The 286,311-nt window shown below is 34.7% G+C and overlaps 26 protein-coding genes and 4 long non-coding RNA genes across 52 annotated transcripts; 9 read left to right on the top strand and 21 right to left on the bottom strand.

Annotated features, from left to right (window-relative positions):
- Positions 1–19,542: 19,542 nt before the first annotated feature.
- On the bottom strand, positions 19,543–35,927 carry LOC105334943 (complement C1q-like protein 4). Its single transcript, XM_011438572.4, has 3 exons — positions 35,804–35,927; positions 20,235–20,397; positions 19,543–19,994 (listed from the first exon to the last, which is right to left on the bottom strand). The coding sequence occupies exons 1-3, from the start codon at positions 35,822–35,824 to the stop codon at positions 19,606–19,608; spliced, it is 573 nt and encodes a 190-aa protein (XP_011436874.3). The 5' UTR covers positions 35,825–35,927; the 3' UTR covers positions 19,543–19,605.
- Positions 24,113–27,090, bottom strand: LOC136272631 (uncharacterized). The gene is made up of 2 exons (XR_010710613.1): positions 26,660–27,090; positions 24,113–24,409 (listed from the first exon to the last, which is right to left on the bottom strand). It is a non-coding gene; the product is annotated as an uncharacterized lncRNA (long non-coding RNA).
- LOC136272629 (uncharacterized) lies at positions 31,185–35,399 on the bottom strand. The gene is made up of 2 exons (XR_010710612.1): positions 34,167–35,399; positions 31,185–31,481 (listed from the first exon to the last, which is right to left on the bottom strand). It is a non-coding gene; the product is annotated as an uncharacterized lncRNA (long non-coding RNA).
- Positions 35,928–37,961: 2,034 nt separating the features above from the next.
- LOC105334944 (kinetochore protein NDC80 homolog) lies at positions 37,962–50,032 on the bottom strand. Its single transcript, XM_011438573.4, has 15 exons — positions 49,591–50,032; positions 49,301–49,406; positions 48,210–48,296; positions 47,773–47,958; positions 47,522–47,605; positions 44,175–44,268; positions 43,261–43,367; positions 42,870–43,014; positions 42,287–42,492; positions 41,944–42,084; positions 41,434–41,523; positions 40,691–40,783; positions 40,402–40,532; positions 39,058–39,160; positions 37,962–38,586 (listed from the first exon to the last, which is right to left on the bottom strand). The coding sequence occupies exons 1-15, from the start codon at positions 49,857–49,859 to the stop codon at positions 38,512–38,514; spliced, it is 1,917 nt and encodes a 638-aa protein (XP_011436875.3). The 5' UTR covers positions 49,860–50,032; the 3' UTR covers positions 37,962–38,511.
- Positions 50,033–71,823: 21,791 nt separating this feature from the next.
- On the bottom strand, positions 71,824–72,737 carry LOC105334942 (complement C1q-like protein 4). Its single transcript, XM_011438571.4, has 2 exons — positions 72,599–72,737; positions 71,824–72,212 (listed from the first exon to the last, which is right to left on the bottom strand). Exons 1-2 carry the CDS (start codon positions 72,735–72,737, stop codon positions 71,824–71,826), a joined length of 528 nt encoding a protein of 175 aa, XP_011436873.4.
- Positions 72,738–75,424: 2,687 nt separating this feature from the next.
- LOC105334940 (uncharacterized) lies at positions 75,425–88,072 on the top strand. 6 transcript variants are annotated; one of them, XM_066074499.1, is made up of 15 exons: positions 75,425–75,822; positions 77,327–77,531; positions 77,719–77,821; positions 77,905–78,015; positions 78,779–78,952; positions 79,631–79,745; positions 82,014–82,161; positions 82,950–83,084; positions 84,129–84,350; positions 84,722–84,792; positions 84,995–85,118; positions 85,670–85,798; positions 86,182–86,319; positions 86,677–86,898; positions 87,128–87,237. In XM_066074499.1, exons 1-14 carry the CDS (start codon positions 75,652–75,654, stop codon positions 86,856–86,858), a joined length of 2,028 nt encoding a protein of 675 aa, XP_065930571.1. In that variant the 5' UTR covers positions 75,425–75,651; the 3' UTR covers positions 86,859–86,898; positions 87,128–87,237. The 6 variants fall into 6 exon arrangements, with proteins under 6 accessions (XP_065930571.1, XP_011436871.3, XP_065930572.1 ...); XM_011438565.4 differs by having other exon boundaries at positions 75,430–75,822; positions 86,677–86,847; positions 87,128–88,072; XM_011438569.4 differs by lacking the exon at positions 86,677–86,898 and having other exon boundaries at positions 75,427–75,822; positions 86,182–86,299; positions 87,128–87,266.
- On the bottom strand, positions 85,048–85,786 carry LOC117681635 (uncharacterized). Its single transcript, XR_010710614.1, has 3 exons — positions 85,647–85,786; positions 85,433–85,550; positions 85,048–85,181 (listed from the first exon to the last, which is right to left on the bottom strand). It is a non-coding gene; the product is annotated as an uncharacterized lncRNA (long non-coding RNA).
- Positions 87,384–106,202, bottom strand: LOC105334941 (nucleoporin NUP188). Of its 3 annotated transcripts, none has more exons than XM_066074496.1 (51): positions 106,126–106,202; positions 104,907–104,964; positions 104,576–104,649; positions 104,139–104,220; positions 101,582–101,662; positions 101,185–101,322; positions 100,965–101,024; positions 100,777–100,845; positions 100,534–100,581; positions 100,353–100,439; positions 100,174–100,250; positions 100,015–100,086; positions 99,841–99,883; positions 99,457–99,660; positions 99,174–99,272; positions 98,779–98,844; positions 98,567–98,689; positions 98,294–98,423; positions 98,135–98,185; positions 97,811–97,918; positions 97,443–97,575; positions 97,024–97,111; positions 96,826–96,902; positions 96,495–96,730; positions 96,321–96,402; positions 95,985–96,104; positions 95,628–95,874; positions 95,313–95,402; positions 95,106–95,231; positions 94,925–94,990; positions 94,045–94,148; positions 93,882–93,954; positions 93,483–93,559; positions 93,278–93,353; positions 93,039–93,167; positions 92,407–92,481; positions 92,226–92,311; positions 91,752–91,906; positions 91,376–91,500; positions 91,081–91,212; positions 90,910–90,993; positions 90,547–90,648; positions 90,217–90,375; positions 89,907–90,044; positions 89,629–89,703; positions 89,441–89,541; positions 89,245–89,323; positions 88,939–89,073; positions 88,500–88,567; positions 88,172–88,301; positions 87,384–87,895 (listed from the first exon to the last, which is right to left on the bottom strand). In XM_066074496.1, exons 1-51 carry the CDS (start codon positions 106,152–106,154, stop codon positions 87,686–87,688), a joined length of 5,277 nt encoding a protein of 1,758 aa, XP_065930568.1. In that variant the 5' UTR covers positions 106,155–106,202; the 3' UTR covers positions 87,384–87,685. The 3 variants fall into 3 exon arrangements, with proteins under 3 accessions (XP_065930568.1, XP_065930567.1, XP_065930569.1); XM_066074495.1 differs by having other exon boundaries at positions 90,217–90,378; positions 106,126–106,201; XM_066074497.1 differs by having other exon boundaries at positions 90,217–90,378; positions 90,910–90,978; positions 106,126–106,201.
- A 1,314-nt stretch (positions 106,203–107,516) lies between these two features.
- On the bottom strand, positions 107,517–113,418 carry LOC105334939 (uncharacterized). The gene is made up of 2 exons (XM_011438564.4): positions 113,303–113,418; positions 107,517–110,609 (listed from the first exon to the last, which is right to left on the bottom strand). Exon 2 carries the CDS (start codon positions 110,596–110,598, stop codon positions 107,866–107,868), a length of 2,733 nt encoding a protein of 910 aa, XP_011436866.3. The 5' UTR covers positions 110,599–110,609; positions 113,303–113,418; the 3' UTR covers positions 107,517–107,865.
- An 838-nt stretch (positions 113,419–114,256) lies between these two features.
- LOC105334938 (Kv channel-interacting protein 4) lies at positions 114,257–116,774 on the bottom strand. Its single transcript, XM_011438563.4, has 6 exons — positions 116,677–116,774; positions 116,516–116,573; positions 116,290–116,405; positions 115,713–115,877; positions 115,479–115,525; positions 114,257–114,401 (listed from the first exon to the last, which is right to left on the bottom strand). Exons 2-6 carry the CDS (start codon positions 116,560–116,562, stop codon positions 114,330–114,332), a joined length of 447 nt encoding a protein of 148 aa, XP_011436865.3. The 5' UTR covers positions 116,563–116,573; positions 116,677–116,774; the 3' UTR covers positions 114,257–114,329.
- A 907-nt stretch (positions 116,775–117,681) lies between these two features.
- Positions 117,682–119,117, top strand: LOC105334936 (uncharacterized). Its single transcript, XM_011438562.4, has 3 exons — positions 117,682–118,431; positions 118,553–118,634; positions 118,754–119,117. Exons 1-3 carry the CDS (start codon positions 117,807–117,809, stop codon positions 119,001–119,003), a joined length of 957 nt encoding a protein of 318 aa, XP_011436864.3. The 5' UTR covers positions 117,682–117,806; the 3' UTR covers positions 119,004–119,117.
- A 289-nt stretch (positions 119,118–119,406) lies between these two features.
- LOC105334935 (serine/threonine-protein kinase TNNI3K) lies at positions 119,407–131,634 on the bottom strand. Of its 2 annotated transcripts, none has more exons than XM_011438560.4 (22): positions 131,564–131,634; positions 131,018–131,138; positions 129,750–129,858; positions 129,415–129,518; positions 129,116–129,213; positions 128,740–128,853; positions 128,517–128,615; positions 128,206–128,347; positions 127,677–127,815; positions 126,320–126,424; positions 126,106–126,200; positions 125,858–126,010; positions 125,365–125,508; positions 125,030–125,180; positions 124,437–124,563; positions 124,191–124,258; positions 123,941–124,098; positions 123,799–123,848; positions 123,552–123,684; positions 123,284–123,393; positions 122,869–123,068; positions 119,407–122,618 (listed from the first exon to the last, which is right to left on the bottom strand). In XM_011438560.4, the coding sequence occupies exons 2-22, from the start codon at positions 131,055–131,057 to the stop codon at positions 122,459–122,461; spliced, it is 2,499 nt and encodes an 832-aa protein (XP_011436862.3). In that variant the 5' UTR covers positions 131,058–131,138; positions 131,564–131,634; the 3' UTR covers positions 119,407–122,458. The 2 variants fall into 2 exon arrangements, with proteins under 2 accessions (XP_011436862.3, XP_011436863.3); XM_011438561.4 differs by having other exon boundaries at positions 119,407–122,615.
- A 2,420-nt stretch (positions 131,635–134,054) lies between these two features.
- On the bottom strand, positions 134,055–143,281 carry LOC105334934 (metal-response element-binding transcription factor 2). 3 transcript variants are annotated; one of them, XM_034446969.2, is made up of 15 exons: positions 143,137–143,281; positions 139,277–140,168; positions 139,070–139,151; positions 138,873–138,965; positions 138,579–138,679; positions 138,059–138,089; positions 137,932–137,972; positions 137,660–137,736; positions 137,424–137,476; positions 137,120–137,231; positions 136,500–136,626; positions 135,953–136,020; positions 135,563–135,733; positions 135,250–135,349; positions 134,055–134,864 (listed from the first exon to the last, which is right to left on the bottom strand). In XM_034446969.2, exons 2-15 carry the CDS (start codon positions 140,162–140,164, stop codon positions 134,301–134,303), a joined length of 2,508 nt encoding a protein of 835 aa, XP_034302860.2. In that variant the 5' UTR covers positions 140,165–140,168; positions 143,137–143,281; the 3' UTR covers positions 134,055–134,300. The 3 variants fall into 3 exon arrangements, with proteins under 3 accessions (XP_034302860.2, XP_034302862.2, XP_034302861.2); XM_034446971.2 differs by having other exon boundaries at positions 139,277–140,228; positions 143,137–143,278; XM_034446970.2 differs by having other exon boundaries at positions 139,277–140,214; positions 143,137–143,278.
- A 1,796-nt stretch (positions 143,282–145,077) lies between these two features.
- Positions 145,078–164,949, top strand: LOC105334930 (uncharacterized). 6 transcript variants are annotated; one of them, XM_011438551.4, is made up of 25 exons: positions 145,078–145,445; positions 145,916–146,099; positions 146,330–146,460; positions 146,671–146,771; positions 146,941–147,035; positions 147,276–147,472; positions 147,790–147,868; positions 148,159–148,264; positions 148,385–148,468; positions 148,876–149,028; positions 149,382–149,498; positions 149,594–149,673; positions 150,190–150,256; positions 150,369–150,565; positions 150,683–150,752; positions 150,937–151,079; positions 151,412–151,481; positions 151,988–152,049; positions 152,778–153,568; positions 154,458–154,568; positions 156,184–156,264; positions 158,949–159,175; positions 159,441–159,570; positions 160,111–160,144; positions 160,847–164,949. In XM_011438551.4, the coding sequence occupies exons 1-25, from the start codon at positions 145,249–145,251 to the stop codon at positions 160,868–160,870; spliced, it is 3,531 nt and encodes a 1,176-aa protein (XP_011436853.3). In that variant the 5' UTR covers positions 145,078–145,248; the 3' UTR covers positions 160,871–164,949. The 6 variants fall into 6 exon arrangements, with proteins under 6 accessions (XP_011436853.3, XP_011436852.3, XP_011436855.3 ...); XM_011438550.4 differs by lacking the exon at positions 160,111–160,144; XM_011438553.4 differs by lacking the exons at positions 154,458–154,568; positions 160,111–160,144.
- Positions 164,950–165,369: 420 nt separating this feature from the next.
- LOC105334927 (uncharacterized) lies at positions 165,370–184,260 on the bottom strand. Of its 3 annotated transcripts, none has more exons than XR_010710611.1 (24): positions 184,047–184,256; positions 183,071–183,302; positions 182,438–182,479; positions 181,502–181,612; positions 180,518–180,693; positions 180,287–180,400; positions 179,963–180,154; positions 179,618–179,696; positions 179,301–179,522; positions 179,014–179,189; positions 178,751–178,864; positions 178,336–178,527; positions 177,904–177,984; positions 176,995–177,013; positions 171,948–171,989; positions 171,496–171,659; positions 171,240–171,356; positions 170,703–170,894; positions 169,683–169,855; positions 168,458–168,511; positions 167,990–168,153; positions 167,082–167,198; positions 165,853–166,044; positions 165,370–165,589 (listed from the first exon to the last, which is right to left on the bottom strand). XR_010710611.1 is itself a non-coding variant. In XM_066074491.1 (24 exons), exons 1-24 carry the CDS (start codon positions 184,104–184,106, stop codon positions 165,518–165,520), a joined length of 2,994 nt encoding a protein of 997 aa, XP_065930563.1. In that variant the 5' UTR covers positions 184,107–184,256; the 3' UTR covers positions 165,370–165,517. The 3 variants fall into 3 exon arrangements, 2 of the variants coding, with proteins under 2 accessions (XP_065930563.1, XP_011436849.3); XM_066074491.1 differs by having other exon boundaries at positions 169,786–169,855; XM_011438547.4 differs by lacking the exon at positions 182,438–182,479 and having other exon boundaries at positions 169,786–169,855; positions 184,047–184,260.
- A 103-nt stretch (positions 184,261–184,363) lies between these two features.
- Positions 184,364–193,159, top strand: LOC105334928 (GPI-anchor transamidase). Its single transcript, XM_011438549.4, has 10 exons — positions 184,364–184,520; positions 185,733–185,887; positions 186,367–186,425; positions 187,180–187,256; positions 187,681–187,792; positions 187,902–187,998; positions 188,286–188,403; positions 190,608–190,718; positions 190,827–190,996; positions 191,657–193,159. Exons 1-10 carry the CDS (start codon positions 184,461–184,463, stop codon positions 191,724–191,726), a joined length of 1,029 nt encoding a protein of 342 aa, XP_011436851.3. The 5' UTR covers positions 184,364–184,460; the 3' UTR covers positions 191,727–193,159.
- Positions 193,160–194,674: 1,515 nt separating this feature from the next.
- Positions 194,675–200,136, top strand: LOC105334926 (isocitrate dehydrogenase [NAD] subunit beta, mitochondrial). Its single transcript, XM_011438545.4, has 10 exons — positions 194,675–194,829; positions 196,001–196,063; positions 196,185–196,324; positions 196,550–196,690; positions 196,805–196,937; positions 197,177–197,310; positions 198,876–198,978; positions 199,190–199,336; positions 199,491–199,646; positions 199,811–200,136. The coding sequence occupies exons 1-10, from the start codon at positions 194,779–194,781 to the stop codon at positions 199,886–199,888; spliced, it is 1,146 nt and encodes a 381-aa protein (XP_011436847.3). The 5' UTR covers positions 194,675–194,778; the 3' UTR covers positions 199,889–200,136.
- A 316-nt stretch (positions 200,137–200,452) lies between these two features.
- On the bottom strand, positions 200,453–205,926 carry LOC105334925 (leucine-rich repeat and IQ domain-containing protein 3). 2 transcript variants are annotated; one of them, XM_011438543.4, is made up of 6 exons: positions 205,790–205,926; positions 204,883–205,334; positions 204,296–204,619; positions 203,988–204,115; positions 203,408–203,636; positions 200,453–203,076 (listed from the first exon to the last, which is right to left on the bottom strand). In XM_011438543.4, exons 2-6 carry the CDS (start codon positions 205,255–205,257, stop codon positions 201,739–201,741), a joined length of 2,394 nt encoding a protein of 797 aa, XP_011436845.3. In that variant the 5' UTR covers positions 205,258–205,334; positions 205,790–205,926; the 3' UTR covers positions 200,453–201,738. The 2 variants fall into 2 exon arrangements, with proteins under 2 accessions (XP_011436845.3, XP_034302856.2); XM_034446965.2 differs by having other exon boundaries at positions 204,883–205,281; positions 205,790–205,917.
- Positions 205,919–210,715, top strand: LOC105334924 (N-glycosylase/DNA lyase). 2 transcript variants are annotated; one of them, XM_011438541.4, is made up of 7 exons: positions 205,919–206,035; positions 206,683–207,279; positions 207,398–207,530; positions 207,980–208,124; positions 208,324–208,373; positions 208,472–208,531; positions 209,810–210,715. In XM_011438541.4, exons 1-7 carry the CDS (start codon positions 205,926–205,928, stop codon positions 209,954–209,956), a joined length of 1,242 nt encoding a protein of 413 aa, XP_011436843.3. In that variant the 5' UTR covers positions 205,919–205,925; the 3' UTR covers positions 209,957–210,715. The 2 variants fall into 2 exon arrangements, with proteins under 2 accessions (XP_011436843.3, XP_034302857.2); XM_034446966.2 differs by having other exon boundaries at positions 209,792–210,715.
- Positions 210,716–211,709: 994 nt separating this feature from the next.
- Positions 211,710–238,799, bottom strand: LOC105334975 (iron-sulfur cluster transfer protein NUBPL). Of its 3 annotated transcripts, none has more exons than XM_066074493.1 (11): positions 238,329–238,799; positions 233,575–233,626; positions 216,182–216,320; positions 214,688–214,722; positions 214,498–214,588; positions 214,092–214,131; positions 213,887–213,977; positions 213,590–213,683; positions 213,116–213,322; positions 212,711–212,793; positions 211,710–211,848 (listed from the first exon to the last, which is right to left on the bottom strand). In XM_066074493.1, the coding sequence occupies exons 3-11, from the start codon at positions 216,279–216,281 to the stop codon at positions 211,777–211,779; spliced, it is 813 nt and encodes a 270-aa protein (XP_065930565.1). In that variant the 5' UTR covers positions 216,282–216,320; positions 233,575–233,626; positions 238,329–238,799; the 3' UTR covers positions 211,710–211,776. The 3 variants fall into 3 exon arrangements, with proteins under 3 accessions (XP_065930565.1, XP_065930564.1, XP_011436929.4); XM_066074492.1 differs by lacking the exons at positions 233,575–233,626; positions 238,329–238,799 and adding an exon at positions 216,471–216,536 and having other exon boundaries at positions 211,710–211,751; positions 211,793–211,848; XM_011438627.4 differs by lacking the exons at positions 233,575–233,626; positions 238,329–238,799 and adding an exon at positions 216,471–216,536.
- Positions 216,739–224,939, top strand: LOC105334922 (tRNA methyltransferase 10 homolog B). The gene is made up of 7 exons (XM_011438538.4): positions 216,739–217,077; positions 217,783–217,900; positions 218,124–218,251; positions 218,532–218,684; positions 219,708–219,854; positions 223,097–223,214; positions 224,564–224,939. The coding sequence occupies exons 1-7, from the start codon at positions 216,865–216,867 to the stop codon at positions 224,659–224,661; spliced, it is 975 nt and encodes a 324-aa protein (XP_011436840.3). The 5' UTR covers positions 216,739–216,864; the 3' UTR covers positions 224,662–224,939.
- On the bottom strand, positions 225,284–232,725 carry LOC105334921 (uncharacterized). The gene is made up of 2 exons (XM_011438537.4): positions 227,110–232,725; positions 225,284–226,880 (listed from the first exon to the last, which is right to left on the bottom strand). Exons 1-2 carry the CDS (start codon positions 231,752–231,754, stop codon positions 226,867–226,869), a joined length of 4,659 nt encoding a protein of 1,552 aa, XP_011436839.3. The 5' UTR covers positions 231,755–232,725; the 3' UTR covers positions 225,284–226,866.
- LOC105341346 (uncharacterized) lies at positions 235,445–236,436 on the top strand. The gene is made up of 4 exons (XR_010710008.1): positions 235,445–235,515; positions 235,671–235,808; positions 236,007–236,085; positions 236,341–236,436. It is a non-coding gene; the product is annotated as an uncharacterized lncRNA (long non-coding RNA).
- A 1,879-nt stretch (positions 238,800–240,678) lies between the features above and the next one.
- Positions 240,679–243,834, bottom strand: LOC105334919 (fibrinogen C domain-containing protein 1). Its single transcript, XM_011438535.4, has 6 exons — positions 243,762–243,834; positions 242,439–242,547; positions 242,166–242,305; positions 241,955–242,051; positions 241,261–241,425; positions 240,679–241,118 (listed from the first exon to the last, which is right to left on the bottom strand). The coding sequence occupies exons 1-6, from the start codon at positions 243,768–243,770 to the stop codon at positions 240,883–240,885; spliced, it is 756 nt and encodes a 251-aa protein (XP_011436837.3). The 5' UTR covers positions 243,771–243,834; the 3' UTR covers positions 240,679–240,882.
- A 2,757-nt stretch (positions 243,835–246,591) lies between these two features.
- Positions 246,592–247,983, bottom strand: LOC136269532 (fibrinogen C domain-containing protein 1-like). The gene is made up of 5 exons (XM_066074490.1): positions 247,875–247,983; positions 247,558–247,697; positions 247,345–247,441; positions 247,085–247,249; positions 246,592–246,937 (listed from the first exon to the last, which is right to left on the bottom strand). The coding sequence occupies exons 1-5, from the start codon at positions 247,969–247,971 to the stop codon at positions 246,873–246,875; spliced, it is 564 nt and encodes a 187-aa protein (XP_065930562.1). The 5' UTR covers positions 247,972–247,983; the 3' UTR covers positions 246,592–246,872.
- A 5,659-nt stretch (positions 247,984–253,642) lies between these two features.
- LOC105334913 (fibrinogen C domain-containing protein 1) lies at positions 253,643–267,472 on the bottom strand. Its single transcript, XM_066074489.1, has 6 exons — positions 267,356–267,472; positions 255,310–255,427; positions 254,999–255,138; positions 254,774–254,870; positions 254,128–254,292; positions 253,643–254,034 (listed from the first exon to the last, which is right to left on the bottom strand). Exons 2-6 carry the CDS (start codon positions 255,401–255,403, stop codon positions 253,799–253,801), a joined length of 732 nt encoding a protein of 243 aa, XP_065930561.1. The 5' UTR covers positions 255,404–255,427; positions 267,356–267,472; the 3' UTR covers positions 253,643–253,798.
- On the bottom strand, positions 257,440–259,807 carry LOC136272628 (uncharacterized). Of its 2 annotated transcripts, XM_066074488.1 has the most exons (3): positions 259,606–259,806; positions 258,349–258,813; positions 257,440–258,052 (listed from the first exon to the last, which is right to left on the bottom strand). In XM_066074488.1, exons 1-3 carry the CDS (start codon positions 259,709–259,711, stop codon positions 257,889–257,891), a joined length of 735 nt encoding a protein of 244 aa, XP_065930560.1. In that variant the 5' UTR covers positions 259,712–259,806; the 3' UTR covers positions 257,440–257,888. The 2 variants fall into 2 exon arrangements, with proteins under 2 accessions (XP_065930560.1, XP_065930559.1); XM_066074487.1 differs by having other exon boundaries at positions 257,913–258,813; positions 259,606–259,807.
- Positions 267,473–269,486: 2,014 nt separating the features above from the next.
- LOC109619607 (fibrinogen C domain-containing protein 1-A-like) lies at positions 269,487–271,464 on the top strand. Its single transcript, XM_020070041.3, has 5 exons — positions 269,487–269,623; positions 269,730–269,866; positions 270,340–270,436; positions 270,528–270,692; positions 270,936–271,464. The coding sequence occupies exons 1-5, from the start codon at positions 269,554–269,556 to the stop codon at positions 271,160–271,162; spliced, it is 696 nt and encodes a 231-aa protein (XP_019925600.3). The 5' UTR covers positions 269,487–269,553; the 3' UTR covers positions 271,163–271,464.
- A 4,102-nt stretch (positions 271,465–275,566) lies between these two features.
- Positions 275,567–281,835, bottom strand: LOC105334915 (fibrinogen C domain-containing protein 1). Its single transcript, XM_011438530.4, has 6 exons — positions 281,717–281,835; positions 279,402–279,520; positions 279,103–279,242; positions 278,827–278,923; positions 278,562–278,726; positions 275,567–278,448 (listed from the first exon to the last, which is right to left on the bottom strand). The coding sequence occupies exons 2-6, from the start codon at positions 279,508–279,510 to the stop codon at positions 278,213–278,215; spliced, it is 747 nt and encodes a 248-aa protein (XP_011436832.3). The 5' UTR covers positions 279,511–279,520; positions 281,717–281,835; the 3' UTR covers positions 275,567–278,212.
- A 1,584-nt stretch (positions 281,836–283,419) lies between these two features.
- Positions 283,420–284,963, bottom strand: LOC117681629 (microfibril-associated glycoprotein 4-like). Its single transcript, XM_034446959.2, has 5 exons — positions 284,833–284,963; positions 284,494–284,633; positions 284,214–284,310; positions 283,950–284,114; positions 283,420–283,682 (listed from the first exon to the last, which is right to left on the bottom strand). The coding sequence occupies exons 1-5, from the start codon at positions 284,924–284,926 to the stop codon at positions 283,447–283,449; spliced, it is 732 nt and encodes a 243-aa protein (XP_034302850.2). The 5' UTR covers positions 284,927–284,963; the 3' UTR covers positions 283,420–283,446.
- Between the last annotated feature and the right edge of the window lie 1,348 nt (positions 284,964–286,311).

The raw sequence follows: 286,311 nt of genomic DNA, 5'->3' as shown, positions 1-286,311 counted from the left end.
GTATTTTTACAAAGGTGGGAAAATCAGGCATTTTACATGTTGTTTTTTATCTCATAAAAAAGTACAGTCCCTGTCGCTGGCGGAAAACTCCTAAAAACGAAGGGGAATTCGGGAATTATTTTCACTCAGCCATGTTTTGACGTGAACCTTCGAAAAAATAGTGTTGTGATACCTGCAAGTAATCTATTATTTTACACTCGCAAAAATAAAATCTGAAAACACAAAAACATTTATTGTGGAACACATGTGGAAAGTTTTACTGAATTCTGTAGCTATATCAAAAAGTTATGAGCGATTATTAAAACCATAGTGCTCGCGGTGGCCTCTGATTTATGAAAATATGTTAAAAGTTATACTGTATGTAATTTCACGGCGTGTTAATTTTGAATGATTTTCTTGGTTCTAATTTGTGCAAATATGCATGTCTATTCACAAGACAATGCAAACTTGTTTATATCATGACGACCCGAGAATATATACATGTACAAGTTTAGCGAACCCTGCCTTTGGGGGGAGGGGTTGAAAAACTGCCGTTATATTATTCAATTTTAAAGAACTGGCGTGCATTTTCATATAAATTAGCATTGTCAGGTTCTAATAAAACTAATGCGGGTGTTGAATCATAGCTAAATTCATATTTTACTTTAATATTGGCGTTTTATGGGCATAATTTTATAGATTCTGTATACCATACAAGCGTCTAAAAAACTCATTTTACACAAAATTCGTATTACATAAAAGCATTTTTGGTTTACGACGATAAAACCAACTTTCTTGATAAGCTGCTGTATAATTTTGGGGCAGTTTGGACGGTCCAATACACTATAATCGGGTCGCTGTTTGATGTTCTACGAAATTTCAGAGGAAATCTGGGCTAATTTTGTATGCGCCATTGACAGCAAAATAAGAGAGGTGCCGGCCACAAAGGCTCATTGTTGGTGATTTCTAATCTACACACATCGATAGAACGCCAAAAAACTCCACTTTATGACTTAAAACACATCATAACAATTTTCCTTCAGGTTGCACAACACTATTAATTTTTACTATATATTCTTACCAAAATTACGCAACTTTAGATACGGGTAGCAAGTTTAAAACAAACTTCTGGGTAAATTCCCCTTTACAACTTTTAAAACAATTGTTCCTAACCAATTTAGTAGCAAAAAACACACAGCCATCCACAAAGGCACGAGAGTTTGTTTACATCAAAGTTACACATGTGCTTGAAAATCATGTCCGAGCCCTTTCACACCCCTGCCTAAACAACTGGCATCAAAAATTCAAGTGACCTCGTATTTTTACAAAGGTGGGAAAATCAGGCATTTTACATGTTGTTTTTTATCTCATAAAAAAGTACAGTCCCTGTCGCTGGCGGAAAACTCCTAAAAACGAAGGGGAATTCGGGAATTATTTTCACTCAGCCATGTTTTGACGTGAACCTTCGAAAAAATAGTGTTGTGATACCTGCAAGTAATCTATTATTTTACACTCGCAAAAATAAAATCTGAAAACACAAAAACATTTATTGTGGAACACATGTGGAAAGTTTTACTGAATTCTGTAGCTATATCAAAAAGTTATGAGCGATTATTAAAACCATAGTGCTCGCGGTGGCCTCTGATTTATGAAAATATGTTAAAAGTTATACTGTATGTAATTTCACGGCGTGTTAATTTTGAATGATTTTCTTGGTTCTAATTTGTGCAAATATGCATGTCTATTCACAAGACAATGCAAACTTGTTTATATCATGACGACCCGAGAATATATACATGTACAAGTTTAGCGAACCCTGCCTTTGGGGGGAGGGGTTGAAAAACTGCCGTTATATTATTCAATTTTAAAGAACTGGCGTGCATTTTCATATAAATTAGCATTGTCAGGTTCTAATAAAACTAATGCGGGTGTTGAATCATAGCTAAATTCATATTTTACTTTAATATTGGCGTTTTATGGGCATAATTTTATAGATTCTGTATACCATACAAGCGTCTAAAAAACTCATTTTACACAAAATTCGTATTACATAAAAGCATTTTTGGTTTACGACGATAAAACCAACTTTCTTGATAAGTTGCTGTATAATTTTGGGGCAGTTTGGACGGTCCAATACACTATAATCGGGTCGCTGTTTGATGTTCTACGAAATTTCAGAGGAAATCTGGGCTAATTTTGTATGCGCCATTGACAGCAAAATAAGAGAGGTGCCGGCCACAAAGGCTCATTGTTGGTGATTTCTAATCTACACACATCGATAGAACGCCAAAAAACTCCACTTTATGACTTAAAACACATCATAACAATTTTCCTTCAGGTTGCACAACACTATTAATTTTTACTATATATTCTTACCAAAATTACGCAACTTTAGATACGGGTAGCAAGTTTAAAACAAACTTCTGGGTAAATTCCCCTTTACAACTTTTAAAACAATTGTTCCTAACCAATTTAGTAGCAAAAAACACACAGCCATCCACAAAGGCACGAGAGTTTGTTTACATCAAAGTTACACATGTGCTTGAAAATCATGTCCGAGCCCTTTCACACCCCTGCCTAAACAACTGGCATCAAAAATTCAAGTGACCTCGTATTTTTACAAAGGTGGGAAAATCAGGCATTTTACATGTTGTTTTTTATCTCATAAAAAAGTACAGTCCCTGTCGCTGGCGGAAAACTCCTAAAAACGAAGGGGAATTCGGGAATTATTTTCACTCAGCCATGTTTTGACGTGAACCTTCGAAAAAATAGTGTTGTGATACCTGCAAGTAATCTATTATTTTACACTCGCAAAAATAAAATCTGAAAACACAAAAACATTTATTGTGGAACACATGTGGAAAGTTTTACTGAATTCTGTAGCTATATCAAAAAGTTATGAGCGATTATTAAAACCATAGTGCTCGCGGTGGCCTCTGATTTATGAAAATATGTTAAAAGTTATACTGTATGTAATTTCACGGCGTGTTAATTTTGAATGATTTTCTTGGTTCTAATTTGTGCAAATATGCATGTCTATTCACAAGACAATGCAAACTTGTTTATATCATGACGACCCGAGAATATATACATGTACAAGTTTAGCGAACCCTGCCTTTGGGGGGAGGGGTTGAAAAACTGCCGTTATATTATTCAATTTTAAAGAACTGGCGTGCATTTTCATATAAATTAGCATTGTCAGGTTCTAATAAAACTAATGCGGGTGTTGAATCATAGCTAAATTCATATTTTACTTTAATATTGGCGTTTTATGGGCATAATTTTATAGATTCTGTATACCATACAAGCGTCTAAAAAACTCATTTTACACAAAATTCGTATTACATAAAAGCATTTTTGGTTTACGACGATAAAACCAACTTTCTTGATAAGCTGCTGTATAATTTTGGGGCAGTTTGGACGGTCCAATACACTATAATCGGGTCGCTGTTTGATGTTCTACGAAATTTCAGAGGAAATCTGGGCTAATTTTGTATGCGCCATTGACAGCAAAATAAGAGAGGTGCCGGCCACAAAGGCTCATTGTTGGTGATTTCTAATCTACACACATCGATAGAACGCCAAAAAACTCCACTTTATGACTTAAAACACATCATAACAATTTTCCTTCATGAAGGTTGCACAACACTATTAATTTTTACTATATATTCTTACCAAAATTACGCAACTTTAGATACGGGTAGCAAGTTTAAAACAAACTTCTGGGTAAATTCCCCTTTACAACTTTTAAAACAATTGTTCCTAACCAATTTAGTAGCAAAAAACACACAGCCATCCACAAAGGCACGAGAGTTTGTTTACATCAAAGTTACACATGTGCTTGAAAATCATGTCCGAGCCCTTTCACACCCCTGCCTAAACAACTGGCATCAAAAATTCAAGTGACCTCGTATTTTTACAAAGGTGGGAAAATCAGGCATTTTACATGTTGTTTTTTATCTCATAAAAAAGTACAGTCCCTGTCGCTGGCGGAAAACTCCTAAAAACGAAGGGGAATTCGGGAATTATTTTCACTCAGCCATGTTTTGACGTGAACCTTCGAAAAAATAGTGTTGTGATACCTGCAAGTAATCTATTATTTTACACTCGCAAAAATAAAATCTGAAAACACAAAAACATTTATTGTGGAACACATGTGGAAAGTTTTACTGAATTCTGTAGCTATATCAAAAAGTTATGAGCGATTATTAAAACCATAGTGCTCGCGGTGGCCTCTGATTTATGAAAATATGTTAAAAGTTATACTGTATGTAATTTCACGGCGTGTTAATTTTGAATGATTTTCTTGGTTCTAATTTGTGCAAATATGCATGTCTATTCACAAGACAATGCAAACTTGTTTATATCATGACGACCCGAGAATATATACATGTACAAGTTTAGCGAACCCTGCCTTTGGGGGGAGGGGTTGAAAAACTGCCGTTATATTATTCAATTTTAAAGAACTGGCGTGCATTTTCATATAAATTAGCATTGTCAGGTTCTAATAAAACTAATGCGGGTGTTGAATCATAGCTAAATTCATATTTTACTTTAATATTGGCGTTTTATGGGCATAATTTTATAGATTCTGTATACCATACAAGCGTCTAAAAAACTCATTTTACACAAAATTCGTATTACATAAAAGCATTTTTGGTTTACGACGATAAAACCAACTTTCTTGATAAGCTGCTGTATAATTTTGGGGCAGTTTGGACGGTCCAATACACTATAATCGGGTCGCTGTTTGATGTTCTACGAAATTTCAGAGGAAATCTGGGCTAATTTTGTATGCGCCATTGACAGCAAAATAAGAGAGGTGCCGGCCACAAAGGCTCATTGTTGGTGATTTCTAATCTACACACATCGATAGAACGCCAAAAAACTCCACTTTATGACTTAAAACACATCATAACAATTTTCCTTCAGGTTGCACAACACTATTAATTTTTACTATATATTCTTACCAAAATTACGCAACTTTAGATACGGGTAGCAAGTTTAAAACAAACTTCTGGGTAAATTCCCCTTTACAACTTTTAAAACAATTGTTCCTAACCAATTTAGTAGCAAAAAACACACAGCCATCCACAAAGGCACGAGAGTTTGTTTACATCAAAGTTACACATGTGCTTGAAAATCATGTCCGAGCCCTTTCACACCCCTGCCTAAACAACTGGCATCAAAAATTCAAGTGACCTCGTATTTTTACAAAGGTGGGAAAATCAGGCATTTTACATGTTGTTTTTTATCTCATAAAAAAGTACAGTCCCTGTCGCTGGCGGAAAACTCCTAAAAACGAAGGGGAATTCGGGAATTATTTTCACTCAGCCATGTTTTGACGTGAACCTTCGAAAAAATAGTGTTGTGATACCTGCAAGTAATCTATTATTTTACACTCGCAAAAATAAAATCTGAAAACACAAAAACATTTATTGTGGAACACATGTGGAAAGTTTTACTGAATTCTGTAGCTATATCAAAAAGTTATGAGCGATTATTAAAACCATAGTGCTCGCGGTGGCCTCTGATTTATGAAAATATGTTAAAAGTTATACTGTATGTAATTTCACGGCGTGTTAATTTTGAATGATTTTCTTGGTTCTAATTTGTGCAAATATGCATGTCTATTCACAAGACAATGCAAACTTGTTTATATCATGACGACCCGAGAATATATACATGTACAAGTTTAGCGAACCCTGCCTTTGGGGGGAGGGGTTGAAAAACTGCCGTTATATTATTCAATTTTAAAGAACTGGCGTGCATTTTCATATAAATTAGCATTGTCAGGTTCTAATAAAACTAATGCGGGTGTTGAATCATAGCTAAATTCATATTTTACTTTAATATTGGCGTTTTATGGGCATAATTTTATAGATTCTGTATACCATACAAGCGTCTAAAAAACTCATTTTACACAAAATTCGTATTACATAAAAGCATTTTTGGTTTACGACGATAAAACCAACTTTCTTGATAAGCTGCTGTATAATTTTGGGGCAGTTTGGACGGTCCAATACACTATAATCGGGTCGCTGTTTGATGTTCTACGAAATTTCAGAGGAAATCTGGGCTAATTTTGTATGCGCCATTGACAGCAAAATAAGAGAGGTGCCGGCCACAAAGGCTCATTGTTGGTGATTTCTAATCTACACACATCGATAGAACGCCAAAAAACTCCACTTTATGACTTAAAACACATCATAACAATTTTCCTTCAGGTTGCACAACACTATTAATTTTTACTATATATTCTTACCAAAATTACGCAACTTTAGATACGGGTAGCAAGTTTAAAACAAACTTCTGGGTAAATTCCCCTTTACAACTTTTAAAACAATTGTTCCTAACCAATTTAGTAGCAAAAAACACACAGCCATCCACAAAGGCACGAGAGTTTGTTTACATCAAAGTTACACATGTGCTTGAAAATCATGTCCGAGCCCTTTCACACCCCTGCCTAAACAACTGGCATCAAAAATTCAAGTGACCTCGTATTTTTACAAAGGTGGGAAAATCAGGCATTTTACATGTTGTTTTTTATCTCATAAAAAAGTACAGTCCCTGTCGCTGGCGGAAAACTCCTAAAAACGAAGGGGAATTCGGGAATTATTTTCACTCAGCCATGTTTTGACGTGAACCTTCGAAAAAATAGTGTTGTGATACCTGCAAGTAATCTATTATTTTACACTCGCAAAAATAAAATCTGAAAACACAAAAACATTTATTGTGGAACACATGTGGAAAGTTTTACTGAATTCTGTAGCTATATCAAAAAGTTATGAGCGATTATTAAAACCATAGTGCTCGCGGTGGCCTCTGATTTATGAAAATATGTTAAAAGTTATACTGTATGTAATTTCACGGCGTGTTAATTTTGAATGATTTTCTTGGTTCTAATTTGTGCAAATATGCATGTCTATTCACAAGACAATGCAAACTTGTTTATATCATGACGACCCGAGAATATATACATGTACAAGTTTAGCGAACCCTGCCTTTGGGGGGAGGGGTTGAAAAACTGCCGTTATATTATTCAATTTTAAAGAACTGGCGTGCATTTTCATATAAATTAGCATTGTCAGGTTCTAATAAAACTAATGCGGGTGTTGAATCATAGCTAAATTCATATTTTACTTTAATATTGGCGTTTTATGGGCATAATTTTATAGATTCTGTATACCATACAAGCGTCTAAAAAACTCATTTTACACAAAATTCGTATTACATAAAAGCATTTTTGGTTTACGACGATAAAACCAACTTTCTTGATAAGCTGCTGTATAATTTTGGGGCAGTTTGGACGGTCCAATACACTATAATCGGGTCGCTGTTTGATGTTCTACGAAATTTCAGAGGAAATCTGGGCTAATTTTGTATGCGCCATTGACAGCAAAATAAGAGAGGTGCCGGCCACAAAGGCTCATTGTTGGTGATTTCTAATCTACACACATCGATAGAACGCCAAAAAACTCCACTTTATGACTTAAAACACATCATAACAATTTTCCTTCAGGTTGCACAACACTATTAATTTTTACTATATATTCTTACCAAAATTACGCAACTTTAGATACGGGTAGCAAGTTTAAAACAAACTTCTGGGTAAATTCCCCTTTACAACTTTTAAAACAATTGTTCCTAACCAATTTAGTAGCAAAAAACACACAGCCATCCACAAAGGCACGAGAGTTTGTTTACATCAAAGTTACACATGTGCTTGAAAATCATGTCCGAGCCCTTTCACACCCCTGCCTAAACAACTGGCATCAAAAATTCAAGTGACCTCGTATTTTTACAAAGGTGGGAAAATCAGGCATTTTACATGTTGTTTTTTATCTCATAAAAAAGTACAGTCCCTGTCGCTGGCGGAAAACTCCTAAAAACGAAGGGGAATTCGGGAATTATTTTCACTCAGCCATGTTTTGACGTGAACCTTCGAAAAAATAGTGTTGTGATACCTGCAAGTAATCTATTATTTTACACTCGCAAAAATAAAATCTGAAAACACAAAAACATTTATTGTGGAACACATGTGGAAAGTTTTACTGAATTCTGTAGCTATATCAAAAAGTTATGAGCGATTATTAAAACCATAGTGCTCGCGGTGGCCTCTGATTTATGAAAATATGTTAAAAGTTATACTGTATGTAATTTCACGGCGTGTTAATTTTGAATGATTTTCTTGGTTCTAATTTGTGCAAATATGCATGTCTATTCACAAGACAATGCAAACTTGTTTATATCATGACGACCCGAGAATATATACATGTACAAGTTTAGCGAACCCTGCCTTTGGGGGGAGGGGTTGAAAAACTGCCGTTATATTATTCAATTTTAAAGAACTGGCGTGCATTTTCATATAAATTAGCATTGTCAGGTTCTAATAAAACTAATGCGGGTGTTGAATCATAGCTAAATTCATATTTTACTTTAATATTGGCGTTTTATGGGCATAATTTTATAGATTCTGTATACCATACAAGCGTCTAAAAAACTCATTTTACACAAAATTCGTATTACATAAAAGCATTTTTGGTTTACGACGATAAAACCAACTTTCTTGATAAGCTGCTGTATAATTTTGGGGCAGTTTGGACGGTCCAATACACTATAATCGGGTCGCTGTTTGATGTTCTACGAAATTTCAGAGGAAATCTGGGCTAATTTTGTATGCGCCATTGACAGCAAAATAAGAGAGGTGCCGGCCACAAAGGCTCATTGTTGGTGATTTCTAATCTACACACATCGATAGAACGCCAAAAAACTCCACTTTATGACTTAAAACACATCATAACAATTTTCCTTCATGAAGGTTGCACAACACTATTAATTTTTACTATATATTCTTACCAAAATTACGCAACTTTAGATACGGGTAGCAAGTTTAAAACAAACTTCTGGGTAAATTCCCCTTTACAACTTTTAAAACAATTGTTCCTAACCAATTTAGTAGCAAAAAACACACAGCCATCCACAAAGGCACGAGAGTTTGTTTACATCAAAGTTACACATGTGCTTGAAAATCATGTCCGAGCCCTTTCACACCCCTGCCTAAACAACTGGCATCAAAAATTCAAGTGACCTCGTATTTTTACAAAGGTGGGAAAATCAGGCATTTTACATGTTGTTTTTTATCTCATAAAAAAGTACAGTCCCTGTCGCTGGCGGAAAACTCCTAAAAACGAAGGGGAATTCGGGAATTATTTTCACTCAGCCATGTTTTGACGTGAACCTTCGAAAAAATAGTGTTGTGATACCTGCAAGTAATCTATTATTTTACACTCGCAAAAATAAAATCTGAAAACACAAAAACATTTATTGTGGAACACATGTGGAAAGTTTTACTGAATTCTGTAGCTATATCAAAAAGTTATGAGCGATTATTAAAACCATAGTGCTCGCGGTGGCCTCTGATTTATGAAAATATGTTAAAAGTTATACTGTATGTAATTTCACGGCGTGTTAATTTTGAATGATTTTCTTGGTTCTAATTTGTGCAAATATGCATGTCTATTCACAAGACAATGCAAACTTGTTTATATCATGACGACCCGAGAATATATACATGTACAAGTTTAGCGAACCCTGCCTTTGGGGGGAGGGGTTGAAAAACTGCCGTTATATTATTCAATTTTAAAGAACTGGCGTGCATTTTCATATAAATTAGCATTGTCAGGTTCTAATAAAACTAATGCGGGTGTTGAATCATAGCTAAATTCATATTTTACTTTAATATTGGCGTTTTATGGGCATAATTTTATAGATTCTGTATACCATACAAGCGTCTAAAAAACTCATTTTACACAAAATTCGTATTACATAAAAGCATTTTTGGTTTACGACGATAAAACCAACTTTCTTGATAAGCTGCTGTATAATTTTGGGGCAGTTTGGACGGTCCAATACACTATAATCGGGTCGCTGTTTGATGTTCTACGAAATTTCAGAGGAAATCTGGGCTAATTTTGTATGCGCCATTGACAGCAAAATAAGAGAGGTGCCGGCCACAAAGGCTCATTGTTGGTGATTTCTAATCTACACACATCGATAGAACGCCAAAAAACTCCACTTTATGACTTAAAACACATCATAACAATTTTCCTTCATGAAGGTTGCACAACACTATTAATTTTTACTATATATTCTTACCAAAATTACGCAACTTTAGATACGGGTAGCAAGTTTAAAACAAACTTCTGGGTAAATTCCCCTTTACAACTTTTAAAACAATTGTTCCTAACCAATTTAGTAGCAAAAAACACACAGCCATCCACAAAGGCACGAGAGTTTGTTTACATCAAAGTTACACATGTGCTTGAAAATCATGTCCGAGCCCTTTCACACCCCTGCCTAAACAACTGGCATCAAAAATTCAAGTGACCTCGTATTTTTACAAAGGTGGGAAAATCAGGCATTTTACATGTTGTTTTTTATCTCATAAAAAAGTACAGTCCCTGTCGCTGGCGGAAAACTCCTAAAAACGAAGGGGAATTCGGGAATTATTTTCACTCAGCCATGTTTTGACGTGAACCTTCGAAAAAATAGTGTTGTGATACCTGCAAGTAATCTATTATTTTACACTCGCAAAAATAAAATCTGAAAACACAAAAACATTTATTGTGGAACACATGTGGAAAGTTTTACTGAATTCTGTAGCTATATCAAAAAGTTATGAGCGATTATTAAAACCATAGTGCTCGCGGTGGCCTCTGATTTATGAAAATATGTTAAAAGTTATACTGTATGTAATTTCACGGCGTGTTAATTTTGAATGATTTTCTTGGTTCTAATTTGTGCAAATATGCATGTCTATTCACAAGACAATGCAAACTTGTTTATATCATGACGACCCGAGAATATATACATGTACAAGTTTAGCGAACCCTGCCTTTGGGGGGAGGGGTTGAAAAACTGCCGTTATATTATTCAATTTTAAAGAACTGGCGTGCATTTTCATATAAATTAGCATTGTCAGGTTCTAATAAAACTAATGCGGGTGTTGAATCATAGCTAAATTCATATTTTACTTTAATATTGGCGTTTTATGGGCATAATTTTATAGATTCTGTATACCATACAAGCGTCTAAAAAACTCATTTTACACAAAATTCGTATTACATAAAAGCATTTTTGGTTTACGACGATAAAACCAACTTTCTTGATAAGCTGCTGTATAATTTTGGGGCAGTTTGGACGGTCCAATACACTATAATCGGGTCGCTGTTTGATGTTCTACGAAATTTCAGAGGAAATCTGGGCTAATTTTGTATGCGCCATTGACAGCAAAATAAGAGAGGTGCCGGCCACAAAGGCTCATTGTTGGTGATTTCTAATCTACACACATCGATAGAACGCCAAAAAACTCCACTTTATGACTTAAAACACATCATAACAATTTTCCTTCAGGTTGCACAACACTATTAATTTTTACTATATATTCTTACCAAAATTACGCAACTTTAGATACGGGTAGCAAGTTTAAAACAAACTTCTGGGTAAATTCCCCTTTACAACTTTTAAAACAATTGTTCCTAACCAATTTAGTAGCAAAAAACACACAGCCATCCACAAAGGCACGAGAGTTTGTTTACATCAAAGTTACACATGTGCTTGAAAATCATGTCCGAGCCCTTTCACACCCCTGCCTAAACAACTGGCATCAAAAATTCAAGTGACCTCGTATTTTTACAAAGGTGGGAAAATCAGGCATTTTACATGTTGTTTTTTATCTCATAAAAAAGTACAGTCCCTGTCGCTGGCGGAAAACTCCTAAAAACGAAGGGGAATTCGGGAATTATTTTCACTCAGCCATGTTTTGACGTGAACCTTCGAAAAAATAGTGTTGTGATACCTGCAAGTAATCTATTATTTTACACTCGCAAAAATAAAATCTGAAAACACAAAAACATTTATTGTGGAACACATGTGGAAAGTTTTACTGAATTCTGTAGCTATATCAAAAAGTTATGAGCGATTATTAAAACCATAGTGCTCGCGGTGGCCTCTGATTTATGAAAATATGTTAAAAGTTATACTGTATGTAATTTCACGGCGTGTTAATTTTGAATGATTTTCTTGGTTCTAATTTGTGCAAATATGCATGTCTATTCACAAGACAATGCAAACTTGTTTATATCATGACGACCCGAGAATATATACATGTACAAGTTTAGCGAACCCTGCCTTTGGGGGGAGGGGTTGAAAAACTGCCGTTATATTATTCAATTTTAAAGAACTGGCGTGCATTTTCATATAAATTAGCATTGTCAGGTTCTAATAAAACTAATGCGGGTGTTGAATCATAGCTAAATTCATATTTTACTTTAATATTGGCGTTTTATGGGCATAATTTTATAGATTCTGTATACCATACAAGCGTCTAAAAAACTCATTTTACACAAAATTCGTATTACATAAAAGCATTTTTGGTTTACGACGATAAAACCAACTTTCTTGATAAGCTGCTGTATAATTTTGGGGCAGTTTGGACGGTCCAATACACTATAATCGGGTCGCTGTTTGATGTTCTACGAAATTTCAGAGGAAATCTGGGCTAATTTTGTATGCGCCATTGACAGCAAAATAAGAGAGGTGCCGGCCACAAAGGCTCATTGTTGGTGATTTCTAATCTACACACATCGATAGAACGCCAAAAAACTCCACTTTATGACTTAAAACACATCATAACAATTTTCCTTCAGGTTGCACAACACTATTAATTTTTACTATATATTCTTACCAAAATTACGCAACTTTAGATACGGGTAGCAAGTTTAAAACAAACTTCTGGGTAAATTCCCCTTTACAACTTTTAAAACAATTGTTCCTAACCAATTTAGTAGCAAAAAACACACAGCCATCCACAAAGGCACGAGAGTTTGTTTACATCAAAGTTACACATGTGCTTGAAAATCATGTCCGAGCCCTTTCACACCCCTGCCTAAACAACTGGCATCAAAAATTCAAGTGACCTCGTATTTTTACAAAGGTGGGAAAATCAGGCATTTTACATGTTGTTTTTTATCTCATAAAAAAGTACAGTCCCTGTCGCTGGCGGAAAACTCCTAAAAACGAAGGGGAATTCGGGAATTATTTTCACTCAGCCATGTTTTGACGTGAACCTTCGAAAAAATAGTGTTGTGATACCTGCAAGTAATCTATTATTTTACACTCGCAAAAATAAAATCTGAAAACACAAAAACATTTATTGTGGAACACATGTGGAAAGTTTTACTGAATTCTGTAGCTATATCAAAAAGTTATGAGCGATTATTAAAACCATAGTGCTCGCGGTGGCCTCTGATTTATGAAAATATGTTAAAAGTTATACTGTATGTAATTTCACGGCGTGTTAATTTTGAATGATTTTCTTGGTTCTAATTTGTGCAAATATGCATGTCTATTCACAAGACAATGCAAACTTGTTTATATCATGACGACCCGAGAATATATACATGTACAAGTTTAGCGAACCCTGCCTTTGGGGGGAGGGGTTGAAAAACTGCCGTTATATTATTCAATTTTAAAGAACTGGCGTGCATTTTCATATAAATTAGCATTGTCAGGTTCTAATAAAACTAATGCGGGTGTTGAATCATAGCTAAATTCATATTTTACTTTAATATTGGCGTTTTATGGGCATAATTTTATAGATTCTGTATACCATACAAGCGTCTAAAAAACTCATTTTACACAAAATTCGTATTACATAAAAGCATTTTTGGTTTACGACGATAAAACCAACTTTCTTGATAAGCTGCTGTATAATTTTGGGGCAGTTTGGACGGTCCAATACACTATAATCGGGTCGCTGTTTGATGTTCTACGAAATTTCAGAGGAAATCTGGGCTAATTTTGTATGCGCCATTGACAGCAAAATAAGAGAGGTGCCGGCCACAAAGGCTCATTGTTGGTGATTTCTAATCTACACACATCGATAGAACGCCAAAAAACTCCACTTTATGACTTAAAACACATCATAACAATTTTCCTTCAGGTTGCACAACACTATTAATTTTTACTATATATTCTTACCAAAATTACGCAACTTTAGATACGGGTAGCAAGTTTAAAACAAACTTCTGGGTAAATTCCCCTTTACAACTTTTAAAACAATTGTTCCTAACCAATTTAGTAGCAAAAAACACACAGCCATCCACAAAGGCACGAGAGTTTGTTTACATCAAAGTTACACATGTGCTTGAAAATCATGTCCGAGCCCTTTCACACCCCTGCCTAAACAACTGGCATCAAAAATTCAAGTGACCTCGTATTTTTACAAAGGTGGGAAAATCAGGCATTTTACATGTTGTTTTTTATCTCATAAAAAAGTACAGTCCCTGTCGCTGGCGGAAAACTCCTAAAAACGAAGGGGAATTCGGGAATTATTTTCACTCAGCCATGTTTTGACGTGAACCTTCGAAAAAATAGTGTTGTGATACCTGCAAGTAATCTATTATTTTACACTCGCAAAAATAAAATCTGAAAACACAAAAACATTTATTGTGGAACACATGTGGAAAGTTTTACTGAATTCTGTAGCTATATCAAAAAGTTATGAGCGATTATTAAAACCATAGTGCTCGCGGTGGCCTCTGATTTATGAAAATATGTTAAAAGTTATACTGTATGTAATTTCACGGCGTGTTAATTTTGAATGATTTTCTTGGTTCTAATTTGTGCAAATATGCATGTCTATTCACAAGACAATGCAAACTTGTTTATATCATGACGACCCGAGAATATATACATGTACAAGTTTAGCGAACCCTGCCTTTGGGGGGAGGGGTTGAAAAACTGCCGTTATATTATTCAATTTTAAAGAACTGGCGTGCATTTTCATATAAATTAGCATTGTCAGGTTCTAATAAAACTAATGCGGGTGTTGAATCATAGCTAAATTCATATTTTACTTTAATATTGGCGTTTTATGGGCATAATTTTATAGATTCTGTATACCATACAAGCGTCTAAAAAACTCATTTTACACAAAATTCGTATTACATAAAAGCATTTTTGGTTTACGACGATAAAACCAACTTTCTTGATAAGCTGCTGTATAATTTTGGGGCAGTTTGGACGGTCCAATACACTATAATCGGGTCGCTGTTTGATGTTCTACGAAATTTCAGAGGAAATCTGGGCTAATTTTGTATGCGCCATTGACAGCAAAATAAGAGAGGTGCCGGCCACAAAGGCTCATTGTTGGTGATTTCTAATCTACACACATCGATAGAACGCCAAAAAACTCCACTTTATGACTTAAAACACATCATAACAATTTTCCTTCAGGTTGCACAACACTATTAATTTTTACTATATATTCTTACCAAAATTACGCAACTTTAGATACGGGTAGCAAGTTTAAAACAAACTTCTGGGTAAATTCCCCTTTACAACTTTTAAAACAATTGTTCCTAACCAATTTAGTAGCAAAAAACACACAGCCATCCACAAAGGCACGAGAGTTTGTTTACATCAAAGTTACACATGTGCTTGAAAATCATGTCCGAGCCCTTTCACACCCCTGCCTAAACAACTGGCATCAAAAATTCAAGTGACCTCGTATTTTTACAAAGGTGGGAAAATCAGGCATTTTACATGTTGTTTTTTATCTCATAAAAAAGTACAGTCCCTGTCGCTGGCGGAAAACTCCTAAAAACGAAGGGGAATTCGGGAATTATTTTCACTCAGCCATGTTTTGACGTGAACCTTCGAAAAAATAGTGTTGTGATACCTGCAAGTAATCTATTATTTTACACTCGCAAAAATAAAATCTGAAAACACAAAAACATTTATTGTGGAACACATGTGGAAAGTTTTACTGAATTCTGTAGCTATATCAAAAAGTTATGAGCGATTATTAAAACCATAGTGCTCGCGGTGGCCTCTGATTTATGAAAATATGTTAAAAGTTATACTGTATGTAATTTCACGGCGTGTTAATTTTGAATGATTTTCTTGGTTCTAATTTGTGCAAATATGCATGTCTATTCACAAGACAATGCAAACTTGTTTATATCATGACGACCCGAGAATATATACATGTACAAGTTTAGCGAACCCTGCCTTTGGGGGGAGGGGTTGAAAAACTGCCGTTATATTATTCAATTTTAAAGAACTGGCGTGCATTTTCATATAAATTAGCATTGTCAGGTTCTAATAAAACTAATGCGGGTGTTGAATCATAGCTAAATTCATATTTTACTTTAATATTGGCGTTTTATGGGCATAATTTTATAGATTCTGTATACCATACAAGCGTCTAAAAAACTCATTTTACACAAAATTCGTATTACATAAAAGCATTTTTGGTTTACGACGATAAAACCAACTTTCTTGATAAGCTGCTGTATAATTTTGGGGCAGTTTGGACGGTCCAATACACTATAATCGGGTCGCTGTTTGATGTTCTACGAAATTTCAGAGGAAATCTGGGCTAATTTTGTATGCGCCATTGACAGCAAAATAAGAGAGGTGCCGGCCACAAAGGCTCATTGTTGGTGATTTCTAATCTACACACATCGATAGAACGCCAAAAAACTCCACTTTATGACTTAAAACACATCATAACAATTTTCCTTCAGGTTGCACAACACTATTAATTTTTACTATATATTCTTACCAAAATTACGCAACTTTAGATACGGGTAGCAAGTTTAAAACAAACTTCTGGGTAAATTCCCCTTTACAACTTTTAAAACAATTGTTCCTAACCAATTTAGTAGCAAAAAACACACAGCCATCCACAAAGGCACGAGAGTTTGTTTACATCAAAGTTACACATGTGCTTGAAAATCATGTCCGAGCCCTTTCACACCCCTGCCTAAACAACTGGCATCAAAAATTCAAGTGACCTCGTATTTTTACAAAGGTGGGAAAATCAGGCATTTTACATGTTGTTTTTTATCTCATAAAAAAGTACAGTCCCTGTCGCTGGCGGAAAACTCCTAAAAACGAAGGGGAATTCGGGAATTATTTTCACTCAGCCATGTTTTGACGTGAACCTTCGAAAAAATAGTGTTGTGATACCTGCAGCCACCGTCTAATAAAAACGAATTACAGTGAAGTCGTACCCAAACCCACTCGCACCCAAACAAACTCGTACTCAAATGGTCCGGTCGTACCCAAAACTGAGTGGTTCACTCGCACCCAAATATTTGAGTACGACTTCACTAGTGAACTCGTACCCACGGTATTTTTTGGCGTTTGCTTTAAACTTTATTGTTTTGTATTAGATGCATGTCTGTAGCTCTAATTCGGAAAAAAATTTCCATCCGCATTTGTTCAGATCGGGAGCTACCGACATGCAGCTAGTTTTGTATGTACTTAAACAGTTATATACTTCAATAATACGCTCACATGTGTATTTGTTGTAGTTCTATGTCAATTTGAATAATTAGCCTAAATAATAATTTCATCTCCGGGGGTTTGCAAAGTTTTTTTAAATTAATATATAATATATTAAACTAGTGTCTATTTCAGTTTTAAAAGGATTTTGGACTATTTCTCTTAAACATATAATATGACAGCTAGTTTTGTATGTACTTAAACAGTTATATACTTCAGTAATACGCTCACATGTGTATTTGTTGTAGTTCTATGTCATATACATATAATGTTTAATAATAAAAACTTCCAAAAGTGATGAAAATGTGTTTTTCTTCTTAATTTCTTCTTAATTATGAGCAGCATGTTTATTTTGTGCTGACAAACTCATTGGTTGATCGGTTGAACGGAATCACATAAAGCAATTAATTTTAATTGATGATAGTTAACCTGCTCATAATCATTCTTTGATCCGTCCGCATCAGAACTAGATTGTACTAGATTTTTATAACAAATTCTTTCAAATTAGTTATACAATTTGCATATTAATGTTATCGATAATATACAAGACATAACAACATACGAATAAAAGCCATTCATTTTATTTTCTTATAATAAATATAGATCTGCCCGTATTCAAATACACTGAGATCTAGAGATGTTTGTATATATATAACTTTGTTAAATAAAACATAACTAAAAAACATAACAAAATATGAATGAATATGAATGAAAACTATTGTATTTTATTTTCTTAGTATAAATATATTTTTTCCTGTGGGTACGAGTTCACTAGTGAAGTCGTACTCAAATATTTGGGTGCGAGTGAACCACTCAGTTTTGGGTACGACCGGACCATTTGAGTACGAGTTTGTTTGGGTGCGAGTCGGGTTGGGTACGACTTCACTTGATTCCATAAAAACCCCGTTCACGTATAAGGATATCTCTGCAAAAATCCACCAATGACAAAACGATATACATAGACGACCCAGGGTGCGAGTATCTTGAAGGTTGTTCTAATGACGGACATTACCGGGGGTTAAGACCGAGAAGTTAAAGTGAGGCGGTTGTTCGGGTATACAGACACTGAAGTCAAATGTCTAGTTGTTAAAACGAAAGCAGAGGTATCCGACCACTACTCTTTACTAGAACCTGAGCCTTAGGTAGCAAGAAACAGTTTTGTAAAAAGGCACCCGGTCAATAATTTTGTAAATTTGAAAATTTTTGTAAGTAAAAAAAGTTTCGTAAAAAGTATCCCGTCAAAAATTGTGTAAATTGGAGAATTGATGCATTTTAAAAAGTCTTAAGAATGTTGCTAAAATATTTGAGAGAGAGAGAGAAAGAGGTAGAGAGAGGGGGAGGGGGGGGGGGTCTTGTCTATTTCTTTACGAATACATGTATCTCTATTAAATTTACATTCGAATATTATTGAATACCATGTTTAATAATTGTTGAAAGTAACCACGTATATTTAATTCCTGATTTAACCCCCCCCCCCCCCCCCAAAAAAAAAAAATAACAGAAGTTTTACCTCCTCTGAATTGTTTATAGTGTTTTTTTATAACACTGATGATTTAGATGTGTACGTGTATTATACTTGTTCAGTATTAGAACAAAATTACCCTTTGACACACATTTCAAATGGTTCCAACTTCAGCATCATAAGATGTGTAATGACATTAAAGAGTATGTAGGTCTTAGCTTCGATATCAGAGTACAGTTACTCCAACTTAAACTAAGTTAAACAGCTTTAATTGTAAGCTAATTGTTCACTGCGGAAAAATGGTTTTATCTTCTCCTCTTTGTAATGGATAGCTCCTGAAATATCTTTGTTTCCGGACTTTACAGGTGCTTGTCTCAGCATCCAACATCAGGTTCTTGTGTTGTATTCTTATTTCTCTCTGGCTCAACAGGGTTAAGAACTCTAAAGTCAGTTTTTTGATGTACGCTTTGTAAATTACAAAACTATATTACAGTAACCTTTCACATTTTCTACCAAAAACAAAGTTAGTAAATACACGATTTTGGTAAAATCAGTTAAATTGGTGGTGGCAAATATTCGTTTATTATCAATTTTGTAAAGTCTCGTTGTAATGTAATCTTGTTTGGGTATTATGACCCAAAACTGTGTGTAATTGTTCGTTCGGGATATCAGTTGGAAGGTTAGGGAAATTAGAATCCCCACGAAAACTAATAATTCCACGACATACAAAACAAACATACAGGTATCCTTCAAGAACTATTTTATTGTTTTCTCAGATCAGTGCAATTAATAAATATCTTAATAAACTAATTGAGTTTAGCTCCACTAAAATCTGAATGTATTTCTCTAATGCTGGCTGTTGAATAATAATCCGCGACATACACGGTTTCACCTCTCTGAAGCAGAAGGATTGCGGAATTGCTACAGGTCAACCACTGAGATTTCCCGCCACCGTTGTTACAAACTTGCCAACTTTTGATCTTGCCATCTACATAGAGACCGGCGTGTGACGCTTTTCCCGGGTCGCTTAATGTGTCAATAGAGAAAATGTACAACCCCTGCTCCGGTGTGGTGAACTTTCCTGTGGTGGCGCTGTAGGCATTATGGGTATTGGTGACCACTGAATCATACACCCACACAACACCCTTTTCGTATGTTTTTGTTGACCCCATATATGCATGAAAACCCACGGGAGCTATAAACGTCAGAGAAAATACTTTTAGAATGAATGATTTTCAAATAATTGATAAAATTTTCCAAAACTATTTTAAAATCTGTTTAGATCTTAATTTTATTAACATTAAAATTATTTTTCAAATCTTTTTAAAACATCAAGGATATGCCATTATATGGTAGAAGCATACATGAACAATTTGTTTTCATTGTCATGCCCATATTAATAAAAACCAAATAGTAATCAAGTCGATAATCTTACCATTCTTCTTGTTGCAGAAACCGTCCTCCACAATAGTTCTCACAGACTTCTGTATAGCCTGTATTTGGTCATCAAACAGCTTCAGGGTCGTGTTTGTGCAATTTCCAGTCACGGAACTGATGTGGAACAACAAGGTCATTGCAAGTACTCCTTGGATATATTTCTGGGAAAAAACCCACCACAATTCAGTTTCTAAATTACGTGTACTTTTTTTTATATTTAATGTGTAGTTCCAAGTGGCTCAAAACACAAATATGTTATAACATGGATCCATCAGGTATTTTTTTGTAATATTTTACAATTAAAAGTCTATTATCTTATGTGGTTTGCCTTTTATCGGGAAGACGTGTAATAGCGAAAATTTCTAAAAAAAAATATTAAATAATTATAATAAACTAGAGCAAAGCTCGTTGCAAAGCAACGAGTGGGTTTTCCGCTAATGTCGAAAGCAACGCTAGAAGTACGTCTAAGAAGCAGAGTTCTTAATTTAGTAACAAAGAAACCTAAGTACAAAAAGATAAAAAAAATCGAATGATTCTTGGTACAACTTAACATGATCCGAATGTTTTTAAGTACGACTTAACCAAAAACCCATTTCAAGAACGACTTAACAAAAAAAACCAATGTGTTTAAGTACGACTCAACAAATTTGACTTCATTTTAGGTACAAGTTTACTTTACCTTGAACTAACATCTTTTTTCTTAACCCAGAATGCAAAATTAAAATTTATGTAAAAAATCAATTTTGTTTAAAACATAATTCTGAGCAACTTTTCCTCTTCACTGCTTTTCAAAAGGTTGACCTTTCGTACTGTGTGCTCGTTGCGTCATTAATTGTCAGAAACTTATCGATGTTAAGTTTACTTTACTGTACTTCTGTGAATATTTTCTATGTAAAATTACTATGAACCAGACAACATTGAAATGGTGAACATTTCAAAGGGCCCCGCTTATGTTATTTCAGAGAATTCTGCTTTGACCTTGACCTATAACTTGAAATTTTTCCAGCTGGCATAGAACTTTTAATTCAATTTCATTCCCCCTAACATACATGCATTTTTGTTCAATCTGACCAAGATTAAGCATATTTGGAAAATAATCTACTATTTAAAACTAATTTTAAAAAGATCTGCTATGACCTTCACATTGACAGACTTGGTTCAAGGTCACTGCACGCCATTAACCAATAAACTCTGTAAAGGTAAAATATTAGCCAAATAGGGGCTAAAAGGAGAGTATATCTATGCTCTTAAAATATGGATTTTTGTGTGATCTGATATGACCTTGACTCTTCATCTACAAATATCATTCGAGGTCATTGCATATATTTTGAACAAAGGCATCATGTGGGTAAAGTATGAGGCTGAATGGAGCAAAGGGAGAGAAGATATACTCCGGACAAGGATTTTTAAAAATATAATTCTGATATGACCTTCACAGTTTCTTTTCACTGAAAATAGGTTCAAGGTCACTACACACCCTTTCACCCTTTACTCAAAAGCTCTGCTTATGTGAAGTCTGAGCCAAATAGGGGTTAGTAGAAATTATATATGCTCTCAAAAACGGATTTTTGCATGATCCGATATGATCTTCACCCGTTACCTAGAAATTTCATGCAAGGTCACTGCACATCGTTTAACCATAGAGACACTCTGTGAGTATTAGCCAGATTGGACCAAAGGGAAAAAAGATATGCCCCAGACAAGGATTTTATATATATAATTCTGCTATGACCTTAACCTTATACCTAAAAACATGGTTCAAGGTCACTGCACATCCTTCAACCAAAGGAACCCTGTGGATGAGGTATGAGCCAGATTGGGCCAAGGGGAGAGAAGCTATGCTCCTGTCAAGCCATCTCGGATGGACAGACCGACAAATTGATCACTAGAAGGCGCCCGCATAAACATGCCTTTTTATCTAAAATAGTATCCATGCTATCTGCCCATGGTGAATAGTCATCAAAACCATTCATTAGCAGAATTTGATTTCCCTCCTTTTTAAGGTGGTATAGGACATCTGTCGATATTAATGTGGATTAAAGTACTATATAATTGAAAACTTTTCACCGGTTTAGAATTTTCAAATTTTACAATATTTAACCAAAAAATAGCTTTTAAAAATATTTGAAAAGGTAAAAATTGTAAAAACCCCAGCGGGATTCGAACTCATGACTTACAGGTTCCTAGTAAACCCTCTAACCCACTGTGCTAAGGAGTTAGGTGACCATTTTTGAGAAGAAACTACATGTACTCATATAATTACACTTTATTTTATTGTTTATTTCGATAAACAATACGTCACAACATGGAAGTGTCCCATATCACCTTAAACTCGGAACACCTCTGACCTAATAAGATCGCCGCATTAAATACAAAGTTTGATTTAACTCTAATTTGTTTATCATCAAGAAATTCTGCTTCGCTGACAAATAAGGTTTTCTTCTGTATAATGAAATACCAATTAACTGACTTCGGACAATAGCAAGTTTATTGTCCCATTCAACAGCTACTATTTCCCTTGGCTTTGCCTCATTAAATATTTGCTGTCTTGGGGGACAATAAACTTGCTATTGTCCTCATACCCAGTAAATACTAAATAGGCATATAATATCCCATCCACCTACATTTCATGTTATATAACCTCCCGTTTGTAACCTTCAATTTCACTGTAAAGTCAACACATCTGTCATAGCCGCAAGTTTCACAATTTATTTCTGCTTCTCATGTACTTAAAATTAGGGGCCTTAATATTGCTTACCAATTCCAACAAGAGACATCCCTCTAACTATTGGTAATCATTAAAATTCATTTCATGAATCTACGCAACAATGATAAACCTTCAAGTACAGTCACTCTCAATTTTACAAAAATATTGACGGTACTTTATCCGAAACTGTTCCTTGTATCTTTAACTTAGTACACTAACATTTTTATGAAAAGACGGTTTGTCTTAGAATAAGAAAGCTAATGCAATTCTGAGAAAAAGAATACCACATATTGCCAATTCCATTGAGGTTTAATAAAAATATGGCCATTTAAGTAAACGCACCATTTCCAATTTCCTTTAGTAAACACAGATTTACAGGGTTCTCCATAGTAAAACATCTTTATCTGACCTTTTAGAGGTCAACTTTTGTTCAACCACCTTTAAAAAGAAACCTTATTCAATACAACATATGCCTACATGATATAATCATGATAAAAGCTTCACATCACTTAGAAATACCCTTACATGTATACCCCCCCCCCCCACCCCCCAATCTTTTGATTTTCATAAAAAGTCATGGTTTGAAATGTTTTACCTAATTTTATGAAACATGTGGCAATTTCCTTGAGTCATTTCTCACACATATTTGAAAACAATCATCAATGATTCTAAATTTGATCTTTGTTTATTGTATGATTTGTACCATTTTAATTAACAAATAGACAGCTGTCCTGCTTGTGATTTCTTGCTTTCATGAAAAAAGTAAGCTAACAATCATATTTAGTGAATATCTAATCTATTCTGATTTCTAGTCTTCTTCTAACCATGCTAAAACAGTAAGTTACAACCTACAAGTTAGACATCTGCCTTAAATTAGAATTAAATTCAAACACACCCAGGTAGCTGGAGACAGAGTTGATTTCAATGAAAAATGTTCAAATTTGACATGTTTTTCTACTTTTTTATGCATATATACCTTAGAAAGGTAGAAATAGGTTGTTTCTTGTTCATTTCAAAAGTAATTATCATAGTAGATGTTATTTCAAAGTCAAATGTACATTTACATATCCTACATGTAATCTTAATGCAGACAATTAAATAGAGGGGGGGGGGGTTCAATTATGTAAACACATCTAAACATCTTTATGAAATAAAAAATAAAGGAAACATAATTGTATACTTTTATTGAAAAACAAATTTTCACAGCAATTATGAATTTCTTTAAACAGCCTTAATTTTGTTTTCATAATTTCTTATCAAACACAAACCACAACATGGCATGATGCTTTCTTCAAGTTCCATTATTGTTCATGCATTATCGGATTTAATTTGAATTACCAGTAAATAGTCTGTAGAACACAAGGAATATGCATGTGGATAGAGGTGACAGGTTAATCTCAGGAGCTGACCCACAAGAATCAACAGGTACCGGTAAAAGCCATGTGGTAACAAGAGTCTGTTTTGAGCTGAAATAAATAAAAAAAATAATTAGCTGTGTTTACATACATGTACTAGTAATAGCTGTGTTTACATTAACATATGCATAGTATTTCTGGAAAAAATACACTGACCATGCAGTGTAATAAGTATGACATATCCCAATACATGACATAACATTTAGGCAGTACAAGATCAAAAATTTGCATATCAAGTCATTATATAATATTAAAATATTTTCATAGGTATAAACACTTATCAAATTGAGAAAGAGAGAGAGTTTGAGAGAGAGAGAGTTTATTACCATACTTGTAGTGCAACAGTCAATATTTCAATTCGTAAATTACAAACGAATATTACCCACCGAACAGCGTCAAAGTACATGTACTGGTATTAGCTTCTGGTATACCATTTTTTATCAATTCTACTGTGTATTTTTTGTTTGCAAATAAATTTAGCGAGGGTTTTTGTTTATTTTCTTATAAATTACATGTTTTAAAAACAATACTACGTGTAATAAGCATAAAACATGTATGAGTAAACTTAATGAAGAATTTTTAAGAGATTATTTTTCAAAGAATGTGGTACATTACATGTATGTCAATCTTTATAAAACTAGCGTATATTTCGTGCGCCATGAATTGCAAGTTTTTTGTAAATATCATTTACTTGCATGATAGGTATATATGGTCTAACCAAAATTTTCTTCATAAAGCTACAGCTGTATGTACCACATATATGTTTTGTCACAAGTATACATTTTAAAAAAAAATACCCAAATTCCAACAGTTTAAATAAACTCAACTCATTCTCTGATAAGTTCATTGTGTTTTGTGCTTGCATATCTTATTTGTCTGCTGCAACAGCAGCCAATCAGCGGTAAGCTGAATCCACAAAAAGAAAGTTTGTGTTTAAGGAGCGGGTAAATTGTTTATGCGACACTGTCAAGAAAACCACACCAAATAATAACAAGAAACATAAATATTCACTTAAATGTATTCTGTTGTAAAGTAAAGGTTTTTAACACTTATTGCATCTTGCAAAACATGTGATGACCTTAATCATCTGTCATATATCTGATATACATGTATATGTAAAAGATGGGAGAAATAACGACGGAACAAAGTGGGATTCGAACCTGGCCCTCTGAATCTCTAGTCAAGTGCTCTACCAACTGAGCTACATGTATCTGGCACCGGTATTCAAACCAGTCTGACCGTCACATTCCTCCCCCTTAAATGATCTTCACCCTCGAAGATCATCCCTGGCGGGATCGAGTTAACCTGTTAGTTCCAGGGGTTGGTCACAACACCAATATTGTAACAGGATGGGAGAAATAATGAAGGGATTTGAACCTGGGCCCCCTGAATCTCTAGTCAGGTGCTCTACCAACTGAGCTATCTGGCACTGGTATTCAAACCGGTCTGATCATCACATATATAAAGAATTATTTTAAACAATGTTGTTCAATTAAAAATAACACTCGCAACCTTCAGTTTTTGTCTGTAATTAATCAATATTGGCGTGCGATCAGTTCTCGCCGAGTACCATTTCTCACCAGTGCATTGTTACGTCATTTTATCAACACATAAAATTATATACGAAAATATGATGTAACAGTGCACCAGCGAGAAATGGTCCTCGGCGAGAACTGCTCGCACGCCAGTACTGCCAGTAGTCAGATTAAAAAAAGAGAATAAAAAATTACATTTAAAACATTAACAAGGACAATTTAAGTACACATCATAACTGCTAAACAAGAAAAATTATGTGAACTGGTAGAATGGTAGGCATAGTTCTAACTTGTAACCTACATGTACAAGTACATGTACCGGGTACCCGTTGGTCTGCTATACCTCTTTAATGATACAATGATCGGCATCATAAAGATATTAAAGTCATGTTTTAACTCTGAAGTCTGAAGTATACAATTTTATTTACTTGAAGTTATGTCTACAGGGTATTCATGACTACATTTGGAGTCCTCTGCACAAGAATATATGATATGTTTCTAATTAGACCCTGCTTTGAATTTTGAGTTGAAAATTCACAATCTGTTATTTTTTTAAATAGATAAATTCAGTTACCCTTTCCAGTCCCCCATGAACCTCGAGCGAGTCTAAACACCCATGAAACATGTAAAAATTACACGTTAGTAAACAAACACCCACACCATAACAAAAACATCTAACAGTGTGCACGTACTTACATGTACATCTATACTATATACTAAATTTTAACCAGTGAACAAGAAACTTTAAAAGGAATAAAAGCCTCACCTTCTTCAGTAACATCCACATAAATCACACACTTTAATGTCCATCTTTTCTCCTTTATTACTCGTAGCTTATCAACGGCTGATCGTCGACAGAAGTGTGGCTGTCAGAATTTCCTCGTAAACGATTCACACGAGAAAAATATCCTCCTTAAACAAATATGTAGTATTTTTCCCTGTGCATGTTCATATGTTTCACAGCAAATTGAAAATGCATGTGTACACCGAAAGAATACACAACTTCTCTTCTGCATTACGGCTCTCTCTTTTCTACAATGCCGTTCGTTACTGTTTACATTCGGCGCGCGCGCGCGGGGGTCACAAACAGGGGCGCCCCGACAAATAGTTGCACATAGAACGTTTAAATAATGTGTGTTCATTGAATTCATAAATGATATAGATGAAAAAAATGAAATTGAATCACAACAATTTATCTAAGACGGAACACAACGTAATGCAGTAAATGCCTGGGCCTTAATGTGGCATTTGTTCGCTTGTGTGTCTATGTTGACATATTAACTCGTTCATGTACGATTCTCACATATTTGTTTTATGAAATTTGAAAAAAAATATAGGACAGAACTTGTTTAATTTACCAAATGACATTATTTAATATATTAACAATAACTAAATTAATTTTTTTTCATAAAATGATAACGATTTTTGCTATCAGAAAAATACGTGTATGAGCTGCTGACCCCTAATTATAGGGGCCAGCCCTTTTTTCTTAATTTTAAATGAAAGCTCTCGTTATTCTGAACAACTTTTGTTCTATATGTATTAACAAAATATTTTTAGTTTAAAGGTTATAATACAAAAAGCAACAAAATTTCAGCCCCGAAAAAATCTTAAACTTTGGCGACAAATAGCTCAAAAACTAACAAAGAAATTACCAAAATTTTCATGCCAGCAAAATTATAAAATGTTACCGACAATTTTGCCAAATTTCATGCATCTATCATCTGTAGTTCCCGAGATCAACTCTGGACAAAAGACCCCCCAATTTTCAATTAAAGGGCAATAACTCATAACCGGAAGTGAATTTTAAAAATTTGAAAAAAACGTCTAGAGATATTAATATCATCTACATACCCTGAAAGTTTCATAGCAATCAGACAAAAAATGTTCGAGAAATCTCGTGCACAAAATTTGCGGGAAAAAAAAAAAAATAATAACTAGAGCAAAGCTCGTTGCAAAGCAACGAGTGGGTTTTCCGCTAATGTCGAAAGTAATGCTAGAAGTACCTCTAAGAAGCAGTGTTCTTAATCTAATGACAAAAGTAACTTAGGTACAAAAAAGATTTTAAAAATCGAATGATTCTTGGTATGACTTAACAAAATCCGAATGGTTTTAAGTACGACTTAACAAATTTGACTTCATTTTAGGTAAAAGTTAACTTTACCTGGAACTAACATCTAATTTCTTAACCCAGAATGCAAAATTAAAATGTCCGTAAAAAATCAATTTTGTTTAAAACATAATTCTGAGCAACATTTCCTCTACACTGCTTTTCAAAGGGTTGACCTTTCGTACTATGTGCTTGTTGCATCATCAATTGTCAGAAACTTATCGATGTATAGTTTACTTAATTTTATTATTCCTCTGTGAATATTTTTATTTAAAATTACTATTGATGGTGAACATTTCAAAGGGCCCCGCTGATGTTATTTTAGAGAATTTTGCTTTGACCTTGACCTATAACTTGAAATTTTTCCAGCTGGCATTTAGCTGTTTCATTGCCCCTAACATATAGGCATTTTTGTTGAATCTGACCAAGATTAAGCATATCCGGGAAATAATCTACTGTCTAAAACTAATTTTATTAAGATCTGCTATGACCTTCACATTGACATGGTTCAAGGTCACTGCACGCCATTAACCAATAAGCTCTGTTTAGGCAAAATATTAGCCAATTAGGGGCTAAAAGGAGAGTATATATATGCTCTTAAAATATGGATTTTTGTGTGATCTGATATGACCTTGACACTTGATCTACAAATATCATTCGAGGTCATTGCATATCATTTGATCAAAGGCATCATGTGGGTGAAGTATGAGCCTGATTGGAGCAAAGGGAGAGAAGATGTACTCCAGACAAGGATTTTTTAAATATAATTCTGCTATGACCTTCACAGTTTACCTTGAAAATAGGTTCAAGGTCACTACACACCCTTTACTCAAAAGCTCTGCTTATGTGAAGTCTGAGCCCTATAGGGGTTAGTAGAAAGTATATATGCTCTGAAAAAAGGATTTTTGCATGATCCGATATGATATTTCACCCTTTACCTAGAAATTTCATGCAAGGTCACTGCACATCGATTAACGATAGAGACAGTCTGTGAGTATTAGCCAGATTGGACCAAAGGGAGAGAAGATATGCCCCAGACAAGGATGTTATATATGTAATTCTACTATGACCTTAACCTTATACCTAACAACATGGTTCAAGGTCACAGCACATCCTTAACCCAAAGGAACCCTGTGGATGAGGTATGAGCCAGATTGGGCCAAGGGGAGAGAAGCTATGCTCCGGTCAAGCGATCTCGGATGGACAGACGGACAAACTGATCACTAGAAGCCCACACAAACTTGCTTTCTATCTAATTTGAAATAGTATCCATGCTATCTGCCCATGGTGAATAGTCATCAAAACCATTCATCAGCAGAATTTGATTTCCCTCCTTTTTAAACTCGGAACACCTCTGACCTAATTAGATCACCGCATTAAATACAAAGTTTGATAACTCTAATTTGTTTATCATCAAGAAATTCTGCATCGCTGACAAATAAAGTTTTTTTCGGTACAATAATATACCAATTAACTGACTATCTGGACAATAGCAAGTTTATTGTCCCACCCCTCAGCAACTATTTCCCTTGGCTTTGCCTCATGAAATAGTTGCTGTCTTGGGGGACAATAAACTTGCTATTGTCCTCATACCCAGTACATACTAAATAGGCATATAATATCCCATCCACCTCCATTTCATGTTATATAACCTCCAGTTTGTAACCTTCAATTTCACTGTGTAAAGGCAACACAACAGTCAAAGCCGCAAGTTTCACAATTTATTACTGCTTCTCATGTACTTAAAATTAGGGGCCTTAATATTGCTTAGGCCTAAAAAAAAAAAATTTTTTGGGTTTCGGGTAACCCGACCTAACCTACAAAAATGGCCCGATCCTACCATTTTTAGATGCCTGATTTTATCCGACTGTGAATTTCATCTTATTTCCAATAAAAAATACGTTTTTAAATATGAAACAAACAAACATTCTTAGGATTCAGGCCAAAAAAAAATAGATAAAATAAAAAAAAATCCCCACCTACCTAACCTAATTTTTTCATCAGTGTTACCCTAAACACACTATTTTTTTTTTAGGCCTTACCAATTCCAACAAGAGACATCCCATTAACTATTGATAAACATTAAAATTCATTTCATGAATCTACGCAACACTGGTAAATCTTCACGTACAGTCACTATCAATTTTACAAAAATATTGACGGTTCTTTATCCGAAACTATTCCTTGTACATGTACCTTTAACTGCAATTAGTACACTAACATTTTATGAAAAGACGGTTTGTCTTAGAATAAGAAAGCTAATGCAATTCTGAGAAAAAGAATACTACATATTGCAAATTCCATTGAGGTTTAATAAAAATATGGCCATTTAAGTGAACCCCCCATTTCCAATTTCCATTAATAAACACAGATTTACAGGGTTCTCCATAGTAAAACATCTTTACCTGACCTTTTAGAGGTCAATTGTTGTTCAACCACCTTTGAAAAGAAACCTTATTCAATACAACATGCATCTACATTATATAATCATGATAAAAGCTTCACATCACTTAGAAATATCCTTACATGTATACCCCCCCCCCCCCCCATCTTTTGATTTTCATAAAAAGTCATGGTTAAAAATGTTTAACCTAATTTTATGAAACTTATGGCAATTTCCTTGAGTCATTTCTCACACATATTTGAAAACAATCATCAATGATTCTAAAATTTGATCCTAATTATTTGTTTATTTTATGATTTACACCATTTTAATTAACAAATAGACAGCTGTCCTGCTTGTGATTTCTTGTTTTTATGAAAAAAAGTAAGCTAACAATCATATTTAGTGAATATCTAATCTATTTTGATTTCTAGTCTCCTTCTAACCATGCTAAAATAGTAAGATACAACCTACAAGTTAGACATCTGCCTTAAATTAAAATAAACTTCAAACACCCAGGTAGCTGGAGACAGAGTTGATTTCCATGAAAAATGTTCAAATTTGACATGTTTTTCTACTTTTTTTCTGCATATATACCTTAGAAAGGTAGAAATAGGTTGTTTCTTGTTCATTTCAAAAGTAATTATCATAGCAGATGTTATTTCAAAGTCAAATGTACATTTACATATCCTACATGTAATCTTAATGCAGACAATTAAATAGAGGGGAGGGGGGGGGGATTTTTCAATTATGTAAACACATCTAAATATCTTTATGAAATAAAAAATAAAGGAAACATAATTGCATACTTTTATTGAAAAACAAATTTTCACAGCAATTATGAATTTCTTTAAACAGCCTTAATTTTGTTTTCATAATTTCTTATCAAACACAAACCACAACATGGCATGATGCTTTCTTCAAGTTCCATTATTGTTCATGCATTATCGGATTTAATTTGAATTACCGGTAAATAGTCTGTAGAACACAAGGAATATGCATGTGGATAGAGGTGACAGGTTAATCTCAGGAGCTGACCCACAAGAATCAACAGGTACCGGTAAAAGCCATGTGGTAACAAGAGGCTGTTTTGAGCTGAAATAAAAAAAAAAAAATAATTAGCTCAAAGTACATGTATTTCCTTCTGGTATCCCATGTTTTATCAATTCTACCGGGTTTTTTTTTTGCAAATAAATTTGGCGAGGGTTTTGGTTTATTTTTTTATAAATTACATTTTTTAAAAACAATACTATGTGTAATAAGCATAAAACATGTATGAGTAAACTTAATGAAGAATTTTTAATAGATTATTTTTCACAGAATGTGTTACATTACATGTATGTCAATCTTTATAAAAGTAGCGTATATTTCGTGCGCCATAAATTGCAAGTTTTTTGCAAATATCATTTACTTGCATGATAGGTATATATGGTCTAACCAAAATTTTCTTCATAAAGCTACAGCTGTATGTACCACATAATCATATGTTTTGTCACAAGTATACATTTTTAAAAAATACCCAAATTCCAACAGTTGAAAGTAACTCGATGAATTTTTCATTCTCTGATAAGTTCATTGTGTTTTGTGCGTGCATATATTATAAGTCTGCTGCAACAGCAGCCAATCAGCAGTAAGCTGAATCCACTAATAAGAAAGTTTGTGGTTTAGGAGCGGGTAAAATTGTTTATGCATAATGTAGCTGACACTGACTTGAATAGATCTGATATATATGTACAAGATGGGAGAAATAATGACAGAACAGACTGGGATTCGAACCTTGCCCTCTGAATCTCTAGTCAAGTGCTCTACCAACTGAGCTACATGTATCTGGCACCGGAATTCAAACCAGTCTGACCATCACATCCCCCCCCCCTTAAATGATCTTCACCCTCAAAGATCACCCCTGGCTCTTCCCCTGGCAGGAGTTAACCTGTCAGTTCCAGGGGTTGGTTACAACACCAATATTGTATGGGGATGGAACGATCCACCGATGCACCGGTGCATCACGGTATTTATTTTGACGATATTTGGATTGTTACATTTACCATTAATACATTACGATACCTATGCGGACTTTGTTTTATTTTCCAAAAATATCTGAGCTTCATATATCGGCTATTTTTTAGTCTGCGCGCCTAATATGAAAGTACAAAGATGGCGGAAAACCTCGTAAAGTTGTCAAACCTGTAGGAAGCTAAATCTGGAGTGTGGACAACTTTTGGATTACTTGTTAATGAAAAAGTAGTGTATATGAGACTTAAGTAATTTGTAAATTGTGCAACGCTCATTTTAAATATATCAAAATAACTTTGGACATGCGGTAATACATCGACAGATTGAATAAATTTTTAACCCTTATTCATGTTTTCATTTAGTTGCAATGTATCGTGATATGTATCGTATCGCATCTCATGTATAGTGATATGTACCGAATCGGCTAAGTACAGAAACGTCCAAGCCTTAATATTGTAACAGGATGGGAGAAATAATGAAGGACCAAACCAGGAATTAAACCTGGGCCCCCTGAATCTCTAGTCAGGTGCTCTACCAACTGAACACTGGTATTTAAACCGGTCTGACCGTCACATATATAAAAAGTTATTTTAAACAATGGTGTTCAATAAAAAATAACACTTGCAACCTTCAGTTTTTGTCTGTAATTAATCAATATTGGCATGCGATCAGTTATCGTTGAGTACCATTTTTCATCAGTGCATTGTTACGTCATTTTATCAACACATAAAATTATATACGAAAATATGATGTAACATTGCACCAGCGAGAAATGGTCCTCGACAAGAACTGCTGGCATGCCAGTACTGCCAGTAGTCAGATTAAAAAAAGAGAATATAAATGAAAAATTACATTTTAAACATTAACAAGGACAATTCAAGTACACATCAAAACTGCTAAACAAGAAAAATTATGTGAACTGGTAGAGTGGTACGCATAGTTCTAACTTGTAAACTACATGTACAAGTACATGTACCGGGTACCCGTTGGTCTGCTAAACCTCTCTAATGATACATTGATCGGCATCATAAAAATATTAAAGACTTTTTAGTCATGTTTTAACTCTGAAGTCTGAAGTATACAATTTTATTTACTTGATGTTACATGTATGTCTACAGGGTATTTATGTCTACATTTGGAGTCTTCCGCACAAGAATATGATCAATGACATATGTTTCTAATTAGACCCTGCTTTGAATTTTGAGTTGAAAATTCACAATCTGATTTTTTTTTAAATAGATAAATTCGGTCATCCTTTCCAGTCACCAATGAACCTCGAGCAAGTCTAAACATCCAGTAAACAATGTAAAAAGTACACGTTAGTAAACAAACACCCACACCATAACAAAACATCTAACTCTGTAATTCTTATAAAATTCTTAACCCAGCAGATGTTAAATCATCAAGATATATTTGTAAATTCATACGCGATGGACATATCATAAGAAAATCTATGTACAGTACCAACTACATGTATATTTGTATACTGTATGTATGACTTTCGCCACATGTGGATTTTGTCAATAAATTGAATTGTAATTTACACAAAATTCTGGTAAAAAGGAGAAAAAAACAAGTGAAAGGTACAACATTTGGGATTCAATTCTGTTAAAAGGATTTATATTGTCTGGACTAGAAAAATAACATACATCAGTGACAGTGTGCACGTACTTACATGTACATCTATAGACTAAATGTTAACCAGTTAACATGCTGACATTTTAACCACTATAGACAAGAAACTTTAAAAGGAATAAAAAGCCTCACCTTCTTCAGTAACATCCAAATAGATCACACACTTTAATGTCCATCTTTTCCCCTTTATTACTCGTAGCTTATCAACGGCTGATCAATGGAAACATACACGGTCGACAGAAGTGTGGCTGTCAGAATTTCCTCGTAAACGATTCACACGAGAATATATCCCTCCTTATACAAATATGTAGTATTGTTCCCTGTGCATGTTCATATGTTTCACAGTAACTTGAAAATGCATGTGTACACCGAAAAATGCACAACTTATCTTCTGCATTACGCTCTCTCTTTTCTACAATGCCGTTCGTTACTGTTTACATTCGCGGGTCCGCGACAAACATTGCAAACATTTGTTCTGCGTGGCCGATTAGAACGTGTTAAATAAGTAGTTGAATTCATAAATGATATAGCCTAGATGAAAAAAAAATGAAATTGAATCACAACAATTTATCTAAGACGCAACACAATGTAATGCAGTAAATGCCTGGGCCTTAAAACGGCATTTGTTCGCTTGTGTGTCTATGTAGACAAATTAACTCGTTCATGTACGATTCACACATATTTGTTTTATGAAATTTGAAAAAAATAGGGCACAGAACTTTTTAAATTTGACACCAAATGACATTATCTAATATATTAACAATAACTGAATTAATTTTTTTTCATAAAATGATAACGATTTTTGCTATCAGAAAAATACGTGTATGAGCTGCTGACCCCTAATTATAGGGGCCAGCCCTTTTTTCTTAATTTTAAATGAAAGCTCTCGTTATTCTAAACAACTTTTGCTCTATATGTATTAACAAAATATTTTTAGTTTAAAGGTTATTATACAAAGAACAACAAAATTTCAGACCCCCCAAAACCTTATACTTTACCGGCAAATAGCTTAAAAACTAAAAAACATTTTGCCAAACTTTTCATGCCAGCAAAACTATAAAATGTTACCAACAATTCTGCTAAATTTCATGCAACTATCTTTTGTAGTTCCCGAGATTAACTCTGGACAAAATACCCCCCAATTTTCAATTAAAGGGCAATAACTCATAACCGGAAGTGAATTTTAAAAATTTGAAAAAAACGTCTCGAGATATTAACATTGTCTACATACCCTGAAAGTTTCATAACAATCAGACAACAAATGTACGAGAAATGGCCTACACAAAATTTGCGGATAAAAAAAAAAAATAATAATAAGAAACAGTAGAATAACAGAAGGGTTTTCCGTTGAAAAACGGAAAACCCTAATAAGAAACAGTAGAATAACAGAAGGGTTTTCCGTTGAAAAACGGAAAACCCTAATTACTCAGTGTACTTTTAATAAGTTTTTTACCATACTGAATGTTTCCAAACCAAAGATATTCAATATTCAATTTTTAAAGAGAAAATTACGATTATGTGTCGTTACTGGTGACAAATTAAAAGAAATGCATGCATTAGAACAATATTTATTCAATGATAATACATGTTTTAACTTAAATAAGAATAAACATGTCTTACAACTAAACAAAAATGAAATAATACAAACACAAAAACCCACTCTTAACACGCTTTCATATTACAATTTATTTCGACTCGTTTACACTTAGTGATCTAATATCTATCTCCTAAGTTTAGGTACGAAACGTAACTTTTCTGTAAACATTTACCTCTGTTTTTCCTCCAAACATGTCCAGCAGCTTTGAACAACAAATTTACAAATGGTATTGATTTTTAAGACTTTAGCTTTTATACACATGAAATTTTACTTTTCAGACTTTGTCATGCAATAATGCAATTATATAAACATTATATACCGTCAGTCAATGAGAATTGAGCGATGTTAACCTGGGTCTAATTTTTTAATCAAATATATATTTTGCAAATTGCTGAATTTAAAACCTGACCCCCCCCCCCCCTTTAATTATGTGTTTGCTTATTTTCAATAACATAATTAACAATTAACACAAAAAAAACCAAACTCTTATCTGAAAATTTAAACTTCAAAGAAATTAATGTTAATAAGAACCAATAGTACATCAATTTATGATATTTCATAATGGATACTTACGAATCAGGCTTTCGGTAACGCTTGAAGTCATAGTATTATATTGCAATGCAATACATGTTTTAAAAATAGTGCTAGTAATATGTAATGACATAAATTAGGCATTACAAGTAATGGTAATGTAATGTATTATGCATATTCGTTTTTTAAATTATGATGAATTGAAGAACTGTAAGTGTACTTTTAAAGAATATAGAAATAGTTCTCGAGATAAAACATTTAGGATAAATTACAAATCCATTTTTTGAAATTGTGAATATTACTAACAATAACATTAAAATTCAAAAAATATTTTACGATTGTTGTTTTAAGAAGTTGGAAATCATAAGTATTGTTTTAAGAAGTACTCAACAACCCAACTCACTCTCTCCCTTGCTTATTAAACAAGTTATGTAAATTGTGCATTTATACATGTACTTCATATATATTTTGTAGAGAACCATTATAATTGTTTATTTTTCCTCTACTCACGCATAAAGTGTATATTGTGTATATGTTTGTAATATTCTCTATGTTGTAAATTACAACCAGAGAGATAAAATAAACTGTTCAAACTGTTTCTGGCTGTGTTCATGAACCATTCACTGAACTGGTTTGCATTGAGGTGCAGGATAATGTCTTCTCCCAAAAAGCAAATAATGCAATACTTCATTCATGTAATAGTAAGGTAATGCTTTACTTCAAGGGAAGTAATAGTAATTCAATATCCAAATGTATGAAGTAATGGAAATGTAATTCATTACTTTCATTAAATGCATTACTTTCATAAACTGGATCCTCTATCCCATGATTCATTACTTTAATATTACATTTAGTGTATATTTCCCATTATAATTGCATTGGATATTGCGACGTTCAATTTTCTTTGAGTACACTTTGCTTAAACGTCACCACGTGTTTGGAGTGTATATAAGGAATAAGGAATCATTCTGTGAGTATTATGAGGTGATAATTTTGGTCGGGGCGTGATCAAATCCAATAAAGCCCGAAGGGCTTTATGATAGATTTGATCACGCCCTGACCGAAATTTTATTTACTTATATAATTTTAAGCCATCGTACGATTAAATATTTGAATATAAATAAGCAAACCCTGCTAGCGCCTCAATTTGGCGTCATTTGAAGTTATATAGTACAAAATCGATACGTAGTGTTATCACAGGCAAAGACACTGGAAAATATAAATATTTATTTTTGTAAGATTAAATGAAACGTTCTACCTTACATAACCAATTTGATATGTACTTTTGAAAATAATCATTAAATTATATCTACTTCACTAATAAAGATTTTTATCTACAAAATTCCTGGCACTTTATTTTAAGTCGCGGAAGCGAACCAGGTAAGATGTTAATATGGTTGTTCCATTGACTGACTGGGAGCGTATATAATGGCTTTGCAGCTAAAATACATATATATTTCATACAAATAGACATCAGTATGAAATATAAGCATTGAATACTTATTTTTGGATGTCGTCAGTCCTGTAACACACCAAGCGGTTCAGACAAATAATCATACCGCGCGTTAGCGTGGTATTCAATTTGTCTGCCCTGCTTGGGTTGTCATAGGACCGACTACATCCAAAAATAAGCATTCAATGATTAAATGTGATTTGAGATATTGGTGTCGTTGTAGGCTGTAACATCCTTATAGAGAGTCAACCTGGCTATGCTTTCAACTGAAATCCTCGCTAGCCTTTTAAAAATGCTGGTGCATGATATTTATTTTTATTACAAAGCAAATAAGAAAGAGAAGATGTTGTTGGAACATAGATTTATTTTAAAAACTTGTGTTTCCATAACAGAACTTGTGTTTTTTTACTCAAAGTAAACCAATGTAATTGACCCTTTTAATGAGGATAATTCCATTTATCTTAAAATAAAAGTAAACACTATTGTTGGAACAGAGATTATCTTAAGTCTTGTGTTTTCTTGACTCAAGTTAATTAACATATACATGTACAAATAGTGAAACAAAACTACTTAATCTTCAAAAGCTCTATATAGATGTACATGTTGGTATAATAATTGCATATACAAACTGGGCTTACATCAATGTTTGACAGATATCTCAGTCTTTCTGTTGAAGTTACTTGACTTCATCACCACTCCATTTGCAAGATATAATCCTAAAGCATGTGTTATTAACAAGGTTTTGAGCTTTGGAATTCATCCCTTTGACTTTCAGGAGAAGATATGAGCAACTCATCATTTTAGTTAATCATTAAAATTGACCAGATTTCCACCACTCAACAGTTTAAGAGGGAGACAAGACTTGAGAGATTGGCTGACCAGTAATGTGTAGACTGCTAAGATCTTTCTGTCTCAATCTTCACTGTCTGCAGTTTCTCTTCCAGTTTTTGGGTCATGGTTTCCAGAATTCCCTAAAATCAAGATCATTTCACTTAATATGAACACAAATGTACTGTGGAATCACTTAAATTCGTGGGGCCCAGTTTTCGTGGATTGCTTCAATTTCACAGGTTTGTTGGGATGTAATTTCGTGTATTCTCAGATACTTATAAAAGGAAATATGACTTTATAGTCCTAATTTATTTATTCCTGGAAGATGTTAATTTGTGGGTGAGAGTGCCCACAAATTCCACAAAAATTGAGCCACCACGAAATCTAATGATTCCACAGTAATAAAAATCGAAATTATTTTTTTTTCAATATTCATTTCAATGGCAGTTCATAAATTCTTGTTTTTATAAGATTTTATCCAAGTCGCATTACAGACAGCAGAAAAAGTGATTTTACAGGTAGTTACTTTGATATGTTTTTGTTCAGCAATTTTTACATTAGAAGTACAGTTACGTGTGAAGACTGTTTTGAGATTAATAGCCTTAACCTACCTCTACTCTTTCTTTGTGGTCAATCAACTTAGAAAAAGACTTTTTCAGGAAAGTTTTGTACAATTCTAGGTCTTGTTCCATGGATCGCATCTTGCTCTCAACACTACAACGAACAATGTAGATACATGTAATATGGCATTTAGAAAATTTCAAGGAGGCCGAGTGGTAAACAAATTACCCATCAAATCTACCTTAAAATACTAGGTATAAGTTTTATACCAATAAACTATTAATAAGGAAATAAAAATTCCAACTAGAACTGCCCTAATGAGACTAATATAAAATGGGACAAATGTAAGTTTCCCTCACTCAAGTAACTAAATAAATTGAAAAATGAAAAAACATCTTCATATAATGGTGTTTAACATGAATGCAAATTTTAAGGATAATCCATGAGGTCGTTTCCAAGTTTATAGTGGGGACAAATTTGTGTCTACCAACAGAGGACAGAGTGATTCTAATACTAGTACACCCCTTACACTTTGTTAGCAGGGGTATAAATGTAAAAGCTTTAAAATGATGACTGCACTTTAAAAATAGCGACAAAATAAGTTTTTAGAATGGGCATATTTCTTTAAATTGTAGGTATTGTCAATGTCTTAGCTGCAACTTTATGCAATTACATAAATTATAAATTCATATTTACGTATGGTCATTTCCATAAACAGGGGTCATTACATTTTCTTGAATCTCCATAGGATAATGAGGATGCCCCCTTTTTTACAGACTTAATACAAAGTCAGCGCATGTTTGTCTATTGTTCTCCTTTTAATGATAGTTGTATACTTAATTTTTTAAGCTTATGTTAAAAGGAGATCAAGAGACAAACATGCGCTCATGGTTAAACAGAGAAAAAAACTGTTTCTTCTTGTGCTCTCTGTTGTAAATGGTATACTTTGACCAGTTGAATATTATAATACACTACATGATTTCTAATCCCAGGTAACTTTGTGAATACAATGTACTACACATTGTCATGTGATGTGTAAAGTAGCACGCATTCTGCTAGGCGATATTATTTGTTTGAAGGACTCAATTCTGGGTCTCAATGAAATCTGATTATCCGTTCTGTGCATTACTGATTATCGGTAATCTATTATAAATATTTTTAAACATGTAAATTCTGAACATCAGCCACAGGTTTATGATCATCAATGGATACTTATACTGGCCAAATTTTTTACATTTTATGTTTTGTTTTGGAACCTTTAAAAAATGGCAACATGCAGAGAGAGAGACAAAAAATGGCAACATGCAGAGAGACAAAAAATGGCAACATGCAGAGAGAGAGACATGTACATGTACCTCTACATTTTTTTATGAAGGTAAATAGAGTACACAAACCTTTTCTGAGTGTCTCTCACTTCTTTCTGTCCTTCAGATAATGTCTTACCAGAAGACAATTTGATTTGGGACATTTCCTTTTCCAAACCTTCCTTCTCTTCCTGCTGTTTTTCAAACTCCTTCTGGCCGATCTAGTATGCATAATAATACAACAATCAGAACACTTTTTTCAGAACTAAGGAACCAAACTTGGTATTTTTTATGGACATGTACAAGTTAACAGACTCTGACCATTCAGGAACCAAACTTGGTATCTGTTTTGGACATGTACAAGTTAACAGACACTCACCTGCTTTTTATACTCCAGATCATCTTCCAATCTTTTTAATTGGCTTTCTTTCAGTTTTAGTTCATTATCTAAATCCATGCAATCTGCAGAACACTGAAGAATAAAATTGACAAAATAATGTTAATTTGTAATAGTAAAAAAATGTTTCATGAAATTTGTTGGTGTCTTTAATACAACATTGTTGGATCATGTATAATGATTCAGGTTACTGGTAGCTAGTTTATGATGAACTTGTGCAAACAACAAAAACAGTTTCATTCCCCCTTTTGTTTAAACATATTTTAAATACTGGATATGGCAAATGATGTTTATACATGTATGGAATCAAAATTCATTAAACTTATGTTTCAATTTCTATTATTTCTCATTTCTGACAAAACAACTGCAATCAAATGTTGGCTTACAGTAGAAATACATGTATCTTCCTTTGCATTATACATGTAAACAAAATTAAAAACATTAAAAATGGATACATGTATTTGATATTTAAAAGTTTCCAGCAAAAATCTTGACCATGCCTTCTTAATTTCAAAGAGTATGGGCCTTGGTTCCTGCAAGACTCTGATATACCAGATGGATGGATAAAAGTATATGTACCAAAACAACAAAATCAAATTTTAGGACTTTGCAATACAGTTTACATGTATGTACGTCAACATGTACAAAAATATAATCTTCCACACTAAATGATGAAACACATGGATGCATATACATTTATTACAATTTCTGTAAGTAAACTGTACCTGCTCATAGACATCTTTCTCCATCATCAGTTCCTTGGACTTCTCATGTACAACTTCTGCCCACTGCTCTTTCAGAGACTGTAGTGCTGGCTATCATCAGAAAAAATATGGTGATCAAACAAACATATAGGTTTAAAAATAATCTGGTCTAAACTATTTTCAAATTTGAGGCCTATCACTTATCACATACTAACAAATCTTACAGGTTCAACCTTTTACAACAGCCGCTTTTTAATCTTCACAGACTTCCAAATGATGCCTACTCCCTAAATCCAAGGATTTCAGTAATTTTTGGTAGTATTCCAGCATCCTTTGATTAAACATTTATTTTTGTTCATTGCCACCAACAATAAATTATACACAACGTCTCTTCGTACCATTTGTTTACACTGGTTATATGTAAATGGCACTAAATTTGCTCTAATGAATAAATAACTTGTGCAACAAATGATAACTCCAGGTTACATAAACCTGCAAAAGTTTAAAATGGGTAATGATTGATGTATGTACCTTGACAACGTCTGTGAACTTGTCCCGAGCATTGTGTCGAGAAGACAGCTCATAATCCACACCACAGGCATACTGTGCAGTGGATGGTATCAACTTTAAAAGCTGCGCTAAATCATTGTACTCATTGCAACTTGATTCAACCTGCAAGTGTAAGAAAAACAAAGTTTTCAATAATCCTTTCATAATACAAAATGTCTTCAAAAATCAATTTAACTAAAAAAATTCTTTACTTTTTCTCTATATGAAAAATAATGTTGACTGTACATGAACAATGCTTCTGGGGAGAGGAGATATCTTTAACATTTATAACATTAATTCATTAAAAACTACAATTATGATGTACCGTCTCCAGCATCTTAGAGGCCCTCATTTCCTCCGACCAAATCTCTTGGTCCACATTGGCCACTCTAGCTTCTGCATCATCAATCTGACGCAACATGTCCTTTCTGTGAATCTTGATTTGTTCAATATCTTCTTGGGAGAACTCCTGGGACTCAAAAATCAACTGCTTTTCGTCATTGCTTGCCTTTATGTTATGGAGATCAGCAGCTTTAAATAAAATCCCCCAAATACAATGTATGATATCTATTAAACTGATAGAAATCAAATAACAGAAATGTGTTTTATTTTGTCAATCAGACATTATTTTAATTTACCAATATTGGAAAGATGGGTAGTAAACGTTATGGAAGTGTTTTACAAGTACCTATAATCACTGTATTCAAATAAAAAATTCCCAAAGTGAAAGTTATGAAACTGCATGAATCAAGAAATACTGATGATACATGTATTGTAGTTCATGCTGTATGAACATGTATACTGAACATAAGTTTAGTTTACACAGGAATATTCCAGATTTTTTCTTGAAAAAAATTTGTTTGATTCTTGTTTAACTTATTTCATTGATATTGGGCAGGTTTCATTACCTAGTGTCTCTATTTCTTTCTCCACATTTTGGTAATTTTTTTCGAGACTCTCTACATAACCATCCATCTCAGCAAGGTACTTGTTCATTTTCTCGTCGTTTTCTTTCAAACATACTTCCTCTTCCTGCATTTTCTTCAATTTCTCCTACAATTTTAAATAAAATGTTACTACATACTGTGGAATCATCATTGTTCGTGGAGGACCAATATTCAGGTCTTTTGTGGATAACCCTTGTCAACAAATCAACATCCCCACAAACAAAAATAATTTGATACTGCAAAAGCCAAACAATCGGACCAAGCAGCTTTAATAAAATATAAACTGTCTGGAAAGAACATGATGTTTTTTTAAAGAAACTGTTTCAATATGGAAAATTTTCTGTAGATGTACCTGGGTGTCCTGAATTTCTTGTTCCAGCGAGTCCAGCTCATTCTCTAATCTCTTGTTCTCTTCATCTAAGTTTTCAATTCCTCCACTTATTCCATAAAGTTTTTGATCTGAAAAAAGTAAATAAGAATATAATATGTACATGTATGAACAACGATATATCTGGCATGATGATGGCATCTCTCACCTCAGCTGATCTGCTATTGACTTTTTTTTTTTTACAGATGCTATTGTAATAATGCAAATTATGTGCAGTATCTCCCCATGCAAGTTACTTACAATTGATACTGAAAGTTACCGATGGAGTGACAGGTTTTAAACAAGTTTATTCTATGTATATTGTCAAGATCTCTGAGATGATCAATCAAGTTCTATCTACAACAATGTTATTTTTCTATGGATTAGCCAAAAAAAAAAAAAAAAAAAAATGTATTGATTCTCAGACCAATAAATTCAAGAGGCAGGCAGGTATTTTATTTCTTTTGCATGATTTGCAAAGGTCAATTTTCATATTTTAACTTAAAATTCCCCTTTTAATTAAATCAGGCAAAGAAATACATGTATATCAATGCAGCATCATTTGACCAAATGCAGACTGTGCCTGACAACCAAACATTATTTTTTTTTTTGGCCATTTTGTCAAAATTTTAAGATATATACTTCTAAATTAATGGACTCTATTTTTGTGCTTTAACATAATAAATTGGCTGAGAATTGTCAGAACAGTCAATTTTTCAGCTTTTTACACCAACATCTAACTTTGGGGGATGTGTATTTTACATGATTAGATTCTTATAGAGAACTTTACGATATCCATGTGTTCATAACCTCTATACAAAACCAATACATATATGTGTACAAATAACCAACACTAACATTCATTAAAAGCTTTGAGCTACCTAACCCCTCTATCTTACTTAGATGGTTGGACAGCTGCTCGTCATAATCCTCGAAGCTGTCATTGCCCTCCATGTATGCGATGTAGGTTTTCTCCACATAGTCAAACAAAATCTGAAAAAATCAATTGTTTCAAGATTAAGGAAGGATTCAGTACAAGCCATTTTGAGTTACTTTTGACTGCTCTAGAATTCAGTCGGTGTTCTTTCCCTTAGATAGCTGGTAATCTATATATCAGTTAATGTAAATTGTGATACCCAAATAAAAAAAGAGTCGATTTTTCTCCTTTTAAGACCATTCTTTCCCATTTCAAACATTCCCTATTCAATTGCATAAAAAGAGAAATTTACAATATCAGAATTTTATTAGTATAAACATTAGCTTAATAAATTTGAAAAACATCTTTCTTTTTTTTTTTCAAAGTCTAGATATTAAATTAAATAACAATGAATACTTGTTTATTCTGATGGATATGAAGTAATAGTTTTTTATCTTAGATTAAATGTTATTTGATGTAATTGAAAACTCCCAATTTGAACTACTGGTACTTGAATATCATTTCAAAAATATTTTCTTTTGTATGGATACTGGTACCCAAATACATAGATTAAACAGTTTGAGGCTATCTAAGTCTTTTGTGTAAATTATTTAATATTCATTTCCCCGTGATTATACCAAAACAAGAGGCCCATGGGGCCACATCGCTCACCTGAGCAACAATGGGTGTTCAAAAGATATTGTGCCATATGGCCCTCGGTAGAATAACAAAAAAATAAATATTGTAAAGTATTCGAATTTTACACTTATTTTTGCATACACGTAATCTTTGACATTGTACCTTCATGAAATACTGTTTTTACACAGAATAAGAAAATCTTAGGCAAGATATAGAATTAAATATTTGGTAGGGGTACACTGTTATATAACTTCTAATTCCCTGTATTTTTGTTCTGCCCCCCTCCCCCACTTAATAAAGCGATCAAAATATATGAGAATATATAGGTACATTTTCTTCCTCAACTACTTACTAGTTATTGTATTTTTTTTAAAAATATAATAGTTATTGTATTTTATCAAAAAAATCCTACATGTATATATGTGAAGAAGAAAATTACACCTCAATGCGCTCAATTTCTCAAATTAAAAATATTCAGCAATTTAATTTGTCTTCTACATTATAATTAAATGACTGTTGTTTAGCTCGCGTAAACTCGTGACTTTTATAACTTTACTCACACTTGATTGATGAATACACTGGAATGAAAAATGTTGTCACGTGACATGTTAAAGAGCTATAAAAATCAATGTTACCGTATTGACAGGCACATCACTCTAATTTACTATGGCCCACCCATTATTTTCATTTTTATTCAAAAATAACAAATGGCTACAAACCAGGATAATTTTCCGCTGTAATGTTTTCTTAGGAATAGCGATAATTCTTTTATCCCCGCAACAGAAATGTGTCAGAACTATGGAAACTGTTTTAACGATGTCGTTTTTATTTACTCACATTTCACATTATTCATTGTATAAAGAGGGGGCCCCAGAGAGTAGTTATATACCGCATATCATTCTTTAATTTTTTTTGTGTACAAGTATTTATCATACTCTTAACTCATATAGAATTTCTAATGATCAACCAAAATTTCAGCGTCAATCGTAGAATTATAAGCAAGATACAGAGCTCAAAATTTTGCTAGGTTTGAGTCATATTTTGTTCACATGGGTTTATTATATTCAGCTTAAGATTTTTAACTTGGTATTTCCTATTCGGCATTTAAAATGGATAAATATGAATGGCCTCAGATCTGTGTACAAACATAGAATTGTGAGCAAATCTCAGTATCTTGCTTATAATTCGAAGCTTAACACTCAAATATGGTTAGTAAATAGAATTCGTAAACAATTAAACACAAGAAACATGCACTATAACAAATAAAGAACACAATTTATTTTTCAAAATGAATCATATACATGTATATACCTACATGTTTCCGTCAGCGATATTAAACTCTATTTAAACTGAATAAACTCGAGAAAATGCCGAGCATCTCAACAAAACATATTGCATTATTCTACCATTACGCAAAAGATGATACCGAATTACCAATAGCCTGAATGAATTGTATTTCAGTACTTTTTTGATACATCAGATTTTGCTTAATTTGCGCAGGTAAACAGTAAACTGTTTGATTTACCGAAGTCTCTGTTTGATTTGATGCGTAAAAATCAGGAAATACAAGCGACAGTTCCTAGGTTAACGCAAAGCATAAATGAAAACGAAACGAAAATCACAACAAGCTAACACCACCGTCATATGTGAAAACTGTTAACGCATTGAAATATTTAGCCTCAATTTACTTAACAAAATCTGCACCAATGTATTTTGCATGTTTCAAAGATTCCCTTCGTACACGAACTGTTGCACAACAAACAAATTCATCATTGTCAGATCGACCCGTTTATCATATAGTGTCATGGCTGCTTTAAACAAAGAACATTGTTTCAGAATTATGGAATACGAGTCTTGGTAAAATGGGTAAGCAAACCCGGGCCGGGGCAAAATAAACGCCGGGGCAGATCGGCAATCGTCAATTCCAATTACGCATTATTTTGCAGCAATATTTACAGCAAATACAAATATACTGGTCAGTAAATATCTTGAAATTTTAATGAGATTGGCAGATTAATAACTGTCAATCTTTTGTTTTGCCCTGGCCCAGTCATGCCTACCCATTTTACCAAGACTCATGGATGCTATAAATTGCTTGAAACATGCCTTTTCTTTCTTATTTTTTTCGTAATAACTCAGATTTGAAACAGAATTAGCCCATAATTTTTGCAATTTATATTTTCCTTCCCATAAGGATTATTCATGCTAATTTACGTTGAATTTGCCTCGGTAGTTCTTCAGAAGATTTTTTAAAATGCACCCGCCACCCCCTTTTTTTTTTTTTTTTTTTTTTTTTTTTTTTTTTTTTTTTTTTTTTTTTACAGTTTTGAGGTTTTCTCCGCTTTCAATGAAAATTTTTCTTTCATTTCTGCAATTCATATTCATCTTTCCATAAGAATGCTTTGAGCCAAATTTGGTTGAATTTGGTTTTGTGGTTTTAGAGAAGAAGTTCAAAATGTGAAAAGTTTACAGACGGACAGACAGACGGACAAAATGTGATCAGAATAGCTCACTTGAGCTTTCAGCTCAGGTGGGCTAAAAACTATAACATTGATGAATATAAATTTTCTGATGAACAATCAACTCAGAAAGCAAAATTTAATGGATTTATCCTTTTATAATTTGACAAACTGATTGCAAATTCTATAGACAAGCGAGTACATAAATTGTAGTTTTGTTCATTAATCAGACCTGGGATTCTGGCAAGGTGTCAAACTCATCTTCATTTGGAGGAAACAGAAAACTGTCTATTGACTTTCCAACTCGCATACCAAACTGAAAAAAATGATAAAAACAAATTCCTATATCAAACCAAAAGTGATATTTTCTAGTTAATACATGTGACTATACACAATGTATTCGGAAGACCTAAACTTCAATTCCAAATTACACAATTGAATACAATTTGTTACAACTTATTGCATGAGGTATAAATATGTTACCTTTATCAAATCTACCATCCAAACGAGAGCTGCCAGTATTGTAGGCCAAGTGTGAGGGGATCCCAATGCATACATAGCAGTTTTTGAAATCATGAAAGGATACCCCAATTCCTTGAAGATTTTTGGGATCTCTTCCTCTGGTTTTTTGCCAATCCTATATCTTGGGGTTAACATGCTGTACAGGAACTACAACAAAGAGAACTTGTTATCATACAATTTCCAAGCATTGTCTATTGACAAGTACATTAGGCTTCTTGACATCAGATCTCAAGATTTAACCATGGCAAAAGGCATGCCTATTTGCAAATAAATGTTTGACTTATTAGGTGAAATGTAAATAATGTATATTTTATTATTCTTCTTTTGAAAACTGCAGGAAAAAAAGGATATTTCCCAGTTTCAATGATCACAAATAATCCTTATCACCACCATCATACCTCAAATATCTGAAAGAAATCTTTCCTTGGTGGTGCCTTGAGAATTTCGGGGGACAATTTGTGTGGATAACCTTTCTCTGTTAAAAACTGAAATGAATCCATGATAATCACATATTTGAACTTGATATACCCATGTAATTTATTTCATATGAATTCATTTTATATCAAAATTTACATTTTTATTTAGATATCAAGGTCTGAATCAACATCACAACTTCAAACTGTCACATAGGCGTTAATGATAATCTAAATCTCAAGTCAATGATCATGTGGAATCATAAATATATATGGGGGCCAATTGGAGTGGATTTCAAATTTTATAAAAAATTGCCAAGATGTTTTTTTGTGAATTTGCATCTATGTTTAATAAATAAAGACTGTTCATGTATTTCATAATTATTTAAACATCTTAATTGTTGATATGAACTATCCAAAATTCCTTCAAATTTGATCCTCCTTATGAGCAATTCCACAGCATTTGTATCATATACAATAATTTGTATGTGTGTTTGTTATCATTATAAAGGAGCAGTATATAGCACACTGTAATTGAGAAAGAAAATTACTCCTGACAGTTATCTTGATATTCAAGGAAGTCCTATACTCTGTCCCAAGACATCCTGGATTTACATTTTGCTTAATAATTGCATGATAGTTATAAATACCTCAGGGTTCAAATGACATTCTTTCAAAAGTAAGAAAAGTTTCCAAGATTTCTCAGTCGAAACGCCCCTGTTAGCTTATCAGGTTTCAATACAATGTTAAAAGATGTGATGTATAGGGGGATTTTGTATTGCAGTAAGCCCGGATGATAACGTTGTAAAATTGCGTGATGTATTCCAAGTATATTCCGAATAAGATGTAAACATTCCCCATTATCAATCTCCGTAAGAAATCTTTTTTCGTTCCTGTGATTTTTGCCGAGTGAAAGATGATAATGTGTCAATAAAATTATCTTGGAAATTATCCCTTTCAACTATTTCAATTGCACTTCTTTCAAAGGTATGTGTATTTTTTTTTATTAAAAATTGTCCAAATGTGCTGCATAAATATCTTGGGACAGACTTTAATATGCAAAAGTTTATTCTTACCTCTACAAGTTTTGCGACACATATTGCTTGAAAACTTTTGTCAGAAACCTTTCTTGGGTCTTTCAGTATCGTTGTTGGCACACCCATGTGACTTGCTCTGCGTAACCTAGTCCAATGAATATAAGCAAATTGTTTTTAATAATTCACACTGACAGCATTTTTTCCTGATTACAAAAAAATTGCCATTTGAGAAAAATTTATGTAATAATATTCTGTTCATTAAAATAAAACCAAGTGCAGAATTTTGTTACTCATGCTGTTAATTGTAAATGTCAAGATGAATTCTGTACCCTTTATTTGGTGTCTTCCCTTGTCCAAATGACATTCTATCACTGTAGCTGACTGGTTTTTGGTAGTCCATAGAAGGCCTACCACTGAAACCATACCCTGAGCTTCTTTTTGTCTTAGACGAGGATGCTGTAACCTTGGGGTTGTCATCGTTCCTCACCCTGAGGGGACCGCCTCCTCCCACGGATGACCTAGATGTTGATGACGATCGCTTACTAGCACTACTGTAATGCGGAATGGAAGATCTCCCCAATGAGGATGATCTTCGCATGGTGGGAAATGGAGAAATACAAATAAGATTGCTTTTTTTAACTCCTTAAACGCTTTATAAATTTCAGTTGTCACATAGGCTATGCTTTTTTCGGTTAAAAAGCATTTGATCTGCATACATAACTGTTTGTTTACAAAAATTAGAATTTCGACCTTTCGCGCCTGACTCGTTTACGCATGCGCAGGAAAAATAAAATTAAAGCTTTTTCGGTAATAGTTCCGGCACTTGCAAAATTCGTTTGTGCGGAAACGTACAGAGGACTATTGGTACTAGTATGATCACCGATTTTCCAAATAATACAGGCACGTAGCATCGCTTTTGAAAAAAGCGTGGGGGACAGACTCATCAAAAAGATTTTGACAAGCAAAAAAAAAAAGGGGGAATTCCCATCATAATCTCATAATCATTAAAATAAAATCCTAATGGGGGGGGGGGGGGGGGCGTAGTCTCACTCCATGATAACTAATTTTTTTACATGTAAATTTAAAAAAAAAAAGGGGGAATTCCCATCATAATCTCATAATCATTAAAATAAAATCCTAATGGGGGGGGGGGGGCGTAGTCTCACTCCATGATAACTAATTTTTTTACATGTAAATTTAATAAAAATCTTTGCTGCGAGAAGAAGTGGGGAGGGGAAGCATTCCTTTCCGTTTTTCTTCTAAACTAATTTATAATAATTGGAGAATTATGCTGGGAAATAGTTAATAGAACGAAATCACTGCAAAATGCAATGTTCAAGTTTCGCATAATCAATATCGTGATCGTATTTTATTTCAAAATACTTTATAACATGCATGCTTGCTAGTTGCTCTTTAAGCGAGTATTTTGTTTATAAAAAAAAGTAACTTAAGTCAGATTTAATTGATTTAACACATAATTTCCCGGGTGTAACGAAGAATTTACGTTACCTATAGTAACAGTAGTCTTCTATTCCATAACATAGGCGTCGCGGAACCGAAGGAGGGGGGGGGGGGGGAGGCTTCCCCCCTTCCCCCGCACCCTACAATTTTTGCAAAGTTATGTATAACGATAACCAAAGACCCTATTTTTTGTTTTGTTTGGTTTTTGTTTTTTTGTTGCCTGTCAAGATTGCCCCCTCCTTTTAATTTGCTTCCGACTCCAAGTGCTGCATATTATGTAACTTTGACTTTTTCTCTAAATCAGTGCAATAACCCTAAAAATATTTAAACAATAAAATGCTTTCTTAAATGATTCATGTGGGATATAAAGGTGGCGAAATTGCAGAAAAAAATACATAACCCACGTTAATGTTTTTGTTTTTCTGCAATGATCGCTATCTTCATAACCTGCATCATCAAAGAGAGCATTTTATTGTTTATACTTACATCTTTCTTTTACACAAATTAATAAATGGATTGTAAAAAGTAAGAAAAATTTACTAATTAAATGTTAAGGTATACGTTTACTCAAAATGAAAAAAAAAATCTATTGTGTATTATAGACCTTTCATGGTAGTGTTATTTTTCACTTTCAAGAAAGTAGGTCAGTGGCCATTTAATATTTTTTGAAAATTTAAGAAAAATCCCTAACATTTTACACTATGATTGAGATTTTCTTAATTGTGAAAATAATACAAATTGCTTAGCTCTTACAAAAATGAAATACAATTCATGAGTGGCAGTGACCCAAAATAGATACAAAGCAATAAGTTTTCATTCACAATTTCTATATATATTCCAATCCAAAATCCCTCTATCAGTTTTCAAATTCTTACCCATTTTTTGATTTAAATCAACAAAAAACTGAGTGATGATAATACTAAAATATTTATAGTATATTGACCGTACTCTGTTGGCATTAAATTTATATGACTCAGAAGTCAATAATATGGTGTCTTTTATCGTTTCTAAGCATTTTTCAATATTTTTGTAGTATGTGCAATACTAATATCTAATTGAAAAGGTGAGATAAAACCAGCAGAAAATATGCAAAATTATGAAGACTAACAATTAAAATCTTAACTTTGAATATTAAAGTACTACCAAAAAATATATCAGTGAAAAACATAATCTGAGAAATTTAGTCCGCATTTTGTCCCTCTATTTTGCTAAAATTCCAACTTTGTCTGAGCCTAATTCCATAATTCAGTAAAAACATCGAATTTTGTGTCAATAATAATAATGTTTAGAACAAATTTTACTCATGACATTGAACTTTATAGTAATCTGAATTTGAGAACTCAAACCCTGAGTAAACAACGTCCTTAAAGGACATTAATACGTTAGCGAAAAGAAACCAATGGGTGTCTGACATCATGGTATTTCGTGCAGTCCGTGATCTTTCTTAGGTCGCTGTAGGTCGCGACCAACTGGAACTTTGAAATAACTATAAGTTTATGTAAGAAATAGAGGGAATCAAGTTCGGTAGATATAAATACATACTGATTAGATGCACGAGTACTGTTAAATTACGTAAGTTCCTAGGAGCCAAATTTCGCGGAGTATCAATTTTCAGGTTAGTTAAGGTCTTCCGTTTCCAACGGAAGACCTTTCTATTATTGTGCGGGAAAAAAATTAAGATTATTCTTATTTTTCTTTTTAGGGTTTTCCGTTTTTCAACGGAAAACCCTTCTGTTATTCTACTGTTTCTTATTATTATTTTTTTTTTTTTCCCGCAAATTTTGTGCACGAGATTTCTCGAACATTTTTTGTCTGATTGCTATGAAACTTTCAGGGTACGTAGATAATATTAATATCTCTAGACGTTTTTTTCAAATTTTTAAAATTCACTTCCGGTTATGAGTTATTGCCCTTTAATTGAAAATTGGGGGGTCTTTTGTCCAGAGTTGATCTCGGGAACTACAGATGATAGATGCATGAAATTTGGCGAGATTGTCGGTAACATATTATAATTTTGCTGGCATGAAAATTTTGGTAATTTCTTTGTTAGTTTTTGAGCTATTTGTCGCCAAAGTTTAAGATTTTTTCGGGGCTGAAATTTTGTTGCTTTTTGTATTATAACCTTTAAACTAAAAATATTTTGTTAATACATATAGAACAAAAGTTGTTTAGAATAACGAGAGCTTTCATTTAAAATTAAGAAAAAAGGGCTGGCCCCTATAATTAGGGGTCAGCAGCTCATACACGTATTTTTCTGATAGCAAAAATCGTTATCATTTTATGAAAAAAAATTAATCTAGTTATTGTTAATATATTAAATAATGTCATTTGGTATCAAACTAAACAAGTTCTGTCCTATATTTTTTTTCAAATTTCATAAAACAAATATGTGAGAATCGTACATGAACGAGTTAATATGTCTACATAGACAAATGCCACATTAAGGCCCAGGCATTTACTGCATTACGTTGTGTTGCGTCTTAGATAAATTGTTGTGATTCAATTTCATTTTTTTCATCTATATCATTTATGAATTCAATGAACACACATTATTTAAACGTTCTATGTGCAACTATTTGTCGGGGCGCCCCTGTTTGTGACCCCCGCGCGCGCGCGCCGAATGTAAACAGTAACGAACGGCATTGTAGAAAAGAGAGAGCCGTAATGCAGAAGAGAAGTTGTGTATTCTTTCGGTGTACACATGCATTTTCAATTTGCTGTGAAACATATGAACATGCACAGGGAACAATACTACATATTTGTTTAATTAAGGAGGATATTTTTCTCGTGTGAATCGTTTACGAGGAAATTCTGACAGCCACACTTCTGTCGACGATCAGCCGTTGATAAGCTACGAGTAATAAAGGAGAAAAGATGGACATTAAAGTGTGTGATTTATGTGGATGTTACTGAAGAAGGTGAGGCTTTTACTCCTTTTAAAGTTTCTTGTTAACTGGTTAAAATTTAGTATATAGTATAGATGTACATGTAAGTACGTGCACACTGTAAGATGTTTTTGTTATGGTGTGGGTGTTTGTTTACTAACGTGTAATTTTTACATGTTTCATGGGTGTTTAGACTCGCTCGAGGTTCATGGGGGACTGGAAAGGGTAACTGAATTTATCTATTTAAAAAAATAACAGATTGTGAATTTTCAACTCAAAATTCAAAGCAGGGTCTAATTAGAAACATATCATATATTCTTGTGCAGAGGACTCCAAATGTAGTCATGAATACCCTGTAGACATAACTTCAAGTAAATAAAATTGTATACTTCAGACTTCAGAGTTAAAACATGACTTTAATATCTTTGTATCATTGTATCATTAAAGAGGTATAGCAGACCAACGGGTACCCGGTACATGTACTTGTACATGTAGGTTACAAGTTAGAACTATGCCTACCATTCTACCAGTTCACATAATTTTTCTTGTTTAGCAGTTATGATGTGTACTTAAATTGTCCTTGTTAATGTTTTAAATGTAATTTTTTATTCTCTTTTTTTAATCTGACTACTGGCAGTACTGGCGTGCGAGCAGTTCTCGCCGAGGACCATTTCTCGCTGGTGCACTGTTACATCATATTTTCGTATATAATTTTATGTGTTGATAAAATGACGTAACAATGCACTGGTGAGAAATGGTACTCGGCGAGAACTGATCGCACGCCAATATTGATTAATTACAGACCAAAACTGAAGGTTGCGAGTGTTATTTTTAATTGAACAACATTGTTTAAAATAATTCTTTATATATGTGACGATCAGACCGGTTTGAATACCAGTGCCAGATAGCTCAGTTGGTAGAGCACCTGACTAGAGATTCAGGGGGCCCAGGTTCAAATCCCTTCATTATTTCTCCCATCCTGTTACAATATTGGTGTTGTGACCAACCCCTGGAACTAACAGGTTAACTCGATCCTGCCAGGGATGATCTTCGAGGGTGAAGATCATTTAAGGGGGAGGAATGTGACGGTCAGACTAGTTTGAATACCGGTGCCAGATACATGTAGCTCAGTTGGTAGAGCACTTGACTAGAGATTCAGAGGGCCAGGTTCGAATCCCACTTTGTTCCGTCGTTATTTCTCCCATCTTTTACATATACATGTATATCAGATATATGACAGATGATTAAGGTCATCACATGTTTTGCAAGATGCAATAAGTGTTAAAAACCTTTACTTTACAACAGAATACATTTAAGTGAATATTTATGTTTCTTGTTATTATTTGGTGTGGTTTTCTTGACAGTGTCGCATAAACAACTTACCCGCTCCTAAAACACAAACTTTCTTTTTGTGGATTCAGCTTACCGCTGATTGGCTGCTGTTGCAGCAGACAAATAAGATATGCACGCACAAAACACAATGAACTTATCAGAGAATGAGTTGAGTTTATTTAAACTGTTGGAATTTGGGTATTTTTTTTTAAAATGTATACTTGTGACAAAACATATATGTGGTACATACAGCTGTAGCTTTATGAAGAAAATTTTGGTTAGACCATATATACCTATCATGCAAGTAAATGATATTTACAAAAAACTTGCAATTTATGGCGCACGGAATATACGCTAGTTTTATAAAGATTGACATACATGTAATGTACCACATTCTTTGAAAAATAATCTATTAAAAATTCTTCATTAAGTTTACTCATACATGTTTTATGCTTATTACACGTAGTATTGTTTTTAAAACATGTAATTTATAAGAAAATAAACAAAAACCCTCGCTAAATTTATTTGCAAACAAAAAATACACAGTAGAATTGATAAAAAATGGTATACCAGAAGCTAATACCAGTACATGTACTTTGACGCTGTTCGGTGGGTAATATTCGTTTGTAATTTACGAATTGAAATATTGACTGTTGCACTACAAGTATGGTAATAAACTCTCTCTCTCTCAAATTTTTGATCTTGTACTGCCTAAATGTTATGTCATGTATTGGGATATGTCATACTTATTACACTGCATGGTCAGTGTATTTTTTACAGAAATACTATGCATATGTTAATGTAAACACAGCTATTACTAGTACCTGTATGTAAACACAGCTAGTTATTTTTTTTATTTATTTCAGCTCAAAACAGACTCTTGTTACCACATGGCTTTTACCGGTACCTGTTGATTCTTGTGGGTCAGCTCCTGAGATTAACCTGTCACCTCTATCCACATGCATATTCCTTGTGTTCTACAGACTATTTATTGGTAATTCAAATTAAATCCGATAATGCATGAACAATAATGGAACTTGAAGAAAGCATCATGCCATGTTGTGGTTTGTGTTTGATAAGAAATTATATTTACATTCTACTGTGTTTTTCCATTAAATTCCGTGATGTTTAAATGCCTCTAAATGCAACACCTATTCACTGCGTATGAATTTACGAGTAATTTACAGAAGTAGTTCTCAAACAATTATTTCTATGTTTTAGGTTAAAAAATGCATTTCATGAATGTTGTCAAAACATCATGTTTTATAATTATTCAACAAAAAAGTTGACTTTATTGTTAAAAGCAATATTTCAAGAGTTATTTATCATGGATTATATTTTCATGCTCGTCGTTCTCATCTCAACAGTCTATGTGAAAACCAGTTTTAACCGGTTTTACAAAACAGCTGTTCTTGCTGTTACTTATTCACTCCCTCCGTTATCTGCACTTTATATCGATTTATTTAAGTAAACAATTGATTTCTTCAGTAAGGGAATGTAAATATAAGCATTAAATGATTTATTTTTGACGTCGTCGTGTCAATAACTGCCGTCAGGTGAGCAGACAAATTATCATAACGCGCTAACGCGCGTTATTCAATTTGTCTGCTCACCTGACGGCAGTTATTGACACGACGACGTCAAAAATAAATCATTCAATGCTATAATGAAAACAAAATTAAGGCTGTTTAAAGAAATTCATAATTGCTGTGAAAAATTGTTTTTCAATAAAAGTATACAATTATGTTTCCTTTATTTTTTATTTCATAAAGATATTTAGATGTGTTTACATAATTGAACCCCCCCCCCCCCCTCTATTTAATTGTCTGCATTAAGATTACATGTAGGATATGTAAATGTACATTTGACTTTGAAATAACATCTGCTATGATAATTACTTTTGAAATGAACAAGAAACAACCTATTTCTACCTTTCTAAGGTATATATGCATAAAAAAGTAGAAAAACATTTCAAATTTGAACATTTTTCATTGAAATCAACTCTGTCTCCAGCTACCTGGGTGTGTTTGAATTTAATTCTAATTTAAGGCAGATGTCTAACTTGTAGGTTGTAACTTACTGTTTTAGCATGGTTAGAAGAAGACTAGAAATCAGAATAGATTAGATATTCACTAAATATGATTGTTAGCTTACTTTTTTCATGAAAACAAGAAATCACAAGCAGGACAGCAGTCTATTTGTTAATTAAAATGGTACAAATCATACAATAAACAAATAAAGATCACATTTTAGAATCATTGATGATTGTTTTCAAATATGTGTGAGAAATGACTCAAGGAAATTGCCACATGTTTCATAAAATTAGGTAAAACATTTCAAACCATGACTTTTTATGAAAATCAAAAGATTGGGGGGTGGGGGGTATACATGTAAGGGTATTTCTAAGTGATGTGAAGCTTTTATCATGATTATATCATGTAGGCATATGTTGTATTGAATAAGGTTTCTTTTTAAAGGTGGTTGAACAAAAGTTGACCTCTAAAAGGTCAGATAAAGATGTTTTACTATGGAGAACCCTGTAAATCTGTGTTTACTAAAGGAAATTGGAAATGGTGGGTTCACTTAAATGGCCATATTTTTATTAAACCTCAATGGAATTGGCAATATGTGGTATTCTTTTTCTCAGAATTGCATTAGCTTTCTTATTCTAAGACAAACCGTCTTTTCATAAAAATGTTAGTGTGCTAAGTTAAAGATACAAGGAACAGTTTCGGATAAAGTACCGTCAATATTTTTGTAAAATTGAGAGTGACTGTACTTGAAGGTTTATCATTGTTGTGTAGATTCATGAAATGAATTTTAATGAATACCAATAGTTAGAGGGATGTCTCTTGTTGGAATTGGTAAGCAATATTAAGGCCCCTAATTTTAAGTACATGAGAAGCAGAAATAAATTGTGAAACTTGCGGCTATGACAGATATGTTGACTTTACAGTGAAATTGAAGGTTACAAACGGGAGGTTATATAACATGAAATGTAGGTGGATAGGATATTATATGCCTATTTAGTATTTACTGGGTATGAGGACAATAGCAAGTTTATTGTCCCCCAAGACAGCAAATATTTAATGAGGCAAAGCCAAGGGAAATAGTAGCTGTTGAATGGGACAATAAACTTGCTATTGTCCAAATAGTCAGTGAATTGGTATTTCATTATACAGAAGAAATCTTTATTTGTCAGCGATGCAGAATTTCTTGATGATAAACAAATTAGAGTTAAATCAAACTTTGTATTTCATGCGGCGATCTTATTAGGTCAGAGGTGTTCCGAGTTTAAAGTGATATGGGACACTTCCATGTTGTGACGTATTGTTTATCGAAATAAACAATAAAATAAAGTGTAATTATATAAGTACATGTAGTTTCTTCTCAAAAATGGTCACCTAACTCCTTAGCACAGTGGGTTAGAGGGTTTACTAGGAACCTATAAGTCATGAGTTCGAATCCCGCTGGGGTTTTAACAATTTTTACCTTTTCAAATATTTTTAAAAGCTATTTTTTGGTTAAATATTGTAAAATTTGAAAATTCTAAACCGGTGAAAAGTTTTCAATTGTATAGTACTTTAATCCACATTAATATCGACAGATGTCCCATACCACCTTAAAAAGGAGGGAAATCAAATTCTGCTAATGAATGGTTTTGATGACTATTCACCATGGGCAGATAGCATGGATACTATTTTAGATAAAAAGGCATGTTTATGCGGGCGCCTTCTAGTGATCAATTTGTCGGTCTGTCCATCCGAGATGGCTTGACAGGAGCATAGCTTCTCTCCCCTTGGCCCAATCTGGCTCATACCTCATCCACAGGGTTCCTTTGGTTGAAGGATGTGCAGTGACCTTGAACCATGTTTTTAGGTATAAGGTTAAGGTCATAGCAGAATTATATATATAAAATCCTTGTCTGGGGCATATCTTTTTTCCCTTTGGTCCAATCTGGCTAATACTCACAGAGTGTCTCTATGGTTAAACGATGTGCAGTGACCTTGCATGAAATTTCTAGGTAACGGGTGAAGATCATATCGGATCATGCAAAAATCCTTTTTTGAGAGCCTATATAATTTCTACTAACCCCTATTTGGCTCAGACTTCACATAAGCAGAGCTTTTGAGTAAAGGGTGAAAGGGTGTGTAGTGACCTTGAACCTATTTTCAGTGAAAAGAAACTGTGAAGGTCATACCAGAATTATATTTTTAAAAATCCTTGTCCAGAGTATATCTTCTCTCCCTTTGCTCCATTCAGCCTCATACTTCACCCACATGATGCCTTTGTTCAAAATACATGCAATGACCTCGAATGATATTTGTAGATGAAGAGTCAAGGTCATATCAGATCACACAAAAATCCATATTTTAAGAGCATAGATATACTCTCCTTTTAGCCCCTATTTGGCTAATATTTTACCTTTACAGAGTTTATTGGTTAATGGCGTGCAGTGACCTTGAACCAAGTCTGTCAATGTGAAGGTCATAGCAGATCTTTTTAAAATTAGTTTTAAATAGTAGATTATTTTCCAAATATGCTTAATCTTGGTCAGATTGAACAAAAATGCATGTATGTTAGGGGGAATGAAATTGAATTAAAAGTTCTATGCCAGCTGGAAAAATTTCAAGTTATAGGTCAAGGTCAAAGCAGAATTCTCTGAAATAACATAAGCGGGGCCCTTTGAAATGTTCACCATTTCAATGTTGTCTGGTTCATAGTAATTTTACATAGAAAATATTCACAGAAGTACAGTAAAGTAAACTTAACATCGATAAGTTTCTGACAATTAATGACGCAACGAGCACACAGTACGAAAGGTCAACCTTTTGAAAAGCAGTGAAGAGGAAAAGTGGCTCAGAATTATGTTTTAAACAAAATAGATTTTTTACATAAATTTTAATTTTGCATTCTGGGTTAAGAAAAAAGATGTTAGTTCAAGGTAAAGTAAACTTGTACCTAAAATGAAGTCAAATTTGTTAAGTCGTACTTAAACACATTGGTTTTTTTGTTAAGTCGTTCTTGAAATGGTTAAGGGTTTTTGGTTAAGTCGTACTTAAAAACATTCGGATCACGTTAAGTTGTACCAAGAATCATTCGATTTTTTTATCTTTTTGTACTTAGGTTTCTTTGTTACTAGATTAAGAACTCTGCTTCTTAGACGTACTTCTAGCGTTGCTTTCGATATTAGCGGAAAACCCACTCGTTGCTTTGCAACGAGCTTTGCTCTAGTTTTTTTTTTGTTTCCTAGACGCGAACTTTGAGGCTTCATATCTTGCTCATTTCTGAACAGTTTTTGCTCAAATTTTCAGGGCTAATGTACTTTACAAAACCCTATCTTAAGCAATTCATAAAATGTAGAATTCCCTTTCCGTTAAAGAGTTATTCCCCTTTTAAATTTTTTTAGGGCCTTTTGTTTCCAGACAAAGGCTCCGAGACTATGATAGCAGGGAATAGGAATCCAACGAATTTGAATAACAGAGACATTGTAGTTGTGCACATCTGTTTTTGTTTTTAGATTACGTTTTTTATTTAGGAAAAGAAAGGGGGTAAAAAAACAGGATTCAAAAAAGTGCAAAAATTTAGACATGTTTTCCTTTATATCTTTTAAACGAAAAACATTTTGTTAAGACATGTAGAATAAAAGTTGTGCAAAATATCAAGGGCTTTCATTTGACACCAATAAAAAGGGGCTGGCCCCTTAAATTAAGGGCCAATAGCTCCTAAAAGTTTTTGCTTAATAACTCAAAAAGGGTTAGGATTTTGATATGGCTGTCGCTGGAAAAGTTGTTTGTTGGGATCTCATAAAGGTCGTTACAATGTTATTTTGTATGAGATTTGTGTAGTATGAGTGTAAAATGCTTTACATGTTAACATGTACCTGTTTTCATTTGACAAGTTAACGAAAGTCTTTGCGCGACCAACTGGCATAAAGTTACCGCAGAAAGTATGCTGGTTTATACAAACGGCATTAATTCATAAGAATTTTTTTTTTTTAGAATACGTGCTTTATTTTAGGAGTTTAAGTCATTGTTGTTAAGGTCCTTTAATGCACAATGCTTAAAAACTGGATTTGGGAAACAATTCATTGTTTTTCTTTTCTAGTAAACCACAAAATATGGAATTAAAAAAAATATATGCATTACATTTTAGTTATTAACTCCATGCATTTAAAATCTACTTTGAATCAGAGCTGTGTGTGTGTACCATTACGTAAGCTCTCCCTCGCCTGCGGCCGAGAAAATCGGTCACCATGGTCGCGGCTGGACTACCTAGCGGTCAGCGGTGATCTAATACACGAGAGTTGCGTCTCTCATATATGAGTTTATTTATCCGCAAACTCAAGAATTGTTTTCGTTTTGATTACACATATTTTTTTATGGATTAAACGATTGTGTGTCAATTAAGAAATCGTTCAGTTAATTAATAAAGGAATGTCATTTTCAATCTAAAGCAATAATATACATAGATCAATTGTGGGTTTTTAAGCTTAAAATAAATAACTTCTATTTGATAGAGTAAGGTCATTACACTGCAATCTTTTCAAAGCTTTATGGGTTCTTAGCTGTGCGGGTTTGTGCGTTGTACCTTTACGTAATCTATCGTTCGCCCACGGCCGAGGATCTCAGCCACGGCTGCACTACATAGCGGTTATTTAATACACAAGATTCGCACACCGAGACGCACACTTCCATGCATATGAACGTGTTTGAGTTAATATAGCCGTAAATACAAGAACTGTTTTAATTTTATGTTATTAAATTTATATTAAATTTGAGCGTAAATGAATATTAATGAACGATATTACTCCAAATCGGAAACACCGTCAGACATAAATTAATGGTTGGTTTGTTTATGTAAAATATTTTATAAACTGTACAAATAATGCTTTAAATCAACAACAACAACCCCTAAATATTAAACATTTAAATGATGATCATCCATTGCACATGGCTGAGGAGATCCGGCGCAAGTGGACAAGTGATCCGCGGTCGGTTCGTGATCTTCTACATGTACCTTATCACGCGTTCATGTTTCATATTTTGCACGGACACAACTATATTTTATTATGTTTTCAACTATTATATTGGTTTAAGTTGAAAAGATAAATTTATTTTACTTGTACAGTTGATTAAGCATTGATGTATACGATAGCGTACAAGGTAGTTTAAAAATCAAATTAAATTATAATCAAAGTTCCATGTTACATGTTTGCGGTAGGTGCTAGCACGATAAAAGAATGTCCTGAGTTGAGGCATCCGATGATTATTTAAAAGAATATTCACATGAGTTTTAAACACTTTAAATTAGATTCTATCGGTCACATATTAATCACTTCTGTAGTTTTTCTACATGTTCGTTTCATTGTGGAAGCGAACTCATTGCTGCCCCCCCCCCCCTCCTCCCGCCCCGCTGACAGGAGCTCGCGCTGTATTTTTTTTTTTTTTTTTGATTCGCGAAACGATATCAAGATCTGTCGAAAATCGTTTTTGGTGGCTTCTTCTTATGTGTAACATTTTGTTTCACTTTCCCACCCGTTTGTTTATTCGGTCAGTCTGTGTTAATTCAACCGCCACGTGCGACCGAGAATCTTGTGTCGCTTCAGCGCACACAGCTCAGAACATATATAGCCCCTGGTCATCAATTGTTATGTTAATTGAGTAACAATTGGAATGGTGCTTTTACTACATAAAATTAAAAAAAATCATCCAGAAAAAATGTTACCGTAACTCAATAGTCAATACCAAAAATAAAATCCGCATGATTACAAACTGAAATCGGGTTTTCAGTATTCGGCGGGATTTGATTTTTCTTCTAACATTAGTATTTTTATTGGTTTCAGAGAATACGATGTAAAAATACAAACAGTAAATAAATCTGATATTATTTACGTTGATAATGTTGAAAAATATTTAAAATCAAATTAGTCACATTCGTTAGAAAACAATGTTATACAAACATCCGTTAATTTTTTTCCTATGTCGTATCATTCGCGTAAATAAATATGTTCTGTACATATCCATGCACCTCAGAAAAAATTCAAATGATTAAACAAAAAAGAAAGTTGTAATTACTATTTCGGATTTTTTTTTTCAAAGTAATTTAACATTGTATTGAAAAGAACAAGAAATAAAAATGATTTAATTTTTTGACCCAATCTTCGTATATATTACCGGCGCTCCTTACATGTACATGTATAACGGCGTACAGTGAATAGATTATCATGATCTATTTGAATTAAGTACCATACGTGAAGATTCCCATAATAATTAATTGCATGACTGTGTACATTGTAAGCAAATCCCTGTGTGTTAATTCCTTCTAAGACTCTTTGTTTTCCATTAACAGTGGTTTAAATAATTTTCAGATAATTAATAAAAATTTTGTTATTTGCAATTGAATTGTATGCTTCATCAAATACTGATTCCGATTACCTTGAAGTCATTAATTTTCCATTGGCTATTGACAAAAAAAGAGACGCTTGACCATCCAATGAAAACAAATACAGATAGGTTGATTGACAGGTTCAGCCAGGTGCAGGAGACACCCGATGTCCGAGGTTATGTGTGCTGCTTGTACAAAGTCGAATGGTCTCAGTAAGAGTTATCGATGTAAATAAATAAAAAAATATATATGCTTATCAAAACATGATCGTTTATGTTACAGCTAAGTACATTGAAGCGTTTAATAGGGGTTTACTCCAGAAAAGTTTCTACCTAATGTTTTCACTGACCTTTGTCCAATCAGAGCGTAGCTGGGCGGAGTTAAGACATTGCCGCTCGTGACTTGAATGGGAGAAAGAAAAGAGAGAGAGAGAGAGAGAGAGAGAGAGAGAGAGAGAGAGAGTTGAGTAAATTATAAGTGGTGCCGATAAAGGAATAATCATTAGTTATAAACTTGCAAACAAATTAATTAAGGTCTGTATATAAAAATTACATGTATATCCTATATTGTATAACTTTAAAGCTTTTTAAAGAACGATTGTGGAAATTTCTTTGGCCGCGCGCCGTCGACAACATGCACATGGTTAGAATGACGTAGCTTATATTCAACTAAATTTCCTAGCATGGAGTCCGAGAATACGGACATTAAATATTTTAAAATGCGAACGAATAATCACTTATGAACATGATGAATTTATATGTAGTGTAAAGGAAAGGCAACGAAGGCGGATGCTTAGTGGAAAAGTAAAATGTCTAAGGTAAAGAATGTTTCACACTGAGTAACCATGAAGAAAGTTTTTATACAAAGTAAATTTACAAACTATGTTTAATTCCAGGAAGATTCGGCAAACTTTGATTTAATTATTAACGGTAACACTTGTAATAAAAACAGTTTCTTAAATATTCGTACAGTCTTCTATGATTGAAATTACCTTATCCTATTACTGATCTTTATATAGACATCGTTGTTCCCTGGTTAAAGAATTTCAAAACACTTCAAAGTTTCATAAATTTATAAGATATACTATGTCCCGAGTTTTTTCTTCCACCACTTTTTGCTTGATATTTCAATAATAGTAAATACCTTTGTGCTCAAACTACGTTCATCCACTTATATGAAAAATGTCCAGATTATATGTGTTGAAACGCCCCCTCTACCGCTTCGGGGTTTCAATACACATCCCAATGTTGAAAGTCTACGGGGATTTTGCATTGCATCAGCCATTAATAAGCCCGGATGATAACGTTTAAAAATTGCGCGAGGTATCCCGAGTACTTCCGAATGGAGAAAAGATGTAAACATTTCCTATTATAAATCTCCGTAAGAAAATTGTTTTCGTTCCTGTGAAATTTTATGAGTGAAAATTGTTCAATGAAGATATCTTGGATATATTCCCTTTCATCAATTGAAAATGAATTGAAGTATCAGTGAGTTCCGAATGAAATCTGATGAATGTTTCACGCGGTTCTCGCACGCTTTGCCCGAAACGATTTACACGCTTTGCCCGAAACGCTAAACGGTTTACACGAAACGCTTCACAATCACACGAAATGCTAAACGGTTTACACGAAACGTTTCTCGCACGTAAGTCGCACGTTTTTTGGTGTAGTAGTACGTTGCACGGTCTGTAAATTTTGTCATCACGCAACAATTCTAAACTTGCACATAGTTTTCAAAAATTTAGAAATATTTTTAAATAAAGAAGTTATCTTAGAGAAAAGGTTACGTGTTTTGTAGGCGGCTTCGGTTTTTAAATCAAAGTACTGATGTACTGACGAGAGTTGATTTTTTCGAATATTATTTATTTTAAAATCAACGATATGCTAGTTTGCTTGGCAAGTAGTTTATAATCTGCATTTGAATTATGCAGATTTTTATAATATGAATTCTCTGACTTTTCCGACTAGAATTTCGAAAAAACCTCTGATGAATCATGTTGTGTAATATTTCAAAATAGAATTGATTTCATCAAACTATGTTTTGGTATTCCAAATATTTCAAAAATTGTATGGATCCAACCAATAATGAACTCTAGTCTCGTTGAACCAGATGCTTGGCTGTCTTCGTTAATCTCCGACAAGTAAGAGATACCAGGTCACGTGATAGCTTGATGATGCGACCTCTAAATATAGAGTCTCTACTTGCCGGAGATGTAAGGAGACAGCCGATGGTTGAACGAGACTATATATTGAACTCTGGCGTAGGAATACACACGACGAAAAAAAACTTCAAATTGTTCGTATCATTTAAAATCTGATTATTTCCAAGGTATTTATAAAAAATTTTCCTTTAAAAAAATGCTTCATTATTTTCAAGAACTAAGTCTTGTCGGCGGCGATGATTTGTGCTTCGGTGCAAACACAGTTTCAGTTTCGGTATGCTAGAGTAACTGCATAGGAAAGTTGATTAAAATCAACTCCCAAAAAACACAATTCCTCACATGAATCATGAGTACATGTAACAATGCTTGCTACCCTCTGAAAATTTAACTCGCCATTAAACATCTCATTTTTTTAAAAAATGTTTGAAACGATTACATAAACTGTGTTCGACAGATAGTTTTCCTAAAACATTTTCTTTCTTTCTTTTTCAAAACACGTTTTATATACAGGCTTTCAATCACAACACATTTTTATAACAAAAGCAGAACTGAAAGTTTAGTCATTATAAATTATTGACACCATATCACATACATTTTCAACTCGCAGCAACAACGGAAGACCTACTCGTGGCTTTGCCACGAGCTCTGCTCTAGTTAAGATATATTTTTGTGCATTTTTTATCTGTAGAATGATCTAAAAATGATTTTTACTGTTCGTTGGGGGATATTTATTCGGGGGTATTTGGTACCCACAGTTAAGCACTATTAATATTAATAATTCGACAATATACAAAATGAACAAGGAAAAACATAGAAGCATCCTTGTAAAACTTTTTATTATTTCCGCAGATCAATGCAACAGATACATATGTGGTCAAACTTAGTTGAGTTTAGCCCCACTAAAATCTGAATACAGTCAGTCCTAATTGTGCCGCTTGACGAATGGTCTGCAACATAAATAACATCGTCTTTCTGAATTAGATACCGAGTCTGCAACATGAGCGACATCGCCTTTCTGAAGCAGAAGGATCGCGGAGTTCTTACACGTCAGCCACTGAGATTAACCACCAGTGTTGTTAACAACTTGCCAACTTCTGATCTTGCCGTTTACTTAGAGACCGGCGTGTGACATTTTTCCTGGGTCGCTCATAATTGAGTAGGAGTAAATGTAAAGACCCCGTTCCATTTATCATACACTCACACAACACCCTCAGCGATTTTTTTTGTTGTTGACCCCATATATGCATGAAAACCCATGGGAGCTATAAACGTAGGAGAAAATAATAAGAAGAAAATGTTTTGTCTAACTTCTGTTAGAGATGGCGTCACAATAGTTTTAAGAAAATTATTTTTAATCATAATTAACATTTAGGCGATGTCAATATAAGACATGAACATGCATGTACATGTGTTTATTACATAGTTTCATTTCCATACTCATATATTTAATAAACCAATTATATAGTAATCCTATCGATAATCTTAGCATTCACGTACAAACTATGTAGTAATGCACTTGATAACCTTACTATTCTTGTTGCATATTTCATCCCCCACAATGGTTCTCACAGACTTCTGTATAGCCTGTATTTGGTCATCAAACAGCTTCAGGGTCGTGTTTGTGCAAATTCCACTCACAGAATTGGAGTATAACAACATAAAAACTGTAAGTACTCCATGGATGTACGTCTGACAAAAAAACCCAAAAGTCCAGTTTCTGAATAATATGTATTTTTTGTCTCTTAATCTTAGCAATAATAAAATTCGTGCAACTTACGTGCACACCTATTAATGTCCTTTCAGTTTTTTCAAGTGGCCCGACACACCACTCTAATATATATTATTTGATACTTTCTTGAGGTATGATTTCACAATGAAAAGAATGATATAAGCTCTGAATTATTTTATCTGATTCTTTTTTATTTGTTTACAAAAAAAAACCCACTGGAAAATGTGTTCTTAGTGCAAACAATGCATCTTAGAGCCTGTTTTTTTTAATCAATTAATGCAAATTATACTTATCTAATAATACATTTCTAAGAGAGTTAGATCATCTTTGCAATGTTTAAGATTAAAAGATACATATATGAATATGGAATTAAATAAAATGAATCTAAGAAACAAATAATATGTTGGTGTGTTGAGACACAAAATAAAAATAGTCCAAACATATCTGCTAAGATTGAAGATGGATAATCCATTGTCTTTAAAAGAAATGAACAATTTTTGAAACACTTAATCTTTGAGATTTTCTGTGATAAACATTTTATCGGGAAGAGGCATGATTGCAAAACAATAAAAATAACATAAACTTACAACTTACTTATGGTAATGAGAAAAGTATTTAACCCTACTTAAAGTTTCAAAACGAAGGATATTGAACTTTATCAGACCGAAAATTACGTTTATATGTCATTACAACAAGTTAAAACTAATGAATGTATACATATTTGGCATTTTAATTTAATAGTATAGTATAGTTTATTATCTCAAAACCACATGGTTTATAGGCATTGTATAAATACATGTAAATACATAATCAATGTGAACAATTTTTTTGCAGTACACAGACGTACACATCTGCCATTATGAGATATTACCGCAAATGTACAATGTAATAATAAGAATAGAAAAGAAAAATGTACATATAGGTATTTAATAATGCTTAAATTATTACAATAGGACGATAATATACATATTAATTAAAGCAAATTATCTCTATACTCTGTGGCTTTCTTAAGAAAAATAAATAGTTTGTTTAATTTGTTTCTTATTTCTCGAACTCAGCAACTGAACAAGCTTGAAGCAAGAAGGCTTTGACCAGTAATAATTTTTGATATTAATACACCGTAAATGACTGTACTTTGGACATTCTAGAATGAAGTGATATTTATCTTCAATCCTATTAAGAGTACAAAATCTATAAATGCGACAAGAGCGTACAGTTTGATTATACCGACCTTGCTCTATTGCTAGTTTATGTGCAGAAAATATATATTTTATCAAATAGCGAACAATATTTTCTGATATACATTTTTTAAGATAATACTGGAGACCAAAAGGGTCGTACAAATACTTGTATACGTAACATTTAGAGGAACATGTAAAGAGGGCGTCTCTTTCCTGGACAAAGATATCACATAGTCTTTGCTTACTATCTAAAAACAGGTTTCTTTGATTTGGAACATTTTGTGCATATAGAAATAACAACGTGATGCAATTATACATGTAATTTTGTGATAAATTTTACTTTTATGAAATAATCAATATGCAATTTATTCATATGGTATTAAATGGTAAAATGATATCTTATGTTATTATACTTTCATGTTAAATACTGAAATCTGATTGGTTTAGACGCAGTTAATTCGTTCTATTACCCTCAGCGTTAGCAACACACTTGGCAACGGGTTACACAACGAATTGTTACATGCACGTAAATTATGCGCGTACGGTTCGCAGTAAAATTCATGTCATTTCTATATATTTACATTATCCAGTGTCTTTGTCTGTGATAACACTACGTATCGATTTTGTACTATATAACTCATAATACAAATGACGCCAAATCGAGGCGCCAGCGGGGTTTGTTTACTTATATTTAAATATTTAATCGTACGATGGCCTAAATATAAGTAATAAGGAATCATTCTTTGAATATTATGAGATGATAATTTCGGTCGGGGCGTGATCAAATCTATCATAAAGCCCTTCGGTCTTTATTGGATTTGATCACGCCCCGACCAAAATTATCACCTCATAATACTCAAAGAATGATTCCTTATTCCTTATATAAAAGCATTAAAAGTTTCTCTTAAATTAAGACATTCAGTATAATAAAATAAATAGTGCCTGTTTGGTGGGAGGGTAACAGTATATAAATAGTGCCTGTTTGGGAGGGTAAGAGTTGAAATTGACACCCCTCGAAAACCATTGTCAACCTCCGCGAAATGTTTTAGACAACCAAATCTCGTGAGTCAATTCATACAATTCAAGCGAAAAAAGCTTATTGAAACAAGATTGGTCTTATGTTTTTATTTTTGTTTTTACATTTAAGTTTGTGAATCATTTAAATACATGAAAATAAAAGATACAGTCGGTAAAAAGTCCTTCAATATTAAAATGTTATCACATCAACCTACCAATATCTATATTTTGTATTGCTAAAACATCTAACAGAGTAACTCTTCGTTTACTTAAGAATTGTCAGTATACAGAAAATAAGACAATAAATTTGTAAACTGCTGTGTATAAAATCCTGTTGAAAAGGTTTTGGGGTTTTTTCCTTGTCTCTTCCATTACTCTTGACGTCATCATAATGTTTCAACAAATTTTGAGAACACAATGCAAGAAAAATTCCGTATGAAACACCACAAAAAAACGACGTCATCCATGCTTACAGAACAGCGGTTTGTATTGACATGAGAAAAACACCGATGGAGACAAAAAAAAAACCCTGATGAAATCAACAGAGAAGCCAAGGAATACATGAAGATCATGAAATGTAAAAATGGCATTAACAGTTTTCCGATGGTATATATGAATAACTAAGACTATTGTCGGATGAAAACAAGTAATATATAATATATAAAATTAAGTGGAAACACTTGTTTTCCCAGCATCAAAGGAAGAAAAGTTTTCAAAAAAAAATCCGGGAAAACAGGTATTTAGATTTTTTCCGCGATCGCAACGGGATAATTCCTTTTAACGCTGTAAACATCGGTCAAACATTAAATGCGTCATAGAATTCTCTGGGAAATACTGTATATACAACAGGGCAATTTTAACTATTTATATAACAATATCAGTACATTTAATTAAAAAAAATGTTTACAGTAACCGTGCATTATGAAGCAAATGTTTAGATTTTGTTAAAAATGTCAAATGTAATGTGTTTCACACATAATACTTGATTAAAAATATAGATTTAAAACATGACTCTTTGCTTGAACACCGTATTAAGAATTGCAAAAATGGATATTAGCCGCAAAATGTTTAAAAAAGGGAGTACACAATGTGGAATATATTGGTGCTTTTCAAATACTACATAAAATGTCATACTATTATATTCAAGAGAGACAATTACTTTATGCTCTTTAGAATATCAGTTTTGAACCCTGATTACACCAAACGATAATAGAACTATCTGTTAGTTATTCAATACTTTTTTGTATTTTATTAGATAAATTATGAATATTGTTTTTACTGCAATCAAAATATTTTAGATCTTAAACATTGGACTCAGTTAATACATGATATGGATTTCTTGTCACACAGGGACAAATGTCCACGTTTTCTTTAAACTGACATTTTGAATTTCGAACTTGGCTTAATTTATATGGTAACTAATTAGACTATAGGGTGATATTATTGTTTTTAAAGGCAATATACATGTACTTACTGTTCTTGTGTGATTTAGCAGTTGTCATTCCATGTGGGATAAAATTATTACTTTTGTGAAAAAAAAAACTAATTCAAAAATTTTGCTATAGTATTTTAGATTGACTTACGCACCATTGCTATATGCTGCTTTAACAAAATGATGAAAAAATTAAGATTATACTGGTGTACAGGATATCACGGGTTGTATTATATTTATAAAGTTGCACTGACACAATGTCTACAATTTATATTTTTCCACAGGGAAGTATTTTTACGTTGATTCAATCAACCTCTGGTAAATTGTGCAATGTAGCCAGGCTACTGTTTAAGCAAAATTTTTTACTAAAAATTGTAACCTCTTAGATATGATAACGAACGTGTTTGATTAGATTATTTTTATATAGATTATATGCCAAAGTTAAGTTACGATAAAAAAAAATCAGTAAACCTATTTGTCTTTATTCATTTTGAAACAATACCCTCATAAAGATGAAGTATTACATGTACTTTAAATATGATTTGTACAGTTGAAGCTTCTACTTTAACACTGTTTGGTATCTTGTTTTCTCTATAGTAATGTAATTTTGACCTTTTTTCCAAATGTAATAATATAAACATATTCTAAGATGAAAATACACGATATCTATGAAATCAGTTAAATTTATATAGGGACCGTTTTTCGTGGATTATCAATTTTGTAATTTTTCGTTGGTATGTAATTTCGTGGATTTTCTTCTGTATATAATGACCCAACACTGAGATTTATTACTCGCTATGTGATATTAATTCTAGAGTTAGGAGTGCACATGAAAGCATCGAAAATTGAGCCTCAAAGCATATTAATAATTCCACAAAAAAGCATATTAAACATTTACAAAAAACGAACAAGAAGTGTCCTTGAAGAACTATTTATTTCCTCAGATAAAAAACCCCAGATTAGTATATGATAAAACTTAGTTGAGTTTAGCTCCACTAAAATCTGTATACATTCCTCTTATGGTAGCAGCTGTAATATGGTCTTCAACATGAACGATATCGCCTTTCTGAAGCAGAAGGATGGCGGTGTTGCTACACGTCAGCCACTGAGATTTACCACCAGTGTTGTTAACAACTTGCCAACTTCTGATCTTGCCGTTGACATAAAGAGCGGCGTGGGACAACTGGCCAGGGTCGCTTAAAGTGGTATATGAGAACATGTACAGCCCCTGTACTGGTGTGGTGAACTTTCCTGTGGTGGCGCTGTAGGCATTATGGGTATTTGTGACCACTTTATCATACACCCACACGACACCCTTTGCGATTGTTTTTGCTGACCCCATATATGCATGAAAACCCACAGGAGCTATGAACGTCAGAGAAAATAAGAAGAAGAACAGATTTCTTAAAACTACTGTTAAATATTTACAAAACTACATGTATATCAAAGTGAAACAGGATCAACATTATTTTTTATCATTGTTAGCATTTAGGCATGTCAATATAAGCACAGGCACCTGAATTTTTAACAATCAGATCGACGCTTAATAAGTCATATATTGAAAAAGTCTACCCCTACTATATATATATAGTAGGGGTAGAATTTTTCGATAAATGACTTACTAAACGACTGATTGATAAAACTTGAGGTGCCTGTGATATAAGATATCACCAGACGTGTATTTATAAGCTATTTTCATTTTCATTCCCATAATAATATAAATCAAATAGTAATCCTGTCGATGATCTTACCATTCTTCTGGTTGCAGAATTCATCCTCCACAATGGTTCTCACGGACTTCTGTATAGCCTGTATTTGGTCATCAAACAGCTTCAGGGTAGTGTTTGTGCAATCTCCACTCACGGGATTAATGTGGAACAACAAGGACATTGTAAGGATTCCGTGGATATATGTCTGGGGGAAACATTCACAATAATTCAGTTTCTAAATTATATGGGGTTTTCTTTTTCTTCAGCTTACATGCAAACATATTTTACTTTCTTTAGGTTCTTACGGTGGCTCGCCACACCACTATATTATTTTATGGTTTATCAATTTTCTTTCTTGAATATGACATATTATTTGACAACTAAAAGACTGATATAAGGTCTTAATAATTTTATATAATGTTTTGTTCATTTTTTTCTCTCGAGAAAACAGGAAAATATATTCTTAGTGCAAACAATGTATATTATATCCTGGGTAGGATATAACGCAAATCATAAATATCTTATTATACATTTCAATATTCTTAGTATGTCTTTAAGAGAAAACATTACATATATGAATGTGCAATTAAATAGAATGAATTAAGAAAATTATAACTAATATATTGATGCATCGAGCCACAAAATCATTAGAGTCAAAACATATCTGCTTAACTTGAAGATATACAATTCATTGTCTTTCAGAGAAATGAGCAATATTACAGACACATTTTTAAAAATATTTTCTGTGATGGACATTTTATCGGGAAGAGGCTTGGTAGCAAAACAATAAAAATGATTTATACACTTACAATTATAACAATAAGAGAAAAGTATTTTACCTTATTTAAAGTTTCAAAACGAAGAATATTAAATTTGATCAGATCGAAAATTATGATTATATGTCGTCACTGGTGACACATTATTTAAAGTCAATGCATGCATTCGACAATATTAAAATAAATGATAAGATACAGGTGTTGACTAAGATTTAAAATGTCCTTAACATATTTTACGACGAAACAATTCGTGAAATGGAAACAGGTATAATTAGATTCACAAAAAAGTTCATTTCAGCCAATGATTTTTCGTAATTATTTACCTGAATGATTTACCGTAATTTTTTACCTGAATGTTTTACCGTAATTATTTACCTGAATGAATTACCGTAATTATTTACCTGAATGAATTACCATATTTATTTACCTGAATGATTTACCTTAATTATTTACCTGAATGATTTACCGTAATTATTTACCTGAATTTTTCTTCCAAACATGTCCAGCAGCTTTGAACAAAAACTCTACATTGAAACTTCAGTTTTTATACACAGTGATGCTATTTTAACATTCAGACATTGTCATGCAATTAAACAATTATATTAACATTCTAGTACAAATATCTTACTACTTAATGACAATTTAACGCGATATTTTAGAGGCTAAATATTTTATTTGTATACATCATAATGCTTGATTTAAGACGATTTTGTAAAATTTTATATGCTTGTTTCATTAACAAAAGTAACAATAGACATAGAAATAATCTATTTCCCCAACATATTTAAAAAAATATGGATAAATGTACAGTTCTAGAATATGTTATGAAAACAAAGAACAGATAGTCATTTATGGAATTGACATTCATATTCACACGAATGATCATCATTTGAAGTTGCTCAATGTTCATCAAACTCAAGGATTCTACAGAATATAAATTAGCATTTCAAACATTTGTTTTAGCAACCCAAGCAGGTATTTTTCACTAAGCAAGAAAATTATCCACGTACTATGAAATGATTTTAAAGCTCTCAAAAGGTTACTTTTATTTAATAATTTATGTGAAAATCAAAAAATGAATTCATGCGCATTGTATTTTTGTATATTAAAAACATTAACAATGGAAGTGGGAGTGAATTTGGCAAAAATCAATATAATTCAAATGCAAAATCTGAGTTTTGACTTTGTTACAAATGTTACACTGAATTATGACACCGGATACTGCAGGCAATTCCCACGCACGCACACATGCACATACACACATTACAACTACCTTACAGCACTTCCTCAATTGTCTCTTTTAAAACAATTCATTGATAACGAAACTACTTTAAATTATGACAGTTGCTTAAGTCTTTGTTTTATCTATAAACTATCAAAATATTGAAACAAGGGCATTTGCAAACTCACAAAAATTGCTAAACCAAACACTTTAAATTTTTATGTGTAAATTATTTTAAATTCATATTACAGTTTAACATGTGTCGTCAGTATAAAGGTTTTACAATTGCAATGTTAAAATGAAAGTAAAATATTGTTCGTTTGTAAGACAAATTGACGACGAATAATATTTCTTGTTATTGTGATTAATTTCTAATTCCCTGGATATGTCACAGATTTATCCATCCGTAGTTCTACATTTCAGAACTAATTACTGTTCAATTATCCTTTCAAGCACAAAACATTAGAATGCTTTGATGTTCTGTAATGATATTGGTATGCACCAGTGAAGTATATGATGTGGTATTCCTATAATTTATCAACAGTGGCCCAGTTCATCGTGGATGTCTGATGATATCTACACAGAAAATAGCTAGCACTTTCACCTTGATGAAATACAATGCCCACTCAATATTCCTATTGGATGCCGCCAGGTTTTGAAATGCTCATTAATTATCCATAGTATTGACAAACATAGTATGCAAATTATTAACTTTCAACCACTCGCTGAATAGATGCAGCCAATTTTAAGTAATTTTATATCCCAGTAGTTTTTGAAACTTTTCTGATGAATTATTCAGACATTTGATATTTATTTTTACACAAAAACTCCATTTAATCATATCGATGGCACAGCTAATGAACTTCCTTGATATGGTAAACGCATTCCTATTCAAAGACCTTCATGCTTAAATTCCCATGGAGCAAAGAGTGGTAGTTAAAATTTCATGACACTCGCAGAGCTCACCGTCATAGGTTGAAAAATAAAATTGTTTTAAAAATCGCTAAAAACAGGGACTTTAAACTGTGAAAGGTGTTTATAAAAAAAATTTTTAAAAGGAGAACGTTGGACGGCGATACAGTTTGGACTTGTAGGGCATGGAGAGAGATATACTACGTCATCACTGCCTCTGGCAGAAGAGCTGGACTGGTCCTCCTCCGTTGGATGGCTCCCCACCTTTGACCTCCTTCGCCTGGAACTTGACCTCGCGTGATTCCTCATCTTCTCCAACTTCCAACCATTCTAAGTCAGCAAAGATAAAGAAACAGGTAACAATTCTTTTTTCATCATTTACGTTTGAAACTTAAATAAAATCAAAGTACTGAAAGCCGGACTCTTTTGGTGTGTCTTTATGCGTATTAAGTAGTAAAGACTGAAATCTCTCTCTCTCTCTCTCTCTCTCTCTCTCTCTCTCATGCTTTTAATGTCGGCAAAGCGTCAGAGAGCGACCAAATTTTGTAAGCGGTATAAACAAAATTATGTCTGTCTAGTAGAAAAATGTTCAACAGTTGTTGCCTTGAATTTTGCAACAAGCGTTATATATATATTCAATCCCCATTTCTATAACGCGTAGCAAAGTAGTTCATGGATATCATGCGCAGTTTATGTGTCCAAAATGCATAGTCTTGTTTTTAAAACACGTTATTAATAAGAAAACTAAAAAAAATACAGACAATTCTCTCGAAATTAAAAAAAAGAAGACAAAATGCCAACATTTTTGACAAAACGTGGCTCTTTGTGTAACTATTTGGTATAGCGGAAGCGTTTACTTTGACGCTGTTTAGTTTTTTGTTTACTTTTGAAGTTGTGCTTTTTACAGTTACATTGGCGATTTGCCTGCCTACAGCCAGGACTCTGCTTTCAGCAGAGCCCGGCTAAAAACCACCCACTTTTTTCAATGAAAAGTGATTTTTTGGGAGTTGATTTTAATCAACTCTCCTATGCAGTTACTCTGGCAAACCGAAGGTGAAACAGTGTTTGGACCTAAGCACAAATCATCACCGCTGACAATAATAGAAAAATTCAAAGTAATGTATGCTGAAGTATTGTTTTTCAAGGAATATTATCAACAAACACTTTGAAAATAGTCAGATTTTATATAATACGAACAACTAAGATATTTTTATAGTCTCATGTATTCCTACGCCAGAGTTTAATATAGCCTCGTTCAACCAAACGCTTGGCTGTCTCCGTAAATCTCCGACAAGCAGAAAGGCTCTCTTGCTTGTCGGAGATTAACGGGGACAGCCGAGCGTCTGGTTGAACGAGACTAGAGTTCGATATCAACAGTGCTTGGATTCATAAAATTTTTAAAATTGCTTCGATTACTTATACATAGTTTGAAATCTATCTTTAAATATTACACAACATGATTCATATGGGGTTTCTCGAAATTCTTGTCAGAAAAGTCTAAAATCCATATAATAAAATGGTGCGTAATTCAAATGCAGACTAGAAACTAATTGCCATGTAAGATAAGTTGATTTTAAAATAAATGATAATCGCTAAAATCAACTCCCGTCAGTACTTCAGTACTTTAATATTTAATTTCTATTCTATAAAAATATTCTAATTGGTTTTTGAAACCAGTTATTTTATTTACAAGATAGAGATCGTTGAACACGTTACATTTCGGCAGAAATTTCTACTGAGCCATACCATGGCTAAACGGAGGAAAATGTTCACTTTTTAAAATTCAGAAGACACTTTATTCACCTCTTTTAAAATAAAGAATATCGTTCAATGATAACTATAATTTATCGACTTTAATAGACTGGAATGAGTACATGTACTTCTGATTCGGGGATCCGGCGATGGAAAAGCGTGCCCGATAACATAGGACAGCCTGGAGCAGATCCAGGGAAACCTTTATCTATTGCAGAAATATTGGACAACAGACGACAGAATCGCATGTACAGAAGAAAGCCATGGACTGAAAAAGCGACCATCAAGCACAACTCTCCAAAATATATACAAGGTTTAGACATGATGTCTTTGAGATACAAAATGAATGGAACAATAAACGTGTTTAGCAAATATATATTCCTTTCTTATTCAGCAATATCAGTTTATCTAAAGATCATGCATACAATTTAATTTATTGACTAGCGAATGATTTTTTTTTCAAAATGATGCACATTAATTTACTGGTTCCACAATTTCAGAGTTTTACTATGGCAGCGCTCTTCCGCCAGATATAATTGACGCAAAACGCAGAACAAGAAAATACGTCACCAACTCTAAATATGGCGATATATACGAAGTCAGGTTCGTACATTTTGAGAATAAATCGGATAGGTGTTATGTCTATAATATTATGAAACAGAGCTAAATATAGGAACATATTGTAGATTTGAAGTCGACTCGAAGAAAAAGAAAGAAATTAGACCATTCTCTCGCTGGCTGTGGGAAGATGAGTTCAAACTTTGGACAACAGAAAACGGCATTGGCAACCAACACCAGTAACGTCATATACATTCTCCTTATATACTGTAGAAGCACATATTTTCGTTTCTGTTCTTATTCGTTAACACTCAAATGAACATAAATAATTTATAAAATAAATAACAACACGTATATAGATGCAGAAGCGCTCTCAGAAGTGCAATATAATAATTGCATGTATACAACTCACATAAATCAATTTTCTTGTGTTCTTTTTATCTACAAAAACAAAACAACACATATTAGCAAAATATATATATTTTGAATAAAAACCAAACAATTTATGACTATTTGTGAGGGCGGGTGGGTGGGGAAACGTCTGATTGCACTGAGAGAGAGCCTTCGAATGACTTAAATCTTAAAATTCTTTACTAAATCGTGCACACCTTACAAGGATACCTGTAGAAAAGGTTTTCTATAAATATAATAACCAATCAAATTGGTAGTCTTCATAACAAACACCAGGTAAACACGTGTTCGATCAAAACACGTGTTGTGATACCTTCAATAAATACATTGTGTCAGAATTTCCTTGTTTTTAAACCAAATAAGATTTCGTTGGCATTTAATTTCGTCATATCGTAATCTTTTTGTAATCATTAATACTTGGGTTAAAGTATTGTCATGGATTTAATTTCGTTGATTCATACTGCCAACGAAAATAACGAAATTAAATCCTCAACGAGTATTTCTGCTTCTAAAGTAGTCTTTTCTAAATAATGTTTGTTTATGAAACAGTCTCTTACCATTTGCGATGATGTGTCTTTTCCCGCCTTATAGTGGGTATACTTCACTGTTAGAGAGGACCTCCCCCGTCAGGAGTAAGACTCCTACCACTCCTAGCACCGTCAACAACAGCAGGAACAGCCACACTAGCCGCTCCGTCACACCCACGGGGTCACGGGCCCAGACATCCCCTCGCAAAAAGGCGGCACCTAATCCTCACCTGTACGCGTAAGTAGAACCGGAAATAACATGTCGGAGACCTCTAGTGGAGTAGTCCAGTCATTTCACCATCAAATAACGCGTACTGGATCAGCAATGCTCTTAAAAGACCCAAGTCGTCATTTTCAAGATTTTAACAATTTTTTTCGTGGTCACTGAGTAAATAGTATGTGTGGTTCTTGCAGTGACTACCATGTTTCCCTTTTCATGGTCAGTGGGTCACTAATATGTGTGGTTCTTTTTCATGGTCAATGAGTAAATAGTATGTGTGGTTCTTGCAGTGACTACCATGTTTCCCTTTTCATGGTCAGTGGGTCACTAATATGTGTGGTTCTTTTTCATGGTCAATGAGTAAATAGTATGTGTGGTTCTTGCAGTGACTACCATGTTTCCTTTTTCATGGTTTAGAGTAATAATATGCAATGTGTGGTTCTTGCAGTGACTACCATGTTTCCTTTTTCATGGTTTAGAGTAATAATATGCAATATGTGGTTCTTGCAGTGACTACCATGTTTCCCTTTTCATGGTTTAGAGTAATAATATGCAATGTGTGGTTCTTGCAGTGATTACCATGTTTCCCTTTTCATGGTATAGAGTAACAATATGCAATGTGTGGTTCTTGCAGTGACTACCATGTTTCCTTTTTCATGGTTTAGAGTAATAATATGCAATGTGTGGTTCTTGCAGTGATTACCACTCTCATCGCCTACAACGCCGCCGACGTACGGACGCCGCTCGTATGATCCAGGCGGTGTTCCGGGGATGGTACATCCGGCGCTTCCTGCAGAATCTGAAGAGAAAGGTAGGCTCTGTGGAATCTAGTGACCATCATGTTAGGACTTCATCAGTTTAATCAACGATAGGTTATTTTATTGATACAATAAATGCAACACAATATTGGCAAATAGCCATCATTTCAATTTTAAATTGGTATGATACACCTGCCAATACTAATGTGGATAAAAGGGAGAAAAAAAAGTTTAATCATCCAAATAATTAATCAGTTGTTAGAGTATATGACAAGGTTTAGCAATTTTAATGTTAAGTGTTTTTGGTGGTGGGGGGGGGGGGGGTGGGGGGGTGGGGGGGGGGGGTGATGGGGGGGGGGGGAGTAAAACTTTATACTCTTTGTCAAACCAAGAACGTCAGTTGTGATTTGGAAATTAACAAACGTCTTCCGTTTCTGTCAAATCAAGAACGTTTTTGAAAATGGTTATTTAATTGAATTGCTGTCTTGACATTAGATAAGCCAGTTTTATATCGTATTGAGTTTAAAAACATCAGTTCTTTATACATTGTATTATATCAAGAACGACTGCTTTTGTGAAAATAAAAATCGTCATTTGCTAATCATGAAGTTGAGAATTTTTTGAAATGATGAATATAGTAGCTATGATTTATTCATCTATATACACACAGGGGCCAAGCCCATTTTAACATTAATTTCAATGTAACCATAAATAATTACATTGAAATTAATGTTAAAACGGGCTTGGCCCCTGTGGTGTGTCACAATCCTCCAGAGGAATGCAGTTTTAACTCATCCAACAAGAAATATGTTAAATCGTATATCAGTACACCTGTACTCTGGATTTGCGTTGTAATGGATAACATATAGACGGCGCTTCTTCTTGTTGTTCATCTTTTGGACCAAATCAATTATTGGTAGTTTGTCTGGGTTGACAACCCACGAAAATAGATGTCGGGTTTCTAACTAGCATTCCGTTGTCATGCATGCTAGATCTCTAGGGGCAACAAATATTTTACCCTTAATTCAAAATGCCAGCCTGCACTGATCAAACAGTACAAATTATTGATCAGAAAAAAATTAATTAGGTAATTCAAATATTTTTGTCCACATCAAACAACGTCATCTGTAATTTTTTTTAAATGCCACTTTTCCGTATTTGCTTCGAGACATATGGTTTAAATTGAAAATAATCCAATTAATCAAGTCGATTTTGAAAAAGCGATTTGATGCACAGCATGGTACACTGCTCGGGGATTTGGGATCGGGACGTTACTAGTATTACATGTCAAGTTTCCTGCCACAAAAATCTATAGTGTATTATTATTTTAAGCATGGCCAAATTTTAATGGCGATTAATATAGGACGTGAAGTAAAACAGAGCAGGACAAATTACCAATTAGTCACAAAGGCAGGACAAATTATATGTATATCGGAAACAGTCAAGATAGATAAGAATCACCTGTAAAGTTCGTCAGTATCTGAGCGTTTCAAGACTTATTTAATTATTGAAGCATTGATGAGTGTCCCCCTCTGTTTTCTCTATTACAGAAAATTTTCTTTCTCTACTTTACCAGATTTATAGTAAACAAAATAATTAACAATTTTCAACTGGTCATGGTGTTGATTTTAAAGACCACTTCAAGGGAATTGCCTTGAGCCTCGAATTACAGTTCATTCCCTGGCGTGGATTTGTTGTCTTTGATGTCGCTAGTTTCGAGGAGGGAAAAGTTAGGTCTTATCAACAATTAATAATTAATATACACGAGAGCCTACTGCACCTGTACGCTGCATGTTTATGAAGACATCAAATCATTTGGCAAGACTTAAATATTCTTTTTCAATAACAGAAAGGAGAGAAACGTTTAGTTTATATAAGCATGTGATGTTTTATTCACGTCAACTTCATTGAGGGCCTCTGTCACTCGTCAGGAGTTGGGTGTCGGGCCCCTTTTATTTTGTGACTAGTCACCGTAAATAACTCTATCAATAACAAAACAAACAAAGAACACACCAGGAAATATCATCTCGAAAAACAATTCTATGATGCAATGAATTAACATTTTATGTTTTCCTCTATTTTAAAATTGGTTGTAATAGTTGGTTGGTTGCTTGTTTGTTAGCGATGAAATATTGAAGGTTTTGAATTCGACTGTTGTTTGTACGTTAGCATTGATTCTATGACAATGTAAATAACCTCAGTGAATGAAATATTGTAATTTTAAATTTTTAAATCGGTTCATATATAGTTGTTTTTTTGTAGCAATGTTTGTACGACAGTGTATGGTTTAGTTACCTTATAGAGTGAGTTGACCATTACAGGTGCAGCTGGAACACCTGACTTCCTGGGAGAGGTGTGTCAGTGAGTACAAGGACTTGGTACGGCGGGTACAGGAGCGGTACGGCGTCAGGAGGCCGTCCTGTAGGCTGGACCTGAAGGAGTTCCAGGCCTTCCTCGACAGCAAGCTCAGTAAGGCTCTTACAAGCCCAATAAACTTTACTGTAAATTCTAGAGCAAAGGACCTTTAAGAAACCTTTCAAACACTAAGGTTTCAAACACTATCGATCAAACTGACTCGGGCTCAAACTCTTTAAATTACAATTACATAACTCCTTAAATTTGATAAAGGATTCCTTGCATTGGTCATTTAGATACTGTTTATATTCCTAATTAAACGCGAGAAATTAAATTTCCGTGTGAAATCGCGAGAAGCAACCTTCGCAGATTTTAAAATATCGCTTTTTATATTTCAGACAGTTTTAAACTATATAAAAATTGTAACAAAACATTGGGGATCTCGGTTTTATATTCTCGCGATTTGATACAAACATCGGAATCGTGGAATAAAGTTCACGCGTAAATTTAGGAATTTACAGTACTGTTTTTTTATGATAGTTTTAAAAGTAAGTTTAACAAATTAAATCTTTTTGTCTGAAAAACACGAGTTTTGAAGAGGCATCATTGGCTGAAAGATTACGACTATAAAGTTTGTATTTAAGATGCAAAGAGATTGAGAATATTTAAGTAGATTATTTGTGCTTTCGTCACATGCGAAAAATTCACATCTGTACAAGTCTCCATATTGTCGTTTTACGGGAGGATGATCGAGGGGGACGAAATATACAATTACTAGTATGTCTTGTTTAGAACTGAAAAAATACTTGCATAGGAGCGAGAACAGAAATGAATGATTTGAATAATTTTCTGATGCTATTTATCATTGTATAGAAATAAACTTTTGGATTTCTCTATTATAGAATACGAACAGACCTTCAGAAGATTAGCTTATGGAGACCGTCTTCTTAAATCCGACTTACCACGTTTCTTCACCGCCTGTGACCTGCATCCAACTGAGGGAGAGATCCAACAAGCTTTCGAAAAAGTTTTCAAAGGTGTAACGTCATAATTATTTCACACTAAAGATCGTTTTCGTTACACCCAAGAGAGACATTGTTTCTCATCATCATGAAAGATATGTCAGGGATAAACGCATAGATCTTAATTACATGTTCTTAAAAGAAAACCATGGAACTTGGACGAAGTTTGGTAATGTTTCGTCAAAAATATTGATTGGCCAGGGTCTGTCAGAGAGGTCGATTAGCCAAGGTCCATCCCATAGGTCTATTTTGTTAAGGATTTTTATCAAGGATGATTCGCTCAGGATCCACATTCAAAGTCGATTTTGTGAAATTTTGTCATATTGGTCGATTTGGTAAGTGTTTCGTCAGAACGATCGATGCGCTTAGGATCCATATTAAGAGACAACCTGATAAAGGCCCAATGCATTGGTCGATTTGATAAGTGACCGTCTCAAAGATCGATTCGATCAGGGTCCGTATTAAAGGTAAGTTTGGTTAAAGCCAATCACATGGGCCAATTCGGTCAGGGTCCCGTATAAAGGACGATTTGGTTAAAGTCTGTAAACAAAAGTCAATTTGATTAGGGTATAATACAAAAGTCGAATGAATGGGTTAAGGTCTGTCACAAAGGTCGATTTGGTTTGATTCTGCGTTTAAGGTTTATTTTTCAGGATCCGCCACAAAAGTCGACTTGGTAAAAGCCTGTCCTAAATGTTGATTTGGCCATGTTCCGTCACAAAGATTTGGTTAGAATCTGCATTAATGTTATATTAGTCCTGATATCCCTCTCAAAAGTCGTCGTGTCTTTAAGGTGCGTCACTAAATTTGATTTAGTCAGGGTCGGCTTAAAAGATCAATTTGGTTAAGGTGGATTTGGTCAGGTTCCTCATGTTGATGGTTCATTGGTTAAATTAGTTAAAATCCAAAAAGTTCAAGGAATAACTCTACAATATTTCATTAGATTAATAGGATCATTACGATTAGTTATGTCTGAGATCACAGTTTCAATGGTGACGCAAGTCGTGAAACTAGGAACGAAGTTTTACTTTCTATCAATGATTTTATTATGAATTTCAGGTGGAAACAATACGGCGGAAGTTATATTTCTGCTGGACTGTTCGACGAGTGTTACCCCGATGTGCTTTCACGACTTGACCCAGTTTGTGAAGAGTGTGGTCGAGTCGTTTACCATTGGTCCCGACAACATACGGGTGGGCGTGGTTCCTTTCAGTGATAATGTATATCAGACATTTGGTATCAACAGGTACAATATGACGTACCAGATTTGTGCGGCAATCGGTAAGTGTACTTCTGCAATACATACCTTCATATCCAAATTCTATAAAGTAATTTACAAAGAATCCGTCAACCGTTAACCTTGACTTGCAATATTACTCAGTATCTTAGCAGCATTCATAACGCATAGGATTTTATAAGGCAGTACTAGTTGCTTTTGAAAAATATAAATTCAACAAGATTTTTTTGAAAAACAAACTTGATAAAAATGTATATTTGATCTGGTTAAATATCATATTTTTGTTACAACTTTGCATTGAATATAACGGACTATATTTATGATGATATTCAACCCCCACGCCACCCAATTATTCAACATTTGAAAGCGTTCTTGGACACTGTACGTTAATTTAATTTGTATGAGGTTTTTTCAGACAACATTGGCCACAAAGAGGGTTTAACCAGGACAGACCTCGCTCTGAAAGAAACGAAGAAGCTGTTCATGGTAACTCAGATTTCAAACACGTGCCGTATAGATGTTTACGTGTCATCGTGTCTTGCTTGGGCGTAAAACGAACAATCATAGTTAAAGCACGTTTATTAAACGGATGAAAGCATATGATGATGACGTAATTAAAAGAGTGGTTTTGTAATTGTTATGACGTTAAGTGTGCTTCTTTCGTAACTGTCCTTGTGATTGTTTGTAGTGTTCCAGACCGGGGGTCCAGAAGATCGCCATTATCATCACAGACGGCAAGTCCACGTGCCCTGAGAGAACCCTGCAGAATGCCCGTGACGTCAAAAAGGACAATGTCAACGTCATCACTATTGGTATGCCACACAACACATTACATAAAGAATCTTTTATACAGCAGAGAGCAGTAAGATACCATTCTACAAGAAGAATATAATAAATAAAGCTGAGTTTTCACACGGAACTTAAGCTGCAGTTAACTAAAGAATACAGTATTGAATGCACGACAGAATTTCCAACATCCACTGTGAAGTATTGTTCAAAGCCCAATGCCTCTGTCACATTTAGGCCAATAAAGGGCAGATTAGTTTAACCAGGTCGGCCGAAAAACACAGTTCTTATAAAATCACATGAGTCAAGGGTAGTAATATTACTGATATTAATATCTCACCAAGCCGATTATCCTTGGCATTGTAAGCTTTCTCAGATTGATTGTCTGGAGCATCGAACATCGATCGTTGATATGCGAGTCAGGCGATAATCAGCAAACTGTTGATAGTCCAATAAAGCTATAATGAATGTGTTTAAAGCGTTTTTATAATAAATTTTGCGAATATGATTATAGTATTACCATAAAAAACACGCTGCCTTTCAATAGTTAACACCAATGTTGATATGTCATTAATAGGTGTGGGTAGTCATGTGGACCTTGAAGAACTCAAACACATTGCGTCATCAGAGAGAAACGTGTTCAGCGTTTACGATTACGGCTCTCTACACAAACTCCGTGACGTCATCTCAAGGAGAACGTGTCTAGGTAAGCATCACGTGTCCCTTCACATTCATTGGAGTCATCATACCTCAAATCTCAAAGACGTCATTTGACGGAGAACACAAATGTGCTCTATGCATTTTTGCCCTCGTCGGTAGGTAAGTTGATCAGTCGTAGGTGTAACGTTAAGTGTTGTCCGAAGATCCTTTTGATAGTCTTTCCTTTAATTAAATTTATAGGTACATTCCATGGAGACTATTTAAATAAGGTCAAAGGTCAAATTACTCTGGACCTCCAACCAGTAGACTATGGTGTTGCTCACTCAGAATCCGAGTCAATGTAGGAGTTTTGAAACAAAACATTACAAGCTAAGCTAAGAAACTTCTTGCCCGCCATATTAAGAATTCTTTGCTCTCGACACTTTCCAGCTGCCTGCGTGTTGTGTCAGACCATTCTTCCCCGTATCCGAGATCATGGATTGTACCTCCGTGAGGTTCTGGAACTAGTTTGGACTCTCTACATGCCGATTGGCTGCGAGATTTCATGGTACACAGAGATTGACTACGGTACCATAACGAATGCCTGCCGACACCTTATTCCACAAGGGTGGAACATCCCTCTGAGAACTAGAGTTAATCGTATATGAATGGACATAGATGAATTTGATCATTTATCAGCAAATTTAAAGCATTATTGTGAGTGTTTGTAAAATAAAATACGATTGGATTGTTTTCTCTGAGGGACATTCTACTCTGTGTGGTCAATATTTTACTCACAAAATACACCTTTATGTTTTTAGATTTTCGCGCACACCGCCATGCACACGCTATATCGTCTGCTTGGATCCAAGCTCCGGTGCATTTTTCAAAAGGGTGCTTTGTTATGGGTTAAATTCTTAATTGTTAAAATTAAATCATTAACAGATAAAGATATGTCCAGACCTAATTTTGGCGAGAGTTGTCGGCCGTTGGAGCAGCGGGAAGTGCTAGAGGTTTTGTGGACCACATATCCCCCTGCGGCCACTCAACTAAATGTCCGCTCATCTCGCTGGCTCCGGCCCAGGTCAAAAGGCACCGAAGCCTGGTCACTGCTTGGTATGTTATGACTGCCACCTTACTGTTTTATTTAAAGTGTGTCACTTCAAAGTAGATTTTCTGTCATATCAAATATTAATGCACTGTTAAATCACAAATATGCATGATGTAAAACACGGAATGAGATACACTATTATTATAAAAATATCAACAAATCATTATATACAAAAAGCAGTAAATGAAACTTCATTGGTTACTGCTACAAGTATCAGTCTACTAATTTCATCAGGAATAGCACAGTTTACAGGTTTGTACATTTATTTCATGACCATTATTGTAGATGATAAAGTGAAGAAGTCAACAGACATTAACACATGTCTAAGGCTGGTGATTCAGGCCAAGATAGAACGGGAGGGGTTTATAACCCTGCCCTCAGACGTCCGTGAGGGGGTGGAGGAGGTGTCTGACCCAGATCTAGCCCTAGAGAAGGTCCACAAGTGGATCGAAGATAAAAAGAGAGCAGGAGAGACATTCCAGGGATTTAGCTAATAACCCAATCACAGAATGTGATCGATGGCCAATGTAACAAACGAGAATTCTATATGAAATTACTTTTAATGTAATCTTTGTACAACAAATTCATTTTTATATACATCAAGCACAGAGCATACAGGTTGAATACATCACACTGGTAGGAGTCAGTGTTGATCTGTCTGTACTACGTTAGGAGAACACAGCATGGTGGTGGCTTCCTGTCACTGTATATCCACATTGTTTTTTTTAGGGATCCAAACACAAAATCTATTCATTTTAGAAATAACTTATTTCTCCATCGAGTTTCTTCCCTAGTACATGTGTACCGAGAACAGATTTGGACCCTGATTCTTCATCCTCCTCATCACTTTAACACTGCGGACACGAACTCTTGGACGAATTTAAAGAACTCCATTTCTGGGGCGGACATCAGGGCTGTCTGTGACAGGGACCGCCCCAGAACATTGGGAGTGCCGCTGATCTTGGGGCTGGGCTGTCGATGGGCAGAGCTGGGGGAGGGGGATGTTGGGGCCCCCCGCTTCAAGTATCTCTGGAGCTCCATCAGGAAGTAGTTCTACAGATAAACAGTCACCGTTAGCACCCTGCTACCCTGGGCTTCACAATCATTTGTTATATTGATATCAAAAGTTTAACATTTCTACATCGTATCAAATGTACATGTTGACATATTAGAATGTTAGAGTTTTTGCATTTTCTGTCATTAATAAAAAAAGCTTCATGAATTATTGTATGTCTTCCTTTTATCTTGCCGTTTTTTGTTAGATCATAGTAACTTCACTTGATTTTAAAATTATATCTATAATATATATCTAACAATAATGCTGAGTACCATTTCTGTGCCCAGCTCCCTCTTCAGCAGCTGTTTGTCTGTCTGTGGCAGGCCAGGGTCCCTCAACAATCGCATGGCTTGAGACATGACCAGATACAGGGCGTTCTCCATCACAAACACGATCAGCGACCTACAAATTGACACCGCTTATATCTATATGTAGGTCATCAGTAACAGACATCATCACAAAGAATTTATCATTGAAATTCAGTAGCTGTCCAAGTACCGTATATTTACAGGAGTTATTTTATAACAGTCTACCATTGCTGATCAATAAGAGTAAAAGTGTATTAACATCAAATTTTATGAATTCTGTGGATAGACTGACTTTGGAATGACCTCCAGGACGTTAGGTTCTGTAGAGGAGTGTGGAGACTGACCAGGTTTAACTTCATGCTGTCAACAGAAAAACCTTATGTACCCAAGAGCATTGTTTCTACAGAAATGTACAATGTAATATAATGAGTACATTCTATGTACACAAAAGACTTAATGTGCTTTCACACAAACGTACACATTTAAACATATAACCTTAAATCTGAATGAATAAATAACTAGTTCTCTGCACAATTTTCACAAAAAGCCAAACTTGTTTTTAACTTCACCAAATTTGAACACTCAATAACTTAAGCTTAACCATCCTGATCACTTACATTGTATGAGCAAACAGGAGAAAAGATGACCAAACAAAGGTCTTACCTTGGCCAACAGTCTGACCAAACAAAGGTCTTACCTTGGCCAATAGTCTGACCAATCAAAAGTCTTACCTTAGTCAACAGTCTGACACAGACGTCTCTCACACAGGAAGTGAAGGTTCCGAATGACGGAAGACACTCCTGCTCAATAGATGGTGCTGTAAAGGCTAATGCTAAAAATGGCTGGTGCTCTGCATAGTCCATGTTCTACATGAAACAAACAAACACAAGCTCATGTAAGTCTTAACTTAATAATGTATATTTTTCTCTAGATCTTGGACTTTTAAACCTTGTATCCCCATGGATAAGTTACAGAAAGGTAATGGTTAAAGTGATCAATCAGCAGCCCCCCCCCCCCCCCATTTTTAAGTTACTTACCCTCTCATACAAAACCTCGCAAAGTTCTGGAGTGAACTGTCTCAGCATGGAGAAACCTCTGCCTAGTATTTGTAGCATTCTGAAAATCAAGACAGTCATATTATTCCTGATTCTTACATCTGTTAGTTGTTGCAATGATTAGTTAAAGTGAATAGACATAAAAACAATGGAGGGAGCAGCCATTTATCTGTCTGACCTTTTCTTGATCACCAGGACATGTTTGGTTGGTAACTCGTCCTCCAGTGAAGACTGATGCTGCAGACTCCGCCTGTGCATGTGGTTTTCTGGTGCTCTGTTCTGTAACAAAATGAACCAGTTTTATTAAGGGGCCTATTGAATCTTTGAAATGGACAATACCAAAACCACCTGGATCTAATGGCCTACCTCCAACATGTGCTGTAGATATCTGGTACTTGTTAGGTAGGCAACATACGTCTGACACAGGTACAAAACACTGCCCTGAAACAGAAAACATTTCAATACACAAAATATACTGTATAATTCACTTATGTAAATTAACTTAAAAAAAATTAATGAATGACGTCAATAAGGTGATGACATATGTTGTATTCAAACAAAAACACACTAAAGTAAATGTTATCAATGCAACCATCAGTATCCATGGAATTCAAAAGAAACTGGCCCAGAGGCCTGGGAATTACCTGTAGCTGATGAACCGATTCAGGGGAGCTAACTCTCCACTGGGGTAGGTATGATGACAGCTGACAAATAAAGTCACATGTCTTCTCTGCTTCAAACAACACATTTTCCTGCAGCAGCACCTTGGACAGCTCAAAGCACTAAAAGATAGAGGTACATATCAAATCATTCTGACAGAAAATATACCATAAACAACTGGTAAAATATATACATTCAAAGAAATCATCTATCATTACCTTTCCATCAAAAATCAACCTTTTAAGAATTATTCTTTCTGGTTAAAACTATAAAACAAACGTATATTAATTGTACCTGAAGCATTCTGTCTTGGTGAACCCCCAAGAAATGGAAGGCGTCCTCAAGGAAGGAGAACTTGAGCACCAGTAGAGCTGTGGCATACAGGTCCACACAGAGGCAGTAGACTCCGTGCCACGACAGAGTCACTGCACTCTCGCTCTGTTTGGAGGTCATCTTCTGAAGCACAAAAACAACACACTTACTACACACAAAAAGGTTTTATCTCTGATAGCCATATCATATGGTTGAAAAATTGCATATAAAGCATAACTTAATTATTTACTTTTAATATTTTATTCTGAATGACTGTGATACTTAAGAGAATCATGCAGTAGATTGTTGTACCATGGTTTGCCTCATTGCAGCAGGTTCCAGATCCTCATACAGGTTTGTGACGGACAGACAGAGGTGCTGGGTCAGGCCACTGGAGGCCAAGGACTCGGCCCCCTGAAAAACGGTCAAAGGTTACAAAGAACTCTATCCATGTACTCCAACAAACCAAAAAACAGTCAAAGGTTACAATGCCTTTGTATCTGTCACACAAAGTAAAAGTCAAATCATAGAGAGTTACTTTCTGTGTGTATTTTGACCAGAGTTAGAGGACATTCATGTATCTGTCCATGTTAACTTGTTGAAGAGAATGGTTTAAATTGACAATATGATATTAAAATCTGTTCATATCATCTCCCTGGTAAAATATGAACTAACCTTTTCTTGCTTGGCAATGGTTAGAAACAGTAGTATCACCGTGTGAACAAAGTTCAGACCTTGTTTTGCCTGAAAGAAAGGTTTCTGTTTTTAAGCCTAAAGGATAGAGGTATGCATAACTACAGATTGAATTTATCTCAATATGATATACAAATCTTTTTCAATACAGACCTTGATGAAGTATTCTACAGAGGAGAGTAAGGAGGATATGACGAGATGTTCTTGTAAAACAGGTAACCATGACAACTCAGAAGAAAGCTGAAGGATCACTTCGTCCAGTAGACAGCAACTGACAACTTGCATCTGTATAACATAAAAAACCACATAACACTATCAGCTAAATTATAAGAATAAATACAAACTAACACAGTACTATCAACTAAATTATAACAAACTTCTAAATTACGTGGGCAGTTAACTGTCTACACTGTATTTCAGACCAGACAGGTCTATTTTTAGCCCTCACCTTGAGCCACACCTCCCCCGTACTCCCGGGGGTAAGATCTTTGGCGGCCGGTAACTGGAATATGCTCTGGTGGATCACTTCACAGCCGGTCTTAAACACCTCCAACAAAGTGTCCGGGTCCACCTCTGGATACAAAAACAACAATCATAATCATTTGATTTATCAGTAACAATAATTTAATATGAAAGAAAATAAATGCATTTTAAAACCAAACTTGTGGTTGATAAGAAAACAGTTTTTTGAGCAAAAAACCCTGAAAAAGGTGTATTATCAATTTATATCTTCAATGTACCAATTGATTGGGTGTTTGTATTTTCTGGTCTGATAGATGTAAATATTGTTGAGGTATATTTCACATAATACGATACACACTTACTCTTGGCTGGGTTGGGTCGGACATGCTGTAACATGGCCACCAGTGAGCCGATCATCCCGATCTGTAGAGAGGGGACGACCGAGGCATTGTTAGACAAGGCCTCCAGGATCGCCATCTTGACATCACGCACAGTCCTCCTCACATCACTGAGGGCGCTGTAAACATACGCAAAAAGAATGAGTGTGCGAAAATTTTCACACTGATATGGAACACACCCAATGGAAACAGAATAATATGTCAATTTTTGAGTATATAATGTATAGAGTACTGTAGTTTTATCATTGTTCGATTTAATTATTCTATGTACTTAATTTTCAAGACATCCAAAAATTCTAATAAAAGCTCAGTATCTGTCAAAAACTTTAATCATATTATCATAATACTACAAGTACATGTACATGTATTCTGTCAAAATGCTTAGGAATGAATCTGCATTAAAAAGCTCTACTATCATGCTGTAACTTTTAAACACACCTTGTCCATGATGTGATGAGTCGGAAAATCAAAGCACTGGTTATCTTGGCCAGTTTATTGTTCAGCGGGGTGCTGCTTCCATTGATCTAAAACAACAAAATAATCTTCATCTTATCAAAGCTACAGAACTACTTAGTTATATGTTATAATAGTAAATATTGAGCGATAAGAAACCACTAACCAAAGCACGGAGAGCCTCCAACATGTCTATAATGATCATCTCCTTCAACTGATTGTCCATCTTCAGTTGCTCCACCTTAAAATTAGCCAGGAGTATAAGTAATATACATTTTACATGCATGATTCTCAGAAGCATTGAACATAAACTTAATGAAATACTATTATGTCTGTCTAGTGTAGTATAATTTTACTACTTTCTAGAAACGCTTCTTGTTACTTGTTATTTATAATGTTATTTGAGGTTTGTTTGTTACATCAGCTTAGTTTTTGTTACCTGAAGTTTGTTTGTTACATATAGTTTATTTGTTACCTGAAGTTTGTTTGTTACATATAGTTTATTTGTTACCTGTAATTTGTTAACTGAAGTTAGTTACTAAAGTTTGTTCCTTGTAGTTTATACTGTGGAATTATATTTATGTGCGGGGTTCAATTTCGTGGGCATCCAAAAATTTTCTGATTCATGGGAACGTAACTTCTTTGGTAGCAAGTTCGGTATAAATCAAATAAGTACTAAACAAATGCTTAATAAATGCAAAAGAAATGCAGGGGTTATCCACAAAAGCCACGAACATTGGTCCCCCAAGAACTATGATGATTCCCCAGTATTTACCGTTCCTTGAGTTTGTTGTTTACCTGTAGTCTGGTGAGTGTGATAAGGAAGTTCTTCCAGGCGATCAGAAGTCTGAGCGTGTGGTGCTCACTCAGCCCCTCCTTGTGCTGACTGCTTTGTCCCGCCTCAGCGATCAGACAGTCACGGACTTGCTGTAAAGGTAGAGCCTTGTGTTACTGGAGAGAGAGAGAGAGAGAGAGAGAGAGAGAGAGAGAGAGAGAGAGAGAGAGAGAGAGAGAGAGAGATATGAATGTTTTCATACCCCTGTCCAATACTTCAGTCTACTGGTCGAGTTTATTTCTGCCAAACATTTCTTCAGTTTTTCATCAAGTTTTCCGCTACAATTACGCATAGAAGAGCACCATTTACATGTAATTACAATGAATTATTAAATTAAATAAAAGGAAAAACAAGGAAATATCATTTATTTCTCAAAAGGCTTTGATTTTTACAAAATCTTTACAAACCTTGCCACACAGAAAATTTCTTCAGCAAGAATCTCCAACACATGGGATACCGTCTTCACCTGATGTGTGTACACATCCTGAAATATAAAGTCCTGGTGTTAAAAAAGTATAACATTCTCGATTAACACTTTTCATACAGTTGACCCAAAACATTTGGCAATCGCAAAAATATGTTGCAAACAAACTTTTGCATTAACTTATACAGAAAGTAACTCGTTATCTTGAAACAGCATTGTTAATTGTAGTCACAATGGTATGGTTCTCGGGAAGAATTTTACCATATTCAAGTACATGTATGTACATGTATTGCCATACTTCAAAGATTAACAATTACCGGCAACACCACTTTATCAAATAAACAATTCAACCTCTTTATTTAATCAACAATCTGGTGCATACCTTTCCTGGTTCCTCTTCAGAGTTTGGTAAATTTCGAGACAGAGGGGCACACACACTCATCCAAAACTTGTCACTGTTGAGTAACAAGTTGCATGTGTTTAGTTTATGGGGGTCAAAAGTTAAGATACAAAAGTTACAACATTCAGAATGGAATCAGACTTACCAGGTTCTCAAGACAGACATGGCTGTTTCTCTGTGACCGGACCAAAGCGAGTGGATGAACTCCATACAGGCACAGAGCAAGTCAGAGGGGCACTTGTAAGTCATCTATAACAGTAAACACAAAGCAAGTCAGAGGGGCACTTGTAAGTCATCTATAACAGTAAACACAAAGCAAGTCAGAGGGGCACTTGTAAGTCATCTATACAATAAACACAGAGTAAGTCAGAGGGGCACTTGTAAGTCATCTATAACAGTAAACACAGAGCAAGTCAAAGGGGCACTTGTAAGTCATCTATACAATAAACACAGAGTAAGTCAGAGGGGCACTTGTATATAACAGTAAACACAGCAAGTCAGAGGGGCACTTGTAAGTCATCTATAACAGTAAACACAAAGCAAGTCAGAGGGGCACTTGTAAGTCATCTATAACAGTAAACACAGAGCAAGTCAAAGGGGCACTTGTAAGTCATCTATAACAGTAAACACAGAGCAAGTCAGATGGGCACTTATAAGTCATCTAAAACAGTAAACACTAAGTCAGAGGGGCACTTTTAAGTCATCTATAACATTAAACACTAAGTCAGAGGGGCACTTTTAAGTCATCTATAACAGTAAACACAGAGCAAGTCAGAGGGGCACTCATCTTATACATTAACACAGATCAAGTCAAAGGTGCACTTGTAGGTCATCTATAGCAGTAAAGATATGTATACACTGTACTAACACAGTGCAAGTCACAGAGGCACCTTAAGTCAAAGATTATATGTATAGATGTATGTTGAACATTGAAATAGTTTTAGCTACTTAAACATTAAGTATGGATAGAGGAGTAGTAAGTTGGTTCATTTAAGTTGTATAATTTTTATGAAGAAAAGTCCTACCTGTTTATCTGCTTCCATTAGATTCAGAACAGTTTGAAGGCAGCTAATTTTACCAATGGATAAATCCTGACAAAACAGAAAAATCCCAGTAATATTACATTCACCACTGTAATCAGATAATCTGGGTATACAAATGTAAGTAGTTTCAGTGCTGTTCCTGTGACACGCTTTCGATACAGACCTTTCTGGCGGCCTCTGATGATGAGGAGTCAGTGAGTTGGACATTTAGAAACATCTCTATCAGACCCGGCTGTGCCTCCACACAGACTGACAAAAACTCCAAAATGGACACCTTCAGCTTCAGGTCCTACAATAAGTACATTAATTACATGTACATAAATTGTTCACACAGAAGTACTATAAAGTACAGAGGGTTGCTGGAACTCACTTCTGTGGCACCCTGTAGGCGGTTAAGGTACATGTCCCTCACTGACTCAGCAGCTCCCCCAAAACACGACAGGATAGACATCTTTGTCACCTACAGACAAACAACAAGATTAAAAGAAGCAAGGACCCATCATCCTTAATTCTTTAAAATAGATCCCCAATGTCATAAAGGTAACCTCATAATAAACCGTCAAAATAACAAAATATCCTTAAAAAATATTTTTTCATTGTTTAAGCATTAAATTTTCATAATTTTTATCTTGATATTCTATTTAAGAGAGGCTTGAAGTTTGACCTTGAGACCGTTTACACCTACCAAGGCCAGCCTCTTGAGGAGGAGACAGGCCAGCATGGGCAGGCGGGGGTTGTGTTTGTGGTAGATGTACTGGGCGATGGTCGCCACAATGTGCTGGTTCTGGCGGACCACTGGCTGAGACGATAGAGCAGACTCTACTGGAGACAAGGGCAGGTCAGGACTCTTCAGCAACAACAGCTGGTTCAGAACCGAGAAAGAAATCTGGATCAGCCGGATCATCTCTGCTCCTATACCACCCTCCGCCATACTGAAATACACAGATCAACATGTCTCTTCAAATCCATATTAAATCATCCTCTGTTTTGATAAACATACTGATCTTCAGTTTGGTTGACCAAAGTATTAAATGCCCTCTACCTTCCCTGTTGAACCAAGGCCTGGTCTACATTGTCTGAGCCAGTGGCGATGATTCCCAGCAGAGTCTGTCCAGCTTCTGTGAACAACAGGCTGTAGACAACCACTTCCTGTACTTTAGGTCTGAAAAGCACATAGGTTACTGAATATATCCCAAAATACTACTCACATAGGTAACTGAACACATCCCAAATTACATCACGCAGAGGTAACTGAACAAACCCCAAAATACATCATACAATAGTTGGTTACCAACAAATATTTAACCTTTGAGGGTGTGACAAGGTTTAACTTTTTCAATGGTATATATCAAACATCTACACAAACAAAAAGACTTACCTCTTTGATGTGGACTCTACTGGCTTGCTTCTGTTGATCACATTTTCCAGAGTTTTATGAAAAATCTCAACACATTTTCTTCCTGAAAAAAGCAGACAACTAATTAATTACCTACTGCATCAGAATCAAATATTAATAAATCGGCTCAAAATATGCTTTCTGTAATACACTTACCAATCAGCTCTCTTGTCTTTAGTTTGTAAAATCTCCATTTTTGAAAAACAGGAAAGATTTCCCGCAAGATGTACATGAAAGAGGCCATTAATTCACTCTCCATGGAGTCTTTGAAGAATGGCTCAATAATGTTCGAGATGAATTCCAATACGGCTGTTGTGATGGGATACGATCCCTCGATACATTCCACTCCAAACAGCATGTTACCATAGCAACCAGCCATCAAACCTTGACCACTGAAAAGAGCATTATGCCATACATTAGCAAAAAAGAAACACAAAAGTATTAAAATAATTTTTTTCTTTTTAAAAATGATGATATTAACTGTAACCTGAGTATTTCTGAGATGTTGTCGATGTTTTCTGTGAGATATGGCAATAACCCAGTCTGTTTCATATTGTGCCAAACCTGAAGCAAAAAAAACCCATCTACAGTCGGAGATCTCCAAATTAACACAATATTAACCATTACCTGCCGCTTAAAGAACATCAAAATTACTTATGTAATGAAACTGAGAGCAATGACTGACCTTGACTGGATTCTGTTTGGCCAGACAGGTTACACACTCTATACATTGGACGATCAGTAAAATAGGTGGGTGGGACAGTCTCACAAATCTACAGGTAAAAAAGACAACTTAGACACATCTTTAAAAGCATGGTCTACAGGTAAAGAGTCATGTATATATTAAATATAAGAGAGACTAAAAAATCTACGAGTTTAATTAATACATTTGGAAAATTTGACATAAATATGAACAAATATTTAGTGAAATCTCACACAGTTACAGTCGAAGTAACCAGAGATTGAAGGTAAAGACAGAATGCTACAGAGACCGACCCAAACCAATATAACTTCTCATCAACGAACTCAGGAGCATAAAACAAAGAGCATGCACTCTGAACTATGATTTCTTACTGATATAGTGAAGCAGGTGTTTGTCATTACCTGTGGATCAGTGAGTAGATACAATGGATGATAGGCTGGAAGTCTTTCTCACTCTGTGGATGATTCTTCAGCACAGCGTGTACCAATTCTACAGCATCTGTCACTTTCTCTATCTGTGTGGGAGACACCATGCCTACAACACATGATCAACACTAAATTCTTTCAAAACCAACAGGAGTTACATGTACATCAGTTGGAGTACCGGTATACATGCACCTCTTTTCAATTTCAAAAGATCTTCACATCTGAAATTTTATATCTTCAAGTCCTTACAATATAAGAAAACCCTGTACTTTAAAGAACTACATGCATAAGTACACTGACTTGGACACTATTTTTACTTTTCTTTGAGGCCTTTTGACACATACCTGAGCCTTGTGCTACCTGATCCAGCAACGTTTCTACCTCACAGAGAAGAAGATCCCATCCACTGAACGTCACATACCACTGGATGATGGGGCTAGCATCATGCTTTGCTGTAAGATGAAATTGGAGATAACATAATGTATTACTTAAAGCTCTACTTACTGTCCTGGATTTATTACATACATATTATCTCTCTATCAATATGTTTACTTTACTATATATAGTAAATGTCACCACTGTGCTGCCAATACATTAAACAAAAGTTAATATTAAAAAAAAATAAAATTGTATGCTTATTGTTTACAAAGTGAATGGTCAGGACTTACTTCCCATTGTGAGTATTTTCCCCTTGGTCCCAGCATTTAATATAAAATCTCCTACAAAAAATAAACATACATGCATGACTCAGATTTCACAAAATACAGCAATACGGTTTCTTTTTTTTTTAGTTTTAGCTCTGAAGAAAACAGAGTTTTGGCCCTTACTGGTTGGGTACGGGCGTTTATTGACAACGAGTTTCCACTCGTTGAGTTCCTTGGTGGAGGTGAGGTCAGAGGAGTGGTTACAATCCAGATACTCCGTGTACCGCTGTAACTGCTTCCAGATGTGGAAAACCTAGACATCAAAAAGATGGAGGTTATTCTTCACCTTTTTTATACATCAATTTTACATTTGAGAAGTTCCAAGAGCGTCTTGAGCATTTATGTACATGTAGGTTTCATTGCTAGTTAAGCAACTTTTCCCCATGAGAGACTTGCCCTTTCTGCACTTGTTGGTGTGGATTCTGCCAAAGCTGCACTGAACTGGACAAAACTGCTGTAATCCAGAGGAAACCGCAACAAGGCAGAATGATAGACACTCCCCACTCCCTCATCACTCCCCTGTAATTTAGGATATTTGAGGAAAGGTAAGTACATATTCATGAGAACTAGAAAACCTTTGATAACAAAATTGATCAGGAAACACTTGCCTTCTCCCAGAAGTCTTCTGATACACTGACTTGTTTGAGAACAAGGCAAATCACTCTGTGTAAAGCCTGAAAAAAAAAAAAACAATTTAAGTACGGATGTCACAATTTCTCAGTGGTTTATTTAATATTCATGGCCATCAATTATCATCAATTCAGTAAAAGTTACAATACTGAAATTCATTGGCAAAAGTGTAACCAGTACATATATAATGTTTTGCCATCTTTCTTATTTTTAAAGAACAGTTGATTCACAGAATAAATATAAGTGACAAAATACACAAAATTTTGTGTTCCACAAATAATAATGAAACCATAGAATCAACTTTCAATTTTAATAAATCAACAAATGAGATGATTTTTATACATTAATCAATCAACAAGATGTGACATCATACTAGAGCATCCTGGTCGGTTCCAAGCGTGTGTTCATCAAACGTGGACAGGATGAGGACCAGTAGGTTGTAAACAGTCAGGTGTGAGACAGAGCAGATCATCTGGAACAGAGAAATCACAGTGCCAATACCAATGCAACAACCAGCTAATCAGCTCATATCTAATGACATCCCCCTTATCAAATCCTTTGTTCATTAAATTGATATTTTAGACCAAAAAAATTAATGACAGCATTAGAAAATCAATTTTTAAAATGATTTTATCAATTGGGCGATGTCTATTTACCGAGTTTTCCTCGTTGAACGGCTCTGACATCAACAGGTTGTACAGGTAGTGGAAAACGTGCAGATGAATGGCGGCATTCCCGTACTTCCTGGCCAGGGAAAAGTCTGAGCCTTCCCCTCCAAACATGTGCATGGCTGACCAGAGCAGGAGGAGGGGGCCATGACTGTCCTCAGAACCCAGGGTCTGAACGACCTTATCCAGCTTCTACAGAGTGAGACATAGGAACCAATAAATACATGTACACTCACTATCCACAATACTGGAAAACACAGGGATCAAGGCCAGCTTTCTCTTTAAGTATATTTCAGTATTTATAGAGAATATCATTTTTGCCTATATTATACAATACAGATTGTTTTAGTTCAAATGATATACATTACTGACCATGAATGTTTCCTTGTCTTTCAAGAGAAAGTGATCGTTGAAACTGCAATTAAAATTAATATCATCCTTTAAGGAATACTGTAATTATCATCAACTCTAGAATCAGCAAGAAATTCATGAATTATCAGACCTACTGATTATAGTGCAGACATAAGCAATTAATTCTATGTTTACCTTCCTCTCTCAATGCAGGCCAGTACAGCCTCAAGATCCATCATTTCAACACAGATCAACACCTCCAGGTATCTGAAGAGAAATGTGAATAAATAGATAACCAACTGTCAAACAAAATTTAAATTGAATAAAGTTCAGTTGAAGAAGAGAATCACAAACCCTATTCTTTTCACCAGGAAAATAAGAGAGTCGTCTATGACATGTTTGTAATTCTGTAATCGCCCAAATCCATGTCGCTGTGCAAAAAAGTAAAATAACAATGTAACTGGAACTAACATGTATAACTTTTATGCTATATACTCGTAAAATTTGGCATTCACTGAAGTGAAGCGTAATACCTTGAAGAGCTCCAGAAGTTTAAGGACTTGTTCCTCAGGAAGATCAAAATCTTTAACATATATGTAAAGGATCTCCAAAATTTCACTCTGAAAATATTATAAAATATGCATTGTAATTCTTTTTCTCTTCCATGCTGTATGCCCATTCAATTTCAGTAACAGTACAACAGTTGAGCTATACCTGTTCTCTCAGATTTTCCTGCACCCATAAATACATCTGACGGTCATTCTAAAAAGATAAAACACAGGAACTGTTGTGATTGTATTCTTCATCAAATTCTATCAAAAAACTTTTTATCACGGTCAATGTCATAGTGAGGCTATTTATCATAAGTTTACTGTTTGAGATTTACAGGATACTTTACTATGAAAAGAAGACTTGATCTCATGTTACATCTAAACCTATACAGAGATATGTGCCTACCATCAAAATACTGTTGGTCTCCCAGGTAGGGAAGGGTTCTTGTGTTAGCTGTTCGAACGTCTCTAAAAGCTGAAACAAAGATATCAAGATTTTTGCAAATTCATCAGATGTAAAGGTCTTCCCGAGCTGAAACCAAGATATCAAGATCAGCTATTTCATCAGATTTGTGGGCCGAACTATGTACTCACCATTTTCATCAAACTCCCACTGACTACCTCTGTACTCTTCATAAAAGTTCCAAACCCTCTCTGAAAAATCAAAGAGTATTACAATGTATGATTATGATTACCTACCACACACAGAATTTGATTTGTGTGTGTTTGTGTGTGAGAGAGAGAGAGAGAGAGAGAGAAAAAGAGAGAGAGAGAGAGAGAGAGAGAGAGAGAGAGCTCTGCAGTTGACCAGTACCTGGAAGGGGTGAAGGTTGTTCTGCCATGAGTTGACAATGACCTTGACACTTTGGAGGAGGTACAGTCTCTCGGTGTAGTAGTAGTCCCGGACTTTGTAGGCCAGGGCGTGGGCCAGGCGTTCATTCCTCAGTACTTGCTGCAAGCAAACACTCATAGTTCTAAGTTCTAACCCATACTAGTATATGAACATTTTAATATTGACATAACTACACAGTATTATCACAAACAACACTTTCCTTGTCGGTACTTTTGAAAACTTGTAAAGTTTGTAATTGCACCAGTCAACATGGTAAATCCAAAGAGATGCAGTTGATCAATTACCTGTCACCTGTAAAAATGTTTATAGTTGGTACTGTGCATGTACCTTTAAGCAGATCCATGGGGAGTTAACTTACCTGCAGTTCCTTCTTGGAGCCCCGGTAGTCGTTTGACAGGTAGGAGATAAACAGTTCATACGTCTCTCCCTCATCAAGACCCTACAAGAACAAAAACAGACACAGTCAGACAGACATAACTGGTATATCCACAGCTTTCATTGACATAGAAACAGACAGACAAACCCATAGCTGTCAGTGCCATAGATACAGAAAGACAAACCCACAGCTGTCAGTGACATATAAACAGACGGACAAATTAACAGCTGTCATTGACATAGATACAGACAGACAAACCCACAGCTGTCAGTGACAAAGACACAGACAGACAAACCCACAGCTGTCAGTGACATAGACAGACACACCCACAGCTGTCATTGACATATAAACAGACGGACAAATTAACAGCTGTCATTGACATAGATACAGGCAGACAAACCAACAGCTGTCAGTGACATAGATACGGACAGACAAACCCACAGCTGTCAGTGACAAAGACACAGACAGACAAACCCATAGCTGTCAGTGACATAGACAGACAAACCCACAGCTGTCATTGACATATAAACAGATGGACAAATTAACAGCTGTCATTGACATAAATACAGACGGACAAACCCACAGCTGTCAGTGACAAAGACACAGAAAGACAAACCCACAGCTGTCAGTGACATAGACAGACAAACCCACAGCTGTCAGTGACATAGACAGACAAACCCACAGCTGTCAGTGACATATAAACAGATGGACAAATTAACAGCTGTCATTGACATAGATACGGACAGACAAACCCACAGCTGTCAGTGACAAAGACACAGACAGACAAACCCATAGCTGTCAGTGACATAGACAGACAAACCCACAGCTGTCATTGACATATAAACAGATGGACAAATTAACAGCTGTCATTGACATAGAAACAGACGGACAAACCCACAGCTGTCAGTGACAAAGACACAGAAAGACAAACCCACAGCTGTCAGTGACATAGACAGACACACCCACAGCTGTCATTGACATATAAACAGACGGACAAATTAACAGCTGTCATTGACATAGATACAGGCAGACAAACCCACAGCTGTCAGTGACATAGACAGACAAACCCACAGCTGTCAGTGACATAGACAGACAAACCCACAGCTGTCAGTGACATAGACAGACAAACCCACAGCTGTCAGTGACATAGACAGACAAACCCACAGCTGTCAGTGACATAGACAGACAAACCCACAGCTGTCAGTGACATAGACAGACAAACCCACAGCTGTCAGTGACATAGACAGACAAACCCACAGCTGTCAGTGACATATAAACAGGTGGACAAATTAACAGCTGTCATTGACATAGATACGGACGGACAAACCCACAGCTGTTAATGACAAAGACACAGACAGGCGAACCCACAGCTGTCAGTGACATAGACAGACACACACACAGCTGTCCGTGACATAGACAGACAAACCCACAGCTGTCAGTGACACAGACAGACAAACCCACAGCTGTCAGTGACACAGACAGACAAACCCACAGCTGTCAGTGACACAGACAGACAAACCCACAGCTGTCAGTGACACAGACAGACAAACCCACAGCTGTCAGTGACACAGACAGACAAACCCACAGCTGTCAGTGACATATAAACAGGTGGACAAATTAACAGCTGTCATTGACATAGATACAGAGAGATAAACCCACAGCTGTCAGTGACAAAGACACAGGCTTACAAACCCACAGCTGTCAGTGACAAAGACACAGACAGATAAACCCACAGCTGTCAGTGACAAAGACACAGGCATACAAACCCACAGCTGTCAGTGACAAAGACACAGACAGACAAACCCACAGCTGTCAGTGACATAGACACAGACAGACAAATGCAACAGACAAACACATATCTGAGAGTGTTTATTATTCACTACAGAGTTAATTCCTGTAGTGAAACCACCTCTTCAAATAGTTAATTATCATTTGGGGTAAATTTAATCCAGAGTTAGTTCAGAACACAGGGCGAATTTAACTTCTCTTTGAATCTATAGAAATTCTGGCAAAGTTAACGCTTTAAAAGTAAATGTGTCACTTAAGTGGCCCCCTTATTGGTCCATTATTTATGCTCAATAATAAAAAAAGTGAAGAAGAAAAGCTGTGAAAGTTGCAATTTAAATATCAGCAGAACATGTTCTGATTTTCAAAATTATGAACACTTGATTAAGAAAAAAGGATCGAGATTTGAGAAAATATTGATGATTTTTTGTTAACGGTAAACGGACCTAAAAATAAGCCAGGAAAACCCCTACTGAGACATAGACATGGACAGACAAACCCAAGGCTGTCAGTGCCAAAAACATGGATTAACAGCTTTCTGTGACATAGACACAGACAAACCAACAGCTCTCTGTCAAAATCAGATATAGTTGGATAAACAGCGTTTTTTCCATATGATAGAGGTAAGACTAATTTACAACATATTTGTTTGATCCTGCTTTTCACTCAAGTTTTTAGCATTAAATTAGTTACCTGTTGATAAGAATAATTGACTTTTATTTTTAAAAGAAGAGCTTCAGACAATTTTACAAACCAGAAAGGCGCTGGTCTTTAGAAGGAACTCTTCTGTCACTTTTTTCAGCTTCTTTGTTTTCAGGATTTCCCCTTGAACACATCTGAAGATTATAAGATTCATTAGTTTGCAGTAAAAAATGGAAATTATTAGCATTTATTACAGGAAAATCAAGCAATCATGCCACAGCTTGATCACTTTAAAAAATTGTTTTATTTTTCCTCTGTGTGGTTATTACCATAGCATGCTGAAAGGAGTAGAAAATAATTCAGAATAGATAAAAACTGACAAACACTTTAAATGTAGATGAATATTATTGATCGGCTCTGGAACTTAATATTTTCTCGTTTAAATAAAAGCAGGCATCGTAAAAACACATAAGATTCCAACATTAAACAGAAAAATCTTCATTGCAGCCTTATCACAAAGAAAGATTTCGTAAACTTCATAAACTGTACCTTGGCTTCTTATAAAAACTTAAGCCATTGATGATTTTCTTTTTATTTCTGTTCAACTCTCTGTCCACAAATTCCTATAAAAATAAGAATCAATCAATTATATCATGACAGGTGTACTAGAGAAAAATAAAGTTAATACAGGTATACTAAGGGAACTTATTAATCAAATACTATTGTACTTGATTGAAATAAAGTAGACAAAGCGCTTAAGCTGAGCTAAATGAGGTACTCAGTATATAAGTGTAACTGTGTTCCATAGTTAAGTCGGCTATATTATTATCATACCATATGCCTATCATTTTTTACAAAATGACAATTGAATGGTACATACGTGAGGCCTGAGTACGCCAGTCCCATTGATCAGCTGATAGAAAGATCGATTCCCAAAACTAAAAACAAGTACACATGTATATTACATGTATATGAAAAACAAAACCGCTTATACAATGTTATACAGTTTGTTTATTCTTCATACATTCCTGAAAAACAGCAAGATCCTTTGTAAAATGTGTACACTTATTTATCATAAAAGGTGGCCTGCTCCATTAACAAATGTATGGCGGCAGAAGCTAAAGTCTTGGCGATAACAATAGGTCCAGTACAATCACTAGATTTACCTACGTAGCCTGAATTACTTACATAGCTTTCTTTACCTACCTGATGTACATTTATTTAGCTACTCAATCATACTTTTTTATTACACTGCATTTGTACAAAAAGTCGCAATTAGTTGCAGCAATAATTTTTACTTTGAACTGATCTGGAAACAATTCATGAAAAAATCATTTTTGAAAATGTTGTTCTTTTAGTGCAATTGCAGTCAAAGTTCTAAAAGTTTTACGGCTCTGTATAACTGTCTATGTTCCACCAAATGGCTACTTCTCAAATGGAATAACAAAGAAGAACAGTTCTAGTTAACATGAGAATTCATTTGTAATAATTCAGCACAATGTGAAATAATCCGCCTTATCCATGCCTCATCGCACACAAGGTGTCTTATAATTAGTCAAACAAGACAAATGCATGTTTTGCTTAGAACTGCTCAAAAGTAGTTTTAACCATGTTAACTTTTTTCGCTCTGTTGCTTTTCTAATAAAACTACACTGTCACAGTACAAATGTTGTGTGATAGTTCCTTGCGAATTTTGTCTGTTTTACAAAAAAATGGAAAATTTCATAGGTAGCTAAATAAAAGGTAAATAAAGCTAAGTAAGTATACGTAGCTAAATCTAGTGATTGTACTGGACCTGTAGGCTATACAAAATTCAAATTCATGTTGGTTAAAATTACGGATTTTTACGATTTATTCTTGCTGATAAATAAAAAAAATTAACACTCATTGAATAAAAAGATCAGATTCACATTAATTTATTGTATAAAGTTGTTAAACAAATTATCTAAAGATCTATGTTTGTACGAGAGAAGCTTGTAAGCATGGCTCATACAAATTTCAAATTAAAATATTCAAAAGACAAAAAATGTTCTCTTTATCCTATAGATTGTTAAATTTAATTTAAGGTCCAAGTTTTCAAGCGAACCCACTTTATTTACCTGCTTAGGTTACCCACATCTCCCTCCATTGCCACCGTGTTTGAAATGAAACCGAAACTAAACTTGGTAGGTCGTACTTAGTTGCTTACAACCCTATTCACATGTCATATTAAAGCTATCGGAACGTACATAAACATTTTTTACTTGACTTTAAATGATTCTAAATAGATAAAAATTAACTATAAATATTGACATTCTCGAAAGAGTACTGAATTTCCTATTTTATAGCATGACGACTACAATTATGCAAAGCATGTATTTAATTAAGATCTCATGCTCCTAAGTCATTGACACTGAGTACAGCTTATCCTAGTGTTGCTTCGGTTAAAGACCTTGTCTTCAATCTCAAGTCTGTGTTAGACTTTGTCCTCGACCTCTGCCGGGCTTTTTGTAAGGTTTGTTTCATAACAAATTTAGTTTATGTTTAGTGTTTCATTAATAAATACACACAACTTCTTCAATCTCAGGTTTATACAAATTTTCTTCTTAACGAATTTGTCTTCAGTTTCTAGTTTATGACCCTGTTTCATCAACAACTTGAGTTGGTCATCCCAGCTGCTTTCTTATAAAACGCGGAACACCACTTAAAAAGATCAGATTTATGTAGGGTGCATGTGAAACATTTTACTACATACCATTCTTCAATCTAAGATCTGTGTACGATCAGTTTCATCAATAAATTGGTCCTTTGTTTCGGTCCATTTAAACTTTCTTTGTATTCTCTTTTGAGAAGTGGACAGGCATAGCCTGGATGTAGGCCATGCTTGTCCACTTCTCAAAAGAGAATAACATTCTTAGGCGATTCATGCGGGATTATGATTGTGGCGATATTGCCTGTAAACGGGTTATGTATATTTTTTTCTAAAATTTCGCTATTTTCATATTCCTTAGAATCACCAAAGAAAGCATTTTATTGTTTATAGATACATCTTTCTTCTAACAAATTCATTTATTGATTGTAAAATGTAAGTAAACCTCACTAAACTGCTTTTAATGTACATTATTACGTTAGCTAAAAGAAACAGCCAAATCGCCTCATTGAAATTTTGAGTCCAATATCATCGTGATTATTTCGTACAGACCGTGATTTTTATCAGTTTCGACCAATCGATAAATGGGGCGTGTATATTTCAGTATTGTCAGGTTGTGCAGGGCTATGAACTGCAATTAATTTCTTTACGAAAAAGAGGGAATCATTCTTGGTGGATATCAATATATAAGTATATATAGGCATCTCATTTATCAAGACATTGGTTCTAATTCATAGAATTGAAATTCAGATGTCTTATAGACATACAGATAGCGGATCAAGTCCTCGTCTCAGAATTATAACAGGTATATGCTAACACTGATCCTAAGATTTTGCAATAAATAGTCACGCAGAAAAAATGAAGTTTTTTCATCGTTCATTGAGTTTTATTCAAATATCTAACACATCAATTGGAAACACCAAGAATTAACAGAAGTAATAATCTAATAGCACACACTGCATTACTGCTCGCAATGAAACGGAACAAACATAATCACAACTGTGGTTACGCGAATCAAATAAAAAAAAGTCTTATTCACAAAAACTCTATATCATTTCAAGAATGTAGCTGGTAATCTACATATTCAAAATCTGTACGTATACACAAAACCTTTTGCATAATCTAGAGACCCATTTCTTAATGATCATCGTAATTTTGAATTGTGAACTTTTATATACGGACATCAGGGGTATTATTACCCTATCTTCATTCAAATAATCATACTGTCGGGTATACGTAAACCTTTTTCTTCAATGGTGGAATCCAGCAACACAGGTCGGAATTCTGGCTTAGAAACGTTTCTCATAAACATATACTGAGGTTGGCCATCTTTTCCCGCCATTTTCTTCCTTTCATCCTCCTCATCCACATCTATTACTTCCTGTGTAAAATATGTCCTTCCGCTGGGCTTCGGAGCCCCACGGCCCTTCGTCCTCTTGCGAGCGTCAAACTCCTCCCTCACAATGTTCACTGACTTTCTTTTGCTGCCGGTTTTTGGTGGACGCGGTTCGCCATCATGCTTTGTTGGTGCAGACACATGTTTGACGTCGGGATCAAGGAAACGGGGATCGGGTTTTGGCGCCACAGCATAAAATGGAACAACGTTCTTATTTCTAGCAGTACGTGGGGAAGTATTGGGACCACTAGCTGGCTTGTTCGGATCAATGCAATTGGACGTTTCATTTTTGTGATTAGTCTTGTTGGAATTAAGAATAGGGGGTACTGATTTCTTTAACAATCCTGAGGTTGTTTCTTTGGGCGCGTCTTCACTTTGAAAAAGATCTGTCTTGGTATTTAATATCTGAAAAATAGATTCTTGAAACTTGGGTCCACTTTGGTTTGTGTTTTCATTCACGGCATCTTGAATAGACGCTATCTTGACGGTTTGTGGCACCACCTGTGTCTGCGCTGGTCTAATAATCCGCACCCTAGAGTTCTGAATTTGTTTCTTCACAAGATCACTGGTATTCACGGCATCGCGTGTTGGATTTCTCTGGACCGACAGAGTTTGTTGAACAGGGACATTTGCATTCGTTTGTAAAACGACAGGTGTTCGATTATTGGTTTTTGAAACGTTCTGATTAACGATTGGGACCAAGGAACCATTCGGAAACTGAAGGAATTGCGAAGAACCGGAAATAACGGCGCCATTAATGGGAGAGGGAGGAGGAGGAGGGGCTGTTTGAACATACTGAACAGGGTTGACTGTCGGCGGAACGTTGGTGGATAGAACACTGTTTGTGATAGGTAGACCGGACTGTGCAGAAAACGAGACGGTGGTCACTCCGCCATTTTCACTCTTTATTGTTGTTGTGGACGGTTGGTTGGTGCCGCCGAGGATGGCAGAATCATTGATAATAGGGACTAGCTGACCGTCAGCGAGCCGGAGATAGGACGTATTGCTGATTGGTTTGGTATTTACAGTTGGTGTAACTGGGTTTGGAGCGGGCAGAACAGAATACATTTGCTGCTGGGCAAGAGGTAATATATTTGGTGACTGAACAGACGATGGTACAGCGTTAGGAGTGGAAATAATATTTGCCTGTTTACCATTTTGTTGACATAATAATGTTGTATTTGGAATGCTAGTCTGTGGCATAAATACGATTGGGTTTGTTATACCTTGTTGTCCCACAATTCCTGGCGCGAAGTTGCAGACTTGGGGCATTATTGTCGGAGTTACGAGATTTGGAGCAGTGGGAGCAAGATATGTTATCCCAGGCTGAACCATTGGGGATATGAACGGGTCGGCAGTGCCCGGATTAAGCGAATATATTGTGGGTACGTTTACAACATTGGCTGCGGCACTTGTTTGGACAACAGGAGAACTAACATTGGCACTCAGTTGCTTGACTGTCTCTATTGGAAGAAGTACCATTTGTCCGTTCATCAGCTGCAATATACACATCCCATCCTTGGATGGCGCTAAAGGCGGCGGCGCAGGGGGGACGACTGACTGGTCAACAGTTTTAACTACAGAACTAGTTCCTGATGGTAACAGTTTAGACATATCAACATTCACTACTCCTGAGGCGTGTTCAGCAGAGCGAGCGCTCGCAAGCGATGGCAAAATTTCCCTATGCCCACGAACCTTCTCGCTAGCGCTCGCAGGCATCCGCACTGCTGAACACGTTTGGGGTAAAATTGGACGATTTTCTCTCTGTTTTGATAAATTAGATGAAGCAGTTGGGGTGGTTGGTGTTTGCACCTTGGTGACAGGGTTCAGCGTATGGTTTGTCGAAGACATTCTTGGTTGCACAACAGCAGTCTTTGATTTTAATTGTTGTGACGGGTCTATTGAGTCAATCTGTCTTAGTTTCGTTTCAGCGGGTTTTGGTCTAGGTTGTGTTGGCGCGTCTTGAGACAATTTTTCTGCTGAATCTTTGATGACAAAGTCTCTGTTAACACCTCGTCGTTTGTTCTCTCTGAATTTATAAACGGCGTCCTTATAACCAGGCTCCACTGGTTCTACTTTGACCTTCACTGTTCTTTGTTCATTGGGATCCCATTTACATGTATTTATTTGTCTGCCCTTTGATAGAAGCTGAGAGAGAGAGTTCTTGTCCGCTGAAATGATGTCCGTTTGGTTGGGTTGGGGTGACGGAGGTTCTTTTTTTATCATAGTTTCGTATCCTTTTATGTCAGGAGGGGAATTTTCTTCCCTGGCTGTTTTTGACAAATGACAGCTATCAATAATTTTGGAGTTTTTAGAGACGCGCCGTTTAAGGCATTTTTTCATACATACAGCCCATTGCTTCTCTAGTTCTTGGAACGACTTTGCTTTCAGCGATGTGTCTAAATTTAAAAGCAGCACACTGCACGGCGTACACGCTTCCTTTGCCCAAGACTTGTTTTTACGCTGGGTGCTGTTCCATAGTTTCTTCGCAAGTGCAGGAAATTTGACTACAATCCTGCCATCCTTGTTTCGACCGTGTTCATTCATTTGTCTTTCACCTGAAAGTACACAATTCATCCATTATCAAAATGTACTCTATGGTAAGATCAATTATAACTAGAAATCATTAAGATGATGACCATCTTAAAGGGCCTCACTCAAATAATGAACAAGAGGACGAAAAGCATTTCGGAGATGTTTGCCTTGACCTTGACCTATAACTACAGAGCTGGCATAGAACTTTTAATCCAATCTCATTACCCATAACTTACATGTATTTTTTTGTTCAATCTGAGCAAGATAAAGCAATTGGGTAAAATCTATGGTCTAGAAATGGATTATAAAGATATCGGGGGAGAATAGAAATGCTCCGGACTAGAGATCTCGGACGGACAGAAGCTTGGTAGCCGGCAGAACGGGTTCCTATATTGTGCGGCGTGGTGTCTACTGTGTGCTCGAATGATTTTCAGGCACCTCTTTCACAAATTGGGCCATTTCAGGTCGTGAAAATCTGCGTTTGCGATCCGAATAACTATTCTGTAATGTATATTTTATACCATCAATGTTTACGCTGATTTGCGAATGTGCGCGGGAAAAGTGTTTTGAATTAACCAACACAAATAATAAAATTTCAAGTAATATACATGTGCACGCTCTAGATCGAAGAAAAAGACTGAATTTGCTCCGTTTATGAGTTTATGAACAACGGCCAAATTTTTTTTATCATTAACTTTGAAAACAGGGCTGATTTTGCTGTTCACTGTACCCATTCTTATTTATCATTTGCGTTCATGTCTCGGAATGCGTTACCAGCAAGCGGTCCAAATTTTTGGCATCGACATCTCTTGTTTACATATTGAACAAGATATCTCAAACTAGTGCGCTTACTGTCCGCACTGGGCAGTAAAAAATTAATTGGATATTATTTCAATACTTTTAAATACACTTTAATCAAAGTATTTTGTAGAGAGTATATAACTTATGTACCTTCTGAATTAACACTTGACATTGACTATCTTTAAGAACACTCGTTAAGTGCGGCATTATTAATTTACATCTACTTTTTTTTTTCTCACGCACATGTTGGATTATTTAACATTAAAATGTTTTCTTTGGCGATTCATGCGGTAAATAACGGTAACGATATGGTACAACAAATAAAAATGTGTATTTACATCTTTCAATTATATAATACTAGTAAATGAATTCAACGTAAAGAGTAAATAAATATAACTAAATTATTGTAAATGTACATCAGTACGCAAAAAAAAAAAAAAAAAAAAAAAATTCAAGTCGTCTTCAAGCCAATCTAGGGAATTGAAGTCTGACATCACCATGATTATTCCGCGCAGTCTATGATGTTTCTTAGGTTGCTGAGGGATCAACAGATCGATAAATTTCAGTAGATTTCAGAACTGTCAGTTTCTACAGAGCTATTAATCTCAAACGGTTTTTTGCGATATAGAGGATAAAATACTCGCTAGATGTAATTATACATATTTACATTCTATACTATGTTTTCCCATTGAATTCCGCCTCCAACTGCAACAACCTAATCACTGAGTATCTTTACATGTAAATTACACAACTAGTTATAACATTGGTTTCTATTTTAATGGTTAAAAAATGTATCATAGTTGTTGTAAAAGCACCATGTTTTATAATTATTCAACAATAAAGTTGAATTTATTGTTAAAAATTTCAAGATTATTTTTCATGGAATATATGCGATAATCTGTCTAAACAGTTGTTCTTGCTGTTACTAATATTGCTCCCTCCGTCATTTGCGATTTTATACCGATTTATTTAATACAATAAATGTCAATGATTTATATAGTTTATCGACAAGGGAATGTAAATTAAAGCATTAAATGATTTATTTTTGACGTTGTTAACGCTAACACGCGTTATTGACTTTCTATGCTCATTTGACGGCAGTCTGCGACGTCAAAAAATAAACATTCAGTGCTGTAATGCAATAATGCTATAATGCAAAGGAATATCTACTATTTGTATGTATATCTAAAGCAGGGGTGAAAAGGAACGGTAAGATTTTAACCAATCAAACGTCGATATGCAAATAAATTCGGAACTCGGATTCATCTTTATTTTATAATATAACGTGATGATGCAATATCCAATCAATCAATCAATCACTTCATATATAATCAACCAACAACAAAAAGTCTAACTTGAATTTTTTGTCTGATATTACTCCTGGGAATCATCTAAGTTGTGAATATAATTATACTTTATATAAACATACATGTAGTAATTTATATATCGAAGGAAAACAGATTATATCAACCATTAAATATTTTAGTAAAAAAAACCAAAAGTGATTGCTGCCACACTACTACTTTTTGTCACAGCGATGCAAAACAATCGAGTTTAGGTTAATGTTTTTTGCTCGGTGTTGAAAGTTAAGGAAGAGATATGCGATCGAAATATAATCAGATTTTATAATTGTGTTTACAGTCTACCACAGATTTTCAGTCGTTAAAAGTTTACACAACACGCACTTCACTCATCGGATACAAATTAGCATATCATTGGACACGCCCCCTTTCAGGCCGCTGACATAAACACGCCAGTAATGGCGGACTATAAACACGCCACACAAATACACCTCTGGGTGGACTACTGCGGCCGATTCTAGTCGTTATTTAATTCATCAAAATGACAAATTCAAGTAAAACAGAAGTATGATTAAATATGTTACAATGTAATAAATCAAAATGGCGTAACTAACCTTCGTACACAGGTTATTTATCCTGATGTAACTGTCGTGGCAATGTAGGTCAGGTCTTACTGTTGAACAGAACGGATCAATTGGTGAGTGACGCATTGTAACCACGCCTTCTCGGGAGATAACGCATTTAGATTGATTGAATTGTAAGAACTCCTTTTATTGGATAGAATTGTCACGTGCCCAAACAAACCCGCGAATTTTATAACATTCAAATATGTTTAAGATTGCTTTTCCAAGTATTTGATAAACAAAACAAATGAAATACGGTTTGAAAAGACATTATATGTTAACAATTTATTTATTTCTTTATAAATTTTCACCAATAAGAGTATAAAATCGATATTTCAGACTTTTCGTTTCGGTTTCTGGATATCAAATATAATTATTTATACGTGTACAACGATTATAATTTCCATTATATAATATCAGACACGTGAAATAAATATTTAAAAAAAAAAGTTGTAATCATTTTGTTGGATTGTTTTTAAGATTTATTCATTTATAAATTTTGTGCATTTCTAAATAATTTTGTGTACATGTTGGTTTTGTTTTGATAGTTTAATTGTTATTGATTATTTTTTTATTTGTTTTGTTAGGGTAATTTTTTTTTGCATTATTGGCAACGTTTTTGCTATTTATTCACACTGTCAATGTTGTAAAATGTAATACCTTATTAAATACACTTAGTAGAGATTACTTACAAGAAATAGTGTATTTTGTAGAGTTCTGTTTTTTCTGTCAAATGCGACAATCGCGACACACTGGCCAGATTCGTGAAGTCACTGCATGAGTTGACAATCCAAAGTATAGTATATTCAGTCTGCACTATTGAAAGCAAATTAATAATCTTACATGCAATCAGATTTTAAGAGAGCCCTACAATGATTTCAAACTGTCTATGCATGCAGTGATGTACCTTTTTTTAAACATTTAAAAACAAAACAAGACAGTGCGGGTTTATTAGAGTTTATTTGACGTGTCCCATCTATCGGCGGAGGTCCCTGACAGCTCTCTGGGACTGACTGATCTATCGGCGGAGGTTCCTGGCAGCTCTCTGGGACTGACTGATCTTTCCGTTGACACGACAGTTGTTTTCCAGCTGTAAACAAAAACAAAAAAAGCATGTAACTAATGCTTACTTGAAATTAAACGTCTATGTTTGCTTACAGTGTGGTACACATGGCAAAATGCACTGTTTCTTGCTTAAAATACATTCTTGAGAGAATATAGCTAGTGAATATTTTAAGACAAAATCTATAAGAAGAATTAACTACATGTATAATTTTAATGACATTCTATGAAGTGAAATTCAAGCGGGACATTCTGTGCTGTGTTTCTATCAATTTAAAATTTTATTAATTGCGCTTTCATTGATTTCATAAGTTGCACTTCTTACATCCCTTGAACGATCTTAATACGCATTCAAAGTATTTTTTTATACATGTACCTGCAAGAAACTTTTATTTGTGTAAATAATTTCAATCATTGGTCGTTTCAACACGCTGACGATATAAGTTACTGCCAACACAAGCCACAGAGAAACAAAACAGATATTGTATCAGTAACATCACACTACGGATATCAGAAAAATAACACTAGGGTATCAGGATGATCACACTACAGATACCAAATTAATATCTCATACTACTAATATATGGACATAAGAATTATTAGCTAAGGATATTATGGGGATGACCATAGGAATATCAGTAAGATTACATTTGAGATATCACAAGACTGCATGCCCTTGGGATTTTAAAATATCCGACTGTGAATAGCATAAGTTAATGATCACACTTGAGGCATCATAAAGATTCCACTACAGATATCTGTGAGAATACATTAGGTAAAGCAGAACTATCCAACTATAGGGATATTTGACAGATCACACAGGAATATCTGAAATATTACACGTAGGAATATCACAATAGGGATATCAAGAAGACCACACCAGGGGTATCTAAAAGATCACACAAGGAATATCTGAAATACTACATATACATTGTATCATGTATCTGAACTAATACACTAGGAATATCAAATTGGGTATATCAAAAAGATCACATTAGGGATATCTAAAACGTCACACTAGGAATATCCCAATGATCATATTAGGGGTTTCAGAAAGATTTTGTACAACAGGATACCCAAAGACTCGAACAAAATGTTCACTCACCTGAATAATAAAATTTGTGAATTCATCCTCGCTCACGATTCCATTGGCTGCAAGAATTTACAAAACCATAGTTAATAAGTCTGATCGTAACATTTTGTATTTGTGTCTATAACATATACAAGCTTAAGTATATTAGAAGTACATGTAATTATATATACAATCGTTTAATGATATAATCGTCGCCACTGGAATACTGTGTATATGATTCTATAATTAACGCTGTATATAGCTGACCGTTTTTGTCCATGTCGCTATAGATAGTTTTAATGTGGTTCTCTTTGATGAGGTTCACGTGGTCCACATCGAGGGCGTCAAAGAAATTCTTGCCACACTGCCAGAGTGTGGGGGCGGCGGCCACCAGACCAAAGTAGAACTCTTTCTCCGTCACCAAGCCATCTCCTGAATCAAACGGTCGATACACGGGGTGTAATACAGTCGGTATACAAGTCCTTTTCATTGAAGCAATTTTTATCATGATAGATCATTAATGATTTAAATATTCTTCTGTCTGTATAATCCATATTCTTTAAATTTCCTGTAAATTGAAACTCTTTTTTTGGATCAAAACAGAAGAGTTTATGCTGGTAAAATGTATTATCAAATATATTGAAATAATCTTCTCTGGTCAATTTACATTAAAAGCTGAAAACGCACATCCGTTGGCAGTCTACGCAATGAAATCAATGATATATTCGATAGGCAATTCGCTCGAAGTTTGTAATCTATTTGATATATGAAAATTTTGGCACGTTGTCTATATTTACACTCCTGAAGTATGTAACGTAGAAAAAAGTCAGACGAGAATCCCTACCGTTGCCGTCCATCGCTTTTAAAACCGCCTCAGCCTCCGTCATTGATAAAAATCCATTCAAATCAATGTCCATTTGGTTAAACAAGTTGTGTAGAAGAGTGGAGCCGTCATTCTGACTATGGAAGACAATTATCATCAGGTCAAGTACAGCATGGACACGATTTGAGCATCAAATTAATTTTAAAAATAAAGAAAGAGAAAGGCATTTCTTTTAAACAGTCCTTACCACATCACACCTCCGACCAAAAAGGCAAAAACGACAAACTTGTTCATGATGATATCCCCTACAAGAGTAAATAGGCCTAATAAGTTCCGTAAAACCTGGACGGGATTTGATAGTTATTGGGGTGGTTAATTTGGTTTTAATGTAGATATAAGTGTACTTACTGCTAGCGATGAGACCGACTGAGTACGTACCAGCGCTGTCTTATCTTAGAAAGGCCTCGCCCCCTGACCCCAAGCACATGAAGTCGGGTCATCCTTTCGCAATAGCCGTAAGAACAAAGGCAGATATTTTTCTCTTATCGAAAGAAAAAGTTCAAGAACTCGAACAAACGTATGTTAAAGTACAATTATTCTTTGCAATTTTAAGTGTGAAAATATAGTGACCAACTTTTGTGAATGAATATCACGTGATATAATAAAAGTGCAAAATTTTGAAGGATCATTGGTATGGTATATGTGTCTATTGTGGAATTAAATATAGACAGAAAGCAATGATGTGGGCTACAATGAATACTAGTTCGCAATTTATAACTTCTTAGCCCAGTATTATTACAGGACAGCTTGAAATATAAAAGTAGATAAGAAAACATCATATCAAATGTTACCTTCGTTTGAAATTTTCAAGGGTCAGTGGTTGACTTAAAAAAATTAATTTTTTTAATGAAAAATCAAATTAGAAAGCAAAATGTAAATTGATATTCCCAATATGTTCCGAACTGATAAACATGCAAATTTATAGCAAATGTTTTTATTTTAATCGATTGTGTGTCGTTGTTTAATTGTAAAGAAGAACAATGAACTAATTTTTTATAGGTTATTATTTTATATGCCAATGAATATTATTCTTTAAATCATTTTTAAAAAGAATTCTCTTCCTTACCCATTCGTTTGTTATGAAAACACGCTGCAAAGATTCATAAACTTTAGTTGATCTAATTTACCACTAATGAATGTGTATTAATCAATTTAAAAAAATAAATAGTTAAATTCATTTTCTTAGGAACTGCTCACCTAGCAAAATAATTCTAACAAAGATTAACTGTAGGTCTGAAGCCCCCGGTCTGAAAAGATTTGGATCCGATGGACAGGGCTAAAGGCACTCGATATACCTCGGTCGACTCCGTACCTCATGAGGGAATCATCCGAGGATTGCCGAATGCAAAAGAACTGATGATGTCATAATGAATGTGACGTATCATTTTATCAACTGAATAGATTTTGTAGTGACCGAATCATAGCCTAATGTAAAGCCACTCTACCACAGTATAAGGTTTGTAGGGGAGCGTGGAATTATGAAAACGAACGGCTATAGCAGAAGCATCACTCCATCAGATTCGCCATTGTCTACCGCGTCAATGACACCTGGCAGCGTTTTCTGCCATGGGTCATCTTTTGGATGTCTGTCCATAACGCCATTAGAAGCAACAGACCAAAGTTTTAGTTATGTATCAACTCCTCTCCATTCACCGAGACCCGAAACCCCGAGACCTCAATCAAATACAGCCAGGAAGCTCAATTATTCACCAACTTCATCTATTGGTACTGTTCCAGAGGATTGTATAAAAACTCCATCACAGGGAAATTCTCTTGTATCAAACAATAAAAGCTCTGTGACTGAAGGCATTGAAGAGCCTTCCTCTTCGCAATCTCTCCTAATTAAAAATAGCACACACATAGGGCCATCAGGATCTACTGAAAATGATCTGGAAATTATTGGATATAAAATCCCAGTTCCATCCCCGGCAGATTCAAATGGAAGTGAGACATGGTACCCTGACCTTGCAAGCTCCATTCTAAACATAGAACAAGGGGAAGGCCATCATGGCTGCCAATCCTCTGATTGTGGACTGCAACCAATACCTGTTGATCATGTGACCCTTAGAGTCGATCCAATGATGTGTCAAAATGTTGTAGATGGTCAGTAATATTAAAAAAAAAAACTATTCAAAATATAAAATTGTCAGTAATGTTACACTTCTGAATTATTTAGAAATATTTTAACCAGACATTTTATCTTGCAATATTGTCTTTGCTCCAGTTTTGAAAGTTAAACAGCAAAAATCAATGCAGCTATTGAATAAAGAAAGAAGAAAAATCCTGGAATCTGGCAGTGAACAGTTGTAAGTACATAAACAGATTCCAATAGTCAGTTTACTCTCTACCTTCTCTAAGCTCAGTCATGAATAGTATTCCAAGCTACATCAGCTCCTCTATACAATTATTTTTTACTTTTGTTCAGTTGTGAACCAATCATTAAAGACAAAAAGACCAAGAGGAAATATAAGGCAGATAAGCGGGCCAAAAAAGACGTGGTGGAGCTCCCACCTGTACTTCATCAGAGGAAAAAATTCTTTGTCCTGGAAGGAAAAAAGCCACACAAACTGGGCACTGTTCCCAAAATCTCTCCAAAGGATGAAGAATTTCTCTCCAAGATGGAGTTTCAACTAGGAATGAAAAGCAAGTTACCCTCTATCAGCCCTGATATTTGAAATTCAGTGTATCAGTAGGACTTACTAGAATAGAGAAAGAAGCTTCTTGATTTCATACATGCAGTGATAGTATTGTCTATGCTATGTACATCTTTGAAGGATTTTTCAGCAAAAGGATTATGCAAAAACAAGACTGCAGAGCAGTTTTATTTTTTTCTCCAAAAAACTACACCAGATAATTTTTCTGAGGTGTTTGACACACCTGCTACCTGTGTTAAAGAATAAACTGTTTATTCTTTTTAATATCAAATGATGTGTTCAAAATAAATAGATTCAATAAGCCATTTCTCTCTCCCAGGTATTTTTCCTATTGAAATTCACATGTCAGATCTTTAAACACATTTATAACCTGACTAACATAAATGGCAAGTGTGCGTACCAAAAAAAAAAGTCAAGTAGAAAACAAATTCAAAAATATTTGTTTATTGCACTGAGTTTTGGTATTAAATACAACCTGTGTAATCAGAAAATAAATTCTTCCCCATAATACTGATCCATTTCATCTGCATAGACTTAAAAGTGGAGTAGAATTACAAAATACCTGTCTGCATATACACGTGTATCATCATTCAAGAAAAAAGTTTCATAAATTAAAGTTTATACGTTTAGTTCACCATCAATTGATATCTATGTGTGAATGGACGGCATTAAGATTCAAAGTATTCTGAATCTTTTTTAAGCATCATATTCCAAACACAAAACAAAACCATCAATTGATGTAAGTAAAAGCAATAAATATCTTATTAATAAGACTAGTCGGTCATTTATTTAAACAAGAGGCCCATGGGCCACATCGCTCACCTGAGGAACAATAGGTATGATAAAATCAGCTTAATGGAGTCCCTTTTCTAACAGGATGATTTTATAGTCATATCATATGTTGAGTATTGCAGTTCTCAAAAAGATCCTTAACAATAGTTTATATATGGGATATAAACCTACAGCAAACTTTGACCCTTCTTGTGAGGCCAAAGAATTGTCCTGGGGCAAAAGTCTTAACAATTATAAAGAATCATCTGGCTGATTAGTTTCTGAGAAGAAGATTTTTAAAGATTTACCCTATACATTCCTTTGTTAAACTTTGACCCCCCATAGTGGCCCAAACCTACCCCCCAGGGGTCATGATTTTCACAACTTGGAATCTACACTACCTGAGGATGCTTCCACACATGTTTCAGCTTTCCTGGCTGATTAGTTTCTGAGAAGAAGATTTTTAAAGATTTACTCTAGATATTCATATGTTAAATTTCAACCCCCAATTGTGGCCCCACCCTACCCCCGGGGGTCATGATTTTCACAACTTGGAATCTACACTACCTGAGGATGCTTCCACACAAGTGTCAGCTTTGCTGGCTGATTAGTTTCTGAGAAGAAGATTTTTAAAGATTTACCCTATATATTCCTATGTAAAACTTCGACCCCCCACCCCATTGTGGCCCCAACCTATCCCCGGGGGTCATGATTTTCACAACTTATAATCTACACTAACTGAGGATGCTTTCACACAAGTGTCAGCTTTGCTGGCTGATTAGTTTCTGAGAAGATTTTTATAAAGATTTACTCTATATATTCCTATGTAAAACTTCGACCCTTCATTGTGGCCCCATCCTACCCGCGGGGGTCATGATTTTCACAACTTTGAATCTACACTTCTTGAGGATGCTTCCACGCAAGTTTCAGCTTTCCTGGTCTTATGGTTCATGAGAAGAAGATTTTTAAAGATTTACTCTGTATATTCCTATGTAAAATTTCGACCCCCCATTGTGGCCCCACCCTACCCCTGGGGGTCATGATTTTCATAACTTGGAATCTACACTACCTGAGCATGCTTCCACACAAGTTTCAGCTTTCCTGGCTGATTAGTTTCTGAGAAGAAGATTTTTAAAGATTTACTCTATATATTCCTATGTAAAATTTCGACCCCCCATTGTGGCCCCACCCTACCCCCAGGGGTCATGATTTTCACAACTTGGAATCTACACTACCTGAGGATGCTTCCCCACAAGTTTCAGCTTTCCTGGCTGATTAGTGTCTGAGAAGAAGATTTTTAAAGATTTACTCTTTTATATTCCTATGTAAAACTTCGACCCCCCATTATGGCCCCACCCTACCCGCGGGGGTCATGATTTTCACAACTTGGAATCTACACTACCTGAGCATGCTTCCACACAAGTGTCAGCTTTCCTGGCTGATAAGTTTCTGAGAAGAAGATTTTAAAAGATTTACTCTATATATTCCTATGTAAAACTTCGAGCTCCCATTGTGGCCCCAACCTACCCCGGGGGTCATGAAATTCACAACTTTGAATCTACACTTCTTGAGGATGCTTCCACGCAAGTTTCAGCTTTCCTGGCTGATTAGTTTCTGAGAAGAAGATTTTTAAAGATTTACTCTATATATTCCTATGTAAAACTTCAACCCCCCCATTGTGGCCCCAACCTATCCCCGGGGGTCATGATTTTCACAACTTTGAATCTACACTACCTGAGGATGCTTCCACACAAGTGTCAGCTTTCCTGGCTGATTAGTTTCTGAGAAGAAGATTTTTAAAGATTTACTATATATTCCTATGTAAAACTTCGGCCCCCCATTGTGGCCCCACCCTACCCCCGGGGGTCATGATTTTCACAACTTGGAATCTACACTACCTGAGGATGCTTCCACACAAGTTTCAGCTTTCCTGGCATTATGGTTCTTGAGAACAAGATTTTTGAAAATTTCTCGAAATTTTTCATCAATTTTTAATTATCTCCCCTTGAAAACGCGTGTGACCCTTAATTTTCACAACTTTGAATCCCCTTTGCCTAAGGATGATTTGTGCCAAGTTTGGTTGAAATTAGCTCAGTAGTTCTTGAGAAGATGTTGAAAATGTGAAAAGTTTACTGACGGACAGAAGGACGGACAGACAGACGGATGACAGACAAAATGTGATCAGAATAGCTCACTTGAGCTTTCAGCTCAGGTGAGCTAAAAAGGTTGATTAAACACACTCAAAAATTCATAACCATAGAAAAATCCATTTACTATAAATGAAAGATAATCAACCCAAATGACTAGATATGTTGGATAAAGGGACAAACATGTCAGAGTTAAAAACAGAGAAACATGCATAACTGCTGAAAAATCCTGCAGTAAATAATGGCAATTTAACATCAATCCCTGTAGTGTATGAATTTAACCTACTCAGCCACAGCTTTTCCCATTTATGGCAATCACTGATACATGAACAAAAATACATATGTATGCAATAACATGTAAAATGTACAGTACATGTCCCATTTAATCAACCCGTAATAGCACCATCCTTTGTCACACACCCTATGGTCTCCTCCATCTAACTTTTAATAAGCTGAAGGTAAACTTCTGATTGGCTGAAGGTAAATTTCTGATTGGTTGAAGGTAAACTTCTGATTGACTGAAGGTAAACTTCTGACTGGTTCTGGTTGAGTCCTGATTTATGATTGGCTCTGATTGATGGCTGATTCGAGGAGTTTCTTGGTTTGTTCTATGGTGACAGAGATTCCCAGGGTACTCAGCGGGTCAGATACGTAGCCATTTTTGTCAACCTGTGGAAACTGGAGCCTTCGTCTCAGCTCATCAATAGGCACACTACTGCTTATGTAAAAATGTCCAGATTAAGAAAGAATTCCATTAAATGATAAGTTTGATAAGAATGATAAGACCTGCTTTGACTTTACTTTTCTTTCAGAGTGAGACGCTAACAGTCTTATTGTATTCCAATGTTAAACTCATTCTATGGTATCTATGTTTCACAAAATGGCCTCACTGTATTCCATAAAACCTTTTACTGTCAACAATATCTACTCATAATCTCAGAAGCACCAAAATGTATTCAGAGTGATACCTGTTTTTGGAAGCCTCCTGCTCCCAGTGGGTCCTCAGTGCCATCACATTGCCTGCTATGGGGGGTGAGGTCTGTCCATCCTCCTCCCCCTCCTCCTCCTCCTTCATTGAGGGCACAGTACTGTTGTTCAGCAAAGCAGCTACCTGGCTTTGTTTACATTCTTCCAAAATTGGCACAATTTCTTTAAACTCTGGTCGATCCTACGAGAGATATAAGTTTATACTCATTACTGTATAGATACAATGCACATAAAGGCATCTTCAGTCATTTGCTATAGATACAGAAATCTGCATACCACATCCAGGTCAGTGTATGTGTACACAAATAAATGTTGCCATATTATAATTTAGGCAATGAATCAATTACGGGCATGTAAAATACCTGGTAATGAAAGAGGTTTATAAATAGTACTTACATCAGCACTAGCATTCCAGCATCTTTGCAACAAAGCTACAATTGGCTTGGGAAATGTAACAGCTATCGGGGGTCGTGTTGTATGGTAAGCCATCTCTGCAGCTGCTGCAGCTATTGACAGAAATCAGATTCACTAGAGCATTGATTAAGAAGATATAAATGTAGGAAAAAATGTCAAATTTTTTATCAGCAACATACTGAACCTTAATTTATGGATAGATTAACTATGCACAAGTCTGTAATTCAGTTCTCATCTTTTGAGGGTTTACCTGGTTTTAAATGTGCAAAAGGAAGTTCCCCCGACAGCAACTCCCATATACAGAGAGAGAAACTGAATACATCCGCCTTGATGCTGTACTTTGTACACTGGGTAAAAATCTCTGGTGCCATCCATCGCAAATTCTTCAAAGAGAATAAATTTACATTACAGTATATGGTACATACCTAACATTACACAAGACACAAATATTTTTTTTGTTCAAAAGAAAGAAGAAACAACCAAAAAGTAATTCTTACCCCTGGCTGCTTGGTCATATTGTCCTCTTCAGAGAGAAGAAATCGGGATTCTACAAAATACCACAAGTGTATCTATGACATGAAGTATACCAAGACGCCTTGAAATTTCACCTTTTATGATAAAATGATGATTTCAAAGTACCTCCAAAGTCAGCCACCACTGCATGTCCATTCTCATCCAATAAGATGTTGTGACTGTTTAGATCCCGGTGAATGATTGGCTGAGGTAGATTATGCAAATAAGCCATTCCTTTAGCCACATCCGTTGCTACGGTTAATTTGGACTGCAAATCGATGACTCTGAAAAAATTTTCAATATGAAATTACTAAATCATCATATAAAATCTCATTAATATACAAGTGCATTTGATTTACAAGATGAAGATAAATACCTTTTCTGCTCATGAAGAATACTGAAGAGTGATCCTCCAGCTACAAACTGGGTCACAATGGCAAAATTCTGAAATGTTTTATAACTTTTCAATAACATGGATGAATACCCTACCTGGACATACACTGTATATTACAATCAATTTTTAATGTACTAGATGAGCTTAACATACAATTCAGTTTAGTTAATATCAGAAACAAATAACACTTGGTAATCCACCTATAGACTTTCAGACTTTTGCACTCACACTTGGATCATCCAGACTAGCACCGACGAAGCTGATGACATATGAGCTGTTGAGTTTGGAGAGAATGGCGACTTCTCTACAAAACATGTCTACGTCTGACTTACAGCCAAACGAGGAGGCACGGTACCTGTCAAATAGCAAGGGGATATTTAAGTTAAGAGATACGCCAAATTAAAACTCAGGGGTCAACAAACATGTTAATGGAGATGAATAGAAGAAATATTGAATATTTTTAAATGAGAAAAAAAAAATGACAATACATGGTGTTTCCAATATGCTTCAGAGTCCACATACATGTATCTATATTCATTCACAAATCTTACAACTTAATTTAATGCAAGTACATGTACTGTGGAATCATTTAAATTCGTGGGGGCCAATTTTCGTGGACTGTGACTATTATGTTCATTCGCGGGGATGTTATTTCATGGATGCGTCGGTAAATGTTTCAGTAACAAAAATAACTCTTTATAAATTTGTTTTCGTTGAGGATTGAAATTCGTGGGGGAGGGCTTCCCACGAATACCACGAAAATTGAGCCACCATGAATTTTAATGATTCCACAGTATATGGATTAAACTCGTATAGCTTACCTCTTTATGGCCACCGTTTTGCCAAGATATTTCCCTTTATACACTTTGCCGAAGGAACCACTTCCGATGGGCTCTTGAAAATCTAAGTCGGTGATTTGTAGCTGGAAATATCGAGGGAGAGAAGAACGCAACTGCAAGACATCTATCTTTTCTGTGAAAAATAGGAAAAAAAAATTTAAAACTATGATACAAAACACAAAATTTAAAAATACATTGTAATAATGAACTTGATGGTTTGATGCTTTAGTCATAGTACATAGAATCTTCTTTCTACTTGCAATAATCTTCAGCAAAGTCGTAATCAAATAATATTTAAAGTTTGCCATTGGTCATACCTCTAGTCATGCTTTTGAGTTTCCCCAGGGGTGAGGGAACAGATACATATGACCCCTCTCCTCCAGGCTGAGAGTAGTCCCCACATGCTGACTCATCCTGGGGGCGCTTGTGATGCTTCAACAAGGTCACTATGGTATCATGACCTACAAAACAATACAGCACATTTAGCAAGCTTCTTAGTCCCTTTCACTTTTCTTGGTTCAAATTTGAACTGAAAAACAAAAAGCACCATTCTAAAATCAGTTTTTATCATTTCAGTATTTGAATTACTTACAGTCAACTCTCATAAAATACCAACACAACTACATGTATACATAAATCATGAATAAAATTACAAGTAGAGATCTGTTAAACCCATCCAAGAGAGCAGATCATCCCCTGGAGCTAGTGAAGAGGGGTATTTTCATGTTTGCTATAACCTTCTCTTCTATACAACTATTAGTGATGTTCCCTGTATGTACTTATCTGACTGACTGTAGAAGGACTTAATACCTTGTTCATAAGCCCACATCAGTGGGGTCTGTTCCTCTTTCTTGTCCACGCCCCCGCTCATCTCCGCACAGGCCACCAAGTTCATGTCTGCCCCACACTCCAACAGGAACTGCACCACCCGGATGTGTCCGTGGTAGCAGGCACTGTGCAGGGCTGTGTGTGGACAGAGGATGAAGAGTTACATGTTATTCCAGGTAACGAAGACTGATTAAATGAAGACTCTACCATTTACAACACAGAGAGCCTACCTGTGTGACCGTCCTTTCCTTGGTAGTTGATGTTAACATTGGGGTGTTCCAGAAGGTACTTGATTAACTCCAGACTTCTGCCACTGGTACAGGCACTACAAACACACAGATGTGTAGCAGGATTGTTCTGGTTCTAACCAAATTATATATTATACCTGCATATACATCATTCACCTGCATAAAATATGGAGGCATATATCACTGAATCACAAACCTGTGTAGAGGAGTCTCACTGAAGATGTTCTCCTTGGACAAACTTTCACAACCAGTCATAGAAATCAAATGTTTGACAATTTCCACTTTACCACTGTAACAGGCTCTACATCATGTACAAATAAAACAGCATTGTATCACATATACCTGTCTACATGTATTTAAAAAAAAAAGATTGCCAAATATATCACTGGTTATTTAATATTTATCATTACAAAGATGTACAAATGAAAGACATTATCGATATATCACTGGGACATATTAATGTGTCTAAAAAATGACTGCAAAATTGACCACTGGTCATTAAAGGAAGTGAACATGAAAAAATTATCAAGGGCTCAAATTTGTCTGTTTGATGTGTATAATGATATCTGAAAACCGTTTAGACAGAGCTTTCCTCAGTAAAAAGATATACCACTTAGAATAACTAATTCTTGCAATCCATGAGCGCTGCCATATTGTTAAAATCATTACCTCCCTGCTGGGTTATCTCTAAGCATCTAAGAGAGGGCAGCACTGATGCTGCCGTCAGTGAGACACATTGCATTTTTACACACGTTTAGTAATAGAGTTTGAACATTATGTGTGCTACATAAATGAGCACACAAGGTGCATTGCTCAGCATCCTGACTTTTAAAAAGTGTCTTAGTCCTGTTATTTTTCTGAAAGCATAAACAGAACCGGCGTACATATCATCAAGATCTTATGTATAAAAAAAAGAAATCAGAAAAATTTCCAGGGCATTTAAATAAAAAGTAACGGTAAGAAACCCCTCAAAGAAATTGAAATTACAATTTTATATTAATTTAAATTGAAATCTAAAAACATCATTTTATTTATGTAAACACTGACTGCCACATCTCCGTACAAACATCTGGAGTGGGATGGTTTTATATTTCACAAATTAATTTATCTATTCATTTTTTGTACAAATCATAAATAGCTATCTGAGGTTCATTTATAGAAATGTACTAAATCCTTGTCTTCTCATGACAGTACACAAAATTTTTCTTCACATCAAGGCATATTTTTTCTTCCTAACTTTTATCAACTCTGTACATAAACACTGGCCTAGTTCCAACATTGACCCAGTCACCAGCAGCAATGTGGCTTATCTCCGTCAGAGAACAGATGCATGCTGGGGAATAATGAATTACCTCCATAAACCTTTCACTGAGAGTGTTAAATTGATAAAATCTCTTGATAGAAATAAACGAAAAGGTAACAGACCTCATTTTTAAGTTTCAGAAGGTTTTTAAAATCTATTAAGCAACAATTATTTTTTTCATGTTCACTTCCTTTAAATTATTCCTGTAAGTGATACAAGCAATCAGTGGCCGTCACTGTTAGCTACCTACAGATGTAGCGGAGTGTCGCCGTATATGTTACAGACGTGGGGTAGGGCCTGCTTATCTAGGAGATAGCTGAGCACATTCAAATGGCCTGACTTGCAGCAGAAGTGGATGGGGTAGTGTTCTTCATCATCTTTCACATTCACTGAAAACACACATTTTAACAAAATAACACACTATTAACAAGAACCAAAGATGGACAATTTAACAATATAAAACGTAATATTTTATATCCACTTAAGTGTACCGGTATACACAATGTTTATATTTTGAAGTTAAAGGGAATGAAAATCACTTCACTTAAAGTATAAATTAATAATATATATGTTCCCTGTAAGTGTATATTACTGTACTGCCCCAATGTTTCCACACCAAAGATATCTTGAATTTGATCTTGCAACTTATTGAGACAAAATAAGTCATATGTTTTGTTTTTGAAATTCATCACTCTTGTCATCTTGTATTACAGAAATTTATTATTAGTTGCTTTAGTTTTGTTGAGTTTAATATCCATTGGAATCTAAAAATTCCTCACCTTCAGCAGGTTGTTGTGGGGCTTCCACCAGAAGTTTGGTGACCTGCAGGTGCCCCCTGGAACAGGCAAGGTGAAGCGGGCGGTCACCTACTCCCCCTGCTGCATTGACGTCAGCCCTGTGGGACACCAACAAACTCACAACCTGTAAAGGGAACCACCAATGAACAGCCACCAATAAAAGTACCAAATTAAAAATGATTTGCCAAGAGAAAAGAGTAGAAGGAAGACTGTTGGTTCAACATGCTTAATATATTGGGAAGCCTATATTTCCTTAATTGAAACTGTTACACTGATTCAGTTCTGAGACCTACCTTATCATTACCAAAGTTGCAGGCTATATGAAGAGGTGTAAAGTTAACAGCATCCTGCATGTTGATTTTTGCCCCATTATCAATGAGAACTTCTGCAATCTAAAAATATAATATTTGTTCAGATTTTACAGCATTTCTCAACTTAGTTGTACTGAACTGGAAGCTGTAAACTTTTTTCATTGTTAACCACATGATAAAACAGAGAGGTTAACTGCTAACAAACCTCCTGGAATCCACACATGGCAGCTATGTGTAAGGCTGTGAGGCCACTGTTCCCAGCCAGGTTAACGTCCGTGTCCGGACTTTCCAATAGACACTGGACACACTCCGCATCCCCCTGTTCCAGTAGAACAGACATCAACAATATCAGTGATAGATGGAGGCTCCATAAGATATCAATGTCATAGATATGTGTATGAGACTGTGTAAAGATTCTACTGAAAATGTGTCACAAGTACTTCAGATTTAAAATTGTTTATGTTCTTTATATAACAAAGAAAATTTATGACAAAAAGAAACTTTCAAATGATGTTTTGCCAAGAAATGGGTAAAACTGAAACTATTAATTGAGTTGCATTTTGTGGTTTCATTAAACATACCCTATATGCTGCCAAGTGGAGAGCTGTGAATTGTCTTCTACTAAGCACATCTGGTTTGAGTCCTTTTTCTAACAAGAATTTTATCAATGTTCTACTTCCTATAGAACAAGACAAAAATAAACAATCAACGTAGACATGATTTTTAAATACAGATGAAACATATTTATTCAACATCACAGAGCTCATCTTAATTCTATATACCGGTATGCTTTTACTTAAAATCATCCTGAAGCTAATCTCCTAGAAGCTGCATTCTTTTTTTCTGATGTCATAAGTCATAATCTGAGGCCAGCTCTTACCCCCATAAATGCCGACAATATGTAGTAACGTCAGGCCTCCATCAGTCTTCTCATGCTTGTTCTTCTCTGTGATCAACTCCACAACTTCATTGTATTCTCCTTTCCTGGATTCATCAAAAAGATATTACCATAAATCTCTATCTTAATGTTTACCATTTCCAGAGTCAAAACAATCTTATAAATGCACATACCACAGTAATTCTTATAAGATTATAGCAGAATATATGATTAAAAAAATAAAGATGCAGTTAATTCTGCGCTATGTATATTAATGCCATTCTCTACTGCATGTGTCTACAACTACTGACCCATACACATCTGCTACAATTACTGACCCACACACAAGCTGAATTTCTGTCCAATCCTTCTCAATGGGACGAAGATCTTCTATAGCTCTAGACCGGAAAAGTGAATAACTCTCACTGATCTTCTTCTTAAGCTCATCTGTAAATCAAACAGAGATATCTATCTTCCAGTAGATAGATCTTCAAGAGTGATGTTCAACAAACAAATCAATATAAATACAGGAGATTTCACTAGTACTGCTATGGCATTAACTACTACTTTTTCCTACTTTATAGGTCTAACCTAGAGGGTAAATAATTTTGATTTATTCAATTATAACAGGTCTAGGCAACCTCCGTTTTTGGAGGATAGCTCAATTTCAAGATGGCTGCTGATTTTTACCATATATGGAAAGTCACTTTGCATTGTGGGTGAAATTATCCTCCATTTTTGGAGGATAGCATGGGTATATTTCAAAGGCTTCGTGCATATCTTTAATGAGAAAATGCAAGCACCAGACCATATGGGAATTAAAGTTAAGGGAATAAACTAATGATTGTATGCGGCGATTTGAAATTCTATGTATAGTATTTTCACAATATGCTTTGAAAGTGTGTACTTTCTGTGTTCAGTTTTACAAATGACATAGACTATTTACATGTTTCATTTAATCAAAATCACAAAATAGTGATGTTTATTACTCATTTAAACATTAATGAGTTCATTCACGTTTAGAAACACACAATAGATATCTTGATCTGCTATATTGTACATGTACAAAGTAAATATTTGCATATACCTTAGGAACTTTGTAGCTCTTATTCTAATTAATTCACATGTTATTAAGTATCATTTAAATTTAATCCCTTCACACAAAAAGACATTGTTAAATTTTATTAATCAAAATGATGCCATTTATAGATATTAATTATCCAGAATATTGAAAAAAAATGTGAGAGTCTTCACATAAGATATTTTTCTTTAAAATCAGCCCTGCAATTATTTAAACTTAAATATTTATTAAATATTATCAATAATTATAATTATTAATAGCTAAATAAGGTGATATTTTTATAGTATAATAATTATATTTTATTCATAGTTAACTCCCTTTGTAAAAACAGAGTTAATTGCCCTTCATCTGAAAAGATCCACCAGGGGGCGCATACATCTATCCTCCAAAAACGGAGGATAAAATCTATCCTCCAAAAACGGAGGTTGCCTAGACCTGTATAAAGGCTTGTTTCATAAGCCAACAGACCAGAGTTCACCTGGCCATAGAGGCTAGTCTGGATTATCCTGACAAAGTGGTACCTACCAGCACAAGACACGGTTGGTCTTGATTTAAAGTTGCCCATGGTTTGTGATCATTGTCTATGCTGATTTCATGCCTGGAGTTGATACACTCTTGTTGTTGACAATCTTGTATCACATGTTGTCTATAAAGTATTAAACGTATGGTCACATAAAACTAGACAAATCTTCATCAGATGTTCATAATTTGTATAAACAGAGACATAAATAACATTTATGTCTCTGGAAAGAATGAAAGGGATATACTAATCTAAAGACTCAAAATTCGGCTGTGTTATTTGAACAGACGCTTGCCTCTGGGAAATTCGTACAACCTAGCTGAATTTACAGGTATTAGATTATTATTAGTATAAGGATAGATGCTGTAATTTTGTCTTGCCGTAACGTTACTTATATATCTGCTTCTGTCAGGTAAATGGTTTACAATCTCTAATGACTGAGAAATATACTTCCCGAGATTCTACCTGAAGATGAAATTAACTTGGGCTCTCGAGATATTGTTTTGGCATCAAAAGAGTAAAAAGAGTAATGAATATTTGACAGAGCTTACCTTTGAATCATCATAGGTTAACAACTTCTTCATCAATTTGATCAAAATAGTTTGACAAGAACTTCGAATATCAAACCCGATGCATAAGAAATGAGGTGAAATTGATTGAACCCGACCGTATTTCAAAAAATACTCTTGCGATCATTATAAAATTGGGAGAAAGTTGGGTTACATTATAAACTACCTATTACTTATTTTATGATTCATTGTTCTATTCTGTTAAAATAAATTTATATAAATACATATATATATTTATCATTTTTTAATGCTTTTGCGGCGTGTTATAAAGATGTAAGGAGCATTGAGATAAACTTTGTTTTTATCAAGAAAAAGTCTTTACAAAGTGTTTCATTTTCTGTAACATCCTAAATATCAGGTAGGTGGGCGGGATTGAAGACGAAAATATATTTACATGTAGTTCCAGGCGTCTCCGATATCTGACACATTGTTGTTTGAAATTAATAAAGATTTTTGTCGGTGATATTTGTTATCAGGATCATAATTTTTTAGAACCCGATACAGTGCATTTTTTATTTAGACTCGTCAGACTTACCAGAGACATAAATAACATTAATATTATTTATGTCTCTGGACTTACTTTTCCTACACTATTTTATTTTCCAGTTTTGTACATCAGTTACTAAAAGCAAATAAACTTCTAAAACAGAGAATTGTACAAATAAATGAGAATTTCTAACATAAAATAAATTGAACGCATCAATAATGTAGCAAAGATGCATGCAGCCACATTAAAAATAAAGAAAATATAGAAGATACTAGTAATATATTATATCGACATGAATTTCATTTATTTAGTGAGTCCAGAGACATAAATAACATTAACGTTATTTACATTGTGTATTTCTCCGGTAAGTCGATAAAGCGCGTTACATTCTTTTTCCATTTCAATTTATTATGTATTTGGGAATTAGAATGTCCGTAAGAAATCTGGACCCGAATATTCTCTCTTTCAATACACAAATGATGTTCGTCATTATTAAAATTGATAGACGTTAAATTAAGCAGACAGCGCCTTTTATACAGCAGCTGTGGGGTCCTTCTGGAGGAATAAGTCACTTCACTCGATCGCTGTCGTCCCTGTCCCTTTGATACCAAGATGAAGTCACACGGTCCATTAAGTCCATCAAAATCTTATCACTACACCAACATGTTGTGTACATCGTTAGTCAAATTAGCTTTTCTCCAATACAGATAGATGTAATAACACGGTCGACATCTATCCACGGGTCCCTTTTTAAAAAGTTTTGCATCAACATGACGAAGCTCTGGTGTCTAAAGCTTTTCCTCCTGGTATTATTTTTTTAATGTATCAAATCAGATCAAAATGAGCTTAGCTTCACATTCTAATTAGAGTTATACAAACGACACAATATTTCTTGTGTTTCAGCTGACGTTGGAGTTGAAACAAGTCGCCGGTGAGGTAAGAAAACCTTTTTAATTTCGAATTACACGTACATTCTGTAATACTGCTTCCACTGAAAAGATTTGTCACCGCTGCTGCAAATCAGTTTTTTCCATTAATTATTCAATTTTGTAGTAAACGCAGCACGTTCTTATATCGTTTATTTAATTAAATAGAAACAATTTTCATTTTTTTTCTGAAAACGAATAGATTGTTTCCATTTTCTGCATCAATTTTACTTTATTTGTACGCTAAGCATCGTCTCAAGCCACGGTGTGTCCACATATCTCTCCTAGAGGATAGTACTTGTATATTGGCCGTGGTTTGCGACGATTCAGATATACACCGGGTTGCTACTCCCAAGTCTCAAAATTTAGTCTTGCATTGCATCATCAAATGATTATTGATACATATCTACTTCAAAAATATGACACGTTTATCAACAGACAGCGGTAATCAAACCAGTGGGGGACAAGATCTGTACCCCCGTATTACCGGAGCTGGCGGTCGAGGGTCCATGTGAGAGGAAGCAGTGTAACAGTAACAGGGATTGTAGGAGGGGGCGGGTCTGCTGCCTGACCAGGAACCAGCGCTGTCGCCGCTGTCTGCACCCCGACCGCCAGGGAGGGGCATCACGGGAGAGGGGATTCCAGTTCAGGCTGACACCCTGAATGACTGACCAACCAGGGTACAAGTCAATACAGCACTTAATGTGGGTGTCCACTATTTACTGATAGAAAGCTTGAATAAACTTCCATGTGTCCATTAATGCCATGTTTCTTTAATTTCTGGTATTATTTAACATGATGTTTGGTAATTAAATGTTGAACTGGTAAATTAATAGTTGAACTGAATGAATTCCAAGTGAACTTGCAGATTAAAGAAAATAACCCTTTCTGTCTTTTAAGACATCAGCTATGCATTATTTTTAATAACATGTTCCAAGTTTCCTTGATGCTAGTTTTAAGCATAAACTCCTCTCTTCCTGGAGTAAATCTACACTTTGAAGTTGTAGGTCTATTTGCCAAATCATTCCAATTCATATTTCCTACACACACAACATAACAATTATTAATCCTAAATTCATTTAATTTTCCATCAAAGCTTGTGTATAAAATTTAAAGAGCATAATAATGAAATTCATGTACATAACTGTGGATATGATTAAAATATGAAATATTTCATGCAGCGATACTCATTAAAACTGAATACCCCTATCTAAAAGAAATTAAAAATTCTCTAATAGTAAGTAAAACAGCTTTTGAATGAAGTAAAATAGGATACAATAAGGATACAACTATGATAAGACAATGGTCACTTTGTATGAAGCCCCTCCCATTTAACTAAATACTGAATACAACCACCAACAGTCCGTTTACCCCCAACAAAATACTTCTCCCCCTTTTTCATTTTTTCTACAGTATCAAAACATAGACTCATGTCCGTTTTAACGCTGTCAGATTGTTCTAGTAATTCCTCCACGTAATTCTTTTCCGCCTCCTGTGACACGGTCACTCGCCTCCTCTTTGATGTTAACACGGCCGATTCATCCAGATGTTTCCGCTTACGTGATTTCTTTTCCTCTGGCGCCTCAGGACTGGCTACGCTGGTCTCCTCTTGAGAAGAATCCTCTGTAGGGATATTGAGTTCTGTTGTGTAGAACAAGTACTTCTGTAGATCATGTTTCCTCCTGGCCAGGGCTTTCTGGTGATTCTGTTCACACTCCGTCAGAAATGGATGGTTGTATCCATCGTAATCTTCCGGCACTGGAATCAGAGATGATAGGGTCCCAGAGTGTTTGCGACTTTTTACCGAGTAGTTCTTTCCTGTGTAACCCTTGTACTCCTGATTAGCACTGTAAGGATTGACCTCCACATTCTGAAAACAGAGATAATTCTATAACAACACACTGTGAACCTGGCCTCTATTGATTATAATGACCTAAACTATAATTTTTGTAGTTTATACTGATCTAGAATTCATATCTTAAAACACACTTTGTCGGGAGTTTTGCAAAGCCTATCTAAGTGTAAGGACAATTTGACCTCTGGTTGGACCAATGAAAATCAGAGTGTGTAAAGTGTGGAATTAAAACCAGGGCATCAAAAATCAAGTTCAATATTTTAAGGCTGAGTAAAGGAATAATGTTAGCTATTTCTTCAGACCTAAAATTGATTGTAACATTGAGACACATGATCCTAGAGAGGTACAACAATGGCACAAAATTGCAATGAAAGCTTTGTTTGCTTTACATTTCTCTCACCTTTGTAATGGCCAGTGACAAATTCTTTCTTGATTTCAAGGCAATGCTGTCATGAATTTCAAGCATACCGCCTCTATAATTCAGAGGTACTGGAGATTTGCTGTAAACATGACCCAAAAATATGTTAAAAACAGAACCATATGTACATGTATTCCACTACTACTGTAAACCTAAATATATAAGCCTCATCTTAAATTTGCTATTGATCTGTTAAAAATTAATCTGTGAACATTCTTAATAGTTGGAACGAACAATTTTCATACATCTCGTAAATAAATCTGTAATTTATAAACCAGTATCAAGTATTTCTCACCAGATAATGGGGATGAACTTCTTGACCTTCTTGTTGCCGGTCAGCTGAAGGTTCTGTAGGACCTCGTCCGTGACCTGTCCCTCCAGGGGGAGGATAAGGGTCGGGACTGAGGGCGGGGCCCGCAACTTCAGCGTGTACATCGAGTTCCGTCGATTCTCTCCACAACCAAAGCTGTTGAATAAACACTATGATAATGTATTACCATAGGCTGCTCTTACATGAAAAATTTTATACTTTAGATTAGTATATCCATTTTATGATAATTGTCTTGGATCTTAAACATGGTATGTGCATAAATACTGAATCAATACACTGCATGCAGAAGTAAGTTTAATATAAAAAATAAAATGTGAATCAGTGATGGAAACCTTCAAACAAATATTTATGTACCGTTTATGTTCCTCTTTTAGAGATTTCTTCACTCTTTCAATCCTTTCATGGTCTGGTACACTTTCAAACTATAATAAAGTATGGCCATGTACATGTACATATCTATCAACTGGAATTATCTTAAATCTTTATGTGATGTTAAAACCATCATCAACCATTTGTTGAAGATATTTCATTTTGCAAATAATTTAAAAAATTTATAACCTATTATAGTAAAATTTGACTGAAGCACATTTTTAAGGACAAGTTGTGACAGGCATTGACATATTAAACAGAATGATAAGAGCTATATATCATCTTTATCCTAGTAATACAGAAAGAACTCGGACTAACAGGACTGTATATCATCTTTACCCAACTGATGCATAGAAATCTACTACTTTGATCAGGCCTGTGACGTTAACCTAAAAAGTTAACTAAACTTGATCAGACCTGTATATCGTATTAATCCTAATGATACAGAGAGAACTCAGACTTAATTGGACCTGAATATCATCTTAATTCTAATGATACAGAGAGAACTCGGACTTGACCGGGTCTGTACTACCTGTGAGAGCTGGAGTTTCTCCCAGTTCACTGTGATGAACTCCACAATGTCTTCTGAACTGTAGTATTTCTTCTTGGTTTTCAGCTGGATGGTCAGATTGAAGAGAGCAAGGTGTGTTAGGTCGGCCCTGTAAACAAAACAATGCAAAGTGTGTTAGGTCGGCCCTGTAAACAAAACAATGCAAGGTGTGTTAGGTCAGCCCTGTAAACAAAACAATGCATGTCACAATCCCAGATTGGAGCATTGAATTGAAATCATCTAATTGAAACATTGGAATTAAAGTAAACTGAGCATTGCATTTACTTTCCACTTTAATAGAAAAACAATCAGGCCATCCAAAAATAAAAATAAAAATTTGTTTGGAATTGCTGTCTGAAGGTTTCTAGACCAAGAAAGGAAGTAAGGATTTTTTTTTTTTCAAACTTGAAGTTAAAACTAATTAAAATTGGTAAAAAATAACAATCTCCGAATAAAAAAAGGTTATCTATTTTTGCTAATAAAATTTTATCAGCGGGGGGCATTTCAATGAGGTGGGAGGCAATTCCAAACAAACAATTTTATTTTGGCCCTATGTCCAAAATGAATGGTTGCTGTTTTATATGTGACTGAGGATTCCATACCAAGTCATCTCTAGTCGCTTGATGTACTCTGGTCCCTTGTTACAGTGTGAGCACACAAACAGGTAGAATCTGTCCCCAAATACCAGGGGGTACTCCAAGCACTGGATGCAGGCTGGGGTGTAAAAATTCAAGTTTATTCAGAAATTGCTATCAGCTACTTTTAAAAGCGTATAGTTTAATTCATTCTTAAAACAAAATCAAAAATCACTCTTAATCATTATATACACTTGCATAAGCCAAACTGAAACAACTATAGCTTTAGAATATGCACATTAAGCCCAGTAATTGACCAGAACTGCTTTACCTTCATGAAACCACTGTCTGCATCTACAGCACTGTAACATCTTCTTGTGCCAGCTGTGCGAAGAGATGTTTAAAATTCTACTCAATGCATCAAGACTTTATACTTAAGGTATATCAATTATTATAAAAAATACACTTGGGGCATCAAGATGTCTTGTGTATTGTCCTAAAAATACCACTTGATTTTATTATGTAGATATCTAGAGGGCTGTCAGTGTACGGTAATCATTGACTTACTCGCCCGGTCCCCCACAGTAACAGTAGCACTGCTCCACATTGACCTTATGTTGCACATCCCAGGTCAAGGTCTCAAGCTATCAAAATATTCAGAACTTGTTATATATTTTTCCTGAAGTACAATCAAAATCTTACAAAATATATTAATCATTCATTTATATGTAAATATTTTTAAAGTAACAACCAAATGATTAAAAATTATGTTTCAAACACAATCATTTCAGGGCAATGTATGATGATTTGGATTTTTATTATGCTTAATAGAGTCTCACCTTGTATGGGAAAGTCTGCTTCATCTGCTGTAATGCTGTGGCTATCAAGTAAATCACAACATGTCATTGATTGAACTATTTTCCCATAATAATTAATTGAACTGATGAAATGCAAGATCTGTCTTACCATCTGGGCCACTTTTCAATGCTCCACCCTCCTGAAAGAGTAAGAAAACTTTAGAGTTGTTGGCATAAAAATGACTTATTTTATTATATTGCAATAATCATATTTATTAGTGAGAGTTTCACAATTTTTCTTTGCTTTTTTCAGACTAGAAAATAAATTTTAAAGTCATAATTATAATGAAAACCCATGTACTGTGATTCTGACATCATTTTGTACAATTCAATATGTATGTTTACACACCAAGAAACAAAGGAATGTACATTTTGTGCATGTCATGTTGTGGGAAAATAATTTGGCAGCAAACATGTATTAAACAAGAAAAATATTAGACTTTATAATGATCTGTTTAAAATATAGTGCAACCTTTACAGCTGTAGCAAGTATACACTGTTACCTTTACATGTATGTCACATATTCAGTGTTACCTTTACAGCTGTGGTAACTATTACAGGTGGTTTACCTTTACAGTACACTGAATGGATTACCTTTGAAGTTGTAGTAAATATTACAGGTGGTTTACCTTTACAGCTGTAGCAAATATACAGAGTCTGCAGCACCACTCTACGTCAGGGGCCAGCACGTCATCACCGATAGTGGGGTTGTGGCAGGCCTGATGATAACCTAAAACAGTACACCGCACAGCTGTAGCCATGATTCAGATAAAAAAAAAAAAGGTCCACTTTAAACAATCTGTTTAGGTCCCAAATTTTCAATTCAACAATACTCGAACCTTCTACTTATATTTTCTTTTCTCAAAAGAAGATAACTTTCAACAAATAAATCCTGTTTATTTATGAACAGTTATGGCAGCTACCTAGACCACAATTGTCACACAGGACAATTTCGTTTGGCTTCTCTGATTGGTCAGTTTGGCACACACAGCAACTAATTTCATCGTCTTTGGCACCTATAATGTACATACACATACACTGAAGTGGTCTTTTACATAAATATATTTTTACATTCTGATTTGCAAGATAACTAAATGTTGAATATTTTGGAGAACCATACCTTTCTGCAGATCTTTAAACAGAATCCAATATTCTGACTGATCTTCAAACCGAACAAAACACCTGGATTTGTTCTTTTCAATCTGTGACACAAAAAAACAAAATGTACACACAAAATCAATCATTGGGACATTTGCTATAACAGACAATTTTTTCAATCCACTTTTCTATCTATATAATACAAACACAAAGATCATATCCCACTTACTTTTTGTACAGAACCCAAATAAAAAAGGCCATCGTTCCACCTTGCTAACACATCCTGTCCTATCCCAAAGCTGTAGCGAGAGTCCTCGCCATCAGTCGCCCCTGAATCCTGTTTGACACGTTGATTCTCCGACTTTATTCGTTTTGAATGTTTTGTTTTAGTTAATTTCTTTGGCACGTTTTTGCTTCCGAATGGCCGTCCTAGTTTCCTCCTCTTTGGTGCTACATATTCTTCCTCTGTTTCAACCGAATGATTAATTTCTTCAGGTTCAACAGCCATAGGTGCTTGACCATCCTCTGAAATCAAGGATGGGTTACTATTACCCATCATTGCCAAATCATGAAGATCATTTGAATCCTTTGTACCCCGATTTTCTGAGCCTTTTCCACAATTTGATCGTCTTGTTTTTTTTAATGAAGTGGTTTCTTCTTTCCACGAAACCACTGTTACAGTAGGCTTGTGATGGGATGCACCAAGATATTTATTTCTACGATGTGGAGAATCTTTAATAATGTCTCGGAAAGGTATATTCTCTTTGCAAAACTTGATATTGTTATTTTCTAGAAACTTGGAGTCTGTTCTTTTGCACCTTGTAAATGTAGCATTTTCAGAGGAGTCCAAATACTCTGGTGAAGTCATATTCTTCTTCAGGAAGCTATTAAAACTTTCTTCAAATGAACTTGCATCAGCAAGTAATGAAGAGCATCCGGTCCCTGTATGAGAAATGGTCTGAGCAGGACTGCCTTCCTCTTTGTTGAACACTTTGGGGGAGAGTTTTGGCATGACTGGGGGAGGGCTTATGTTGGCCAGGTCATTACTGTTGCTGAGAGTAGGTGAATCAATATCACTGGTCGAATCTTCTTGGTAAAGTGTCCTTGTTTTTGCCATCAGTCTTTGATTAGAGGGAAAATTTCAAATTAAGGTGATGTTCATTTAGTCTAGAAATAAAATACTGAAAAATATTCCTTGTAAAAACATTAATACACCTTGAACTTAGAATTTCGAACAAATGTTAGAAATGGTTATTTAGTTACATCAACTTTTACAAGCATTTATCTCAGTGATTGGGAAGGCCAAAAATGTCAATGGGGCTATGGCCCCACAGTTATTAATCTTAATGGGCCATTTTCATAATGAAAGGGCCATCTATTTATTCATTGGGGCCATTTTATAAAATTGAAATTATCAAGGACCAACCTAGAGCAAAACAACTTCTAAAAAATTTAAAAACTTAACCAATTGGTTAAATTTCATTTATTTGATGTGTTTATACATTTCACTGATGCAATTTTTGTAATGTTGTTTGCTAAATGATAAATAAAATAAGTCTCTGTACTTCTGTGTTTTTTGGAGGTATTAGTCAAACCCTTTGACCCAATTATTACCATTATACTGTAGAGAAACTTTAAAGAAAACTGTAGGGAAACAGTTTTTCTTATTATTTAAACATTAATTTTGCGAATTATTAACTAATTACAAGTTACAACTAATTGTAGTATCGACACTTAAATAAACATCAGTTGTAATTTTCCATGCACAGTGTGGTAACATCACCTGTATCTTAACCCCTACAGTAACAATAAGCATGGTAAGACACTTAGACAGTCGTGAGTTTTAATAATCACAACAGGGATTAATTGAGGCTGTGAAAACGTCTTTTCAATTAGATAATCATCATTTAACTGCATTTGGGGTTAGTTTACATTATTGAGATCTCAGAATACTGGGCGACTTCAACTTCTCTTTTGGAGGAAATTCTGGAATGATCTACCACGCATAAATGAGTGGAAACGTTTTTATTGGTTGTTTATTTCTGTTTTATCAAACACAACCAATGAAATTGATTTTTGAAAACGAATGTATTAAAAGACGATTAGGTAAGTCATACAGAGTAAATTTCCAGCGGACATCACTAAACCTTTTATTACCGATGAGAAATTTGAATGCGCACTTCCGTGCTTAGAGTAACTGATTTAATGCGCCATTTTTCTCTTAAATGCGATTATGGTGCGTGGCGCAGGTCCTTCCCAATCACTGTTATCTTTATTAAAGAGGCTTAAAGCTTCTGCGGTTATATAACCATAGGAGAAAAGAAATTAATGACTTTTTTCTAGGGCAAATTTTATCAAAACTAGATGTGGTATAGCACTAAGCAGTGTTTTTTTTCTTCTTTTTTTTTTTTTATATATCATTAATGAATTTTAAATATAGCATTCAATTTTGTACTTATTCATATTATCCCAAGTTATGGCACAGATTGAACAACATTTATAATTATCTCCACAAAATCAAATATCATGTTTTGATTATTACCATAAATTAGAAGACGCACAGATAACCCAATTAAACCGCAATAAGTTACTCAAGTCCAAACAATGGAGATTTATAATGGGATAATCTGACGTCTTTTGTCATTCAGGACTAGACAGCTAGATGTATTTTGGTATCATGTCATCATACATATAAACATACATATTGTACATACTATGTTTTAATATTAAAGATTATATTTCATAAACAATGGTGTTTGAAACCATAAATATGAAACCATGATAACCCCATCTGTGCTAGCCAATGGTTTTCGGTCCACTTTGCTCCCCATTAACCCTTGGCGGATTTCATTACGAAAACTCGGTGATGTGGTTGCGCTATCTAGCGAGCAACTTGAGTTGCGCCCCTTGCATATTTACATTTTAATCGGATTAAACAACGGGTTATATACATACTACAGCATTATACAACTTAAAAACATGTTGACTACCGAATATCAGAACATAATTAACAACTTTATTAAATACGAATTAAGTTATAACCTTGGGAAAGCAAGGAATGTTTTATTCAAAGTGTTTTGTAAGGACCTGTACTGGGAGTGAAAAAGTCGCTGATTTATATGAAAGCTTTCATGCCACAAAACCATGTATGATTGTCGTGAATATTGCGGACCAATGAAATTAAATAAAACACAGCTCATTGAACCCTTTAAAAAGCAATAACCATAAGCAGGAACGTATATACTAACGGGATAGGCAACTTCTACATTTGCCATGTTTACTTCCCATGCTATCACGCGAGCCTTGGCAAGTTTGTAGAACTACATGTTTGTTCATTCCCAATAAAACATACAGGTTTTTAAAGCGATCTGGTTAGACCATCGTTGGGGAGGCACTGTACTCGAGTTCTTGTGTCTCAACTTGTTGAAAGCACCGAATGTTTTATCAAAGATCACACTTGTGTTTTCTTTTAAAGTTTATATATACCAGCACTGCGATTGGATCAGCTACTCGCAGCTGCAGCCAATCATAAAACGGGGCTTGTCACCGAGTTTTCATAATGAAATCCGCCAAGGGTTTATGGGGAGCGAAGTGGACCGAAAACCCTTGGCTAGCGAAGATGCTTTTTGTAGATGGATCGCAGAAGAGAATTACTTCATATCTACTTCGCTGCTTTTCCTCTCAAAGTGAAAGTGCAGTTTATGAAAAAGGTCATACTACATGTAATTTGGAGCTAGATATCTCGTGTTATGGTATTAACATTATTAATTCAAACTTTAATTACAGAAAAAGGAGCTTGTTGCTAAAAGGTCTGAAAGGCCACTCTGATAAAATCGAGTCGGGTGAGCAACGTTGTCCTTTGCCTTTTCACTTTTTAAATAAGTCAAAGCTTAAACAGCGACCTATTTAACGAGACAATGACAGAGATTGTGATTGTTAAACAAGTTTACCAAAATTTGGCAACATTTATGTGACCACGCTCTCGGTCGTGGGCGGGATAGATCTAAAGCTTTAGCCATTTGATAGATTACAGTAGTTCTGCATATTCTTAAATAAAAACATCAAGTCATCATATCTGAGTATACTCACGGTTTACAACTTTTCGGGCCTAGATACAGAGTTGAGTGTTTCTTTAACTATTTTTAAACGTCGTTACATAGTAAACATTTCTCCCGCCATCGGTCCAGGGTGCGCATTGATTAGGGTTGGACTAATAAACGCATGTGCGAGATAACTTATCAGAAAATCATAGTTTGTATCGATTGGCACAAAAAGTATACAAAATGATAAATTAAGTAAAAACAATTTTTTTTAAAGTTCCTCAAATGAATGACATAGATTATATTTACTCTGATTGAAAACATATTTTTTAAATGGTTAATCGAAAACGCTAAAATTAGAAGTAAGATATTTATAAAATAGGAAAAAAGATGAGCATCTATTGACATTTAAATAATTCATCTAGGCAAAATTTTAAAATGATAAATTTATCAGGTTGTTTTCAAATAAATCTAGAATATTTGAAATATATGTCCAACGCGGGTTTTATACATATTTTTGGGAAAGAGGTAAGTCGTACAAGGATACCCCCCCCCCCCCCGAAAAAAACCCAAACAAAAGAACTAAACGTTCAAAAGAATGATAAAAAGGTGTAGTGTTAACGTAATTATCTCGTAAAGTTCACCAAATTATAGTGTGATTTCTCTCGGGGGGGGGGGGGGGGTCGTTTAGTCCCTGAAAGTTCTACTTTGCGGGTTTTTTTTTTCAAATTTGTAAACAAATTTTCTTAATTTGTTTAAATGCTTCCAGAAAAGGAGATGGGCTATCACCTCGATCGTAAATTCGATGCAATCTAAAATATTGCGAGAAAAAAAGGGGGGGGGGCGAAAAAATTCGCGACGAGAAAAATTCGATCAAATGAGCCCCGTGTATAAGAATAAATGCTTTACCAAGAATATTTTTAATAAACTTAGAGTTAATTTTTTGGAACAGTATAAGCAAGGTTGTCTTATTCCTTATTCTGTTCTTAATTTTAATCCTTATTACATCCTTAATAAGATCAGTAATATTTGGCATAATCGCTCCGAGAATGCAGTTAATAATTTAAAAAATAAGATAAACTGCAATTATTTAATATCTGGAAACATACTTTTTTCCATGTTAGCTGATTTAGCACGGCCTGGGCGCTTTCCATAGCTTTAAAATTAAAATAAAAAGATAAAACACAAACAATGTGTAACAACAATTAAAAGTTAGGGGTATTTCTCTGATCAAGAAGGCAGCGTCTATCATTTATAAAAAATGTTCTATGTGTATCAGTTACAACTGCTGAGTTCACCAAGGACCAGGTGGTACTTTCACAAAAGCCTTCGTTGTTTCTTTTTTCAAACTTTTGTGTAGATGAGCATGGACTCCACACATTTTTAACCCCACCCCCAACCCCAAGCACACACACACGCCATTTATAAAAGATGTACGCTTACTTGGAAAATTTATTTTTAAAATTGGTAAAAGAACCTGCATAGATGTATAGAGATCTGAAAACGCATCAAAAGCTTCTGTCTTGCAGATCGGGATAGACTAAAATAAAAATTTACAAAATATCTTTGTTTGAGGAATGGCTGTAAATTAATCAGTTAAAAAAAATTTAAAAGTTTAATGGGATGATGTAAATGAAGTTTAAAAAAAAAGATAAACACGCCAGCTTCAGGTAATATGTAATAATTGTAATGAACGGGTGTTTTTTTTCATACTACATCGTTGAAATAAGTTTAATGTAGAGAAATCCCATGCGTTTCCAAAAAGTTAATGATTAAGAATCACAAGTTGTACATTTTCTTTACCCGAAGGAGTGGGGCCTATGATCTTTATTTTGACAATAGAGGTGTGCACCCCCCTTTAAATCCGCCGCTGATTAAAGATTAACCTACGGTATTTTGTATCATTTCGCCATTTAACGTCGGTTATATATAGCCGGTGCATTTCGGCAAAGTATTTCGTATTTGGCCGCTTAATCGCCTCTCGTGAGCTCTCGCGAGATCTCGGTTGTTGTAGTTGGTAACGAACCAACATGGAGGACCAAGACAGACAAAATATGCGTGCATATGTGCATATGGTATTGAACTGCTTTATTTTACAACCATAATTGTTCAGGAATATGTCAACTTAACACAGAACACAACTGGCAGCGAGCCAATCACAATGAGCTGCAACTGGCAAAACGATGACTACTTTTCGTTGCTCATGAGCACGGATAAAAAAGCTCATGTTGCACTTGAAATGCTTGTTGATGACTTACATGGAGATAAAGAAAGAACGGTGCATAAATTTCTTGGTCATTCTGGTGCTGAAGATTTTCTATATGGACTTGTTAGGCTCCTTGGCAGTGATAATCCAAGGTAGGTTACAATATGCAGAAACGTGCGGGAACAACCGGGGCACCTGTTATTTTTTTTCTTAGACAATAGACAGACCGCTTTAACAAAAAAAACCCATAGTTCTTAATATTGGAGAACACCAAAAAATTATAATGTCATGCAATAATCTGAAGTTAGTTTTATATGTGGATGTCTTATATAAAATAAGTTGATGTCAATAAATAAATATAACACTAGGTTTAAAAATATCTTATTTTGTGTTAAGATGATAAAGATAATAATTTAAAGTACAATTTCGAAATGATATATACTTTTAAAGGATACTGATAATGCATTGAAAAATATTATGATTGAATATATTGGTTTGATCATTAATACATTTTACGTACATAGAACTATACTTGGTGTAGCCATCATAAATTTGAGAAAATAAAATATGAATATTCCCTTAACAAAACAAATAGGGTTACTTGTAAACTTTATCCCAACAGGGTGGCTGGTAATGCAGCTTACATCATTGGTACTGTGGCAGAGACAGAGATGGGTTGTTACAGAATTCTGGGGCTGGCTAAAGGTCAGCAGGGGGAGAGGAAAATCCTGGCTGACCTGACCCGCATGTTGACATTTGATGATTCCGAGAGTGTGATGAACGCAGCGGGGACCATGGGAACCCTGGTCAGTGATTTAATCAAGGAAAATCAACAGGAAAACAGAAAAAGACTCTCACTATTCAAATGATTAAAAATTATCGAAATATTTTTTATAGAAAGTAATTACCTCTGAGTTTACATGCATCCTCATTATATTTATCACAACTCCATCTTTTGACCACAATACATGAATTTGTATAGATAAATTTGAATTAATTGCAAAAATTAGATGGATTCTATTTCTTTTGACATTAGGCTGAGAGTTTTGATGGTCGTGAGTGGATGCTTGCTGATCCCTGTTTAGATGCAACCCTGAGTCACATTACAGCACTTCTACAAGCGGAGAATATGTGGACTGCCAGCAATGCAGCTTTAGTTCTTGCCAGGTAACACTCGGGGCACAACACTGTCATGTAGACATATTGGAGTTTTTGGAAAATGGAATAATCTGTGTATACTTTACATGTAATTCTACCCCTACCTCTGTTGGCTCAATATAAACACTAGTTTGTCAAGTATATGCATTTTTATATCCCAGTATTGATTGAAGAAAATGGCTTTAAAACGATGTAATATATGTTTATCTTTTTTTCCAGATTAGCTATTTCAGAAAACGGTTGCAATGCAATTCTAGAGCATGAAAACTCTCAACATATTCTCTCAAAACTAGTCCATTCTCTTGGTGTTGATGAAGCAGGTACAGTTTTTTGCCAATGTTATATATGATTTTGTTGGCTGATACTACAACATCATAATGGAAACAAGTTTTTGATATTTAGTTATATTACAAGTGTCACATTTATCATATTTTTGAGATTTTTTAAAACCTGCTGGGTTTACACTGATAAAGGACTTTGATGTTGCAGGTCGAGGAATGAATGCTGCTTTTGCAATAGGTCGTCTTTGTGACATGGAAGTTGGTAGAAAGAGATTATTACTATTGTCAGATTCTGAAAAAATGGTATGTCATTATATAGTTTTCGTTAAATCATTAGAAATTAGAAGAATCTGTAATTTGTTCCTTTTCCAGTTTTTAAACAAATTATTAATAAAATAATAAATGTTGAAAACACAATTATATGTAAATGAATTTGGGTACAATAAACTAATATACATGGTTCATGCATTGAGTATCTTTGCTATGTACATGTAATTATGTTTGCCTCCATTTGAAAGTTAGATCACACCTTTTCATTTTCAGTTGTCTTCCCTTGCAAAGATGTTGAGTTGTGATGACACAGGTGCTAGTAAAAATGCTTGTTTTGCCCTCAGCTGCCTAGCAACAAATGCTGAAGGTCATGCGAGACTTTTGAAAAATATTCATTCAGATAATATTTTACGCACGCTCTCGGAGCTTCTCAGTGCAGAAGATAGCGAGACTGGGTGGTTTGCTGCAATGTGAGTAGGATTCACTGGTTTATTTCTGTTTTAAAGAAATGGAGAGAAAGAGAGAGAGCATAACAAGAGAGAGAGCATAACAAGAGAGAGAGAGAACGAGAGAGAGAAAGAGAGAGAGATACACTGATATTTTAGGATATGAAGATGCATTTTATATCTTTTAGATTATTTATGCTTAATGTACCTTATGAGCATAAAAGGTTGTACAGATACCGTTAGTTAGTTTTACATTTAAGCAATCTTTTTCCATACTCACTTGCAGTTCATTTGAATGTTGGAAAACAAAATAAATTTGTACCCCTGCTTTGATTTTCTAGGACATTAAGAACCTTAGCTAGTCAGCCTAGAGGGTGCCTCAGACTGAGAGACCATCCTCAAGTTATACCTGCCCTTCAGGTAAACAAGTTATGTTCTGTAAGGTTAACAAGTTATACCTTCAATACAGGTTAACAAGGTATACACACCCCTTTGGTAATGAAAGTTATACCTGCCATTTTGGTAAACAATTTTTATCTGCTATATATCTACTTATTTCCTCATTTTGCATTTAACTATCATTATGATTTTTGGTTGTGAAAACTAAAAGTTGTATCTTGAAAATATTACTGCAAACTTTGGTGGCAAATAAATTAACTGATTATTTACATGTGACAACTCTTTCTACTATCCTAATTTACTTGTCATAGGCTGTAGATAAAGGGCCAAATTTAAACAGCGATCTGAAAGAAGAAGCTACCATAACGTTAGAAATTCTAAAGAGATTAGACAAGCCTTCCCCGCCCACGATTGAAGGTAAGACACAAACTGATGGCAGAAATCTCCACGTTGTGTTTTAATATACCGTATGTGAATCATTCAAAAGCTGGTCAGTGAAATAATATATGGCCCTAAGCATTCCGTCTGTATTTTCAGTGATTGGTCACAACTCCATCAAAGCATCATGGGAAGCTGTGCCGACGAAGAGTGGATTCACTGTCAGATATCAGCTGTTTGATTGTGAGTTCTGGAACTGGAATATACTAGTTTATACTTATTATACAGAATTCTTTAACTTCTTTTCGTGAGAAAAGGTTCATCTTTAAACAATGAATATTTGGATATTTATATATTGAATTACACCTGTAAAATATGTAATATCTACCGATAAACCTGTGCATTTATTGATACGCCTGTACAAAGCACATAACATTAGAGCCACTGTGAAACTCACTGTAAACTATTTACATGCTTTTATGGAAGAATAGAACATTACAACATGTGCAGGTTATTCTATCTATTTTGTCTCCTGGTCATAAATGGAGGTAGTGCCTGCTTTATACAGGTCCTTAGCAATATTCTTTTAGTCTCTTTCCAGAATCCATACAGCCTTTGATAATAGAAGTATATGATGTTTTTTTTTTCAGCCAACAATAAATGTGTGTACACAGGTAAAGACCTGACTTGTCAGATCTTTGGCCTCCATCCATGTTCCCAGTACACCTATAAACTTCGGGCATTTACTGAGGGTGATGAGAGTCCATTCAGTGAAGGCATTACCATAGTGACAGAGGAGAATGGTCAGTATTTAAACACTAAAAAATAGGCCAGCGGCAGTGTCCTCAACCCTAAATATCAAAAGATGTACATATCTTTGAATTCAAAGAAATAGCAAAAAATTTGACATCTTTAAAGTTAGAAAATGAACATTCTCAATAGCTTACACACTTTTATAAATTGTGTTCACTGTTAGTCAGTTTAAATACAGGTAAGTTAAATTTCCATTTTCAAACTATCTTGATATCATATATATATGTAAACAAATTTTTATTAACCAATTAGAAGATTTGATGATAAGTCAACGTCAGCATCTTTATTGAAATGCATTTGTCATTACACACATCTACAATTATGTATTTTGCTGTATTTTCAGTTCCCACGGCACCCATCAATTTACGTGTTCTAGGCTGTACAATTACGCAGCTCAAAATAGGCTGGGACCCCCCTGAAGAAGTAAATGGAACCCTGAAGGGATACTATATCTATTTAGGTAGGATCATGAATTTGTCCTTATAACAATTTCTCAAGCCTAATCTTTGTAACAGCCATTAGGTTGTTGTAATGGTTTGTCTTATTTCATTGTAGATGACAAAATGGTGGAGCATACTCAAGAGCTCTCGTCAATTTTAACTGGACTGGCAGCCAGTACATCATACAATATAGAGGTAAAGCTTGCTAAACATCGTACAATATAGTGGTAAAGCACTATTCATATACTGTACACGGGTTTATTTTCGTCCCATATAATTTTTGCCCTTTTTCACTTGCAAACAGTTTAGCCTTGTCTTGAATTCACCCAGACACAGTTGTGTTTAAAGAGAAATAATTTGGGACATTTCGCCCAGGCTTAAATTAGCCCATTGACAACGAGGGCGAAATGGACAAAAATAAGACAGAGGCAAATAATTCCCTGCGTACAGTATATTATGATACATGCACAGGGTTGTCTCTAAGACCCGGGGGACGGGGAGTTCCCCCGCCTATAATGCCTTAATTACCGGCTATTATTGCATTTCAAATGCAATGTAGCTATACGCAAGACCCCCTGACCACCTTCTACTTTTTCATTTCTTCCTTCTATTTCAGTTTTTAGAGACAACCCTGCATGCATGTCATACGTTACAGTGGTTAATATGAGATGGTATTTCAAAAGTACACAAAAAGATATTCTTTTATTTTAGGTGTGTGCCGCTACTAGTAAAGGCAAAGGAGAGAAATCTTATGTTGTTGGGACGACTTCAGAAATAGGTATGCTTCTTAAAAATTCACTACTGCTGAAACAGTCTTAAACTTCAAATGTGACCAAAAATACTCAAATACAGTGATCTTTATTATTAAATCAATGGAATTCATGTTTTAGGTGCACATGCCCCCTCCAAACCCCATGTGCAAGTTTTAGGTCGAAATGAACTGCACATCACCTGGGAGCCCCCTGAAGTGCCCCTGGGAAGGATTACAAGATATGACGTTCTTATGAATGGGAAAATCATTTACTCAGGAACAGAGCTCAGTCACACAGTCCGGAGACTGACCCCAGACACAGAATACTCATTTGTGGTAAGTGATGATCTACCTGGTGAATTCACAGTGAATTTTTCAATCTTCCAATGATATCAATGTTTGCAATGTGAACTGCAGGTAAAAAACTTGGTGATTTACACAATTCCTTTTTAGGTTGTTGCTTTGACAAGTGAAGGAAAATTTGACAGCAAAGTGTCAAAGAAGCGCACAGCTAAAGATGAATGTAAGTCTGATAACTGTTTGCTTTTAAAATACTCAATTTCCTGCAATTTTCCAAAAAAATTCTCTAAAGAAATAGCTGTTATGATCAAACAAGCAATCATCTCATCATTATCATCATCCTTGATTTTCTCTAACAAGTGATGCAAGTACATGTATCGGTACTTATTTGAGAATGCTGTTTGTAGATGATTCTAGTCGGCCGCCCCTATATCAGGCCCCCACCAGGAGGGACAGTATGGGGGAGGTCTCCAACGTGTCCACAACAGTCAGCCGGAAGAAGAAGTCCGCTGCCCTGATAGAACCCAAGCGCCAGGCAGCCAGTGGGAAGGTCAGACTGAATGTAGAGCTCAATTCACAGCTTTACTATTAAAGTGTTAGATCTTTTAAAGAAGAACTGTGCTCAGATAGATATTGTTTAAAAACTTCACAAAGAAATAAACGCATTTTAAATTTTGACCATCCTATTTTCCTATATTTTCTGTCCTCCGTATAAAATACATATTGCAAGATTCACAATCTGAAATAAAGTTTCTTTGTTTTAATTGCAAATAAACTTGATCCTCGGCATATAATGTAAATGAAATAACTCAGAGAGTACCTACCTCCTTTTTCGCTGAAGAAAATAGCTTCTATTTATACAGCATGTCTTTGTTTCCACAGCACCGCTCTGTCACCCCTGGCAACCTGAGGAGTAAAACTCCAGCAGAGCAAGTGCCCCGGCCTGTATCAGGTACTGTTGGAGTTACCCCCCTTTGTAGTGATCCTACTAACTATGGATATATTAAGATTATGCATGACATTTCTGTGATATATAACCCCCGTGAACAATTGAGTTGATTACTTGTTTTGTTTTATGTTTTAAGTGTACTAGAATTTTGTAATCCCTAGAAATGAATTCTAAACAGTCATGAACCATGTTTGCATTAATTCCACAATCTATTCAAAGTAGCAATTTAATATTATATTGTGTAGGATTCAACAGATATCCCTATTCAAACAAATCAACCAGCTAATTTTTATATTTAGTGATTTAGGTTTTTGAATCATTAACAAATGCAAATATTTGTTGTGAATTTGTGGCAGCACGCATTAACACTGCATTTGGATTTGATTAATGGAGGTTAATATTTCCACGCTCTTGTTTCAGATGTTTCCCGTTCACTTACTCACACACTGACAGGGTGTTTGCTGACGTGAATTAATGCATAAATGTCACGTGTTTGTTCTTTTGATTAGGTAGCAGCTGTGCTTCAACGATCCCAGAAAAAGAAAGTAAAGAAAATCGTGAAACTGAACACGTGAGTTTCCTGTTATTGTGTACATTACAGGTGGTGGTATTCATGATACAGAATAGTAACCAGGCTTTTATCTTTCAAAATGCAAACCCAAAATCATATTAGCATTATCACACTCATTAATAATAGCGAAGTCTAATACCAGGGAAATTACATCTAGCAATTAGTAATTAATAGAATAAAATTTTCTTTACTTTTGAATTCACACCATGGACACAGGCTGAGTAACTAACAATGCATCACGGTAATCTGTTGATTAGTGTCTATCTGCATGATGACACTGGAGGCATGATCTGATTAGTAGTTAGAGTAACACACTTTGTTAAAACAGAGTATTGTGTCAAATAACATCTGCATGTAAGTCTTCAAATTAACAGTGTAGTTGTCACATCTCAATAATGACCTCACTAATAACAACTACTTCAGTGTGTTATCACAAAGTTTTAAAGTAACATATTGTGACAAATGTATTTTAAGTTTAACCTTTTTCGAGGTAAGGAAATGTTCCTCTTGGTTTAATATACTGGTAGAAATTGCTGTTTTCCCCTTTTAATAAATTTCCAGCCCTACATATTTATTGACTGAACCAGTCGCTTTTTCTTCCATTCCAAATCAATAATTTTTTGGAAGTAATAGTCATCCCACTAAAACTATTTTGTTTCTTATAATTAGCCTGTTCCAACTGAGTATCGAAGTAAATGTATGTTTACCCTGATTAATTTGTTTTACAGAAAGAGTCTACAAGAGTACATGAGTCCCATCACCCAATCCCAGAGCGAGCACCAACAAAGTCCGCACCAGTTCACGCTGTTCATTTCCGCGATAATCATCATCATCAACCTGTTCAAAGAAACTCTTCATCCAAACCTGAACGTCTTTCCCACGTCAATAAAATGTTTCCTCTCTCGGTATCCTATGTGTCTATTCAAGGAAATGAAGCAAAGGAAAAAGAAGACAAAAAAGTATTTTACAAATCTGGAACGTTTATTGAGAACTCCAACTCTACCACGATGCCGGGGCTTAGAGTGGAGCGTTCTAGAACTACAATGCATAGCAGTCATGTGAAAAGGCGAACAAAAGTGATAGAAAATAATGGTCCAATAAACTCTAACTTGATTGGTCAGGAATATCTTAGTACCTTATTAGGCAAATCTCATGACGTTGTGCAACCCCAGCAGGATGTTCAGTTCAATGTGAGTTCTCATCAGTTAGAAGTCAGTAGACAATCCAGTCAGAATGAAGTAGCAACAACCAAACAACAAAGGAAAATGTCTCCCATTGTGTCCCAACCTTCAAAGTCTTCAGAACCTGTTACCTCAACTCAAGCGCCGAGGGCAAGAGAGCGTAGAGAGAAGCCAACTAGGGACCTGTACCTACCCAAACCTGTGCCTCCCAGTCAGCATTACCTGGAGGGGCGGACCCAGTCCACGCCCTTTGGGTCAAGGTCACTGCCCAGTCCTCGCTCACTTTATCTCCAGAAAGAGGCTGAGGTCGCAGATCAGGAGGTGCATCAAAAGAAAAGGTAACTTGTTTTTTGGTTCTTGTGAAAACATATAAGAAAAATATATACTGGGGTTGTCGATATGATTTGTAAATCAAAGAGTTGCTCTAATCCTCTCTCTGTGTAATGCAAGCACCTGCAGTCCCATCCATCAACCCCCGCCAAAATGATTCCTCAGCACCACCTATCCAACATCAACTGATAAAGTCTTTCACTTTTCATATATAAAACCAATTCAGTCAAATTTATTGTGCATTTTATCCTTGTAAATTTGTTCAGAGGGAGTTTAAAAACATGCAATCTAATGTTTATTCTATCATTGGCAGATTTTTCAGACTTTTCAAGAGAATACAGTAGTTATAGGGGACTTAGTGAAAGCATTGGTAAATCTTTTAGCTCCTTGTGATTCACAACTGCTAGAATGTATACATGCAATAGCCAAGCAGTACCGTTCTATAACCAATTGTCAATATGTGTATAGTCAGTACTTTTTATTAGACACCAGTGTATATTTGTTTTAATACCTGATATGTTTGCATACAATATTGAGCATTTGTCAGCGCTACTGTAGTTCACAAGACTGTTACAAAAACTTCAGTATTTTAGTGCAGTCACAGCATCAAATTTATTCAATTAGACACATTTTGAAGGAATCTTGCTACACAATAAAACCATGCTAAAAATCTCCAAAACATGTTCACAAGAATAAATAAGATACAAAATCTAAACACACAGGTAAGAAACATATGGCAAGCATATAATGCCAGCTTTTTACCAATGCCTGGACTTACACAAGTTTACGTCTGTGAAGTTCAATAACTCTGCTACAAGTTATATTTTGCTTGACCTTGCACTTTGACCCTGCCTAACTGAGTGAGAGTTGATGACCAGTCTTTGTTGTATGTTTCAGCGGTATTGGAGGTAGAAACAATCAATTGTTCCTCGCGGAACACCCCCACGATTGTTCCTACTTCCTGTCTATGCAGGAACAGCACTCCAATAGTAACGTCGGTGTTCACAGGTAAACAAGCTCAGCGTTGGTGGTCTTCAGTTGTATCTGTACGCTTTGGTTCTGACATTTGCTTTAGCAGGCCAAACAAAGAAATATGTTGATAAACTAATCAATCAACTCTTTAAGAATTCTTTATTTTTTCCAAAAAAATTGCATGAATAATTATTGCTGGTGTATCATAAGCATTGTAGGCTATAAATGGTGTCAGAATCAGAAGATGTGTATATCTTCCAAACACAAACATAAGTATTCTACCTTTCATAGATTACCTATTGAGTTGCTTTTTTTTTTTGAGTTTTTGAAAAAAAATTTTTAAACAAATGTTAACTTTTTATGATTTATATATCTCCAGCAAAAGAAATCTGTCATTCATTCTGTACTTAACCTTTAGCTCAGTTTCAAAGAAACTGTCCAAAATTGTTTTTTTAAAAGATTTCATTCAAGTTTTTTTAAAGTTCATGTAAGATGTGTCATTATTATCTGATCTTGACCTTGACTTTGACCTTGACTTTCACTCTTTCTCATTTTAAAATCACCTTAGTATCAAAGAATTTTCAAAGATATGTATCTCTCAAACTTTGTACAGATATGCATTTTGATGGGAGCAGTTCAAATGTATGCATCATTATTATGACCTTGACCTTCTCTTTGACCTTGACATTGCCATTCTTCATTTTCATTGAACGTCACACATACGCTATTTTAAATTTAAAAGATCAGAAATATGCTTTTTGTTCATTCAAAAAATGTTGAGATGGTGAGGTTATGGACATGTATTCTGTTGTTTGGCCTGATTGGGTTTAATTGGCTTACTGTAGATTTTTTGTCATATATATATGTGTGTGTGTGATATCTTTTATGTATACATTTATATATGATTTAGCAATAGCTTTTACTGACCTTCACAGATGAAGCATATAAACAGGTGGACACATTTAATTTTAGCCATTAGATGTAGAGGACAGTGCTTGTTGGTGCAGGGATCTATGATGTATATATATCTGTTCCATATAATTAACATGGGGTCTAGTTTCTGGACAATTTTATGCATTTATTTTGTTCTTGTATTGGTTATTTTATTGTGGTGATGGGATGCATTAATTAACAGATATTGTAATTTTGAAGGTGTTCCATGGTCAGCATAACAGTTCAGTTTCAGACTGAGCTTGTCTAGGATAGCTATAACTTTTTTTTACGTATTTATAATTATTTACATTTAAATATATAGGTAGTATTTTATGTGTATACATCTTTTAAACTACCGGTATATGAATACCTTTACATACCAAGACTTTCAGGTAGTGTTAAACAACCTGAGAATTATACAATGTATAAATAGACAAACGGATATTAGTTATGTTATGAAATCACTAATCAGCCTGTATGTTGTAGTACATGTATATATACATAAGTCATCTCTCTACACCTGTCTTTGTTTTAGCTGAATTCAAATTTTGATGGAATATTTTTTAAAAATTAATATATTATGAAGTGTATTCTAAATTCTGATCCAGCTGACCTTTTCCAGCTGACCTTTTCCAGATTTTTTTCCGTTGTTCGAGTGGTACATAATTCTCGGAGCTCAATGATTGCTGACTGTTCTTCTTCCTGTTTCTATATTTAGAATTAGCTCTGTCCAGCCGCAGACAGAGAGAACAAACCAGAGACTCTCGCTTCCCAACATCCCTCAGCAAGGAAATTCCAGGTTTTTTGCGTGATGTAACATGATGTTGCGCTTATCCAAAAATATCATTAGGCAATAAATGCTAGGCCCACTTGAATATGCCTTTTGAAATATATGATGTTTAAATGCAGTTAAAATCAGGCCATTTATTTTTTTGAGAGTTTTTTTCAGAGTCAAGCTATTATTTTTTTTTTATTTTTTTAAATTAAGTACTTTATCATATGTTATGGAACAATAATCTTTTACATTTTAGCTCTTCGGTCTATAAAAGTTAACAACTCTTTGTTAATTTAATAATCAACTGATTTTCATGTGTGGTAAAACTTTTTAAACTTAATTTAAAAAAAAAGTATGTTCAAGTTGTTCAAAGTTCATTTCCCAGTATCATTTGATAATTTTTATCTGCACATTACAGTGTGCATTTGTATTTCTGATAACGGTCATGCATTATTGGATTTGAAGAATTATCACATGACATGAAGCACATTTTGTAAAAAATATGCAAAGAAAATAAAACAAAGTTTTAGAAAAACTTAGGTAATATTAAAGACAATTAAAATATCATATTTTATGCATTAAACTAGCATGTAATTTTCTGGCATGCAGTTCTGATTTTATGAAGATTGCAGATGCATTAAAACCTGTGTGAAAACTCAAAGAATTGGGATGTGGTTTTGCTTCGACTAGCAATTACTTCAGATGTCAATTACGTGTAGTATACCACAGTTATAACTGTAGTAAAAATTTCATGTACATGAAAATTTATTTTTACTATATTTTAATAAATAAAAAACATGCCAAAACCACTCAAATGAGTTAAAAAATCTGTGGCAGTAAATTACTTGTGAACCTGTATTTTTCTTGCACACAATAGAACCCACCCAGATTTTAGGCATAGAGTTTTTAAGGTGGTATGGGACATCTGTCAATATTATTGTGGATTAAAGTTCATTATAATTAAAAAACTTTGAATGATTTAGAATTTTCAAATTTTATATCATTTAACCAAAAATGCATTTAAAATTTTTTGGACAGGTAAAAAATTTCCAATCCCCAGCACGTTTGAACTCGTGATTTACAAATTCATTAAGTGAACTCTCTAATCCACTGCACTACGCTGTTAGGTGACAATTTTGGGGGAAAGATTATCAATAAAATTACACTTGATTTTATTGGTTATTTCAATAAATAGTACGTCACAACATGGAGGTGTCCCATACAACCTTAGAAATATTTTTTGAAAATTGACATTTCAAGACAATAAATACCCGGGTAGGTAACTCATTGTGAAAATCGTGAGTAGGAGACAAGGCAGAAGGTATCTAAATATTCTTCATTTTGATATTCAGTGCTGGAATGGTCTTCTGAAGTTTCTCTACATATCAAATCATTACAGTACATGTATAATGGTACCTACAGCAGTGTAGGTCCACTCATACCTAGTAGGTATATATATATAGTCAAGGTAACAATATCTGACATTTTCCCTATTAAATTGGAAACATTTTTGTGTGTGTGTATGTGATATATCTAAAAATATTTGTTTTTGAAGAGGTTCCCTTTTAATGGCCTGTAGATTTAAATACACACATAGCATTATAAAACATTAATGCAAGTCTCTTTCTCCAAATGGAGATGGGAGGGGGTGTAATCATCTCCAATCTATTTAGTTATTGTATTGAAGAAATCTTGCATGTATTGTAAGTTATTACAAGAATGTCATAACTTAATATTATTATGTAAATTAAAGTCAACAAATTTCAGCTCTGAATTGCTGACACTGATTGCTGTTTATTTTTTGTATGAAGAAATTCATTAAAGTAATGTTATCCCATATAACTTTAAAGTGTGCAAGAATTGATAGTATGCATATCTTGTGCAGTTAAGTACAGAATTCTTGCATTTTTTGATACCAGTTATTTTTTTATTAAATGAAAAATAAAATACAATGAACAGATGCTCTGAAAAGACCCAATATTTCCAGCCATATTACAACTGCTAAAAGCAAACATATTTTGTTTCTGAAAAAAAAATGTCCGAAAATAATTGTTATTGCCTAATGATAAGTTGTCTATTGTTCCCTGTGTTATAACTTTTGAAGCCTGTGTTATTTTTGACATTTTGGTACACTAATTTCTCCTGAGTTTTCTGACACGTTTCAGAGCATGTTTGTCATATTCTAAGTATGTGTATTACCTGAATACAGATAACAGCACTGAGACTAATGGACCTGCTAGCTTCTTTGCATTTTGACACTGATAAAATTGCAGCTACACTTGCCAGTACTCGCAGTAGCATTTTTGATTTATATATATATAGTAGCTGCATAATTTTTCAACTCACATCATTAACACTGAACTGATATATTATGACCAGCATAATTACTAGTTTAGCTTATGAATACAAATCTTTGTTGAAATTTAACTCTTTAGTTCCCATTTTGATGTACTACACTTAACCTATTAAATCTCAGAAAGAGAAGGGAGACTTTATACTGTAATTATATACATGTATTTGTTAATCTTAGCAGGTAAAAGGGATTTTCGCCTCAACCATATATAATTGATTTCTGTCTTATTTTAATCAATTGGTTTTCATTCATTTTGAACTTTAATGGTTTTAAGAATTTTCAAAGGTTTATGATATATATACCTTAAAGTTTATATTTACTTCATGCTAAAGATAAAAAACAACTTCCTCTTCAGATCAATGAATACGAGAAAAATGTACAAAAACTTGTCGCCTGAGTCTGTCCCTGCCATGCCCATGGTCCCGAGCGCCCAAACCTTCAACCTTGACATCCCAGAAAACAAGTCAACCATGACCACCTGGAATCGGACCTTTATCCCCATGCAGCTTCGCACCCAGCCTTCCAACCTACCCCCGAGCCAGCTCCAGAGGATGAACACCACCCTGGGGGAACAAGCTAAAGGTACTCACTCACTGATCACTGCATTCTGGGAAACATGTTGTAAGGCATTGGTTGCATGATTGAAGCGCATGCATGGATTTTTTTTTATCAATTAATTTTAAAGTGGACGAGTTGCTTGTCTATTCTGAAATTGTGCACTAATGAAATAGTTAGAGGTTTGTTTAACTTAGAAAACCTTGTTTTTTGCTGTGTGGTTTTTGCTAGATTTATTAATTGTGGCCTCCATATAGGCTGTGACTTTTTGAATTGTTGCTTTTTATTAAAGGTGTTCAATTTAAACGTGTTGAGGCCTTAACCAGAAGTAAAACTGTGATAGATTTAAAGCAAAATCCACCAACCTTAGCTGAACAGGCAGAGAGATTTCCTATTACACAAAGTGCTAATATCAAGGGCAGGTAATGTATGGTCCAAATACCAATTTTCTCCCTTCCAAATCTAGTTAGTCATTATATGAGGCAGAAATTCATGCATCTTAAACTTCATCATTTTAAATATTTAGTTTAATAACATGATTAGATGTATTTTCCCTATTTAGTGCCCCAGGTGCATAAAGAATTCAAAAAGGTGGTAATTTTGAATTTTATTTGTTTCCATTTTATCAAAATTTAAGCCATGGTTACTTAACAGTGCAATCTTATTTCATTTCTGGGGTTTTTTTTTCAATACATTAATGTACTTTTCATTTGTTTCTTGATTACTATTTTACACTAATACAATATTAAACAAGTCTTTCAGAAATGTATTTTGATATATTATTTTATTATGATTCAAAAAAGCAGCTGATCATATTTTCAGATTTTTAGACACATGTTGAGTATAGCTATGGTACTACATAGGGAGAATACAATAAAAAGTATTGCTGAAAGAGATTATAAATCTTTTTCAATTAGTCTCAGAAATTCCTAAGTCAGTAATGAATACACTTTCTGTTCTAGAGGGAACAAAATCTTTATATTGGGACCTCGAATGGTTTGTGGTTTGACAATACTGTAGATGTACAACTATTTTATCCTACACCTTACTGCAATGTACTAAACTATCATATCCTTGCTTGGTAACGGATCGCCATGTAATTGTTTGATGGTCACAACCAAATTGTCCGTCTCTATACCATGTGTTATGGTGTACTCCAAGATGTACCTACACTTAACACATTGATAAGGCCGGTGTTTGTTTGATTTTGTCCTTGTGTAAAAGATATAAGTTTGTACCTTAGAGAAATTCACTTCCATTAAAGTTTTAATTCCCATGTTAATATAATAGCTATGATTCTTTGCTTCTGAGAACTGTGTGTCCATTAACAGATTGTATCCTACTTAGTTAAGCATTTCCTTCACAACAAGTGTTAATACAGGCTAGAGTTTCACTGCTTTATGCATAAATATTATCATGGGTATGAATCTATATACAAATGTTTTCTGCACAATTTGGTGATATCGGGTGAAGTTATTAACTGCTGTATTATATTATCACTGTAAGGACTTTGGATGGACAAAGTGTTTATCACATCTGGTAAAACAGGCTTGAGTGTTGCAGCTTTGTTATTTGGGGTATAAGATAAATAATTAATAATTTAAACATTTTAATTCTGTGTAAGTTTGGGTATTTCATCTACTTAAGATAAAGTTTATATCTGTGAATGGTTCAACTGATTGTACGTCTGTATTGCAGGACGTCCCCACATTTGAAAGGTAGCAAGGGGCTGATGAGGTCGCCCAGTGCACACTACAAGGAACCTGACTCAATGTTGCTCAAGAAGTCCTGGTCCTCTCACGAAGGGACACAGCTCAGCGCCAGGTGATCCTTGCTGAAATCAGATGTTCTGCCTGTAACTCTGTGAAATTGTTGTGTGTCTGTGATATTGAAGAGATAACTGTAATTACTGAGTGGCTTGTCATAGTACATATACCAATTGAGGGAAGTTACAACAAGGGGATCCAAAAGAATTATGTGTCACAATAGGTGACTTTCACATTCTTAAATATTATCCTATGGGTCAGCAAAATAAACATTTTTTGTTTAGACAGTTTTGTACCATACATGTATTCAGGAGCCAAACTTTGGCCCAGTTGGTAATGTTATACATATAGAGAAAACTTATTCTGGTCAACTCCAGATAAAATGACACTGTAAGGGGAAATAACTTGTTTACTGTAGAAGCACATTATAATTTTCGTTGTTTTTTAACCAAATAAAATTTTGTTGGCATTTAATTTCGTCAGATTGTAATCTCTTAAATGTATCACCTATAAACTCTGTATTTATTGATATTTGGGTTAAAAATTTGTCATGGATTAAATTTTGCTAATTTATTTGGCGCACCAATTGAAAATAACAAAATAAAATCCTCAACAAATAATTCTGCTTCTACAGTATGTAAAGTTTGTTTTGTACCAAGGATTATATGGTGACTTTTGCCATCTGAAAAGAGAAGATTTTCATGCAAATTTACATAGTCTTAAAACAAAGTATTAGTCATATAAGAGGAGGGGCTATAATAGTTGGAGCATAATTGCCCGATTTTTATCAGGGAGGAATAATGGAGATTGGTTACTGGTGATTTTTGTGAAGTTAGAAGTGTACAGTAGAACACAGTTACAGCAAACATGCTTATAACGAATTCAACCCTACAGCAAAGTCGGTTTCTTTCCCCCTTAACTAAAAGCTATCCAATGTATAACAAATTACAGTTAAAACAAGATAAAGTCAGTCATATATTGGCACTTTGCTTTAGCTGTGTTTTACTGTAGTATGAGGGTTTTTTAAAAATTATATTCTTTTTATAAATTTGAACAATAAAATATATATTTACAAATACCATTTAGAAAAGTGTTGTAAAAAAAAGAAGTATGCAGAGGTAATCGATTGTTATTTTACACCTTTTACTGAAACTTTGACCTTTTAAGGGTGAGGGCATGTCAATGTTCTCTCCTATGGGAGACTGTGGGAGCTTTATGATGGCCGGACTTCTATTTGCAGGGCAACAGACATACCGTTTTTACTAAGTGCATTATTTTATGTAACTAAGAATGTGTCAATATATCACATATGATTACTGTGAATGTACAATGTTTTAATACTTTTGGTGGAATTTTAATTTTTTCAACAAATCATTGTAGATGTCTTTATTTACATGCATGGCATCAAGCAATATATATTTGATGTGATGGAAGCTACATTCCACAGTCAATGACATTTACAGTAGTTGTATCAGTGTTGGGATTAGGAATGAAATGGGTTTCTGTTCTGCATTTATTAAGTCTCTTTGTCTTGAACTTTCCTGCAATATCTTGATGTATTTCTGACTTTTCAATTAGTACCGTATCTATGTGGTTTTTTTCATTGTAGAATACTCATTTATGAGCACTTTAGTGTGGCATTTATTTATGACGTCATTGAAACCTGTTTTAAACTTGCCAGCTGCTGGGGTTGACATTATTACCATTTTATGTCATCGTTGGAAACCCACGGTTAATTACGCGTATTCCTCTCTCCATTACTGGGTGATAGAGAGAGGAACGTCACCTAATTAACCGTGGGTTTCTGATGATGATTTGATGTTTACAAGCTGTCCACCTTCGCATGTCTTTTCTGTTATTACTGTTGTGAGTATGAATGTATATATAGATATAGGTATATCCATCTGTATCAAGTTGATTGCATGTGATTTTATGATTTACCTTTAGCAGGATAATCTAAACTCATTAGTGATGTAGTATTGAAGAAATATAAAAGCACAACATTTAACTTGGTGCCAATGTTTGTCCTGTGGGATATGTAATATAGTGGGATATATAGTCTAGGTATTGTGATGTTATAAAACTAGTCTGTTGTTAAAATAAGAAGAATTTGATTTGATAACACCATTTCTATTGTGATGATGTGCACAGATATCAATATGTACTTTCACTTTTCTTGTTTTCTTTGTCCACAGACTCACATTGTGCAACAAAAATGTTCTCTTAAGGCCTTTACTGAATTGTTCAATTTGTTTATTTTGTATATTTAAAAAAAAAATATTTATCTTTTTTAAAAACATTTTTTAATTTATGTATACTATAGTGACTTAAATTGGCCTTCAATTTTTTTCTGTCCTGATTTTACACCTGATGGAGAAAGGCCCCAATGCTACTTTTTATAGAGCTATACAATATGTCCATCTTTTTCCAACGTTACCAATTTATTGTTGTTCCACTGAAGTGAAGTATGAGATATCTATTGTATATCTACGTGAAGTATGAGATATCTATTGTATATCTACGTGAAGTATGAGATATCTATTGTATATCTACGTAAGGTATGAGATATCTATTGTATATCTACGTGAAGTATGAGATATCTATTGTATATCTACGTGAAGTATGAGATATTTATTGTATATCTACATGAAGTATGAGATATTTATTGTATATCTACGTGAAGTATGAGATATCTATTGTATATCTACGTGAAGTATGAGATATCTATTGTATATCTACATGAAGTATGAGATATCCATTGTATATCTACGTGAAGTATGAGATATCTATTGTATATCTACATGAAGTATGAGATATCTATTGTATATCTACGTGAAGTATGAGATATCTATTGTATATCTACGTGAAGTATGAGATATCCATTGTATATCTACGTGAAGTATGAGATATCTATTGTATATCTACGTCTATTGTATATCTACGTGAAGTATGAGATATCTATTGTATATCTATGTGAAGTATGAGATATCCATTGTATATCTACGTGAAGTATGAGATATCTATTGTATATCTACGTCTATTGTATATCTACGTGAAGTATGAGATATCTATTGTATATCTACGTGAAGTATGAGATATCTATTGTATATCTACGTGAAGTATGAGATATCTATTGTATATCTACGTCTATTGTATATCTACGTGAAGTATGAGATATCTATTGTATATCTACGTGAAGTATGAGATATCCATTGTATATCTACGTGAAGTATGAGATATCTATTGTATATCTACGTGAAGTATGAGATATCTATTGTATATCTACGTAAGGTATGAGATATCTATTGTATATCTACGTGAAGTATGAGATATCTATTGTATATCTACGTGAAGTATGAGATATCTATTGTATATCTACGTGAAGTATGAGATATCTATTGTATATCTATCAGGACACCTGAGTAAGAAGTCATATATCAATATGCAGTTATGTTTATTTTACCTCAATGTTATTTACCATGTTGTGAAATCTCACCCCCCACCCCCCCCCCCCCCCCCCGTAACTTCTGTCTCTTTTCAAATGTACCCCCACTTTCCCAATGGATGTGATCTTTCCTGTTTGCTTATTATGTGTTCATAATTAAGTTGTTTTACAATTAAGTTGTGATTATCTGTTTTACAGGCATTTAATTTTTCCTGTTTTGTTTTGTAAATCACTTTTCTTATTCAATATATTGATGCCAGGTTGTTGTACAGAGTTTTGTAATACTATATTACTATACACCTGTTTTATTAATATCCAGAATCCTTTTTTATTTAAAAGATATTAGAAACTCGTTCTTACAAAAGTAAAAATGGCCGTAGGTATAAAAGAAACGAACTGTGATATAGCTACACATGTAATGAGGTGTAGACATTATGTTACCAAGTATTGCCTGTTAAACAGAAAGGTGTACAATCATGTAACAATAGCCTGTGATGAAAAGGATGATTCTCAGAGGCAATATCTTGTCCTTATTATTTTCTGATGAAATGTATATCAAAACAGGATTCAATTAAAATGATACAAATATTTCAAGTTGTTGTTCATTTCTAAAGTCTGCTTGCGTGACTTCATTATCCGTCAATGACAGGACTTGGATTCCTGTTTGTTCAATCACAGGCATCTGAATTTCTATCAATAAGGCGTTAAGAATCTTCTGGTCTATTTAGTGGCGAGTCTTCGGGTGTTTTATTTTTATCCTTGAAAAATCAAATTCATATTTATTTGCATGCAGTCTTTGGTATTCTTCTGCTTGCAAATATAAATTCACAGCATATCATATTATAATGTTATAGTTTTTACCAAAAGATGTTTTTTCCAGAGCCATGAGTTAGATTATCACGTCGACCGACAGTTCTTAGCGTCTTTACAAGTGTGATCGCAAAAAAACCCCAAAAACAGTTATAGGAAAATGTACATCTACTGACTAAAATAAGGGGGAAAATAACGCAAACATTAATCATTGTTTAATTAGAATAAAAAAATTTGTATAAATTTTAGTAATGAATAACAACATGGGTCTCTGCAAGCTGGATAAAAGCCAAGCACGGTGGATAATCGGCCATTACATTGCGAGAAACAGTTTATACAAGTCCTTGTTCACCACTTGTGGGAGCTCACATATTTCTCAACCTCCGCGAAAATATCCTTCTCTGAACCCTCGGCGGGGATCTACAACAAAAAATAAAATTTATATTGCAGGCAATGTTATTTGCTCTATAAATGTAATTACGTGTAGAAGCATATTGACTCGTAGACTAAGCCCCGGGGCCATAAAACTTGGACGAGCTCAATTTTAATCTAAGTCTCACTTTTACAAAAGGAATATATAGCAGGATAGCGAGACTGAGATCGAAAGTGAACTTGTCTAAGTTTTATGGCCCCGGGGCCAGGTCCCATCAACAGACAGACGGACGGACGGTCGAGGTGCTCACCGTGCAGACTTTGTCCTGCTGGCTGTAGTAGTCGATGACCGGTTTGGTCTGGTTGTGGAACGTCTGCAGCCTCTTCTTGATCGTCTCCTCGTTGTCGTCCACGCGACCACTCGTCTCTCCTCGCTTCAGCAGACGACTCGTCATCGTCTCGTCCGATACGTCAAAGTACAGCACCCCGACACATGGCACGATCTACAAACACAAAAGGCGCTCCACTACAGGAGATGTCCATGTTGTTCTAACTCTTGTTCGTATAAATTTTCCTCATGCAAGTTTGAGATAGCAAGTCTTAACGGAATTGTTCCTGATGCATGGTAACTCGACTAAATGTAAGAAATCCTGAAGCGTTTATCTGTTCTTGATCAAAGAAGACCCCCATTCACCATCATTCATGTTTTAGACTAGTTTTCAAGCAAGATTTGTAAAATGCTACGGTAGTTCATAGTAAATAAAACAAATGGCCTTTTTTATCGTTTCGATTATAGTGTCAGTGAAATGGGATTTTTTTTAAAGAGGGACAATGATTTTTTTTTTTACCTCTCCTCTGTTCAGGTTCTTTTTTTTTTTTACCTCTTTCTCAAATCAAGTCCTCTGTTCAAGTTCTTTTACCTCTTTCTCAAATATAGTCCTCTGTTCAAGTTCTTTTACCTCTTTCTCAAACCTAGTCCTCTGTTCGGGTTCTTTTACCTCTTTCTCAAACCTAGTCCCCTGTTCAAGTTTTGTTTACCTCTTTCTCAAATCTAGTCCTCTGTTCAAGTTCTTTTACCTCTTTCTCAAATCTAGTCCTCTGTTCAAGTTCTTCTTTTTTTTTACCTCTTTCTCAAACCTCGTTCGAGTTCTTTTACCTCTTTCTCAAACCTAGTCATGTGTTCAAGTTTGTTTTTTTTTTACCTCTTTCTCAAATCTAGTCCTATGTTCAAGTTCTTTTACTTCTTTCTCAAACCAAGTCCTGTGTTCAAGTTATTTTTTTTTTACCTATTTCTCATACCTAATCCTCTGTTCAAGTTTTTTTTTTTTTTTTTACCTTTTTCTCAAATCTAGTCCCCGGTTCAAGTTATTTTACCTCATTCTCAAACTTAGTCCCCCGTTCAAGATCTGTATTTTTTTTTACCTCTTTCTCAAACCTAGTCCTCTGTTCAAGTTTTTCTACCTCTTTCTCAAACCTAGTCCTCTGTTCAAGTTTTTTTTACCTCATTCTCAAACCTAGTCCCCTGTTCAAGTTCTTTTACCTCTTTCTCAAACCTAGTCCCCTGTTCAAGTTCTCGAGGGTACCCGTCGATTAGAAAACACTTCGTTTCCGAAATCTTCTTTTTCATTGCATCGCACATCAGTTGTAATACGTCGTCCTACAACAAATTAATATGGTACTCTATTATATTGCACAAAATGTGTTTTAAGTTGTTTTTTTTTAGTATTTCTCCCCTTTTCTAAAAAGATCAATGTTAATAGGTAAGGATTGATATGTCCACCCTATTAAATACATGTATCTATATTTTTATCAAACATTTCGGGTTTCCTATGCGTGGATCATTTCGTGATCAATAAAACTCAGTCACATTTAGAGCTCGGACTGCAAATAAACTGCACGAAATAACGCCAGACTTCCAAATAGTACGTGTTAAGAGGATTAAGATAGTGTAACAGTGGCCACGAGCATCCAGTCCTCTTTACGTAGACAAATTTACAATGCCGCGAATTGGGGTCTCCATTTTTAAATTAGGCATTACATTATAGCATCCACAAATGCAAATGAACATGGATCCGTCGTAGAAGGTAGAGGAGTTTTGAATATGTCGAGGTTTATCTATAATTAATATTGAGCGCGGTGCCCTGAGCCGATTTCAGCGTGGCAGAGATACACTCTATTTAATTTCATGTTCAATTGAATACCTCATATAACAGCCGTTACTATGTTTATTTACATAAACACTACTAGGTCCCACTGAAACCAAGGATATTATACCTTCTATGTAGAAACATTATAATATGCTATGAACACGGTCGGATATTGTGATATTATTAGTTTATTACGATGGTCTCTGTTTAGTATTTTAAAAACGCGGTTATTGGGATATTGCAAGTATACATAATAACCATGGTGATTACATTAGGGATATTGCTGAAATACGAATATTACCATTGACACCAGCTCTCCTCTGGCCATGACATCCTTCAGCTTGGCGCCTCGCTCTGAACCGGAAGCTACCTCTTCCCGCAGAAGATCCCCGGAAGACAGGTGACAGAAGCCGAACTTCTCTACGATCTTAGCACATTGCGTCCCCTTTCCGCTTCCAGGTCCACCTATCAATTGTCAAGTCAAAGACAATTTCTATAAAGAACTAGATAAATGTGATATTTGTTTATGTGCGTGCATTTTATTTTATAGAAAAATTGAGGGCATTTCTCCAATATATATCCTATCTAGTCCTTTGCTATAGCTTTCCACTAAGACCACAAGTTGACTTGTTATGTTTATGGAACTCAACACTTTCTGGTTTTTGTTTGTCTGACGCTTTTCAAATTTGCATGGTCAATGAAAGTACTTATAGTATAACTGCAATAAACTGAAGCTTGACTCTTATTGAATATGGACTATAGATCTTACCAACGATGAACAAGACCTTGGCGTCTTTTAAGACAGGGTCCCTCCCTGATTTATCTGTAAATAAAATCAGTACAGAGTTACACCATTCAAGAGTGTTGTGAATATCTCTAATTGTTTTACCAAACAGACTGATTTTCGCCATCAAAGGATAGTAGCATCATTTTGTTGTTTGGGGTTTGTGCAGCAAAAATCAATCTGATATTTGCAACAATAACAATAATCTGGTTTTTGCAACATGAATCAATCTGTGTAAGAAGCATACATCAATTTGGTTTTTGCAACATCAACCAATCTTGAGTTTGGCGCATGAACTAATCTACCAACTAGAGTTTGTGGCACGAACCAAACAGGTTTTCAAAATGGTTTTTGCAGGATGAACAAATTGTTGCTTCCAGGGTTATCTGTATTTTAGATATAATGACGTAATGCTTCATCGTGTTTTACCGGCATTACGGACGTTTAAGCAGCAGCATTAACCAACAGTATTAATTCTTCTACTCGTTTTACATTCCCAGTCAACATGATAACATTTTACTGTATCGTGGGTATACTAGACTGTATGTAATCCAAATTGTTAAACACTACCTTTTTAACACTGATCGTTTTTATAAAAAAAAAAACCCAATGACCACTGTTATAAGCTTTTCCCAATAGTTTCCGTTTTACATTCCACTTCGTCACACAGGTAACGTTGTCATTTGAGATGTTTCCTTGTCAACAAAAGGTTATCAAATTCAACTACATTCGCCGACAAGATTAAAATAGAAGGTTATCAAATTCAATGATCAACTGATGTACAAATTGAATGCCTATATATTCTAATAAAATATCGTAGAGCTGAGATCTTGATATTAATTTTTAAAAAGTCATTTAATCACAATCCCTGTAAAAATAAGCAAAACCAACCTGATGATGACGCTGGTGGACAATTGCCCATTACTAAGGGAAACAGACCTCACTACAATCCGATAATCCGATAAGCTAGTAAATAAAGTAAAACTAAAAATCTGGAGTGTCCTCCTCACTGTAGTTTGGATATAATTGACCCCACAATGCCTGAACCCCTTTTTGGTCATCAGCCTGAAAAGAATACTGACCTCCTCCCCCCACCACCACTCTTCCCGCCATGACTCATTGCGCTTGTTAAATTGGGCCGCTGGCAAAAATTCCACAGCATCGCCGTACAGAGTAACAGTTAGTGACGATTAAGTAAAGCATTACTCACTTGGGATACCTCCGTGTGAATATGTGTCCATATGAATCGTCTCTATGCTTTATACAGGAAATTGGGAAAAGTGAGCAGGCGTTTAAAGCAAACAGTAACTCACCCAGAGACATGGAGTCGAACACTTTCTGGACCTGCTGGAAGACTTCGTCTGCTGAAGACTCCGCCGGGACCTACAGAGACACAAGTACCAGGGGCGGATCAATATAGTTCTATTGGAATCAATCAATATAGGCAACGCAGAGACAATTACCAGGGGCGGATCAGTACAGCAATCGATAAACGAAACACAGAGACAAGTATTGGGGGTGGATCAATACAACTCTAGGATTAGATCAATACACCACAAACAGATTCTCACTACCACAGTCAGACAAGCAAATCGGACGTGGGCTCTGTCTACGTACCCAGCTGTATCCGGGATTTTGTTTCCTAGACTTTACATCTCTCCATTAAATTAATAACAAGCACCCGTCGAGGTGATGTTAGTTTGTCTCAATTTACAAGCTGGATATTCTATATTTCATAACGGATGGCGGCCAATGTATAGCTACATAATTGTTAGCATAAGAACAAAGTATGAAAATTGTACCATCGTTTGTATTGTTGAAGTGATTACGAAATCATTTCTAAGAAAGATAAAGGTACCGAACACAGACTTGTTCGGTCAGTTACTCATTCATGTCATTGTACAATTGATTCGGTGTAGGCATCAGGGAACCAAGCGGCTTAATACTACTGTAGATGAACGCGTTCAGACCCGGACACTTGTTTCCGTACAGGTTTACTCCACAAAAAATGTCTTTATCTTGAAACATTTAGGCGAGAATCTTATACACCAAGAACATTTTTAATCCAAGTAGACAGGTATAGATTTTGTGGAATCAAGATTTTGACGTTGACGATACGAGCTCTACGAGGTACTACGTGATCGACGTCAAACATTTTCCGAAAAGTGGTAAACTTTTATTACAAATCAAATGTTTGTGTTTTAGAATGATAAACTATGGATGCTATTACCCGCTGGACCATGTTCTTTTTTGAGTAGTAATCGATGACGGGGGTTGTGACGTCATGGAACGTCTTGAGCCTCTGTTTGATGGTTTCCTCGTTGTCGTCCACGCGCCCGCTCGTCTGCGCGCGACCCAGCAGACGTTTGGTCATCGTGTCGTCTGAGACATCGAAATACAGGACACATTTAGGGGTGGTTATCTGTAAAACAGAACATGATAATATTGACGCCACCTCAAGGTTATAATGAGAAGTAAGATTGTTTTAAAAAAGACGTGAATGTGAAACGTTAAAAATAATTGATAATCTCCGTTAATAAAAAAAAACGCCTATACATACAAATAAGTTTTTCAATTAGGCGTATATGCATAAAAAGTGTGTAATTACCAAAAATATCTTACTAAAGAATATTTCAGTTATATGTTATCGTCTATTTATATAAGTGATATCACCTATTCGAGTGATATGATCACCAATTCAAATTCAGATCCGTGTACAACGATGGATTTATTATGCGATATAGTTGTACATATATTGGACGCGCACCTGTTCCTCAAATTTGATCCCCTGGTCCATCTCCCGGGGGTAGCCGTCTATCAGGAAGCCCTTGCTGGAGCTGGCCTTGGCCGTGATGTTCTCTCTCAACAGTTCCAACACTACGTCCTGCACAGAAAAGATGCCAGTGTTTTTGATTTTGATTAGAATACAGCATGAGTCCAGCATATAGTATCATTATATGTAAATTATATTTTGAAGTGATTCCTTTTTTCATATGCAGCCTCCTTAAAGGCACTATACGTACCAAGGGTACCAACTCTCCTTTCTGCATGATTTCCACTAGGTTCTTGCCCCTGGGGGTCCCAGCTTGGACCTCGGCCCTCAGTAGATCGCCCGTAGAAAGGTGTGTGAAACCATACTTCTCAACGATTCGTTCACACTGTGTCCCCTTCCCTGAACCAGGTCCTCCTGCAAATTGGAAAGTTCAAATTCCCAGCCGTTCATTATATATATCATATACTAAACGCGCAAATCTGCTGATTTTGATTATCAGTTATTATGTATAGTAGTAAATAAGTCGATCGTTAAGTATATAGAAGTAGTATATATAATTCTCATTTCATAAAACAAAACATTCTTCAGAGGAAGCTAGGGTAATATTTTGTTATTTTTCTATAAATTTATCTGATGTTTATCCGTGCTATTTCCGGAGTTTCCCTGTATATTTTTGTGGGTCACGCTGTGAATGCTACTCACCGACAACGAAGACCACGTTGACACTGCTGAGGTCTGTGCTGGCTGCAGAGAGAAAATAGTCCCAGTTAGATCACGCTGTATTCTTAACGTATCTAACAGTAAATCTATGATAATATTTGGCGTAGAACTCATTTAAGAAGGTGCTATTAGGTGTCTTATAAAACTGTAAATCGATTCTATGCAAGTTAGTTCACTTACACCATTAATACTACGGTATATGAAGTACTTATATATTAGGTTTACAAATGCTGATAAAATGTTAGAATTACAGCAGAAATCATAGGAAAAAACCGAAATTTGCTCAAAGAGGGACAGACTGATTCATATATCTTAAGTATCATTAGTATAAATAATTCTTGGTTGTTTGATAAAGCTTTAAGATTGACATTAATTCGCAAATTTGAAGAGTATTTGGTCTTTAATGAAACGGTCCCATGCATTTGATCAGGACACGGCTTGAATCATGTTGTCTTTACATTTTTACCTTTGAAAATATCAGAAAATGCTTTCCTATCACGCTGTTTAGTACAATATCAAGTGTCTATAACCAGTGGTATTTTGTGCTGCAAACACTCAGGTGTTTTGAAGAAAAAAGAACAATACCACTGCGCATGAGTATGGAATTCAATATACGACAGACAACTGTCAGCTGTCAACTGCTGCCTGCTTACTGTCAGCTGCCATCTGTTTAACGACTACTGTTATCACTTTACTGTTTATTACTATCCGTATTCTTGTGTCCTGTGCAGAAGATTCAAGGCGTTATTAAAGGGTTCTGGTGATATACCACAGATGTAGAGGATATACAGAACTACTATCGAACAGTTAGAGTTTTAATTGGTTCGAACCCAACTTGCAAATAAGTTTCAACGGGAAGATTAGTGGAACTGGTTTTTGATGAGCAAAATCCGAGTAGAATAAATTGGCATTGGCTCAATCTAAATTGCCAAATAATTAATATACTATTATGGATGTTTTTTTATCCAATGCCGTTTGAGAAGATAAGAGCAGATTAAAAACATTTTTTATCGTTTTAATTAATTTCAATACGAGCTAGTACCCAAAAAGAATTTGTCCAAAGTCAGAAAGATGTAGGCCAAATATCGAGAATTTTTCATGTTACAGACAAAAACATATCTCATATGTAAAACCATATTTAACGATTGTAAACTATAGTTTACGAATGCTAATGTTTATTTGTCTGTAAATAAACGTTTACTTAACAATAGATTTTGCTGAAAGATTCATATCTATAAAGTATAATTTACATACGTTGACTGTATAGTTAATTTGTGAAACTATTGAAATTTATCAGTTAAACTATATTTTGCAATTGCAAATGATTGTTTTCAGTGTTAATAATAGTAAAAAAATCTGAAAAATGATCCCCTGAACTATGGTTTACGTATGTGAAATATAGATTAACGTTTTTAACTAAAGTTTACGGTCTGTTAACTATAGTTAACAGCTGATAAATCTAATCTATGTAAAAACTATGTTATCTTTGGCGTGCAATAGAAAACACCCTTTCTGCACAAACATGTCTTTACTATAACATCTTTTTGGTCATCTTTGCCCATGCGCAGAACCCATGATACGAGAAGGAGTAAACAGTGATAGATAGCTGTAAACAGTGACATTAAGTTATAAACTGTGAGAGAAAGCTGTAAACGGTGAGACTTATATGTAAACAGTGACAAAAAACTGTTTACTATGACAGTGAGCTGTCAACAGTTACTGCAAGCTTCAAACTGTGGCAGTAACCTGTAAATCATGACAGTAATCTGTAAACTGTGACAGTAAACTGTAAACAGTGATGTGAAGCTGTCAACAGTGACAGTAATATGTAAACAGTGATAGAAAGCTGTAAACATTGATGGTTATCTGTCAACGGTGCCTGTAACATGTAAGTGTAAGCTATGAACAGTGACAGAAAGTAATTGGTCTATTACACTATGGCTGCTGTAGACAGTCTTTTGGATGTGGTGGATAGCTAAACGCAAGCATCAAGATCCCAATAAAAGAGCGACACAATCTTGGGGGATATTTTTATTTTAATACTTTTGGATTCTTCATAAACAGAATTTATTTCAGTAATATAAAAACAGTAATGTACTAATAATTAATAAAACCATTGTTCCCATCCTTCAACATAAACAAATACATCCAAGTTTTAGTTCAACAAACATAACTTGATAAATTCTTGTCTTTTTGAGTTCTACTTAATATTTTTCCCCACACAGTATAATTTAACAGGAAAAAAGTCCAAATACATGAATTTACCTGAGAGAAACAAACTTTGAATGCCTTTTACATAAGATATACATAAACGGCATTGTGGGTAAATTCCAGTAAATCATTGATTGAGTACCCTAGCATGAAAATGTAGACAGAAAAGTTACACCTTAGAGTAAATTAAACTTGCATGTCATTTGAGATGTAAATGGAAAAAAATATTTTTCATAAAAAAATGTTATCAAAACAGTATATTATTAACATTTAAATCATAACTAAAATATGACATTTGTAAAGGCTTTATTAATTATAAAATCTTATCTAAATATGTGTAACTATTGCTGATTGGGAAAAAATTCCACAAAAAGTTGTGTGTCAGTATAAAATGACATGAAGGAATGAGCAAAACAAAAATCATATAAATATACCTCTAAAAATGAAAACAATAGACAACAAATATAGCTTTGGTTTCTTACAGAAAACAGTATCACAGCTGGTTTTAGATATAGGTATGAAGAGGGAATGTAGTCAGAATGTAGAGACACAGAAGTGACAGCTATTGTATACAGTCATATATAAAGCACTCAGTTACTAGCTGTTAGTATTTATCCAACATTATGCATTCAAAATTGGATTTGAACTATATGAAACTCTGAGAAAAGTAACATAGTAAAAATTTATCTAAGGCAAGCAGTTCAAGTTTTGTAATTTTTTGTAAGATATGGTCATATTTGTAAAGAAAACAATTGAAATTGTCCTAATATAGACAAAAGCAGTGTGCTATACATTAGAGCACATTTTTCTATATAAAGTGTTCACAAGAATCAATATCTGTCTGGAGTATAGTGTCTTTAGTAAAGTTTGTCATGGAGTAGACCCGCCCGGTACTCGGAGTCAGAGTCTGTGATGTTGAGGTGAGATGAGGGACCTCCACTAATGGTGTCCTAGGAGGGCAGACTGCCTTCTGTTGCCATGAGTAAACCTATTGCTGAACACGCTCTGAAAAAACATTTACATCATAGGTAGATACATACACACTTATATTCTGACCAACTTCACAGTAAATTTACCCATCCCCATATTGTGATGTACTTCAAGTATAATTTTTTCTTTCCCAAAATTGTTACCTTACAGCATAGTGCAATAGATTAAAGCATTTAATATCTATGAATCTGTAAGGCATGAGTTCAAATTCACTTGGGCTGTTATAATTTTTACACCTTCCCCAATATTCTGAACACATTTTTTTGTCAAATATTGTAAAATTTAAAACATTTAAACCGGTGAAAGTATTTTCATTATAATGTACTTTTTTCACATTAATAATTACACATGTTCAATACCACCTTAAAGAAATGATATGAGAGATGAGTCAAACTGGGATAATTACTATCAGTTCTTGACAAAATTGTTAGGTTTTATCCTACATTTTGAGCACATGTTTAATATAGGTTTTAGAAAATGAGTACCAGAAACACAAAAACTTTCATATGAGTCATCAGATGTGAAGCTGTCTTAGGACATTAAATCCTTTCAATATTTACAATGGTTAATAAACTGCATGTTTGATACTTATATTTCAATTTTTAACCAAAATGTCATTTAATATGAATAGAGGATATTCAATGTTACATTATTGCAGAGAAAATTTATTTCATGAGTTTGACAGGATTTTCCCCCATTTTTTTTATGTGTTACCAAAATCAAAAGCGTGCCCTTACTTTCTGCCTCATTAGCTGCTTGGTCCAGTTTTTCCGTGTGTGCCGGGTTTGCGACATTTTCCCCCGTTTTAGATGAGTCCTCTTTGGTAACTGCAGCCTCTATCACCTCCTCTTTAACTTCCTTCTTAGCTTCTTCTTTCACTTCTTGTTTCTCAGATTTATCTCCCTTGCTTTCTTTGGCTGCGACATGCAAAATGAGGGAGGATGGGTAATTTCATGCAGTTAGACCACAGAGTAACGTTAGTCTAAAGTTCCGACTTATACCGCGAGGAGGCCAGTGCACTTGAGTTCTCAAATGTCCGATGAGCAATGTATTTAAAAAACTTTTTTTAGAGAGCATATTCGATATCATTCGATATCATATTGTGCTTTTACAACACAATTATTTAGAAAGATTAATAAAACAAGGACATATTTTTTAATTATAAAGATTGACTTATGGGTTTTTGTTTTCATTAGGGTCAATAGACAAGTGTAATGTATGTATTGTTTATTGCAAGGAGAATTTAAGACCGTATAGTCCAAATAAGAAAATGCAAAGCATTCTGCTAAACAGAATATATCATATGATGCACCAGTATATTGGTCAACTCCTTTTGGTCCAACTCTTGGACTAGCTCTTATTCCAAAGTTTACACAATGATCACAACACCAAAGAAATTAAAAACTCCTTTTAGATGTAGATTTCAAACTGTATTAATGAAAGTTGTCAGCTAGTGTGCATTAAATGATCTCCAGCATCTTCTTGTATCTTATAATAATTGTCAGAAGCTAGATCATCCTAAAAGTTTATCTGGTTGGCATATGCAAATGCACTGTGATGAGACGTTGCAAAAAGGGAGAAAAGTATATAAATTTCCTTCATTGAGAAACTTGGCAAAGTTTGAAGGGGAGAGTGTGTTTGAAGTCACATTTTTGGGGGTATGATTATATGAATGTGATGATTAAACAAATGCGCTGTCTCTTATAACATTTAAAGCCTATCTATCTTTGAAAAGCTATAAAATTTATGAATATAATATACAATATAATATATAATAAAAGCATAAAATGAAAAACAAAAAGATACAAAAAGGTGAACAGTAACCTACCTTGTTCACTCTTCTTTCCCTGAAAATAGAAGAGGTGAGATCTGTGAATGCCAATGGAATGGTTATTTAATTGAGATGAATGATAAAAGTCACCAGACTGTTGGTCACAGATTGATACAAGATAATTATAGTTTCCTTACAGCCATAGTTTCACCGATCAGTTCCTTGTTCTACTCCAGGCAGCACCTAATTCAGACACCCCTATAGCTTTCTCTCAGATATCTATACCTGTTCACAACAAGCACTTTGTAGAGGTTAAAAATAGCCTCCTACACAGCAAGGTGTTCTGAACATAACAAACTTCCATTTCTATGAGGAAGAATGTACATAGGCACCATGGAAAAGGTATTATCTGTAATCACTTGACTTAAGATCTTGCTGACTGTTGTTTTTGTTATAGGACAACATTTCTCTGTTATGTCAATGGTAATGAAGCAATGCCCTGCACACCGTGCTGTGTTTTTGTGTAGTAATGCTAATGATGGTTTATGTGGAGGGGGTGGGATGCTGCCTGGTTTGTTGTGTGCTCTATGTTTCCACAGAAACAAATTGCTTAATGTTGCAGAGTATGTTGTGGGTTGTATAATGAACAATCATAGAAATAACATGCGTTATATACATACACTGAATATGATTTCCCATATCATATTATAGCAGATGTGTGAATCTATAAAACTTTTATTTATATCATACTATGAAAGCATAAATATTTCATTTTGACCCAAAATTTTTAAAGTCAAAAGTTATTTAAAAAAATTAGAATTTGACCTAATTTCAGGTAGGGGTTGTAGTCCAAAAACAGCATAATTAACCTCTTAATTTAGTCAAGCATATTACCGGTACATGTATATAAATGCTGAAATCTTATGACCAAGTAAGTATTTCACTAAAAATTAACCCAAAACTTACAGGTTTTCTTCCATAGAAGGCAAAATCTAGAATTCTGCAGATGTCAAAAAATATTTCATCTGAATCTCTGTCACCATTTACCTATAATATAAGACAAATGACATATTAAGAACTGATATTTGTCACAGTAGCACTGGTTCAGTTTTGTCAATTATTTAGTTTATTGTCAGTGGAATGGTACTTTAACCAAGGTTGATTAATGATGTCAATTGCAGTGCTGTTTCTTACAATATCTTAAATGCCATGAATTAATGGTTAAAGTGTGATTCTTCTGACAATTATGCAGCACTTTCTGATTAATATAGATTTTGGATGATTTGAATGGTTCCAGTGTAATATCAAGTCAAGATAAGAGTTATCTCTCTTGTTAAGGGGAGCATCTACCTCAAAATGATGTATGAGAGGAACATGTAGGAAAAAATCTTTGCTTACAACAACTAATTTTCCTTGATCATCATAGTGTTTAAAAACTGGAAGTGTGTTGTTTTTGAAGAAGCTGATTCTATTTTGGATGGCGTTGAGGTTATCGTCAATCCTCTGTGTGGCCTTGCCTCGATCCAGAAGTCGTCTCTGCATGTAATACTCCTCACAGTCCAACATCAACATGAAGTTCAAGCCACCAATCTGAAAATAAACCACGTTTCAGGTCCACATAGTAAGCGCAGTGAGTCAAAAGCACAAAAATTGAGACTTATTTTACTTTGTTGTAGATTTAAATTCAGAACAGAGTTCAAATTCTGGCCTTTTTTTATATATAGATTTCAAACATTAAGATTATAACAGGTCTTGATTAGATTAGAAACATATTTTTCAAACCAGAGAGAGAGAGAGAGAGAGAGAGACTCACATGTTTGTTGAACTCCTCTACTTGGTTTTTGTCCCTTGGATATCCCTCCAAAAGATAAGCACCTGCTTTTGGATGCTTCTTGATATGTTCTACGATTAATTCCACTGTTACCTCCTACAATAAACATATTGTTAGATATTATTTGTACAGATAAAAACACTTACAGCTAATCAAATGCATGTCCTTAAAAAATGATCCAATTTCATTTTCATTTTGTATTTTAAATTTCCAATTCCATTTTATATGAGTGTGTATGGGGTCACCTGTGGTGCCATTTCTCCCTTTGACACTAGTGATCCGATCATGTTCCACTTGTCGTCAGCGGTGCCTTTGTTTGCTATCTGTGACCTCAGGATGTCTCCCATGGACAGGTGCACCACCTCCTTGTAGCGGTCCAGAATCTTCTTGGCTTGTGTTCCCCTCCCACTGCCTGGCCCACCTTAGGGTAGAAAAAAACCCAGTTAAATTTGCTTATTTTGCCCTCTTTTCAATAAATGAGGGTGCAGTTTGATTGGTTGATAAGCAATGATGAGGTTCTATGATTGCGTACCTGCCAGGAAGATGATGGGAGCCTCGGGTAGTCCTGGTTTCCTGCCCTCGTCTTTGTTGACGATGGTGGGTGGGGGAGGAATCACAGCTTCGTCAGCGAACACCACAGACTTCTCCCTCTTTGGAGCCTTGGGGTCTGAGGTTTCCGGGGATGTTTTGGGAGGTGTTTGGGGCTTGGGTTGAGCTTTCGGTCTGACAGGTTTAACTTTTGGTTCAGGTGTTTCTGAAATTGCAGAGACAAGTTAAGTTGCTCATTAAATCAAAACTTTTTTTTTCAATAAAATGTTTACAAATATATTGGTAAAAAGATAAACTCACTGAAACTTCTTTTAATAGCTGCCTTGAATATTTGTCCCATGTTAAAAGCAATATCCAGGATATCTCTGTCGCCATCAACCTATAGAATATGAACACATGTCAAAGATTGAAACTCAATAGACTGAGAAGATGTATGGTATAAATCTATCATCATATATCATGAAGGGTCACAGTTGGTGGATTTAATCCCATCCCCACAAAATACTCACATTCTTACAAAAATTTATTTCAGAAAATCAACATATCTACAAAATGACAGTTAATCAATTTCAAAAATTCCGCTTGTTATAGATTTTATTTTTTCCTTATTGCAATTACCAGCAGGAGGATCTGACTAGGACTTACAACAACAAGTTTTCCTAGATCGTCAAAGTATTTGCAGACAGGCAGTGTATTCTCCTTGAAGAACGAGATGCGATTGCTGATGGCGGCCAGGTTGTCATCAATTTTCCCCTTCTCCTTGCCTCTCCTCAGTAGTCTCTGGGTGCAGTAGTACTCGTCACAGTCAATCAAAATGGCTAGGTCCAGTCGCCCAATCTAAAATCACACCCATTTTACATTAGGATCAAGAAAAAATAGAACTCATCCAGGTTTTTTTTCATGAACTCCGGGTGAGTTGCTGTTTCCTTCCAACACGTACCATACTTCAAGGACTTGTAAGTGACTTACTTCTTTTTCGAACTCCTCCAGCTGGGAGGCTGTTCTGGGGTAGCCCTCTATGATGAAACCCTTGGCATCAGGGTGCTTCTTAATGTGAGTCAGCAACAACTCTGCAGTGACATCCTATAACAAAAAAAAAACCCAGTAACTTATAATAAACAGCATTCTGAAAATGTTTCCCTTAAAGCAAAATATTTACACAAGATTTTTAACAAGGATCAGGGTTAGTTGACTAAATACCTCTGGTGCCATTTCTCCCTGTGATACCAGGTCCCCTATCATGCCCCATTTGGCCCCCGCACTTCCCTTCTTAGCCACCTCTGCTCTCAGAAGGTCTCCCATTGACAGATGAACCCAGCCTGGGTTCTTCTCCAGTAGTTTCTGGGATTGAGTCAGTTTGCCGCTTCCTGGTCCGCCTACATAAGAATGAAACAAAAATGAAATCAATCCAAAATCAAACTCAGTATATCTACTTAAAATTGAAAGTATTATAGTCGTATCCGCATAAAATAAGTCCTGCAGATCTGTTAATTAGGACATGGGAAATTTCGGTAACCATAAAAGTATGATGGTCTCCTACTGTACACCATCACATTATTTTAATCTTGTAAGTCTATGAGATAATCACAACTATAATGATAATTAACATTTAATTGAAAGAGTTGTGAGGGAAATGAATCCTAAAAAATGGAACATTTGTCCAAATCAAAAGCACTAATTGCAACATTATGGAATTTGTCATTTAATTTAAACAAATACATGCACATGCAACCATTTTAAATTCTACTTTCTTTGCCTGATGTTGCTTTTTTAATTGAAGATCAAACAGATCAAGAGAGACTGACAATAAGAGGGAAATATAAATACATATACCAGGTGGACTGCATTTTTCTTTACAGGTATGTTCTGATAATGTGTTAAGCCATGATAGATAAATATATTCAGCAAAAGACGGTTACAGCAAAGTGCCAGGAATGAGAGATTCTGCTTTGTTTTATATGTTAAAATTGCAATATCCATAAGTTTATAATATATTTTAATGTAACTGAGTTTGCTGTAAGCATGAATTCATTTTAAGGGCATTTGATATAACCATGTTTTACTGTTGTATGGCTGCAGTGTCATTCTACTTCCCTGGTCTACCCTTAAATTGTCATCCGCATTATTTTCTAAAAATGATTATCATAATTTCGTAATACGTTAATTTCGACCGCGCTGACTCACCCATGATCAGTGTGATTGGGACGTTTGGAAGGACGGCCTTGCCAGGCGGGGGAGACTTGGAAATGGGGGGCAATGGTGAGCCCTTTCTGGTCTCTATTGATTCTTTTTCCTCTGTAAAAAAAAGAAAGAAAGCTTTTAGCACTATCATATTTGATTAAAAAATCTAACTCTCAATTTTTGTCTTCTCTTCAATAACATAGTTTGTTCTCATGCTTCAAGTAAAGGAAAGGACATTAAAAAGTAAAACATCAATATTAGGAAAAACCAACATGAAATTTGAATAAAGAATTATTTGTTTTGGGAATTTGCTTCTTAAACCACACACTTTGTATATTGTGTAAAATCATCACGGATGATAATGGAATCTCAAGGACAAAACAATGGGTGCTGATAATCATGGGAAGTCTGAGTAATGTGACACAAGGCATCCCACAAAGTGAAAATTAAATCAGCACCTCCTGAGTTTGTAATATGATTAGTCACATTTCTTAATTAATTATAAGAGGAATTAATACAAGTTAAAGACTTAAAGGAGATCATATCTGATAATAACTGAATTAAGGTGATCATGTTGATCTGGAATTCATATAGCCTAGCTTACACTAAATCTGTGTACTGTACACTACTAAGATTCAAAAGATAATGCTTATTAGCTTAGTTGATAAACAATCAACATTAATGATTATCAAAATTCAATAAAGGGGAAAAAATACAATAAACTACTTGCGTGTGGAAAAAGGCTGAATCAATACCGAGCTGAAATTGCAATTTATTTCCTAAAAGCTAACTTCATGGGAAGTCAGTCGCAGAGAGAGACCATTAGATGGGTTTTAATTAGAGATAAGTGAACAGTTGATGTAACAACACACATGAGGTAGCTAGAGTAACATTGGGGATTAGGTCGATCTGTCAGTACAATCATGATGCTTGCTCTACCTGCTGGAGAGTCGCATTGTTCGATCCAGAAATACTCCTTGCCTGTTGTGAACAAATTCAACAGGTAATTCTACAGAGATTTGATGTCTCTAATGAACACACACCTATATAAATGTGGCAATGTATAGCTATTGTGTATTATTGTATGCTGTAAAAGCAGTGTCTCATTCACCATGGTAGGAATCAATCAATTAATTAGATGGAATTAGAGACACCATGCATCTATCAAATTGTTATCATATATATCCTAATGCACATACAATTCCTTCTGTCATGTACAAGTCCTTGTATGTGATCTTGAAACTATATTGTTTAAAGTATATCTTAGCAATGTGTCACCAATTTAGTATACACATTTCTAAATTTGACTTCAAAATGTTATTCAATTTTTAATTGAATTTTGTTGTACGATTCAATAAAATCTCATTACTTCTAAAGTTATTGGATAAAAAATTGTGCAGCAGCTAGTATAATGCATTAATAAAGATTCAATTTGTTTATAACCATCATTCTACATTAAAGATAAAAGGCACAGAAAGTCAATAAACAGTAGCATAGCATTTGTATGCAATCAAATGTATCATTTAATTACTAAATAATACCACAATTAAGGTATTCTATTACCAAGCATACCTATTTTTACGGGAGTCTTTGCTCGAGAGGAAGGACGTGACCTTGGCCTTGACCCCGGCCGTTTCTGACCATTTTGGTCAATAGGTGGCAGTGGTGTTTTAGCTCTGCGTATATCTACAAATGAACTCCAGGTGACATTCTGATATCCTTTGTCCTTGACCTTTTCGAGGCAATCAATCAGGTACTTGATGTGGTCCTGTGGTCTGTGATACATCAGCCCCGTCATCAGACTCTGTCAGAAAACACAACAATCCTTTTAACACAATATCCCATCATGCCAAGTACTCGCCTCTGTATTAAGATTTATATCAATGAGAAAATAAATTAATCTGTTCACCAGGATGACAATATTACGTACATTTACCCGAAAAGATTATTTATAAAATTCTTTTGTAATGACAAGGAAAATAAAAAACATATCATATTGATACATTACTATCAGTCAAATTAGCTAAAACTTTTCATTCAAAGTGAAATATTATTTTGTCATAAAATTTTCTTTCCCTTTAACTCATAAAAACCTTTCAAAATATGACATAGGCTATAGTAAAGTTTTTTAATGTTTATAAGATGCCAATATACCTGTGCAAAGTTAATCTACTCAATTTCTATTTTTGTATATAAATGTATATATAATTTAGCTAGAAAAGAAGAGTTAAGCTTAAATTTTAATTTTTCATGAATTATCTTCATGCAAGTAGTTTTAAAGTATCTGATCTCAATTATTTTGAAATCACCCAATGTCAAAAGCTGCACATTCAATACAGTAAAATGTTTATCAAAACACAAAAATAGCAACCATAAAAATGTGTGTAATATTTCATAAATCTACAAGTTATCATTAATTTATTTCCTTCAACTGTCATTTCTTATTAATACTGCACTATTAAAAAATATACACTTTTTGAATTACGCACGTTTCTGTTTAATTCACATGATTTACTATATAACATCAGAAGTTGCAAAACTTGCCAACCTCAAAGAGCCGCGGGATCTCCCGCTTTGACAGATACGACTTGGCATCCTCCGTAGACATCTTTCCGCTACGGACTCGGATGTAGGACTCCTTTTTGGGTGGTATTTTGCCGAATTAAGTATTCCCGCAGCAAAATGATGAGAGACACTTTTCTCGTTATCTTCAAAGCACTTGTCTCTAAGGACAACAAACCCTTTCTAAAAGTTCGACTTCCGGTGTGTTTGGAAAATAGTTCTTAAAGTGATCTATAATTAGATCTTAATATATTATCGCCATAAAGTGTTGATATACTGGTAGAATATTTAAGATATGACGATCAGTTGCTTTAAAATACCACTTTTGCTTTAAAAAGTTTGTTATTATAATATATTGCTTGCACTCGTTCGCGCATTAATATTTTCGGAAAAAATCAATATGGCTGCGCCCATGGTCCACTTTTATTTTCAGTTAATAGCTTTTGCATTTTTGCACCAGGTACGTTTAAAATCATTCCATGCAATCAAAGGTTTTAAAACTGTGATATATTTGAATTTGGAATAAAATTTACTTGATTGTGCAAGTACTTGCTGACCAAGTGTTTATATGGCATTCTGTGATTTCTGAGTTTCACTTTATATGTAATATTCGGAATAGCTTTATTTACTAAAGCCATATATCTTTAAAAAGCTATATAGCTAAATCAAGGAATTATGCTGGACCTGATTGAGTGTGGTTTTCGATAAATTCCCTCTACAATAGTATCTCACTTACAAAAGTCTTTGTATTTCTTGTTTATTTTAATCAGATATGACTGTTTCAACACCACTGCAGGAAGTAAAGCAAATATGTTACATGTGTGTTTACATTTGAAATGATATATGTGGAATTTTTTCTGTTCTTCTATACTCTGTCCCAAGATATTCTCATATAAAGTCTGATTTATGTGGAATTCTTTTCTGTTCTTCTATACTCTGTCCCAAGATATTCCCGATTCACATTTCAAAGGTATGAAAAATCTTCAAGATTTCTTCTTTGAAACACCCTCTAGCTATTCATATTTTAATAGAAAGCTAAAAAATGTGATGTCTATGGGCATTATGTATTGCAAGAGACCCAGATAATAACGTTAAAAAACTGTGTGAGGTATTCCGAGTGACTTCCGAATGAAGAAAAGATGCCAACATTCCCGATATATATCTCCCTATGAAATCAGTTTTCTTTCCTGTGAATATTGCCGAGTGAAAAATGAGAATGCGTGAATGAAATTATCTTGGAAAATTTTCCTTTCATCTATTTTAATATCACTTCTTTCACAGGTATGTGTATTATTATAAATAATCGTCCAACAGTGCTGCATAAATACCTAGGGACAGACTATTTGCTTTATTTTTTTTTTACAATGTACTGTGAATTTGACCTGATTAGAAAACATCATTGTATGAATGTATTCCTGAAAACTTTCCTGAATATTTCAATCTGGAATTTCAGCATTGTTGATGATGATTGTTTTAGGCAGTTAAATAAAAGCGTTTGCATATTTTTTGAGTTAAAAATAAATGAAAAAAAAGATGTTGTTGAATTGTAATCAAATTCTTAAAAAAATTTCAGGAAAATTTTATAATAACACTGGTATAAGAAGTGTTTTCAAAATTTTGATCCTGAAAATATATGCCATATATATAAGCCTTTTAATTGATTTCTTTTCAGTGTGCAGGAACAAGTCCAGAGGAATTCTTCAAAAGTGGACATACAAATAACTGGGCAGTGCTTGTGGACACCTCTAGATTTTGGTTTAATTACCGACATGTTGCCAATGTTCTCTCTATCTATAGAAGCTGTAAAAGACTTGGAATTCCTGACAGGTTTGGTGTATTTCAATACATCAACGCCCAAATAATAATTGTACTTTGGTTAATTTGTGTATTTTAAGAAATGAATGATTTTGTTGTAGATTAAAAAATAAAGAATTTCTCCACTAGTTTTGCTCAAAAATATTTTTCCAAAGTGACTACTTGTTATCAAAAATTGACAGTTTTGAATTGATTTGTGTAAATTAGGTCTTTATGAAGGATTAACTAATTGTGTAATATTTTTATCATTTTTGTCATTTCTGCCACATGCGCCATTACTTGGATTTTAAATCAAATTGTTGAATAAGTACTTGTTCAATTCAGATTTTTTTTTTATTCACAAGGATATGTTTGTCAAACGGACATGGAAAAAAAATAACAGGAATGAAATTAATATCAAAGTAGAATCATTACGTAAATTGCTATTAAAGAGAGCTAATGATAATGAATCCTTATTCTGATTTAATTAAGACACAATATTCTGATTTCAGTCGCATTATTTTGATGGTGGCAGATGACATGGCATGCAATCCCAGAAATCCAAGGCCTGGTAAGAAGAGACATTATTCATTTAAATAGCCTGTCATTAACATATTGCATGAAATCTTTGCTTTTTTCATAAAATTGATAACCAATTTTACAGCCAACCTTTGTACTTTTGTAATTTTGGAATGATGGCTGAGGCATTTGATCAAGGCTGAAAATAGAAGAAATTACAGTTAAACTCATTCTGTATTAGTGCAGATACAGAAAATTACTATCATAGCATAGTCTTCTGGAATCTCTAGCAAATTAGCTGTAAAAAACACTGGTAAAATGAATTGAATAATACAGCCAATTGATTTTGAGTTCAGCTTCTGTATAATTATGTGAAAATAATGAAGTTTAAAAGTTTTAGAAATTAACAATAGTAATTTACATTATTGTTTGAAGGAATTTATTTCCACAGAAATAATTCAATCAGAAAATCATGAGTTTCTAAAAAGCTTCAAGATGTTATTTTCTTTATTAAAACTTGTTTTTTTTTTAAATTATCTTTATCTATTATAAATTCGTTTTATGGATGTATCAAATAATGGATATAGTGAGGTAAATCTTGTGGTCTTTATGACTTTGCAAATACAACTGAGTTTTATTGTAAAGAGAAATTCCTATTTTAGCTTGGCCACTTAAATTTCAAATACATTTTTTAAGATTTAAGCTCATAAAATGTAGATTCCATATTTTACAAGATAATACTTACATGTAATTCTGCTGTTTTGTATCTTGAGAACTTAGAATTTGGTTCATTTGATATTTTGCAGCTACTGTTTTCAACAATGCCAACAACCAGATTAATGTGTATGGAGACGACGTAGAAGTGGACTATCGTGGATACGAGGTAAGTTACTCAAGTGGAGGTAGACTATTGTGGATGTGAATGACTCAAGTAGAGTTGGACTATCATGGATACAAGGCAGGTGTCTTTAGTAGAGGTGGACTATCATGGATACAAGGTAAGTGCCTCTTTTATAGGTGGCTATGATAGAAAGGAGGTGAGTGCCCCTAGTAGATGTGGCTAAATGTGGGTACAAGGTGCCTCTAGTAGAAAGTGGATTTTTGAGCCTTCAAGATGAGTATCTCTAGTAGAGAATGACTTTTGTGGATATGAGGCAAGGGCCTCTAGTAGAGGTGGACTATCATGGATACAAGGTGAGTGCCTCTAGAGGCGATGGTTTATCCTAGATACGAAGTGTACCAGTACGTGTTTGGTAAAGGTGGACTATTGTGGATTTGAGCCCGGTGTATTGTGGTATTTATTTCAGGTAACAGTGGAAAACTTCATTCGAGTTCTGACTGGCCGATTGCCCCCTAGCACCCCAAGAAGTAAACGTCTGCTGTCTGATGAACACTCCAATGTTTTGGTGTATATGACAGGTAGACTTTTGATGGATGAATTTTGCCTGAAAATAGTTGATGGATGTATCGAATGAGCTGATAAACAGTAAGATTTATAGAAATGTTTACAAATTTTGTGTTAATGCAGGTCACGGAGGGGATGGATTTCTAAAATTCCAAGATGCAGAGGAAATTTCCAATGTTGAACTGGCAGATGCTTTTGAACAAATGTGGCAGAAGAGAAGGTAGGAGTACATGTATTGTGGGCTTATTATCACCATATACGCATGTTTTCATAGAGAATGTCCATTAGTTGGCCAAACTTGTAATTTTGCAAAAGAATTATGAGGTCTGTGTCTTACTCATTAAACAGCAACTACGTTCAAATTTTGCGTACCCAATAAAAATACTTTAAAATGTCAAAGTCAAAAAGAATTGAAAAGCAAATAGTTAAAAATGTTCAGCTGAAATCATGATTATGCCCCTTTAAAGTGGAAATTCTCATTTAATTTAATCAAAATTTATTTTCCAGATACCATGAGGTGTTTTTCATGATTGATACATGCCAGGCGGAGTCCATGTTCCAGAAGTTCTACTCCCCCAACATTCTAGCCGTGGCCAGCAGTAAAGTGGGAGAGGACTCACTCTCAGTATGTATTCCCTTACAGTTATCCACAGGGGCATCGTATCCGCTCTACACTCTATGACATATATATAAATAATACACAAGGGAAGAATCGAAAGTAGGACACGATTTGTAAACAATGTCAAAAAACAACTTACTTGACAAAAGTTATGCAAATCCTCCCACACAATGTTGCAAATGTTGTCAAAAAACACGTTCACACTCAAATATTCCTAATAAACTCGGTAAAAAGCGTTTTTATCCCATTAAAACCGCTGTCTGCTGCAGAAACCTAATCTCTTCGCCCAAGAAAAGATAACTCTGTACTTTCGCCATCCGAAAACTCTCAGGACTCTCTATATGTTCAGTAACGATACATAGTAAAATTCCGCGAAACATCAATAACAAAACAAAGAAATAAATTTCATACATCTGCAGATCTAAACTTGCAGCACGGGTAGGGTGAATTTTGAATGATGGACAATCTAATTTTAAATAAATAAGTAGAATTCAGTTTAAAATGTCAAAATATATGTATATTTTTTTAAAATAATGCATATCTGCTGTCACAATTTATATTTATGGTGTATATATTTGTTGTCTTAAAGATACATGTAATGATAGGAAATTAGAAAACAATGAATATTGTTCGACCTGCTACTGCAATTACTTTATACTGACCACTAGAGAAAGACCATTTGATTTAGAAGAAAAAGACTCGTAAAGTTTAAATTTAATTAAGGAATTTATTTTGTAATTTTAGAATGAAAATTAATGATGATGAAAAAGTATTTAATTTTAGATATTTTTTTTCTTCTCTAAAATGTTAATGAAAAACTACGTTGGTGTTGACATATAATTTTTTTTAATAATTTTTTTATTCAACAATTAAAATACTCATAATTCATTTATTGTCTTTGCAACCCATTCCTTCAAAATTAATTGTCGTTGCCTAGAATTTCAGCATTGTTTTATTGTCAATATCAAATTACTAGTGTATTTACATTTCTACATTAAATGATAGGAAATATATTTGTTTTTAAACAATTGCATATCAAATTACGCTAATTAAAGTACATGCCAAATATATCGGAACGAATGTTATTATGCTTACGGTAGTTACATATTTTATTAAGACAAAAATTTCCCTAGACATTTTACAGTTTACCGCGGAAATTTCTATCATAACTGAACATATATATATAGAGAGAGAAAGCACAGAGTTATCTTTTCTTGGGCGAAGAGATTAGGTTTCTGCAGCAGACAGCGATTTTAATGTGATAAAAACGCTTTTTACCGAGTTTATTAGGAATATTTGAGTGTGAACATGTTTTTTGACAACATTTGCAACATTGTGTGGGAGGATTTGCGTAACTTTTGTCAAGTAAGTTGTTTTTTGACGTTGTTTACAAATCGTGTCCTACTTTCGATTCTTCCCTTGTGTATTATTTATATAATGTCATAGAGTGTAGAGCGGATACGATGCCCCTGTGAGTTATCATAATCTTTAAAGGGAGATAATAATGCACACTCTCAAGGGAGGTAATAATGCACACTCTCAAGGGAGGTAAAAACCACACTCTCAAGGGAGATAATAATGCACACTCTCAAGGGAGGTAAAAATCCACACTCTCAAGGGAGATAATAATGCACACTCTCAAAGGAAGTTAAGATCCACACTCTCAAGGGAGATAATAATGCACACTCTCAAGGGAGGTAAAAATCCACACTCTCATCAAGGAAGATAATAATGCACACTCTCAAGGGAAGTAATAATGCACACTCTCAATAGTCTCGCTTACCCCAGACTCTCGCTCTCGAGACTTGCCTCGCACGAGTAAGCCAGACTACACTCTCAAGGGAGAGAAGAACGAACACTCTAAAGGGAGATAATAATGCACACTCTAAAGGGAGATGATGATGCACACTCTAAAGGGAGATAATAATGCACAATCCAAAGCAAAATAATGTTAGTAACATGGCTTGTAGTTTATACGTGCTCAGTAATTTCCTTATGGGATGCGAGCAGAGCACAATGTTGGTGGCGATAAAAAAAAATTTGGAAAAAGAATTCAGTGAATTTGTTGTGTAGATAATGATTATAATTATGTATTTAATGCTATAAAATTCATACACAGTAGTATACGAACCACATTTTTCTTGTGCATGTAATTACAATTGTTAGTTCTTCAAAAAATGAAGTGACATGTTGCTGTTTGTATGTTTCAGCATCACGTGGACCCAAGCATTGGTGTGTATGTCATTGATAGATATACATATTATGCACTAGAATTTTTGGAGACGGTCACTCCTGGCAGTAAGAAAACCATGGGACAGTTTGTAAGTCAATCACTGCAGCTGTTCTCTAGTCTGTCAATGTGGGTAGACATTTATACATCTCTCTGTAACAAAGATCTCACAGAGATGAATCTTTTGTGGTATTTGTAGCTTGAGGTTTGTCCCAAATACCAGTGCATATCGACAGTGGCTAAACGTACGGACCTGTTTAGGAGAGATGTGAACAAAGTGCTACTGACGGACTTCTTTGGCAGCGTGAGGAACGTAGAACTCCTCCCAGACTCCATTCATCTTCAGAATGCGACTCTCCATACACACAGGTAATGTCTCATTGGTGTCATCACCCATACACACAGGTAATGTCTCATTGGTGTCATCACCCATACACACAGGTAATGTCTCATTGATGTCATCACCCATACACACAGGTAATGTCTCATTGGTGTCATCACCCATACACACAGGTAATGTCTCATTGATGTCATCACCCATACACACAGGTAATGTCTCATTGGTGTCATCACCCATACACACAGGTAATGTCTCATTGGTGTCATCACCCATACACACAGGTAATGTCTCATTGGTGTCATCACCCATACACACAGGTAATGTCTCATTGGTAATGTCTCATTGGTGTCATCACCCCAGACAGATTCAATTATCAAGTTCTTTTTTATAGAGATAGATAGTTTGATTGTTCCTGTAAACGTAGAAAGCTCCTTGTGGGATAATTTTCAGTTTGACAAAACAACATGTAAATATTACCGGTAACACCATTATACCTCTACATATGAAAATATTGCCTCTGAATTTGCATTTATTGTGAATTGGAGACATTTAGAGTTATAATAAAGATAAGTGAAATTATCAACAATCACTTTTAATTGAAAATAAAATGCCTCTGTTGATTTTATCACCTAATGTATTGATGTGCATTGTGTTCCTACTGCTTATCTTATCTGATGCTTTGTTACCAGTGAAGATTCATCATATGTTAAAAGTGACAAACCTCTGAACTACGCACAACAGTTTCCCATGCCAGTGTGACCAGGAGAAAAGATTGTAGCCAATGGAAAGTTCTTAATCCATATGTTCTGATAAAACAAAACTACCAACCAATGCAAGTGTGTCCCTCAGGATTTGGAACTATGAATGTACAAGTTAAAGGATTTCACTGTTTTGTACTAAGGCCACATTGGAAAGAAGTAAAACAGTGATTTTTCACATCATTACAATAGGAAAAGATTGTTTCTATTAGAAAAGTTTTAGCTATGTAAATAGTTGAGACTTGTTTTACATGTATTTATTTTCCAAAGAAAGAATCAAAACATACATGTTTGTATTGACATTGAAATGTAGATTAATTCACTGACTGCATGTGTTTCATTGACATTTTGTTCTATGATAAAATTTGTTTATCCAATCATTTTTTACAAGGAATCATTTTTGTGGCGTGCAATTTTGTTCAGGTAAAATATATTTTAACGTGTTTGTGATACATTTAGAATTCTGCATGTATAATTTGCATAACAGTTACTGATTTCGATTTAGTCTAAAATTTGGACTGTTGTGTTTGATGTTCTGGAAGGTTTTATGTGTATTTGTTATAATTGTACAGCCACTTGCAAAAGGGAGACTATACTGGTACTGCACCAGATTCAAAGTCTGATGATTTCGGAATGCCACAGCATGGACTCATCCTGATTTGTTTGTCTTTTAACTTTTTGACCACAAAATAGAAAACAAAAAAGATTGTGACGAGCCCCAGTGGTTACAGCATAGCTGTTGTGTAGGACAATAGATGCATTCCATTATACACAGTCATTTTTGTATTCTTTATATTCACCATGATATGACTAGAAAATTACCACTCAGTGTTTGGAAATTGTATGAACAGTTATTTATTATATCATGTGCATATATAGTATTATGTGTAGTTCTATATGTAGAGTGTGTGTTTTTGATGCGTGCAATATGTGACCTTTGTTTTTTGGTTTTTACATTTTCTATTTTGATCTCTGAAGTTCAACATTAATTACAGTAGAAAATTTGAAACAACAAGGTATACATGTTTATACCTACTGTAGAGATTTCCCGGAACAAGTCTATAAGCATTTTAAGTGATTTGTAATTTACTGTCTGTGTCTTTACAGTCTTAAAAATGCCACTAAAAATTTACTAATTCCAGTAAATTTTATTTTTAGAAATTTCAAAGGACATTGTACTATGTATGCTCTGGGATATTTTAAATTGTTGAGAAAATAGTACTTTACATTTATAAAAATTTTTGTCTTCTCTGAAGATTGTAGGTACATTTACAATGTTTCTTTGAATATCCAAGATCAATATTAAATTACATGTATATAACTGTAGTTAATGGGTTTTTTTTTCAAATCATAAAAACCTGACCGTGCTGTTAGATCTCTGTGTACAACTACATTTATATGCATTTTGATTAAATTATCAAATAATCATTTGAAGTTGTGTTTGAGATTTCTGGTTCTGCTAGGCTCACTTCATATTTAAGAACAAAAGTGTGCAGGGTCTGCTTTTAAGAGATGCAATTATAAATTATTAGTGTCAAAATCTGGGGTCAGAAAAATTTAGTTTGACATGTAATCATATGACTTTGATTTAAATAAAAAAATTATTGATGAATATCATTATTTACATACATGTAACCTTTTATTAATAGGATCACAACGAATAGGGCAAATTTTTTTACATTTACATAATTATATAAATGTGTACTGCGTGGAAATATAGGTAGAATGTTTCACCCAGTATCAGGGATTAAAGAAGTAATTAATAAATTTTTCAGAACAAGAATTCATAATCTAGCAACACATGGGTTTGACAGAATCTAAGCAACAGCAAACAAGATATCTGTGACTCAATGCTCACTAGTGATACCTCCGCTCTGATGTGAATATGCAAAATAAGCAAAGTCGACATTTAACAGAAAGCTGGCATCCAATTGGTACAGAAATATATCTCACAATATGGTATGCCTAAACAAATAGTGTGTTAAAATTTCAAGCATCTGCGATAAATAGCTGCTGAGAAATCTTTAACAAAAATTGGTTTGAAAATTTTGGCTAAATATAAACAAAGTCGTTATTTCACAGGAAGTTGACGTCCGATTGATACAAAAATTTATCCCACAATATGGCATGCCTATACAAATACTGTATTAAAATTTCAAGCATCTGCGATAAATGGTTGCTGAGAAATCATTGACGGAAATTTGTTTGAAAATTTTGGCTAAAAATAAACAAAGTACTCATTAAACAGGAAGTTGACGTCCGATTAGTACAAAAATACATCCCACGATATAGCATGCCTATACAAATACTGTGTAAAAATTTCAAGCATCTGCGATAAACAGTTGCTGAGAATTCTTTGACAAAAATTTGTTTGAAAATTTTTGCTAAAAATAAACAAAGTCGTCATTTACAGGAAGTTGACGTCTGATTGGTACAAAAATATATCCCACAATATGGCATGCCTATACAAATACTGTGTAAAATTTTCATGCATCTGCGATTAACAGTTGCTGAGAATTCTTTGACAAAAATTTGTTTGAAAATTTTTGCTAAAAATAAACAAAGTCGTCATTTAACAGGAAGTTGATGTCCAATTGGTACAAAAATATATCCCACGATATGGCATACCTATACAAATATTGTGTAAAAATTTCAAGTATCTGCGATAAATAGTTGCTGAGAAATCTTTGACGAAAATTTGTTTGAAAATTTTAGTTAAAAAATAAGCAAAGTCGTCATTTAACAGGAAGTTGACGTCCGATTGGTACAAAAATATATCCCACGATATGGCATGCCTTAACCAACACTGTGTAAAAATTTCAAGCATCTGCGATAAAAAGTTGCTGAGATAAATGCGACAGAAATTTTTGTTACGGACGGACAGACGGACGGACGGGCGGACAGACAGACAGACAGACACACAAGGGTAAAACAGAATACCCCCTCTCCTTCGGAGCGAGGGTATAAAAAGTGTCAAAACCCTATGCTTAGCAATGCATTAGTGACGAATTTAGTTCGGGTTCGACATTCCGTAATCTGTTTATTCAGGCAACATGTCCTCTTTCGTTTCAAGGACTGTCTTCAGACGACTTTGTCAAATCAAGGTATTTACAATTATTTAAAGCACAAAACGGTTGTGACTTTGTTTATTGTTTGGAGGGTTCATTTAAGATTGAGTATAATTCATCAGTAGAAGAAATTTCTGTTAAAAAATCAATAAAATTTGAAAAAAATGATTTATAAGTAACAGCAGACATGTTTGCCACAATCATAATTAAGTTAACGCGAGGTCTGCACTGTTTCTTTGTACTCTTGTTTTATGTTATAGAACTAAATATTTAACATGAATAAAAGACTTAAAGGTATCGTTTATTTAAAATTTAAATAATGATTTTAATTCCCAATATTTGATCTTTTCTGTACCAAATATTTGACCATATTGATGGAAGGAATTAATCTTGTACATGTACTATTAACCCCTTCACGGTAACTGCGGTACTGCTCTTTTACAGGGCAAAATGACATAATTTGGTAAAATATGATGTAACGTCAATTGTTTCATTTACATCATCTAATTATATACCAAAGAAAATTTCGGCAAAGGATATCAATTTGCCCTGCAGGAGAGCAATATCACAGTAACCGTGAAGGGGTCTATTGGCGTGCAGTAGGTTTATATACTCTGTCCAAAGATATCCTTACACCACATTTGCTTATTATTAAATATTTATAAAAACCTAAATGTTAGGTAGCTTGTATTATTATATTACACTATTGGGATACTTAATCACAGAAATTAGTGTCTAGTGCTGTTTTAAATAATTATACAAACATGTCTCTTGGCAATATATAATTGAGAAGTTTATCGAGGCAGCCAAGCACTCGGCATGAATGAAATAAACTTGGTGAGAGTTAGTTTATTTGATTCTAAAATGTAATGAGATATTGATTCTCAAATGTAATGAGATATATATTAAATAAGCTTTCACCAGCTCTCTGGACACTCTGTCGATCATTAGTCTGTTTGCCCCTAAGTTCTGTCACTTCATTTTAGTTATGAGATCTAGATACCCAAAGAACCTGCCTATAATCTCAAAAAAACAATAGGCAGATAACAATCAGGTTCAGGAGATATTTTGGTTGGTAAATTTTAGTGAAGCCAGCCTTTAGGTACTCGACCAGTAGCTGGTATATACATGTTGTATTCCAATTCTCTAATATATAATCATAAGTAAGGCTTTGTTTATAGAGTGAAATCTTGATTTTCTTTTACAGCAGCAGGAGGCATCTTTTCTCTCTAAATGTCTGTTCCACAGAAGCATACCTGCTTTATCATCAGTAAGTTACTACAGTATCTGTGTAATGCTATGAACTGTTATCAACAATATTGTGCATCTAATATCATAGTTACACTTAGTTAAGAATTTGAAGACTTTGATGCTCATTGTTTGTTTCAAAGACCCAGGATTCGTCTGCTGATAGCTGTCAGACGGTGACACTGATCCCCGGGGATGGGGTGGGACCAGAACTTATGCACAGTGTCAAGGACGTCTTCCAAGCCGCAGGAGTTCCTGTTAAGTTTGAAGAAATTTATTTAAGGTAAAGTTGTACTATGATATGTATTATTTACTAATTTATACCAAGGTTAAAAGCATTTTGTTTTTCAATGATACTGATACAATCAGATAAATGCATTATATCCTATCCCTAATGGAGTTAAGAAAACAGATTCTCACATTTGATGAACACATTAATGCCAAATGCTAGATGATCAATGTAGTGTTTTGGCTTATCATTGTATGCGATGTGGTCTTCTTTCCTCAGTGAAACTAATCCATCCATGAGTGCAAATCTAGACACAGCTGTTAAATCGTTCAAGAAGAATGGGGTAGGACTGAAGGGCATTATCAGCACGCCCAGCCAGCTGAAGGGAGGGATCCTACAGACCCTTAATATGAAGATCAGGTAGGGTCAATTTTACACACTAAAAGAAATAAAACATCTGTAAAGAAATGGACTGTACTCTGGATCTGTTTAACAATGTACTAGATTCCATTACATAAACCTGTTACATTTTAGAACTGAAATAGACCTGTTTGCCAACGTAGTTGTCATTAAAAGTCTGCCAGGATTCAAGACAAGACACAAGAATCTGGACTTTGTGATTATCCGCGAACAGACGGAGGGGGAGTACAGTGCCCTGGAACATGAGGTACAGCTCCCTCTTGTAATTGTGCATGTACAGACATGATGTTGGGCTCTTATCAGCCAACATCTTTAATACTCAAAACTACAAGAGTGTATTTGTACAATGCTTTAAGTTTTGAAGTCAGCCTTTGGTATATGGTATAACTGAAGTGGGAAAATGTGGATCATTTCTACAAATCTTTTGAAATATTTTTAACTTTTCTATAATGCTTAATAATGGATTAACTTCATACATATTGACAGACAGTACCTGGAGTTGTTGAGAGTTTGAAAATCATCACTAGGAAAAACTCAAAGAGAATCGCCAAGTTTGCTTTTGACTATGCCATGAAGCACAACAGAAGTAAAGTGACAGCAGTTCACAAAGCCAACATCATGTAAGTAAGCCAACATCATGTAAGTAATCCAACATCACTAAGTAAGCCAACATCATTAAGTAAGCCAACATCATTAAGTAAGCCAACATCATGTAAGTAAGCCAACATCATGTAAGTAAGCCAACATCATTAAGTAAGCCAACATCATGTAAGTAAGCCAACATCATTAAGTAAGCCAACATCATTAAGTAAGCCAACATCATGTAAGTAAGCCAACATCATGTAAGTAAGCCAACATCATTAAGTAAGCCAACATCATGTAAGTAAGCCAACATCATTAAGTAAGCCAACATCATGTAAGTAAGTCAACATCATGTAAGTAAGCCAACATCATGTAAGTAAGCCAACATCATGTAAGTAAGCCAACATCATGTAAGTAAGCCAACATTATGTAAGTAAGCCAACATCATTAAGTAAGCCAACATCATTAAGTAAGCCAACATCATGTAAGTAAGCCAACATCATTAAGTAAGCCAACATCATTAAGTAAGCCAACATCATTAAGTAAGCCAACATCATGTAAGTAAGCCAACATCATTAAGTAAGCCAACATCATTAAGTAAGCCAACATCATGTAAGTAAGCCAACATCATTAAGTAAGCCAACATCATGTAAGTAAGCCAACATCATGTAAGTAAGCCAACATCAGGTAAGTAAGCCAACATTATGTAAGTAAGCCAACATCATGTAAGTAAGCCAACATCAGGTAAGTAAGCCAACATTATGTAAGTAAGCCAACATCATTAAGTAAGCCAACATCATTAAGTAAGCCAACATCATTAAGTAAGCCAACATCATGTAAGTAAGCCAACATCATGTAAGTAAGCCAACATCATGTAAGTAAGCCAACATCAGGTAAGTAAGCCAACATCATTAAGTATGCCAACATCATTAAGTAAGCCAACATCATGTAAGTAAGCCAACATCATTAAGTAAGCCAACATCATTAAGTAAGCCAACATCATGTAAGTAAGCCAACATTATTAAGTAAGCCAACATCATTAAGTAAGCCAACATCATGTAAGTAAGCCAACACCATTAAGTAAGCCAACATCATGTAAGTAAGCCAACATCATTAAGTAAGCCAACATCATTAAGTAAGCCAACACCATGTAAGTAAGCCAACATCATTAAGTAAGCCAACATCATCATTAAGTAAGCCAACATCATTAAGTAAGCCAACACCATGTAAGTAAGCCAACATCATGTAAGTCAAACTTCGCAAGTTCATGTCTAATATACTAACAGAATGATGTCATATCGATCATTTTTTTGTCGTAGCTTTATTTTAAAATTCATTTGTTCTTAGAATATGAACATATTGTTTTCTATCATTTGTCCTATGAATAATAACATGATTAAAGTTTAATATTATAGAATACTGGTATACATGTTTATTATAGAATACTGGTATACATGTATTTAGTGTTAGATGGAGTGATAATACTGCAATATTATATTAATATTTTTAATTCAGTTGACAGATTCCAAGTAATGTGTGTGTAAAAATATATATTTGTGTGTTCACTGTAGCATATTTATTCATTTACTGCTTTTGTACACAGGAAGTTGGGAGATGGCTTGTTCATCAAATGCTGTGAGGAAGTGGCACAGTTTTATCCCAAGATCAAGTTTGACACAATGATTATTGACAACTGTTGTATGCAGGTACCATATAATCGTGTACAGCATACATGTATGCCTAATTGTATCTGTACATTTTGTTTACAATGACCAAATTTTTAACAGTAAAGGAGATACTGTACTAAAGAAGGAAAAAAGGAATAAATGATGTGTTTTAAATCATTCTGAATCAAAGACTAATACAATGTCTCCAGGTACATTTTTTTTTTACACTTTTTACTCATTGTCTTTGTAGCTTGTTTCTAATCCCCATCAGTTTGATGTCATGGTGATGCCAAATCTCTATGGAAACATTGTTGACAACCTTGCAGCCGGTTTAGTGGGTGGGGCAGGGGTAGTCCCAGGGGAGAGCTACAGCTCAGATGTAGCAGTGTTTGAACAGGTACAGTATGTTCTCAGTCAGAAAGAGGAGAGAGCGCTTAGTTAAATGGATTTCTGTTGTTCTAATTTAGGTGAGATTCAGTTCAGCTAAGTCTTGCCTAGATTTTCTACTGTGCATACAATTTTGTAATCTTTTTTTTGTGTATTTCTGTTAGGGTGCAAGACATGCCTTTGCTGAAGCCATAGGAAAGAACATAGCTAACCCCACAGCGACTTTACTGTCGGCCTGCAACATGTTGAAGCACATCCACCTGGATTACCACGCCAAGCTGATCGAGGACTCTGTACACAGGGTCATAAAGACCCAGAAGGTTGGTCTACACAGTAAACACAGTAAAACCTGTCTAGTATCTGATGGTGTTTCCATAGTCATAGCAAGAAATGGGGTTAAATAAGTTCTGATGAATTTAACACTTTTACTGAAATTGAAAACAGTCTTGTAAAAGAATAATCCATGATTGTTTTTGTGTTTCAGGTGAAGACCAGGGACATGGGAGGCTATGCTTACACCTCAGACTTCACACACGCTGTCATAGACAACTTACAACACTAGGTCCGAGCGAGCCCTCTATCTATTTATTACTGTGTTCCTGGCTGTCATTGTTGTTTTACTTTGTTCTAGGATATTGTTATTTGTTGTTGAGTCCCTTCCTATACTCCTGCTGTTCTTAATATGTTTTTTCAAAGGCAGTTTATCTCTTATAATGAACATAAGCAATTCAGAAAATGAATTGCTTGTAAAAGATAAACACAATATTTTATGTCATCATTGACTTTGAAAATAAATGGAATCTCAAATAACTTTTGTTTTATGTTTATCTTTTTAAGGCTCTCCCTGCATGTGATCTCAATTCATTATGATGATCACTTGTCTTGTTTTATTAAAACATTTTACTTTGTTTGAATTGACTTTACCTTATAAAATTCTTTTTCATTATAATTCTGGTTTAGCTACAAATTTCATCTTTTTACAATGTTTATCATGGCTTTAAACTTGAGCTTTGAACATCAATTTTAGACCTGGTATTGAGTTTCAATAAGATAAAAGCCCCAGAAATCCCATTCCAATCATTAACATTTGAAGTCATATACATGCTAAATCAAAATAATTCTCAAAAAAGTTTTTTTCATTTTTTCATTTTATTTTAAATTGTGTAAGAATTGAGACATTAATAATGATTAAACAAAAACACAACAGAAGGAATAATCACAACACATAATATCACAGAGAGCTGAAACATGATGGCAGAGTGTTCAAAGATGGAGGTAACTCGCACACCTCAGCACGATGTCACAACCTTCAGATGGAGAAAAGTAGACTCGTTATCAAAAATACAAAACAAACAGTAGTTAAATCAATGATCGACTCAAAAAGCTATGATTTTCATATCTTTGCAAGACAAAACAGAAAATTTTCACAGGATGAAAGCAGTTCAATACAAACTTGGAATTGTTGGCTGTAAGTAATGCTGTTACATTTATTGTTGTACAAACAGACCCCATTCAGCATTCTATAACACATACATCTGACTGCAGCAACTAAATGGTCCACATAACACTGAGCAAACCAGCTCATTAAATGCTGAACATTGGAGACTTTGGCACTGGATTGGGTACAAAAACTGTCACATTGGCTGTCTACTGATTGAATTCTGGCATCCAACTATATAGTAGGACTGCAATTATTTCAAACTGTCTGTCAGAAAAGATATGACAATAGAGTTTTTTTTTAAATCTCAGTAAGCTGTTAATGAATAAATAACATAAATGTACACACATGCTGACATGTTAGGGTATATTTGTAGGCTAGTTCTAGTATAACGGTCATATAAAAATACACAAATAAAAAACAGCCAGTAATTCCTCCTACTACTCGGTATTACATGGCTCGCTCTTTGTAAGAATCACTTTGTATACGGTATGTGGGTTTGGGGCTACATTATAAACAAATACATGCATAACAGTGCTCTAATCTAGAGGTACATCATATTTAGATAATTAAATTGACAGTAAAATTCATTTATAAAATAAATTATTCCTGAGTAAATAAGTTAACATATGGTTGTTGTTGCTTGAAATACTTCTTGTATGCACATACAAAAACATTAAATTTTCTTGTAAGATGTTTTATCATTAATGACAAAGACAAACAGGGAGACACGAGAAAATCCTACAGCACAGTGTACAGTGAGCAAGGGGGCAGCTCGATCTGCTAAACAATAAAGAATTTTATGAAATTTTTTAAATGTCCCTGTTTCACATACATCAATAGCATTTCATACATGATACCTACATTCATTCATTAAAAGTTGATGTTAAATTTAGTTAGTTACTGGTAAGTAAGATAGGAGACAGTTCATGCCCAAGATTAACAAACTAACGCAAAGCGTTATCAGAAAATGGTTACGTGACGAGGGTTGGGTGTTTTCCAAGGCGACCCTGAGACACTATCACGTTGGCCTCGAAATGACTGGCCCCAGCTGCTGGGGTGGTTGGGAGAGACTGGGCCGTGGGGGGAGGTAAGTTCCGTGTGTTGGGGGTAGCCGGGGCTGGATTGACCGTCTGTGGGAGAGGGTAGAAGGCCTGCACCGTTTCTCTTCTGGCCTTCTGCTGAGCCACTCTCTGTTTCGCCTCCATCAGCCGATCATTGGCCTCCTGCAGCATTCTGGCATCCAGAGCATTCTTAGCCATGGCAGACTCAGTCTGTCTCATCAACTGTCGATGCTCCAAGTATTTCTTTACCACATCTTGCTGCTCAACCTTTGTTGACCTATGACCCATCACAACCTCTGACTTCTGATTGAACATGTCCTCTTGTTTGGCTTGTTTGTCATGGCGCATCAGTGCATTGGACACTGAAGTATGCTGATTACTGAACTCGGTGATGAATGTGAAATCAGCTTTTACTGAGCGAGTCATATCTGAAGATTTGGCCTTGAAATCCTGCCTTCTGTCCAGATAACTCAGTCTCTTCATCTCTCTCTGCTCCAGAGCATCCAACATCCTAGCTTTCTCTTGATCCCTCTTCTTCAAAGCCTGGTTTCTCTTCTCATCCTGAAACAGGCGGATCCTCTCCTTTGCTCGATCTCTTTCATCCCTCAGGTTTAAAATGTGTTCCATCTTGGCAGCAGCTTGCTCAGCCTTCTCTCTGTCCTTGTAAGCTTGATGAACTGCCAATAAACTGGATATACCCATAGTTCCGTGCACTCTAGAAAATATCCGCTGATCCGTTGTGACTGCTTTACGAGGAGTTACTTTTGGCTTTGGAGCATCTCTGGCGCGGATATGAATGACATCCTCTGCATCTCTGATCAGCCTACCTGCTTCTTGTTTCTCTAGGATCATTTCAGTTGTTGCATCAATAAATGAGATTTCTGGCTTCATTCCCCTCAAGCGATACTCTGTGATCGGGATCTCCTCACCAGGGACCTCTGCAGCCACGTCTTCAATCTTCTCCGACTCCACCACAGGACCAAAGAACTGCTTCACACTCTTCACTATTCTTCGCTGTGGTTCCTTCTTTTTTCTCCTCCTGCTGCGTCGTGTCTCTAGCCTGGCTGATCCTATCTTATCATATGAGGAGTCAGGTAATATTGTCTCTATGGCTATGGCTTCATCATACAAAGTAGAGAATGTACCACTCTGAAGTTTGGCAAGATTGATCAGAAGATTCTTTCTCTTTTTTGGAACATCTGCATCCTGTGGTACAGGCGTCAGTGCATCATTTGGGGACATGGGCGGCTGGAACAGGAGTGTAAACAAACTTATAATGGGTACTCTGAGTACAGAAAAACACAGTTATAGCGAGCATGCTTATAATGAATTGATGCTGACAGCGAAGTGATTTACATTCCCCATGACTTAATTACATGTTGTTTACCATAATTGAAATATATAACGAATTACTCTCATAGCTTAGGAAAATCTTCGTTCCCTGGCACTTTGTTATAAGCGTGTTTTACTGTAATTGGTATAAATATGACTTCATCTTATGACATTACCATAAAAAAGGAATACTGTTCATGCATTTAAATAATTCCACTTCCTCCTAAAATAAAATCATATAAGTTACCTCTCTAATGAATGAATTTGTGGTGGTCAAGCTTTCACTAGGGGCTGATGACTCGGGCCTGGTCCTTGGGAACAGATCCAGTTCCAGATTGGTGTAACTGGAGTCCTGAAGGATGGCATGGGACAGATCCGGGGAGGAGCTTGGGGGAGGGGGAATGTGGGACTCTTGGTTGATGTTGGGAAGTTGAAGCCCTGATGCTGTCTTTGGCTTTTTGATAGTATGTCCAAGTCTAAATACACATGAAAAGGAAATCTGTGTCAGATACAGTTTAATGCATGCCTTAATAGTTTTTTGTACATAAACTTACTTTGAACTCAGATTGGTGTTTACAACTACAGCAATCAAGATACTTGTAAATAAAATATTTTTGTCTATCAAGGATTAAGGTGAGAGAAGAGACAGATTAAATGTTAGTCATACACTTCTGTACCATATAAAGATAAGCACCTTATTAAATTTTACTGTGTAAATTCACTTTTTCACAGGTCTGAATCCCAAGGCCAATAAAATGGGCTTTTATCAAAATAGTAATAAAAAATCGAATAAGTCAGATGGGGAAAAGCAGAGTAATTAGTTGCACCTTTTACGGGTCAGAAATCCGCGGATAAATCTCTGGATGATGAGGACAGGAGAGTGATGTGCCTGGATGTCATTGATAGTTGCGATCACCAACATAAAGACATGTCTCTCCTCTTCATATGTTGTGTTCTACAATACAAGAGGAGTCAAAGGGAGATAACTCTAAACTAATCTTATGAATTAAAAGTTCTGGTTTTCACTGTGTTTGTTCAGTACATCTACAAAATTATATGAAAGGTGTCAATAGAGTTTAACCATTTTACAAAGCATACATTGACATATTTAATGAGGATGTTGACTACAACTAACCTCTGGAGTGGGAGGACACAGATTAATTCGAAAAGCTGGGTTCAGTGTCCCAAACTGTCCCCCAAACACAGCATCTTCTATAATCTCTTCATCAGAAACCACATAATGATCCAAGGCCTTCAGTGTCCAAATGCTGTTGGCCACATGGTGTCTGTAGTTTTTCTTGAGGCTGAGAGGAGTGTCATACAGAGTGAGGGCAATCAGATTTGGGCATGTGGCAAGACTCTGTAGGGTCTCATACTTCCCCAGGGGATTGTCATGGAGAAACAGCATCTCAAGCTTTCTCATTCCAGACCAAAAAGGGATCCCTGGAATTTCTGATAACTAGAAAACAAAAGTGTTTCATGTTATGCTTCATTTTAAACAGTTTTATAAATTAAAAAATGCATTAAAAGATTAAACACAGTCATGAAATTTAGTAGTAGTTAAAATGAAAACTAAGTTATTTGAACATCTGACATGTAGTTATGCATGTATAAATTGAATAAAGTCTATTAAGTTTAAAGCAATAAAATATAATTCTTTTCAAGAGAGTGTCTGCAAATGTTATTTAGGCCTAGTAAAAATACTTTAAATTAAAATAATACCTGATTACTGTGGACATCCAGTTTCACCAGATGATGACATGACATTAGCCCATCAATCTTTGTCAAAAAGTTGTTGTTTATGATGCATATTCTGAGATATAGGCAGCTTGAGATTTCGCCCACTTTTCTCAGGTGAACACCACACAACTTGATGAGCTTCAAGTGACTGACATCTTTGTATTTATAATCATTCCTCTTCTTTGATTCCTCTATCAGATACTCCTGAGTGGGAACTCGAAAATACCCCCTCTCCTCAGCTTGTCTGATAGCTTGCTCTTCTCTCTGCTTGTAGTACTTATTGAGCAATAAATTGGTTGGTTCTTTAACATTTTCATGGAGTTTTCCAAACTTTGACCAATCAGGAATGCTGACCATATTGCTCCTGTACTGTTATACTCTCTTCATAAAAATATTGCAAACAGATCAGAGTCTGATGACATTATGTCTTTTCTCTACAAAGTTCAAATATGTACATATTAATAGATGCATGGCCGCATAGAATATTAATGTTAGCTGCAGCAAATTAAAAGGTCTCTATGAGAGAGAGAGAGAGAGAGAGAGAGAGAGAGAGAGAGAGAGAGAGAGAGAAGGAAGGAAGGAAGATTTGATTGGGAGAAAAAATATAGATCTAGAGGTCTTTTGAGTCACCTTGATTTTAGGCAACATGCATTTGTTGTTTAGACAAATTTCGAGCAAAAATAAGAGTAAAGTATTTATGCTATCTGATATTATAATGCGAAATTTCAGCAATAAACTTTAACAAATCATTATGGCATCTCAACGCAACGTTAAAAGTGACATCGTCAAAACAGTCAATTATGCCTCATTGACGGATTTATGAATTCAATGTTTACATATATCTTTATTTATTTAGAGACGGAAATCAACAAAAAAACAATCTTCGTACCACAAATCCATAATTTTTGTCATTTCACTTTCCTTTCCCCTGTCCGCCATTTGTAAACGTTTCCCACAACAACGGAAATCCTCCATTCGAAGTGCCTCTAATTTTATGCTCATTACGCAATGATAACTTCCGTTGCATGTTACAGTTCGTAAGAAAAATGTCAGCCCCCATTAGTAGTGGCAGAATTCTTTGTCATATTTCGGAGATTCGGTTAGATAGAATTCTTGTCAATGGCCAGTCATTCAGGTAGACCCTTTACTTTAAAAGTAATCATTATTGTTACATAATGCATGTCTTATTTCTTTGGTTTTATTTTATCAACGAGGAAATTCGAACGCCATTATAAAATGTGTTGGTTTTCTCCTTACATTAAATATCGTAAATTTTAAAAATTCTGAGAAAATATATACAGTATTTAAAAGTTGATCACACAGTCAATGCACTATATTCCACACATTTGTTATGGATATCATTGAACACTTAATTTTGGTTATATATTTCAGGGACGTATATACTAATATGTTATATATGTCTCTGTAAATTTTGATTTCACTTACAAATTGATCTGTAGACAACTCCAGCTATTACATTCAATGAAGGTCTGTACACCAAAATGCTACTTTAACAAATCAAAGTTTTGATGTCAATTCTATATTAACCTTGTCTTATCAGTAATAATATGATGATTTTAAAATATTAAATTGAAGAAAATTAACAATTATGAGTACATGTACATGTATTATAATAATATTTGCAATCAAAGTTAATGATATATGAAAAAAAAACTACATTCTACTCCTGTCAATTAACCAAAACAAGAGTCACAATTTTTACCTAATTTTTAAATTTTTTCTTGGGTTGCTAATAACCTTAATTGCTTTTTATTTAATAAGATGGAAAGAAGATCTAGAGAATCCAGGAATTTGGACTGGTGTTTTATTTGACAAAATATTGAAATTGTGGCAATCAGAAACTACCATATCTTATCAAATATTTGGGAACACAAAACAGGAATCGGGAGTTGAAGTTACAGCAACTGATAGTTCCAAGAAGATAGAAGTGGCTACATGCTTGAAGGAACCAAATATTGTTCCCACAGACAGCGTAATCAAACAATCTGTTAAAGGAGAGGAGAAACATTGTGAAAACAGTTATGAAGATTTAATCAAAGACTACTTTCAGCTGAACATAAAGGTAGGGAATCTTTATCAAAAGTGGTCCGATGTGGATTCAAACTTTCAGAGTATATCTTCAAAGTTTGGAGGAATACGCATTCTACGCCAGGATCCTGTGGAGAATTTATTCTCGTTCATCTGTTCGTCCAATAACCACATCTCCAGAATCTCCTCTATGGTAGAAAAGCTCTGCGAGAACTATGGCAGAGAAGTGGGCAAGTTCAATGGAAAGACTTACTTTAGTTTTCCCACCATCTTTGAATTGTCGGAGGATGGAGTAGAGAGTGAGTTACGGAACCTAGGATTTGGATACAGGTAGAGATAGATGTCTGTTTATCATGTATAGAATTGCATGAGTCCTATTACACTTGTGATTTAGTCATACAGTAAGAGTGTGTAACTATACATTCATAATGTCTTCAACTTTTTACAGAGCCAAATACATTAACAAGAGTGCACAGCAAATTTTGGAAAAAGGAGGGGAAACTTGGTTAAGAGCTTTAAGAGAAATTCCATATGCAGAGGCAAAGAAAGAGTTACTGGCCCTGAATGGAGTGGGAGCAAAGGTACTTCACCTACAAACATTGTTATACTTTCATGTTAAATAATGAAATCTGATTGGTTTAGACACAGTTGTTAATCCGTTCTGTTACCCTCAGCATTAGAAACACACTTGGCAATGATTAACACAATGAATCATTGAATTGATACATGTGCGTAAATTATGTGCATATGTTTCACAGTAGAATTCACGTCATTTCTATATAAAAGCAGTAAAATTGTCTCTAAAATTAAGACATTCAGTATAATAAAATAAATAGTGCCTGTTTGGGAGGGTAACCGTTGAAATTGACACCCTGAGAAAACCATTGTCAACCAACGCAAATGCACTATTTATATACTGTAGAGTCTGTGAAGAGGCAAGGAATGAACTTTTCTAAAGCTTTATAGATAGTAATTGTGCCAGAAGCTTTTGAAAATTTAGTATGATGTTATGCATGCTGTGATTTTGTAGGTTGCTGACTGTGTCTGTCTGATGTCTCTAGACAAGACAGATGCTCTCCCAGTAGACACCCATGTCTGGCAGATTGCTGCACGTGGATACATGCCAAGTCTGTCCAAATGCAAATCTCTGACTGATAAACTGTATAATGAAATAGGTAATGTGGAATAATTCTCTCTGACTGACAAACTGTAAAATGAAATAGGTAGCATAGACTAGTTACTGCATTAGCTAACATCTGAATAAATCATGCAAGGATTGATTGATTCTGTTCTTAGGAAGAGTAATGACTGTTCATATAATGAAACAGATGTTGAACAAAAAAAAGAATTAAGTATAGTGTGTTTATATTGTAGGTGACCATTTTAGAACTCTGTGGGGACCTTATGCAGGCTGGGCCCAGGCCGTATGTAAACCTCAAAGCAGTCCAAATTTTAAAATCAAGTTTCATGAACTAAAAGAAATAGTAAAAATGTTTCAGGATGCCTGTTTTTATGTTTACAGGTGCTTTTTACAGCAGATTTGAGGCAATTTAAAGAAAAGGACAAAATTCCATCATCTAAAGTATGGTGATTCATAATGATACATCATAAAAGGGTGTCAAGTTTGGTCAGTCAGGTATCACATCAGGGCTGCGTTCAAAATTGTAGCAGCTAGTCTAGCCGCTAGGTCGTAGATATCTAGGTCTATTGAACAGACCGCTTGGTTAGCCACTGGGTCTCTGATTTGAAGTTGGAAATATTCAAGTAAAGACTAATTACATCAACACAATTTGTTAATTTCAAGCAGAAATATACTAGTACAAGTTAAAAATGTAAATAGGATTAATAAAATATCACTAAATAAAATGAATTTCATGTTTGTTACAAAGTGGTAACTAAAGTAGCCATCTTGAATTTAATGCTTAGCCTGAAAAATAAAGGTTATGTATATCTATTGTCTAGGCTAGCTTGTCGTTCAACAGTGTAACTGCTACATAGCCATCTGTAGCAGCTACAATCTTGAATGGACCCCAGATCTGAATCTAGGTCTTGTGATAACTCAAGTGTAGATTGTTATTTTTCATTTATTACCCATTCATATTGCACAAAGAAAGCCTCTAGAACACTCTCTCCTATAGTTAGTTACTCTATTCATTATCTTTTGAAAGAACCCATACAACACAACGTGAAGGTGTCATATACCACATTACTTTAAGTAATGAATTTTCCATTTTAAATCAGCCAGTACCGGAATTGCATACTTCCAGATTTACTTTTTTGCATACTGCATCATCAAAAAGTGGTGTATAGAGCCACCTTAAAAAGAAGTATTTTTTTTTGCTGTACATTTTGGTTTCTCTATTCCTGTTACAACATACCGCACTATGGCAGCGTAATAAGTTCAAACGAAAGAAATACTGTTGGAAAAAATATATAGAAAATATCTTACCTACAAAAAATCTCCAAAAATTGCAAATATTTACTAGATATATCTCACTTTCTTGAAGTCATACTCGAGTAATCACATGACCTAGATTAAGACCTAAGGCCTGTTCAACAGAGCGAGCGCTCGTGAGCGCTCGCCAAAATTCCCTATACCCGCAACACAAATTTTGGCGAGCGATCGCAAGCACTCGCTCTGTTGAACTCGCCTCTGATGCGACACCTGGCAGACCAAATTGTATACCCTTCTCAGCAATCCTGCAAGCTATTTAAAATTTTACTGGTGTTCTGTAATTTGTTGTAAATACAGAACAGATATAACTCTACAGTGCTGTTGATGAATGATTGATGTTGAAACAAATTTGACAAATAAGCAGAAATCTACATTTATAAATAGTAGGTTATTCATTATATTCAGAGCAAAACAGATAAATCTAGTGGTGGCTCAAAGAGCCCAGCAAAGAAGAGAAAAATGGCAGCAGAGTCGGAGGCTGGTGCAAACAAAGCAGAAAATCAGAAGAAAATGGCAACAGCATCACAGAGAAAACAGAAAAGAAAATCATGATGTGTCAGTAAAAAGAGAGATACAGAACTAGTGCAAACAACAGATAACCAAAAAGTGGCTGCAGTGTCCAGAGAAAACTAAAGGAGAAAGTGTGATGATAAGTAGCGAGGTCTCTGTGACATTTGCTCTTCAGGCAGCAACAGTTTGAGAAAACCGTGTACCATGAGTTCTCTGTCCTAACACCTCAAATGTTATCTTTTTTAATCATATCCTGTGTATCTTTCTCATTATTGAAATCTTGCTCAGATCAAACAAAACGAATGTTTGTAGGTAAGGGTTTCATGCACGGTTCAAGAAATTTTTTCTGCGGGGGGTGGGGGTTGGGGCTGGGGACGTCCAAGGCATATTTTTTAGTAATTTTACTATGTAAATTTTAAAAAATTGGATTTTCCAGGGGATGGGAGGTCTGGACCGCCCCCCTTTCCTCTATAGATCTGCAACACAGGTTTGTAATGAGCTAGAATTATAGCTCTATGCTAATATCTAAGTCATAGGTTAAGGTGAAAGTAAAGTTCTCTGAAATGCTTTTCATCCTATTGCCCATTATAAAAGTGGGGCTCTTTGAGATGGTGACCATCTCAATGATGTCTAGTCCACACAGCTGATATACCCTGGCAGATGAGAGACTGGGATCATTATATAACATGTTGTCGAGATCCACTTGTTCCAAGTCAATTTTTTGTGAAATTATTTTGACAAATAGTATAAATATCTGTTATAAGTACATGCATGTTTACCAAAAATGGAATAAAATATTAATCAATGCATACAATTTTTTTAAATGTATATATACACAATTTTAAGACCAATATGTGTTATTAAACTGAAATTCTTTCAGCAATACACAGGCAATAATTTTTAATGAGAACTTGTGTCAACACCAGATCTGGTAGGCCATGATTCAGTTGATCCATCGTCACTGTTGAAGATTAATAATCAGGTCCTGTTCTTTTTCTCAGAGAAAAATCATAAGAAATGGGGCATTATACCCTTGGCTATTAAAAATGAATTCAGTCTCTGTTTCAAAGAAATCTTAAAACTTAATTTTGATTCATCAAAACTGGTTCTGTCAGAGAGTGGCTTTGCTGACAATCCTGAGTAAATTCACTTCTGTACTCCGTTTTATTAGATTGTCATTGTATGTGATGGAAAACTCAATTATATTGATTGTCAAGAGAAAAAAATAATTATTTCTTTGAGGCAGGTATTTAGGATAAATTCAATTCAAGATGAACTTAAGAAAAATAATTATTTCTTTGAGGCAGGTATTTAGGATAAATTCAATTCAAGATGAACTTAAGAAAAGTTATGGTCTCCAGCCATGGTTTCAACTTCACACATAGTTCTCAAAGGATAGTACATGATGGCTGTGATTGTAATGATGCAGAACATGATACTTTCAACTCAGGGTTAGGGTTTCATTGCAGGAATATTAAAAACCTAATATCATCAGTAAATTTATGAACAGGAACTGAATAGGATTGAGAAACAAATCAATAAAAAAGAAATAATATTGTTTTCACATTGGACTCAAATTTACATCATGTGAGAAATACATGTACCAGTATCAGCTTTGACAGTACTTGAATAAAATTAGTTCAACGCTACATGGATATATGCCCTTTCCTGGATTGCAGAGAGTGATACATTTTGACCTGATCAATGATCAATAACTAAGACACTTTTTTTTCTATATTTTATTCACACCATTGAGACATACACAAGCACACATACTTTAATTAGCTCACACGAACACACATTCGTATCACATGCCATCATTTATGTAATCTTGTCCACACATTCGTATCACATGCCATCATTTATGTAATCTTGTCCCTTTGATTTTTCAAAATCTGTGCCACTTTTCTTGCAATATCCTTGTAGATGAGGGACTGCAATAACATTTTAAGAAAAATTAATGAGATTGAAAATGATTCATTTATAATTAGAATAAATGCATGAATTTCCAAGTGTTCCAAACAATCTACATGTGAATAGGGCACATGTATCATATATACTATTACATGTACTTATTAGGGTTGTTATTGACTGACTACAGAAATATATATCGGGTTGATGAATCTCAGAGGTGGCAAAGCAAAGCTGAGCCATCTATGAAATTCATCAACCTGATATATTTCTTTAGTCAGTCAGTAACAAACTAAATAAGTGTTAAGTTTTTCTTAGGACTATCAAGTGAGACATTTATTTCATAAGCGATTTTAAAAATTCATGTAAAAGTGGCCTCACATCTTGTCCAATTTAACACAGTTGAACTCTTTAATATTCTCATTATCACCATTCAAATGGTCTTTGAAAATCTTTTTGGCACCCTTGTTCACTTACAATGTTTTGGTGCTATTTAATTATAAACATTTTCTCCCTTTCCTCTGCAGAGATTTGAGTGAATCTTAACGCTACCATTTTATTCCGCTCCAGACACAACAATGTGACGTCAGTTCAAAAGGCAACTACTCTAATGCAAAGTAATTTCAAAGGGCAACCACTTCAAACATTTTAACCACATACAGAATGCAATTTTTGTATTAAATAATATGTAATGTCAAGATGAGTAGGTGAAGCGTCGGCTGTATTGCCAAATATCATTTCTCACCAGATGGACATAGAGATATATCCAGCAGTCAAGTGCCATGTTTATACCAATGAAAGTGTGCATTTCAGTCCAAAGGAAAACAAAGAGGAATATCCTTTGGATGACAAGAACTTTATTAATATTAATACTCTTAACCTCACCTCTGGACAGTTAGGGTCTGTCACTAGTATAGGTTTCCCTGAGTCACACCCCTCTCTGATGTGTTTGTTCAAAGGAATGTCTCCTGTTACGTAATAAAAAATAAATGGATCATCTACATCAGAAAAGCTCAATCACAGGTTACAGACAGCTCTATTGATAAAACCCTGAGTAATACTGTACACGTAAATTCTGGAGACCAATACTTGTCAATTTGTCAAAAATTAAATTGAAGGAAGTGTTGAATCTAGTAATGGTACATTTATAAAGAAATGTACTGTATAATACAATAAAATGTAGAATTATTTCTTGCTAAGAAAAGTATTGATCTGTGATCAGAAAATGCTTATCGGTAAATGATGTACATATACAGATTATTTACTGCTTCAACAATAAATTGCTGTTACCAAGGATATCCAGATTCATGGCTGTGGCGATCTTATCAATGCCGTCCTTCCCGAATATATGTTCGTGGTGACCACACTTGGGACAGACATACACACTCATGTTTTGGACGAGGCCCAGCACAGGGACCTCTACCTTACGGAACATCTCTGCCCCCTTCCTGGCATCTAACAGAGCAATGTCTTGTGGGGTGGACACGATCACTGCACCTAAGAAAATAATCTTAGGTTTGAAAATGACTCTATGTGATGCATGTATACATTTATATGCATTTACAGGAGTGAAATTGGGTTTTCCACAAATATCAAGAAAAGTAGGAAAGTGATTTTAGTAATATTTTCAGGATAATGTTTATTCAAATAGATCTCCAAAATATCAAATATTGATTGGCATTGCATTGGTCTTTACATGCCTTGTTTAGATGTCCCTATTTGTGGGTCTGTGCTAGATTTAAGAGCTGTTGATAGTCGTCTTACCATTTACGGGGATGTTCTGTGAGATGGAGAGCTGGGTGTCTCCCGTCCCTGGGGGCATGTCCACCACCAGGTAATCCAACGGACCCCAAGCCACCTTTATGGTAAATGGAATGTACTTATACAAGATAGATATCAAGAAATATATAGATTTTCTGGTTAAAGGTATGGCTATTAGTATTTTTTTGCCATGTACAAGAAACTGAATTTTCACCACCTGGAACATAATGTATTGTACATGTACAAGAATGTTTCAGTATAGCTGTATTTTTCTGCTTCTTGGTAGTACATGGTACTTACTTGTCTTAGTAACTTTTGTATGGCAGACATGACCATCATTCCCCGCCAGACAATCGGGGCATTCTCCTCCACAAGGAACCCCATAGACATGCTATTCATTGGAAAATTGTATTACGGTATTATACTCAGAGAAATGTCTAGCAGAAAATCACATAGATATGAATGATTGAGCTAAAAGTCTAATGATGTATTAAGAGATACCTACCATTTCAGTCCATAATTTTGTAGTGGTATCATTAGATTTTCTGCAAAGTAGAGATAGCAGAAAATAAAGTTTGTTTCTAAGATACTTCTGCATGCACTTTAAAATATTTCATAATGATCCTTTATACAATAGTAACTGTAAGCAGGTTCCCCTAAATTTTCACACGCACGCACATGCACGCCTGTGCGTGCGTGTGTGTGAATAGGTACATTCTGAATTGCACAAAATCAAACCTATGCTATCTTGTTGAAAAAATTAAATAAAAATTTAGACACGCTAAATATAATAAGTTAACTGAATTTTCAATTTAACATTATCGGGTAGTAAGATTGAAAGACGTACATGCACACTAGTAGTGAACTAACAAAACCAGTGAACACCCTCAGTATGTACATAGTACACCTACGCTTGTTTAACTCCGGTTCTTCATTGACGTTCATCATGGTTGGAAGCGAGGGACCATATACATCAGCATCTAGTAAACCTACTCTCTTTGACTGAAAACATATATATATGTCACATGCTATAATGCTAAAGAAACAGATTATAAGTTTGACAATATAGAGGCACAGATCTCACTTAAAGAACACAAGTACCTCATCATTTGCAGCTAATCCCAGGGCAAGATTCACTGAAAAATACATATCTGTAAATCAACTTTTATTAGCAACAACATTATTTCATTATCTACTTAATATGATAAACTGCATGGTTTGCAACAACTTATTTCTATGAGCAAGCCTTATTCAGACTGGTGTTGTAATAACAATCATACGATAAGATTTGCGGTGAGAAATATTCCCTGCAATCGCAACAACAAGGCTCTAACAAACCTTGCAGGAATTTCTTAGACACCAGGGAGTATAAAACATGGACACCAGAGAGTACAACACATGGTCACCAGGGAGTACAACAAATAGATATCAGGGAGTACAACACATGGACATCAGGGAGTACAACACATGGTCACCAGGGAGTACAACACATGGACATCATGGAGTACAACACATGGTCACCAGGGAGTACAACACATGGACATCAGGGAGTACAACACAAGGACACCAGGGATTACTACACATAGACATCAGGGAGTACAACACATGGACACCAGGGAGTACAACACATGATCACCTGGGAGTACAACACATGGACATCAGGGAGTACAACACATGAACATCAGGGAGTACAACACATGGACATCAGGGAGTACAACACATGGACACCAGGGATTACAACACATAGATATCAGGGAGTACAACACATGGACATCAGGGAGTACAACACATGGACACCAGGGAGTACAACACGTGGACATCAGGGAGTACAACACATGGACATCAGGGAGTACAACACATAGATATCAGGGAGTACAACACATGGTCACCAGGGAGTACAACACATGGACATCAGGGAGTACAACACATGGACACCAGGGATTACTACACATGGTCACCTGGGAGTACAACACATGGTCACCTGGGAGTACAACACATGGACATCAGGGAGTACAACACATGAACATCAGGGAGTACAACACAGGGACATCAGGGAGTACAACACATAGACATCAGGGAGTACAACACATGAACATCAGGGAGTACAACACATGGACACCAGGGAGTACAACACGTGGACATCAGGGAGTACAACACATGGACATCAGGGAGTACAACACATAGATATCAGGGAGTACAACACATGGTCACCAGGGAGTACAACACATGGACATCAGGGAGTACAACACATGGACATCAGGGAGTACAACACATGGACATCAGGGAGTACAACACATGGACACCAGGGAGTACAACACATGGACATCAGGGAGTACAAAACATCAACATCAGGGATTACAACACATGGACACCAGGGAGTACAACACATGTACACTGAGTACGTACAACATGTGGACACCAAGGAATACACACATGGACACCAGCAAGTACAACACATGGACATCAGGGAGTATATTAGGTTAACAGCAGGCGTCTAGATTTCTCAGCATGCATGTTTAAGTATGATCGTATGTATTTTACATATACATATCACTGAACGGAGCTTTTGAAAACAACTGACTAAAGTGTGAGTACCTGCTGTTGTGGACTTCCCTACCCCACCTTTGCCTGATGCAACAACAATGACTTTCTCAACTCCTGCAATTGGTAGTTTTTTCGGCAACCCTCTCGCCATATGTTGTTGTTGCTGTCCGCTAACATATCTCGGGAAACTCTGAAATGATGTTTACTGTCGCTTTTAAAGATTTATTTTGTTGCAACGATTGCGATGATCGTTGCGATGAATAGAAAATTATGAAATGTTCTGTAAAAGAAAAATCCATTTATTCTAAGAGTGTCTACAATTTTACACACTACAACTTACAAGTTTGTATGCATCAGAAAATATCCTCTCGCCAAAATTCAGAAACGTTTTCCTGACTTTCATTTTCTGTTCAACAAGATAGATTGTTCCTAGTTTATTCGAATTCATCTCTCACAAAATTCATTCTATATATTTAAATATAATACAAACGTAGTTAAACAAGATTTCTATATCTTGCAAAAGTTGTTGAATTTTAGCAAAAATGTTCATGAAATGTTATTTTTTGAACAAAAATAGAAAGCAACACATGTTCAGGTTATCTAAAATTTGAAGACCGGATATAATATTATTTAAAATGAAAGTCGCATGGATGACATGTAAACAAATAGAGAAACACACCAAATTTAGGAAAATATGAAATTTGATTGTAAAACGCTGATGGAAAGTTAGTGCAATGTGTGATATTGAGGAGAACGAAACACAAAATAACGACTCAGTTAGTCGAAACAAAGACACATCTAAGAATGAAAGTCCAGCCACTATGATCAAAGAGAAATCTGAGGATGAAATCCTGGAAGTGAAGTCCTCGAGTGATTGTAATGGGGTCACGAGGGACCAGTTTGACGCACCTGACAAAACAGTGGCAACTGAACTGAAGCGGTTACCGGTATGTGAGAATCATTCAATCAAACTTTATGTAATACAAATACAATAGATGTGTTTTTTATTAACACATATAGTCTGCCTATGAAGTATTTCCTAAAGATAAAGTATTTAGTATGGTATAAAGAATACCTTTTAATGTTCAAGGGCAAAAATAGATATGCAATATACCAAGCAGATAGTATATAAATTTTAATTATTTACAATAAGCTCATCATGAATTGAAATTCAGCACTGATCAGTTGTTTCAGGGAAGTATGTACTAATACCAGTATATACATCCGTGGTTGTTTTATCACTGTAAGTTTGTAAATATAGGCAAATGAAATGTATTCATGAACATATATTTCTAGACCCTACCACCAGGTTATTTGCGTACGAGAAATTTTCGCGAGGTTAGCGAGAGCCTTGTCATTGCGAATATTTCTTGCCGCGAACCAATCCTTTGTCTGTAATTTTTATAACAATACAGGTCTGGATAAGGCTTGGTCGCGAACATTAGTCGTCGAATAAAAGAATAAAAATTGGTTTACAGTACTTGTTGCGTTAATAATATGTTTATTTACTGCTATTTTGAATGTTTATATGCAGAAAGTATGATAAAAATTGATCTTTCATGATATATTGATGTACCAGTAATTTCATATGAAACAAATATTAAAACAATTTAATTTAAAAATATGAACTTGTGATTTTTTTATACTGTTAGAGATCACAGAAAAAAAGATTAAAACAAGAATTAGCCATGCAAAGAAAAAAAGAGATGAGGAAAGAAAAAAGACAGTTACAAAAGCTGAAAATGAAAGAAAAGGCAAAGAAAGAGAAAAGTTTGTATTTTGACACTTTCTATACTGTAGTAGTAAATAACATAATTTATCCATTATGATTATATTTTAAAATCATAACATATGCTTGAAAACTGTGCTCTGTCATCAGTATTCAGTATTTATGATTTAATAAAAAATGATTTAAACAATTTCAAATTCAGTTAAAATACTTGTCAAGCATTGTCACATCTGTCAAAGTGAATATGTTTGTCTTTAAATTCAGAGGAAGCTATGGTTCAACCTACTAGGAAAGAGTTGAGAGAAGAAATAAAGTCTAAGCTCGAGGCGGCCATGATTTGTGGTCAAAGAATTTGCATTGACCTGAGCATGGAAAACACTATGACATCAAAGGTGAATTCTGGTGACACTTTGAAGCTTTAGTTTTGTAATGATCAAGTGTGATATGTACGGTATTTTCCATATTTTGTTTTTATGGATAGAAATTCACGAAATCCGCACAGCCATATATACCGGTAGTCCTATACAGGTATTAGGCATTATATTTATTTATTATATGTTGGAATATGAAATAATTAAAAATTTATTGTATGAAAGTTACAGATTGTTTATTGTTACAAACTGACAATTTGTGTGTGTTTTTTAAAATAATTCTTTATAATTTAAATGGCAGGAAAAGAATAAACTGGCCCAGCAGCTTTGCCGATTGTACGGGGTAAACAAAAAGGCAGACACACCAGCTCATGTTTATTTTGCCGGATTTGACAAAAACGGAGAGTTATACCAGGAATGCATTCAGAAGATTGATGGTTTTGAGAAGTATCAGGTATGACATTTCTATTCTTAGATTTATAGGAGGAGGTCTGTATAATTGGTTTAATCACATGCATATGTAACTGTGTTGAAAAGAATAATGATTAGTGCAAGGATGCCAAAGTAATTAGTCTTTTCAATGTCAAAAGAAAAGAAAAAAGTATCGATCTCCCACCAAATATTTATTGCAATAATGTCAGAAATCAGTATTTAAAAGATAATGAGTAAAATAATGAATCTTATGTAGCTTATTCCTTGCCAATAAATTATTTCTACCATGATACCTAATGTACATGCTCAATTTTGTACAAATGAAAATACATCTAAGAACAGGCTGCTTCTAATTTGCATGGCAATGTAATTGTTTCATTTATTTATGGAGAGTTGATTAGAGCTTAACAAGTAATGGTTACATAAATCTCCCTCTCAGGAACAACTTGGCTTCTGCTTTGTGGTTGGATTTCAATTATCTGTAGAAATGTGTGTTACAGTAAATTGTTGTTTTATTTTCTCTGTGTGTTCCCTATTCACCTGCTGTCCTTCAATTCGGCATTAAGAACTCAAAAACCTTCCTGTTCTCTCTAGTGTTTATGTCTGTCCTGGAATGTATGTAGGAATCCCTCAAGTGACTCACATCTTGTGTCTCAAGTAGGAACACATTGTGTTCTCTTTCTGAAATTCTTAATGTTTTATTAACCTGGTTGTTTTAAATGACTTCAAAATGTTCAGAAATGACACACATCTATGCAACAGACCCTTCCTGCAAATTGTGTTTGAAGATTCTTTTGTTTTTTCTTTAATTACTGCAGTCAACACAAAATAGGACCATTGTTTCATATATTGTGAAACCAAATATTGTTTTGATTAAACATTTCAACTTGTCTGAGCATTTCTCAGATAAATTTTGGAAAAAACGATAAAAGAAGTAAAAGCCAATTTATTTTTTAGCAGCAATATGCATCAACTAAATCATTTATTTAATTAAAATGATAACAAGATGGATAAAATGGTGGGATTGAACTTTTCTTTGTTTTAGGTGGAAATGACAGAGGTTCCAGTTTTGGAGCTGTTTGACACTAATGACATCATCTACCTCACTCCTGATGCAACTGATATGTTAGAAGAATTAGACAAAAACAAAGTCTATGTTATAGGTGGAATAGTGGATGAAAGTGTCATTAAGGTGGGTCTCAGGTGGATAAATAGTGGATGAGATTGTCATTAAGGTGGGTCTCAGGTGGATGGACTAGTGGATGAGAGGGTCATTAAGGTGGGTCTCAGGTGGATGGAATAGTGGATGAGAAGGTCATTAAGGTGGGTCTCAGGTGGATGGAATAGTGGATGAGAGGGTCATTAAGGTGGGTCTCAGGTGGATGGAATAGTGGATGAGAAGGTCATTAAGGTGGGTCTCAGGTGGATGGAATAGTGGATGAGAGGGTCATTAAGGTGGGTCTCAGGTGGATGGAATAGTGGATGAGAAGGTCATTAAGGTGGGTCTCAGGTGGATGGAATAGTGGATGAAAGAGTCATTAAGGTGGGTCTCAGGTGGATGGAATAGTGGATGAGAGGGTCATTAAGGTGGGTCTCAGATGGATGGAATAGTGGATGAAAGAGTCATTAAGGTGAGTGTCCGGTGGATGGAATAGTGGATGAGATTGACATTAAGGTGGGTCTCAGGTAGGTCTCGGGTGGATAAATAGTGGATGAGAGTGACATTAAGGTGGGTCTCAGGTGGATAAATAGTGGATTAAGGTGGGTCTCAGGCAGATGGAATACTGTAGATTCCTTATTTTATTTGAGTACTTAATTTCGCGATTAAACCGTTTGGCATCAAATCGCGAGAATATAAAATAGGAGCATGCGACAACATTGGATCAAAAGTGTCAAACGAAATCCGTAACTGCTGATCAAGCTGTTTGTCGAATAACTTTATCCTCACACAAACTTTTTTTAATTGTATTTTCTGACAAAATAGTCGACGTTTTAATTGTTGTAAATATCGGAAATGTTGATGTATATAAGGTAGAAGATGGTAGTTTATTGATTCTAAAAAACAAAACTGAGCTCTGTTAACCACACAATATTTACCTATGTATCTGACGTGCTACTGGCGTGTATATGGAGTTCATTAATGATTTATGGGGCCGCTTTATGCTTTGGTCCCTGTATCTCTCGTCCTGACCACGTGTTAGCCCAGTATGAACTGTGAACTGTTTTGTTTAGTACCAATTACCGTGTCAGACACCATCAAATACATGAACCTCGCGTGGTCGTTTCGATGATACCTATGGAGTCAAAGCTTGAATTGGTAAATAATGCATATTTGGACCTTAACATATTTTTGTGGTTTTAGTTTGCAAATAAAGAGCAGTTTTATGTAAATATCAAATGTTGTGAAGAAAATGACTCTATTCGAGAAACAAAGAATAGGGGTTAAAATAATTGTTAGTCTCTGTCACGCAAATGTCTTATTTAATTCCGCGTTTACTCATAATATGTTTTACAAATTGCCGCAATGGAACCAAAGATGTCATTGTGTTTTCAATGCTCTACCAGATTATTATAGTGAAACTCTGGTTTACCTTATTGTTCTTGAATTTTTAAAAATCAATTTAATCGATGTATATAATATAATGATGTGTCAAACGGAGACTGTAGGGGTAGCATATGTTCTACCATTAGAATTTTCATATGTGAATGTTATGATTAATATTTTCATTGTAGCAGTTAAATAAATACAATTTAAATACAGTAGTTAAACAAAGGTTCTTGATCTCAGGTTTGTATTCATTAACCATGACGGGCTTTATTTGTAACAAAAGACCAATAAAATCTTATTGCCTCAATGAGTCGATTGGTGACGCGAGGACCAGTCTCACCAAAACCCTGGAAACGGCGGTTTTATTCTCTTTGTGAACGCCTTAATTGACGGGGATGCTGGGGGACCGCAACTAACTTCCTGTCGGTGAGCAGTCGTTCATCTGACGTCACAACTGGTCAGTAACCAGTGGTCCAGCAGTCCGGCCTAAATCAATTCACTTAATGGTCGGAAAAGGTTGTCTACCTCAGAATATTCCAAATCAGAAAATTTTATTTACGCGATATATTAGTAAGACCAGAATTGTGGATCAATTATTAATACTCCCAAACCAGGTACTTTATTCGAATAGTTAGTACATACGAGGGTTGTCCCAAAATAGCGTAGACAAGTGGCGTTATTCAGTTAATCGAAGACAAAGGTAGATGAAATTTGTGCCACAAAGGGTTTAAGAAATTAGCATTCAGATAATGTTTTAAAATCAAATATTGTTTGAGATTAAATTAGTGAAATGAAAGCATGTTAGGACAGAAATTCGACATTGAAAATATTTGAAAAAGTATGATGACAATAAGTGGAAAAAAGAAACTCCGAACGATATCAATGGACGTCAAAATGTTGAACGACACATTTCGGCAAGACGGACGTTAGACAACAAGTAATACAAGGCAAGTTTGGAGCCAACAGATCGTTTGTACTTAGAACAAATTTAAAAAAAAAACCAAAAAAAGAAATTTATGTTGAATGTGCACTCAGGGTACATGTTCAAAGATAATATTTTTTCTAAGACATATCGGAAATAAAACGTAAATGTTATCGTAAAGGATGTGGAGGGTGTAGCAACAACGTAAAACTGGAAATTTTCGACGTCGCACATTGCGCCGCCTGACAAAACCTGTTGTTACTAATTATTCATTTTCTCGAGAAATAAATAAAGTACAGATTTGAACTTTTCAGCATTGTTTGCAAAAGGGTCATTGAAGAAAACATAGAAGTCTAATGAAATTGCAGTGAACAGATTTTAAGTTATGTGTCCTGTCTACATTATTTTGGGACAACCCTCGTATACATTGTATATATAAGTCCCAAACTAAACCTAGAGCTGATCGTTATTTAGTATTAAATCTCCTTATGCAAGAATTCATTCAAAACATATCAACAACGCGCATTCTGTTTACGTATTGCTTGCAAATATTTGATTATTTGCAGCACACCGTTAGTAACTTTTCCGACCGTTTGATTTGTTCCCACATAGCCGGCATTCCTAGTCTTGTTTCGTCAGCTGTCCAGAAGAATTAGCATACTGTGAAGAATAAACATTGGAATAACATCAAACACTTGTGTCAGAATTTTATCAAAGTTGCTTTCTATCTTTGATAAGACTCAGAAACATTTAAGATAATTTCATGTTCGTTACATTGTTTGAATAAACACGCACTTGTCTCACATCTTCATCGTCGTTCTCAAGGAAGACCTTGAAAATTAACATGCATATCGCTCAATAATCCAGCTAAATTAAATGCAGCCATTATAATTTGTTACGGTATTTGGGTTTTATTTGATCGGGATTGACTTCTTGGCCTACCCCTGTTGTTTCTGTCCCACAGAACCTGAGTAAACAGAGAGCGGACGCCGCCAACATCCCCACCTACCGTCTCCCAATAGACCGCTACATGAGGAGGAAAGACCAGATTCATTTCTCGCAAATTCTCGCCATCAATCAGGGTAAGCTTAGTTATCTTCATATCCCGGAGCTGTCCAAATCAATTCACAGCCGTAAAGAGTGAAGATGGTTTCTTACATTTGTTTTTTTTTATATTGTAAATTGCATCCGTTGTTACAGGACTGAAATAGAGCATATACACTTGTATGTGTAATACGGTTTTTGTATTATTGAAATAACGAACTTAGCTTCTGTTTGTATGATTTTTCGTTTTGTTTTTCATTTTTCATAATAACTTGGCTTTGAGTTATCTTTTATGGATATTCAATTTTCATGGAACTTTATAGGACACGTTGAAAATCATGTGAAGATCATATGATCGCGGGGCAGGTGCGTAGCATCGTTTTTGACCCATTCATTTTTTATTTTTTTTTTTAGAAAATCGTGAAAATCCTAATCTGTGATTGGGGGACCCATTCATCCAAATATTATCGACAAGCAAAAAAAAAATTAATTGTGATGGGGGGGGGGGGGTCGCATGTACCTCCTTTAGCTCCGATTTCTTGATTTTCACTTCAATAGTTTACATGCTCTCCAAAAAGTGGGGACCAACATCATGATAATTCAATTAATTTCCCTTAGGTAAATTTAAGAAAAAGGGTTGCCTTATTTAGGACCCCCCCCCCTTACGATGCTACATGGACGTGTCTGCAGGGAAGGCGGGGGGGGGGGGGGTTTCTAAATAAAGCACGATCAATTAAAATAATAAAACATGGAGCGAATACATTATAAAAATATTCGGTAATTCCTAGTGAACTGCATGGAAGAGAAAATACCCCAATACTACTACTGTAGTAATTGCTATACATGTAGAAGTGTACTACTGCACTGTGAATCATGGAATAGTCTGAAAAGAAAGAGGCCCCCTTGATTCCTAGAAAAACCCGATTTCTAGTTTGGCGGGTGTTTACGAATGACCCAGTGGTCACGGTGAATATATCCACGGAATAATCACGTAACTACACGGTATAAATCACACTGTCGTTGACTGATACGCTTACATAATTTATGTAATTCGATGTTCTGTAATGCGATAAAAAACCGGTAAGTTTGCAATCAATACAACTAATGGAAGATAAACTGGACTCGATCGTACATTATTAAACATACAGCGAATCTACACCTATTAAATTTTCACACTAAATAAGTTAATGGAAGGTCTCCACTAACACTGTGCTCAGTAAACCATGATGGAGAAAACGTATTTATAAATGTTTTAATAAGGAAATGGGTGATATTTTATCTATGTGTTTGATCTGCAATAAAGTTTTTCACCTTTACCTCCAAAGATGTATTTTTTAAATCATAGCCAATTTAATCAAAAGGCTCACGTGTGAATGTTTCTTTTCAGTGTTTGAGATATTGGTGACCTATCTTTCTTCCAAAAACTGGAGAGCAGCACTTAGTCGAGGCGTGCCGGAGAGGAAGGGGTATGTTCTAAAGGACTGACTCGGACCGTGGCAAGGTACCCTACACACAAGTTGAGGGGTCAGCAAGGAGATGTCAGAACCGCTTTAGTATTTAACAAAACCTGACATAAACACTATAGATTAAGCCCTGCTTCTTCATAAGCTGTTATATGAAGAAAATATCTGTTTATATAAGATATGTGCTGTATTTTACTTAAAAACAATCATACTTTACTGCTTATGTTTGTAAATATCAGCGTGATCCGTGGATTGTTGTCGAAAGTGTCTTTGGTAAACTAGATAAAACGGAAAAAGAGAGATGTTTTGTGTTTTATATCCGTTTGATTACAAGATTCCCTCTGGCTACATAGGAAGCATTGTCGAACAAGACTTTAGGTGGCGCGACAAGAAAGCCAAATGGCTTGGCTTACTTCTACCTTGTGGGTTTACTTTTATAAAGAAAAAGAGAAGTGTCATCATTACAAATGTGTTCAATATCTGAACTCAATGGCGATATGCACATGATCTAGCTTTGAATGTTACAATGTTACTGTAAAACATAGCAATATCGTTGAAATATAGTATTTAGTATCTTGCATGTGGCAATAACAGAGTGAAATCTCTCACGAAATGACACATGAATTTCTAACAAAGGAGGAATATCAAGTTAAACAATCTTTTTATTAAGTTTTGTTCAGTTATAAAACTTAACAATGTGTGAAATTTACATAACTTTTTGGTAAAATTCAATATCGTTAAATAAAAAAGTTTAGAAAGTTACAATTTTATAATGTACAATTCATAAAATATCGTAAAATACTTGCTATATTGGATCGATTGCCCTTCTCAATGCCAGTGTTTTCAGAAACAATAAAATGAACAGAATTCCGAGACATTCAAAACCATCCTCTTCCTCTCTCTTTCACACATTTAAAACAAACAAACAAACATGTAAAACAACAGTTGACAATAAATATATATATTCATTGTGTATCTTTTCATAACCAGTTTCCCCGTCTTATGATCTGGCGTGGTCAATGACGGAGAGTGTGAGCGCCAGACACCATAACCCCCCGGGGCCACATACGTCCATAAAAAACAGATCGACGCGAAACTAGGGCTGCCTCTTCTGTACAGGGCTAAGTGTGAAAATAAACCCCCCTTTTTAACCCCCTTAAACAAATTCCCTTTTCACAATGTCAAAAGCTGTGCAGTATACAAGCCAACATCAAATACCTATCTTGTAGTGCCTCGTATATCAGCTATTTTCACAAAATTGTTGTCTGCCACAATACAGAAAAGAAAAAAAAAGCGAGCGGCCAAGGAAAAGCAATTTCAAACGCCATTAATCAAAAGAAAATAATCTTGTTCCAGCCAAAGGAGACCGACCTGGTGATTTTTTTATTAATCAGCTGACTGAGGCTTCGGCTTCTTCTCACAGGTAGACACAATGGTACACCTGGGAGCCATCCCCATCCTCAGGTAGCCATCTTATTACAGGTAACAAAACTGTATACCGTCACAAGCTGATAAAAGCAACAGATGTGTCTTCAAATAAAATTTCCGCCAAGCATAAACATAGCAGATAATTGGACAGATATGTTTTGTAAAATGTAATAAATAGTACAATATGGCAAAAAAAACCCCTTGCTAAAATTGTTTCAACCTTTCAACCAATTTATTCGACAGATTATCCAAAAGTATTTTAAATAGGCAATCCAACCTTGATATCAATATTTTTTTCTATCCCAACTAAATGGAGTAAATTCCGAATTCTTCTGAACAAAATAGGATAATAATCGGTCTTTGTGTCAGAGTCAAAACATTTCTTTTGAACAAATTAAAGATCCAGCGAGAAAGGCAGAATGATACGATTAAATCTAGGTCAGCACACAGAACAGATTCCACAAAAAGAAAACGTAAAAAGACAACAAATCTGGTAAAACACAAAAGGGAGTTTCCTTTCAAATGGGATAACACCATAAACGTCTGACACAAGGACTAGGAGAGGAGGAAAACCCTCCTTTTGTTTCCATTTGGAGTGAGTCATGAACAACATGTGTTGTGTAGTATTTGAACAAATCCAGTGCACAATGTTCATAGAAACCCTGCACAAAACATGAACACGGATGTAGATGTCCTCTGAGTCGCAGTCAGATCCGATTTATGGCCCGATGTCGGTAAACTAGCAATGGTACACAAGTAAACATTGCTTTGCGAAACACAACTATATGATCCACCAGTTTCAAACTGTAGTCTCTGAAATATACAAAAATATTCATGATAAATGACTTGTAAACATCTCGTTAAGGTATAACACACATGTAGATCTACGTCAAAGCAATAAAAGTACCATACCTGTCCAACGAAGCGGGTCAGAATGACCAAAACATGAAAGCCGCATGAAAATTCACATACACAAATATCAATGATTAATACACAAATGTCAAGAGATGTATGGTCTTAATATCAGTACTTTCTCTCTCACCTTTTCTACTCTGGGCGGACTCAGCTACAGCTGGTTTGGGTTGTCTAGGCGCAGGCGTGGGGCGGGCGACCATCGCAGGCTTGTTGCTAGCGTTCTTTGGCTGCACACCACGAGGAATCGAACCGTCCGGGATCTCCCTCTGTGGCGTAACTTCCTCCTTCTGGATTCTTTCTTTGTCGACGGTCTGCGGTTTGGGGACAGCCTGGTCCGCCCCAGGAGGCTTGCGTTGTTTATATGGCTCATGGTTGAGCTCGCCGTTTGAGAAATGTTCTGTAAGCTGCATTGGAGACCTGTCTTCAATCGTCGGCGAGATCGGCGTTGTCTTTTTGAGTATAGATGGCGGTACCTTTGTCTCTGTTACTGGGATATGTTTAGGCCTAGTAGGTGAAGTTGCAGAAGGGGCGTTAACAGGGGCATTGACAGTAGGTTTCACCGGAGCAGGGTCGGCTGCCCTTGAGTCCGTGCTCTTTTCAAACATAAGTCGTAACTGTGAGAAAGGCACTATAGGTATGGGCATTAGTTCTTTTGGCTTTTCTTTGTTTCTAAATTTGTCACTTGGTAAAGATATACTAGCTGGAGATATGGGGGCTTTTTCGGGAGTCATTGGTAGCTTAGGACCGCGGAAGAATTTGGCACTAGGGGGCGTTACTCGAGTTCTTATGACGACAGGGTTTTGTTGTAAAGGAGACTGGCAAGCGGACGAGGAGATGCTGGGAGGGTAGCCTATTGATGACATGGTAGAAGTAGAGTCCCGTCTTTGTTGGGATCCATATAAACTAAATGTACTTCCACTACGCGAAAAACTAGAATTCTTAAACCAGTCCGGCACATTGAGTTTTTGTAGAGATTTCGACACCCGTAGTTCATGAACAGAAGGTACACGCGCGAGGTTTCCCTCGCCTTTCGCTGTAAACACGTCATCTATGTTTGTTTCCAGGGTCTGGAGACTCTTTGACTTGGCGACATTTTTATCTGCGAAACGACCACGTGACGTCTTTTTCGTCTGCTTTTTGGCACCCAGTTCACTCATACTGTGTGCTCTTTTGATGGAACTCTGAAAATCAAAGTCATAGTCAACATCAGAATCAGGGTAAACAAAGAGTGTCTCAGTTGTTTCGCCAGTATCTATATCAGTTTCTACCAGAGATGCCATTGAGCTGTAGCGCATCATATCAGACCCACTCATTGAAAAACTACCATCTAAATTGTCTATGGATTCTGTGGTGTTAAGAATTTCTTCATGTATTGCAGGTGAGAACATGCAGTTTTCATGCAGGGAATGTAGTTCTCGTTTTTCAAACGACTCGTCACATGAAACACGAGATGAATATAAGCTACTAATGTGATCTATCCTTTCGATGCTAGAGTTTCTCAGAGAATTGCGCGATGAGGACAATTCGCGTTTTTTGTAGCGCCCCGTTCGTGGGAGGGATGAAAGCGAGGCTTTGTAAGAAGCGAACTTGTCTTGCATAGGACTTGGTGCCAAGCTTTCTTGACTTAAAAATTTGTGTCTCATGGCAAATATTTTTTGTCTGGAAAGAGGTACATTTTTTGGTAACTCGAAAACAAAGGTCTTCCTATCGGGCTCTGACACCGGATTTAGAAGTACCGACTCGTACACAGAGGGGGGTCTCATCTTTGGAACGTGTTTAGTTAGCTTTGCTTTCACGCCCTTTGCATCTCGGCGAAATGACGACGGTTTTTGTAAAGGGGTTCGAGCAACTCGACTAGGGGCTGACTTGTCTAAATATTTGTTCCAGATTTCTAGGTTTTGATCATACACGGCTTGATCAATTGGCTTAGAACGTTTCATCATTTCCAAATCGGATTCCCCAACACCAGAATCAATAGCGTTCAATGTCGTCTCTACACTTTTACTATCCGATTTAGGAATTATTTCCTCCACAGAATGGGAGTTATCACAATATCCCGCCTCCTCTTCGATGTGAAGTAGGTCCCGTACATTACTATTCGCGTCTAAGACCTTCTCATCCTCGATACTGCAAGGATCAGTCGGACTTTGTTTTAGGTCGTCTGTGAGGGATCCAGCGTTTAATTCCGATTTAATCTCTAGGGTCTGTGTTACGTTAGGATAAGTACGTGTGGACACATTTATATTTGAATTTGGCAAAGTATCAACAACAGCTACGGTGTCATTAGAATTGTTTGTTTTATCTGCTATTTCTTCCCTGTGTTGTTCGTGTAGTTTATTTTCTTGTTGGTCATTTAAAAGCTCGTCTTGTTGTGCTGTGCACTCTGTCTCGAGGACAAGGTCCTCCTCTGATATGTGTAAACTCTGTCCATCACACGCTGGGGTACCCTCCTCGCCTTCACTGATCTCATCTCCTTCATCAGCACGCTGTATTAAATTCTTGTCACGACTTCTCTCTGGGTCCTCATCAACTTTATCTAAACTTGCTGTAGTGTATGATAGAATGCTTTCTGTTTGGACAGCTGATGGATTATCTAGCTGAGTAAAATCGATCTTGGTTGAGGCTGTATTGGCTTCGTTAAGAAGACGTGTTTTCTCGTCTATAGCAATAATGTCCTCCTCGGAGCGTCCACCAATTATGGTCGCTGTATCCGTTGTTATTTCTCTGTCGTCTGCTGGAGGATAAGGACTCTCCGAAATCACCAGACAATCGCTCACCACTTCGTTTGACTCGCGAATGACTAAATCTATTTCGTTGATATTGTTCAAGTACTCGGCACTGTTTTCAGTGTCGGCATTTCGTTCCCGGGTGAAATACCTACTCCTGTGCTCTATGCTGATATCCTCGGTTCTAGTGAACACCAATGACTGATTAGGGCTGTGCATAAGAGTCCTCAAGTCTTCACATGGCTGTGAGAGACCAGCAATGTTTAAATTGTTCACAGTTTCAAAGTTCCTGAGATGCCCGTTATTGCCGACCACCATAAAGAACGAGTCGCTATCATCGCTGTCCTCGCTGAAATCACAGAAATCGTCCTCGAACGGGTTGTACTCTCGCGGCTGGACATCGTCGTCAAATCTACTGTCATATGCCAAGCTATTCCGAGTTTCCTCCGCGAATATGGGGCTTAATCGTCCGTTTTCTTTGATTTTGTTCCCTTCATCATCTCCGCGAATTTCACTTTGATCATTGATAGATTTCACGAATTCATCATAATCCAAATCACTTGCAGTTCTTTGCTTTTCGTTTGTTGTATGCAAATCTACGGGAATGGTCACTTCTAAATCTTTTTGTACTTGTACATTTAAATCTCGGTCATCTGTGAGGTTGGCTGTTTTGCGGGGTAGTGTTAAGTCAGCTTTGCAGCTGTCGTCTGGAGTGTTTTCAGTATTGTGTATGAATGCTAGCAGGCTTTGGTTGGTAGGGTCTTTGACCTTTTCACATTCGGGCATTGTAGAGCACGCTTGCCCAGAGGGCTGGCTATCTAGTTTCTCTTTCGCTTTGTTAATTTCCCACGTGTTGACACTCACGACTGTCAGTACCGAGGCGCTACTACTACAAGTACTACACGACTCATCAGAGAGATTCTCGTCATCGTCAATTGCACATGTTCGCACAGGTGAATTGCACATAATTTCCGCTTCGTCTGAATCAAAGTATGTCAGATTTTCGGGGCGATTGTTAACGGTAATTATATCCGACTTTGAATCAAGTTCCCCACATTCTTTAGTTTCAATCTCGTTAACATTTAAATTCCCCTCCTGCTGTTTTTCTGCCTCTGTCACTGTTGTTAAATCCCTGTCAAATGGCTGTTCGCTATTATCGAGAATGCGTTCAACAACCTCTGCGTTAGACGAGTCTTTTACATCCATGAAGTTTTCCTCAATCAAACCGTCAGGGACTTTGTGGTTCCTAACACATTCACTTTCGGTTTCACTTTCGTCAGTGTCATCATATTCATCGTCGGAATCTTCCTCAATGATGGGAGCCAATGGCTGGGGACAGAACACCTGGTTTTCATCTGCAGGCGGGAAACAAAATTCACCCTCATCTCTCCCCTCCTCTTCTTCTTCATCATCCTCCTCATCATCACTGCTGTCACTAAATTGCATAGAACTATCTGCTTCCTCTACGGCGCTTCTGTATTCACTATTTACATACATTTCCTCCAGCAGTTGACTTGACAGCGGCGGTGAAATATCACTGCTCTCCGGCGATGAGTTTTTGTCACTGTCCTTCAAGGTTTTGGCTGACGAGATAAAGTCTCTAGCTGTCCTACGGGTGTGTATGCCGCCATACATGTCGTCTTCCCAGCTGTAATTGGCCCAGGTAGGACTATCGTCGTCATCATCTGAAACACAGTAATATTCTGGCCCCGAGCCTTCAGATGTGGCGAGTTTTGATGTACCGTCGTCCGAACCCGATATGCCCGACACTTCGGCAGAGGGGCTCACCGAGGTAGAATTACCCACAATAGCTTTATTGTGTTTGTCACATTCATCATTTTTATCGGTTTTTTTCGTCGGATTGATTATTTGTTGTGGTCTGAATTTTGTAGGTCGGCCATTGTCAACTTGGTCCTGTTGCTCTTCTAGCAACCTCCACGAAAACATAATAGTTATTATTGTGGCAATGGCGGCTGTCAAAAATCTCTCGAATGCCCCCTCGGTGTGGGACCCTAGCCCGGCGCCTTTACCTATATTATCCATCATTCACTGTGTCCAGCGGATGTAAACACACCTGAGATATCCTTGGAATGTCACATTGTATACCTTTATAAACACCAGATCTTTTACACAGCTCGCTCGATAAATATATGATCCATCACGCCACAGCTCACATTCACTCTGTGATTACACTCGGCCATATGTGTCCTTGTCGTAGATTTAAGGGAAAACACTGTCCATTTAATGCTGAATTTACACATACTACTGCAAAGCTTAGTTGTCAAATATAGCCCGGTGTTTCAGAATTCCTTTTCCAGACGGGCAACCAATGAAATGTTGCGTTACATACACGTGGTCGGCAATGCGATCGATAGGTAAAAAAAATCCATTGACTAATTTTGAGTGAATTATCGATGATTGTTACAGCTAATTATCATGTTATCTTAAGCACAATAATAACATTTGCCATGTGTCCTACTGCGCTAGGTCCCGTAACTGGCCTTTGACATGCAAATGCTTGTATAATTACAATCCGGCGTTGAATGGGTCTGTACAGTAACAAATAACAGCTTGATTAATTTTTTTAGTCGCTACAGCACAGTCTTTTAGACGAAACGAGAGCGTCACAGATGTTATATACCTCTACCATATCCTTGCATTTATTATCGAATCTTCATCAGATACGTGTATTGTATGAGTGAAATTATCGATTGGGAAATAGCAGCAAAATACAAAGACAAGCGGTGTTCGGAAGCAAGAAAATTACTAAAGATTTCTGTGGTCTTTTCGGAAAACGAATACATAGGAACGAATGAATGGGTGTTATCCTTAATCCAGTCTTAAAATGGCGTAGAGGGCGAATGCTATGTAACAGTGACAAAAGCACGCATTCCTGAACAGACAGAAAAGAACTTGAAAAACAGTGATTAAATTTAGTCCTCGGGCCATCCTTTAAAACAAACAGAGGCCAAAGGACCGGGTTTTGTTTCACTAACATGATCTTCGCGGACTTCAAATAAAACGTACTTTAAAGAAAAAGAAGCCCTGTAAAATCTTCATTTTATGTCATTCTGTATAACTTTATGAATATGGGTTGTTAATATCTTGTTCAAGCGAGTGTATTACATCGTTTTTGCCTTGAGGTAATTTCTCGTGTAACAAAGATATAATCATTGACAATGATTTCATTCAGCAAAATTATCTTTGAGGGATAAGTTAGAGCCGCCCCTTTTGTTGTGTCGATTCAATGCTGTTTACGGACAGTATATATCGAGGCTCGTAAAATCCAGTAAAGCACCGATAAGCTGGCCGGGTACATAGGCGTCGGAAGCAAATTGAAAGTGGGGGGGCTAGACTAATCCTCAGAAATATTGAGAAAAAAGTAATTCCCAAAATCATGGAAATCCTAATCCGTGGGGGGGGGGGGGGGGTATACCTATACTTCCAAAAAAAAAACTTACTTACCAAAATTTTTTTTCTCAAAATCATGAAATTCCTAATCCGTGGGGGGGGGGGGGGGGGGGGGGGGGCTAGTATTCTGAATCTAACCTCTCAATCTTTCAAGGTAAATTTAGGAACAATAGTCTTTCCTGCGAGAAAAAGTGGGGGGGGGGGGGCTGAACCCTCTATCATGCTATGTTTCTAATGGTTAGGTATAACTTTGCAACAAAAGTGGGGGGGCTAAGCCCCCCCTAGCCCCCCCGGTTCCGACGCCTATGGGGTACATAGTATAATCTGCGAGGAACAGATGGGTAAACACTATTAATGTTATATGTGAGCAAGTAATCTTAGGTCAACATAACTCGTGGCTTATATAGACTGGAGAGCTACACCATCTCTCTCCCAATGATTAGTTAAATACTTACACCAAAACATAAATAAGCCTATCCCTTGTATCGAAATCTTCTCACGTGGGTGCTGAAAAAATAGAGAAAATGATTGATAAAAATTATTTTCATATTTTAAAAAACTCAATTGTATTATTATCCCCCCCTCTCTCTCTCTCTCTCTCTCTCTCTCTCTCTCTCTCTCTCTCTGTTAGAACAAATTGATCACATGATAAATTATTGAAAATAGATATTAAAAATGAATTTTCTAAATACAAAACAATATGAATCAATAAGCGCTAAAATAAATGTACTCTGACCATAACCCTGTGTTACACGTGTTGATTGGTTATAGATTATGATGAGTCCTGTACATAGGGGAGCATGGTAAATGTATTACTTAAATTAGTTTTCAAGTATAAGTTGTACGAACTTGCCTCTGACCCTTTTGTGTGTTTTATACAATAAACATGTTTCGTCCACCTGTATGTATCATTCCTACCTGAATCGATATACTGATGAGCATGTAGACACCCAACAGGATATTTATGAAGCTAAGTGTGAAGCCGAGTTTGAGTCGATAATTATACGACGTTTAACATGTGTCATAATTCACAAATTGCTTCCAAAAAACAACACGAAAAATTATTATAATATTTACACGTGTTACACAGGTAAAATTGCAACATATGTTCAACATATGTTTCGAGTAACATATGTTGAACATACGTTGAACATATGTTGAACATATGAATTTTTCACAGTATGCTGAACATATGTTTGAAATATATTGTTAACATATGTTTGAAAAATACGTTAAACATATTACAGACTCAAACATATGTTGAACATATAGTTGTGGTAATCATATGTTCAACGTATGTTTAACATATTTTGAACATATGTTTGTTTAAAACATATGATCAGCATATGTTTTCAATTTGCGTTATGTTGATTAAACATGTTTGTTGGCTTAAATTTTTAGATATGTAGTAATGAATACGTGTATAAACAAATTATATAATCAACATTAGCCATGCATTTTTTTCATATGAAGTGTTTCGTTAACAAATCCGGATTTAAGCCTGAATCGGTTTTAAATTTAGTGTTCATAAACATACGTCAGATTTTACGTCACGGAGGCAGAAGATCAATCTGCAGGATGTATTTAAACTTGTACTTATACGGTAAGAATGCGTTTTTATTTACCTATTTAAAATTATATAGTGGCAATGAGTCAATCTACGGGCTGTAGTTGTGTTCTTTTAAAAAATTCGGATTGAAAAACCATACTGTATAAAATAATGTAATGTCAACAACTGCAACCGACGGTCATCATTGTTGTTAAACTTTTTAAAAACCAGCTCTATAATTGAACCTCTACGGCTGTTGAAATTGTTATCAAAATACAGTGAATGAATCATACAGTAATTACCATGTTTACGAATGACAGAATGTAGAATATCTCAGAAAAGGTTAGGTCTGTAAATTTCTTCACACAAAGCTACAACTCAACAGCTTACTGTCTACAGTTTATTTAACGTTAGACCTTACAAGTTTAATGGTAAACAAGCATAAAAATGTAGATTTGAAAAATATATTAAGATCAGACGCATTTAAAAACTTGGAAAGTAAAAGTAGCCCCCAAAACTAGAGCAAAGCTCATTGCAAAGCAACGAGTATGTCTTATATTGTTGTTTTAAATCAGTTATTAATGGAAAAAGTCTTTACAGTCCCACAGGGAAATTCCTAATGAATTATTTTGTGTCAACACAAATTGTACAATGATTTATATCTTTTCATTGAAATATTTATATCAATTCAATTTATTTTTATTTTTAAAAAATCTTTATCAATATTTATAGTGTAATTTTTATTACATGCTAATTGAAAAAAGTGTTTTTATTTTAGGAATGCAGTGACTATAGTTGACACATCACAGATGGCATCAAATAACACAGTGTCAGAGATTATGAAGAAGTCAGTACATAATTACAAAAATTTCTTACATTTCTTCAAAACTGCAGCATTATGTTTATTTTTTAAACATGTAATATTATTGTAGTAAAGTTAATTAGGTTCAATGAATATCAAATAATGAGTAACACTGTTTGACAGAGTATTATAATTTGTAGCAAATGGATGTAGTAGTGCAGAGGTTTGTAAGATTTTTTGGATGCAGTCTGAAGACAATGAATGAATGAAAGATCCAGGATCCAGATATTCGTCCTGAGCTCAAAGATATCTGCACTACATTTTCTATACAAGTTATGGTAATTAAATTTAAACATGGCTCTGACTGTATGGTTGATGCTAATTATAAAATTTTCTTAGTTCTAATGATTTTTTGTAAGATTTTAAAATCTCACTTTGTAAACATAACACAAATATATTAATGGTTTTCCACTTCTTAATTTGCAAAATTTTAAAAGGTCTGATTGTGGTTACTTGCACTTGTATTAATATTTTAGACAGAAGTTTAGACTTGACTTGTGAAATGATAAACAGCACATCGAAAAAGAAGTTGGACAAAAAGTGGGATTAATGCAGGTATATAGTTATTAATTTCTCTCTCTCTCTCTCTCTCTCTCTCTCTCTCTCTCTCTCTCTCTCTCCAGAACTTACAATGATGTTAGATTTCAACAAAATTTACGTAAGGAATAGAATGAAAAAACTTAAATCATGTTGTATTTGCAACTTGATCTTGATACTCTTCAAACTTTTATTTTAATAATGGAACAACATAGGCAATTATAAACTTATAAACCATCTTAAAAAGTGTTACATTCTCTGTTTCTTTTTCAGAAACTATTAAAGCTGCAGTGAGTGAGAACCATTCACAGGAGAATAACAAACTTGTCTATATGATATTTGCAACAATAAAAATGATATGTATTTTTATCTCTGTTTTTTTTTTCATCAGATAGCTGGAGCTGCAAAATTAATGCAATTTTTAAAAGACTCAGTGTTGTAAAAACAGGATAATCAGTTGAAGAGGGTAATTCAGAAAGAAAATCTGTACCAACAATGAATTCAAAAATAAAAAAAAAATATTTAAAGGCATATTTTCAAATATGCATGACATATGTGATACATGTTGTGTAAATAATCCCAAAAGATAAAGAAAATGAGTAAACACAAAAATGAAATTAACATATGTTCAACATATGTCTAACATATATTTATAAACATATGATAACCATATGGTTATCAAAAACGTATGTTTAATATATGTTAAACATATGATGAACATATGTTTTTTAACATATGTTTAACATATGGTGCTCGGTTTTTATGGCGAACATATGTTTCAGAACATATGTTCAACATATGTTAAACATATGTTGAACATATGTTGCAATTTTACCTGTGTACATAACTGAAGGGCTTTACAGTCGGCTGAGCGAGTGAGCATGCCAAGTGTGCGCGCGTATCCGTGGTGTGAATGTTTATCCCCCCCCCCCCCAGCTGTTTTATCACACACACAAGGGTAAATAATGCAATTTAGAAGTTTGAGACGAGTTACGTTACAGGATTTGTAATGAATACAGTTATGTAAGGAAACTAGTTTGTACTAAAATACCAAATGCATAAACTATGTTGATTTCTTTTAACTTAGAACATGTCATTGAAGAACAAATTGTGCAGTTTTATATAAATGGGAATGTCATACAGCCATGTTGATACTTGTGTACATAAACGAGAGAGAGAGAGAGAGAGAGAGAGAGAGAGAGAGAGAGAGAGAGAGAGAGTTAATAAGTTGACATTAGCTACTAGACAGTTATATTGATTATGATAATTTACTTATTCATTTTCCTTATATCCATTATATCTAACGACAACAGCTTGATACAAGGAGAGTAAATAAAAACCTGACGGAAGATCTATGCTTATATAGAGTTTGGAAAAGAACTAAATGTTATTTTTATCTGTATTGAAAATTATCATATCCCTCTCAGAATCGATGGAATATTTTGTACATTGTCCAAAGAAACAGAAATTAACCCTATCCCCCTTCTTCCCTTATAAAACTTCTTTTTTTTTGGTGTAGGAGAATTGACCTATTTACCGGTATGGACGTATGACAACGAAGATAGATCCCTGAGTGACAGTGCGGGGTTTGATGCTCCATTTATAATACACAGGGCAGCGTTATCAACAAAACACTACAGTTAGAATCACACGTCCACAGACTGCAAACAACCAGAGAATCGAGTCTAGTTTAATTCTTAAATTCGTCATCAAAAACAAACACACTGTGTCCATATAGATAATCAGTAGCGACTGATAGAGGTCCCTTCTATAACGAAAAGAAAGATAAAACTTCTGGATGTGGAGCCATTCACCTACCGGCAACATGTACATGGATTCACACGAAGCCTCAACGGTCATTAACATAGTGATTAGGTTTGAGATGCATCTGGCTTACTCTACAACATGTGCCCCTCAAAGACCGGCATATTAGCTCAATCTACACCATCAAAAGAACGAGACTCCACTCGCCTCCCCCTCCCCCAGGATGAGTAGACCAAATAATCACTAGACGGATCCTATTTTTATTTTCATATCTTGTACATTACGTAATGTGAGAGAAAGAATCCAATGATATTAATAAAACCGTTACCATGGATCCCTGTCACATCGCTCAGTTTTTGCATCTTGTTACTCCACAGGGCGTGAGACGGAGAGATGTGATTGATTGTATATCCTGCTCACATTTATATTACCTCGACCTTCAAACACACCCTACATACTACTGCAATCATTCACACCGGCTCCACACATATACTTACCCCAGTGTTTCATACGAGTGAATACAGATTCCTTGGGGTTCCGACGCACGTGCACTTCAGCCGGTGGCCCCGCCCGTGCAGTTGAAAGTTTCCAGAATAAACAGTTATTAGATATCGGTGCAACGTTCGATGATTTCTCTTAAGGAGGAACATTCCAAACCTCCATATCGCATAAAGTACGCACAGACGCCGCTAGGTTGATGATACTATTCTTGTCTCGCGTGATTTCATTCTCCAAGCGCGTTACCAACGCAACAGATTTTCCTTCTTGAAAACCCGGTTTGTCACAACTACCGCGGCACAGGCGTTATTTGTAACTATTTACTTCTCAAAAAAGCAGCGCGGAGATTTTTGTTATAACTAGATAATATATGCATTGATTGTTGAGCCTACAGTAGGTTCGGGGTGTAGTATTACTTTAGACTGTGAGGATATTCTAAACCGCGGAGGGCGCCATACACGAGCGAGTGATTTATTCTGATTGGAATAGATCGCTATATACACTCTAAACCTTAACACATGTGTAAATCACAGGGGATACATTAAAACCCGCCGGTATGGGACTTCTGATGGTTCTAGTGTGCATTAACCCATCTCTCTATCTTTGCCCATCACTTCGATTTTCTCTCCATTTCTTAGATTATATTCAACCTCTCTGATGTTTGATTAGCTTGATTAGACTCTATTATATTCAACTTTTTTTGATGTTATAATTCGATGCTTTAGTCAAGAAACCGCTAAATTACTGAAGGATTTAGATGTACCCATCAATAATGAATACAACCTGTATGTAACAAGCAGAAAGCCAGGGATGATTAAAGTGCCACATTGATTAAATGCTTGCTTATCCCCGGAGAAATAGTTGGTATATCCAATAGCGAAAACGATGGCACCCGTCGACATTTGTAAATTTACGTTTGGAGAATAAGTGGTATTGATATTGCAATAAACGCAACAACATTATTTGGAGACTATATTTATATGATATATATATAAATTTTCTTTTTTGACTAATATTTTATTCAAGAATAAGGAATGTTTTGCTCGTGTACTGGACTCTCGTTCTATCCTGACGAGTATATATAATTTGCGTTTACATGAGCGGATTGGTGGGATCCTCAAATTTTGTACAATTGTTGAATCAAAATGGTAAAGATTATAAAAAAGGTCCCCCGGAAACTTTAACCCGGATAGTTTGTATAGGAATACCGGAATTGTATGATAAATCAAAATAGTAAAGATTATAAAAAAAATTTGCCCCCCCCGGAAACTTTGACCCGGACCCCCGAGATTTAGTTAGTTTGTATAAGAATACCGGAATTGTATGATACATGAAGAAAGCCGATACATTGAGAAATAAACCCACCCCAGTCACACTCACACCCCACCAACAGGTTAAATAAACAATGAAATAAAAATGACTTTACATATATTTTTAGGGGAGGGATTATGGTTAAAGGAGACCGTTTTGTCTGTATAGAGAGGGACCCTTTCACATCCACAGTTGATCCAATGAACGGAGGGTGTCGTTTATAATTTTGATGCTGATGTACCGAGAGTGCAGTCTTCTTGGATTACTGACCATTGTCACTGTTTACCCTCACATTTCCTTTGATGCCTTTGCTGAGTTTTGGGTGGTGATTCATTCGGGAATTGAAGGAAGCGACATTGGAGAATAAAAACGTAACCCGTGATATATTTTTTTAAGGTTGCTGAACGTTTCGACCAATTAATAACTGGTTAGAACAAAGTCGTGTAGATTTTAGTCCTGTCAGTTTCTATATAGAGGTATAAATTAATTATGTCTAGTTAATTAATTTTTGTAAGAAATAGAATGAATCATTCTTAGTGGGTGTAAATGTTAACCCAAGTTACGTAGAACTTGTTATCCCGCTTAGAACACTTTTAAAATCATGCAAATGAGAGGTTAGTGGAATATAGAGTTGTCTTTCTTAGCGGACTATGTAGGTCGTCATTCACGTTAATAAATTAATTCCACATTGTGATTTTCAATCTACACACTTAAAAGCGAGATTCTTTTATAATACATTATCGTTGCACAAAACAGGTTTGATATACTTCTGCGTCACATTTTTAAAAATACATTTTAATAGTGTTTAATCAATAATAAAATGAACTTCAAACAAAACCATATCTATAATCAATGGTTCTATTTTGCTTGTGTCAGAATTTTTGAAAGAATACTGCATAAAGATATTTTGATTGCATTTATAAATTTATGATTTAACATTATTGAAATCTCTTAAAATGTACGATATACATGTAACTATGTAACATCATCTACTAAATGATGTCATTGTTCTTTCAAATTAAAAAAATTTCCCAACTGTTCAGCTAAATTCATTCCTTTAATAAACTGATGACAATGAGTTCCAATGCATAATTATTTCATCTTCTCATGATTTAGATATTGATGATTAATAAAAAAAAATCGTATGATTAAATCTTGAGCAAATCTTGCACCCCCCCCCCCCCAAAAAAAAACAAAAAAACCCACCAACCCACACACATAGTGCAAACTTCATTTCCAAGTTTACTGTCTTCTGATTTTCATTTCCGTTGTTTTGAGTGAGTAATGATAGCCATGCCAATCATACCAGTTCACGCCATCAGCATATGAAGAGTGGCTGCCTTTTAGGTATAGTCCGTTGAGGTTCGACTTGTGGCAGTTTTTATACCACCATCCACCTTTATATAGTTTTGAACATTCATTGTTATCTTTGTCTCTTGCATAAAAAGATTGTCCATTGTGGGCTTTCAACGAATCTCCTGTAAAATTTTGTTTAAATTTTAAATTGATACCGGTATTGTGGATTATCATTATAATAAATACATATATATATAGTACATAAATTTGAAATTATTGACATTGTGGGTAAACTAAACTTAATTTCGTCACTGCAACAGTTACCTGCATTTCCCTCGTATTCTCCAACCGTCAAACGGTAGCCGGAAGTTTTATTCCCCACAGAGAAAATTCGGTAGTATGCAAATCGGCTTCTCTTGCTGAAGTCAGACATGTCGACTCGCAACTCGTACCAACCCTGAGAAGTCAACTGATGAATTCTCTGGTTTCCTTTTATTTAAGAAAGTTTTACTTTATTCAGGAAAAAAACCAACTACTGCATGAAATATATCTGCTTATAGTCTGTCCCAAGTTATTGCTTCCATCACAATTGTTTATAAAAATACACATACTGTGAAAGAAAAACAAATGAAATCAATAAAAGGTAATAAATTCAAGATATCTTCATTGACACATTATCATTCTTCACTCATAAAAGTTCACATTTCTTATGGGGATTTATAATGGAAAATGTGTACATCTTTTCGCCATTCGGAATTACTCGGAATACCTCGAACAATTTTGCAACGTTATCATCCGGGTTATTTCATGGCCGATGCAATGCAAAATCCCCGTAGACTTTTAATTTTGAGCTGTGTATTTAAACCTGGAGCGGTAGAGGGGGCGTTTCAAAATAATTAATCTGAACAATTTTTCATATTAGTGGATGAACGGTATTTCTGGTTATCGAAATATAAAGCAAAAAGTGGTGGAAGCAAAAAAATCAGGACAGGGTTTTGTAGCTTTAACTGCTCCGTACCTATCCAGTGTTCTCCCCCAATACTGCCAAATCCATACTGGTACTCTCTCCAAACCCTATTAAATCCAACATTACCATTCATTCGTCTTTGAAGAACCTAATGTAAAGACTATCGTGAAAACTTGAAGTTTTAAAATAAATATAATACATTTACTAACATGACATATCAAAATATAAAAAAAATATGAATGAGGATTTTATCAATGTATACCGTCCATCCACCCCCAGCCGTGGTCATGTCACAATACACCTTGAATCCACCTGTTCCTTGTGGATAAATCGTGTAGACACCGCTTGTATTACGACCCGACCACAGAACATCTTGGCAATCAATGGGACGTTGACAGCTTGCTGAAAAAGATTGAAAATGTCAAAATTTGAGAACTGCTTCCTTTAAATACAACAACAATCCGACACGTAATAAGCCCAGGTCCACAAAAATGACCAAGAAGAGCCTTACCTGGTCACGTATTTTTTTACTGACCTAACGTGGGGTCCAAAAGATTGGTTAATATGAACCAGCAAACGAGGGCTGCATACGGAATATTAAGATTACTTGCATCTGACATTTTTCTATGCATACTGCTTTTCCGCTGAAAGTAAACCCAATGTTACGTGAATATTAAAAGCAAATTTTCAAATTTTATTTTTCTATTTTCAATGTTTATACTGATAAATATAGAAGTTTATAATGCTATGTCAAAATTTGAAAGTCAAATATCAAGTTATAAGCAAGATACAGAGTTCATAATTCTTTGTTTTGTAAACAAACTCTAATATTGTCATTTTTTACATATGTGTTGTATTGGTGTAAGTTTCAATCAAATGTATCTTTCTTTTGTTGATAATAGTATTTATGAAGATACTGAATTATTTTAATTAGTTTTTACTTGTCATTTTGTCGAAGAAATGGTAATTCTCTACATTACATTTTTTGTAAACAACTATAAGACTCGAGCTTTGTTTAAATAACAACCATTTCTTACTTCTGTATCTCGCTTGTACCTTGACTTTAACATTCAATATTTTGGTCAATCATTTAAAATGCACCAGTAAAGCATTTTATACATAAAAAATAAAAATAAAATTTTTGATCTTAAATCGTGTCTAAGTCCCTTTAAAAAGTGAAAATTTTGTATCAATGATAGCGGTAACATTTTTGAAATTTGATTATTTATTGTCGCTTATGATTAAACTGTTGACATTGTATACATTTCGTGGGAAAAGACTCGTACAGAATAACAGTTTTAAGCATATACTGTCCAATTTATCTTGAGAAGATTTCAAACTGCTGGTATCCGATAATTGCAAATTATTTTTAACTATTAATTATTAAACTATTTGAAATAATATCTATGAAAGGATAAGTTTATCAAATGAATGTACATCATCCGTCATCTGCATGACGATATATAGATGTAGTAATATGGCGTCAGAAAAGATAACTTTTCGTATGGCATGAGTTTAAAAACATCCCAAAAAATCAAATTTTTATATGAAAGAAATGAAATAAAAAATGATCTAAAAGTTTTCATCATAAGAACAACGCCATATATTCCTTTAAACCTGGATATTGTCTAAAATAGTATTGGACCAATAATTAGCATAGAATGTTAATCGTTTGAAACACAATCAAACATCGCAGAAAAAACACCAGCTTATGTCTAGGAAAAGTAATGCGAGTTCAAAGAAAGTAGATCAAAACAAATGAATGTTGATTTAGGTAAAGATTCAATAAGGAAAACCATAATCAAATTATAAATCAAAATAGCTGAGATAAAATGTAAGAATGGATATGGATTCTCACCCGAGTCATTGATTAATTGAGAGTTTCACAGTACACTTATTTTGCCGTAAAAGTTTGATTGAAGGTTCCTACGCTTATTTATACACGAGGATTAGTTATGTTCGTGTGTGTAACGTGATGTGCTGCGTACTTGTCATCATATTACACTCTAATGACAACATACTGTTTTAAACTTTCAACATATAAACACGCTTAGCACGTCACTTTAAGGTGGCTCGATACGCCCATATATTATTAATTGCATTGGCGGATCCAGAGGGGGGGTTCCGGGGGTCGGAACCCCCCCTTTCTTTGGGACAAATGAATTTTTTGGAAACCTTTAATGCCTATTTAAAGATAATTTCCCCATTTATAATATAAATACTCTAATAATCTCAAATAAATGCTTATAAAATTGCTTATTTAAAGAATTTCGTACAACGTACCGTAATTTTGTTCCTATATGAAAAAAACCCTATCGATTTTTTTTATCGAAATAAAGTACTCTCCTTCAGCATCCGGTGTTTACTACACCGAATAAACTCGTGGGTTATGCTATTTTTCTGGAATGCTATCTACCCTCATACCCACATGAGACACAAAAAAAGCCTTTTTTTGTTTTTTGTTTCCAACAATCGGAAATTCTGTTACAAAACTACCGTGTAAAAGGGTTATATGTAAACTATTATGAAAATGCAGAACTTATACATGTATGATCGCATCTGTACTACTACCGGATCATGTAGCGCACCCATTACAGGAGTTTCCTGAGACGACAATTGCTTGTACCATTGTATTACACATATACCATATATTCAGCAGATAAATTATCCCCATTCTTTTGTCATATCCGATCATTTAGACCTTTATCTAAGAAGGCAATCGATAGAAATCAAAATCGATAAATAGTTCAGAATCTAAACATCAAAGACATAAAAAATTACCAAAAAAATCCATTTTTATAATAACTTGTCGTAATTAGTCCGAATTATTTTTTGTTTTTAGTGTTTCTTTTCTATTAAGCATAGGCGCACGTTTTTATTGCTGGATGCTTGGTTTTTTTAAGGCCAGAAATTATGCAAATCTTCTTTACCTAAACCAAAACAGAAAAACGCTCAATAATGCAGTGCACTCTGATGTTAAAATAGATGTGAAATAGATAGTGACTAAATAAATTTTTATTAAATTTACGCAGGGAAAACTTTCAAAAAGTCCTTGTTTATTGACAAGTAATGAATTTTGCAGGTATTGATTTTCATCAATTGGAACCCCCCCTTTTCAAAATTGCTGGATCCGCCTCTGAATTGGATCTATATAGCACATATATTTCTTTCATATATATGTGATTCTTTTATTTGTAACACTGAAAAGTTCAATAGAGATCCATATTTTTTAAGGATTTAGGACTGCAATGATATTATATGTTATTTTGAAAAAAAAAACTGTAAAGAGTTTTCATGACAGCAAAATAAATCAGAATACCAGACCCAGATAATATTACTGATATCAGTAAACTACATGTATTGACTTTAAAGGATAACCAAGGATACTTAAAACACAGAGTGTATACAACAACCAAGATTGATATTGTTTTCTGGTCTTCATGTTCGTAGCTATTTGCGTGTAACGATAATTATGCAAATAGTACCAATCAAAATATAAATTATCATGACAGTTTACTATCCATTTAAGTTATCATGAGAGTTTTTATGACATCAACCGTCTTAATATTTGCTGCCCATCCGTCAACCATTCGTTAAAAAACTCAGAAGAATAAAACGTTACCAGAGATTGCACCATGTTGATTTGGTAAATAATGACCATAATGTTGTGCACGTTTTCTTTGTGTTTCTACAGATTGTGTTTGAGCAACGCTTAGGAGTATTATTAAAAATAAAATAGTCAAAAGCTTTTACAAAAATACTATAGTCTGTCCCAAGTTATTGTTTCCATCACTTTTTGATGATATTTGATAAAAATACACATACCTGTGAAAGATATACAGTTGAAATCTATGAAAAGGAATATATCCAAGATATCTTCATTGACAAATAATCATTTTTCACCCATAAAAGTTCACAGGAACGAAAACAAATTTCTTACGGAGATTGGAAATGTTCACATCTTTTCTCCATTCGGAAGTACTCGGGACACGTCTGGCTATTTTTCAACGTTATTATCCGGACTTATTAATGGCTGATGCAATGTTAAATTCCCGTAGACTTTCAATTTTGGGATGTGTATTGAAACCTGAAGTGGTAGGGGGGCGTTTCAAAACAAATAATCTGGACATTTTTCATATTAGTGGATGAACGTAGTTTGAACTCAAAGGTATTAATGGTTATCGAGGTAACAAGCGATGGAAGCATAAACTCGGGACAGAGTATAGTAACGAATTCTTTATTTTTTTCTATATTGTAAAGAAGTAAGGTGAACTGATTGGTTAAAAATATTTCTCTTGTTGGACGGTTTTGTGCCAATTTAGCTACCGATTCGAAATACCAGGAAGTGACCCGCAATGTACAAAAGTGGTGGTGTCATAAGAACTCCTGTCAGTCACTACTTCAAAGATAGATACATGTATTTTGTTACACAAACATGTTTCCTGCCATAAGCTCTTTTCAGGTGATACGAAACAATCAGTTATAAGCATGCCTTTTATAAACTTTGCTACCAAGTTCGAGCAAAAGATTCGAAATACTCCAAATGACTGTATTGTCATTATATTTTCACATTCTGATATCCAGTATACACACATAAAAGCGTTTTTCTTAGCAAATGAGTTTTTTAAATTCGCAATAATACGCGTTCATAAATTAATTGTATCTAAACAATACTGAAAAAAAACAGGTTTGAGTTTGGAAATAAATGTTTATTAAAAGACATTATGATTAAAACTAAAACAAAACTTGAATCAAACACATAATGTACACTTGTTATCAAGTTCTACTGTCTCCTGATCTTCATCCCCGTTGTTTTGAGTGAGTAATGATAGCCATGCCAATGATACCAGTTTACGCCATCAGCAAAGGACGAGTGGCTGCCCTTCAGGTATAGTCCGTTGAGGTTTGACTTGTGGTAGGTGTAATACCACCAACCACCTTTAAATCTATGGGAACAATTACTGATATCTCAATTACTGATATCTCGATCCCTTGCGTAAAATGCGTGCCCATTGTGGTACTCCAAAGAATCCCCTGAAAAAATCCGAAATTTTGATACTAGTTTTCGGAATATAGTGAATGATTATTCATTTGCCAAAGTTTCAAAGTATTAAGGACATTAATTGTGTATTTACGCATGCGCAACTTTAGTAAGTAATCTTTATTCACGCAATATTTTACCAGCATTTCCTTCGTATTCTCCAACAGTCAGCTTATAACCGGAATCTTTGTTCCCAACAAAGAAAATTCGATAATATGCAAATCGTTTTTGGTTACTTAGGTCAGACATATCCACTCTTAGCTCTAACCAACCCTGAGAAGTAAATTGATGAATTCTCTGGTTGCCTTTTATTGAAAACAGGGTTTAATGTATTTCGTTTTTTTAATGAAAAAATAATTACTAAACAAACAACCTTATTGTAGCTTTAACTGCTCCGTACCTATCCAGTGTTCTCCCCCAATACTGCCAAATCCATACTGGTACTCTTGCCAGAGTCTGTTAAATCCAACCTTACCATTCATTCGTCTTTGAAGAACCTAATATTTGTACAATATTATAAATCTGAAATTTTTAAATAAATGTACATGTATTACATTTGTTAATAATTACACAACATATTAAGAATGATTATGAGATTTTGTTTCTATAATACCGTCCATCCACCCCCAGCAGTGGTCATGTCACAGTACACCTTGAATCCACCTGTTCCTTGGGGATATATTGTGTAGACACCGCTTGTATTACGGCCCGACCACAGAACATCTTGGCAATCAATGGGACGTTGACAGCGTGCTGAAAATATTACCAGAGTCGTCAAAATTTCTCATTATCATTGTTTTTTGATATTCAACAACAAGCAATATCGGCATTTGATTAGTAACGAGGACTCGTAAATAACTATCCCTTCTTATCCCTTCCCCCCAATAAGGTCAAAGAGAGCCTTTCATGATAGCCTAATTGTAACCTTACCTGGCGTTAGGACCAAAATATTGATTATTATAAACCAACAGACGATGGCTGCATTTGCAACATTTATATACGTAGTCCCTGACATTTTTCTCTGCATACTGGCACTATAGCTTAAAAGAAACCAATATATGAATAGTGCCTGTTTGGGAGGGTAACAGTTGAAATTGACACCCCGAGGAAGCCATTGTCAACCGACGTGAAGCGGAGGTTGACAATGGTTTTCGAGGGGTGTCAATTTCAACTGTTATCCTCCCAAACAGGCACTATTTATTTTATTATACTGAATGTCTTAATTTTCGAGAATATTTTAATTTACGCGCATGTTACAATTCGTTGTTACCCGTTGCGAAGTGTGTTGCCAACGCTGAGGGTAATAGAACGGATTATCAACTGCGTCTAAACCCATCAGATTTCAGTATTTAACATGAAAGTATAATAATATTGCATGTACATTTTAATCGTTTTTCCAAACAAAAGATTTCAAACTATGAAAGCAAATCAGAATTAGATTCTAAAAATAATGCTTTTGACATCTCTAAAATTTACTATTTCATTTTTTCATTGTCGAATATAATTAACGTTGTTGACAAAGCCTTCTAACTATTTGTACCTGATACTAGTAATTGCCACCTGATTTTACGTTAGGTACTGTGGTTTCATTAATATTCAAGGGTATCAATTTCCGTGGATAAAGTGAAAATCATGGTTTCAAGGATACTTAAATTCGTGACCAGTGATCCTTTCAATACAAATTATAAAAGAAATTGCACTTCAATGAACACTTAATTTCATGGATAAACTTAACAACGAAATCCACGAAAATTGGTGTTCAACGAATATTGATGAAACCACAGTATAATGTTTTATGAAATGACATGTGGTGATAACGTACAGTGTTCAGAATCAAAAATACAAAACAGGAGCAGTGCAAACACGGACCTTAAAACAATTAGAGGTAGGATCAGGTGCCATGGAGGAGTGAGCATCCTCTGCTGATTGGTCACACCCGCCGTGTGCTCTCTGTCGTAATCGGAAAAAGGGAAATCCGTAGACTATTAGGTGATTATTTATTATCTATCAAATAGTATGAAAAACGTCAGTCAACATGCGACCTAGTGGAAGACTGTATTTTCTGAGAAGGTCGTTGTATCGACCATAGAACTTGAAAAAGTTGATTTCAACCGAGACTGTTGATTGTCCTGTTTTATCAACTTGTTTTTCAGTAGAATGCCTCGCTTTGAATTGAATTTGTTAAGAAACGCAAGTTAATCGTTATCCATCTCTTTCTTAAATCAAAAGATATTTATGTAATATGGTTTAAACATTTTCATACGGTATGAATTCAGGGCAAATCTTGAACAATTCTATTTTCTTTGAAACGTAGTGAGCTTCAACTGTGAACTGTGCAGGAAAGTTTTAACTATATATAAAAATTGAAATAGAAGAAATAGTATAAATATTTCCATCAAAGGAACTACGCCATATGCGTATATCCCTCTAACTAGTTCCTTTAAGCGCAAAAGTTTCTATACTTGCAGAGTGTATATACATTTATTGTGAGATTTTTAATCAGAAAGCTTGACACATGTCAGAAAAGAGGATTTGCAATTTTGAAAGCAATAGTCAAAATTGATTATCATTTAAAGGAAACAATTAAAATTAATTGTATATTCCCTTTCCAAAACCGTGAAATTCGCTACTTTAACTTTCATTTTAAGAGTTTTTCCATACAGACGCATTTTGCAGTAAAACGAATCTGATTTCAAACCGCAAAGGTTTAACAGAAGAGAGAGACAATTCCATGAACTTTCATTCAATAACCTCGTTGCTGAACGAAAATCAGGACCGGAGCTATGAACCCGAATGTTAATTAACATTACCGCCGAGGGAAAACTCCAGTATTCCAGATAGGTGATCTAAAATAACGTTGTTATTTTTATTATTGTATTGAACAAATTAATAAGCAGTATAATACTATAATCGTTTGAACACAATCAAATATTGCAAAAAAACACCAGCTTGTGTCTAGGAAAAGTTATGCGAGTTTAAAGAAAGTTCAAGTAAAGATTCAATAATGAACACATAATCAAACTATAAATCAAAATAGCTGAGCTAAAATGTTAGAATGAATATGAATTCTCACCCGAGTCAGTGATTAATTGTTTCACAGTACATATATTTTATCGTAAAAGTTTGAAGATTCCTGCGCTTATTTATACACGAGGATTAGTTATGTTCGTGTGTGTAACATGATGTGCTGAGTATTTGTCATCATATTACACTCTAATGTCAACATACTGAATAAAACTTTCAACATATAAACACGCTTAGCACGTCACTTTAAGATAGCTCGATACGCCAATATATTATAGTGTAATAGAATAAAATCGCTTTTCTGTTCAAGTTCTTTATTTCAATTAAATATTAAATTTATTGGCAATGAGCTACTATATAAACAAAATAACTCATATTACAAATAGACACATACAGAAACACTAAAATATTCATAATACACAATTTGCATTTAATTCAAAATATGACATCAACGAACCTCCAATATATGGCGGCGGTGCCACACACAGTCAATTAGTAGACTAGCGCACTCACTTGCAACAGGTATGACTGTATATAATAAAAAAACCCACCATATATATGCTTAAATCTAGAAATACTACAGACAAAGTTATCTCAAAATTGCTATACATTTCTCTAAACAGTCTGTATATAAAACAATTTTAAGATAACTATGAGTTATTTTGTTTATATAGTAGCTCATTGCCAATAAATTTAATATTTAATTGAAATAAAGAACTTGAACAGAAAAGCGATTTTATTCTATTACAAAATGGCGTCGTTGACAGGATTTCCAAAAAAAAATTTAATTGGCAATGAGTTACGGTTAGGGTCCATACACTGGAGACGTTCAACGTTGTGATCTGATGTAACAGACGTTGTGGCTGTGGCAATTTTGGCTGAAGACCCTGTTATTGTGTTGACAATTTCGATGATCATCATATACTCACGATCAACTGATATCAAGAACTACGTACAAACACCGTTCTCAACGCAACGATACAAGGACATTTGACACCCCATCGTCATTACAGAGTGCGCGTGTTCCTATCAACAGCCAACGCCCATTGAGGTGATAAACAACAATTGCACCTACTATTAACTGTAAACTCACTTATAACATTTTTTTCTGTGCATTGATTTGTATTTGAAAATGCCTACTAAAAACGAAATCAAAGAACTATTTGACCGTGAAAAAGAAAAGTCTGACCAGTTAGAAAGTGAGGTATTATTACTACATCGAAGGTTAAAGAAAGCAGAGCATGAATTAAGTTTGAAATAAAGAACTTGAACAGAAAAGCGATTTTATTCTATTACAATAGGTTGGATCAATATAGTATATACATGTACTAGATTTATTTCAAATGATTTTAGCTCGCCTGAGCTGAAAGATCGGGTGATCTTTACTAATCAACATTTGTACGTTGTTTGTCGGCGTTTGCGTTGTCATTGTTGTAAACTTTTCACATTTTCATCTTCTCCAGAACAACTTGACAGATTACTGGGTGAAGGGGATTCAAGTTTGTTGAAATGAAGGGTCACACCCTTTTCAAAGAGGAGATAATTTAGAATACATGTATTAAAAATTTGTTGGTATTTTTCAAAAAGCTTTAAAAATCTTCTTCTCAAAAACTATTTGGCCAGAAAAGCTTATACTTGTGCGGAAGCATCGATCCTCAGGTAGTGTAGATTTAAATTTGTTCAAATCATGGTTCCCAGGGTAGGTTGGGGCCACAATGGGGGATGTTTTTTTGTTTGTTTTTTTTTTTTACATAGAAATATATATTAGAGAAAATCTTTAAAAATCTTCTTCTCAGAAACTATTAGGCCAGAAAAGCTCAAACTTGTGTGGAGGCATCCTCAAATATATAGTGTAAATTCAAGTTTGTTTAAATCAAGGTCTCAGGGGTAGGGTGGGGCCAAAATGGGCGATAAATTATTACATAGGAATATATAAAGAAAATCTTTAAAAATATTCTGGGAAAGTTTTCAGTCCAAAAAGCAGTAACTTGTGTGAAAGCATGGGTTATGCAGACTAGGTTGATCAAACCATGATTCCCTAGAGAAAATTGGGGAGGAGGGGGGGGGGGCGTTATATAGGAATAGAGAAAACTTACAAAAAGGTACAACAACAAAAGGGGCTTGGTGTTTACCATAAAAATATGTGGATAAAAATCGACAGATATTTTAAATTTTGTGAGCAAGATCTACTGTACTTACCATGGTAGTTTTCAAGCTATTTGATTTTGATACTGTAATGTTATTTTGATCAAAGTTAATGTTATTGTTGCTCAGGTTAGCGATTTGGCCCGTGGGCCTCATGTTTTTATTTGTAACACAAAAAGTGCAATTTAAATTCAGAGTCGTCAAGAGTTTATGACTGCAATGACTTTACTGGTTATTTGGAAGAAAAATGTGGAGAGTTTTTATGACAGCAAATTCAGAATGACATGCCAAGATAACATCAGTAAATTACTGACTTTGAAGAGAAAACATACTCAAAACACAGAGTATAGTCAACGTTTTTAGGTTGTTTTTGTTCATCATATTCGTTGTTTTTGCGTTTAATGACAAGCATACCAATGGTACCTTTTATTCCAGAAGCATGGGACGAGCATTTGCATCTGAGGTACGATCAGTTAAAATATAAGTTACGGCAGTTTTTATGTCACCAACCGCCTTTATATTTATTAATTATATGTTAATCACCCGTTAAAAAACTCGCAAGAACTGTTACCATAGATTATACCATATTTATTAGCTGCAATAATGTAGCCCTCTCCGATTTTTCAAGTTAAATCTGATGTTTACTGAAGAGGGCTACAATTCCACAGGATCTCCGTAATGGTGCAAAATTATTTTTTTAATGCGGCTGACTTTGGTCTGAAAAGATCGATTTTATATTTGACTTCCTTTAGATAAAATGATTTTCTAATTCAGGTTGAACAAACTAACCGTATATAAATCAAAACCAGATAAAACACATCGGCATGTTTACCAGTCATCTTTTTCAGCAGCCATGACAGTTCTCGCGTGATTTTATGGGATGTACACTTGTAGTTTTGATGGGCTTGATAACGTGAATGTCAGTGTAAATAATCGATCTTTCCTCGTTATTTCACTAAAACATCATTTAAGGAAATGGTATATAATGGAAAATTCATATTTACCGCGTTAATTGTGTTTATAATAGGGGAATTCCTCAGTTCAAGATCCGCTCCTGAATTCTCATTGGCTTTCCCAAAATAAAAACGGTCAAGGTCAGTAAACATGGCGGACAAATTCAACTTTCGTTGTTGACATACACGAAAAATAACCGATACGTGGACTATACTTGATATTTTTGGATTAATTTATGCCATAGACATCTACAACGTTTGTGTTTAGGTAAGAAATGCAAATGTTATTGTCATTTATATACGATTTCAGACGAAATCGTTGCGGGAGTGAATCCCTCCCGTACTTGCACCATTACGGAGATCCTATTGAGTTGTAGCCCTCCCCCCAAAAAAAAATAATCGGGAGAGGGCTACATTATTGCAGCTATATATTTATGTGATTGATAATAACAATAATGTTGTCACACGCTATTCAAATTTACTTAAAAGTGACAAATCTCAATGCATATAGTGCTTTTTGCATTGAAACTTTGGCAAAAATAACACATAAATGAAAGTAAGTTGAATTCCATCTTTTTTATGTTTTTTATAGGGAGTTCCAATGAATGTTTGATGAATGAGTGTTTAACCGGCATCAAGTTTGGATATTATTTATAAAAAAGACTCAATGCTTGATTCTGCAGCTAAACAAGCTTAAAATACAGACTGTAAACTTAATAACCATAACTAAGTCTACTGTCTTCTGATTTTCATTTCTGTTGTTTTGAGTGAGTAATGATATCCATGCCAATCAAACCAATTCACGCCATCAGCAAAGGACGAATGACTTCCATTCAGGTACAGCCCATTGAGGTTGGCTTTATGGCACTTGTTATACCACCAGCCACCTTTAAATTTTTTTGAACATTCATTGTTATCTTTGTCTCTTGCATAAAATGATTGTCCATTGTGGGTTTCCATCGAATCTCCTGAGGAACAAAAATTGATTTTGTTATTTAAATGGATAAATTGACCTATAATTAATTATTTAATTTGTCTGAATAAATCATGCAGTTGTTTACCTGCATTTCCTTCGTATTCGCCGATTGTCAGCTTATAACCAGATTTTTTGTTTCCGACAGAGAAAATTCGGTAGTAGGCAAATCGGCTTTCGTTGTCAAAATCAGACATGTCCACTCTCATCTCATACCATCCCTGAGATGTTAGCTGATGAATTCTCTGGTTTCCTGTTATCAATTTCAAGGCAAGGCAATAAAATTATGTATTCTAAAGGTAGTCCATCTCTAAATAAAGTGAACGGAACAATTTTGATTGATATTAAATACATTAAATACGTCTGTTAAGTTAAAATAAGGCTGACTTAATCAAATTCAGGAGAAAGTAAGTAGTGATTTAAATGAACATTTTGCACTTGAATATTTTTTTAAACAGTTATCTGCCTTTCATAAGAATTAGGGTAAAATCATTTTCATAAAACATGTACGATAGGTTATGAAATTTTGGCCTTTTTTAAGTAAGGGAAAGCTTATGCAAATATTTGCCAACAGATTTGTAAGAAGATAACAAAATGTTTAAAATTTTAAAAGGTGAACCCTTTCATTTTATAAACCTTTTAAATCATAAGATTTTAGAGATCAAACATTCAATCTATTAGATATGATATATGAAAGTTATGGATAGTAAATTGTAATCAGTATTACTCTGTACCAATCCAGTAGTCTCCTTTAGTATCACCAAATCCATACTGGTACTCTCGCCAAAATCTGTTAAATCCAACATTCCCGATTTTTCGCCTTTGAAAAACCTAATATAAGCATAATATTAACAAAGCGTTCTTGATATATTACTTTATAAATAATGACAATAAATACATAAAAACTGCATTTATTTTCTATTTATTATTAAATTATAAAAAAAAATATATGTTATTACCGTCCATCCACCCCCAGCCGTAGTCATGTCACAGTACACATTAAACCCTCCTGTTCCTGGTGGATAAATCGTGTAGACACCGCTTGTGGGGCTCACAGCCATCATGATATCTTGACAGTCTACTGGTAGGGGACAGCATGCTAAAAATTCCAATCTTTAGATTATGACATTATTTTCTTACGAATCACAATAAACAACGCGTTAATCGTTTGTTGTGAAAGACATGGAAATTGTTATCCAAACTTTTCTTCAAGGTTACATTACCGATCATTGCTTCTAATGATTACGTTAGAGTCCATACACATACTTACATGCTTTGGGCAGCAGAACAGTGGTTATAAAGCAGCAAACAATGATTGAATATGCAGCATATATAGTACTAGCCTCTGACATATGTCTCTGCATACTGATTTGGTTTGGTTTAGTTTGCTTCGGTTTGCGGTTTTTTCCAATAAAAAGTAGTACACATCATTGATAATGTTTTAATATGTTTTGCTAAAAATTTGTATGTTTTGCAATAATTTGAGAAATGAAATAAAATGCATACTTTTATTCTGAATAACGACAAAAGTATCAGAGTAAGGAGAAACTAGATGCTGTCATTAGACAGTAATACCAGCACCAAGTGTTTGCCCCTAAATAATTAACACTGTTTTGTACCAGTTTAATCAAAAATGAAGGCCACAAGCAAGTTCCGTTAATACATTTAAAAATTATAATTTTCATAACTAAAGGATTAGATAACTTCCCATGGCATATGATAATACACTTGAGCAGCACTTTATGTGCAATTTGGGATTGAACTGTTTGCATGTGAATTTTAAGTTAATCAATAATCTGAACATTTCATGTCACAGAAAGTATATGGTCTGTGGCACAAATCAGTATCTACCGGTATTATATTTTTACGTATAGGTATCCTGTAGGGACCCTCTTAAAGTTCCTGTGTAACAATTTTTTTTATATACCCGTAGTGTACCTCTCTGGACACTGTGGTCGCGCTCCATTGACCTGTTCCGTACACGTCCCAGACAAATTCTCGCGCAATGCGAATGGTGCACACAGAACAATGACTATGGCGGCCAGTTTGCAATTACAGACGTTAATGCCAATATTTCTTGACGAATTGTTTGAAAATGAGGGGAATATGCGTCAACATTTTCAAAGATTAATGCAACTCTGCGCAGCAGCAATGTTGTCAACGTAATTAAACCATAAAAATATATGAGTTTCCGTGAATTTAAGCGTTAGAAGCAGGCGCGGATCCAGAATGTTTTTCCATAAGGGGGGGGGGGGGTCCGAGTACGTGTTTATACTTTACAGGAAAAAGTTATCCGATTGGAATATGTTTATAATATATTAAATTTATTTTATTCATAAAAATAATAACTGGTTTAACGACGATTTTATATATATAAACTATTAGTAAAAAACTACATGTAGTTAAAAGTTATACATTGTATTTTATATATTGTAGGACAAGGGATGATAAAACTAGAATAGAAATGTATGCGGAAGAAACTGTACCTTTCTACAACCTGGATGATTTTCGGCGGTTCTTTCGGGTTTCTAGAGCAACATTTGAATGTTTATGTAGAAATATTGCCAACTTTCAACAATTAAAACCTGGATGGACTGGAGGAAGAGAATTTATTTCAACAGATAAACATTTGTTAATTACCCTATGGTATTTAGCAACCCAAGATAGCATTCACAGCATATCAGATAGATTCAATGTCACCGAGTCCTCTGTTATCAGATGTCGCACAAGGATCACAGACATTTTTGTTAATAATCTAAAACATGTATTTATCGTCCTCCCTTCAGCTAATGAACGCCAAGACGTAATGGACAAGTTTGAGCAAAAACAAAATTTTCCAAATGTATTAGGTGCTATAGACGGTACCCATATTGCCATAAAAGCCCCTAAAAATCATCCCGAAACTTATGTCAACAGAAAGGGTTTTTTCTCAATAATCTTGCAAGGAATTTGCAGAGAGGACCTTAGATTTGTTCATTGTGTTGCTGGATGGCCTGGAAGCTGCCATGATGCCAGGGTGTTGAAAAATACAGATATATGGGAAAATGGTTTGAGAGTTTGTGGCAATGGGCATTTTCTTGGAGATGGAGCTTATCCATTGAGAAGTTGGCTTCTTACTCCCTACCGAGACACAGGACGTCTGACACCCCAACAAAGGAATTACAATTATCGTCATTCAGGCACAAGAGTAACTATAGAACGCGCATTTGGGTGTCTAAAAGGACGTTTCAGAAGATTGCGATATTTGGAAACTTCAGAATTAAAAACATCGGTTGAGGTCATTATTTTATGTTGCATTATTCATAATATATGCATCCTGAACAATGAAGATGTGCAAGATTTTTTTGAAGACAATCATCAAGGACCTTATGTGCCCCAAGGAAATTTAGTCGACAATCAGGCAGAAGGACTAAGGAAACGTGATAATATTGCACGAAATTTACCTTAAGTGATGTATTTTACATGACATGACTTAAGATTTGGAATACATGTATCAATATGTAACTACATATGGTTCAGGTCTTGTCTTAATTTGTCATTACACAATTCAAAAAGATATAATCATTGGTTGAAACTGTTTTATTGAACACAAGTATGTATATTTAACCTCAAATAAAAATAACAATAAAAAATAAAACAAAATCTCATATTTTTTATAATAACAATGAAATAAAACAGAAATTGGCACTATCTGTGATAAGTATAAAAGTAAAAAAGAAACAAATACAATCATGTGTTGTACTTTGCTTGTTCATAAAAAAAACAAAGACATCCTTACATCTAAGGGGTAATCTACCAGATATTTCCCTTTCAATAATAGTTTGCTGAAGTAGAAGGTAACAATAATGTTCAACATTTGAAAACTTTTATGGCTTTGCTGATTTGCTTCCTACACATAGGACATTTATTACCAGCAAGATTTGACGCACATTTCATACATGCTATCAGATGTCCACATGGAACAAATACAGTTTCTGCAATTTTCCCATCCTCCATGCATATCTTGCACTCGTCTATAAATGAAATATAAAGCATATTTGTATAAAATGCATGAATTGAAATTCAATCTTATCATGTTTAAACTATTTTGTTTGGCTTGATTTTAGAATTTCCAAAAAATTTCCGAACATTTCCATCTTTTCACGGTGTCTCCTTTCCACTTGTTCTTCAAAGCGCTGACTTTCATTCTTCATGATTTGTTCAAAGCTATCTAGAACATCATTTGTGCGGCGTCTTTTTGAACTTTGATTTAACTTTTCAGGAGACACGCATTTTCTCTTAGTAGAAGTTGTAGGAGTGTCAGGCCTACCTGAGTCACTTTCTTCTTTGCTTGATTTGGTTTCTGGGCTCGACTTGTTCTCTGTTCCAACAACACATTCTGGTTGAACATTAGGCTTGGCTGCCATGAACTCTAATTCTTCCTCATAAGGGTGATTTCTTCTTTCTGCCCCACTTTTTTTGTTGTGATCTTTAACATTCTTCAAACCTCTCATCAAAGTCTTCCACCTCCCTTCCACCTGCACTGCACTAAAGTTACAGTTTCCCTTTTCTCTTAGTACTTTGGCAATTTTGTTCCATAAGGCTTTCTTTCTTAACTTCCCACTTGTAACCAACTCCTCATTCTCCCTATATTGGCTGATTAATAGAAGTGTTGCAGGTCTAGTCCAAAGAACTGACGAGTCTGGGGCAATCTCAATGGGCCTCCCATCTTCTCCTTCCAGATCTAGGCTTTCATCCTCCAGCTGAAGCGTCTGAACATCATATCCACCACTACCTATTAAGAGTACTATACATGTACATGATGTAATAACTTAATTAAATAAGAAAAAAAAATTAAATATGAAACAAAACATTACTTATTAACTATTTTTTTTTGCAGAGGCATTACATTACATGCATTGTACATGTATACAAGTAAAAACCACTTATATTTGGGATATGTATCAATACAATTTTTCTAAGCAAGTTCTTTCTTCATGTTCTTTCAGGTGGTTCAGGCATTTTTAATGACACCCAAATTCCTAAGCCAATTATGATGTTTATGTTTACAGGCATAAGGTTTTTTATATTATGCATTAAATTAAAATTGTAAGTTCAAGAACATGCTATGACCTCAAAAGGCAACCACAACTTAAATAGTTTAATTATTTTTGTATTAATGACATCAAACAGGACGTCAGTGGCGGCGTCGAAAAACCTTTACGTTTATTTTATTTTTTTTGGGGGGGGGGGACGGGGGTATTAAGCACGCTTTTTTCGCAAAATACATATAAATATACTGCATATCATGCTGAATTTAAAGCTATACCGTTTTTCAACCCGAATTTCCCGTGGATCTGCAGTTCTGCAGCCTCTAAATTCAAATGACTGTTCTTGTATATATATTGTACACAATAATCGCTCATAGAAAAAAAAATACACAAACAAAATACTCAAAAAATCTGCCTAAACATGCTAGGCCCCCATTTAATGTTGCGAGTTGTCGTATAAACAAGGCACATTTTAGAAATAATGATGTTTAGATTGTTAGAAGAACTTAAAATCTATGTAATTAGTTTATATTTACCGGGATCATCACATGCATGGTTTGCAAACTCCTCCATGTCTCGGAAAAGGCGGTGACATGTATCACATTCAAAGAGCGTGGCTCTGTTTTGCGCATTAGTCGCCATGTTGAATTCTGACTGCACTACCTCTCGCACGTGGACAGAGAGAACAGTCCGAGAACAGTGTATTTTTGAACTCCTTTGACTTTGCACATGTGCGGGGTGTTCCGAATAGTCAATGGAGCGCAACCTGTGTCAGCTACAGTACGTATTGGTCAGTTCTTTTCTATCGTTTGATTACCTTATTTAAACTGTCGCATTGCAGACCTGGCAGACAGTGGCCACGTTTTCCCCATGACATGTATGAGCAGCTCAGGTTTTGAGTAACCCTTTCTCCTATTAGGGGAAGTTAAACTATTTTATACTTTTGTAATTTAACTACGGCTCAGTCTTTTTACATTACTGTGGAGTTTATATTAAGTATTTTTTTGTTACTTTTGATATACTGGTTTTACGAGGTAGAACTGTTAAACATAGGTGCTTGCTCGCGCGTGTTCCTGTGTGGTCACGCGTCGAGTGTGTGTGCGTTATATTGGGATATAAATGCATGATATCCTTTTTTTGGCCGTGTAGTACGGTGTACTTGTATATTGTCCGTGTAGTACGGAGTATTTGTATATCGTTTTGACGTGGTTTTTCTTTGTTAAGTAGTGTGATACTCTTAACGTTATGCAGTGATCGTATTCGCTGTGGTTTCGTGCTATTGTATGGCGTGCTGTTGTTGCCATAATGTTATATTTAAGTCCGTGCGACTTAGCCTATGTTTATGTAAGGTATATTAATCCTGTAACTCAAAATATGTTTATTTGTTTTATTTAATAAGGTCCCTATCCAGTTTCTGACAGTCCATCGCCGTGGTTATACCTGTCCGCCACTGTCTCACGCCATGCCATATCTACCCACTCCTATTCTACATGCCCGTGATGGAGACTTGGGACAACAGAAAACTTAAACATTTTATTGTTCTTGTTATGTTTAAATTATATGTATATTTGTTTGGTTTTATTTTATATAAAAATTGTAAATATAAATCGAATCCTGTTGTGTTTGACTGAACAGTCACGACGGCTGTCGTGACAGTCTGTATAATAATCACAAACAAAATTAAATTATGCCCCCTCTCCGCTGAGGTTGCCGGCTTTAGATTTGCATCTGTGTGCCTACATGTACATAATCGTGTGCATGGATTTAGAGAAGGGGTGGGAGTGAGGGGTCCAGACCCTCCCCCTCCCATGACAATTCATTTATATCAATAGTAAAATTACCAAAAATACACCTCGGACTCCAATGCCCTTGCAGACATGTAACTGTCCTAACCCATTGCGCTTCAATGTTAGGTAACATTATTTTGGGGGAAAATATTATATTTATTTCAATAGGAAGTATACATCACAATATTGCAGGTGTCCTGCAACACCTTAAAGCTGTTATTTACCCAATAAAATAGTGCAAGGGGTTTTGAAGAATAGGACATAAAAATACATGCATGTTACAAATATCTGATCTTTGTCTGAAGTTACGTACACAACACAGGTCTACAGGTCTCAATAGCGGGTAATAGTTTTACCCAGCTCGATTAGATGGGTTTCACGTGGTGTATGTGTTTTCCATATGCAGACAAGGAATAGTTAACATGCATAAACATTTCTTTTGTGATGATCAGCTAAAGGGATTCATATTGTACTCTAATTGGATTATCATTATGATATTGACCAATATAGGTAAGCAGAATACATGTATAGTAGCACATAAGCATAACTTTCACTTTCTAAATAAGTGATATCCCTTGGCTAGCATCAGGGACGTATATATGTCCCTGCTAGCATACTATCATCTTTTGCTATTTAAATAAGCTTATACCTATCCTATCGCATTTGTAAAGTTTCTGTCATTTTAATTGCAAAAGTTATTTTTTCATTTGCCAGACCCTATATTGAACCTGTAACAATTTCGTATTAAATTTGTGCATTACATGTATAAGTAAGTGTAGAGACTTATCATTTTTATACGAGTTATAATAGGAAGGAAGGGGTCTTTCTTTTTTAATGTATTATAATGCATCAAATACAATGTAGGCCATGACCCTATGGGACTCTTCTGACCCCATGAAACAGGAAAGTACAAAATATCTTCTTATGTCATTATGATGCATCAAATGGTGTAAAGTACAGGACCCCAAGGTGTTGTCTTTAACCCCCACCCCCCCCCCCCCCCCCACACACACACACCACACACTGAAATAGGAAATGATGATACACTATGGAACGCCTCAACTACCTTATGTGAATAAACTTCATTTTATGATTATACTTTAACATAACATGATATTATACTTTAATGTTAAATACTGAAATCTGATTGGTTTAAACGCAATTGATAATCCGTTCTATTACCCTCAGCGTTAGCAACACTCTTAGCAACGGGTAACACAACGAATTGTTACATGCACGTACGGTTCGCCGTAGAATTCACGTCATTTCTATATAAAAACAACTAAAAATTCTCTAAAATTAAGACATTCAGTATAATAAAATAAATAGTGTCTGTTTGGGAGGATAACAGTTGAAATTGACACCCCTCGATGGTTTCCTCGGGGTGTCAATTTCAACTGTTACCCACCAAAACAGGCACTATTTATATAATGATGCTTTAACATTACATGATGGTACTTTAACATTACATGATGCATGGTACTTCAACATTACATGATGGTACTTCAACATTACACGATGGTAGTTTAACATTACATGCTGGTACTTCAACATTACATGCTGATACTTCAACATTACATGATGATACTTCTTCATTATATGATGGTTCTTCATTATGTGGTGGTTCTAAAAATAGATCTATATCGTGATTGTAATGCACCGAAACCCAGATCCAACATCCTCGTTGTCGATGAAACAAATATTAGAGGATTAAAATATGGGATATGCTATACGATTTGAAAGGGGGGGGGGGGGTAAGAGAAACGTTAAAGTACTATCACGTAATGTTGAAGTATCAATTAATATGTAATGTTGAAGTATCAGCATGTAATGAAGAAGTATCATCATGTAATGTTGAAGTATCAGCATGTAATGTTGAAGTCCCATCGTGTAATGTTAAAGTACCATCATGTAATGTTGAAGTACCATCGTGTAATGTTAAAGTACCATCATGTAATGTTGAAGTACCATCATGTAATGTTAAGGTACCATCATGTATTGTTATACTTTCATGTTAAATACTGAAATCTGATTGATTAAGACGCAGTTCATAATCCTTTCTATTACCCTCAGCGTTAGCAACGCACTTAGCAACGGGTAACATTAAAAAATGTTACATGCGCGAAAATTATGCGCGTACGGTTCGCTGTAGAATTCACGTTATTCCTATATAATAGAAGTGAAATTTTCTTAAAAATTACGACATTCAGTATAACAAAATAAATAGCGCCTGTTTGGAAGGATAACAGTTGAAATTGACACCCCTCGAAAACCATTGTCAACCTCCGCCTCGCGTCGGTTGACAATGGTTTTCTCGGGGTGTCAATTTTAACTGTTACCCTCCCAAACAGGCACTATTTATATAATGTTGAAGTACCATCATGTAATGTAAAAGCAGTCTAGACGGGACTCCCAAAACGGAGTCTTTGGCTCCATCATGCATTGCGGTAAAATGGCGTTTCTAATGTAAACAACGTGCGAGTTATGCCCCTTAGTTCTAAATAAATCTCTAAAATTGGCCAAGATCACGACAAAAATTAATTCTAAACTTTCAAAAACATTTCTGAACGCATATGTGTCAAATTAATGTCATATGTTCATAACCATTTACTTGTATTACGCAAGATTAATTTTTAAAATGAAAAATTCATCCAAAACTTCGATCACGCACAACTATAACTGTTTTGAAATAAATTGAACGCTTGGATATGTTTATTCATCATTGTTTGTTAAAAGTATAGTCTCATTTTAATCTTTTTCATGCTAAATTATTCAATTATCTTGAATGTATTTAACATGGTTTCCTAACATCGCAAATGCCGCGAGCGATTATAATTGTTTTGATGTTAATTATCAGTTCAATTTAAAGATTTATTGTATCTAGAGTGACAATTTGTTTCATTTTCTGGGCTTTTAAACAACCAATTCTATTTTTTACATACCAAAAAGACGTTTTTAATCATCGCTAGATCAACCAGTTTTTGTTTGTCATCAAGGCTTTTTTCGTTTAATTTTATCTCTTTTTAATCAAAAATTCGAGTCTATATCATAAGTGCCGTACGAGTTAACAATGGGGGTTCAAATTTTAATTTATTAACTCGGACGTCAATTTTAATTAGCTAATTAACTTAATCCGGCTTGAGGTTGGCAGTCGATTGATTACTTTAGAGCGATCGGCGACAGTATCAACACCTTTTTTATGAATGTGAACAAATGATGTGTATAATGTGGCTGTTCTTTTTTATAGTTTCTTAAGTAATTTAGTAGTAGCTTTAGATTTTGTTTTTGTTGTTGTTTTTACTCATGTAATTTATATTTTGGTCCTGAAGAAGGGACGGGTTGTCCCGATAATTTGACAATTTCTATTGTTCGTGTCGTTAGCCATTTTTAGTGCTTTATATATTCAGTTTACTGGCTTAGTATCTAATACTATATATTAGATCCGACACTTTAAAGATTTCTAGTGTTGTTGATTCTATTCAGTGCTTTATATATATATTTTGGCAAAAACATTGCATATAGAGTACCCCATTTATTTGGACAGGTAGTATTTATCAATTCAGGATTGACAAATGGATTATGAATACTGTTCACACAAAAGAAAACCCGGTTTGCTGTCACACTGACAGCTTCTCTTTTGTTATTTTTGTTAGTTTTTTATGAATTAGTTAGAATAAACGACCTGCAGTGATTTGGTAATATTTGCAGATAAATGTATGTAACTATACATGTATTTATACTTTTTTTAAATATCAAAGTGATAGATAAATAATAAAAAAATCTTTACTCAGTCCCGGGTTTTTGCTTCCATCACTTTTCGCTTAATATTTCGATAATCATAAATACCTTTGTGCTCAATCTACGTTCATCCACTAATATGAAAAATGTCCAGATTATCTGTTTTAAAACGCCCCTCGGCCGCTTCAGGTATCAATACAGTACACATCCCAAAATAGAAAGTCTACGTGGATTTTGCATTGCATCAGCCATTAATAAGGCCGGATGATAACGTTTGAAAACTGCGCAAGGTGTCCCGAATACTTCCGAATGGAGAAAGATGTAAACATTTCCCATTATAAATCTCTGTAAGAAATTTGTTTTCTTTCCTGTAAACTTTTATGAGTAAAAAAGGATAATTTGTCAATGAAGATATCTTGGATATTTTCCATTTCATCGATTTCAACTGTACTTCTTTCACAGTTATGTGTATTTTTATTTAAAATCCACAAAAAGTGGTGGAAGCAAAAACTCGGGACAGAGTATAGAACTGTTAAAAGAGATTTCTGAAAGTAATTTTAAAATATATACTGTATAGACGATAATTTTACAAAATTAAGTAGTTGCTTTATGGTAAACAGTACATGTTCACAAGTGACTGTAAAGCTGTATTATATTAGCTCTCCGGAATTTTTTTTATCAACCAATTTCAGAGAGTGAGTCTGTATTAAACCGACAGTCAGGTCGTCATGCTCATATTCCGTAATAATTGCTTGAAATTTTAAAAAATGCCAATTTTCACAAGCTTGATAGGCTTTTTTCCCTATACATTGCCGACAATGCAAAATGAAACATTTTTTAAAATAATTTATACACATTTTAATTTCACGACAGTTAACCTTATCTTTGGAATTTTTATTTATTTATTTTTTAAGGGGTTACGTGTCGTTTCCCATGTCTCATATTAATCAAAATCTCAAAACCAATGTCTTAAAATTCTTTGTTTTTCTTATCGATAACTAGAAAGTTTGTATTATAGTGGCAGGTAACATGTACATAACAAAAAGCATTTTACAGCTGCAATTGGCATCTGTAGGAAAAATTAGATCGAAGGCCTGCGGGGTCAACTCTAAAGTGTTTATCCCTGAGTTTTATAGGTTACACGATCAGAATTACATATATTCATACTCAGACTCACACACCAACACGATAACATATTCGGATTTACAAGTTTACATGTCTGGATTTTTGAACACGATTACCCTCCATACAAGAGATGACGTAGCTACTTCAAAAGTTGTTAAAGGAGTTCTGGGAAAACCATACTTTTTTTTGCAAATTCTGGTGATAGAAAATCTGAATCTGATCACACTTTAATATGACACTCCCAGTCATATTCTAGAAGATTCTTTGGCTACTGCAAAAAAATGACGATTTTGAAACCAGTTTTTTTGTTAAAAAACCCCCCGTCATTTTTCAGCCATTTAATGATCCCCAGGACCAAATTAAAATTTCCAAAACCTTTTTGCGCATCTATAGGATACCCTAAAACATATTCCAAGAAATGATTTGTCGATTGTTAAAAAATGTAGGAGGAGTTCGAGGAGGAAGGTTTTTTTGTGAATAAACATCACTTTTTACCAATTGTTTGACCCCCAGGACTACCAAAGAATTTTTGAAACCTTTTTACAAAACAACATGACACCCCAAATCAAACTCCAAGAGTTCAGTTTGCTGGTTTATAAGAGGTAAGAGCAGTTTGAGAAAGTAAAACGTGACGGACGGACGGTCGGACGGACGGAACAGGGTAACAACAATATACCCGAACTTTCTTTAGAAAGTGCGGGTATAAAAATATTCTTCAGATGAAATAATTATGAAAAGAAAGCATGTCATTCCTCAGGTTTTCCCTCAAAGTATGAGCTGTTTTATTACGCATTATAACAACATTGTTGGATGCAGCCAGTCACATTTTATGTATGAATAAAGAATAACAAGGTTTTAGTAAACACATTCTGAAAATATTAAATATCATTGTAAGACCATAAACTTCTTTTATGTAAATAGCGGGAATGTTATAACTCTCTTACACGAAATACGATGGAAGAAAGAGTATTTTTCATCTAAAATATTTTTACTTTAAGCTAGTTTCATACATGAAAATGTAAACTCTGTATGGTCTCCTTATTTTTTTTTTAGGTTTATAGTGCGCGATTTTGATATATTTTTAAAGATTAAATGCATTACCACCTTAATACAAACAACATAAATGAAATAATGATTTAATCAATAGTTTTGAGTTCTAACAGTTTTCGGAATATATTTTAAATGAATATAGTTTGAGAAATGATGATGGGAATTCGAAAAATAAATTCAAACTTTGATGATCGAATCATCTTTTTTAGTATTAGAGTGACAATAATAATATTCCAGTGTGTTTCACTCTTTAAACAATTTAGTGAAAATTGTAATATTTTCAAAATAAAGATTTGGTAGTTTGTACAATTTTTCGATGAGCATTCAAAATTCACTTGTATAAAAGTAAATCATCGACCTTTGAAATTGAATAATATCACTACATATAGTAAGGCTATAATGTACAATTGGTAGATCTAATTTATTTTTTATTGGGATTGGTGTGCTCCATTAGACCCGATTTTGATACCTAGTGCAGATATATTTCGGAAAATGTTATGTTACTGCAAAAATGCATACTAGTTAAAATACTTGGATAAATATTAAACATTCTATCAAAATTTACGATGTAAGAATGAATACTCACCAGAATCCCAGAAAAATATGTGATTAGACAGTATCTCTACGTTAAAGATTAGTCAACCGTACTTATTTAAACTTATTTATATGTTAACGACCAATAAAAAGAATAAGCAACGTGATTTTGAAGCGTGGTTTGCAGCAAATGTGGTTAAAATATATCATTTTATCGCAAACATTTTTTTTTAAATTTCAAACCCACCGGGGATAGACGTGAGAGTAGTTTGTCATGAAAAAGATTTATCTGCTGTTTTAAGTTATTTATAAAAATATCTGACGGCATAATCACGAATATGCATAACACTTTTAAAAATTTTGCTTATATTAACCAAGTTCGATTTTTTTTTTATCTCAGGTGATGACGTTGAATTATTATCGGTCCCCTTAGTATCATAGCCCATAAGCAAACCTGTCGGGGAATCTCAGTGCGCAGAATTTTTTCTTTTTTTCGCCCTCCTTAAAAGTTAGTGCAATACCACAATATAGAAATAAGATTCTTTTTTTATGAAATAGTGGTAAAATGTCACAGGTCTGTCAAATTCTGTGCCTTTTGCATTACAATATAAAATGAATAGAATTTATATTAAACTCTCCCGTTACGCCCTTTCCCTGCTTTTCCGGTTAGATTTTGTTTAATTAGAACTTAAAATCATACATATCCATTAATTTATTGATGAGACTGCTGAACTTTGGCATACTGTATTTCAGACCACCATCCCCGTTCACTGTTGTAATCACCTTTACCTTCTATCACTAACCCCTGCAGTCAGCTGTTCACATCGATTTCACTCGATAAAATAAAATAAAATATTTTTTTTCGATTAGCATTTTGCTTTTCTTTATGGGTACACCATTTGTGTTACTTTTTCTACAATTAGAGGCAAGACATCTAGTTTTATTTACAGCTACCTAATTAAACTTTGTACTTTCCTGTATTATCATCTTCGTTCTTCATCTTCAATCAGTCACCGTCACTGCCCGCCATCTTTGAACTGGAGGTCTTACACGCAGTTAACATAATTGGTTAGATATTCTCTATTACAAATATAAGCAACTAGAGATTCTCTACTTTTGTTTTACTTTTTGCGTTCGACTTGACTATAGTTGAAATCGATGTCGCAATGTTTGAATTACTGTAGATATGTTTGGCTGACAAGTCAAGTATATTTTTCTTTTTCTTAATTTTTTTTTCAATTTCTTTAATTACGTTTTAATATCAGTACATGTACTTTACCTATTTGCCCTCTGCAAACACAAATAAATTACATCATAGGCAATATGGTGCATTAATAAAAAAAAAGATGTTTTCTGTATTATAAAGTGTTCGAAAAATTCAAGAGGATGATCAAATTAAGATAACTGAGTTTTACGCAGAAATTGAATTGCAATGGTTTTAAAAAAACTGAAGTTGTTTACAGAGCGGGAGCTTTGGCGCCAGTCATATTCCAAATGATGAGCATTTAAAATGTTTGTACGTTTACGATACTACTCTTCTTTACAATAATTATTTAAAAAGCTAATACCAATGAATTTATAATAAAATGATTGCTTTCTGTTTACTTGATTTAATCATATTTAAACTGGCAGGAAGAAAAATTCAGAGGGGAAATAAAACATATAGAAGGAGTTTTTTCGTATCATTACTGGAGTATTTTCTTATCACTACTGAATACAAAAAATATGTAAGTTTAACAATTAATTTCGCCTAGGGATTTTCAAAAGTTTAATTTGTTGCAGATTTTTTTTATCAATTTCGTTTTTATTAAAATTATGTATTTTACTCTTAATCATATTTCTAAGTTTGTGATTCTAAAACTAAAAGTAGGACATTTATTGTTTTAAATTTCATTTTCATGTTTCAAATGTTAATGCTTTTTTGCAAATTTAAAATTATATTTTTAACAGTTCCTTTTAGTTTATTTATCTTTATTTATACAAAATGTCATTTTACTCAAATATAAATTTTTTTTTCTGATATAATTTTCCAAAGCACTTTAATATAGTTCATCTAATGCCACGATATTACGTATATCCTCAAATTACATTGCATTTTATTCTTTTAATAGATACTGATATAGTCGGGAAACATTTTTAAGGACTTTTTTTCTTTGTGAATTAGCTCATTACAAAATCCAGTTAAAATATTTTATACCAGAAACGCCATTGAAAACAACTGAGGTATTCCACCATTAGATCTGTAGGAAAATGCTGTATTTATTCACTACGGCGTCTGTACTCGTCATTTGCTGTATCATACCTGGTGTACTGGGATGTGGTAAGTGTTTAGTAGGAAAGACAAAGACAATCTAACGTAGCAAGAAAAAAAACCCAACATTCAATAACATGAAACTAGTACAAAATATTGTATTTTTATTTTTTAGTGTCCACTTTACCGAAGGATTGCCAAGACGTTTTAAGGTTAGGTGGAAGCGAAAGCGGCGTCTATACAATTTATCCCGAAGGGACTGGAGGTTTTCAGGCATACTGTGACATGACTACGGATAGGGGTGGATGGACGGTATTACTACGAGAATTGTCCTTAACAACAGAACTCAAATCTAAACGCTGTGATTCCTTTAATCAACTCCTAATTAATTTTTCAATAATACTCATTTCAATATTACGGCATTTCAGTGCCGTTCTTAATTAACTTCTTAATTTCCTTCAATAGATGATAAGTATTTATGTTATACCAGGCTGCGCATCATTTGATGTCTAGATAATTACAGACATTGCATCGAGTGTTGACTAACCCTTCATATTATTTTAAATAACATTTACTTTAAATGTTCGAATATTTCTGATCAATCAACATACTCCGAATTCAGCGCGCACGATGCATTTCTGAATATAATTTTTTAAATCAAGTAGGTTATCTTACTAACAATTATTTAATTAGTTATACTTATGGAAAAATGATTATTAAATATAAAATTTATTCTACTTCAATGATGCAAAAAATCACAATGTACATATGTGTATTTTAATCAGGTTTTTCAAAGAAGAATGAATGGAAAAGTTGACTTTTATCGAAGTTGGAAAGAATATAAGTATGGATTTGGTAATGTTTCGGAGGAACACTGGATTGGTATGCATAATTAAACTTTTTTTATCTATAAAAATGTTTTAAGGTTTTGCTAGTTATTCGTGAGACGTCTTAATTATGATTAATACCATAGGAAACCAAAGAATTCACCAGATAAATTCACAGGGTTGGTATGAGCTGAGAATAGACTTGACAGACTACGAAAACAATAGCCGATATGCACAATACCAAGTTTTCTCTGTTGGAGATCAAGATTCCGGCTATCGTTTGACCGTTGGAGACTATAAAGGGAATGCAGGTAGAATTTCAACATTGTGATGTTTGAATTAATGGATAATATCACATCTTATTTTCTGATATATCAAAGCTAAAATAATCAAATTATCTAATTTTATTTTAATTATTAATTTATTTTTTTAGATAATCAGTGTATTTTGAGCCAAAATATAAATGTTATTTAACTTTCACAATTTGAATTCGACAACTCAACGTCATATAAAACATCAGCTTTAACTGATAAATTCAATTTATATCTGTGTAGGCGATTCCTTGTCCTACCACAGTGGATCTTCTTTTTCCACCAAAGACCGAGAAAGATTTCATTGTAACCGTGATTTTAAAGGAGGTTGGTGGTACAATCTTTGTCATTACGCAAACCTGAATGGACTGTACAAACAGACCTCCCTAGCTAATGGTGTGAATTGGCTTCACTGGAGAGGACATCGATACTCATTAAAAACAACGGAAATGAAGATCAGAAAACAATAACTTTTACGAAATCGCTTACTTGTCGTTTTGCTTTTTGAACATATATTCAATGAAAGCCCTTTGCAACTTTTTATATGCTGTAATTTCAAAATCGTTTTCACAACTTTCTAATCATGATCTTAATTATTTGATTAACTCCCCTGAGATTATTTGTAGCTAAGAATTTCTTTGCATTTGTAAGCAACTTGCAAAACTAATTAAAAATCAAAGTACTGAAGAACTGATGGGAGTTGATTTTGTCGATGTTTATTTATTTTAAAATCAATGATATGTTATTTTGCATGACAAGTACATGTAGTTTCTAATTTGATTTGAATTACTAACATTTTTATAAATGAATTTTTGTACTTTTTCGACAACAATGTCGAGAAACCTCCATATGAATCATGTTAAATAATATTTAAAGATAAAATTAATTCAATCAAACTATGTATTAGTAATAGAAATATTTCTCGAAAATTGCATGGATCCAAGCAATATTGAATTCTAGTCTCTTTCAACCAAACGCTCGGTTGACACTGTAAATATCCGACAAGGATTTACGGAGACAGCCGAGCGTGGAGTTGAACGAGACTATATTGAACTCTGGCGTAGGAATACATACGACTACAAAAAATATTTAAATTGTTCGTACCATTTAAAATCTGACTATTTTCAAGGTATTTATAAATAAGTTTACTTGAAAAACAATGCTTTAGCATACATTACATCGAATTTATTAATTATTTTTAAGATTTTCTAAATCAGCAGCAATGATTTGTGCTGAGGTCCAAACACTGTTTCACTTTCGGTTTGTCTGAGTAACTGCATAGGAGAGTTGATTAAAATCAACTCCCAATTATTGATTTTTCAAGCATATTGTTGTTAAGTCTACTTCCACTTTCACTTTCCTGTAAATATTGAATTATAAAGAGAAAAAACCTTTAAATTGAAATGCTTACTTCATATTTGTATTTTGAAAGGACGTGAAAATACAGATACTTTGCACCTGTTTTAAATAAATTAAATAGTGTAATATTATATAGAGTACAAGTATCGTCTGCTTTTATCTTTAGTATGTATATTATTATACACTATAGACGCGTATCTAAGGACAAACATGCTATGAATTAAACAGGTACCGCTAAGTCGTAAAAATGGGATAACATTCTAATGAAAGGAAATACCATTTCTTCAGATTCTATGAGCAGTGTAACGAAACCATTACCTACAAAAACTTTATTTTATATCTACATACGTTCATAGAATATACATTAATGACAACATATTTTGTTAAAGTATTGATCATATGTACCTGATTATTATTGTTCAATTGCAATAAATATAACATACATTTATAGATGTAGGACGAAGTACTTTTTACAGTCGTATCCAAAGAAACAAAATGAACGTTGATTGAATTTTTCCAACGTACTTTTCGAAACTCGCTGTCTTACTCCTGTAAACAGAGAAATATTTTCCCCGCTTGATTTTCGCCTTTTTGCCTTCATTGTAAGCGGGGGAAACAAAGATTAGGCGAATTAAAAACAATTCATAGATAACTGAGTTAATTAGAAAGAATGTGTATTTTTGTGTCTGGGCAATTTCAAACCGGGGCATAACCGTTTGCGAGTGTAGAAGGGCGAGAAAAAAAACAGCGCGAAAATAACCCTATGTAATAAAGTTGATTCAGTTTTGTATATAAAGGTGTTTAAATTGGTGTTCTTTTATATTTTTGTCCTGAATGGGTTACCGTATGTGAGTGACGGGTGTCGGGTGAGTGTGCTATTTTTAGAGCGAGTATATAAAGTGACCGGTTTGTATGTAGTGGTAACGGCATCAGCCGGGTGCCACGTTTGTGCAGTTCCTGAATTTATAGATAGTGAATATCTCCAGTCAGTTATATTACTGGTTAAAAACAGGTAGCCATTTAACTCGGGATTTTGTTGGGCGGGCACATATTTTCCTATCCGGTAAGCTTTTTTTCGTGTTATTTTGTGATTTTTGCAGGTAATTCAGCTATTAGTGTAAATGCTCGTATGTATGTATATTTATCGGGGCTTTATTAGTCACAGTGTGTTATTTTCAATGCATAAGGGTGTTTGATGCAAATGCCTGTACTACAGACTATAGGCGCTAGACGCTAAAAGTGAATTATCCTATGGAGGGTCATGTGGGTAACAGACAAATGTCGGGGACACATGCTGCGTTTAGCGAGGCGTAATTATCTGTAGAGAAGTGGTCGTAGACTGTTAGCGAGAGATCTGTGAGTCCGAGGCTTGTAGTCAGGATACTGATACACGAGGGACAGGTAGTTTGACGAGGACAGGAGCGTCTCGGGTGCGAGGTGTCCTTGAAGTGACTGAGTTCCTTTTCAAAGAGAGGTTATAAGTGTGTAAAAGTGACTGTTACAGGTTTATATTCATTTTTACAGAGCTAAAATTTGAAGTAATCGTGATTTTACGTTTGTTTTTGAATTATTGAACTGAAACATTTTTGACTAATTTTTCAACAAAAGTTTTATTGGTTGAAACAGTTTATAAAACAACATTTTGTAGTTTATTAACATTTCATATCTAATACAGTGTAATCAAAAGAACTCATTACAACCTGTATAGAGGGTATTCTCTTATACTTTTGTTATTATACAAGGATGAATAACACATCATAACAATATCAATATAAGTGTAAGAGTTTATTAGAAGATTATAAAATTATCAATTTGTCAAATAACGTTTTTCTAGAATATTAAAACTTAACTTGACAAAAGCTTAGCGTCATAACTAAAAAATATGAAATCACGGATGCGTATTAGTGTCACATAAAAACTTTTAATTTATCATTTCGCTTTAAAAGATTTAAATTAAATATAAACAATTAACTCTTTGGTATGTAAAATGTACACTTAAAGCTGTTCGCTTTAAAAGATTTAAATTAAATATAAACAATTAACTCTTTGGTATGTAAAATAAACACTTAAAGCTGTTAGTTAACATCGATTAATTTATTATTCTAATATGTAAAATTTACACCTTTTTCTGAAGTTTACCCTCTTATATGTAAAATTCAGTATTATATTGGTTAAATTTACATTTTTTGTACATCAATACATCGAAATTTGTTTTCTAAAAAACATTTTGCATCAAAAGTTTTATTTTATTACAAAAAGCCCGTGTCGTTAAGTCAATCTCCATCGCAACCGGGAATGTTAACCAAATAGAACGTGTTTCCAGCTAAAAAGTAAAAAAGTTTACTTTCCAGATAAGCTATATATAAAACATATATTTTATACTTATTTTTTATTGTAAATAACAGGGTTGTTTTTTTAATATTTCATGTTTGAATCATGACGTAGAATGTACAGTTATTACACATAAAATGAATGCCGTCAATATGCATACATTTACCTGCAAAAAAAATGTATGGTGTAGACAAAAATGCACAAATATACATTATGACGTCATCTCAGGATTTGTTAAACATTGCAATTACGATAGTACATATATATTGATTTATTCAAATAGTTACACATAATTGAATAGTTATTAACTTGGGGACCTTTAACAAACGATTCATTTGTATAGGGTATCAATTTTCTTAAGTTTTATTGCAACGAAATTATTACACAATATGTGGTTCTCTCACAGTATTTTAGAAATGTACAATTTTTAGATTAAAGTGTGAATTTTTAAGATTAATCTGCAATTTTTACGAATTAAAGTGTCATTGATATGTAAACTTTGCATATTATTGTCTGGAAAATAAAAATAAAACTAAAAAAACTGAAGTACTAGAATCCTGATTCTGGTCATGTGTAATATTATGTAATTTTTCAAAATCATATGTCAGTTTTGAATATTTTCAAAATTCCCAACAAACAAAATCAGTATAAATAACCTTACCTACCTTAGATACCTAAACTTCATAAAAATCTTTACAAACAAAGATATATAGCGGATTTCAATAAATATTGTACGAAGCCTCTTTCTTTACTCCTTACTTAAATATATATTAACAACAGTGAAGGGGAAACGTTAAGAGTTCTGTGCAACAGTGTATTCAAGAAACGGTGTAAATCAGATGTTGATACTTGAGAATTCAAAGGAACTTTAAGAAAATTTGAATTCCCAAAATTTTACCATAATCAATACCATTAAGACTTTTCAAAGACTTTTCTACAATCTATACAACCATCCTCCACGATAAGCTAAAGTCCAGGCTTTTTGACATCATTGATAGCTGCTTTTTTTTCAATAAAAATGGATCACATTTTATTTACTTTGTAATCGGTCATTTACAAAACCATGCTAATTGTGCATACAAGTACTAATTTATAAAATATTAAAAGGAGTCTCGAGTTTTTGATAGACAACATCTATATAGTTTTTGGAAATCAGGTCTTCCAACAATCTGTTTGAATTCCCGTAGGTACCAATTACGCCCCAATGATAAACATGATGACTTTCATTTTTCTATAATCAACTTTTCCTACTTATATAAGAGTAAACCTTCATCCCCTGTATATGAAGTTTCTGTCTCTCAGTTAATTCGGTACACATGGACATGCTCTACGTATGAACAGTCAAGGAAGGCTACTGACACACAAATTGATAAAACAGCACTACCAACAGTCTCGACTGAAGTCATCATTTCGTAAGTTCCCGATTACTACAAAGATCACACAGCGGATGTGATCGGTCAGCAGAGGATGCTCACTCCTCCATGGCACGTGATCCTACCTCTAAGTGTATAGAAGTCCGTGTTTTCTCTGCTCCTTTTTTGTATTTTTCCTTTGAGCGTTGGTTTTGAACACTGTTAGCTATCACCACATATCATACACAATTACAAAAACATATCGATTGGCAGCTTTATAATTTCAAATAGGTTCATACATCTTAGCAAAACAATCCCGAAATGAAAATAAAAATAATGCTTTGTTATGGTTTTGGTTAATTTGTTTGTAGATATAAAACAAACCATATCTTAAATTCCATCATAAAAAAAGATAGAAAGACTGAATAGATAGATGGATAGATATAGATAAATGGATTGATACAGATATAGAATAGCCTAATAGAGAAATGGATGAAGAGATATGTCACTTTTCTTCAGATAAAAGTGTACACATAGTTCTTCCTCTTTGTTGCTCTTTGGTGACATTCTAGCAAGTGATATCTCGGCGTTAAAGCTTGCATGAATTCATTAAAGCATTTGGCTGCCATATTAGTTTCGATTGCCCCTAAACTTCCACTGGGTTATATATACCTTGTATATATAACTTGTTTTCGCTTGTCAGAAAGAGTAAGAATTCTCTCTTAAGGTACTTCACTACACCGACACTTATTCTTTTTAAGACACTACGTCACAAGAAGGCGATTTAAATGTTTTGTTAAATTGTTTGTATCAATCGATTCAGATGTATATCGTCATAGCTCAGAGGTTAAAGTATCAGGCTTGTGAACCGCAGGTCCTGAGTTCGAATCCACCTGGGGCTTTTGTTTATGTTTACCGAATGAAATTTTGAAAATATCATTTTTTATCTAAAATTGCACATTTTTTCGCCTATTTGACATTTTTACTTCTTATTCATCATGCTTTCTATCATAATCAAGTAAATTTCTGCTGATTTGAGAATCTATTTCAAGGTGTAGTGAGGCACCTTATATGACATTGTATAATCTAAAGAGATAACAAGTGTTGCTGGAATTCCAAACTTGTCTTTATTAACTATTAATATATCTAATATTTCAATGCACTGCTTTATTGTGTAGGAGAAAATGCGAACCACTGTAGCAACCTCTAATGATACACCGTCCACTAATGATATAATGTTGCATTATATATATTAAGGTTTTAAATCCATCCACTAATGCAATTGAAAATGTGTGCAAATGTGTATCATTAGTGGTCAAGGTAGTCCTTATTTCTCTTTTTTTCCATATCATTGGAGGTTACGGTTTTTGACCGCAAATGATTTAAATCTGAAATTATATCATTAGCGGACGGTTAGGTTGTTCGTTAATGATTAAATTATATCATAAGTGGTCAACATCCTGACCTCTAATGCAACCTTATATCATTAGTGGACATTGTATCATTAGAGGTTGCTACAAACCACTCTCTACAGCTTCTTTCAGAATGACTATCAATATGGATAACGTCTGTTTTGGAACCTTTATACACGTGCTATTGTAAGTAATAGGTCATAGTTGAAACAACTTAAAATTTCGTATAAAAATTTCAAACGCAAGGTATCCGTTTTGTATTTACATAATGACTATGAAAATATATTTAAAGCAGGATGAGCTGTATATCTTAGAATTTTATTTTGCTGCAAAACGCTGCTAGTGTGATAAGTCTGCATATAACTTAAACTTTTATGATAAAAAAAAGGTTTGAAAAAATCATTAATTTTTGTCAGAAGAAAGATTTCTCCTCTTCGGAAATCAATTTTTGTACAGGACAACAATTCAACTATGCTCCAGTTAAGGCTTCTCAACCTCCTTTTCACACACAAAAATGGTTTGAAGATATTTAAAAACTATGACATTTTTGTTATTTAAATTAAAAATTACATTTTCGTAAAAAAAAAAATTTCAACATGAAAATTGCAGTTCATGTTGCTTTAAAAAAACAACAAAACATATCTCTTTGATCTCGGCAATAACTGAAGCTGTAATAGAATATCATAATCTCATAATAAAATGAAAAAAGAGTTCAGAAATGAATGATTGGTTTTTGAGATTTATCTATAAACAGTTGTAACCCTATGAAAAAAAAACCTATTACAAAGGCTTCTGAGTAAGTTCAGATGTTTAAAGATATTTGAATAAAGTTGTTCCAATCAATCTTAAGACTACATTTTTAATTGTCTTATGCTATTTAATTTTACTGGCTTAAACACAAATCTCATTACATTTAAAACACTGCATATTGACACATAGATATAATTAGCAAATTAACATGAACTATAATTTGACCTCCAGATAGTCTGAATATAATTATTAAAATCTTAACTGTTTGATTCTTTGACAAATCTTAAAACACTGGTTGTAAACTTCATAGCAAAATCTATTGTCTTCTAATCTTCATTTCCGTTGTTTTCAATGAGTAATGGTAACCATGCCAATGATACCAGTTCACGCCATCAGCATATGAGGAATGGTTACCTTTCAGGTACAGTCCATTTAGGTTGGCCCTGTGGCATGTTTTATACCACCATCCACCTTTATATTTTTTTGAACAATTATCATTGTCTTGGTCTTTTGTGTAAAATGATTGTCCATTATGGGCGTCCATTGAATCTCCTGAAATCAATATAAAAATTTATTTTAATTATCAACGAATATTTAGAGTAATGAAAGTCTTATCAGCATCGTCACCTAAATAAACATTGCTTAATAAGAATACAATTGTTTACCTGCATTTCCTTCGTATTCTCCCACCGTCAGCTTATAACCAGAATCTTTGTTTCCAATAGAGAAAACTCGGTAGTAAGCAAATCGATTTTCATTTTCGAAGTCAGACATGTCCACTCTTAGCTCATACCAACCCTGAGATGTCAACTGATGAATTCTTTGGTTTCCTGTTTAAAATTGTAAGACAAAATTACATTTCGATATTTCACACGTGAAAAGTCTTATAAGTCAAATGAGGATTTTCGTCATTTCCCCCTAGATCTGTACCAATCCAGTGGTCTCCATCAGTGTCACCAAATCCATACTGGTAATCTTGCCAAAGTCTGTTAAATCCAACATCCCCAGTTATTCGTCTTTGAAAAACCTAGCATGATCATTATGATAGATGTCGTTAGAAGATGATATAGCATAATAAAACTGACATAATGTTAAAAAGGTTTTCTTAGTTTCTGATCTTTATGAATAGTGACAAATGGCACATAAACTGTACTTATTCTCAATTTATCATAAATCAATATTTATAAAATTGTTATATGTTATTACCGTCCATCCACCTCCAGCTGTAACCATGTCACAATACACTTTAAACCCCCCTGTTCCTTGAGGATAAATCGTGTAGACACCGCTTGTAAGACTTCCGGACCGCAGGATATCTTGACAGTCAGTTGGTAGGGAGAAACATGCTAAAAATTCCAATCTTTAGATTTTGACACTCTTTTTTTTAAACAACTCTAAACATTTCGATAATCGTTTTTAATGAAAACCACTGTTTAATCTCAATTTTACTTCACATATCCATCATAGCCTGAAATGATTATATAACAGTGCAGAGACATACTTACAGGCTTTGGACACCAGAACAGTGGTTATAAAGCAGCAAACAATGAATGCATACGCAACATATATGGTATTAACCTGTGGCATCTGTCTATGCATCATGATGCTATGCATTGCGTAATTGCTACAAAAAGTTCACATGGTTGACAATGTATGTATATAATTTGTGAAGAAGAGAAATAAAATGCCTATCAGAATATGGAAAAATTATGAAAATATATTCTTCAGATAAAATGTGTTTGAAAAGAAAGCATGTCGTTCATCAGATTTTCCCTCAATGTATTAGCTGTGTATTACGTATTAGAACAAATATATTGGGTAGCTATACACCTTATGTATAAACACATCTAACGTATTGACACATCTAATGTTAAAATTCCTCCTTTGGATAGGCACCTCTTATGTATCTTTTGTATAGACATATCTTATGTATCTTATGTATAGACACATCTCATGTATGAATCTTACGTATAAATACATCTAATGTATCTGATGTATAGGCAAATCTAATGTATCTTATGTATAGACACATCTAATGCATCTTATGTATAGAGATATCTCATGTATCTTACGTATAGATACATGTAATGTATCTTATGTATAGACACATGTAATGCATCTTACGTATAGACACATCTTTTGTATCTTATGTAAAAACACATTTAATGTATCTTATGTATAGACACACCTAATGTATCTAATGTACATCTAATGCATTGACACATCCTACATTGTATGTATAAATTTTTCTTGTGGATAGGCAATTCTTATGTAAAGACACATTTTATTTATGTATAGATACACCTTATGTATCTTATGAATAGACACATCTCATGTTTCTTATGTATAGACACATCTTATGTATCTTGTGTATAGACACATCTTATGTATCTTATGTATAGAAACAACCTTTTGTATCTTATGTATAGACACATCTTATGTATCTTAGAACGTAGAGACACATCTTATGTATGTTACCATCTTTTCTAGCCAAGGTTTTCTGATCCGCAACGCTTCTCACACACCCTTGGCTTATCGTGCTATCAAAAGTCGGGATTTTTTCCCTAAATTTTGATTGGGGTTTACTCAAACCGTTCGACCAACCAAAATAATGAAACGCATATCTGATTTAATCAGCAATGTTTTCCTACTGTTTATTCACGAGTGTCTCTATCACGAATAACTCAAAATCCTAATTTATCTAGTCTTTCCGTTTGACCCTTTATGATGCATGTACAATTCAATGGTACAATAACAAGTACACCAGATTGGTTATCAACATAGGCATGCACTCGTAGATTGAGGATTTACCAACTGTTTACCGCGCCTAGTCTTTCAACTTACAAATGAATTCGATCTATATGTAACGTTTAACATTATTCATATTTATTGAATAAACTGGGCATTTAACGTTCTTCAAACGTGTCAATATCAATTTCTACAGAGGCTGACATTTCTGCACCAGGTACGTATATATCATACGGCATATTTCATCATTTGGATGATTTAAAAATAGGATAGGAGATTACGTGACAAAAAAAGACCGACTTATGATAGCATGATATGCCAAGGGTTTGTGAGAAGCTATGCGGATCAGAAAACTTTGCTAGCGAAGATGGTATCTTACATCTTATGTATGTTATGTATAGACCCAACTTATATATCTTAAGTATAGACAAAACATATGTATATGATGTATATAAAGTATAAAGGGAAATATTTGTCCCTGTTTTATTTGTGCCCCCTTCGTCCTCGTTGTCAGACGAGTCTAGGCGATCTCCTATGTCTCAAATTTTTTTTTTTTAATAAACAACTTCCACCGAGCAAATTCAAAAAGGTGCGAAACCGTTTGCAAGTGAAAAAGGTCGAAATATTTATTGTTATGTTAAATTGGCAATATCAATATTTCACTGTGTTTCACTGTGTTTCACTTTTCAAATAGTTTAGTGAATTGTAATTTTCAAAAAAAATAAATAATCTTGTTAGTTGGAGAGTTCTTCGATGAACATCCAAATTTCACTAGGATATATAAATGTAGATCATCGACCAAGTTATTTGAAATTGAATAATAACTAAATAGAGAAAGGCTATAATGCACAAGTTGTAGATTTTTATTCCTGTTAATTGAATTGGTGTACTCTTTGAGTAAACGTAATCTTTACTTCAAATTTTGATACCTAATGCAGATTTATCACAGAAAAGTACGGTATATACGGTAAATGTTATTACAAAGATACAAGCTTGTGTTTCTCAATAAAGTGGATAAATGTTAAACAGCTTATCAAATTTGACATGTAAAGATGTAGGAATGAATACTCACCGGGATCCCAAGTTAATAGGTGATTGTACAGTATCTCTTCGTAAAATTCAACCCTACTTATTTATACTTATTGTATGTTAACGACCAATAAAAACTACAAGCAACGTGATTTTGAAGCGTGGTTTGCAGCAAATGTGCCTCTCATACATCATTTTATCGTGATTTTTTTTTAAATTTTCAAACCCACCGGACTGATCATAATAGTAGTTTGTCACGGAAGAGATTTTTTGCTCTTTTACCTCAGTTACATAACATATCTAACAGCATTATCATGAATACATATTTTTAAATCTGGCTCAAATTAACCAAGTTTGATTTATCTTTATTATCCAAGCTGATGGCGTTGAATAATTCAAGAAGCTCACAGGCCCAATCGGTCCCCCTGGTATCAAAGCCCATACACAAACCTGTCGGAGAATCTTATATATGCATTTGATTAAACCAAGCTGACATTTTGTAAACTGTTTGTGGTTCCTAAAGCCACCTTTGATGTAGTTAATAATGCTCTATATTTTTGCTTCATATTTAAATAAATGACAATTATTTTTACATTTACGAGGCGTTACTGTCTTCATATCGTTAACGAGAATGGAAACAAACAAGCTTCAGTGTTGCCGTGATTAGTTAAAAAGCATTATATATAATATTTCCCTTTTATCTGCGACTATCGCCCTATTAGTTTTTGTTTCTATTGTTACGCTAATAGCTACACATCGCCTATATAAGGGCAAGCTTCATTGCATGCCTTCCGTTTATTTACCCGAACACGTTTAATTAGACGGAATGATTTGTAGAAACACCTTTCGAAGAAAATATGACGTCCACCGCACTGGTAAGGACTATCTCATTGAAATCCCTTTAAAATGAATAGTGTATTTTTAGCAGAGTTCCAATTCCATTTACTGGAGATGACCACATCATCTATTACAATAGCAGTGGTTTCCCACTAGTTGATGACCCTAAATACTTCAGACTCCAAATATGAATCATAAATTTTGGATTGCAAACGGCGTTCTAGAATGAAGTTTACTTTTGAATTGCGAGTAAAAAAAACTGCGAACTCCACTCTAAAGACCATTTGCCATATACTTTTTTTTGACAAATACTCTGATACCGTTCATGTGAAATTGCGTTTTTCTGCACCACAAGTACCATTGCATTGTTCTTAACTGATCAAAATAATTTCACTTAATGAATTAACTTTGATATTTTTAACAAAAAAAGTCAACATTTGCCCTGATATATAAATCCGTGAAATTCTATGCCAAACTTCAATGTTTCAATTTATTGGCTATACATGTAAAAATTATTTTTAAATGAGGTTTTTTAAATTATATAACCAGTAAAAGAAATCATTGTTCTAATGATGATATATTTCATAACTGATTGTAATAGCTATCAGAAGAATACAACATTCTTAAATATTATTTGATGGATCTGACATCATTTATACTAGTCATCGGAACATGGTATTGCAGCTGTAAACTGTCAGTTCTTTAATTTTCACTTGATTAAACAGGAGAAGATTTCAAAATAGAGAAATAAATTTGAAACAGATTGTGTAAAGAACATATATATATATATTTTAAGATAGTATAAAGATAGTTAAACTTATCATTTTATATTTGATTATAATGAACAACCAAAAGTTTGAATATTGTTTATTCAAATAGTCTAGAAATAAATCTAAAATAACACTTGACCAAACACAATATATTAACATCATGGGTCTACTGTCTTCTGATCTTCATTTCTGTTGTTTTGAGTGAGTAATGATATCCATGCCAATCAAACCAGTTCATCCCATTAGCGTATGACGAATGGTTACCTTTCAGGTAGAGTCCATTGAGGTTGGCATCATGACAGTGTTTATACCACCAACCTCCTTTATACTTAGAGGCGCACTCATTGATATCTCGATCTTTTGCATAAAATTTACTACCGTTGTGGATAGCCATCGAATCTCCTGCAAAAAGAAATAGATTTAAAACATGATGAAATCAAATGACATCAGCAATTGTAGCCAACACTCTATTCAGGTTAAATTTGTGGCACTTCTTACAACTAACTTATTGATATGAACATTTTTCATTGTTATCTTTGTCCCTTGCGTAAAAAATCTTTATGCGTTTGCGTTGAATCTCCCGAAGAAGAAATATTTGTTCCTGTAATTTAGTCTCATTAGCATTGTCAATCAAATCGAAACGTCTTAATAAGGAATGCAATTGTTAACCTGCATTTCCTTCGTATTCTTCAACTTTCAGCTTATAACCAGAGTCTTTGTTTCCAACAAAGAAAGTACGGTAGTAAGCAAATCGACTTTCATTTTTGAAGTCAGACATGTCCACTCTAAGCTCATACCATCCCTTAGATGTCAACTGATGAATTCTTTGGTTTCCTGTTTAAAATTATATGGCAAAATTACATTTCGTTATTGGAAATGTTAAGGACTTATAAGTCAAATAAGGATTTTCGTCATGTTCATCTAGATCTGTACCAATCCAGTGGTCTCCATCAGTGTCACCAAATCCATACTGGTAATCTTTCCAAAGTCTGTTAAATCCAACACCCCCAGTTATTCGTCTTTGAAAAACCTAGTATGATAATTATGATAGATGTTGTTAGGGGATTATATAGCATAATTGAAAAACCTAATGCAATATTGAACAAGTTTCCTAAATTTTTAATATATATGAATAGTGATAAATGGCATATAAACTGTACTTATTCTCCATTTATCATAAATCAATATTTATAAAATTGCTATATGTTGTTACCGTCCATCCGCCCCCAGCCGTGGTCATGTCACAATACACCTTAAACCCCCCTGTTCCTGGTGGATAAATCGTGTAGACACCGCTTGTAAGACTTCCGGACCGCAGGATATCTTGACAGTCAGTTGGCAGGGAACAGCATGCTAAAGATTCCAATCTTTAGATTTTGACACTCTTTTCTTACGAATCACAATAAACAACTCGAGAATCGTTTGTTGTGAGAAACTTGTAAATTATAATCCAAAATTTTTCTTTAAGGTTATATTACCCATCAATCTCAATTTACTTCACATATCCATCATAGCTTGTAATGATTACGTTATAGTTTACAAACATACTTACATGCTTTGGGCAGCAGTACAATGGTTATAAAGCAGCGAACGATGATTGCATACACAACTTTAAAAGTACTAGCATCTGGATTAAGTCTGTGCATACTGATGCTATGGTTTGCCTTATATCTGATGAAAAATATAGACATGGCTGACATTGTATATGTTGTGTATGATAAGAGAAATATAATGCATTTTTACACGATGTTTAATTTTATTTGATTATGTGACACGGGCTGTTATTTTTGTGTTTGTATAGGCGCTAAGCAACAATGCATTCAGCGCCGATATTATCATGTAACCCACAATGGTATATAAACAAGCAGCCTCAACGTTAGTACTCTTAACAATGTTCCAGATGAGAAGATCTACGAGACTAAGGTACGTTTTTGTAGTTGGTTTGCTTTAAAATGCCACATTACTAATTTAGACCAGTTTTTTTAAGACGGACCACTAGATTCTCGGTTGTTAAAGAGGTTGTACTCTTCGACGTTAGCCAAGCTGATACTGAAAGACTAGGGCGTGTCATCGGCAATCACCACCGCCCGAATAAGGCATAACTATTGTTTACACCTTCGTAATATCTTATTTCCAATCCAAGCCGACCATCAATTGTGGGATTAACCTTACGTTAGGGTGAAAATAATTATAGGCCAATTATAGTCAGCAATAATTTCACTATGAATCAAAGTACTGAGAGTACTGAAAGACGGGGTCTTGAAAGTTCGAATTTTTAATTGTCCTCGATTTCCTCGAATAAGCTTCCAAAATTTATGAGTTTGAATAAGTTGTTACAATCTATGTTAATTCGGCTTTTTTGCAATTGTCTGATACTTTGTCTAAATTTTACTAAATCCCGGCCTTCATAATTGTAGAAAATTGACACAATATAATATATTATGTAAAATAAGACTTCAAGGATTTTTTTTAAAATTACTACTAACCGGTAAAATCAAACAACTATATCAAAGTAGATAATTTTAATCATTAGATTTATTCAATTTTGTGATTCTAGGGAAAATCCACAAGTCGTACGGTATCCGTAATAAAAGATTTATGAAAACCCCGAAAACTCTAAAACTGCTGAATTAACAAACAAAGTGAACATTTGTATACCGATAACAAACACAGGCACCTGATGTTAGAAACATTTTTTCAATAAAATGTTTCGAAAAAAAAGAAAAAAAGAAACATTGGAAAAGATTCCAGGAACTTTGACAATAAAAAGATTTGTCACGGTCGCCATTTTGATTTTTAAGACCGACTTATCTGACACGATTTTCTTCATTTGCGTTTCATGCAAAATTAATAGGTAAAAATAAATCCGTTCGCCACTTACTACTTTTTTGTGTAAACTCGTGCACCACCTACACGAATTACGATACAACCGTTCCTTTCATTACAAACCATACTCCGAAAATCAGAGACATAGATTGTCAACTCCGCCATTAGCGTGTAAATGTTAGGGGACCAACCTTACTTTGAGAAC

This window comes from Magallana gigas, chromosome 2 (assembly GCF_963853765.1).
Source record: "Magallana gigas chromosome 2, xbMagGiga1.1, whole genome shotgun sequence".
In the NCBI taxonomy this organism is placed as follows: domain Eukaryota; kingdom Metazoa; phylum Mollusca; class Bivalvia; order Ostreida; family Ostreidae; genus Magallana; species Magallana gigas.
The sequence above is the reverse complement of the archived record's forward strand: the minus strand, read 5'-3'. Positions and strand labels throughout refer to the sequence as shown.

Coding starts and splice junctions, on each gene's coding strand:
- LOC105334943 (XM_011438572.4), bottom strand. CDS start 35,824: ATGTTTGGAGGAAAAACAGAG. Junction 20,398..35,803: donor TGTTTGGAGGAAAAACAGAG/GTAAATGTTTAC, acceptor GTTTTTTCCCAG/AAATATATCCAAGGAGTACT. Junction 19,995..20,234: donor TTTCTGCAACAAGAAGAATG/GTAAGATTATCG, acceptor TGACGTTTATAG/CTCCCGTGGGTTTTCATGCA.
- LOC105334944 (XM_011438573.4), bottom strand. CDS start 49,859: ATGCGAAGATCATCCTCATTGGGGAGATCTTCCATTCCGCATTACAGT. Junction 44,269..47,521: donor ACACCTTGCCAGAATCCCAG/GTCTGATTAATG, acceptor TGATTTTTTCAG/ATTTTGTTTGACTATGTGGA. Junction 40,533..40,690: donor ATCTGGAGTATAAAAAGCAG/GTGAGTGTCTGT, acceptor TATGCATACTAG/ATCGGCCAGAAGGAGTTTGA.
- LOC105334942 (XM_011438571.4), bottom strand. CDS start 72,737: ATGTCCTTGTTGTTCCACATTAATCCCGTGAGTGGAGATTGCACAAAC. Junction 72,213..72,598: donor ATTCTGCAACCAGAAGAATG/GTAAGATCATCG, acceptor TGACGTTCATAG/CTCCTGTGGGTTTTCATGCA.
- LOC105334940 (XM_011438565.4), top strand. CDS start 75,652: ATGGAGAGAGATATACTACGTCATCACTGCCTCTGGCAGAAGAGCTGG. Junction 84,793..84,994: donor AAACGAAGAAGCTGTTCATG/GTAACTCAGATT, acceptor GATTGTTTGTAG/TGTTCCAGACCGGGGGTCCA. Junction 85,119..85,669: donor TGTCAACGTCATCACTATTG/GTATGCCACACA, acceptor TGTCATTAATAG/GTGTGGGTAGTCATGTGGAC.
- LOC105334941 (XM_066074495.1), bottom strand. CDS start 106,154: ATGGAGGGAGATGTGGGTAACCTAAGCAG. Junction 104,650..104,906: donor CTGGCGTACTCAGGCCTCAC/GTATGTACCATT, acceptor TTATTTTTATAG/GAATTTGTGGACAGAGAGTT. Junction 101,025..101,184: donor ACAACCTTCACCCCTTCCAG/GTACTGGTCAAC, acceptor TTGATTTTTCAG/AGAGGGTTTGGAACTTTTAT.
- LOC105334939 (XM_011438564.4), bottom strand. CDS start 110,598: ATGAATGAACACGGTCGAAACAAGGATGGCAGGATTGTAGTCAAATTT.
- LOC105334938 (XM_011438563.4), bottom strand. CDS start 116,562: ATGAACAAGTTTGTCGTTTTTGCCTTTTTGGTCGGAGGTGTGATGTG. Junction 116,406..116,515: donor TTGGTCGGAGGTGTGATGTG/GTAAGGACTGTT, acceptor TGTCTTCCATAG/TCAGAATGACGGCTCCACTC. Junction 115,526..115,712: donor TAGCGACATGGACAAAAACG/GTCAGCTATATA, acceptor AAATTCTTGCAG/CCAATGGAATCGTGAGCGAG.
- LOC105334936 (XM_011438562.4), top strand. CDS start 117,807: ATGAAAACGAACGGCTATAGCAGAAGCATCACTCCATCAGATTCGCCA. Junction 118,432..118,552: donor GTGTCAAAATGTTGTAGATG/GTCAGTAATATT, acceptor TCTTTGCTCCAG/TTTTGAAAGTTAAACAGCAA. Junction 118,635..118,753: donor GAATCTGGCAGTGAACAGTT/GTAAGTACATAA, acceptor ACTTTTGTTCAG/TTGTGAACCAATCATTAAAG.
- LOC105334935 (XM_011438560.4), bottom strand. CDS start 131,057: ATGGGCAACTTTAAATCAAGACCAACCGTGTCTTGTGCTG. Junction 128,854..129,115: donor TCCACTTGGCAGCATATAGG/GTATGTTTAATG, acceptor CTACTGGAACAG/GGGGATGCGGAGTGTGTCCA. Junction 123,069..123,283: donor GCTGGAATGCTAGTGCTGAT/GTAAGTACTATT, acceptor TATCTCTCGTAG/GATCGACCAGAGTTTAAAGA.
- LOC105334934 (XM_034446969.2), bottom strand. CDS start 140,164: ATGGCAAAAACAAGGACACTTTACCAAGAAGATTCGACCAGTGATATT. Junction 137,477..137,659: donor TACTGTGGGGGACCGGGCGA/GTAAGTCAATGA, acceptor CTCTTCGCACAG/CTGGCACAAGAAGATGTTAC. Junction 135,350..135,562: donor AAGTTCATCCCCATTATCTG/GTGAGAAATACT, acceptor TCATGTTTACAG/CAAATCTCCAGTACCTCTGA.
- LOC105334930 (XM_011438550.4), top strand. CDS start 145,249: ATGAGCTGCAACTGGCAAAACGATGACTACTTTTCGTTGCTCATGAGC. Junction 147,473..147,789: donor ACTGGGTGGTTTGCTGCAAT/GTGAGTAGGATT, acceptor TTGATTTTCTAG/GACATTAAGAACCTTAGCTA. Junction 148,265..148,384: donor TTCCCCGCCCACGATTGAAG/GTAAGACACAAA, acceptor CTGTATTTTCAG/TGATTGGTCACAACTCCATC.
- LOC105334927 (XM_066074491.1), bottom strand. CDS start 184,106: ATGTCTACGGAGGATGCCAAGTCGTATCTGTCAAAGCGGGAGATCCCG. Junction 171,357..171,495: donor AAGGAGAGTTGGTACCCTTG/GTACGTATAGTG, acceptor TTTTCTGTGCAG/GACGTAGTGTTGGAACTGTT. Junction 167,199..167,989: donor GAGGAGAGCTGGTGTCAATG/GTAATATTCGTA, acceptor AATTTGTTGTAG/GACGACGTATTACAACTGAT.
- LOC105334928 (XM_011438549.4), top strand. CDS start 184,461: ATGGCTGCGCCCATGGTCCACTTTTATTTTCAGTTAATAGCTTTTGCA. Junction 185,888..186,366: donor AGACTTGGAATTCCTGACAG/GTTTGGTGTATT, acceptor TTCTGATTTCAG/TCGCATTATTTTGATGGTGG. Junction 188,404..190,607: donor TGGGAGAGGACTCACTCTCA/GTATGTATTCCC, acceptor TGTATGTTTCAG/CATCACGTGGACCCAAGCAT.
- LOC105334926 (XM_011438545.4), top strand. CDS start 194,779: ATGTCCTCTTTCGTTTCAAGGACTGTCTTCAGACGACTTTGTCAAATC. Junction 196,325..196,549: donor TTTGAAGAAATTTATTTAAG/GTAAAGTTGTAC, acceptor TTCTTTCCTCAG/TGAAACTAATCCATCCATGA. Junction 198,979..199,189: donor TTGACAACTGTTGTATGCAG/GTACCATATAAT, acceptor TTGTCTTTGTAG/CTTGTTTCTAATCCCCATCA.
- LOC105334925 (XM_011438543.4), bottom strand. CDS start 205,257: ATGGTCAGCATTCCTGATTGGTCAAAGTTTGGAAAACTCCATGAAAAT. Junction 204,116..204,295: donor TGTGTCCTCCCACTCCAGAG/GTTAGTTGTAGT, acceptor CTTGTATTGTAG/AACACAACATATGAAGAGGA. Junction 203,077..203,407: donor CAAATTCATTCATTAGAGAG/GTAACTTATATG, acceptor CTCCTGTTCCAG/CCGCCCATGTCCCCAAATGA.
- LOC105334924 (XM_034446966.2), top strand. CDS start 205,926: ATGTTACAGTTCGTAAGAAAAATGTCAGCCCCCATTAGTAGTGGCAGA. Junction 207,280..207,397: donor AACCTAGGATTTGGATACAG/GTAGAGATAGAT, acceptor AACTTTTTACAG/AGCCAAATACATTAACAAGA. Junction 207,531..207,979: donor TGAATGGAGTGGGAGCAAAG/GTACTTCACCTA, acceptor GTGATTTTGTAG/GTTGCTGACTGTGTCTGTCT.
- LOC105334975 (XM_011438627.4), bottom strand. CDS start 216,533: ATGAAAGTCAGGAAAACGTTTCTGAATTTTGGCGAGAGGATATTTTCT. Junction 213,684..213,886: donor TACAAAAGTTACTAAGACAA/GTAAGTACCATG, acceptor TTTACCATAAAG/GTGGCTTGGGGTCCGTTGGA. Junction 212,794..213,115: donor CATGAATCTGGATATCCTTG/GTAACAGCAATT, acceptor ATTACGTAACAG/GAGACATTCCTTTGAACAAA.
- LOC105334922 (XM_011438538.4), top strand. CDS start 216,865: ATGTGTGATATTGAGGAGAACGAAACACAAAATAACGACTCAGTTAGT. Junction 218,685..219,707: donor ATGGTTTTGAGAAGTATCAG/GTATGACATTTC, acceptor TCTTTGTTTTAG/GTGGAAATGACAGAGGTTCC. Junction 219,855..223,096: donor TGGATGAAAGTGTCATTAAG/GTGGGTCTCAGG, acceptor TCTGTCCCACAG/AACCTGAGTAAACAGAGAGC.
- LOC105334921 (XM_011438537.4), bottom strand. CDS start 231,754: ATGATGGATAATATAGGTAAAGGCGCCGGGCTAGGGTCCCACACCGAG.
- LOC105334919 (XM_011438535.4), bottom strand. Junction 242,052..242,165: donor CGGCTGGGGGTGGATGGACG/GTATACATTGAT, acceptor TCTTTACATTAG/GTTCTTCAAAGACGAATGAA. Junction 241,426..241,954: donor TGGGGGAGAACACTGGATAG/GTACGGAGCAGT, acceptor CTTAAATAAAAG/GAAACCAGAGAATTCATCAG.
- LOC136269532 (XM_066074490.1), bottom strand. CDS start 247,971: ATGCAGAGAAAAATGTCAGGGACTACGTATATAAATGTTGCAAATGCA. Junction 247,442..247,557: donor CTGCTGGGGGTGGATGGACG/GTATTATAGAAA, acceptor TACAAATATTAG/GTTCTTCAAAGACGAATGAA. Junction 247,250..247,344: donor TGGGGGAGAACACTGGATAG/GTACGGAGCAGT, acceptor TTTCAATAAAAG/GCAACCAGAGAATTCATCAA.
- LOC105334913 (XM_066074489.1), bottom strand. CDS start 255,403: ATGCAGAGACATATGTCAGAGGCTAGTACTATATATGCTGCATATTCA. Junction 254,871..254,998: donor CGGCTGGGGGTGGATGGACG/GTAATAACATAT, acceptor TGCTTATATTAG/GTTTTTCAAAGGCGAAAAAT. Junction 254,293..254,773: donor TAAAGGAGACTACTGGATTG/GTACAGAGTAAT, acceptor AATTGATAACAG/GAAACCAGAGAATTCATCAG.
- LOC136272628 (XM_066074487.1), bottom strand. CDS start 259,711: ATGGCGACTAATGCGCAAAACAGAGCCACGCTCTTTGAATGTGATACA. Junction 258,814..259,605: donor CCATGCATGTGATGATCCCG/GTAAATATAAAC, acceptor TACTCTTAATAG/GTAGTGGTGGATATGATGTT.
- LOC109619607 (XM_020070041.3), top strand. CDS start 269,554: ATGCTGTATTTATTCACTACGGCGTCTGTACTCGTCATTTGCTGTATC. Junction 269,867..270,339: donor CGGATAGGGGTGGATGGACG/GTATTACTACGA, acceptor TATTTTAATCAG/GTTTTTCAAAGAAGAATGAA. Junction 270,693..270,935: donor AGACTATAAAGGGAATGCAG/GTAGAATTTCAA, acceptor ATATCTGTGTAG/GCGATTCCTTGTCCTACCAC.
- LOC105334915 (XM_011438530.4), bottom strand. CDS start 279,510: ATGCATAGCATCATGATGCATAGACAGATGCCACAGGTTAATACCATA. Junction 278,727..278,826: donor TGATGGAGACCACTGGATTG/GTACAGATCTAG, acceptor AATTTTAAACAG/GAAACCAAAGAATTCATCAG. Junction 278,449..278,561: donor AGAATACGAAGGAAATGCAG/GTAAACAATTGT, acceptor TATTGATTTCAG/GAGATTCAATGGACGCCCAT.
- LOC117681629 (XM_034446959.2), bottom strand. CDS start 284,926: ATGCACAGACTTAATCCAGATGCTAGTACTTTTAAAGTTGTGTATGCA. Junction 284,311..284,493: donor CGGCTGGGGGCGGATGGACG/GTAACAACATAT, acceptor TTATCATACTAG/GTTTTTCAAAGACGAATAAC. Junction 284,115..284,213: donor TGATGGAGACCACTGGATTG/GTACAGATCTAG, acceptor AATTTTAAACAG/GAAACCAAAGAATTCATCAG.